The following is a 234,655-nucleotide window of genomic DNA, read 5'->3' as shown; positions in this document are numbered from 1 at the left end:
ATTATAAGTCAGTCTTGGGTATTTTTCGCGACATAGAGACAGGGAAAGAAAGAAGGGAAAAATAGGTTTTGCAAGCGTGCAGAGGCAAGGATAGGATATGTGTACCGTTGGGGGAAACAGAAAGGGGGGCGATGAGCTATGTGTGTGTGGGTGGAGGGGTAGGTCAGACAGCAAAAAACAGGGGGAACAGGGGTCATGGAGTGAGTGCAGAGATAAAAAAGAAAAAAGAGGAAACCCCCGCGCAAACAGCCCAGGGAGGATGGGGAGAGAGTGGGTCTGGCTGGGAGAAAAGGGTTATGGTAGTTGTTGGTATGTTTTGGGAGCCACACAAAGCACTTGTGGTTGTCAGCATCTGCAGGATTAAGACTTTGGCTTTAGTTTAGGGTGGGAGAAACAAAAATAGACCAGTAACAGGTTTAATAAAACAAAACGTTTAAGGCTGTCAGGCAGTGAGAGAGAGGCAAAAAAGAAGAGGGGGCTGATGGTAGGAGTGTTGAGGGGGTTGGGTGGAGGGGTCAGATAACCATAGGCCATGGAGGAGGAATCAGGGGAAGAGGTCAGATAAACAGATCCCTACCTTTCAGACTGGAGAGGAGCAGACAGAAAGAGATTAGCCCTGGGAGAAAGAGGGGAAACTGACTTTCATATCAATCATTTTAAATCAGTGATAATTGTCATTTTTAGTTCCTTGCTCTTTTTTGTAATGTGTGTTGTTCTTTAACCCAGTATTTTGTGTGTGTGTGTGTGTGTAGGTGCACAGTAAATCATGCGTGTTTAGATTCCAGTGTTAGAAACTCAAAGGTGTAATAGTGTACAGGGCAGGTAGGCTGCTGTGCCAAAACTCGAGTGATCTCCCTTCCTCCCCTGTCTGACAGTAACACTCCTCTCCTCATCCTCCTCCTCCCTCTCTCTGTCTTCTTTTACAAAACAAAGACAGCAGAAATGTTTACTGTCATCTCACCTGTCTGATTTTCCTGTCTCGTCTCATTGTCATATTTATGTTTAATTATAACAGTTGCTGGCAAAGGTATAGTAATGCCATTGGCTTTATTTCTATGTATTCCGTTTCAAATGTGTGTTTGTCAGACGCTGTGTTTGGTGTAGCTAACTATATTATCTCATGAGAAGTGTGAGCTGTTAAAGTACCAACAGAGTGATGGTTTCACCACAGACAACATTTCAGAATTTTAATTGAAAATGAAAAGAATTTGAACTCATTACTTGTGGTCAGAGTTACTTCTTTCCTTTTTGTTTGTTTATCAAAGCTAGGTTTTTATTTTTCTTAAATTATTTTTATATTTTCAAGAAAACATTTTTAGATTTATATGAATAAAACATTTAGGTGCAGTTATGTTGTATACCATAACTGAAGGAAAAATGGGAAAACAGTAAATGACTCAGTTGTTCAGAATAATGAAAAATACTCTCATGCAAATATTTCACTCAATCACACACAGTCTGATTTGATAAATTAATTTCATTGAATTTATTTTGAATTGCTTCGTGTATCTTTTCTGACATCAGGCCACTGTTTTAAACCATTACACCTACATGGTTTTAAAAAATAAACTAAATTGTTAACATGTTATTTGAATGTGTTAGACATAAGAAAATCCTTTGTCTGTTAAGATCAAAATGATAAAAATATGCAAGTTTGTTTATTTATAATGGCAGTACCTTGCATTTAGGGATTGAACATGATTCTAGTTATGATTATTCATGTAAGTACATATGGTGGATTTGCTATCTGTGTGTTGTTGCTGTTATGATTGTTATTCGTATAATGAAGAAAATATTTGGTGTTATAATGCAACGATGTGATGACAGTTTTTACTGCGGAGATGTGCAGTGGCCACTGATCCTGCACAGCAACAAAACGGTTATCCACTGTTTCCCCTACCATATTCAATGACAGGTATATATAGATATTCAGAGTATACAGATAGCATTTTCCTGTATGAGCAGCAATGGCACTTCCAGTTGGGGAAATGAGATGAAGCAAGTGGCAGTTGTCATGGATAGGCTCGTTTCATGGTTTGGGGGGTACCACAGAGAAAGGGGAGACCGCGCCTCTGGCTGTCATAACCCCTTTTCCTCCTCTCTCTCTCTCTCTGTCTCCCCCCTCCCTTCTCTCTCTCCATCTCATTCTCAGTGTGTCTCTGCATTTCTCCCTCCTTTACTCCTACCTTTCCGTGTTCGGGCACTGGCACCGTGAGAGAGCCCTCCTTGGGTTGCCGTACATGTCTATACATGGGAGATTAAACACACTTTAGGTATGCACACAGAACACAAAAATCCACCTAATTATGCTCTGACAAGCAGAATATAGAATGATATTGTGTCTTGTGTGAATAGAAATGTTTAAACAAATTATTTTATATCATTATTAATTTTGTGTTTTAGTACATGGCTATCAGTCAGTTTAAATTAATTTCTTTTCACTGTATACCGTTTGCTCCACAAGAGGCTGAGCATTATAAATATGAATATGGTCTATCTTTGAGTGGATGCGTCTTCACTGGTTTTAGATAAGAACGTAAACGGTCCATGTCATCCATTAGCTGTATGGACATGTGTAGCCACACGGATGACGGCTTTGAATCGGATGTGTGGTTTTGAATATGCAAGACCCTGCAGAGAGGACCAGTTCTTCCAGTTGTCCTTCTGCTGAGGCCAGTGTACATGTCATGCTATCATAAAGGAGCCGGCAGGGGGGCGGGATCTCGGCTCAGCACGGGTGAGCGAGAAAGTGGGAAGGGAGAGTGGAAGAGATGACTGTCATGCTCAGTGTGTGTGTGTGTGTGTGTGTGTGTGTGTGTGTGTGTGCATGCTTGTGGTGTGCATGAATGCTGTACCTGATCCTTAATCCTAGCAGCCCAGAGTGTCCAAAAGGGCTCTTCTTTATCCACAGAAAGCACCCCTTTTCTCTAAAATTCCCCTCCCTGTCTTCTTTTGAGCTTTTCTTCTTCTTATTCAATGTCATCCTTTTTATCTTTTTGAAGTGAAGTTGGCGGGGATTTTTGTGGTTTGTTCTCTCACAATATGTTATCGTGTTAACAATCTTGGTTAAATCATTGTGGTAGACTAGAGTTATGACTGAGAAGGTGCTCATGTGCCTCTGAGTTTGTGTATGCACAGCCGTGTAGTGATTTGTACCAAGACTGGCATTATGAAAATCTAATTTCTTTTGAATGTGCCAAGTCAAGGCCTTGTTATGATGCACTTTTGTTTTTATAGTGATTTATATTTATTTATTTTGAACTGTTTCCAAAAATCTAAGCCTGTGTTCGAAATCAGACAAATCACAGTGTGTATGTATGTATGTGTGTATATATGTATATATGTGTGTGTGTATGTGTGTGTATATATATATATATATATATATATATATATATATATATATATATATATATATATATATATATATATATATATATATATATATATATATATATATATATAGTCACACAGAGCATAGACATATGGGGAAATACATTTTTGTTTTCTCCATTCAGTAATATGTTTAAAAGCAAAGTATAGGTTCTGTTTTGACTTTCTCTCCTTCAATGAAGGAAATCCACAAGTTGTCACAGAATAGAACACAATAGTATGTGATACAGATTTATACAAATTTGTATTCATTTCTAATAATAAATGAATACTGTTGTAGTCATGGAAGGGGGGGTTTAATGTGTGTGTGGATCTGTGTCCTTGACTAGAATTTCAATATTGCTTCTGTAATAAATGTCCAATATCAGTCTTGTAACAAACAAGGCTGTTGGTTAGATAGCAGTGTTGTAACAGTGAAAAAGACTTGTATTTCTGGGTTGCTGTATCGACTGTGAGTGGAGGACCTGTTTGATGCATGCCTGTCCAGGGTTGGCAGTATTGTAAAAGGTGTGTGTGTGTGTGTAGCATAGCGGCTACGACTCTCTGTGAATATTTCCTATTTGGGGCAGCAGCAGCAGCTAGCTCTAGCGTTCAGGGATGGGGGGAACAACGGTTTCGTGTCTGTGTAGGCTACATATGCCTACACGCGGGCGAGGCAGGGATGACAGGGACCACTCCTGCTAAATTGAACTGAGCTGCACCCCAGCCCCCCATAAGCCCACCCCTCTCTTGGACCCTGGAGGCCAGCATTCCACCCTCCGCACTGGCGCTTATCATCACAAAGGACAGAATGCATAAAACATGGAGGACGCTTAGACAGAGGCGGCCCAGGTCGCCTTTCTCTCCCCACACTGAGCCCTGGAACAATACATGGGCCCCTCTGGCCTATGACTCTGACGACACACACGCCGTCTTTTTATCCTCCCCTATTTCTTTGTCACCCTCTTCCTCTTCCTCTATGTTACTGTGCTCCGTGGAGTGATAACTGCCCTCGTATTGTTTATCTGTGTCTGTGAAATCTGCATTGTGTAACTGAAATGTAAGCGCGTGTGTGTATGTATGCGCACGAGAGAGAGTGTGACAGGTTTAAAATATTGTGAGTGCATCAGTTGCGTAGCTCCTGCCTTCATCTTCCATATTTATTGTATTACATATTTGTAACATAACATTTAATATAATTTAAATTAAAATAACATTGTGTACTTGACAATTGACACAGAGGTTAAATGTAAACACTTAAAAATGATTTTATTCATATAAAGAAATTACATCTTGTATGAAAGACGTTTAAACGCAGTCAGGTGATCTACATTTCAGACCATCAGCATGTCAGTTTTCCTCGTCACTAATTTACAGTCAGGTCACCCGATGATGCAACATCACGGCTTGTATTAGTACTGAATACAGTGTGTGTGTTTGTACAATCAAGCTATCAGCTTCTCAGCTTTTTCTTAAGCTGTTTTCAAATTGTAGATAAAGCTGAGTTTTGGTTTCAAATTTAGGTCATACTGATTTTAATTTTATTTCTGTGTGTGCACTGTGTCCACTCCACACTGCGACTGTGACAAACAGTAGTTATGTGTGGCTGAGAGGGGTTTCAGTCTGTATTTGTCTATATGCGTGTCTGATAGCCGGGCTGTAGGAATGTTCTGCTAGGATGTGCTGGATCCCGGCAGGTCTATGGCACTTCCTCTCTGTGTACCTCACAGCTTATCCTCCTCAGGATTATAGAGAGAAGAAAAGAAAAGAGCGATGGCAGGAGCACCCTTTCCCTCTCACACCCTCTTCCCCCTTTTTTTTTTTTTTTTTACACACACACACACACACACACACACACACACACAAAATCTCAACAAAAAGTGTAATTCACTTGCAAATGTGTAGTAGCCTGTCCATGTTCCCAGTGGAGAGGGGAGAGAGGGAGAGGGAGAGAGAGGAGAGGGAGGGTGGGGCAGAGATGGAAAGACATAGTGAGCAGACTGCCGTGTATTTCAGTGTGAGACAGGGCTGAGGTGAAGCTGCCGACTGCTTCTTCCTGGTCAGGAAAAGCAAGCAGACTCCATCTGCCCATTGATAAATTCTTATGAGGTTTGCATCATTTTTACTGTGTAAGAAAGCAAAATGTGTGTGTGTGTGTGTGTGAGAGAACTGTTGTCATACAGTAGGTATATATATGTTGGGACTCTCTATTTGTCATTCCCCTAGCTTCTCCTGAGGTGGCCTAGTGTTGTTCGCCCCGTGCCCCCCGCGACTGATCTGCCAGTAGTGAAGGGGTTAAGAAGCAGGGATAGCCCTCTTTTGTCTCTGCGGCCCTCTTTGCCATTGTTGTGGTGGAATTGAGCTCGGTGCACCTCACTTGACCACAGCAAAGCAATAAAATGGCCTCTAAGTGCTGTAGCCTCGTAGTCCTCTGATGTCAGCTCTCTTCTAGCTTCTACCGTTTTCCTTTTTTCCTCTAACACATGGGCCAGTGTGTATCGTGCGCACACATACTGTACACTGATATTTTCTTATAGTAACCCAGTTCATTACTTGCTTTTTTATTTATGTGATATTAAGCTCACCCTTTTTTTTTTTTTTTTTTTTTTTTTTTTTTTGTTGTTGTTGTTGTTGGAAAGTGCCCTTTAAATCACATACTAAACTCCCGGAGAACCTTTTAGTTTATTTTGACCTGTGTTGGTGCTTTGCATACAAACACAAAATACATATGATAAGAAAATATATTATTAGAATATACATTGTGAAATAACTAGTAGCACCTGCAGTGTGAAGTGACTGAGAAAGTGCTAATGGTTTTTGATAAGCACATTCAAAGATTCACACATTTTATATTTTTAATGATCTATGAAAATGATTTGAAGTATCTATTAGAGCTTCACATTCAGCAGAATTGTAATGGCATTCTGTTTTTTGTACTCTGAGCGTGTGTCTGCCAGTAAATATCTAGGCTGATTTGACCACCACCGCCACCACCTAGTTATCAATTCGAACAAAGAAGTCCCTCTGCTGAGTGAATTATGAATGACATAGTTGGATACCTCAGGTCTTTAACTATGCACATTATATTCTAGTTTTTTTTTTTTATTGTATTACTAGCAATAACAATACAAAAACTGTGCATAATAATTTTATTGTTCAGTTTGAGAATGTATTATAATGCATGGTATTGGCGGTATTGTTTGATTGCACAGATGATTGTTTATAGTAGTCCCACCTCTGCAGACATTGTAATTAAAAAGAAGATATACTGCATGTGCGTCTGTCGCCATTCCCATCTCGTCAAATAAGCATCTAGCTGTTGCAGTGAGCATGTCAGTGGATTTATGAAAGTTTTCTGATTGGCTGAATTATAATTGGTACTGTCCCGTGTGTAAACCATTTATGCCAGGTGTCATACAGACCGCTTAAATGCCACGCCAAACTGCAATTAAACTAACATTTCCTCAAAGCCACAGTGGTTACACCTCTACATTTATTCTGAAGGGTGTCTCTGTCTCAATGTGGCTTCGCCTCACCCTTCTCCTCTCTTGCTCTCCTCCTCCTGAAACACGCGTGGTTTCCTCTTTTCCTCTCACTGTACCTAAAACAAATGCTCTTTCTCATTTTCCCTGTGTTAAATGAACAAACATAGGGACCCTGGTGCCTCATAATAAATTGATTAGAGAGAAGCAGACTCCCATACAGCACCACCAAAAACTAAAGATGTACTGTGTGTGTGTGTGTGTGTGTGTGTGTGTTTAGCCCGAGGAGGAGAAGGAGACATGCTCTCCTCTTCTCCCTAGCACACATACATCAACAGTGCAACTAAAAATGTATATTTATCCAGTTTAATGGCAGGTCTTGTTGGCTGGTCCTTATGCTCTCACCTCTCTCGCAGGCTATGCTCTAAACGCTGTTTTGCACCCAGTGGTTGATGTCTCATGACACCGACCTTGCCGTGGCGTTTACATCTTCAACACGGAGCCCTCTACGACTGTTTGGTTTTCATTCTGACATTCAGTGCCACAGAGCAGAGATTTGGTCTAGGCTTGAGGGGGTGGGGCAGGTCCCATGGGGATGACACAGGGCTAGACGGCCGTGACAGACTGGTGACCTCTGCTTTGTGACGTCATTTGCCTCGTCTGGTCACCATGGCATTAATTTTCCCTACTGTTTAATGAATGAAGATAGGGGCCCAGCCTAGGTTATGCAGCTATTGGTAATGTTTTGGTTAATTCAGAGGCGCCAAAAACAGAAGAAGGCAATATACTCATTAATAATAATGATCATCACCTGATCATCTGCTGTGTGTCTGCTAGTCACACAATCAGTTTAGGTTTAATTAAAGGTGACATTTTCTTGTTGGGTTTTTTTTCCTAGCAGGGCTGAACATTTGACTTTTCTGTATTACTCAGGTGGTAACAAATAGCAAGCGAGCGTTGTTTTGTGTGAAGCAGTAAAACAAAACACACCCTGACCACATATAGGAAGTCAGCCTGGGGTAAGAGCTAGGCTCAAAACGGATACTGACTGTTACAACTGTTTCTCGCCTCCTTACATGCCAAGTGCCAATTCTTTGACAAGACATGCTCTGCTTTTCTGCAGCTCTTTTACTTTCCCCCAGAGCGATGTTTAAGCACTTTCCCCTCCAGAGCCGTTCTAAATCATATGCATGTGTTAGAAATAAAAAATATTGCCTCAATAGATGAGGTATAATTTGGGCAGCATCACCTCTGTAGATCGAGTGTTGCCCCAACTCAGGCAAGGTGTGTTTCTGTATCAGTGGGAGGATGGCTATAAAATAAACTACTCTTATGGCCTGTGTTTTGTTGGAGCCAGGTGTTTCCTCATGTTGGATCATGCCCTGATGGGGAACAACAGGTCACATTGTTGGTGAGAACCAAGTATTTAGTGCTAGCGGATAGCTTTCAATTCCTTGGGCCTCCCTGGGCCATGAGCAAAGCACAGAAAACTCTTGCAAGCAGAGTGGACTGGTAAATTTGCACTCTGGGCTGAGGATTAACACAGGAAGTAGCCCTTGTATGGTGCAGGAGCTCTGTGGATGTACTATTTCCCTCCTAGCAGCACCAGGAGCAGGGCAAGTGTGTAGACCTTTGTTTACACTGGAGAGAATATGGGTTTGGAGGAAGGAGAGAAAAGAGAGAGAGCCGATGGGGAGGGAAGGAGGGCACAGACACCAGTCTCATCACTTCCTTCCTTTCTATAGTTATTTTTTTCATGAATCGCCATTGTCAAAACAACAGACAGAAGAGGAAGTATAGAACCGAGACACAGGTCTCATACAAAACTTTTTTCCCCCCTGCCAGACAGCGTACATTAAACAAGCCTGTATATTTTGACCCTGTTCGAGACAGAACACTAATTTCTCACACTATGTTGACCCTTGGGACATCTCCGTTTGTGTGTTCATGCACATGTGCATTCATGTATGGATATATCTGTATGAGTTCTTTCCTGCCTTCCTTATAGAATTACTATATAACAAAACATCAGAATGACACCTGCACCCTCTCTCTTGTTGAGCGTCAGTCCTGTGGTCAGGGCAAAATGTACTTTCACATGACAGATGGCTGTGTGGGCCTTCAACAGGAAGCCTGGCTACACTGTTTCACAATCTCTCTAGAAACAAGAACTGAGTACCCACACTATACTGGGCTGTCCACATTTTGTGTAATGGATGCTAGCTTGTGCCTGTACCCACCACAAGCACAATGCGAAGGGGAGGGGGTACCCCGACATAAGTGGACCCATGAGACCTCCTGGAGGGGTAGAGGTGTGGCGAACGTCTGTTTTGGGCATGGCTTGTGTCAGCGTGTTTAGCGTTTGCCTCTGAGGGCATTTATATGCAAATGCTAAACAATCTATTGGGCTGGCTAATTACAGCAGGGCCTTTGTGTGTGCCAGGCAGTGAGAAGCAGGGAGTTTGTAGCACACCAGACCTGGACTTCCCCTGCTTGTTTACTCATTGTCTTTCCTTATTACCCCCTCATTGACACTCCCCTTTTGTGTGGCTGTGCCGTTTGCCTGGCTCCTCCCCTTGTGGTGCTGGAGTTAATGTAGTAGATTAAAGAGGCAGCACTCTGGCCCTGTTTACTTCCTCTTTCATCTGGTGGCCCAGCTCTGCTTTTCTCTATAGCCATCCCTCCTGTAGCTTTTGTCTAGCCACCACCCATTCAGGAAGGATTCAGCCTCATAGTTTTTTCTCCCCCCCCCCCCCCCACCACACACACAACTAATGCTCAGCTAATTACTTTAGGTGATAAAAATGCATTTAGGTCAGGTTCTAATGCAATGCAAATTTATGAGCAGGCAGAAGCAAATATTAACTTGTAGAGTCACTGATAGTCATTGGCTGGGGATGAGGACAAAGGTACACCTCCCTTAACTGTCAAATACGGCGGATTTTATGTGCTTTCAGTGTCACTGCCTGTTTTTTTTTCTTTGTTATCAGGGATCTAAGGACAATGACAGCAGGATGCAATAGGCTCCTACTAGAAACCTGTATAAAGAAATGCCCGCTGTTAGATAAAACCATAGTGCAGTAAACTATACTAACATAGCCCTATTTTTATTATTGCACCTGGATTAGTTGCAGTTTTGATAATGTTCTTTTGCCCCTGCAGATGATTTGGCTTAATTCTGCTTTTTTCCGTATCAAAATTCAACTGTAGCAATACCTCCTTTATTGTACAGGAAAACTGCTTTTGTAGAGTCAGACAGTGTTCGTGCTTGTTAGTATGTCTTTGTTATTCACTTTCCCCCTCTATATTCCAAAATCGCTGCTGAATACGCAACATTATCAAAACTGGCCCTGCTGCATTCCTGTGAAATTATTTGTCTTGTGCTAAAACAAAGAGAGAGGAAGAGCGCAAAAGCTGTGGTTTAGTGCTGCTTCTCACTTCATTTTACCACTGAAGTTTAACCGTTTGTTCCACGGTTGGCCACCACTTGTGCCCCTCAACATGGCAGTTACACCCCCACTTTTATGTGTTCTCCCTCTGACATACACACATAACCTGACACACACTCACACATACATACGCTGGGGGAGACTTGGCTGGCCAAGGAAGCCAAGCTGGATCAAAAGCCGTGTGTGAGGGAGCCAGGGTACCTCGTAGAAAACAGCTGCCCCTTGCTGTCTCTGCCTCTCACCCTAGCCTGACAGCAGCCAGAAATATGAGGCCTCTCCAGACCTCTGTCCTGGGGAAAAAAAAGGACAGGACAGCACACATACACTCAGAAAAGCTTTTGTCTCTGCTCTCTCTCTCACTCTCCCTCACTCACCCAGGCATACAAAGAAGAAAGAAAGCCGTTTGTCTATGCTCATTCACTCATTCAGCCACAAATAGAAATCTTCGTTTCACATATACACTCCCTCTGCCAACCTCACAAAACCATTAAATTATCACATGCTTGATTTCTCTTTATTGTCTGTTTGTTAAACTCTTTCATTAGCTGTTTAGTCAATTTGGTGCAATTTGTCTGTCAATCTTACTCTGCATTTGCCTTTCTCTCCTACCCTCAACATTGTGCCTGGTCTTTCTGTGAGCTAGGCCTTCCTCAACACTGTCTGAGGGTGCTTTTCTTTTCCTATACTCTTGTCTCCACCTTTCCTCGCCACATGTCTGGGATTTCTTTCCCTCTGCTGTGCTTCTCCGGCGTGTTCAAAACTCTGACAGAGTTGAGAAAGGCATTCAGCTCCCTAATCCGGGCTCCCTCTATCAGGAATGCTAATACATGTGATTGTGTGACCCGCCGAAGCCCGGCAACATCTGCAGGAGCCTATGGCGAGCCCCCACCCTCCCACACCAACCCTGCCCCCTGCCTTTGAGCGATCACTCGCTGCCATTATTTCATTGTTTCACTTCACGCCTGTGACTGGGCAGTGCAGTTAACCCTCTGCTGCTCAAGCCAGGCTAGCTGAAGTCCTGCACACAGGGCCAGCGGGTACTGAGGAGGGGGTGTATGGGTTTGGGACAGCCCTTTCCCAGGACAGGCCTCCCTGCCTGCCCATCTGGACCCCTACACACAGCTACCCTCACACTGTTTACTTATGCATTCCACTACTAGTCAGTGTGCATTGGTGTGTTCATATAGCCTGTTTAAAAGTATGGTCACTTGTGAGTTACGTTGCAGGAATTACCATCTGTGTCTCTGTTGGACATTTCTACATGAATAGCTTTTGCTTTCTCAGAGACATCAGGAAAAAGGGAAGGTACTCTTGATAGGATGAGATCTGAAGGGATTGTGGTGTTAGCCAATGAAAACCTGTTATTAAATTTTCACCCACCCCTTTGCCAGGTATTGGAGTTGAAAGAAATCATTGTTGGGATAGTGTCTGTTTTCAGAAAGATGAATTACTGGTAAAGCACAACTGTCAAAGTGAATCTGTGTCAGGCTGGAGTGCTGCTGATTGAATTACCTCCTCAGTCCTGGCTGTACTCCTGCATATGTATTCAAGCTACACCATTCTATAGAAAAGCAAAGGGGTAGATTGAATTTCTATGTGCTTCATTCACATCCTAACATTAAACTATTAAATCCGAAGATTGTTACACCTGTTGGAATTCGTCCCGTGTACTGTTTTTGCTGGATTCCAATAAAACATATATCCCACAAACATTGTCGTTTCAGGTCATCATAAGGAGCTCTTAGATGAGAAGGCAATCCAAGCAAAACTAATATTTTATTTTCATTGAAAAACATAGATCAAGTCATTACCTGTTGGTTAAGGTACACATTGACCTATGGTTAGGTGTCTCAATAGTAATTTGTTTAACAGGGATGAAGGAACTAACCTTTGGCGGTATGCGGCCTGAATATGAACCTATTGAACTTTTTATGGTAGCAGTATTCCACTAGTTTTACCTAAAAATAAGCCCGCAGCCACAGCAGTAGTAAATTAATTGTAACATGTACAGCAACCCACACAAAATAAGAGGTTCTAATTGTCTAAGTGTCTGCTAATTGAGTTTGTCTGCTGCCTCCAAGGTAGACATGTCCTTACAAACGGTTTCCAATGCGTTACAGAAATTCAACACAACTAGCCAGAGAAATGAACAGCTGCACAAACGGGAGTCAGCTTTGTAACTAGCTGCAATGTCTGTGGTAACCACAAGGGATCCACATTCCGTGACCATGTGTCCATCCCTGGCCCTGAAACACACACATTCCACTAATGGTGGAACAATGGTTTTGTCTAAAACCATGATTAATCATTATATTATTACAAAGCGGGGGCAGTGTTACCATGGGGACATAAAATGATCCATGCTGCTTTGCATATCAACAGAAAAGTTTACAATTGCAGTACAACTCTCGTGGTGTCTAGAGCTGCTGCAGGCCCGAGTAGCTTTAAAGAGAGATCCACTCTTTTGGGATCCTCTGTCTCTTCCTCTGACCTCTGTTGTTCAGCTCAACATGGTGTTTGTAGTGCTCTGAAACAGAGTATTGGGCAATTCAGCATGAATGAAGGTTTTGACAATTTCCTGAATTGCCTTGCTGTTGAAAGTTATTTTATCCCACCCCCCCCACTGCTTTTTATAACATTATGAGAAATTGCTGTTTTTTTACTTGTCTAACTTGTTCTTTAAAATAAAAAAAAATCATTTAGAGGTCTGTGCTGTAGAAATATTAAAGGATATTCTAAATGAAAAAAGAGGGTGCCAATTTAATGTCATAACTGTGTGAAATTAAGCTTTATTTTCTGTTTAATTTGACTGACTATTGTGTCTATCTTGCTTTGCAAGGCCAAACATAACAGCGAGGACATTATCTACTGTTTAGAACTTATTTTAAGTGCAAATGATAGTAGCAGAAAATAGAATGAATGTCTTTTCTGTCAGGCTTTACTGAATGTGAACATGAATATCAAATCCTGAACACGTCTTTCAAAATGTATTCCTTCAAATATCATATATATACACAGTGAGGAAAATAAGTATTTGAACACCCTGCTATTTTGCAAGTTCTCCCACTTAGAAATCATGGAGGGGTCTGAAATTGTCATCGTAGGTGCATGTCCACTGTGAGAGACATAATCTAAAAAAAATGATTAAAATGATTTAACTATTTGTATGATACAGCTGCAAATAAGTATTTGAACACCTGAGAAAATCAATGTTAATATTTGGTACAGTAGCCTTTGTTTGCAATTACAGAGGTCAAACGTTTCCTGTAGTTTTTCACCAGGTTTGCACACACTGCAGGAGGGATTTTGGCCCACTCCTCCACACAGATCTTCTGTAGATCAGTCAGGTTTCTGGGCTGTCGCTGAGAAACACGGAGTTTGAGCTCCCTCCAAAGATTCTCTATTGGGTTTAGGTCTGGAGACTGGCTAGGCCACGCCAGAACCTTGATATGCTTCTTACAGAGCCACTCCTTGGTTATCCTGGCTGTGTGCTTCGGGTCATTGTCATGTTGGAAGACCCGGCCTCGACCCATCTTCAATGCTCTAACTGAGGGAAGGAGGTTGTTCCCCAAAATCTCGCAATACATGGCCCCGGTCATCCTCTCCTTAATACAGTGCAGTCGCCCTGTCCCATGTGCAGAAAAACACCCCCAAAGCATGATGCTACCACCCCCATGCTTCACAGTAGGGATGGTGATCTTGGGATGGTACTCATCATTCTTCTTCCTCCAAACACGGTTAGTGGAATTATGACCAAAAAGTTCTATTTTGGTCTCATCTGACCACATGACTTTCTCCCATGACTCCTCTGGATCATCCAAATGGTCATTGGCAAACTGAAGACGGGCCTTGACATGTGCTGGTTTAAGCAGGGGAACCTTCCGTGCCATGCGTGATTTAAAACCATGACGTCTTAGTGTATTACCAACAGTAACCTTGGAAACGGTGGTCCCGGCTCTTTTCAGGTCATTGACCAGCTCCTCCCGTGTAGTTCTGGGCTGATTTCTCACCTTTCTTAGGATCATTGAGACCCCACGAGGTGAGATCTTGCATGGAGCCCCAGTCCAAGGGACATTGACATTGTCATGTTTAGCTTCTTCCATTTTCTAATGATTGCTCCAACAGTGGACCTTTTTTCACCAAGCTGCTTGGCAATTTCCCCGTAGCCCTTTCCAGCCTTGTGGAGGTGTACAATTTTGTCTCTAGTGTCTTTGGACAGCTCTTTGGTCTTGGCCATGTTAGTAGTTGGATTCTTACTGATTGTATGGGGTGGACAGGTGTCTTTATGCAGCTAACGACCTCAAACAGGTGCATCTAATTTAGGATAATAAATGGAGTGGAGGACATTTTGAAGGCAGACTAACAGGTCTTTGAGAGTCAGAATTCTAGCTGATAGACACGTGTTCAAATACTTATTTGCAGCTGTATCATACAAACAAATAGTTAAAAAAATCATACATTGTGATTTCTGGATTTTTTTTTTTGATTATGTCTCTCACAGTGGACATGCACCTACGATGACAATTTCAGACCCCTCCATGATTTCTAAGTGGGAGAACTTGCAAAATAGCAGGGTGTTCAAATACTTATTTTCCTCACTGTATATATTATGACATTCAGATCTGTTAAAGAATGTTAAATCTAGATTTATAGTTTCTCAAAAGAGATGGTCAAGATCTGTCCATGTGTATTTTAGTTTAATGTTCTCAATGATTCTGTGTGATAACGATTTTGCTTGTTCCCAGCAAAAACTGTTTAAACAGAAAATGAGCCATAGGGGAATATAAGTGGGCCTACCATTCCAGTTCCCATGTCAGCTCATTGAAACCAGGGATGGAAGGATATCTTCCATTTTTAAGATCAAACTTCATGCCATAACACATAGGCTTCATTTAGATCTTCAACACTACTCAGGAATGAACATCTGCTGTGTTATGTACACACTCTAACTTTGTTTTTAATCTGTACATTCTAGATACATTGTGTCTTACCAATATAAGATATAAATGTTTGATTGAAATAACTGCAGATTACAGCTCCCCCATTCCTTTGTTTACAGATATGTTTCAGGGTTTCAAGTCGGTTTAAAAAGAATGGGTTCTACAGAGCCAAATTGGATCTGGGTATGTAAATACTGCTCTGATGTTTAATGAGAAGCAAAGTTAGCTAATTATAGCAGCTCTGAGAAACATGAGGAGGACAGTGGGAAATGTTTCCATCACTCCCTAGCTCTATAGATTACTGCCTAATTGCCTCAATCGAATCAGGCGGAGACATTAGCCAGAGAGGCAGAGAGTGAGAGAGAGAAACGTGGGGATAGGGCTGATTACACATATCCGTCGGTGGCTCTTCAGATAGTCCAGCCAAAGGACCAGCAACTCGGGCTCCCTGATATAGCATGAGCCTGTCTGTCTTCCTTAGTCTGCATGTCTCCCGTTTTCCGCTCCCTTCCCCCAATGCAGTTATGAAGGTGAGGATAGCAGGGTACTGTATTCTCTCCTGCCACACCAGCTGCAGAGGTGATTCATACTTCCATGCGAAGGTTTTTCAACTATAATTACATGTAATTCTGACACATGTTTATACCTGATTTTAACAGACAGCTTCTCCACTAATGACAAAGTAGTACATAACATCCTCCCAAACATTTGTTACAACAATATTTTTCTACCTTATTATTGTATGTTGAAATTTTAAGTACTAAGTAAAAGAAAAAGCCTCCAGTGCAAGTTTTGCTGACCTGTTGAGAAGATGTTTCTTCCCTTCTACAACAGATGTTATATTATCTGCGTTGTCAACTATCAGGAGTGTAAGAGAGTCAAACTTAAGACAAATAGCACAATGAAATGCAAGTGTTTTAAGAATGCCCTGATGCTGTGAAGCCCAGCTTCTTTTCAGTTTTGTTTATTTGTCTTTCAGAGGAAATAGTGAGAAAGGAGAAAACTGACTTGTTTGTTTTATTTATTTTAATTCCTCTAAATCCTGTTAATGGTGTTGAGGAATAAAAAGTAGGCTTTTGCACATTGTGTATCCTGCTTATGTTTTGTAGGCAGGGTGGGAGGAATAACAAGCTCCATTGGATCTGTTTCGTCCTCAGAGCACAGTGATATTGAGGTCAGCTGTCCAAAATGATCTCATGTTAAGGAATCGGCAAGTCAGCAGGGTCAGAGCAGAACCGCTATGACGACACTTTCTCCACGGTGATAACGCTGCCCTCCTTTCCCTCCCCTTCATTTCCTCTGCATGGGAACAGCAGAGATGAGAAATCAGGTGAAGATGGTTTTGGTTATGATTAATTGGATCTCTACAGTTCTGATGATCCAGCGCTGCATTGCTAATCCTTCCATCTTCTTTAATCCTAATCAAACATCTGAACTGCTGAAAATAGCCAACAGAAAATATCGCTGTTTCCTGGATGTCACAGCGGTGTAAATGGGTTCCTGAACAATCCTTCCCTCAAGTTTCCCAGGCAGGATGCCATGGAGCATGGCATTTGAACTGCATGTAGAAATTCTGTGTGGGGAACCCAGGACCCAACAGAGTCTTTTTTAACAGTTCTGTTAGAAATGTAGGCACTGTAAACAGATAATAGCGTTCATGCAGAAAGAGCCGGAAGTGGGAGGTCTCATTTGTCCCGATATTTAGAATGGGTACTCTGGGTGTGAATATTTGGAAAGTCATATGGGAGGGAGTGAGCTGAGCATCAGTGTTGCTGCTCATTTACATTCCACTTCCCCCTGCCACTGGGTTCAGTCTAGATAGACCAGCAGTTGGCTTATCAACTGTTGAGCTGAATATTGTTGAAGCATACTGAGCAGAGCTTAAAAAGCATGTTTGTGTTGCTCTCAGGTCACATGTACCAGTCTTGAGTGACTGTCTTTAAGTTGGCTGCTGCTTATATCTCCTTTCTATCCTAAAATCAGTTACATACGACCTCGCTCTTTCACTTTTTCACTCTCACACTACTTTCTCCCCCTTTGTCTCTCTAACCCTCTCCCTCATTCTGCCACACACATGTTCCCATAATTTATGGCTGCCGGGTCCCTGATCAATTGATAGCAGGGAATCCTTTGGTAAATAGAGTTTTAGACACATTGCCAATAGACCTGGGCTATTGATTGGAGTGTAAATTAAAAACTTAATCAGGTCTCTGAGATAAGATTTATCTCCGCCCCAAGCAAATTACAGGGCTGACTTGGAGACATAAAGGCAGGCTGGTGGGCAGATGAGCACTGCCCCTTCGTGGGTGCCAATTCTGGCCACGATTCCCTGTCCCGTTCCTGTTTCAGTGCTGGTGCCACGCTCCACCACTGCTAGGCTCACTTCCGTTTTGTGGAATAGACCATGAAGACTTTTAGTGTTGACATAATGGATAAAGGCTTTTCTTGTAGTCTTTAATTAGAACAAGACTGGCTTAGACGAACACAGTTTAAAGCATCTGGTGGACATATTTATCCAATATGTCTTATTGTTCCATGATGCACTTTTAGTATGGCTGACCCAAGTGGGAAGTAGTTTTATTTCTTTATCATTTTGTTCTGTTTAGCAGTTTGTCTTGTTCAGTCTTGTCAATATCCCCTCTCTCCCCCTCTTTCTCTCTCTCTTTCTCACTGTGTGTTTAATCACTTACATTCATTGCTGCCTGTGATGAAATATGTAAATCATTACACCCAGCTTTTATTTCTTCAATAATATTCTCATCTTGTTGAGGTCATTTTACGCCACAATAAATTTATGCACATTCATACGCTCATGCGGTGTTGTCTATATTTTATATGTATTAAGACAATCCTTGGGATTGCACATTGATCAGTATATGGATTTCCACAGTAATTGCTGAGGGAAATTTTCTCTGTCTCTACTCTTCTTCATTATTAATATTGGGAAATGGGTATACATTCAAAATGTCTGAGTATAATTTCATCTAAAAATAATGAGAGCACTTTTAATTCATGCCAGCTAATACAGAGTTGCGTGCGTACTGTGAACTGGGCTTTCCTCAGGTTTCGCAGATAAGAAAAAGACACTCACTGAGGATCCTGGGATAGGTTCCTTACAGGTATCTGTCGGGATCTTTTAGTTGGTAATTAAAACATACATTTTTTTCCCCTCGTGATTCAGGCCCGTATTAGGCTCCTCTCAGGGATTATAGCACTTCTCATTATCTCTGGTTGTAGTCCTCATATGCAGAAGCCATAGAAATGACATTGACCCAGAGAGAAAGAGACAGACAGCACGAGAGGAAGATTGAGAGCAGACAGTTGAGGAGGTCACAAGTCCATTAGCAGATAAGCATAAATATACATAAATGTGCAAAACCCCTGAGGACTATTATATTGGTGGTGAATATATGGACATCATTTTGGGATTGTGAAGTGCTGGGTAAGTGTTAGAGGTCCCCAAAAGAGCCATGGAACCTAACCCATCCAGTGGCTACATAATGGTGGCCAACCTTTCTCTTTGTCTAGTTGTGGGGGAGGCTGAGACCATCAGTAATAGGCTTTTCGCCTGATAAGCCCGGAAAATACTCGTTTAGTTAGTGAAAGTGCAGAGGGATCCTGGCCTGATAAACCCGCTGTTTCCGTCTGTAATACCCAACAGCTAAAATCAATAGTTGGGATAATTCTCCCACTAGTCGTCCAGTCTCCTTTATCTGCAGCTTTCCTCAACCCATGTACATGGGGGTGGTGGTTGGCTGGAGTATGCCCCTGTGCATATTAAAGGTTATTTAGTTACACTTACATATAACTTTGTTTTTTGTGAATGTTGCTTGAAAACGAGATTGGACTACTACTGCCAAATGCTTGCTTTAAACGCCTGGCATTTATGTTCAGTACCCAGTGTGCCAGTGTTGGCACAGAGTTCACAGGAGGGCAGACTAATGGTCATTTTCTTGGCGTTAAGGGTGCTCATGATATGGGTCCAAATTCTGGCAATCAGCTCAGGTGTTGTCTCTGAGTGAGTGCATGTATAAATCTGGTGGGAGGAAGTGGCTGTCAGCACTAATTCAGCCCTGCTAAGAGCTGTGTGCTCTGTCAACACAAGCTCTATGTTCTGACACAGGTGCTTGATTAGGCTTAAAAATACAGCACAGGTAGCAGCTCTGACATAGCCACAGGATTTAAAGGTTCCGACAAGAGACAAAAGAGGTCCCTCATAGATTTAGGATGGGAGGTGTATGAGCTTGATGACCCTGATGAGGGCTTGAGGCCAAAACATGCAAGTTTTTACAACAGTTTAATTGTGCCAGAACACCTGATCAGGCATGGTAAAGATTACAGAATTCCCACCATATCTAACTCTACTGTCCGACTTTAGACAGTGTTATCGTTTTGCTGGCAGGTTCTCCCGGAGTTAGTTTCTGTGTAATCTCTCTGGCCATCACAGCACTGCTGTAAAATACGGCCTCAGGTGTTAGTAGACAGGGTGGTTAGCCTGCGACACCGTTACCTAAAGTGCAGTGTATTAAAAAGCAGTCAGGGCCCTGGATCACAGTATATCACAAGGGAGAGGCAGCAATAAGGCCTGCCTGCTCGCCTGCAGATCAATGAAGGTTACTGACATCATATCACAAAGTGAAAGCGAGTGCTGCACCCCTAGCTATTTATCAGCAGTGGATCGGACATGAAAGGGGTGGAGGGGAGAAAGGACGAGACAGGACAGCACTTTTCCCCCATGTTGGGGGCTCAAACCCATACTCCTCCTCTCCTACCCAGTCACTGACTCCTCCCCAAGGACTGCGGTGGCTCCCATATGGCAGTAGCAAGGGGGATATATAGAGGCAGAGGACTGCAAGGACTGAGGCTGAAATCAGGAAGATTGATAGTGACAGCTTTCTCTGATATTTCAGCATGGGCAGCAACACAGGACTTGTGTGTCTTTCACTTCCTTCCTCTCTATTTCTGTATATTTATGTATGAAGGCACACATAAGGAACTCTGGAAATGGATTTCCCCTCTGGGGACAATCAAATCTATCGATCCATCTATCTATACATGTACATATGTGTAAAGATACTTCAAAGGTCCTTGATAATCAATTTAATTCAAACATTTACTTTTGAGAATTTTGTACTCTATTGTAGATACTAGACCTTGCTCCCTACTCATTTTCAGCCTGCATTCTGCAGCCACCTCAGGCACCACGCACCTATTGATTTTAGTTGTTGTATGACAGGTTAAAAAGACACAATGTCTGCAGAAACAGAAACACAAGATACCTTTAACCACTGTATGCTTATCTATAACCCCATTTCTTGTTCTCCTTACCTTTCCACAGCTGTATTGGTTTACTGCATTCTATATCATAAAGCCTCTATTCTCCTCACTTATGTCTGCATTAGTATGGAAGTATTGAGCCGTGTGCATGCGCAAATGCACTTTTGCGTGTCCATGCGTAGAAGATCATGCTTACAGGTAGTGTATGAGTTCCATTTATCAGCTGCCTGGGGCACAATGTGGAGGATTTCCCCCAATGGGTTAGTCTGTAACTGCTCTGTCAATACATGCTTGTCAAGGCTGGGAGAGTGTGGGGGGAAAAAAGGCCCCTCACTCCAACGCACTGAAGCCACTTATTGAGCAGCCAATAGCTATTTACCTCTTGACGGTGGCAGGCGGAGTGGGGGCCCAGCGCGCCAAGAGGAACTCTGAGGCTCATTCTCCAGTCCCAGGACTTCACTGCTGCTACTAGCTTGCTCTAAACCAAGCCCATCCTGAGCCAGGAAACAGAACCAGTGGCTCAGACAAGAGACAGGGAGGTCTGTGTTTATGTGGAGCAGGTTGTCCTCTCCTGGCTCCTGGTCTTTGCCGGTCCTGGCTGTGTGTGCAGCTTGCTGCTGTAAAGCCCTGCTTCCTCTCTGGAATCTCGGTGTTGACAGAGAGCATCTGGGCCCTGGGAGAGCTTCCAGCCTGCTGGGTCCTCACATGTATACACACGGTGGGAGGGTTGGAGGGGCGAGAGTAAAAGAGGTAGAGCGTAGGTTGCAGTTAATATACTGTATGCCATCTCTGTATATCCTTTCTAACTTTGTTGTGCCCATTGACCTACCCATGGATCTGTCTCTCAGTTGTTCCCCTCCTCCTTTGCTTGCAAGCACCTAAAGGTGGTGTGTTTTATGAATGGGTGTTTCTTTTATTCTCACCTACTCTGATTCAACAAAGAAAATAATGTTGTCAAGGAGGTATTCATCTTTCTTCATCTCCTTTTGTTTTTTTAGACCTTCTTGCTCTGGTGAAAATTCCCCCTTTTTTGTGGGCTGTGCAGATCCCTGCACTGTGTGTTGGACTTGTGGGTCGCCTGTCAGGACATGTCCCATATACCTGAGTCACAGAGGAATTGTTAACCCCCACAGTACTGTTGAGGAAGAGTCTGCCAAACCATGCACAGCTGGGGTGTAGCTAAGAGATGGGAGAGGCAGAAGAAAAAGAAAGGAGAAAAGTTAGGCTTTATAACGTAAATAAGTTCTTTCTCACAGCCAAATTGTATATGTATTTCATGTATATTAAACTGAAATGAGACGTCAATTTTGCACAGAGTAAGCCATACAAGAGCAGCACAGCGAGATGTCCCGCTGTTAAAGAACAGCTGTACAAACAAAGAGAGGGGGAAAAGAACAAGAAAAACACATTATATCAACATTTAACAACAGTTGCTCTGTAATCTGGTATTACTTCCACAAGCAAAGGAGGGGCCTTGTCAGGCCAAAGTGAACTTGGATACTGTTGTGGCATGAGGAAGCAAAGTGCTTTCAAGGTGGTTAGCCCAAGATGTGAAGGTCTACAGACTCATCTTAATCCAGGAGGCTTGTACTTAATCGCTTTTGATGTGCATGTGAACATGACCTGCTTCAACATTCCAACCCTGACCATACCAAGTTCAGGAGACCAGGGCAAGGCTGAGCAGAGGAGAAGGGGCGAGGGAAGTGGGGTGGTGGGGGTGGCTTTGGCTTGCACTAATTGGCTGCCAGGCTTGTCTGTACTGCCTGGGGCAAAAGGAATACCCTGAGCTCAACCCACCACCCCCAATGTCTTCCAACTGTCCTCTTCCAAACTCCTTTTCTCTTCTCCAGGCCCTCCTGTGTCCCCTCAATTTAGTATGTGTCTTTGTGTGTGCTTGTGTACGCACGTGCATGTATGTGCTACACTGTGTAAGCTGGCACATTATTAAGGGGAATTCCAGTGAAAGAGAGACGCTGAACAGAGAAGGGTCTGTCCTTTGGATCTGCAGTGGGTGGCATCCTAGCATTCTTCTTTGTGTGTGATTTCTGCCCACAGTGACCCTGTGTATTTCTCTGGTCTTGTCTGTGTTATATTACTTGCTGATGGCACATAGGACTCCTATACGGAGCATGAGAAATCCCATCTGCCTTGAGTTCACTGAACTTATTGTGGAAGGCTGAGAAGACGTGGAACTGTTGTCAAGCCAGGCTTCGGGAGACTAAGTTAGAGAGATTTGGCTGAGGCGGGCTAGGGCTTTGCAGCCAGGCAGTCATCCAGAGTGACGGAGCACAAAAATGGAAAGGGAAAGACGAGGGTAATAGGAGCAACGGGGTATTAACAAATGAGAAGTCATGACTTGGCATCTGTGAGTATAGTTCACGCACAGACACACAAATGCATGCTTACCCGCTTTGGTATAGTGGGAAAAGGGCTGGCACACCAGAGTGAAGTGCAGGCTGTCCGTATGCTTCTTCCTGTTTTGTCCTTCTGTGTGTGTGTGTGTGTGTGTGTCTGTGTGTGTGTGCGCGCGTGCACGCTGTAGAGTGGTTCAGGTGCGGTTAATGTTGGCACCAGATCTTCAGGCCCGCGGCAATAAACAACAGAGCAGGCAGGAGGCCAGATGCAACTCCACAAACTTTTAACCTCTCCCTCAGCTAATCCCTCGCCACACTAGTAACTCTTTCTTTTTTTAACTCGTTCTTTCACCTCTCACACTTTCTCTGTTCTTTATTTCTCCTCCCACTGCCTTCTCTTCTTTCTTTCTCTCTCTCTCCTTTAGTTCTTCTCTCCTTTTAAGTGAAGTCAGTGTGCTGACCTCTAAATAAAGGCTGGAACACTACAGCTGTTACCAACTTCAAACAGCCAATGGCTCAGAGTGGAGCCAATGTGAGTGTTAGGGGTAGAAATAATGTGCCTATTAAAACTAACTTAGAGCCCTCTTTACTCTCAAGGCTCCCTGGGTCTAAGTTGACCACGCCAAACCAGGCTTCATACATACTTCAGCTAAGCTGAGACACTCACAGTGCATCCAGTCCAGAGTGAGATGAAGAATGAGCTAAGACACTGTTCATTTTGAGACAACAGTATCTATATGATTTTCACTCTTTGATATAATCTTTCCATGGTGGAGGGCAGTCACAAAGGGTCACCTACGCTTCCTCACATTAGGTGCCAGTTACATAATTTGACTGGACGCCACGTAATGTAGCCTCATACAAAACCATTGAGGCCCCCCAAATCATATTCTAGTGGTTAGGTTTCTGCTTGACACCATGCTTTTATATTTCTTTTTCCTGGCACATACAATAGGTAAACACAAAAGCAATAAATTACAGTAAGTTCAGCAGGGCACAGTAAAGTTTTTAAACAAATGAATGTGTGCTGGTCATTGTTGTTATTAGTTAGATCTAGATAAGTGGAAAAAGTTGACCTCTGTTTTCACGGAACAAGTTAGGCTGACAAAATCCAGGTCTGGTTCACGATGAATCATCCACCTCAAGCCCATATTAATAGAACTTGTAAAAATGGAAGCTGTCTTTTATCCAAACACTCACAGAATGTCTTCATGATATAAAGCCTGAGCCAGAACCAAAATGGAAAGCATCAGGATTAGTCACCCCACTCCCATGTTTGTTGTCTCTTGTTCTAAAGGGAAGGGTTTCATGATTTATTATCTGTACAGATGGTTTTCATACCTAGACCTATCCCCCTAACCTAAATAACTTTTAAATTTAGATTCTCAGTCTTTGTTCTGTTTCTTCAGAGCGCTTCAGAGTTGACCTATAAGGCCGGCTGCCCTTTTACTGGGTTAATGTGTTTCCAGTGGATACTATTGCCTGCCAAAGCCCCTTATTTACCTAGGCCACAAGCAGCATGTACAAATGAGCAATTAAACATCACAGAACAGTCTAGTAAATTTGTGTAAAATATAGTTAGGCAATTTGTTAAAAAACCTTGCTTGAAGTGTTATCCATTAATGAAATGACCATCTAGTACTTTTTGTAGTAAGAATTCATTTATGTTCAGAACACCAAAATACTGTACTTCCATCAATTCAGTGCTTGATTTAATTATGCTCTAATTTTTCTCTGTAGTAAACACACTCATTGCCTTTAAACCTAAATTAGATGTTATTAGTAGAGTTGTTGTGACATTTGTATGTCACCCTTGTTGCATATTAGTTACTACACATCTTTTCTTGAATGCTGGTACTGGTGTTTATAGGCATTATTTTCTGCTGGTCCTCTTTTCTGTGTGTGTATGTTTTGTGCAAAAGTGTGCGCGTGCCTCTGCCTGTGTTTGTGTTTTTCCCCTTGAGAAAAATAATTACAAGTTATACAGGTTGTCATTATGAGCCTGGCTGTCCGGCCTTGCTAGGTTAATTACATGTCTGATGTTGGTGATGTCACCATGTTGGCAACTTTTCCCAGGCTTGTGGACACAGACTTAGGCTGAGCTGAAATGGGTCTTGACAATCCCTAAGTTGTGATCAATGCTTTAGGTTTTTCCCCTTTTTCGTGTGTCATCCTTATTTTAAAAGCTTGTTTGAAAGAGAGACCTTTTTTCAGGACTGTCCTAGTCATCTTCTCCAGAGTATCATCTTTGCTTATAGACCTCTTCCTCCTGATGTTTAGTGTATGTCTCAGATTTAATTTATTAGTACTGCGCATGTGGTTATTTAACTTGCCTTTTGAAAAATAGATGAGGAGCTCTACGACTGTAACATGAATGGACTTGTGCGAAAAAGATACAGGACAAAATGTACATATGTTTGTGCTGTGTGACTCATACTATTCTCAAAACATCCCACTTGACCTTTTTGGATTGGTTACAGGTAATACAGGCAGAGTTTCAAAAGTAGAAGGGAGTATTAAAAGATATAAGTTGCTCTTGTTTGGAAAGCAGTAGAGTGGTATTATTGAAGCAGAAGTACACATAGAATGCATTCCAGGCTGAAGTGGGTGAATGAGCAAGTCTACGAATGGACATAGCATTCCTTCTGGAACACCTGAGAGGTTAGGCGGATGGTGACTGCAAGCTAAGAGAATGCTGAGTGCAAATCTCTGTCGACAAGCTGTGCCTCCTGCTCTGCTCCACCTGGGGAATGTGTTACCTAATGGGCCACAAAATGCCTGGAGACCACCGCTCTCTTATCGCTGATATTAGATGACCCTGCAGAAAAACAGGAATCCATCATGAAGAATAAGACCCTTGCAGAAAAGTAGGATTGAAGGCTTTTCTCTTTTTCTGTAGAGAGCAGAAAAGAATGGTAGGTAATGTTATCTTGTTCACAGTTACAAGAATCCTGCTTGCAGAGGCTATGGGTTTTGAGTTTCTAATATGTATATAAAGTTTCACTGCACAATGGATCTTTTGTCTACAGCAAACTGAACACTCCCCCCTCCTTCTTTTCCTCTCTCTTGTAAAAAAATGCATTCATGTGCTTGTGGGGCTGTGAGGACTCAGGTTTCTGCTATCTTTGTGTGCCATGTCGTCACTCGCCCCCGCGAGCTGAAATGTGCATCTTGCACAGGCAGGCGCACTGCCAGGGCTGCTTCCAGCTATGGATTAGGGAGAATCCAGGAAACAACGGACTCCTGACAAAACAGCAGCATGACAGGTAACTGAAGTTGCACTGGGGAGAGAAGAGGCAGACGATAATTACAGAGCTTTTTGTTTTCTGGGCACTCTTAGCTGGCTACTTAAGTGCCTGATCTGAAATCTGTGCCTTGTAATTACAGTAGTGGGCCCCATTAGGGCAGAGGTCTTGGTGGGGATTATTCTCCTTCTCTTCTTTCCTCTGTATGTGTGTGTGAGACCTCTCTACCTCCTCCTGCGTCATGTTGAAACCACAGCAGTCAGGGCAGGAGGAGCAGGAATTAGCCTTCCTCTTGTCTGACTGTCCTGTGTGCACAGTCAGATTCACACTTGCTGCCTGATCCCAGAGCCAGAGATGACAGTACCACGACCTGCACTTAGTGTGTCTGTATGTCTTTTCCATCCTCCCTCTCCCTTTCTCCAGTTCCATAATACCTTTGCTCCTTGTGCTGACGCTGAGAGATTTGTGTTGATTATGACAGGGTTGTCACAGTGATGAGCGTGCGGCATGGCGTGTGTCATGTCGAGTTGACAGGGACTTTGGGCATGGCGTCTGTAGAGACGGGTTGTGGCTCTAGGTGAAGCTGGCCTAAACCCCACCAGAACTGTGTCACCAGGTTGATGGAAGAAGGCCAAGAGATTTGCTGGTGGAGTTCAGAGGATAAACCTTGGCAATAGCTTGCCACGTTAATGTATTATTGTTTCACCAGACGGAGAAATACAGAAACAGAGGGGAAGAACAAAGAATTGGCCGTGGGACTCTGAGATTTGGCTTAAAGTGGGTCAACGTAAAAGGGGTCATCAAACACCTCCAACCTCTAGGCACAGAATCACCGATCTAGAAGTCAACATTAGATAGATCCTGCCTCTTTAAGCTGCTTGCCCTCCTAATAGATTCTTAAGCACTGGTTTTAGTGCATGTTAAACCAGGATTACCCAATCAATTACAGTCAGTACAAACAAGGATTACTTAAAACAGTGCATTTTTCTTGTTGAGAGGCTAAAAGCAGGCTAAATGGAAGAAGTAACGCTGCTGTTGATGCGAGGAGCAGTCACGATGGGGTCGTGATGACCCCAGACATGGGCACCACGGGGAGGAGATAAATCCTCATTTTTAGTTGATGTATTCAGGAAGCTTTGAAATGGATCCCCTGAAATGTTTTGCAAATGTTTCTGCTAGATTTGGTAGAATCAGTTTAAATTTTTAATTTCCTGAAAATGACACATTTTGTCTTAAGAAAATGTACACCAGACAAAATTTACAGCGTAGTCTGGAAGATGATTCATCGATTTTATTTCCCTGTGTATATACTGTATACAAGTATGTGTTTCTGATGTTGCCCAGCCATTCAGGCTGTGTGAAGAAAAGTAGTTTTTCAGTGGGTGTGGAGGTCTCTGAGAGTTGATCAACCCTCAAACTCACATACTCGCCCTTTCTCTGAACTCAGCTTTTGTTTACATTTTAATCACAATCAACAGCTGTAACCTCCTTCACAATACCCAGCAAGTAAGGACATATATATACTTGCCAAACCAGATCCCTGTGCTCATGTGTGTCTGTGTTTACACATTTGTTCTCTCCCACGTGAGCCACCACACACCCCTTAGATACTGAAATACATAACCTTTGTTTTATAATACTATGTTGCATATGATTGGTTGTCTAGCTGCCTGTCATCTGTCAACCAGAGCTATTGTCTTGGAGTCCTCAGACAGCACTAAGTATGTGTCATTAGAATGGGCTTATGTGTCATCTTAACCTCTGCACGTGTCAGTCTGTCTTTAGAGTGCAGCCATGGATGTGAAGAATCCTGCAGTATCTTACACAGCCAGAACTCTGACTAGTTTCTCTCTCTCTCTCCCTGTTACACACACACACACACACACACTCTCCCCCTCTCATTCAGTTTTCCCCTTGTTGTCAGTCAGTGCTGAGTGACTGGTGACTAAGAGCCCTCTCCTGTGTAAAAGGTCAGCAGGCTCCTTGGAAAGAAAGAGTAGCTGTCTTTTTGTAAAGCAACTGTTTCCAGAGCATTTTGATAGCAGTTTGTCAGTCAGTCAGCCATTTCTAATCACAATACCCTGTTAATGGTTGAAGAAGGACGATGAGACAGTGGGGTGTTTCTGACTGGAGAAACTCAAGGCTTGTAGTGTCTGTGGTTTCACAGAATGAACCGTTTTGTGACCACAGCCACGCAGGAAAGGCAAGGTGTACTGTTCCTCAACAATGCTTATGGCACCACTGCCATTATCAAAAGCTGCTATTTAATAGGGCTTCTTCCAAGGACTTAATATAGCAAATTGTGTTTATACTTAGGTGTGATTATCATTGGTCTCTCTGTTTGATTGGCGGTGTGGCAAACAAAGGGCATGGAACATCTTCTTTTATGTGACTATGAAGCAAATGTTAGTGCAGTACAGTGTAGCCAAGTGCTAGATTTTTGGTTGTGTGAAAGTAACTCACCAAATTAGCAAATTCAAACACAATTCAAAGGTAAAACAACCTCCCTCCCCTTCTGAAAAAGTGACTGTTTGTCCCCAATTTGAAATGAATCTTACTTAATTAAGAAGCAATGAGAGTCCACAGATAGCATTCCTTAATTAGCTTAAGCTGGCTGCTGTAACCAGATCCACTGCATTAATGACAACACAGCCCCTGTGAAAAGCATCATTGTTCTCAAGATAATTGTCCTTTTAGTTAACGCGGCCCGGGAAGGGTTCTCCTTGTTAGAGGAGCTGGCTGGGACCAAGGACAGCCGGAGGCAGGGAGGAGACTGGGACAGATACTGGCCCAGTGCCCGTTGTGACAAGCCCACTTGTGCCCTCTGCTGAAATCCCCTTAGTATGCAGTGGAATTAGCTGTCCCCAGGGTGTGGCACCAGGGGGTTGGTCATTAATTATATATGCCCTGAATCTTAACGAATGAGGAGCAATCAATAAAATAAAGCAGATGTATGCAAATAGCATGCTGATTATACTGCCTAATGACATGTCATGTACTTGGCAGGAGAGAGCTGATGGGGGGAGGAAGGAAGGAGATGCACATACAAAATGAGTCAAAATACCAGTCTTGTCTCATGTTGAAAACATGCATGGGTTCAGACACTGTAAATTATTTTACTACATTTTTTATAGCAGTAGATTTCAGCAGTGTTTTGGCCTATGAAGCTGCACTGTTTCATTAGCTCGTTAGATTCTTTTCCAGATCTTATCATTGCAATTTTATGTTTCTCTGTGAGATAGTGTGCAGTGAATGTCAGCCAGGAAATGGTGTGAGACTTAAAGGTTGGGTCGGCTGGAATTTGAGCAAGGTAAGGTAAACTCTGGTGGATTGTGAGCTGTTGGGGTGTTAGTGGCACTGCTGATAAGGGCTATAAGGGAAAGGAGGAGAGAATAGTTCACCTGCTTGGAACTCTGCCCCTGCACTGAGATCTCATTGTATCCAGCCAGCTGGAGCTGTTGGAAACTCTATACCTGCCTTTAAGCAGAGAGGGAGGGCAGCCAAGAATTAACTGCTGCCTCATCCTGGCAGCCGCCAAGGATGCTGTCTGCCTCCATTCATGGTGAGCGTGAGAGGGCAAAGAGGAAAGAACCGAAAGAGGAGGGGAAAGAAAACAGTGCTGGCAATGTGTGTCACAAAAACCTGAAAGAAATTAGGAATAAAGAGGAATTAGAAGTATTAAGAATGATTTATCTTGCTTGGTCTCTGTACAGTGTATGTGAAGATGTTGTCTGTACAATAGTACAGACAGAAGTACAACAGAGAAATGCACATCTGCACTTCCTCAAAGAGACACAGCTCATATTAGTGAGTAGTATCGATATCATGGCCAAACTGTGTGTTTAGACTGTACTCTGATAAAGGATATTTTATCCACTTTGAAAAGTCTTAACACATTTACCTGCAACAAAAATATTCAATATTAGTCAGTATAACTGGAGGTGTCATCTCCAACTGACAGCAAAGTTCGCTGTATTGGGCCACATTATACTAATTAAAGTCCAGCTCTTCCAGGTCTGTCATGGTTTATTCTCATAGTGCCTGACTAGACTTAGGGTTTGATTACTCTCCCCCCCATGGTCTTCCAGTTTGCCTTCAGCACAGTGAAATCTAAGACTTAAGCACTTCAGGAGGCCAGGACAGTCCAAGGAGAGGCCAGGGAACAGGTGGTGACCCTGTGCAGCATGGGAGTATATTATTGACCAGGGTCCAGCGGCCAGATTGATTGCTTTATTGTATTGCCATGAACCTCAGTGGCCAGAGACATCTGGGTGACCCTGGCTGGACAGAGCATCGCAGTGACCCTCACCTTAGCTAAAGAGTTATGTGGCTTTGACCTGCTCCCTAATGGGGAGGTCTTGACCTGCTCAGCCACTGGCCTTAGTACAGAGCTAAAGTGGACCTATGCCTCTCCCTCCATGGTGTCACACTGGTAATTTAGTGGCTGGGGGTATGCCAGGGTCTTGAGGGGCCACCTAGTTTTTGGCCTGACTGTGTCCTGACGTTAGACCTCCCTGTGACCCACCGACTTTCATTGTGTCAGCACGATGGGTAGATCCAAGGAAAATGTTAATTAATCTTCACCAAATTACTTCACAATGGTGGGAAATCAATACATCTGTCTCAGATGTCCTCACTTCCAGCTAATGGTTCAGATAGATGGCTCATGTTGAAGTGGATTGATAGTTTTCATGAATTTCATTCAACACTGCAATTCTAAATTGTGTTCATTTATTTATTACTAATAATTTCAAAAAAAGCTACAAAGACAACTACATATTTTTATTGTCTGCATGTAGGACTTTCACATAGCAAGTGGAACCTCCATGGTTTCGTGTGTGGTGCAGCGGTTCTCTGGGCTGGATGCCACGTTGACTAACCTTGTGCCCTGTATAAACAGGGCGAGACAACAGGCAGCACAGGGGAAACAGCCTTTACTCTGGTAGAGGCTGTTTCCCCCACCATCACTTCCTACTTCCACTTAGCTGACAAACAGAATATCTGTCAGGCAGGTTTTTCCTGTGCTCCATATACTTTTGTAGTTGTCAGCTACAGCTTCTCATCACAAAAAACAACCATGCACTAAACACGCTGGGTAAACAGTTGATTCTGTAATGCCTCTCCTTCTACCCCTCACGCAGTCTCTCTTCATTCATTGCCTTTTGTTTAATTTAAAGTTTCCCAAGATTTGCATCAAAAGATGCACACTGAGAAAGGATGCTTCAGTGTTTTTAACCTTTTACAATACACCACACCCAGGCCTATGAACAGCAAAAAGATCCTCCCACTTTACAATGCAGATTTATTTTCCATCACCATCTTTAGTACTTGTTTCCTTCCAATAAATGGAAGGCATGGCTGTTAAGTGGAGATGAGTTGATTTGCTTTCAGTGTGAAGTGGACACTGTTGTCCTGTTCAAAGCAGGATGTGAAGGCCACTTCTTTTTTTCTTTTTAAAGCAAGTATCTCGTCACGACTGAGCTCGGTGTCCTTCCTAACCTTCTTATTTCATAACTTACATTACTTTTTACAAAGGAAACATTCATACAAGTGAACATTCAACTCTGGCCATAGTCAACCTTTACTATTTTCATTCTGATCCACAGTCCCCACGAGCTGTCTTTTATTATTCTTACCTAAACCTTAAACTGCGGCCTTGTCATGGACAATGTGATTCTTTGGTATTGTGAGTTTCAAAGTTGGTACGTGTTGGAGAGGCCTACTTGTAGACTAGTGTGTGAATCATGAAGAAGGTAGAGGGTTGGCAGCAGGAGACAAGAGGTGGGAAGTGTGTTTGATGGGTGCTCACTACATACCTGCCGAAAAAGGGGAATGCATGGCCGCGCCCATGCCAACTGCAGCCGTTGTGGCTAATTACTGATAATCATATGTTGATAGGCAGGACAGATGTTCCTGCAAATTACCCCCTCTCTGTATTACCACCTCAACACACACAATCTCCTTCTTTTTGTTGTACAAAAACATTTCTTAACCAAGCGATTAAACAAGCATGCTGTCAACATTAAGCAGCTTTCATTAAGACCCTGTCCAGCATTTCTGATGCTTCTGCAAAAAGTGCAACCTACTCCATCACCCACCCTCCTCTTACTCTGTCCCAATTAACACTCAGCCCCCATTTCATTGATTGGGAGAGGTGTAGTATTGGCTAGGTGGACTATGAGCGAATTGATCACATTGACCCACCATGTGAACCATGAGAAAATGTTGAGCTGCAGATTTCTCACTCCCAGTTGAAAAAAATTGCCAGCAGACATGAAGCTGTTGGATACTGTGTGAGTACATATTGTCTGAGTGTGTGTGTGTGTCATATATATATATATAATATATATATATATATATATATATATATATAATATATATATATATATATATATATATTATATATATATATATATATATATATATATATATATATATATATATATATATATATATATATATATATATATATATATATATATATATATATATATATATATATAGTGTGTGTGTGCGCATGCCTATTTGCATTGGGCATGGCTGTACTGTGTTGTGACAGGTTTAAGTACATGGGCTTTCATGTGGTTTTAGGGACTTAATAGGCACACGCCACACCTAAACTATATTCTTTGGGGGCCCTCGCTATACAAGTGTTGTTTTCCCCCCACATCTAATCATGGCCCCTTGCACGCATATACACACAAAAACACACACACTCCCTTATAGCCAGTCAAAGGGCAAACCGCTGCCCCACCTCCTGAAGGTGCACCTGGCATCTGCAAGTCCACTCCAATTACATCTCCCCAATTACAGGTTATGAACCAATTAGTCACCCTCTCGTTTTACACTGCCCCTATCACTCTCCCTCCTCACAGCTCAAATATGTGGGCATCTGTTAGATATGGGGCAGAGGGTCCTATCATTGACAACATGAGGGAGGTTGCTGGTCTGAGGCATTTGCTTGTCAGTGCATCTTGGGGGGAGATTATATACTGTTATAATAATAATAATAATAATAAGAGATAATGGTTGACATGTAAGTAACTCATCCAGGACAGCTGTCTGGAGACAGTTGCCCTGGCAAACTCCAACATGCACATACATTGTAAGAAACACATACTGGGGATAATTTAAGCTGTCAACTTCTAATTTGTAGTGGCACTCAACTTGAACTTTCAGGGTGAGTCAGTTGGCCCTGCTCTAATTCTCACCTAGTTGCTAACATGTTTTTTTTCCGTGTGTGTGCGCGCACGCAAGGAGGTAAGCACAAACGTGGATAAGCAAGTTTGCTCATGTACACATGAATGAGTAGGTATTTTTGTATTGTTGTCTTTTGTTTTTTTATGCTTTGTTTCTATCTGTGGTATGTAGTGGAGTGTGTGTGTGTGTGTGTGTGTGTGTGTGTGTTTTACAGTGTATATGTCTATCCTCCCAGCCTTATGGCTTCATTCCCAGTTCTAGTTGGCATGTGTAAAGACTCTTAGCCGTGCCCATTACACTGGCATAGCAGCCTGAGTGGAAACTCACTGCTCCATAGAGAGAATTCATTCACAATATGTCACTGTATCTGGCTGCTATTTCACATGCATACATACGACCATGTGACCACACACACAGTGTTGTGCAGAGCCAGCAGCTCTGTGCTGTGTGTAAGATATTCCCTTATCGTATGGGGGATTGAATGGAGCTGCCTAAGGGCCAAGGGTTAAGATTCAAAGTGCTTTGTCTGTGATCTCCCAGCTTTCAGTTTCCTTAGTTTTCCAATAGCGGTCTTCCCAGCGCTGGATCTTGTTTATCTTGTTTGCTGGCATGCTCTTTCAATGTCAAAACAATGACATCATTAATTAAGTGTGTATTAAACGTGCAGTTATCAAGAACCACTATGTGTAGTGCTGAATCTTCTGCTACTGAGTGAGGTTTATTTCCTTGTGAAAAAAACTCTTGTGGGTTTTGTTTTTTGTCAGATTAATATGTGAATATTATGCAGATGCGTTTAGCAATTTTTGGATGTGGCCACACGTTTTCTTCTTTTCACTCTCATCATCTGTCTCCAAAGTCCTAAATTATGATGTAAGAGTGCTTTTTATGTGTGTGTAATGCATGTGGGTACATGGGGGGACAGAGGAAAAGTAGGCAATGTAGACAATGTTATCCAATTCCAAACAAAGTCTTCACTTAATACAACCATCCAGCAGATGTCAGTTGTAGGGTCTCTTCCTCTTTCCACATTTAGAATCAGGTCTTCTGTTATTTTACTCACCTCTGCCAAAGATAAACTTAAATCCATGAATGGATTTTTCTGTATTCTGTACGGTACACATAGCAGTTTTTATGCCCTTGACACATGCTCCCTCTGACAGACTGAATCAATGAATGTTATGTGTCATTAAAGTAATGCTTTGGTCCACTTCACATGCTTTTTCCCCTGCAAGAGGCATCTGTCATCGACTTGAGCCCCTGATCCTGAAGCTAATTACCCAACAATGTAAATTACTGTAGGGTTGAGTTGAACCTCTGTTTCTTGAACTGTCCCCTCATCTGCTTTTCCTTCATTTTCTTCTCTGTACTTTTATCACTTGTATTCAACCCTCAGCTCCACCTCAGCTCTCCATTGTGACTTCTAGCAAGACATCATACCATCCCCAGCTGCTGAAGCCCATGACCAAATCCCTAGCAGATGATAATTCTTTATCTTCACCCTTTAGCTCCCTCTGTCCCTTTTCGCTCTGTTTTTCATAGCGCTTTACTCTTTGAGTGCTCTGTCTTCATGCCTTTGCACCTATGTATCCGTTTGAGGACTCATCCCATACATGTAAAGTTCAGAGTGAGAATATATTTAATATTCAAATATAAAGCTCTGTTGTAGAATGCTTTGGCTAGTTTAATATGCTTACACATGCATGCATCCAAGTCTGTGCACATGCTTACACATGCTCATGCACTAAAGATGTGTGCCTGTCCTTTGAGGAACGTATGGGTTCTCTTCCAGTGTTTGACCTTCAGACCCAAGGCTCATGTGACTGAAATTCCACTCCACATACACACGCAAATGCTACATACAGAGTGCTCACACAACACACAGACGCTCTGCTACTTTTATCTCCTTGCTCAGAAATAGGAGCTACACCACTTAAAAACAGTAATAATACCCACAAGCTACTACAGCTCACCGATAAGAAAGCACAAAGATAAATGGCAGCAAACAACAGCCAATTAAATCTTGACTGTTGATGAGGAATCCCTATAGCGTGGGTGCTCCAGTGTTCCCCTACCTAGCTTCAGTTGTGCTACGCTGTGCTCAGCAGGCTGCCCAGCTGGGGCCCAGATGTGGCAGCCATGTCAGCCATGTCATGTGGAGCTGGGAGGCAGAAGATAAGAGGCCGATGGTAGGCCTGCTCCTTGGTCTATGGTCTGTTCCGCAGCAGTTCAACTAGATGTTGCGGTCGGTGCAATCTGAACTTTGACAGCCCATGTCACGCTTAATGCCTCACTTCCCAAATACAGCTCAGTAGGGCTGATTTATATCTACCAGGTGCTACAGTGTGCAAGCAGCTCTGGGATGAGAGGAGGCATGTGGCCATTTCATTAAGGGAGATGAACAAGGGCTGCTCTGTGTGTGTGTGTGTGTGTGTGTGCAGATGAGCGGCAGGACGCTGGTCTTTCTCAAATATAGCTCCACAGCACTGTAGCTGTCACAACACTCATACCAGGTCAGGAGAGGAGTGGAGGAAGAGGAATTTATTAACACGCTCCCCATTTCTTAAAATATCACACCAGTATGTTCTTTTCCCTACCTCTCATTTGTCTGTTACTTCTCGCAATAGGATTTTTGAATGCGTTTTCAGCTCGTGGGCATCTGTCTTCCCAAATCAGAGTGCCTGGAGACTTGTAGACACTACCGTGCCAAGTTTTGGTACAAGCATTCAACAGCCAATAGCTTTAATGGTCATATATTTGTTGATTTTCTTTCAACTGCTGTGCAGGAACAACGCTTTGACTCTGCCCCTTGCTCTCCTTCTGTGGGGGCTTCTCACAGAGCATGATGCTTGTCACCCAAGCCTCATCTCTCTCTGTGCCACACACGCCTTCTAGCTATGCAACTCAGACATCTAATAGGAACTGCTTCATTGTTTGCGGATGTATTTTACAATGGGCTTATTCTGTTTCTGTTATAGTTTGATGGCAGCAGGCTTCCCTCATGTTAGACAGGTCTCCCTGGAGGTCTGTGGCTCAGAACATAACTCAGATTTAGTGCATAAGAACACTTATGATTACCACTGTAGGAGGAACTGTTGTCTTTTAGTCACATTTTACCTCTTTATTTCCTGCCAAACTGTTGTGTTTTTCTTCACACAAGGGTCTCTGAACACCGTGGTCGGCTCTGTCAGTGCTCAACGTAGCTACAGATGCTGTTTGATGTTCCTTGCACACTTCTGAGTCAAGTGCTGAGGTGTCTTTCAGCATTGCCCTCCAGGCCACCTTGTTATACACTTAACAAGTTGTTCTCTTTTTGTTTTTCTTCCCCTTTTCTCTGTTGACAGTTCCTCATCACTGATCTACTCAGAAGGAATGCACATCAACTTCCAAGGTTTGCCTTGGAATCCGTCCTTGTAAACTGTAGGGCAAGCTCTGCTCTCCTTTTAAGATGACAATTGCATCAAGATCTGATTTGAGTGTTCTGTTTATAAACTGCCAGTGTAAAGATTAGGCATCCCATTGGCATGCAGACTAGTGTTCATTGGGCTTGGCTTCCTGAAGACGCATTAACAGTTCTTTTTTCGTCTCAGTGAAATACACCAAGATGTTCCAGAAGTATGCTGTGGAATCTAAAAATACGTCTTTGTTTCGTTGGGAATGAGAGTAATCTGAATGTGATACATGTAATTCCACCTGTCAGATTTCCCCCCTGTTTATTTCCAATGAATGATCCTGGTTAGCCACACAGCTCATTGCAGAAGTGTGAGCACTAACTGAAGATGTGAAGATGTATTCCACTGTGGCACATGACACATACCCATGTTTGAAAGAAATGTCCAATATATATATATATTATATATAATATTCATTGCAGGCTTGCTATCACACTCCTTTGTCTTTTTTCAATATAAAAAAGGCTTTCTTTTTAGAGCTTAAGACTATTGTTTCTACTTGCTTTTATTTTTCCTGTGTCTTTTGACATTCAGTGTCTCCACAATTCTCGTTCACTTCCTCTTTTAAAGCACAGGGCACATTACTCTTTTAACTTTATTAACTCTCATAATTCGGGGGTGGGGGGGGGGTGCAATAGAAAACACTTTCCCCCTGAGGTTTATTGTTTAAAACGGGTGCAGCTCTTTCCCAGGATAAAGGCTTCAGCTAAGCAGAGAGGAATTTGGGCCAGGCCTCATAAAAAAAAGTATTTGTGTACCAGAAAGATTTTCGCTTTTCCTTTTTTAAATCTTTTTCATTAATGACTTTAGCAAATGTGAAGTGGGAAGTGAATGGTTCGGCTGTGCAGGGTCTTCAAAGGAACCCTCTAATTATTTATCCAGGATATCCTACTCTAGAATTAGAGGCCAGGTCACCATTGGCTTTCATGCCTTTTTCTGTAAAGAAATCATTTCCACAGAATGGTTTCACTGGTACTCTAATCCCTCCTCTGTGTGTGTGTGTGTGTGTGTGTGTGTGTGTGTGTATAGCTGCACCACTCCTCGGTATGAGGTGTATAAAAGAGATAGTACCTTTCCATTTTACACACATAACGCTGCATGACTTTCCACATCTCTGCTCTCGCCCTGGACAGCTTTCACCGACATTACTCAGGTTTCCTGGTCATTTGGCCTTCACATGCCTTCTAAAAGGGATCTTATCACCCTACTCAGGTTTAGACACTTAACCGAACACTGGGCCTTATCCTCAGGCTTGTGGCACTGCATCACTGTTGCACTACTGAGTCTCTGTGTGACTTAACTCATCCACTCATACCACTGCCTGCACCTCAAAGGGTGTCCCAGCTTAACCACTTAACTGCATAATAGATTAGCTGTTTTCTGACCGTCTAGTACACAGATTCTTTCTTAGAGAATACACCATTGATTCATATATTGGTGTCTTCTAAAACTCTCTTTAGCATTTTTCTAAGGGAGTGTGTCCCTTTAAGAATGCTCTGCAGAGGATACTTGTCTAATTCCAGGTGCCAGTGAACCCTGTGTTTTACCAGGTGTAAGGACTGGGTCATTACTAAGGTATTTGTTTTCCAGATTACACAAAAGGCCCAGGATTATAGACATGTTATCCATGTCCCCTATCTGTCTGTCAAGGCATGATCCCTTTATGGAGCCTGGATCCTGCTCCACATTATGCTCCTGTTTGCTTTCATGCCTGCTGGAGATCCTGCAGACCACATCTCAGAGCTACCATGTTGTTCTGAGGGTCAGATCCCCTTCTCTCCCTTATCTCCCCTCACTCTGTCAACAGGGGCTTGGTATGCTGATCAGTGTCAGCTATATCTATAATAGATGCAGAAATATTGGTAATGACATCTCCCTGTTCGTCCCTATACCTACACTTCTTCAGGTTTTGGATGGCAGGGTAAGGGAGCAGAGCTGTGTGGGTGTGTTTGTGTATGTAGTTGGGTGAGGTCAAATTTAGTCTCAGCCCATGGTCGCTGGTCAGCTGATGGTCTCTCCAAAACATTTACATAATGCCCCACAATTGTGATAATAAACCATTTTATCATTGGGCTCCCAATCAATAATGCGGCTTCTTAAGGTTTAATATTTCAATGATATTGATCATTTTAACAGCTGTGTTTGTGGTTGGCTTGCCTTAACTGCAGCGCTGTGGGAAGGTGTGTTTGTCTGCATGTGTCTGTATATATGTGTGTGTATGGCACCATGCGATCTTGCTTGTATGCAATCTTGATTCTTTGTCACTGTTGGTCAGCCTTGCGGTCCTCCGTACATAGTGGTCTGTCCTTTAATTTCATAACAGCAACATGCCCAAATAAGTTGTGGTCATCGGCTCTCTTAACCCCTCCTCTATCACCCTCATCCAGTTACTATAGTAGAAATGAAATGGAATGAGTGCAAACAGAAGCTCTGAAAGCACTGCAGTTAGCAGATTTCACTTCCATCCTCTCTTGAGAGAACGTCTGCTTCCTGCAGATATAAATAGGGGCAGATTTGATAATTAGTAGAAATGAAGGTCCTGGAGCTCAAAGACTTTGATCAGCACATTTCCCCCTTTCCCTGACCTTTCATTGGACATGTGTCTTTAGTTCCTTCACTTTCTCTCTAGCTCTATATCTAAATCTCACTTTCTCTATCTCTCAGTCTTTCCTCTGTCTTTACTGCTAATCTGCAAACACTACAAAACACAGGTATACATACTGTATATCAAAAAATAGGGATGCACCGAATGTTCGGCAACCGAAATTAATCACCCCGAAAATAGCAAAAAAAGCACTTTCGGTGTTCGGCCTAATAAGTCAAAAGGCCGAATGAATTTTACCGAACAATTACGTTAACATGTTGGCAGTGTGGAAGCATTTTAAAGTGTCTGAGAAAGACACAAAAATCGCTGTTTGCACACATTCAGTTCTGCTGAATGGTTTCCTATAACATCCACTCTATCTGTGGCTGAATTCTTAGAAAAGGCAAAAAACGGTCTGACCCGCTTTGAGTGTTTCTGTCACTCGTTTGTGAGAAGGCGATTAAGCTAGCCGCACCTACATTTGGAGTGCACACGTATTCAAGCCTTTAAGGTAAATCCACTGAAACGAACCAGTGCAAGCTGACAGGCAGGTTAGCAAAATTATCCTGTCATTTTCTCTCTTTACAAAGACAAGTATTGCAGTATGAGAGTCCTACCTGAAGAGAGGCTATGAAGTCTTCATGTTAACACGATCCGAGAACCACATGCAACATTATTTATCAAATTAGGTCAGACTTGATGAATTTAGCGCAAGGATATGCATGTGACAACATCCGGTGTAGTGCCAAATTCTGCATGCTTGCCGAGAATTGCCTGCACCTCGCGGGTTATAAAGTTTATTTATGCTGAGAAAAGAAGTGGATGCCAATCTTGGGAGGTAGCCTACAACATCTGTGCTGCCAAATTTTGCATCCACTTCTTAAGGTCCTTTTCAGACACTTTGCTGTGCACATTGATCAAATGCGGTTATTACCACATATTTTTGCTGAATCTCAAGGAATGATACTTCTGCTAAGTGTAATAAAATATTAAAGACTCTAAACGTTTATAAAAGATATACTTCAAAGCATTTATCACCATTGATGAACCCCGCAAAGGATATTATAGCGTTTAAAAGCAGTATTGCAGTAGTGCTTGCAATTCTCAGCAAGCATGCAAATGTGGCATAACAACTGTTTTCAAAATAATGTCTATACAGTATGTAAATAAGATTAATTGGATTATATTCACAGAAAGCATAAAACATATTACATGTGTCCATTGAAAGTAAATGGACACATGTAATTTACTTTACCGGACCCTCTCAGGTCTTGGACCCACCCACCACAGTCACTTGACACTGAGGAAAAAGCACATTTTAACTATTTAATTTATGCAATGATCAAAAAAGGCAATAATAAAATGGAAAGGAAAGAAATGTGAAAAACCTCGTTTGATATTTGGGAATTTTTTTCATTGTATTTGGTTTCTGCTTCAGCCAAGAATTTTCATTTTGGTGCATCTCTATCAAAAAATATCTTTATGGGATTTCTAAAGGTTTTGCATGTAGAAATCTTCCCAAGGATCATGATCAGTGTGATGTTTTCTGATTGATTAGTGCCAGAAAGACCAGTGTACAAAGTACCAAGTGTTTTCTCAGCATTTCTGCATTCCACACTATGGGAAAGTCAGCACTGCATGCTAAAGGATGTGAGGTTCCATGTCAGACTGGTGCAAATCATTCAGGATCCATGTCTGTCCAAAATTGAGCAGAAATGGGTGGAGTGTATCTAACTAATCTAATAAGTATTTGAAAGCTTGAAGTTATCTCTGTCTTGCAATTTTAGAGTGTGCTCTGTGCACTGGTTTGCCAGGGGGCGAATGTTAGCTTGTGCCCCATAGCCCTTTTCTGATAATACATCAACACCTTAATTCCAAGGATAATTAATGCTGTTATAAATTACAAAGCTTTTGATAAATTAACCACATGCGACATAACAGGAAAAGAATACAGTACAGTCTTTCAGTATGGTTTGTAAATGAAGAAAGATAGTTTGTGGCTGCTGTAATAAGAAATTACTTTTGTAGTAATTAAAATAGTTTTATTCTTAATCTGGCATTCTTCAGAAACCCAGTTGTCATTTTCTTTTGGGTATCAGTTGCATTTCAGTGTCTTTTTTTTTACCAAAACATTAGTGAAAACTGTTTCTAACAGTATGCATATTTAAATGGAATGTATTTTGTCTTCTCTCCCATTATCTCCTCCCCTGTACTATGGTTTGAGTGAGATGATATGAGCCTTCTCACATGTGTACTCCTAGTGTACCATAGAAGCCCCCCCATGCTGGTTGCTAATTGGCGGGAGACTGGGAGCTTCCTGCTGCGTGTTCGCTGCTTCCCTTTGCTATGCCATCCCACCAGGTCTTTCACCAACACTCTGCAGAACCCAGTAATTAACCCACAGCTAATTAACTACTTCTAATTACACCAGCACGCTGTTTCTATCACACCCTCCAAAACTGAGGAAACACTCTAGTGCCACGTGTAAATCCCCTCTAGAGGGTTTTAGAAGTTAGCTGAGCACCGATCAGATCATTTAATCCGATTGTCCTGTGTGGAACATACAGTTCTGCAGTGTGATTTTACTGCTGCTTTTTCTTAAATCACTTTGTTTCCGTTCTGCAATATGGAATGGATTAGTAGAATTTGATGGTGTTGCATAAAGGGTAAAATCATTTTCAAGGTTCTATTTCAAGTCTATTAACAAAGGAGGCAATTGATACTACAAACAAATCAATGTTGCTTTTTTTGGCAATATGAGTTTGCTCATAAATCAGCAGATGTTGCTTTTTTGGCAATATGAGTTTGTCTCTATACCATCCATCGTTTCACTGGTTGTAACATGCTTCAGTTCTGCTATCTGTGAGAAATACTCCCAGACATGCCAGTGACCGCCCCCCCCCCCCCCCCCCCTACTCACACACACTCATGTAAACACACAGTACTGTTCTTCCCTGCCTCAGACTCAACACAGCCATGGCTATTTCTGTTCTACAGACTGATAGCTCCTACTGAAGATCATTGATTTTACGGGAAGCCCTGTTTACAGGCTGAGTGCCATCGACCTGAGGTGACTTTTTGCCTCCTGCAGTTGGAGCAATACTGGAGCACCCTTATGACTGCTATAGCAGAATAGTAGAGAGAATATTTACAGCAAACAATAAACAATGCTGTACATGGTTAATTGTCTGATTTGCAGTGTCAGAGGGAACAAGAACTCCATGTACCTAATATATTTATAATGGTGTATCGCCTATAGCAGTGGTTGACAAACTTTTTTGGCTCACAACAGTGACCCTGTGATATCGACTAAAAGATGTTATGCATTTTTCCATTTCAGACACTGTGCTACTACTACAGTGACTACAGAATCAGTGTCACTGTTTATTATTTCATAAAAAGTATGAATTTGTTAAAATACTTGATTAATATAAAGTATAATAGTTGATTTATATAAATTACATACATAAAGTTTCTGATGACAGTAAGAGTATTTTACGTATAATTTCATGCATTTATTTTCGATTCTGTACAGTAAGTCATCTTGTAACACCAATCTACCCGTTTACAACTACGCTTGCACAGATGTGGCATGGGTTAGTCCTTGGACTCAGGTTGTTGTATTAGGTATGGGCTACAGTTGGTTTTGGCAGAGAATAGACAGTAGATAAAGGCAGAAACACTTGCAGTGTTAGAAATGTAATTTCTTAACTGTAATTGCACAGTGTTAAAACCAGAATTTACTAAGTCTTGTCGGGCATTAGAATGGACTTATGTTTAAGAGTGCAATGCATGCACTCCTTTTATTGGCGATTAATTGGAACAAACCTAGGAGATAAACCCGTTCTTCAGTCTGCCTGAGGACTACAATGGTTCCCCCATCAATGAGCATGTCCCTAGTGCAACATCAAAGGCCTTTCCCTGCTTTATCAATAAGAACCCTTCCTTCCCACATCTTCCTGTAACTTGCTTAGCGTTCACGCCATTGATTTTCCAATAAGCGCCCCTTACCCTGCGGTGGCTGGCCAGGCTCTGTGATGGCTCAGAGACCAGACACAGACAGGCAACATCACTGAGGGACAATTGAAAATCAGATCTGGTGTACTGTTAGGGTTGGGGGTATTAAGAAACAGTGTTTTTTCATTTTAAAGAGGTGTTTCCCTCACTGCTGACTTATATGTGGGTAGGAGTAAGGATCAAGGCTGCAACACACCCGTAGCCCAGCGGTTTTCACAGTTCGGGCTAAGTCGGAGCTAATTCCCTCAGGAAACTCTGGAGAACAGGGTCCTCTGGAGGCAAGGTCAGGCCTTCAGGCAGGTGATCAGGCATGCTTATAATCAGATGGTTCCTTAGCCTTTAATTCCTCCCTCAGTTGGCCGGTAAATCCCACCTAATGAAAGGACCCATAACTTAAAACTTATCTCATTTTCCATCCCTACCAAATGACATCCAGACCCACTCTCTGACAGTGTTCATTAGTACTGAGGCCTTTTTACAAGGTTCAACCTGCTTTGTTAAGGTGGTGGTGGAAGGAGGTGAAGTATGAATTTTATATTTTTGTCTGCAGAGAGAGAGAGCGCAGGGGGACCCTTGCATAAAGCCTTTGAAGGCAGGTGGCAGCAGGAGTGTGAGTTCTAGAGTCAGGATCTGTGCATCAGCACACTCTCCCTCAGATCAGCTCAGGAATCCAGCCTTTTCTTCCCTCTGATTATCTCTTATTGTCAGCTATGGCTTGTTTTGGCTGCATACAGGCTGTGTATTGTCAACTCAGTGGGCCCACATTGAAAATTACAATACAAGGGCAGAAGCCATGGCAGGATCACTTGTTTTGTGCAATCAGCACTAGTGCCATTATGCACAAGAAAATAACAACTTTTCTACATATTACAGTATATAACCTTACATAATACCACTCAGCAGTAGTCACCTTAGTGGGCTTCTCCATCATTTTGATTTGCGGTTATTAACACAGTCAGCACACGGAGACACCGGCCTCCTCCACTTCCCCTCTTCTTCGACCGCGTCTCTTTGTCTGTCTCCTGGACTTGTTTAGTGCCTCCCAGAGATTAAAGCTTTTCCTGCTTTAAACAGGTGTCACTGAGCCAGGCAGACCTCCGAGAGACAAACAGCGTTATATCAGTTGGCCCATCTGCGACTTGCCGACTCCAGACAATCCCATTGCTCATCAGTAACCACTGCAGGTTATTGAATTACACCATCTTGATTTTGAAGGACAATCCTGTTTTCTGTAAGCAGTGGACACACCAAGCTGGCTCAGAGCTCCAGCGCTGATCAAGAGTCATCGTGTTCTCCTGTCTATTGCTAATTGCTTCAGGTATCTTACAGCAGTAATTTGAATGGATGGGTACATACCCTCGCTAAGGTACACTATAGCCACTCTGTTCATACTCAAGACCATGCAAAGATTGCAAAAATGAGAGGAGAGAACTTTAGAGGTCATTGTGAAGTAACAGTCTTAACTACAAGTTGTGCATATGGGCAAAGATTTCCCCAGGCCTGGTTGAGACAGGTAGTGGAATCTGGAGGAGGGGCTGATAGAATAGATTACAGGAACAAGGTGTGAAACGCGCCATGCTGAGACAGGAGACTTTTTCCTATGAGGCAGTCCTTTGAGACAAGTCACATTTTCAGCTTTTTCCCCCCCGTTTCATTTGTGCAGTTTATCCACATGCTTTTAGTTTAAAGAATCACTGTCTGTTTGACATGTGGCATTTTTTTTCTTGCCTTACTCTCACTGCCCTCAGTCCATTTGTATGAAATGGCTGTTGAGCTCATAGCCACTTATTAATGGAGCAGATAATAAATACAGACCAGTAGGGCTAGTATCCCCTCACTCAATATGGCAGCCATCTCTAAATCATGTCTGGCTGTATAAAGCAATCTTGTTAATAAGCCAGCCAGTCTAATATCTTTCATTTTATATGCAAAGCAAGGCAAGGGTCATTGGGGTTAGCTTCTGTAGTGTGTAAACAAAACAAAAATATGGGCCATACTGACAGAAAATGTCTGTCCCCAGGTATTTATGACAATAACATCAACACCATCTTTGAAGTCATATTCTAAATTTCCTTCATCAAAGTCATTGTTTTATCATCCTAGTGTTTCTTCTTTATTGTTACTTTGCCCACACTCTGGCCTATTATTGTTCATTCAAAAGTCTAAATATAAAAGCACATCTTCGAAATGGACAGCCATTATTTTTGTAGTTTAAGTACATATAGGCTAGAGAGGTCACAGGTATGTTGTGTGGGAGGTGAGCTTCATCAGACATTCATGAAGAGGCAGACAGACATTATCAATCTCTCCTCTCCCTCAGTGTTTAATATGTTAGGGTGTGGGGGTAGACTCCATTTGGATCACAGCTGAAATTTGCATCCCTAAGTAAATAAGTAAATAAATCAAGTGCAAGCAGTGAATGTGCTAATCAACCGGGACATGGCAGTGAGCTTGGTGCCGGGAAACTTTGCTCATGTAATATTCAGTACCGGTGGGTTAAAGGGCAGCCCAGAGTTATTGGTTTCAGCCCGATTGCCCCCTTTAATCAATGTTGGCTGCATCCCTTTAATAAAATTATTAGCTCAGCAGTATCTTGTGCTATCATTTTATCTCTTCTGTGCTCTAAATTGCAGCCTGTGTTAGGCCTCTCAGATGCTCGGGGCATGGCCAGCTCCCGAAAGCTCAGCTCCCATTTATTATTTCAGTGGCGGAGGGTGGCTGGAGTGTTTGAAACCAGGCTGAGCGCAGAGGTTATTGGATGCAAGATCTAAACACAGCTGCAGTGAAGTCCCAACCCAGCTTATATATTTTAGTCTCTTAGAAAATACTGCCTTTTATTGCTCTTGTTAGAGTTCATACACACATATATCCATAATGCACATGTATTCTATTCCTATTATGTGTATTCAACTTGAAGATTGAGTGATAATGGCGATACTGTTAAGAATATCTTTTTTAGTTTCCCCCTTTTTTTCCTGTTATGTAAATGTTCAATGTGCTGATGGGTGGCTTCTCAGTGTCTAATTATCTCACAAGGAATCTATTTGATCCATTAAGTTAGCCTGTTTCTCCTTTTTTCTGACTGCAAGTTAATTAAAAACGGATGTAGGATTTGCAGAATATAAGATTAGGGGTGTTGTTTGGAAGGTGAAGATAAAAGATGGTACCTTCCTGATATGGCAGGAAGATGAATCATGGACGGCTTATTAGTGCTTGTCTCAGGTATTGTGTTTAAGTACCTAATCTAACGTAATGAGCATGGTGTCATTTTTCCAATTATATCTCAGACTTTTGTCTCTCACCCATTGCACCATACATTCAATTTTTTTGTCTTTGAAGGGACCTATACATCGGATTGCTTCCATATTTTCTTTCTGATCTGTTGTTAATATGCATAGTAATATTTTGTAAAATATAGAAATGTACGTTTCCAACATTGCCATGATGAGTTATGTGTGCTTATGTATATGCATGTGTGTTTATATTAAACACCCCAAATACAACAACTTTTTATGTCTCCCAATTTGTGTCTCGGCAGGCCTGGATGCGATGAACGCCTCATGTAGGCATCAGCATGGACAGCTGTGAGTCTCCTGTGGTTTCTGGGACAGACGATGGGCTCGGCTCCTCCCAGCAGCAGCAACCACCACAGCCCTGGAACGATCACTCTAGCTCACAGGTCCCCTGCACCAACCAGGCCCCTTCCCTGGACCCCTTGTCTCTCTCTGCTCCCTACCCTCCTCAACCCCAAAACTCCAGTGACAGGGTGAGAGAACTACAGTCACAGCAGCAGCAGCCAAAACAGTCATCACCCCCGGCCCACTGTGATAGCTCTGCCACAGGCCAGCTGCATCCCAGAAGAGAGGGTATTGTAGAAGAAGAGCCAGAGGGAGTGAGCTGTGGCGAAGAGGAAGAATCTGAGGACTTAGATGAAATGGAGATTGACAGCTGTTTCCCAAGTCTTCAACCCTTTCCTGGGGTGCCGATGGCTTCCGGGGGTGGGGGCATGCCCACTCTTCTGAGACATCACCCCACACGACAGCAAGGAGCACCTGAGAGTGGGAGTGAGGAAGGAGAGGAGGAAGAGGAAGAGGAGAGCAGTGATGTGGAGAACCTGGCTGGAGAGATAGTCTACCAGCCAGATGGCTCAGCCTACATTGTAGAGAGCCTCAGTCAGTTGATCCAAAGTGGTGGGGGCATGGTACCCAGCCTGCTTCCCACAAACTCTCTCACCAGTGCGGGGAAACCGGGGGAACCTGCTGGGACTTCATCCTCGGTCTACCCTCACATCATCAACACGTTCCACATAGCCTCGTCCTTCGGGAAGTGGTTTGGCAATTCAGACCAAGGTTTCCCCAATACCTCAACCATGGCAGGCCTCAGCCCTGTCCTGCACAGTTTCCGTGTTTTCGATGTGCGGCACAAAAGCAACAAGGATTACCTGAACAGCGATGGGTCTGCCAAGAAGTCCTGTGTATCCAAAGATGTTCCCAACAACGTGGATTTCTCCAAATTTGATGGGCTTGCCCTATATGGCAAGGGTAAGCCCATTCTCATGTGTTTTATCTGCAAGCTGTCCTTTGGCTATGCGCGTTCCTTTGCCACTCATGCCGTCCATGATCACCGCATGACACTGTGTGAGGACGAGCGGCAGCTGCTAGGGGACAAGCATGCCTCTGCCATCATCCAGGGCATTGGGAAGGATAAAGAGCCCCTCATCAGTTTCCTGGAACCAAAAAACAAGAGCACTCCTCTGCCACCTACCCTGCTTCCCATTAACTCTGGCCAGAGCTTCTATGGCACATTTAGTGGTGTCCATCTGGAGCCTGGAAGCAGCAGCGGGGGAAGTGACACCCTCCTGAACAAAGACTCTGACTCTGGCCTCCAGCAACAACAACAAACCCCGCTAAGCTCAGTCCTCTCTCTTGGAGGGTTGAGCATTCCTAAAGCATCCACTCTTACCTCATCCCCAGGCTCTGCCAAAGACTCCAGTGCCCTGCCGAAACAGGGAGGGGGAACAGAGGAGCCTGCTGGGAAAGAGTTGGCATGCAAGGACGAGGATGGGGACACTGAGAGACATGAAAGCAAGGTGCACCTACCGAGCCAGAGGGGGGCTCAGAAGAAGAAGAGGAACTGTTATTAGGGGAAGAGGAAGATGAGGTGGAGGCAGAAAGCTCTGCAGTGGCCTGTGGTGGTAACAGTAGCAGCAGCGGGGGTGAAGTGGGGGAAACAGCTGTCTCAAACCAAAGCATTTCCAAATCTCCTTTATTAATGCCTAGTAGCGCTCTCCAGCCTTCTGCCTGCACCTCTGCAGTCAGTTCCACACTCAACAGCAAAGCCCCTGCTTCCACTTCCTCTGTCAAGAAAGAGGATTCAGCTGCAGACGGTGGGGGGAGGACCTCAGAACTCCCTCTGAGCTTTAACTGCCAGGGGCCCACTGTTCCCATGGCAATGGCGGCAGCTGCCGTCAGAAGGAGCGAGGATGACACTGCTGGCACTTCCTCTTCACCTCGGTCCTCCAATGCTGCTGCTGATGAAAGTGCCAATCGAGATAGTGCCACAGCTCCAGAACCAAATGATTGCCAGGCAGAGGGAGAGGAGGAAAATGGAGCCCTTCTGCACCATCATCACATGCACCACCATCATCTTCACCTCCAGCCTTCATCTCATGGCCACTCCCACCCTATTGCAGGGGGCTCCTGTGACATAACAGGGATGGGCGAGTGTTCACAGAACCATGGGCCTGGTGGCAGCGGAGGAAGTGGGGTAGAATGCCCTAAATGTGACACCGTTCTGGGTTCCTCACGCTCCTTGGGTGGTCACATGACCATGATGCATTCACGCAACTCATGCAAGACACTCAAGTGTCCAAAATGCAACTGGCATTACAAGTACCAGCAGACGTTGGAGGCCCACATGAAAGAGAAGCACCCAGACTCTGGAGGCTCATGTGTGTACTGCAGCAGTGGTCAGAGCCACCCTCGTCTGGCTCGTGGAGAAAGCTATACGTGTGGATACAAACCCTTCCGGTGTGAGGTACGTAGGAAAGAAATGTACTGACGCTCGATTTTATTTTATTTATTTTTTTAAGGGGTTCATTTGAAGTTGTTTTTATAGTGTTGATTTGTTAAGCGATTTAGGCTTATGTAAGTATATATTATAATAAGTATAATATTTAAAAGTAGTGTATGTATCACTTTATTGCAGTTCAAGATAAATTGTCCTGTATTTTCTAGGTGTGTAACTACTCGACCACCACAAAGGGGAACCTAAGCATCCACATGCAGTCAGACAAGCACCTGAACAACATGCAGACACTGCAGAATGGAGGCTCCATTGGCTCTGCACAGGAGCAGGTGTTTGGACATACCCCAGGAGGAGTGGTAGCTGTCCCCTCAGTGACCCAGGCCAGTAGCCATCACCCTCCACACCATCATCCTACACAGTCCTCCGCCCATATGGCTGGACCGTGTGGGGCCCCCTCCCCGACCAAGCCAAAGAGCAAACCTACTTGGCGGTGTGAGGTATGCGACTACGAGACCAATGTGGCACGGAACCTGCGTATCCACATGACCAGCGAGAAGCACATGCACAACATGATGCTACTTCAGCAGAATGTGACTCAGATGCAGCATGGTCGACTTGGCTTGGGAGCCATGCCTTCACCCTCGGAGGCTGAGCTCTACCAATATTACCTGACCCAGAATATGAGCCTTCCACCTGGCCTCAAGATAGACCCAGCTGGAGCTGAGGCACAGTTCCTGATGGGGAGCTTTCATCTGGATCCCAACATGGCCGCCCTGGCCCCCGCACTTGGTGAGCCCCATTTTGCATCTCTTACTCTTAGAAATTCCCCTACTTGCCACATAATCACAAAGTACAGTTCACAGTTATTTCTTTCATGTGGAATCATATTTCAACTTCACCGTCGTGAATCCTACTTCATCCATTTACAGGAACACAGAACATTAAGGTCATTCGCTTTTTTATTGAGATAATAAAACAAAAAATGGTGAGCAGGAATATCCACATATTGCCCCCTCTCCACTGCTATGTATATTTTTTTAGTTTTGGGGGCTTTCTCTTGCCCTAAGGTATGCCAGCCCTAGTGAATTAGACATAATTCTGTCATTTTATAAGCAGTGTCACTGACATGAAGAGTGAGAGGTAAAAGAAAGATTATACATTTAAAACAAGTTTACTGGGGGGCTTACCCCAGACCCTTTCATACATCCTCATGGCAGTAGGCCTATCTCAATGCCTTAATCTCACATCCATAGTAAAACTTTCTTGCACACAAAACCAGTCTGCAAATTACTTTAATCTACAAATGTAAAACTACGAAGGTGCCAAGTAGTCCAGAGGTAATTTGTTTTTCCTCTCCCACAGTCCTTAACAGGACATCTAAGTGACACTGTGTTGATGTAATTTTGACTGAATTATGAAGTTCACTTTGTGATACCCAATTTTGCTCACAAAGGTGAGTTGAAGGGCCAAACCTCTATGTTCTCTTCTCCCTGCCCTCCCCCTCAGGCAGCCAGCCTGAGCCTTTTCATGGAATTATTCCCAAACCGCTGCTGAACTTCACCACTGAGATCTCAATTTTTTTTCTACTTTGTAATTGCAGCTATAAATTTTATCTTGGTCAAAGAAGGGAGGTTAGACGGCTCAGCATGGGTAATTCAGCAGCATGGCGGAGTGTTTGGCATGCCAGTTACAACCCCACAGTTTGTACAGACTTGTCTCCAACTGTCGCCAGTTCAAAGACACAAACAAGAATTGATTGCTGTGACTAATTCTTTCTCCCCCTCTTCTGCCATCTGGTTCATTTTCCTGTGAGGTGACTTGTAATAAGCATGTTACAAGGGAGGCAATGATGACACAGTCTGGGGCCATAAACTACAGTGGTGTCATCCTTGGTCACACTTTAAGGAACTCTTAAAGCCATCATACACAAACACTCTGATATTAACTCTAAAGTGTTATACATAAGACTCAGTAAATCTCTTGAGAGAATCTGGCATCACAAGAGATCTCAGACCAAGCAGCTAAAGTGAGAGGTGCTCTTTCATGCTATCACTGTGGATTTTTGACTTCTGAGTGTATTGCTGAAGAGAGATAACAAATGTTGACCTCACATGATCTCAGCCTCCTGGTAATCCTCATTCCCAATACTCAGCCATTGTAGAGAAAGATTTGAGGTGGGTGCGGGATGTGACTTTGTTATTTGGGCTGGTATGTGTTGTCTATCGTATTGTGAAGCAGCACAAAAGACAAGTCAGCTGTTGACTTATAAACATTAGTTTTAGAAAGTTAAAAAACAAAGAATGATGATGTGTAAAAATTCTTCTTTATGAGTCAGAACCTTTTAAGATTTGCCTAGCACTAGCAACCTATAAATCTGGACATGGGTTGACATATATTTTCACAATATTATAGTTTCACTATAAAATAACTTTTAGGAAAACTGTCTACAGCCAGAATTTAGTAAGAAACAGGATCCAGGTCTGTGATAATTCATTGAATCTGCTTAGTAATGGAGCATGAGAGCCAGGTAAAAATTAGAGGTGTAAGGTGCAGTAAAAGTAGGACTAGGATAGCGATTGGGCATGCATGTTTATCTGTGTGTTTGTAAGAGAAAGAGCGTAAGGAGCCTTGACTGGGGAGCTGGGTCTGTGTGGGGAGTGATTTCAGAGGGCTTCTCAAAGGTCTCCCTCTCCTGGCTATAAAAACTCAGGTAATGGAGAAAATTCCAAGAGCAGACTGCATACTGCAGCAATAAATAAAAAGGAGCTGCTGGAATTAATTTAGTGTAAAGCCAGGCGGGGTCAAGCCTGCATGCTCAGTCTGGGCAGTGAAAGATTAAAGATCAGCAAGCAGAGGCAAAAACGCCGGCTGCTTACCTCATTTCTTAGCATTAATTTTCAAAGTCAGCCTTCCCAGACTCTATAGACATCAGTTCTGTGATTGGTGTCATAGGATGTGTGCTTTCTGTGTTTTTGTTCCCCTCTCCATTGTTTAGACTCAGTACCAAGCAGAATTAATCTGTTAGGTGTCCATACTGATTTAGAGGCAATCTGGAGAGAAAGAAGCAGAAGAATCCAAGCAAAGAAGTGAATTCTTTTATATTATTAGTCAGCGAACAAGGGCGATGGATTTGATTTACTGTAATGTGTGCATGGGAACTCCTTAGTTCCTCACTTATAATAAAATAACTAGGTTTTTCAGTGGAGCTCATGGCTTCTCGAGTTGATTTATAGACAGGCCATGAGTGCGCCAGACCAAACAGGGCAATGTGTATGTTTATTCTCTGGCAGTGTGAGGTTTTGATCTCTATTGAAAAGTCTAGGCTTTCTTCTTTCTCAGCTCAATGCAAGTAAAGCTATAGGCCCATAAATACATACATGCACTTTATCCCCTCCTAGCAATATCATACCGGCAGACAAAGCATGGTTTTTCTAAGTTGAACATTGTTTCTTGTTATTCATGATGAGAGTGGCACAACATATGGAAAACACTGTGCTCTCTAACTCTAAATAATAAAATAACAATGTACACATCCTAAAGTGAATTACTAATAGATAAAAGAAGTGAACTTAGAAACCTGAACTAGTATTGAGTCTTTGACTGTCTAACGTAATGATATATGTATAAAAGCAACCATCTAAATCCCTTTTAACCCTTTTCCTTTCTTCTTTGTGTCCTTGTGTTCTAGTAGGTGGGGAAATCCCTATGGATGTGCGACTGGGCGGTGGCCAGTTGGTGTCTGAAGAACTGATGACCCTGGGAGAAAGTCTGTCACAAACCAGCGATCCCTCCCTCAAGCTCTTTCAGTGTGCTGTGTGCAACCGCTTCACCACTGACAACCTGGATGTGCTTGGCATGCATATGGGAGCTGAACGGAACCTACCAGAAGAGGAGTGGCGTGCTGTGGTGGGCGACTCTCACCAGTGCAAGTTGTGCCACTACACCACTCAGCTCAAGGCCAACTTCCAGCTGCACTGCAAGACAGACAAACATGTGCAAAAGTACCAGCTTGTGGCCCACATCAAAGAGGGGGGCAAAGGCAATGAATGGCGCCTTAAGTGTGTAGCCATAGGTAATCCAGTGCACCTGAAGTGCAATGCCTGCGACTACTACACTAACAGCCTGGAGAAGCTGAGGATGCACACTGTTAATTCCCGCCATGAGGCTAGCCTCAAACTGTACAAGGTTAGTAGTCCTCATGTCCTTTATCAACCCCACCACTCCGGACTTTTTCATGCAGCACAATAGACAACCTGCAATATTATTCCACAATTTACTATATTTTATTATCCAATTTAACTTTGATGAGTTTTACACAAATGTCAAAATGTGTCCTTAATCCTCTCCTTGCAAATTTGATACTCCTCCACAAGACACAGTAAATGTTCTAGTGGTGCCCACACCATTAAACTAGCTGCTCTCCCGAAGCATGAATGATAGCTTTGTTGCCTTTCCTTCCCAGTAGTCAAACAGAAGCAGGGCCACACTGCTGCCATGAGAAGAACATGGCAGGGGAATGGTTTGGAGGCTTGGGGTGAATCACTTGGAGACGAATGAAGAAGTGTGAGGAGACAGAGGTTTGGTGCTAATACTCCTCGGAGCGGGAAAGGCTGAATCGTTCTCGACAGCCGTATTGATTTTTGCTGGACTTGGAGCTTCACCTTCTCCTCTAATCATTCCATAATAGCCAATGGATGAACACTCTCCGAACAAATGGCCATAAATCTAACAGGCCTGATTCCACTTAGGTACCTATCCTGTATGTCTGCGGCTTTGGCCACTCTGCGCTTAACCCAAACTGGCATAGCTGCGCACACACACACACACACACACACACACACACACACACACACACACCCCAAAACACAAACAAACGCTGACATCACATATTCCCTGTAAGCCTATACTACATACACATCAACATAATCTAACATTTAACAATGTAATGTGCACTGTCTCCTAGTACATGTTTGTTTTATTTATATTAAGTCCACTTCGATGTCAAGTGTTTGACTCTTAAAAAGTAAAGACACTTTTATATTTGTATTTTAGTATATTAAGGTATTACTACTTTTGGAAAGGAGGTAATAAAATGCATGTCAAAATGTGCTGCTTCAAGCTTTGTGCTTTAAAGCATGTTTAAAAACTAACTAATATTCTGTTTTAAAATAAAATATTAAAAACATGCATTTATGCTGAAATAACAGTAAAAGAGAGAAATACATTTTTAGTGTTTTGTGAACGGGGAAGGTGTGGTGCAGGGCTCCTAGTACAGCTGTTAAAGGGGACACAGGAGGTGTCAAAGGGAAAGGGTAGTTTGGCTTGTCAGTCTATGGTTTGCACCAGGACAATATAGATGTATACAAATACAAAAATGCAACATAATCTGTGAATGTGTTGAGTCAGTTGTGAGACAGCAGAAAAGCAGAGTAAGATTCCTCATGTCATCCTCTCCTAGTCTTAGCTGCTGGACTTACTGGCCCACATTCCAATGACAGTCTTACATTAGAACAAAATGGACAGGCTCTGGCATACGCTCTTCCTCACACCTTCGGAGGGAGAGACTTTGTCTCGCAGGATAGGGTACAATTTATATTATATTATCTTTGTGCTTTCCGCTTTGCTGTGACCCAAAAAGGCAAAAGAGAAACCTATTTTTTCTCCTTTTTTTTTTTTTTCCCATGCAAGTTTTTAAGAAAGAAGAGACATGTGTCACACTGCTGCTCAGACTGTGGGGGATTAAATATGTACAACACATCCAGGCATGATCATTTTTTATGACTTAAGCCTCTTAAAATGGCTCCATATTTCTTAAAACCAATTGATCTTCTGAGTAAGACTGGGTGTGCATTTGTCCAGAAATTACCTGCTCTCTCAACCCGAGAACATTGCTGTCCACATAAGCTGTCCTCATCCCAGACACTGTTCAAAAACAGAGATGTTCATAAGTTGACAAGAATTATTAATATTTTATGACTCACAAATGTGATTAGGGGACAACAAGTACATGCTTGTGAGGCCTCTTGGCAGCACTGACTCTCCACTTGACAATGTCATGGTCTTCGTACCGCGTTCGATTTACTGTCCTGCTAGAGATACTGACAGGCAGAAACCCACAGTGGCCCACAAGTCTGTAAACCTAACTTGGTATATTATGCAAAGACGAAAAAAGGAACATCACCATTCATTTATTCCTCCCCAAAGAAATCTGATGCAAATAGCACCATTTCTAACCTTTTTGGGGAGAAAATAAATCATCAAGTCAGCATAAACAGGCTGTAAGATGTGGGAGATGCTTGGGACACTTCACCCAAATCAAACTGGTTTGCATTAAACAGGCCCTTTGTGTGCACAGCTCCATATAAATTGGAGCCTGTAATTACTGGAATTAAAAAGGAAGGTTTAAACTGAGGGCTAAGCTGGATGGGATAATTTGAGAGTCTGTGGTATGCGGCCCATATTAGGGCTTTCTAAAAATATCACCCCCACCACCCCATGTATTGGAATGTTCCAAAAGACCACAGAAAGATCCAGCAAGTCATCCTGACCACATTGACCACCACACAGTGGGGGGTGATGCTGTCTTCCCCTGTGTGCTGTGTTCTCAGTTGAGAGATACCCATTCGGAGCGTTGTGTGTTCGGCCAACACACTCCTGTGCTCTGGAGCTAACTTTCACCTTCTTTTCCCATGGACCATTGGGTTTTCAGTGGCTCTGATGATAGCACGATGGTCACTCCTAAACACAAGCAGATGGGTTGCAGTATCCAGATCACTGAAATGTTTGTGTACTGAATGTTTTTAGAATATGTAGCTCTCCCCTGAGACTCTCTTTTCATCTTGAACAAACCCAGCTTTCATTCTCATTTTGCAGTTAGCCACGTACAATATGTGAACATGATAGCCCTTATACCACTAGCAGGAGGCCTCAGGGCTTGGGTATGTGTTAGTGTGGAGGTGAGATGAGTGGAACTAATCCAGCTCCCAGGCCCTGGCTGCCCTGGCTAGACAAAATGGGTGGGGCCTAACCAGGCCCAGCCACAGGCCTCAGCTTCCAGTCAACAGTTGGGGGAAAGGGGGAGGAGCATGGGGGGTTAGCTGGCTACCTTCCTTGTCTCGGGGGCCGGTGCAATCGTCGGTAATTGAGATTGATTGGATGTTATTTTTCCTCTTGCAAATGTAGTCCATTAGCTTGGCACATGCATAATCAGTTTAGAGCGCAGTTAGCCGAATGTAATCATGTTCCTCGGTGTCTGCAAGCACAAAATCCACTCCAGATGCCGCTTGGCCATGGAAAGAAAAGGAGAAAGTGCCGTCACTATCAAATGGGAATCTTTAACCAAGAAAGTCCTGACACCCCTCCCTCTGTCCTTGTTCTGCTCTATTGAGCACACACATAACTGTACAAATGTTTCTCTCTGCCATACACACACAGTCCCATCCAATGTCTGTTCCTTGGTGATGGGAAACAGCCTTTGATCATATGTTCTGCACATTGAACTGCACTAACATAGTGTTAAGTGGAACCCAGTGGCTGGCCCATTAACCAACACAATACATCTCTATCTAGCGTGGAGTTACTGCTCTTGTTTTACCCTTCAGTGCAATCCAGAAGAATCACTGAACACTGCAGAGAGCAAATAATCACAATTAAACCTAATAGAGGAAAAGAGGTAGTAATGTAAATGAAGGGATTAGTGGTTACACGAAAATGCATTAAGGTGTTTCGCTGATGATCCTGCTCAGCAGAAGACTAGCTTCTGAGTCTCAGGAATGCAAGACACAATGATCTCTCCCCATAAATACCAGGACTGACTCCAATCCTCTTGGACTATACAATAGTTTGTATTTGGGGTACATCCACAAATAGGTTATAATTGTGTTCCAGCTCTAAAATAATGTTGTTTTGCAATCAAATAAAGTGTATTTTGGACTCATCCTGGAGATCGGTCCTAGTGACGGATGGCTGATTTTTAGCATTCCAGATGAGTTTTCAGATTTCTGCACATCGATAGGATTATTATGGAATCTTGTTACCCCTCTCTACTGTGATAGGGTCAGCGCTTCAATGTCTTATTCCTCTCCTCAACCCCTCAACTTTTCTGTGATGTCCCAGTTGTGCATGATGTTTTTTGGTGGTAGTGTAGTCAGACGAAAGAGCCCAAATTGTCACCCTGGCCAATGTCAAAACAAGCAGGTATTGTGAGATGTCCTCTAGCTAAATGATGTCTAGTGGGCGCCTGGCTTTACCCACTCACCCACCACACATTTCTAAAAGGAGGGGGAGGAAGAGGATGGAGAGACAGACAGGGTGGGGGGGACAGGAGGGTTGGAAGGATAGATACTCTGCTAATTATCATGGCTACCCTATGATTGTTCAGTAATAGTGCTCAGTGGGAAAGGTTGCAGCAGTTCCAGGAAGAGCTGAGCTCTGATTTACTGGTACTGCCGCTCTAATAAAGCGCTCCATGCACATCCTGGGAGACAGCCCATTCTCTCCTTTCACATGCACAAGCGTGTGAATGCACACACACACACACACACACACACACACACACACACACACACACACACACAGCAATCTTGTAATCTAAAGTGCCAGCAGATGACAACATAGGGCTCATGAAATGCATCATTTTAATTGCTTATAGAAGTTCTCATAATTCGGTACAAGTGATGTACATGTGATCAAAGGCATAATGTCACACTAGGGAAGTATTTAAATTCTGTATGGGCCTCTGTAACACCTCCTCAGTCAACACAGTCATGATCCTGAACCCCAGTTACCCTCTTTGTGTCAGTAGTTGCCTGCAGGGTGTTGAACTCTAGTGTCCTACTTCGAACAGATCTCAGTTACTGTGAGGAGTGAATAGAACAAGGAAGGAGTGGCATACATCAGTAAGTAAGAGTGGATTGGAGAGAGGGGCTGTCAGGCAAGTGGAAGGGGGAGGGGCTAGGAGGGCTTAGTGTTTGGCAATGTGCAAGAATTTCACAACTCCTCTAGCTCCCACCCTTTGAGAAGGCCGGGGAAAGGGTCGGGCTTTGACCCGTGGCACAGCTGCTGCTGCTGTTGCTGCTGCTGTTGTTGATTGTATGTGCAACTGCCCTACTGTGGGTGTTGCTTGGACTTACAAAGTGACAGTGAAAGAGAGCGAAATAGGGGAAGCAGAAACCTGGTTGTCCATCCTGGGTCTGCGTTGCGTCACACAGAGCCATTGGAGGATTAAAGAAAGGATAGAGATGATGTCTTACATTATCAGTAGGCAGTTGGAGATCCTTGGTCATTGTGTTAATGATTGTTTATCTGTATTTTTTTTTGTTTTTGGACAATAGTATAGCAGAGCACACTCCTGCTAATGTTCTAAGGATCTGCTTAAGGTTAAATATCTTTAATCGAATAATGCTGGAAAACTAAACATTCCTCTCAGCTAAATCCTCTGTCTGTGTCCCCCATCCGGATGTCGTACTCTTAGTTCTTGGCTTGTTAGAAGTCCCTTGCTCCTCACTTAAAAGCAAAGTACTGTTAATGTTATTGCCCACCCACTGATTATCTTATTAAATCAATAGATCTAGCTCCCACAAAAAAAGAACAAATATAAAGCATTCAAGGCTTAAATTTGTCTTTACATTTTGTAATTATGACAAAAGGTAAGATTCCTTTAAAGCTGAGGATGTCACAACTTCTTGCAACAACCAGAGTATCTCTGTATCCAATTCATGTTATACTCTATGCTCTGGCTGCTTCTGTCTTGTCAGGATGATATTAGAGATATCACTCGTGGGCCTGTCTTTTTACTACCTCCACTGCAAAGATGCCACAAAGACAGTATTCCTTTTGCCTTTTCTTAAAAAAGCCCTGTTTACGATTCATGTTATCAGCAGCCTCTACAATTTCCTCTGAACTTATGTATTTGGTAGTCAAACTGCAGTAAAATTAGTTGTCATGTAGGGTGACGGTCATTACATTTACATGCACTCAAATAACTTCTTTTTACGATGAATACCCACATTGAAGTGATTGATAAAGGCATTCATGTTTTGCAATAACCAAACTTCCCTGGAATTATGTGTGGTGTCCTTCAGGCTCACAAGAAAAAATTATAGTATAGTAGCATCATTAACAATAATACTCTTACTATGCACTGTTTCTTATAGTTTTAGTTGTAATATAAAGGCTCCTGCAAGTGGTTTGAAACAAAAAACAAAAAAACTCAGACTTAGTTGCTCATATATTTGGATGCAAACATACTGTCTGGCTATCATGACTTGAATGAAGCATCTCATAGGTCTTTTTGCTCAACTGGTCAATACATCTGCCAACCTTTAGCCACCGCACGTGAAAGACTAACAGCAGCAATTGACAGGTAAACACTGCTTTGATGAGGCCAGATGTAGGCTCCTGTGAATCTTTGTAGCTCCTAAGCTGAAGGGATGGAGAGAGTGAAGCAGGCAGGCTTACCGGCTCTTTGCCGTCAATACATCAGTGGCTAAGCCACCAGATTAATGGCCTCCGAGTGGTCAGGGCCACAAAACTACTCAGCTTGGAGGTCTGTGTTCAATGGAGCTGTACATGAAGCAAGGTAGGGTGAAGAGACAGATGAGGAGAGGGGAGGAGGTCTTAGGTACCAGGATGAGCACACAGGGACCTCTAGTCTGTTTTGGTTTGGCCGACGGAGTAGAGTCTCGGGACAGATAAATTTTATAGGATGATGGATATGTGGCCCTGGCTGTTTTTTAATTTCCTATGCCTTGTAATCTTCCACTTGTAAGTCCAAAATTATGTTTGAGTAGCTAAACACACTATTATAAGCAGTATATATTATATACATATATTTTTAATTGAAGAAATGTAGTTTAGTGCATTTGAGAGTTCTTTATGTAATTGCACAACCTGTTGGCTTTGTTGTTTGTTGGAAGGCAGCTGGATTCAAACCTATGCTTGATTTACAGTACTGCAGCCATTTAAATTGCTCCTAAGTGTGCAGAGCACACGCTGCCTTTGTTTTACCTAGGTTTTTTTTGTTTTAACAAATCTGCCCCTAAGGTCTTTCCATTTTGTGGTGCATCGATTACTGTTGGATTACAGAACTTCAGCAATTTCTCGCCTGGATTTCACTGGCTGTTTGTTGTTAGTGATGGGTCAGCATGCTCTCCTCAAAACAGTCTATTTTGAATTGGTTATGTTGTGCTAAATCTGATGTGAAGTTGTCTGTGCAGTGAAAAGTCCTCCTCACCCCTCTCTGACCACTGTCAAGGCTTGAGTGAAAATTAACCTTCCACCAGTTTCCTGAGGACCACATTCTGGCGTAGAATTTTTATTTGAAACAGTGGGGCCTCAGAAGCCTTTCCTATAGTGCCAAAAGAGAATAGCCGTCTCTTCCTGAACTTCACGGCGCTGGTTGTCCATCCATGTTTTGCGTAATTGCTGTGTGCTAGAGTTCAGGGTTAGAACTGGGAGCTGTAAATCTATCAGTGTTATGCAGACAATGTTTTCTCCAGATGTAGAAGAAAAGATTTCATCCTTTTGTAATTAAGCGGTGCAGCCCAGGGTGTCATGCTTTTTTTATTGGGGGCCCTGGAAAAGATCATTTTGCACCTTGTTTTCTCATCATGCCTTTTATTCTTCAATATAAAAAATGGATAAAATGGAAAGATGAAAATGAAAAACGAAGCAGAGAATAGAATCTCTTGTTTAAATTGTAATATGGAAATTACTAGGTAGTGATGTAAGAGGTAGTGCAGGGGGGAGGCACAAAGGGGACAAAGGCATAGTCATGGAACCAAAGCAATTACATAGTTCCCCAGATGAAGAATATCGGAAAATAACTTCTTTTTTAACCCCAGGAATGTTCCCAAATATTATCTTTCCCACGGGTGCTGTCTTCCACACCTGTGTTCTACTTTAAACTTACTGCTGGAATATGAGAGAGGGGGAGTGAGTTGGGGAAAGTGATAGAGAGTGAAAGAGAGAGAGACAGGTTTAAGAGTTGGGGACAAGAAAGCTCTTCAGCTTCTCAAGGGCACAGATACTTTATGGCCTTCACATTCCTTCATGACAAACTGATGCCCAGAATAGACAGAGCACTGTTGCAAAAAAAAAGTTTAACTACCATGCCCATTTAAGCCCCACCCCAACATATCATCTCTGTTCCCTGCTCACCTTCACCTCATCCTCCTTCGTTTATGTGGCAAACCTCAGGTTCACACCGTCTGATGCTCTTCTTTTACTAGCCAAAGCTGGTGAAAGCAAGGGACTGAAGGTGCGGTCTTTTGTTTAGTATCAGCGGTTTCACAAGTTTGTGTTTTATAAAGTCCTTTTCAATCTCATGTTGATTTACAGAGCTTGCTTCAGAGACGCAGACAGCAGAGAAAGTCTCCCTAGCCACTGAACTCCTAGGCTCACACCCAGATCATATACTGTCATCCCTCTCTGCCTTCCTTGCCAGCCCCACAAACTCTTTTTTTTTATAATGTCACCACATTCAATCAACACTAGTCCTAAAATGAAGGACTGCTGAATAATTCAAAGTTGGATCCTTCCTTCAGATGGCCTATCTCTGTCACTAGATAGGAATTTCCTTAATTTATGCTTGTTAGGTTGGAATAGTCATGTTGGAATAATTTGAACCATAAGGGCTGTCTGTGCAGCTACTGTTTAAATGAGAACTCTGGGAGCCGTTAAAGTTTGAACATGAAATTGTGAGATCTTGAATGCAAATTATTATTCAAATGATCAATGTATTAATTTGCATGCTGAGAGACGGGGGGGCAAAGTGAGAGAGAGAGAGAGAGTGAGAGAGCATCTTAATAAGATCTGTAAAGCAAAGTATTTGAATTTTTGTTGATGTTTCAGGAGTTTTGCAGTTGTAAGTCCTAGTGTGAGCTAAATCACTCTCTCCCCTTCTCCTTTTCTTCTTCTCTCTCATATGTGTCATACACACATCATCGTCATCATTATCGTCATTCACACACAACAGCAACAGCAGTTGCTTTTGTGCTCGCCAATGCACAGACACAACCATTTCACAGATGACTTATAGGCGATGTGATGCTTTGGAGATGACTCTGCCCATTGTGCCAGATCAATCTTTTTTTACAGTGAGGGTATGCCAGCTGTGTTTCAACTTGGTCGCCCTCTTTTTTTTTTATCAGTATACCAGTTATCACTTTTTATTCTTCCTAATTCAAATAGTTTCATCTCTATTTTTTTTTTCATCAGCTCCTTTTGAATTTCTGGGGATATAATATGTCAAGATGTCTGGAGTTGGGGGATATTTAAACAGACTTAAACCATATACTTAAGCCTTAAGCAGTTGAAACTGGTTGAGTGAGGAGCCAAGCCCTTCAGAACATGAAATTACACGAAAATCTGAGACTTCACGACCTGCTGTTTGTACTCCGATTTCCTACCATCTTCTCTAACACATCAAATGGAGCTTATCATTCAATTTTCCTCAATTTACAACTTTTTCTTCTTTTTCTCCTACTCGCAGTTTCAAGTCTGCGCTTTCATTACCATTACCGACTGGTTGGGTGAAAAGGAAGGAACAATTTGGTGATAGGTCTTTTGGTATTTAGGATTATCTTTGATCTCAGGGGATTTTTGATTCTTTGAGTGGTCATATTAGATCAGGAGCTAGTTTGTGACTGAGCAGCCTGTAAAGTGAGGCTTGAGAGTGAAATGTCTGGGTAACATAAAATAGAGAAAAACATATACATGTGTTGGGAATTTCTTCCTAATAATTTATCATTGAAGGATTGAGTGGCTTAGAGCAGAATGCTAACCGTGAGTGGAGCATGTAGTTAAGCGAGATCAGTCCTTACATCTGGAAGGGAGGTTAGGGCTTTTTAGATGATAGATCCAGCATTGGAGTATTCCCAGTTTTCAACTTAACTTTTAAATCATTAAACATGATGAAGCCATCTCCACAAAGTCAGGGGTTTATATACGAAAATCAAACACCATCTGCCATCTCTGATCAGAAGCAACAGCCATCAGGCCAGGGTTACCAAGGCAGAACAGGAAAAGCCATTAACTGCCAATCACTGCATCGATCGACAAGCCAGTCCACCACTACCACCCCTCTCTACCCCCACCCAACCCTGTCCACAGACACACACATACAGTTCATCAGCTTTTACTGTACAGTTCACACACGCATTCACATGCACATGCACATAACCCTGCATACACCACTGTTTTGTGCACCCGCGCTACGTGATTGGTAACATTTTGTTGAGTTTGTCTCTTTCCCGCTTGACACGCGTTATCTTTTAAATTATCTCAAGTCTAGATTGCAGGATCAACATTCTGTTCAGTTTAGATAAAGGTTGTCTGACTTTTTTAATAATGGCTCAGTAAACCCAATGTGTTACTTGAAGGAGAGTCAAGATGCCGTTCAAAAGATATTTCCTCCTGAGCATAGGTTTGTAATCTCCTCATTACTGAAATGCATCTCAGTAAAGTCCATTGCCCTGTCAAAATGAGAGTAGACACTCCATTCTGCTCGGTCTCCCTCCACATTTTTGGAGTCAACACTCAGATAAAAAGGGAACTAATAGAGTCAGTGAAGGGCAAAAAGGAAAAAACAAGATTGATTTTTTCCCTCCATTTTCAGTGGTGTCGCTAGAACTAAGGGTCATTAGAAGAATATTTACCTACTTCCCAATTTAATAGAGATGCTGTATATCAGAGTGATCTGGATCAGAGGTCAGGGCTGGAGGGAGCAATTAAAGCGTATGGATCCAGAAGCTCTAGCCTGTCCCAGTGTGTGTTGTAGGCAGAAAAACAGATAGGTGAGCTAAAAGGGAGGCAGAGGCAATATGTATTGAACATGGCTGTATTTATTAATTGATCTTTGTTACTGATGAACTTGTGATGCATTAGTCAGGGGCACACATTGTGTGTGTGTGTGTGTGTGTGTGTATCCACACCACACAGGTTCATACACTTGCTTTGACGTGCACGGTTTTGTTCTTGTTTGTGTAGTAGTTTACCTATTACTTCATTACACAAGTTAAACCAGTGACCACTTACAGACATGCTTGTCTGTGCCATTGAAATGTATTTTTCTTTATAGTTTTCTGTTTTATTTGTACTAAATCTCTCTTTTCTGTTACTGGGTTTGGTTAGGTCAGCCTTCTCCAGGGCCACACAATAGCCAGAGACAGAACAGATATGATGGATGTGGCCTGGGGCCTATGCACTCGCTCTGCGTCTGCGGTGGCCTCATCCACACATCAGCCACAGGGAGTGGGAGGGAACGCAGTAGGGGGGGAGGGAGGGAAGGAGGGCAGAGATACAAACCAGACCAGCCATTTTCCTCGTTCCGCTCATAAATATTTGTGTGGCTGATTTATAAACAGTGGAGCAAGAGAAGAGATCAAAGTGAACTGTAACACTTATATAAAACTGGGTCTTTTTCACGACACTGCCCTACACACCATGCTCATACCTATTAAAGACAAAGCAATATATCACAAGGCATATTGGCAAGAGTAGTGAATGGCCACTCACACTTAAGAGCTCGGTCTTCCCCCAGTTGTGGGTCTAGTTGTTATAGCACTACCCTCCAAGGTTCTCAAACACTAGTTAAAGGCCATCAATATGTGTTATAGCTAAAATTCAACCTGCTCTCAGCCTGTGTAAACTCCCCTGAGGTCAGTGGATTTTAAATGGCTGTAGTAATGCCAGGCGTCCATACTAAAAGGTATAAATGCAGTGAAGAGTCACTGTGTCCTGGTAGTGGTGGAGTAGTGTTCATCACAGTAGACAGCTGCACATGCTGATTCAGGCAACCAGCTGGCCAGACGCAACACAAAGACCAAGCCTCCTGTACAGCAGCGAGGAGGGATTAGGGTGGGGTGAGACAGTGTGTGTATACTATATGTATATGTGTGTGTGTGTGTGTGTGTGTTGGAGTTGAGTACTGGCTTTGCATAACTTCATGTGCCCAAGCACTGGCAGGGACAGACACAGATCCACAGCTACATCACACTAACCCTACTAGGAGCAGAGCAGACATTCCACACCTACAAGCAGTGTTTACCTTGTGCCCCCCATACCTACCCGCCAATCATATGCACACACATACACACGTCGTGTATCTCCTTTCCTACACCAGCCGCCACGCCCCACCCCCACTGTTTGCTCCTGGCCCGGCTGCAAATGTGGGGGAGCAAGAGGTGCTCTCCTCTGCCTCTGGCCCTCTCCCTGATTAAGAGCAGTTATAGCTGGCAGATGCAGAAGAGCGCAGTGAAGATGGCTGTTCACTGACCTCTGTGGGAGGGAGAATAGTACGGGTAATGGGAGAGAAAAGAAGGCCTTTTTTCAATGGAGATCCCCCCCCCTGCCCCTTTGTACACCAGCAGGACAGGGTGTGCTCAGTGTGGTGAGGCCTGGGAGAGTTGCTGCTAAACAGCCTGCCTCTCTGTCAGTCCGTCAGTGTGTGCGAGTGCTTGGAGACATCTGGTTCTCTAGCTGTGGGAACACGGTGGCATTATTTTTGTAGGCACTTCACCTAGCGTTTACATAACACACGAGTTCAGGTTTTTTGTACGACTGCATGGTAAATTATTGTTACTGGCCTCTGTATTATATAGCAATGATTTGAGAATGTTTTTTTACTGTATGTATAGAATATCTGTACAGTCAATAGGGAAGAGAATCCAGATCTGTTTCTATAGCCTCCTCCAGGAGTATGAGGGTATGCTGCTATCTTGAACTACAGTTAGATGAAGCACCCCTTGGCCTATATGTTGCTGTCCTTCCTACATTCTGTTGTGTATATATTGTATATGGTGTGTGAGTTTGATCAGGTAAGCAGGCATTGTAGGGGGTTTGAGAGAGAGAGAGCAGACTGCAGATTGTCTTACCCCTGGTGTGTCTGAGTTTCTATGCGGGGAGTTCAAAGTCCTGCTGAACATCAGAGGGTTGATGCTGAGTGAGGCTGACTAGCTGCAGCCTGTGGTCTGGGAAGGGTTACTGAATTATTACTGATGGTTTCAGGGGTAACTGTCCGACCACAGGACTGGGGAATATTAATCATTTATTTGATTGTCCGCATGTGCTGATTAATCAATTTGAGTAGGATCTGCAGGATTAACTACCCTATTATTCCCCTGTAAGAACAGATAAGAGATAAGACTTTAAAATATCATATTCCATTTATCATTTATTTTTAGGTCCCTGCTGATGAGGGTGAAATAAAAACTGAGGTGAGATTAGGCAGAACAGCAACATGGGGAAAGTGTTGGGGGAGGAGGATAAGAGGAGGAGGAATGAGGGGGGTCTCTTAACTGCAGATTTTAGTGCTTCAGAAGATGGGGAGAAAGATATAGCTTTGTATTTCTTCAAACATGGCACAGAAGTTGTGCAGCTGGGAGTGAGAGAGCGGAGAGAAAAGGGGGGCGGAGAGACCAGAGGAACAGGAAGTTGATGGGAAAGTGATAGCTGTCTCCACCTGGAGTATAGCCTGAGCTGTGTGTTAAGAGGGAAGGCAAAGCAAGGGAAAGGAGGGAGCTGCTGCAGTTGACTCCTATTCTGTTCTCTGGTTTAGGTAAGTTTGGCTCTCATACCCAGTATAGCTAGCTAAACTGATCCAAGAATGGCACTATTCCTGTTTACCCCACTCACTATCTATTCAGTCTATAAATTCTCAATCTGCCAACTGTTTAATGTGTTATGTCATGTGGTAATGCCTTTGATTCCGACATGCCTCCGTTTGTAAATACAAGAGGCACTCAAAAGGCTGTGGTTTCTTTACAAGCATGGCGCCCCCGGCGCTTTGGTTGGGAATGCATTGAGAGGGAGAAGGATTGAAAGAGTGAGGGAGGGAGTGAGGTGGTTAGAAACTGTATACACTTCCCGTTGCTCTTCTGCCAACCCCTCTCCCTGCTGCCTCTGGTTGCGCAGGCAGTGAGTGAGAAATGTGAGAGGGAGGAGTATATCCTCTCTCCTGGCTGAACGCAGCACCGTAATTATGTACTTTTCAGCAGGTTTTACCTTTAACACTTTCCTCCCAGGGTTGAGATTAGTGCTCACCATGCTTGATTTACCGCACAATTACTGAACAAGAGCTCAATGTAATCAATAAACAGGAAGGGGAAAAGTGGTAGGCTTTGAAGTATAGTTTGAGATTTTGTGCACGATTGAGCAGTGTATATGGTGTAGCCAGTAAAGGCAGCATGGCTGTGATGCCAGCCTATGAAATATCTATTATATCAGGCACACCTCTTTTGCTTTACCAGCTCTCTAAGCCTCTTTAAAGTGCTCAACTGCTGGAGTGGAAAATGACATCTTTTTTTTCTGACCACTGCTTAACACAGAGGTCAGCACCAAATTGTCTAATAAAGACATTCCTCCAAAACATTAGATTAAAATCACAAGTTGTCCTATAAAATTGGGGCTTAATGTGATCTTAAAACTTACGTGCGCAAGTTACATGAGAAGGGATACAAAGCACTCTTGTGTGGTAGCTTGCTATGTCGTGTATTAAATGTCACCAAATGGGCAGCCAGCACAATGACCTCCATGATGACACTTGCCAATGGCACGAGCAGTTATTTTGGGAAGCTCCAGTGACCGGCCATCACAAGTCTTTCTGGGGCATTGTAAAGCTTTTTGCCAGCATAACCAGGCCTCTTCCAATTAGTCTGGTCTATGTTTGACTTTTAGTGATGACAACTATATATCAGCTGCAATTATGCTGCACTGGGAATGATGAGGGTTTAGGTTATTGATCCGCAATTGATCACCCTGATCAATGACGACTTTTGTTTCTTTTTTTATGGAAAGTGGAATTGTGTTTTTTTTCTTGGGCTAATGAGCGAGAGAGTGACCCTGTAAAGAAATGTGTATTAGCAAGGCACATAGTGTATGTATTAGTGATAGAGTTGGCCGTGCTCATGGGCCATGGGAATAAGGGGGCACTCCAAAAGCACCATTTTTCAACACGTACACTACCTCCCTGTGGGCATCGGTCAAAGGCTACAATGGGTCTTAGGAAGAAAGAAAATATCTAAATTTGGTCCTTACGAGGGGGGACAACAAGTGTGTCTTTTCTGTATTTTAATTATAAGATTCTACTTCAAAAAGATAATAGTTTAAATAAAAACTTGAGCAGGAAGGTTTAGAGGATGTGTGTAGTGATGTTTTTTCATTGTACAAAGCCCATGACACTCTAAATAATCCAAATTCACCAAAATCACTAATTAAAGTTGCAGCTTTTTAGTCGCCAGGTATGGAAGAGTTGACAGGTGAAACTGGTGGGTGTTTGGTGTATGAATTGCTTGAAGAACCCTCAACAGCAGTTTCACTCCAACAAGGTACTTCATGTTCCATGCAAATAAGCCCACATATAGACCCACTCTGTATATTCACCTCCACTCAACCCCACTCCACCCCATTAATTTTCATTTTAAGAAGAGGACCTCTCAAAGGCCATGTTGCTCCTTTTGTCAGCGCAATGCTGCTAATAAAGATAGCTGCGTAAGACTGGGTTAAATATTGACACTGGCTGAGCACATCATGACTGTTCTTAATTAGCTGGTGTCTCTAGCGGGCTTGTGCGAGGGCAGTGCATGAACATCTAAACATTTCCCCTTATGAGATCTCAAACACCCTCTCCCCAAAACACTTTTCTATGAATTTTACATTAAAAAAAAAAGGATACGGGATAGTCAGAAAACATACACTGTTACAGCTATCAGAGCCTTATTGCATAGCCTGAAGCAGCAACCAATTATGTGGTAATGAAATATTTACACTACCAAACTGAGAACACCAGAGGTGAAAGCTAGATAATACAAGCCTGAGGAGGCTGTATTCTGTGTCTCCTCTCTGCCGTTACGTCAGCGAAAAGGTGGAACAGGACAATAGGCTTAGAAGTAAGAGCGTGGACAGACCTGCAGTTCAGTAAGCATGGCTTTTGGTCACCCCTACTGCCGTGGGCACATTAAAGGGCATTTTCTGGGCGACAGTAGCCAACAAGGTGAGAAGGGGACACATAATTGTAACATTGAGTCTCTAGAAGACTACGTCCGACATGTTAAGTTTTCCCTCCGGAGTCCTTTCGACTTATGATGGCTACTCCCTCACAATGATGTGGCAATGAATCTGCATTCATGGCATAGTGTGATGTTTGTTCTCGAGGACTAATTGTGTTTGGGTAATGTTCCTGCTCTGAATTTAATTCTCACTGACTGCATTAATCATTACAAGTGGTGTTTGCCTATATCTTAATCCAACATCCCCCTATCCCCCACTCACCGTCTCCCTCACTCTTTTAGGGCTTGAGCACTACGCCCTCTCCGAACTCTTTTTCATCCTTCGTCACCATCTAACAAGCTTTTTGCTGCCTGCATTTACAGCCTCTCCACAAGGCCATGCTGCCATTGTCTGGCTTGCAAGTGACAAATGAGAGGCCGTGAGGTGTTTGGGGACTTTTGTCAGCTGTGTGGGTGCAGGGCTGCCTCTGCCTTTACCCTACTAACACACCGGTGACCTCACTACAGCCAAGTCCAGATCTAGGTTGCCAGCCATCTTGTTCTTATCCAGTATGACCTTAGACTTCATTAACAGCACTGTATAGCTCTGGGTATAAAACCAGTGTGGTGCCTTTTATACATTCCTGAGATTTTCCTCTAAATCAGAAATAAGGTGTTATCAGACATTGCAAACACTAACCCCCCACAGGAAGCATTTGAAAAAGCTGTACACTTAAACACACTTACAAGACTTGTCACACTAGATGTGATAATGGCCCAATTTCTTAGCCAGAAGACTGGGAGAGCTTTTTAGGGTAATAATAGTGGCCCCTGGATGCAGTCATCTTTGCATCTACTTGTGAAGAATTCTCAGATGCTACGGAGGAGTATTTAGAAGTTGAAGTGAAAGCAGGTGTGTGGGGTTTTTTTTGTTGTCTTTTTTTATTTTATTTTTTAAAGATATTCCTGTTTTGTATTATCTGTTTTCTTACCAGCACTATCACAGCCATAAGATTGACACAAAATCTGTTTTTTTCCCCTCCCTAGTGTCAGAAATTATTGTAATAGGAGTGTTAGTAAAACACTGATTCAATGAACTATTAATCAAATTCATAATCTGAAAATCTCCGCCTGCTGTGTGCCTCCTGTTTTGCTAAAATGAAAATCTAAAAATGTTCTTCCAAAGCCATGCACAAGTAATTATTGCCACCGCTGTCCAGAATGGAGGGTTGGGATGTTGACACAGTACTGTGGATAATGGAGAGAACGTCCAGGGCAAGTCCTGATTTGCCCCATTCAGCTTCCAGATGGTACCTTGCCAGTACACATGTCATCAAGTGGCTGTAACAGTTGTTTGGGTACCCCCATGGCTCCACCCTGCTCTCGCCTCCTGCAGGCAGACTTATTGTACTGCAATTTTAGCAAGCTCCACCCAGCATGGCTTTCATAAAAGCACTAGGAGGTTAAGCTGTTAATTAGCTACTGAAAGAGGAGGCCAACAGCTTGCTGTTAATTTGCTTTACCCTTTTCCCCCCCTTCTTGTTTGGAGATTGACATCATTTCCTGCCTGTTTTGGAGTCATCACTGTGTGTCACAAAAGCAGGGACGTGCTCATTAAGAAGAGGGGAAATGTGTTTATCTGGCTACGATTAGAAGTGCACATTATGTATGTATAGCCATGCTTATCCAAATGTTCTTAATGAGAGAGACCCTGGACGCCAGTGTGGGGCTCCTGTGGGCATAGGCCCAGGCTCGTTATCACCACACAGGGCATTGATCTCTCTACCGCCCGCTTGCTTATCCTCCTCCTCCTCCCCTTTCAAAGACAGTGACTAGCACATGAATTATGTGGACACATTGATCAGCTGATTGAGAGCTATTGTTTAGAGCCCTAGGTCATTATTGAAGGAGGGATTACCCAACTCTTGTTTTGTGCGTGTGTATGGGTGAGTGTATTACTCAGCTCCTTGTCACGGCACATACTCCCCTTAGCTCACCTTATATTTGCAACGGTTTCACAAATGTGCACACACTCACACTTAACACACACACACAGAGCACATACAGCAGCTTACACAATCAACATGGCCCAAATGACTGCCTGCATTGATTGCCTTCCCTCTGCAATTATGTTCCCATTGTTTACTTTCTAGCATCTTACTCATTCAAACGGAATTCAATAATTATTGCTTTATTTAATGTTAAAGTAAGTAAGAGTGGTGGGTGTGGAGCACCAGTCGCTGTATTGTCTAAGTGTCTCTATGACCCCTCCCAGGCTACTTTGTTTCATAGGCCTATGTTAAGTCATGCTCTCCAAGGACACCTACAGCAATCCATCTTTACCTCACCGCCTTCCCTTATGACACAGGGGTCCGTTTTGTTTCTGTCTTTCCTCCCAGAGACAAATATGCAGCCTGTTTTTATTCACTGGTAGTGATTGATCATTTATACAGCAAGGCAGTAGAGGAAGCAACTTAGCACATTATGGGCTTTGAGACAGAGGGACAGGATGCTGCGAAGGGGTAAAGAGTAAAGGAGAAGAAAGGACCAGGGTGGGGATGAGGTTCAGGAAGCAGTAGGTAGGCAGTTTGGGCCTGGAATACACAGTCCCCTTAAGCCACAACCTAACTTTTAGGCATGTTGCAGCTTGCAGTGGCTAATTCAAAGCAGCCACCGCACTTGGCACCCAGTGGGGCCTCTGTGGTTGGAGCTGTTGTTCGTGCTGCTGGCAGACAGGGGATCACAGGGCAAACTGTAAGCACTCACTGACTCCAGTCACTCTGCTTTGCTTTCCTAAATAACCTGCTTATGTTCCAGGGGAATCCCAGAGTTCAGATTTATGGGAGTCAAGTCCCCAAGAAATCTCTGCACATGTACAAATATACTGCTGCTGGGAAGGAAGCGGTCATTACATTAAAATATTTTCATTCTCTAAATACTAACATCATTAAAAATAATCTGTTTTTTTAAATTGAACTTAATCCTGATTTATAACCTTCAGAATTAGGCAACAACTGGTTAACTACCTTTTCAGATGTGCTCTTTTGAATGCAATTTGATTGCACAATCATAGTAACATATACCCTTCAGTACATGCATATGACAGCCACAGTTGTCAAACAGTGAGACTTAGGCCCCATCCACACTACTCCGTTTTAGTTTAAAACGGAGAATTAAAACAATATGATCTCCATCCACACCAGCGTTTTAGCTGCGTATCAGAGTTGATCTCCGTCTACTTTAAAGGGGCTATATGTAAGTTATTCAATTAAAGAAATAAAATTTTCATGATGAAGAGCACGCCTGTTTTCTCCATTGCTTGCATCAGCCACTATTCTGCTTTTAATATGAGGTCTCTGGGTCGGATACAGCCCTGCGCACGCTCCCGAGCCTCGCCTACTACAGCAACAACACGGCAGCTAATGACATGCAGTCCACTAACACCATAAAACAACCGGCTCACAGCAAAACACAGGCTCCATGTAAGGATCCAGAACAACAGTAAAGATTTGTGTGCTGAAGCCCATCAGACCAAACAGGTTCAGATGATGTCCAGTAAGAACAAAGTGATCATTAGTAAAGCTGGAGAAACAGTCACGTTAGCTCGCAGGCTAACGGCGAGCAGTTGCTAATGTTATCCATTGCAAAGTTATATAACGTTAGCTTTCCATATTACTTCACCAACTAACGCGACCCTTGTTACTATTCTGTGTACCACTGTTGATTTAGCCTGCAAGAAAGGATGTAACAGTAAAAAGCAAGTGTGAAGCGATTTGTTTACTAACGTTAGCCCATAGTGATGCAGCCAGCTAACGCTACAGTAGCTCGGACCTGCCGCTGTTTGCTTCGTAACGTTCAATTTAGGTTTATTGTGGTTTTACCAATACTCAGGTCCACAGCTTATCCACCTCTCAGTCGCTGTAACTAACGTGAGCCACATAATAAAACACTGCAACAAAACAGTCACAACAACCCAGAGGAAGGAAGAGCCATCCACTATCACTAGCTACAGTAAAGTTACTGACAGCGGTCTGACTGTTATAAAGTGACACAATCTCGTTATAATATTCAGTCCAGCTCACTAACCTTTTCATTATCATCCAGTACATGTAGCTGTGCTGACATTGCTGAGCCTCCGGTGAAAGATCCACAGATGGTAAAGATAGTTACTGAAAGCTGCAGGCAAGCTAACGCTGTAGCACGTCGGCTAAATGCAGTAAATGTACCGTGACCATGTAACGAGCATGGATTAATTCAACCTGCAGCTGATAAAACTAAAATATTACTGTAACGTTTAAGTGGGAGTTTACCTGAGTTTCCAGCTCTGTCTGTTCTCCCTGTCTGTCTATAGCCGCTGTCACTCTGCCTTTTTCCGGGAGGATTGTGCCGATATGCGGCTCGCTGCGCTGAATGAAGTAACGTTATGGAGCCGGTGTTGATCTACTTCTGAGACGGGAACGTTTAAGTAACAGAGCCTGAACATGTCTGTGTAAAAAGCCACAGCCTGCATGCTGGTGTTCCTGCGTTTATTGCAGGATTTCTGTATGAAAGCGGTGTTTCGGATTATGCTCGCTCATGAGTTCAAGCGAGCACGCGTACGAGCACACGCCTGGTAGCAATCTTGAAACCGCACCGCTAGTGGCCGCTGGAAACTACATAACTCCCCTTTAAAATGACTGAAAACACATCCGTTGGCCGTTCAGGTACACTGGGCAAACGCGCCGCGTACCGGTCTACATTACATTAATTCATTTAGCTGACGCTTTTATCCAAAGCGACTTACAATTGCTATAGATGGAGATGCAGATGGTCTATTCAGGTTACAGAAGATTTGACGAAAGACTAAAGAAATGCAGACGAAGAATCAGACCAGATTTTTTTTTTGCATGCACCAATAACAAGCTAAGACTGTTACTGAATGTAACACAGGACCGCGGCGGCGGAAACAGACTCCGCGTAGTAAAGTAAACGGCGACATGCACAGTAGCCTAGGCAGATAGGCCCAAGTGTTATTTGCACGGTACAGAATATTTTAATATAAAAATACCAACTGAAAAACTCTGTCGGTAGCATCCTGTTTCTGCTTTGCATGACTTATAAGACTCAATCAGAGAGCCGAGCATGAGCGTCTGCATCATTGTTTCTAAAGTCCTCTGTTTTTGCCCGTCTAAACTAAACGCCCTCCGGAGTTTCGAAACGCAAAACAGGGTCGGCAGCGTTTCCAGACTTTTCCGTTTTGGGTTTTCGTTTTCGCTGTTTTAGTCTGGAGGGGAGGTGCAAACGTAGCAAAAGTTCTCCGTTTTAATTCAAAAACGTAGTATGGGGCCTTAGTTCAAGCCAGGAACTAGTATATACATTTTCTTTTCGGGTGATAGAGAAAACCTGACTCCTACCTCTGTGATTTGAGAGGATAATATCTTCTCATTCATATAAGGAGACAGGTCTGCTCTATTGCAGTGCATTGCATTGCGTCAGGTGTGAATTCTAACACATGTTCGCCTCCAATGAAGTCCGCTTATGCTCATGCACATATACGCACACATACACCAGCTTTTAGTGCTGAGAATCAGGCAGACCGTTACAAAGCAATATCCAGGCAGATACTCAGTGGCTCTCTCACAGAGGGAATTTGGCAGCTCTCAGAATTGATAGCTATTTAGCTCACAGATAGTCATCTGTTTTAATGCATTAATTTTGTATTAACAGCACTGCCAAATTTAATGGTGGAAATTAGGGTATGATCATAATGGTATGTGGGTGTGTGTGAGAGATTCTGTATATGCACACGTGTGTGTGTGTGTGTGTGTGTGTACATTTCTGATGTTCTTTTTATCTATACTTTTGTATGTGTTTGTTGCATGTACATGCTGTATTATATGACTCCATTGGGAGCCATTCTTTGGAATTACCGGCTCTCTGTCTCCCTTCCACCCTTCCAGTAATACCCACCTCTATCTTGTGTTAGTTGGACTCTCTCAGCAACCACACTGTTTTGTGTTAAAGGTGCACTTTTACTTTGCATTTAAGTGGATGGAAATGCAGATGTATGCAGTGCTCTGGGTGGGTGGTGAAACTGATACAGGCATGTATTGCCCACTCAGAGGTCAGGGTGCAATGTAGAGTTGTGAGAGAGAGGATGGGGTGGTGCCCACACCGCCCCTGTCCCTCTTTACCTGAAAAAGCACAGAGCACTGCTTCAGCCTCCACAGAAAGAGATAAGGTGCTCCATGGAAGAGAGAGGCTTGAAAAACCACGATTGCATTTTTAAACTATAAAAACACCACAGTATTAAACAGCTTAAAACTGAACATTTCAGTGGAAAATTTAAGGAGATCTATCATGTTAAATGTAATTTAGAACATCTTTTAAATTCTATAAAACAATGAAGGTAGTTACAGTAAGTATCATTTAGGGTCATCTAACTAGCATCAGCTTTTACAGTAGCACACTGCAAAGGTCTTGCATCTTTCTTTAAAAACACTGGAAAATAACTACTATATGACTAAAGTATTTAAAGACACCTTTAAGGCACCTACAATCAATGTGGACTTATCTGTTAAATCAGACCACACATACAGTACCTTCACATGCATACAGCATGTCTCCCATGCCCAACTGAGAACATCACCGCACGGTAGGCGGTCATGCATTTGCACTTGCTCAGCTGAATCTCCTGTATGACTGCTATAAATAAATTCCCAGACAGTTCAGTGGTATTGAATCCGTGCCACTGACCCAGCCAGCTTCCCCCATTATGCCCCACAGCTCCTATCCTGTTGGTGCTTCGATAGGGCGCTTAGAAACCCTAAAGCCAGGCCGGCCAACTCCTCCCTGCTCAACATGACTTTTTCATTAAGCCGCCAAATTCCTGCACTCCAGTTGGAGGTGATTTATCAACTAGGGGCTTCATTGCAGGTTCATAGGAAACAGACATAGGCCCTGTCTCATGCATTATTGTGTTTCACATTCAGTGTGTGTGTGTGTGAGAGAACCAGAGAATATGATGGACCACGAGTGTTCTGTGTCTATAATATGTTTGGACTTTTAGATATGATCCTAGGAGTTTCTCACTTTGATAATTGCTACGGAATCCAGTGAGAATCCATGTTAGAGAAAGTTAGTGCATGTCGTGATCAGAGGGTTTTTGTTCTTATGCGCCAAGCTATACTGTTCTCCTATGGCACTATGGTATCATTTTGCCATAGTCCTCCCTGAGCTGGGGCCACCTCAGTGATCACTCATTGGTTTGATCTCTTACCTCATTCACTGACTATAAAATGTCCCATTCTGCCTTGGGTCATGGCCAGTGCAGAGATGGTGAAAGTGTTGGTTTACAGGTGTAACCATTTGACATTGTAGACAGAGCTACAAGCACCGGGGCAGGCCAGTTTTGGCTCTGTTGAGGCTATCTTCCTGGCCAATCAGGTTTATTGTGAATTATGGCTGGTTCTGGGGCAGGCGGTCTCAGGTTCACTCCTATATAAACCCTGTGTTTTTTATGGGAAACTATAAAACTCCCAAGATTTTTTTTTTCAACCTCTTGAGACTAGCTTTGAAGTTTCGGTCAGGTGCTGTAATTTTTTTAAACTTGTCTTCTCGTAGATTTTTGGAGCCTGGAATCATTTGCGGCAAGAACTCTTTTTTTTTAAATTCAAGACATCTGCTATGACTAAAAGCAGTTTGCCTGATGGATTTGGTGTTATCTATAACTGAATCTGTCTCTCAGGTTTCTCTCTACCTTAGTTCTGATGCAATATTTGTGCACAGAGGAAAAGTAGGAGAAGGAGGAGGGCTCCCACAATATTCAGCAACACCTATTCATGACATCATGGGTGGCTTAAAACGAGGCGAGAAAGGAGAGCACACAGAGACATAGAGCCTTTTACAATCACCTAATAACTCTATTACACCGAGCTGTGGGGCTCACAAAAAGGAGGGAGAAAAAAAAACTCCGGTTCCTTTTCCTGGAAGCGGTGTCTTAATGCACATTTTAGGTGTAGAAGTGAGAAATATGAAACCAAAGAGAATGAAACACAATAGCTCAGAAAACCCCATAGCAATATTACAATATTGCCAGAAAATTAAACATTAGGAGAAAGGGACAAGAGCATTTTAGGGAGCATAATATTGTTATGACTTTTTTTCCACCAGCCTGTCAACACCTGATTTAGATGTAATGTGGTTAAATGTCTAATGTTTCCATTCCTTTTACATTTTCCAGCCAACCAAGCAGGCCATCCAGTGCAGGACAGGACAGTACAGTTTCTTCTTGATAAATGGATCAGTTTTTTTTTAACCTTTATCTAAGCATCTAAGCATAAGCCTGATGTATGAAGTAAATGAACACAGGGAGGTTTATACCCTTTAAATGCAGACTTGGTAATAAAACCTGGTTAAAAATACTATGTAGTCCAAGCATTAATTACAATCACAAGCTATCAGCGTTGTTAATGATTTGAGTAATTTGCTTTGTCTTACTGCAGGATAATATTACATTTTACCTGGTTGGAAAAGGCAGATGTTATGGCTTAGAGCATTAATTTACAATTAGATGTATTCAGAAATGTTTCATCCTCATTTTGACCTTAGGTAAACAGTTGTCATCACCATTCCAATGCTTGTATTAAAAGCTTTTAAAGCATATAAAGTAATCCAAAATATTTTTACGGATAACATATTACAATATACAATATTTTTTTGTTCTCTCAGCATGCCTCACAGGAGACATGTGGGTCCAAGAAGATTCAAGTAAAAAGAACTTTTGTGTGATTGACATTGATTGCAGCCACAGAAACTCACAGCGAGACTCCAGAGTTTGATATTGGAAGCAGCACATGACAGGCATGACACAAGTGGCCATACTGAATCTGGGGCTTTTATTGTGAAAACGCAGAAACAATCAGTATGATGCTTTAGGATAGTGGTCAATAACTCTGTTGCTCACATCAGGCCAAGCCATATTGTGTTGGCCTTGCATCATTGATTGAGCCATGCAGGAGGTAATTAGACTGGAGCTCTGTGGTGTGACAAGACGATGTGGTGGTATGGTGTCGCTACAGGGGTGTTGGCGTGTTGTGACACTACGGAGGGTGGGCTGAAGACCGGGCTACGCTTGCCGTCGAGGTTCTGAGGTTGACCGGTCAATACCAGCGCTGATCTCCTGTCCTCCGAAGGTTGTCCTGTTGTGGAATGTTCCAGTTTCTCTCAGAATGTACTAAATCCTCCACCCGCCACACCACCGGCTGACTTTGCCTCTCTTCCTCAATGAGAGAGCGAGGATTTAACTCACCATGATCAATATTTAGTATCCCATGCGTGAAACAAGCAGATGTTTGGAGTTTCCTTTTCAGAGACGGGAGGCTTCTTTTGAGTGAAGGGGATCAATGCTCCCTTCCGTCTGTGAGGCTGCAGACCCACAGCTTCTGAAGGGTGGCTGATGCGATTCCTGCCTGCCCTTGGGCCCCTGAGATTTGCGTGCTTCCCAGGCCTCTCCTGTCCTGTTAGCCCACTGATACAGACACTCACGCAGACAAAGTGCGCAGTCCAAACAGTTGTCCTGAAGTGGAAGAGGTCTGGATGTTAAACAACAGGGCTGTGATTGGGAATTGATTTGTTCATTTGCCAACTGTTTGAGTGAAAGTGAGTCGGTGGTGCCTAGCTGCCAGCTATTTGCCATCTACAATAACCTCTCTCTCTCTCTCTCTCTCTCTCTCTCTCTCTCTCTCTCTCTCTCTCTCTCTCTCTCTCTCTCTCTCTCTCTCTCTCTCTCTCTCTCTCTCTCTCTCTCCATCCCCTCCCACAGCACCTGCAGCAGCACGAAAACGCGGTGGAGGGTGATGCCTGCTACTACCATTGTGTGCTGTGTAACTACTCGACCAAGGCCAAGCTCAACCTGATCCAGCATGTGCGCTCCATGAAGCACCAGCGCAGTGAGAGCCTCAGGAAGCTTCAGCGATTGCAGAAGGGCCTCCCGGAGGAGGAGGAGGACCTCAGCTCTATCTTCACCATTCGCAAATGCCCTTCTTCAGATACAGGTGAGAACCTGCCCCTGTGGCCCTGTTTTAGTGTCTCTGTATGTATGTCTGCCTTTATCTCTCTACCTATGCCACTCTCTCTTGTACACATAAACACACATCCATCCACTCCATTGAGATACTTAATGCCTGAGTTGTCGAAATATGCATTCATAATTTTTTACCAATGATATGTGACTGATTATATGGACTACATTTATCTGGTCTTGTTGGTTTTCTTGGTTTCATTTGGAAAAAGATGATTGAGGTGGTACAGCCATAATTGAAATACATAAATATTAACTCAAATGTACATTGCTATTTTTCATCGTAAGAACAATAAATTACAGTATTCTTTGTACATTGACAGAGCTGAGTGAGATTTTAACTAAATAGAGGAGTGTTCCCATTCAGAGATACAATTTAAAAACACCATTACTGGGAGTTATCTCTTAATTTTGTTTAAACTATCTAACTGTATTTTTCAAATATATTTTTTATATTATTGATATATTGATATGATTTTAGGTCCATACCATCTACTAAAAATATCCCTGCAAAGCCTGCCTTCACTAGTAAAAGCAGAGGTCACTGTTAATGGGAGCTGTCCTATTCAGCCATTAAAGACATATTGAGACAGAACATTACGGCCAGAGAAGGAGGAGTCGAACAACAGATGCAGCTGCAACAACAACAAGAACACCAAAAAAACAGACACGGCTACAACAACAGTAGCATGACTGAAACAAAGTGCCTTGATTGCTCATTTATTATGGACTGATTAGGAAGACTGAACTGTGGTCAATTAACACTCTTTCTTAGCAGAGATTTGGTTTTCCAATCACTTTAACTCCTGTGCCCTGACAAAGGGGCTCTATTGTGTGTCCCTCCAAGAGCGAACCATTACTTCCCTTGCACACATACTCGCTGTCTGTGTTATGCAGGGGGAAAAAAAGCCCAGCCTGTGAAGACGCTTTGTTCCAAGGAGGCAGGGATAATGAAGCCAGCGGCCGGGAAATTGCGCAAAAGGCAGTCACAGATCTGAAGCAAATCATTAGAGAACATATTTAGCTGAGCAATTAGGGACAATTAAGCTTTCTGCTCGCTGCACTCCAAATATGTTAATGACTACAGTACAGTGGACAAGCGAACATGCAAAGGCAAGAGGAAAGGCCATTTAGGTTAAAAGGGTTGGGGGTGGGGAATTTAGTTTTTGCGTTTTGTGTGTGAGGAGTTGTTTTGCTGTTTGCAAATAAATGTTTTTAGCAGATGTTGTGTTTATAATTTTCTTTTTTCCTTTTAAACTTTGATGCTCTAGATGCCCATGTTTGTGCCAGGGTGAGTGTCATTACCCATACGCGCACACACACACACACACACACACACACACACACACACACACAGAAGTGACTCCCCTGCAGCGTTTCATCAAATTACAATGACCCTCTTACTTACTTTTTTTTATTAACTTAGTTTTTAGTGTTTTTATAGTCTTTTGTCTAAATGTCTTGTTTCCCTTGTAATTTTGGGGTCTACTGTACCAAAAACAAACAAAAAAAAAACCCAACAAACAAAAAATTGTTTGGTTTTACTAATTATAAGCCTTTGTCAGGAAAATGCATTCTGCTCTTTTATAAAGAGCTGCAGACGGATAACCACAAACAAGACTGGTGACCCATTATCATTTAGATCTTAGTCTTATTTTCTATCCAACACTGCCTTCATAAGTTGATAAAGATGCATTTTTTATAAGTGCATCTTTACTTACCTCAATAATAATCATACCTCTCCATCTGTAATCATTAATTCTAAAATTGCTAACTCCACACTTCTCACTTCTAGTACTTCATGCCCCAAATGCCTTGTTACAACAGCATCAGCTGCGCCAATCCACCTCATAGCCCCACTCCTCCACTAGGGCTGAACCATTCCCTCCCAGTGTAATATTTAATTTCCTCTTCGCTAGCTCTTCTGTGGCACTGGGCTCTTTTTTGTGGTTGAGGCATAGTTGCTAAAGTGGTGGAACGTTCCCTGGCTTGTTAAAACAAAGTTGCCCCTGGATTTCTGGGTCACCTAGACAGTAATTCCCTCGCCTGCTGCTGTTCTGTGATCCTGCAAGTGGTTCTCTGCTGTCGCTAGGTGCTGGGCTTTTAGCCTGCCTGGGACTTTTCCCAAAACATGTGAAGCCTTTTTATCCAGAAAGGTCACAACTATCATGAAACACATGACACAATCACACAGAGAGGTGGTAGGAAATGGTAGCATGATGTAATTCTTACATAAAAAAATCCTTCCATTTTAAACAATGATGTCCTTGAATCAGGATCTTTACGTGTTGTCAACTGATACCTTTCTACAACAGCATTGGAATGAAATTACTGTAGGCTGGTTCATGAAAGATCTGGTGTGTTTAAAACTTGACAGTTTGCATATTAATGCTCCTTATGAGGACAGCAAACTGACTGTAGGGATTTGATGCCACATATCTCCTGTGGGCTGGATGTCCAAGGAGAGCAAGGGCAGCAGAAATTAACCTTCGTTCCAATTAGACTGTGGATACAAAGACTTGCATTGTTTTAATTCTTACTCGTACTGAAAAAGTGCTGCTTAAGCATGTTGCTCTGTGGCCCCGCCTCCATTTGTCTTCTTTAACCCTTTATCTGTGGGGAAACAAAGGGGGCCTCAGGGGGACCCCAGCATCACACAACTGGCCTGTGTGCAGAAATCACGGATTAAAGCTTAAACACTGACTTGAACCAGTACACTCTCTGAACCAGTGCTAGCCTCCAGGGTTAAGGCTAGCAGGTCATTACCAGGTGGCAGGTAGACCCAAAAAATGGAAAAGAGAGTCATGAATGTGACGAGAAATGTTAAAACCTCTGTTAAGCATTAATTTGTGAGGACAGTTGGTTTGACAGCATGGGGACAAAATATATTTTAGGTTTACTGGTTACAGAGAAAAGGTAAAAACTAGTGTCATGTTGATGTCAAATGTAGGGGTTAATGGTGACTGCTGTCAACATAAAGCATTGGGGTGTATGTGCATGAGAGAGACCAATATGGAGAAAATGGTGAGGAACAGATGCAAAAGAAGTGGGGGAAACAAGTTTGGGAAGCTTGCGTGTGAGCGCTTGTGCGACACTTTAGCGTATGATGACCCTATTTCATATGAATGATGTTCACCAGGGCATATAACTCAATGACACATTGAGGTTTCTCATTTCTTAACATTTAATCGACTAAAGATATTTTTTGAGCATAGTACAGAATGAGATCATGCCTTTTAAAAAGGGCAAAGTTAAATTTCACTGAAGGGCCCTTCTGCAAGAAATATTTGCTTTGTTGGGTGTGTGCGGGAGAGAAATGCAGGAGAGAACATTTTATAAGGGTAAAATATTAGTATTTGTCAGTGGTGGTGTACTAGTGTGTTTATATGTATGTGTACGGAGGAGGCAGAGATGGAGAACAAACGTGGCTGACAGTGTGGATTAGCTCCTGCTGTAAATCTGCTTCAGTCACAGATGGCAGGCCCTTGATCGCTGGGCTGTGACGGCTTGGCTCTCATCGCAGGAGGAAATCCCTGTCTGTGAGTCTATGAGGCTGGGAAGGAGAAGGCTGGGGCCGCCTGGGCAGCCACCAGTCATTGTCTCCCGTCTGTGTAGACATAGAGGCCTGGGTATTCAACGGCGAAGCCTGGTTTGGGGAGGGGTTATCTTACTTTGCCTCTGCAGTTGTTTCATCCACCACACCGTGAGAGCTTGTAAGTGGAACTTAAGCCTCCAGTTAAGATCAGCGTTACTTTTAATGACCAGTTTGAGAAACTGGGCAGGCAATCTGTGTGCATTATTAAATGGAAATGAGATGAAAGGATGCATACAAATTGCTGCATAATGCTGGTATCCAATATGAGATCCATTGCTTTTTTAGCTAAAAGGGGTGCGCTTTCAGGGTCACACACCTAATAGTAAGGCCTGTCCTGACAACAGAGGCATTTCTCTGCCCTCCCCACATGCCTCCCTCCCCCTTTCTGCTTCATGCATAATTCTTAAGATGCTCTGAAAAAGCTGGAAAATTGTCTGTGACATGGAAAAATGCACTAATAAAGCAAATCGAGAAAAGTCATTCATATTTTAGGGTTTGCAACACCTTGCGGCTCACATTGAGATTCAACAATGGCAGACAAAATCCACTCTGTCAAAATGATGCAACACATAACAGGTGACATACATAACAGACACAACAGTACTTGGTGAAAATACACAAAAACAGAAACAAAATGACTATACTTAATATCTAATATGCATTCAGCTGAATCATGCCTTCATCTTTTTGTTTTCATCCTTTGCTTCTAACCGTTTTCTTGCAATATATTAATAGGGCTTTACTATCCCCTGTTATCATACTTTAGCTATCTACATGTCCAGTGGCTAAGTTAAAGCTGTTAAAGCCAGGTAAAATCAGAGGTGAGCCAGGCCACGCTCTGATGGCATGCAAGGGCCCTAGTCTGAGCTTTTGCTCCCCACAGGCAAGAGCAAAACAGACGGTAGCCATTTCTGGAATGTCCTCCTTTATTCATGCTTGTTAAAATGCAAAGTAAACCTTTCCAGAAACAGGATATTGTAGCCCCTAACCACTAGACCCTTTCTACATGCCACATTATGGCCAATCTGAAAGTAAGTTGTATAGACAGACACTGTTGCAATGCGCTTTTAATAAAGGCTGTTATTGCCCTGGTGATGCAGAGTGGATATGAGAATGAGGACTGTGCAGGCCTGGATGAGTAGGGCCCCAGAGGGCCCACAGCTCAGTCAGGCCTCCGTCAGTCGCCTGCCTTCTAATCCCTGTCCAAAGGGCATAGAGGCAGCATAGGAAATTGTTTGCTGTCCGCAGAACGTGCCAGGAAATTCATAAATGCATTACTTTTCATTTTGAAAATATTACAAAAGACTAGACATTTATTAAAAAAGCCAAAATGACGGCTTTATAGATTTTCCAGTTGTGTATCAGCATTCATATGACTTTGCTGCTCTAACTAACACAAGCAAGTCTTTTCTTTACCTGTGCCCCCTTCTTTATGGACAGGCTTGGTATGAATTCCTCTGCTAGCTCAAACAGTAATAGCAAATTGACCAGAAAGCCACCACTCTATTCTGGGATAGGCTGTGAATAAAAATGTCTTGTGACCAGATGTTTACTACCTCTCCCGACTGAACCCTCGTTCTGTAAATACTGGCTAGCTTTGCCCCCAGGCTGGGAGGTGGGTAAAGTCTAGGTCCTGGTGTGCCAGCCTGTCCAATAGATCTGGCTTAGAGGAGAACAGAGGCAGCAAAAATGTCAAAGATGAGTGTCTGTATACAGAAAGAAAGAGACAATAACAAAAGTGATAAATTCAATGAGGACATGTTGAGTCATGCTAAAACAACAGAAGGAATAGCCTCTCAAGATCAGGACATAAACCTTTTTAATGCTGTATTTGGGGAGTTTTGCTCATGCTGTGTGCCCTGTATGTTGTATGCACTGTGTGTGATTTCACTGTGAGTTGTGTCATATGGGTGTAAGTATGCACCAGAATTCATTTTGCAAACTCACATACCCATAAATGAGCACGCACATAGGTGTCCGCACTGAGAATCAGGCCGTGCGTGGGTGCGAGAGGCTCTCCCTGTCATCAAGCCCATTTTCAGAGGAGACAGGCAGCACATTATAATATTGGTTTTCCTCTCTCTTGTCATTACCAGACACTCTCCTTGAAAGCTGATCCAAAAGATAGACAGTCCATCAGGAGACAGTCATCTCATTTGTACTTACGAAACGTGTTAATGAGTTCTATTTTCAGGCCTAGAGGCTTTGCTGCTGGATATTGGAGCAGAGGTGGCGATCGTTTGGTGTGAGGTGCTGGATCACAGGCTCAAGAGGAGGGAGGAGGGAGGGCAAGGCAGTAATGCAGAAGTCCTGCTGCCCCTCATGTCCCTCATGCGGAGTGACCACAGCTCCACAGGGCCTGTCAGTCAGAGCTGAGGGTGGGAAGTCTGTGGTTACAGACAGACAGACAGTGGAGGAGAGAATAGATTAGGTGACAAAGACATTATGGTTGTGATGGGTTTAATTATAGCAGCAGTCATGTCACTGCTGTACAGGTACACGAGATGGAGGAGAAACAAGTCAATTTAAGATGGAGAGGCCTGAGATAGTTTCTACTCTTGAATAAGTGATTTTATATGAAACGTGTTTGATAGAACGAAGGACTAATGTGTATAGTTTGGTTTCTGTGCCCAAAAGATTTTTTCTGCAGTCAGAAGTACTTGTTCAATGCATAAGAGTCTGACTTTCTTGTTAGAGAATATGATGCAGGGGTTTTTCAACAATTACTTGGACAAATACTTTACTACAGTTAATGTAACTAACATGACTCCACTGACTCTTTTAATGTGCTTACAATTAGAGACAGTAGGGTCTGTCCCTCATTATCAAACCCACTTTGGACTTTGTCAACATTTACTACAATGTACGTGTTGCCAAAGTTTGGATTTTCTTAAGTGGTAATATGTACTATTATCATTATTATGTTTTCATAAGTTTTCTGAATGCTCCTTTCGTGAACTTTCCCCTAAGGCGCACATTATCATCTTACATCCAGCATGGTCTCATCTATGATATTGATTGTAGTGCAAGTGTATGCCAGGTAGTCTTGGAACTTGAACCAATAAATTGTTAAACACTTAGATTGCTTCATTTGTTACTATGTTTTGGTATTGGGTGAAGAGTGCTTCTCGCTGTCAGAATTAGGCAGCTCAATTTGACCATAGGCAGCATCAGAGATGAAGCAGGGGTAAAGTTTGGGAACTATCGAGTCGAGGCTAGGAAAGTTTTATTTAGCCATTTTTAATAAGGCTGTTTGTGCCCCCCAGAGAGAGCTGGTGGATCAAAGGGCATGATCTGTGCTATGGATGAGTTCACCCTGGGTCCAGCAGAGATGATCGGCCTCGCTGACAGCAAAACAAAAAACCAGAGAGTGAAGGATGCCCTATCCAGCAGCATGCTGCCCTCACACTCCGAAGGCTCCATTAGAATAAAGGCAGATGAAACAAAGACTGGCTGAAAGCACAGATGTTGTGATTCATTATCCACTCTCCACTAGATAGGCACGAGTAGTGAACGGAGTGCGCGTAAGTGTAGGTGTGTGTGTGGGGAAGTACACACACGTATGTTGCCTATTGTGCGAATGCATGTTGTGTTTTTCTCATTTGAAGAAAACATCCATACATACATATGCAGGATACACACAAAACACACACGCGTCCATGTTTTGAGTGCTTTAGCAAAAAGAGTCCCCTCCAGTGCCTCTACCACATCAACTAAAAGCAGCCAGGCAGATGGCAGCAATGAGAGAAGTGCAGAAATAATTCAATAGTGAACCTTTCTAACCTTTACCTGTGGGCGTGAGCACCAGTCATTGATTCACGCTGTGCTTGACAGTACACTACACGCCACCTGAGGACAGTGAGAGGAGGGTGGATGAAGAGAAATGGATGAGTTTGGTGGAAAAACACCATAATATGAGTGGGAGGGAGGCCCTACTGTATGTTGGTGAGGGTACTGTGTGACATTAGAGGGAACAGATGGATACTGGGAATTGTTCTGAATTTGTCAAGTTTCCACTAATATTGTCCCCCTTGACCCTAAGTTGCTGGGTATCGGCAACAGACAGAAATTCTCACTCCACTTCGATTGTGATATCCCCAGCGTAGGTCACAGTAGGCTGCCATTGATTTCTAAGCACCTTTATGTTTGGGGCCTGGATCCACCTTCTTCCAGAGAGTCATCCGTAAACTTGACACACAGTAAGACAGTGGTTATCTGCATAAGTGTTGTGAAGAACACTGTGGTTGATGAGCAGAGCACAAATAACAGCGTCTCTTGGTGTGTGGTGGCTACTGACTGACCAGCAGTGATCCTGTGAGGGCACTATTTGTTAAACAAAAGAAGGTCTCTATTTTGAGGGAGTCCCGTCCACAGTCCGACTCCATTTAACCAGATGTGATCAGCTGCCTGGTAACGTCCCAGACAAAATAGTATTTGTTTTGTGACAATCTTGGACATTCTTACTGTTTGACTCATTCAGATTTATGGTGTCCATCCTGGTCCAATTGATGGCTTATCTCTCACAGTCTGTCTTTGTCTGGCTGGAAATGATGCTCTGGCGCTGCTGTTTTATAAGTTGGCTGTGGATATGTTCTTCCCACTGTCCATTTGGAGAAAAGGAGCTTGGATGAGCATAGTGACGGACGATATTTAAGTAAGGGAAAATAAATGAGGACCCTGGCGTTTACATTGTAAATGAGTTTTAGTCCAACAATAGGACTTTTAACAGTTACCAAAAACATTTTTGTTGTTGAATCTGAGGTTTGGAACAATAATCAATCCCTTTCAAATACCAACGTGGAATTTTTATGTACTAGGAATATTGTTTAATTACTTAATCCCCGTTGAACTGTCTGTTTGACAAGACATGCGTCCTCTGAATCACACATGGATAATAAAGAAATAAAGGTTTGCACGTGTGACAGACTACACAGCACTTATTTTACTAACACTGAAAACAAGTACAGGAAAAAGAGCAGTTTACTTGTAGTAAGGTCAAAAGTTTCTTTTTGTTTACATAATAAGCAAAGAGTAGCTGTTCAAGTGAAAATCCTGTGTCTATTTGCACATTGTCTTCATAATGGTTACTGCATATTTAATCATTTTTATGACGATTTCTAAACCCTTGTTGCAATTTACAAGGATTTTATGGCTTTAACTGTTATACTTTTTTGCATGTTCATGTGTAGATCTCTTAATTATTATTTTCTACAAAAATGCAAACATAATGTGTATATAGCAATAAAGCAAATATGTTGGAAACGCCAGAAAAACCCACCCTGGCCAATTTGAAGCATTAAGATGAATACTCCACTGTTTAGAAAGCAAGCAAAGGTCAATTTTCATGGTGCTTGCTCAGTGAGCATACAGGAGAGCATATCGAGTCAATTCAGCTGCGCTGCACAGTCGAGAGGGGAGGACATGCAATTTCTGGTCCTTTTTTTTTGCATTAGGCAGCTATGTTAGACCAAGTGCTGCTATAAAAAGATTTTCCAGTTTCCACTCAGGAGGCAGATGGTTTTGTTTTTTAAGATATAATAATGTAATGATATGTATGCACTTGACTAGACATTTGTAAAGGAGTATATTGATGTTTGTTCAGAAATACTATAATAGGTGTATAATCTGAATTTGTGAGATAGGGCAACAACAGTTTCCAAAGAACATAAGCTTCACTATGGAGTTAGTTGCTTATAGTTGTTGATGAATCATTAATCCTAAATGCAGCAACGAAAATCATTACCCATGTATGCAAGGAGAGATGTGTGAAATGTTAAGCAGTTACATATTAATTTTATGCGTATACATATTTAAATGTATACAATAATTACATGTTATTTGTTGTAATCAAAGTATGAATTTAACTGCAAGTAGTATTCATGTCATAAATGTCTTAAAGGAGACTTATTATACTGCTTTTCCAGCCCTATATTGTTGTTCTGTGACTCCTGTATGTCAGCTTTGCACGATTCAAAGTTCAAAAAAATTATTTTCTGTCTTATACTGGCTCCTCATGTAGACTTTCATTTCAGTCTCTGTCTGAAACAAGCTGTAGATGCTCCTGTCTCTTTAATCCCCCCCCCCCAAAGCCCACTGTCACTGTTATTGGCCAAGACCTGAAGCATGTTACCAGGCTGTTGCTGAGTGGTACAGACAGGCTAAGCATAGCTGTGCAGAGCAAATAACCATATATGGAATATCGGCTCCGTCTAGCTCCATGTCATAGAACGGAGCCATTGGGAGAAAAAGCTGTTCAAAACAGAGCGTTCAGAACAGCAGGAAATCTGAGGTTTTTGCTCACAGGGATATCTTTTAAATACTTTAACCTCATTATTTGAAGCTTTGGCCATGTTTAACATGAACATCCAACATTGTAGATAAGTCATAAAATATGGAAAAGCATAATAGGTACACTTATATATTTCTTATTTAGCCTTGCTAGCATTTTTCAACACTTTGTCACAAAATATAACTATTAAAACATAAGCACGCTATGCCAAGAGCTCATTATTTTTGGTATGTATTTCTTTACAACCACATTAATGTTAATTTGAAATGTGGATAAAAAAATCAAATCTGCAGTACAAATACTGTACTGTAGTTTAACTGTTAATTGTTTTTAAATGACTTTGAGGGACTCTGACACATAATCATCAGCTCATTTGTGTTTTTACCCCATTTGTCTCATTGTCTATTACCAGAAGAAAAGTCTGTGCTGTGATTGTCTCAAAAGGACCTTGTTTACTGTAATCTGCAGTGAACAGTGTCTTCTTGCTGCAGAAAACACATCAATGTTTGGTTGCATGGGCACATAAAATCTGTCTGTTCCTTTAAGAAAAAAAAAAGCCAGTTATTTTTCAGTGAAAATCTGTAAAAACCTGAAAATGATTAACTGTAGCAATGCCTGTTGACTGGGGTTTCTCTGGAAATGAGTTCCTCTCATGTAGATGCTGAATATTTCAAGCACTTGGGAAAGCTGAGATGGGGCATATATTTCTGTGTGAGATGTAGAATGGAGAACACAGTGGAAGTGTTTGAATCCATGTCACAAGTCGTTGTCAGTCTAACAGACAGGCCAGCACTCTGATGCTTACTCGATTTAAGGTGGCACAGGGACCAGTATGGCAGCCAGAATTAGGAAAAATGGGCTCTGTTTTTGTCATGTTAAACTGGGGGAAAGAATCTAATTGGGGGGGAGAGCGAATGGCAGTACCTTCTTTGTTTAAGGCCCCTCTGCAGTCACTTTGCAGGACCCATTGTGCATTGACCACAATAGCATTAGTTTGTGCTCTTGTTCTGGGCACTTCTTTTCTCTGGATCTCTGCAGTCAGGTCCTGTCCGTTCCACTCTGTCTCCACGCTTCACTTCCACGCTCCACCAGTGCTCAGGAAGGGACTCAGAAACATGCCCCCCATCATGATTACCTCAACCTTGCTCTCTTCCTGTCCTGTATTATCCCACAATCACCATCCTCAGTCCTTCCTGTCCTGCTATGTTACCCACACTATTAAAAAGATAAAGATAGAGAAGGAAAGGCATTCTTTTTATGCTTTGTTTGTAGTCCACTTTTTTGCCCCGAGAAGAGAATCTTTATATTCATATATTCTTGTTATCAGTTTTTAAAAATCCAGTCATTTAATGGGAAATTATTAAAATTGATTGCTCCGTGAGTTCACGATCTTGTCACAAGGTCTTGTAAACGTGCAATGAATGACTTGTAGTAATGAAAATAAACTTATTTTCAAGCTATCATAAAATGATAATTGAAGAATTATATTTTAGGTTATTTTTCTTGTCTTGTGTAACTATCAGCCAATACAAAACAGCTGCAAATCGGACTGACTCTGATTTTTGAATAGACCTTGACCATAGTGTAATATTGGAGTACCCATTTGAGTATACCCCAGTACTTACAATGACTCCTCAACTGAGAGTTGTTATTTTATCTAAAGATAAGGAGCATCTTTAAATTAGTGCCATACTACAAAGAAGAGCACTTACCTTTCATGATGTCTTCTCAGAGGAAGCTGGAGCAATTCTTATGTTGCTTGGTGACCAAGCAGGCTAATGCACAAGAGCTAAGATGTAGAAAGTGGACACAAATAAATGTGTATATATATATATATATATATATATATATATTTCTAAATTCATGTGTCTTGAAGAATATGCTATGATCAACAGCAGGTAGCATGTGAATAAATGAGGCCTCTCTGTAGTAGAACCTAGCTTTCAGTCTTTCACTACCTCCAGCAAATCCATTTGCAAATTGTATAACAACTAACAACAGTATATTTAGTGCACTGTTAATGGCCCTGTGCCTTGTGAAGGTGTAATCATGCGTGATGAAAAATGGGCCCAAGTTACTAACCTAGGAGCAATCTTGTGTGCATTAAAGTGTCCTTTTTTTGTTACAAAGGTCATTCATAACTTGGTCGCGTTGTTGATGTACAGTGAGAGATATTGATTGATTAATGCATTAAGTGCTCACAATCCATTAGGTTCTGTGAAAGGGATTGGAGAGAAGACTTGCTCTTTCTCTCACTGTGTGTATGTCCCTGTTGTTCAAAGGGCATCGTTTTTTGCTGGCAAAGTTTAACGGACAAAAGGCAGAATATCTGCCAAGTAATGCATTCAAAAGATCATTGGTTCTCATAAGTGTCAGTTCAATTACTCTGAAAAGCTTGACAAGGGATTGCTCTTACATTAGCCCTCTGCTCACCCAAAAAGAATGTTGTTCATATTCTTCACCTACTGTAAAACAAGCATACTTCAGCATGTGAAAGTATGAAAAGATTTACTGTCTTCTGTGTTAAAACAAAGAAATGTTTATTTTGAACATGCAGTAGCTTCACCAAAATGGTGCCATCTGCCACTTCTCATCACTATCACAGTGACTATCATTCATTTGAGGAGCTGTAGACCATAAGTCAAATTCAGTGATGTCAATGAGTATTATTTTCAACCATGCCACTGTTTTGAGCTCATTTTGTCAATCCATTGACTAAATCAAAGAAATATCTATAGTAAAATATACTTTTTGTACCTTCTCAGGATGGTTTCCAGAACCAATGAGAGCAAGGGCCATGGGATTACTGCTTTACTACTTGGTGAAAAGGAACAGGAGACCTTTATCACCTGGGCCCTAAGCAGGGAGGCCTGTGAAAGGGCCCTGAGAGTCAGTCATTACCTTAGAAACATGGGCTGCATTAGAGATTCATAACAGTGTGCCATCTCTGCACCTTTCATCTCCACCAGGGCCAGCTCCATTAGGATCTTTTATCTTTGTGCTGATGGCTGCTCTTGATAATGGGGCTGCCGAGAAATCCCAAAAAGTAAAGACTCAACTCTGACACTATTGGCCCTCCCTTTCTTCAAGTAGAGTAGAACATCAGAGTACAGTAGGAAATATACACACTGTTACTTGCAGTCTTAAAAACAGATTTGCTAGATTTCTAGTTTTTTTTACACATTTTCCTCAAAGGTAATCCATTACTGAAGTTTAGTTAATGGTTTGTGGTTTCACCACACCACAGCTGTTGCTGTCCCTCTCATGTCCCACCACCTTTGACGCTGTACTCTGATCATGGTGTTGACACACACTGCCGCCAAATATGCAGCCAAATATGCAAGAAAAAATAAATATCTTTATATTTTACATTTCATTTTTATATGCATGCTATCAGTCAGTTTGTCTCTGCTACCCACATGACTGGTAAAGTTGTGTAAGGTTAAGGTTTAGTAAAATATTGGCATTCTTCCTGCTGATGCCCCCATGAAAATGCATTAACGATATCCCATGCAAAGCCTCATTGGAAACTTTGCTTTTGGGCAGACAAACACAACTGCATAATGGTATAGTAATTCATGCAAGCCAATGTTTTTCAAATGTTACAGTAATTATGAAAAATATTCTTACTTTTCCCCTACATAGCCGCAGCAGAGCAAATCTCATTTCCAAGGCAAAGCGGAGAAGGAACACACTGAATAATCATTGTGTTTAATGCTCTGGTCATAATCCCAGGTTTTATGATGGTTTTCTAATGATTTTCTAATGATGTTAAATATTAGTAGAGAGTACAGCCATAATTTGAACACAGCGGTCGTTTTTTCAATGCTCTATCAGCACACCCGATTGCAACTACATTGAATATTGCACTGGGAATGAGATTTAAGAGCCATCCCTTTTGGTGTTTTATTTTGCCGTCTCCCTATCTGCCATAAATCCTCATTGCTGTGCTCTTGAAGCCTCCGCCCTTGCCTGCCTTCCCCAGGTGGGAATACAATTAGGTGCAGGGGCCATTTCATTCAGTGCCACTGTCTGTCCACCGCAGTCATTCGTAAAAAAAAAAAACGCTGTAGCTGTCCCAGTGGAGAAAACAGTGGACTCCTGGGAAATATAAAAAACAAGGAAAGAAGAGGGAGAGAAACAGAGAAAAAAATAGTGGAGTGGTGAGCACAAAGACAGGAAAAAATCTCCAGAATTGCTGTCAGAGGAGATACAAGCTTGGCCTTTGATGAGTGACAATATTGAGCAAAATATGTATTGGAGACAAAGGCTTTGTCTCCTTCCTGTGCCTTTTCAATGAATTACACCTCTCCACCCCCTACCCCCAGCTTTTTAATTAAATGGCTGCAGCTCCATCTCTCTATCCGTAGCTCCCCATTACAGAGGCTAGATAAGGGATTGCTATCTGTAGCATGTTAAGAAAGGCTGCTGGGCAGCCAAGCCTCATGAAATTTGTCACAAGATCTCATTTTCCTCATTGCCAGACGTGATGCTTATAATTGATGTGGAGGCAGCAGTAATTTATTGGCCGTCCACAATTATCATCCCCTTCTAGCAGGGGGATGTGACTGCAATTTATAAGTGTGTGTGTGTTGTTGGTGTGTCTGGGGTTGGGGGTGTGACATTGTATCGTATAAATTAACGCAAAAACATGTTTCTCCTTATCGCATGGTAAGTGTGTGTGTGTGTGTGCCACTTAAGAATGCAAATTAATGACAGGCTCCATATCATAAACAATATGGGGCCTGTAATGCAGCTATGTTCAGTTGCGGTGTCGAGACTGTCAGTGCGCCAGCTGGACTTTCACACACAGCCGGGGGGTGGAAGGGCAACCAAAAGCCTGGGAGGTGAGGTGGGAGGGTGAGGTTGGGGGGTCAGAGAGGGTGGGCCAGAGGGGCTGAGGGGGCTGGTGCCGCAACCCTTTGTCCACAGCTACTCCTTATGTCTTTTGGATTTGTTTTCACATAGTAAAAACAATGACAATGGGGTATATTGTTAATAATGTGGCCGTCTGAATACTGAGAATGTCAAACTGAATGGAGTCGGTCATTCTTCAAGTGTATTTTAATTTTAAAAAATGACTTCCCATTCTTAACTTATAATATTTTCCAAAATGAAATGCACACTGTGTTCCGGGGCCATTTGCCACAATGATACTAGTGACAAAAGTAAACTGAAGTTACAGAAAGTTACACAGGGGGAAGCTTTATACTATATGGTTAATGTGAGCTCAACCTGGTTAGGACAATGTGCTACAGTCAGTTGCCCACACATTAGTAAGTAAAATACACAAAATGATTTTCAAGGCCTTAAAACTGCCTGGTATTTGCTAGACAAATAGGTATTTACAATTGTAACATTCAGATTTGCCAGTGTAGCTTCACACACACACACACACACACACACACACACACACACACACACGTGGGAAGTCCCATGTTCGGTGCCATGTTCTTGCGGTGTTTTGCACTCATAAATACTCTGCTCTGTAGAGGAATAGCAGGTTTAGTGGTGCACAGATTTTCCTGTTGCACAGCGGTGAGCTCCATGGTCAGAGTGGATTGCTGTCATGCCATGGTGGGGGAGAGAATAAGGAAGATGAGGACTGTCACCAGCAGCCACTCTGAGCATACTCCCTTTGTCTGGGGAAATAGAACCTGTTTGTTTTGTCTACCTGCACGCCTGTTGTGTGCAGTTTCCAAATTAGACTTTCAAATCAAGAAGCCAGTGGGAGACCAAGACTCTAGTTTTCTCCTTCCCTTTAATAATCATCCCTGTTTACTCTTCAGGGAGTCATCTTTATATATATTTTTTTCTTAAATGCGCTCTCTAAGCAGGGAGAGTGTCTTTAATGAAGCAAGCAGGCAGAGCACCATTCCAACATGTGAACTGCACAGGAGAGAATTGAGAGATGGAAGCAATAGAGGAACACCGGAGGAGGGTGAGTGGGGGCTGCTGCTGCTGCTGCTGCTGCACCCTTCATGCTATTATCTTTATGGCATAGCAAAACATGCTTCAGGCAATCAGCATGAAATTGTTAATTGCTCAGCCCACTTGTGCGTTGCTCAGGGGACAGGGGCCTTCAGGAGGTCCCGCATGGAATGTGCAAGGGGTGTCCGACTAACTGCCTGCACGCCTGGTCTCTAACACGACACATAACACCATCCGACAAACATGTTGTCTCCTCTCACTCTCAGTGACCTTCACAGAATTGCAGTGGCAATCACCAGAGGCCTGTTCCACATAGTGTATTTAGGAATTAATTGTAGCTACAATAAAATATGTACTTAAACAAGGTAGGACAAGAATTTAGGCTTTAATATGTGAACAAGGATTCAGGTGTGCTGTCTTTGTATGACTGCTTAAGTCAGGTTATTGTTGGTACTGTTTTCTCTGAAATGTAATGTAGTGGGATACCTTTTGGTCAGGGAATTATAGATGTAATAAAGATTGCGTCAGATAGGACTCAAAACCCTATGCATTTTTCTGTGATAGACTCCTGGGTATGTTCATCACAGAGGGCAATGTTGGCTCCAACATGATTCCACACAAACGCACCTCCCACCCCGTTCCATGTTCCATGTACTTCTCTCGCCTCCTTTAAAAGGTGGCTCCAGGTGGCTCAGAGGAGGATATGTAAGACATCTTTTCAAAACGAACACCATCCCTCCCGTTACATGCTCAGTCAGAACATAATGCCCCTCCTTCTTGGCTATCAGTTTTGTTCCTGTTGGAAGAGAGGGAGAAAGAGCAAGGTTACACGGGGCGTCATATTAATGGGGCCTGTCATGCGCGTTGATCGTCTTAGGCGTGGAGGAGGATGAGCGCTCAAAAGGTGTTGTCTTCAAATAGGATTTCTGCAAGTGAGACATCCTCGTTGGGTGATATCCTCCTCAGAGCAGCCACTTTCTTATAGAATGATCTGTTATTAAGCAAATGAAGTGCTGCGGGCCCAATGGTAAATCCCTCCACTTTGTCATGGTGTGCTCTCAGTTATCACACCCTGCTCCCTCATTCTTTCCTGATGTTCTACCCATTTCACCACGTTATACCACTGCACACCAGCCCTGAATTTGAAGTCAGTTGCCCTTTTTGGAGAATTCGTGACGCAGGGAGGATTCCACATTGTAATCAATGACTCCCTAAAAGGCACATTGATCTTACATAAAACAGGAAGTTTGAAACCAAGCAGGCATTTTCTCCTGAGTAGAATAAAGTTAAAGGCACAACTTGTGATGCCAATGTAAAGGAAAGGGTTGACCCACTACTGCACATCAAATACTGCATATCAAATCTCTAAATTGGATTCTGCTATCACTTTAAGATCGTCTTCTAATATAATAACAAGTCTGTAATGTTTTACGATGTACTTGAGGAGCAATTCGTTACATGTGTATATTGATAGAATGCACATTTCTTTGCTTAAAAAAACAACTAAACTTTTGAAAGAAAAGGGCTTAAGTACAGTTAGAATATCATATTACAGTTGTTACAGCATGTGTGTCAGAACGGTGAAACTTTCTTTCTCCCAGTAGTGTGTGGCTTCTATGTTGCACCTCCCGTGTGTAATTTCAGGCCCTGTAATCCCTTGGACTACTCTTACTAGTGGCCAATCAGAGTATTGTTTTGCCACGGCACCCTAACGTCACCTCAATCAGTCTAGTGTGCAATGACCTTAAATTAAGGAACAATTAGGAAATCTCTTAATAAACTTTGGTTTGGCATGGGTCTTTTGTCCCAGCCCTACATGATAGAGGAGTAAGAAGGGGTGATTGGAAGGGGGTGGGGTGGACAGGGGGAATGGCAACTGCTGGACAGGAATTGATTGCATTAATTGATATGCCAATATGTAAGCTTGTTACATCCACCATTGCTTAGGATGATGGCTAACAGGTCCTGCTGATCAATGGAACCAATAAAGGCTTCATCCATTAATGAGCAATGTGGTAATTAATGTTATCCCTAAACCAATTACCTCAGGCAGTGCATCTACAGGAAAGCGAATAGTCCAACCAGGTTATCTCTTTTATACTCTTAGCAATTTTCTCATGCTGCCTCTTTACTGCTCTGTGAGTTACCATGGCTATAAGGCAGCACTCTAGCCCAGTCTATTCACAGTCACCATAGAGAAAAATATATTGTGAATTGATTGCACATGTTATCAAACAAATTGAAAATACATATTCATATTAGACATTTAAAATTATACTAAAGTGACACAACATCGTTTGTTGGCTCTGCCTTGAAGCTGTAGGGTCAGTAAGTCGGCACAGCTTCATATTCTAACATAATCCAGTTCATCTTGTTCCTTTCTGTGGGGATTCAAGCTTGTAGAAACTTTTTTTTGCTTTTGTAAGGATCCTTCATCTTTCTCTGTCTTCTAAATCTCCATCTCCTCCTTCCTCTTCGTCTCTGAATCTATCTGTACTGCAGACGCAGAGGTACAGAATTAGAGTGAGGTTTCAGATGTCCTCAATAAAAAATGAACCAATAGCACAGATGACTGTAATATGACAAACACGTTTGTTGGCCAGTAACCCCAGAACCTTGTAATTATTACACCTCTAGTTATGCATGTTACGTGCTTTGTAATTTATGTGGTGAAGAATATGTCTATAGTGCGTGTCCATAGCCACAAAAGCCTGATTGTCTTGACACTTGCAACAGTGAGCAAGCCAGAGAGTCAGAGCCAAGTAACAAACCACAACTCTCTCTGATAGACACACTGTCTGTACATGAATAATAGCATGCTTATAAATCAAAACCATTGTTTTTATGTTTTAAATTAAGAATTGTTTTACCTGGAATTCACTACCTCATTCATTCCTCAACATGTCCATTCATCTTATCTTCATATGATGTAAATAAAACAGGGTTTTCTGCATTTTAGTGCATGGTTATTATTCAGGAACAAATGAGCAAGGATAGTGTGACAGTTGGTGTGAAACTGTATGTCTGACTGTGGAAACAATAGTGTGTTAAGTAAATGACAGTCATGCTGCTTGTCAGGCCCTACCCTCCATGCCTTCCTCTACCCATTTACAGTAAATGCTTTTCACTCATTGAGCATTACATGGCGGCTGCAGTTGGTTTCAATTAATTATGGAAGCTTGTCTGAAAAATGTGTTTGTTTAGCCTTGTAACGCACAAGCATCATTTGTGTTAATTTTGGTGTATTTTGAATAAGTCACACGTAAATGTGAGAACAATAGTGTGTCTGCATGTAGGCATGTATAATGCATGCATCATATATTTATCACTTGTTTTTGACTTTGTACAGGAGAGCTGTTACCAACATGTAAAGACAAATAAGTTAATGAAAAGTTAATTTTAATACTTTAAGTTTTCCTACCTTACCAGACTTAACAAAATAAGAAACAGAACAAAGTGTGAGATGATGACTTATTAGTTGGGACAAGCCCTTTAGACCTAACTCCAGTTTATGCAATGGGTGTTGCAGAAGTGCAGAAAGGCCCATCTGTCTCTCTGCCTATTATCTGAAGCCTTAATCGGGACTTACAGCAGGGCAGGCTAAATAAACAGTAAGTAAGTTGTCTTGGGTAGAGGAACGTCAATGCCTGCAACTTGCTCAAACCTTTGCTCTGAATGGTTCTGTATTGACCCCCCAGGACCCCCTGAGAATTCCCTAATTGAAAATTAATATTGAATCAATGCCGCGGTCCATTTGCATATTGATTATAAACATCCAGGAAGGCACCAAGTATGTCTTGGATCAATAGGGCCCTTCTGCAGCAGGCCGAGTGCACTACATCACATGGCAGCTGCCTGCTCCTGAGGTTAATGACTGCTGCTTGTTAAGGAGCTCTTGTCAGGTAGAATCCAGCCGCAGGGTCTTTCTGCCAGAGCTGGCAGCAGGTGAACTGTGGAGGGTGGAAAAGGAGGTACAGATTGAGTGGATAAAGGGGAAATATGGAATTCGGGCAACCCCTTACGTTTTTAAGTGACACAGAGTCAAAGTTTCTCTGCATTAGGTCTGTTAGTGACTTGTAAGCATCATTGTTGTGCTGTTTATATTTTTTGGACCTTGGCACCCTAGCATTGAACCCTGACCACTCCATAACACAGACCATAAAATACTTCAACCATGTGTGTTTGTTCTGTATATGTGTGTGTATAAGAGAGGATAAGGCAGGGAGGCTGATCAAAGATAATGTCGACCATTTCCAGCCCCTGAAGGGAGAGAAAACAATATTAGGTAGATCAAAAGGGCGCTTTTTAATTTGAAATGAAACTTTCACCGTATTACAAGACAAAGGAGAACAAGAATCCTCTACTTTAAGGCACCGATTAAGATTCAACACATACATTCCTCTCCCAAACTCCCCATAATAGTTTCCACATGTTGACGAGATGCAAGAGGTGGAGGCAGTAGTGAGGGGATGGCAGTGGAGACAATGGAGTGAAAAGGTTAGATGCAGCATAGAGAGAGAGAGCTCAAACCACTGTAACTGGTCACCTGAACACAGAATCCCACAGATGCCTGACTGGTTGGTTTAGTGGCAGTGTTAAAGCCTGGTTAAACTAATGGGGCTCTCTAAAACTGGATGATTCTCTGAACCCACAGGAGACAGCAGACCTGGTGTGAAGCACATGTGAGAACAGCTTATACTCCAGTCTATGAAAGGCAAGGTCTTGAATTAATGCCTCTGTGCAGACTGTGTCCATTCTCCCCTCGCCACCACCCCCACCCCAACACACACCCTGCACTGGGAGCTAGGCTCTGGGAGCCGGGATTGGAGTGCCGGGCCCAGAGAACCAGGCTGCATCTGATTGCTTCATTACAGGCCCTTTCATTGACTTGGTTGCACTGAACTGATGAACTGAGGCAGTGGACAAGAGCACATAATAGGAAGAAATGAATTCTTATCACAGCCTTCTCAGGAGGCCACTGGTCCTGGCTGGAGCCAACAGAGGCCATGGCTGAATGGAGAGGAGGGGGCGGTATCTGGGCCCATTCATGAGCCAGAAGCAGGATCTAGACTGAGGACATAATGGAGCTTTAGGATGTTGGATCAGTACACAGGGGAAGAACCATGAATCCACAGAGAGACATATTATTAGTAGTAGGCAGCTTGTTTTAATGATTAGTTTGGTGATTAGGGTTTGCTTTCTCCTGGAAACTGACACCCACGGCATAACATTTTTTCAATTGTTTATTCCAGCAGTCCTCCAGAGGCAGACCTCTGCTAGTTAGAGTCCCAGCTTTAGGCCCCACAGCAGCACCCAAGCACCCAAACACCAACCACTAAGATGAATAATTAATTTTTTACCTTACTGGGCTCTCACCCCTAACTCGCCAACCTCTGGCTAATGAGTGAGAAGAGTCTTCTACAGCAAGGACAATAACAGCACCCATTATAAAAACAACAGCAACACTAACAACCACGGCCCTGCATACAATAGAAACGCGGGATGTGGACATCACCAATTTAGCAGCAGGCTTGGACTCCGTAGGGCATGGGTTGTTAGTCCCTTGCCATGCCTTAGAGAGGCTAGGGACTCCACAACTCTGACTGACCTGCTCATTTCCATGCCTACATGCACAGTCAGCAATAAACTGAGGAGGAGGCGGGTAGAAAAACCTTGCATTTTACAAATGCTGCAAATGTGATTTTTAGACCATTAACATAACAGCAAGATAAATTATATGATGTGATGTAATGTGCATAAATGAAAAATCTTTTCAGTGGAGTCTGCTGATGGGCCGATCAGGTACCACACCTACCTGCCAGCGAGCTCTCCCCTCTTCCTCCCGGCTGCCATCAAATCTTTCCCCTCCCCCTCCTACTCATACCTGTTCACTTGGCACAAAATGGATGCTGCAAAGACATTTAATTGGCCGCCACTTCAGAATCCAAGGGCATTTGAAATGTCTTTTTAATAATACCTCTTCCCTTACAGAGCTGCTCTTGACAGTGTTTGGGAAGAATGTTGCAAACGGTTGTCTTGTAGCGGACATCAGACAGTCATGGTGCTCATCCTAAAGGGTTTTTGGCCTAAGTGATTGCTACTGGGGTGTAAGGGTTTTCTTTTTTCTTTTCCTTGAAATTGAATTGAAATCTTTATTTCAAACATGCAAGAGAAAGTATATAAAAAATAAAATAAAACCATGTTTAAAAACATAGGAGAAAAAAACTACATGAGCAGCAAACAAAGTACCCTTCTTTCCTGTGTTAACATACTTCTATCACATGTGCGAAAAGGAGTAGGAAGAAGTAAAACTTATGTACTCCTATCCCTTTAATTCTTACTTTCCTTCAATTTACAAAATTTATATTTATTATTATTATGTTGAGAGAGATATATATAAATATATATCCTTTTTTAGCATGTGGTAAATGTTAGTATGTAAGTATTGGCCTTATTTGTCATTTTGGTCATTTTAGAAAAGCTGGCCCATGTTTTAGCCACATCATCAGTTCATCATCATCGTAATTTTTTCCTTTGCTTGTCTCTTCCTCTCCCTCTCCTGTGGCTGAGCCATAGATAACTGAGTAGCAGTGTTTGACTGTAATCACTCCAAGTTTCTTTCTCTGGAGAGCAGCACAGCGGGCAGCACAGCTCCACCCCTCTAGGAGCTTTCAGCCCACTTTCACAGTATTACAACATGTTCATGGAGAATCAGACAACACCAGTTTGCACCAAGTTTGCTTACATATGTGTAATCCACAAGCACACACCTTTAAACTGTATAGCTTTGTTAAAATAACAAAGCTATACAGATCTACTAATTATCAACACAAACTGTGGTTAGAAAGAGAGAAATGTTGAGAAGGGAGGTGATAGGACTAGCCATTTAAATAAACCTTACAGCAATCATGTAGGGTGAACTGTTTACGCCTGCTCTGTCTACTGTCATATAGGTATTTTTGAAGGTAAAATTGAAAGCCTAAAGAAATTTGGCATACTGATTGGGCTCATATTAATACATGCTGGATATTCCACTGAGTTTAGAAGGATATATAGTTCAAATGATGGTTGAGTTGGTCCATTGCATCTCATCATCGGGATCCAAGTCTATTTTGTAATTAAGGCTGTAAGGTGCGTGCATAATCAAATAAATAAATGATGCTGCTAGAATTATGTGATAATAAATTAAAACATTACAAGAAGTGAATAAAGGAGCGGCTAATTACATGAGATGAGTCTTTTTCATTAGCCTTTTGAGAGGAAATTTCATTATATGCTTCACAAGCCATAGTGCCAGATGAAATCCAGTTTTAAAAGAATGCACAGGTATTATGTTAGGAAAACCATAAGAGTCATAACACTGCATTTGAATAGACATTTAGTAGTGATTTTGTTATCTAGTTTTAAATCTATTTTTAATTTGACCTATCCAAAGATTGACAAGTAGTCACTTGAAAAAGAGGACAACAGTCTTAAAGAGAGAGGCTTTAAAACCTCTGGCCTGTGCTGGTAGTGTCTGTGTCGTTAAGGGTTTGTAGCTTTTCAGTAGCATTTTAGTGCCAGCCTTTTTGGGAAATGTAAAAATATGTGACTCTGAGTAAATGTCTTTTTAGATTTCAGTTTGGAATGAGACATAACCTCACTCAGATATTGGCATATCTTCCATGATAAGTACAAATATTGATAGATCAGAGGCTTATAAACTAGCAATAAAGGTGATCTGTGCTACTATTTTTGTTCACCAGCTTATATAATATTAAGGTTTTAAACCTTGGAGTATTGATATTCAGTTTTGTTCACTTTCTCTATACCTTGTTGCGAGCTAAACATAAACTTGGTTAAATGCATCTCCAATAATTGCACTGCAAAGTTGGTTGATTATTTTGTACATAATTACAGTGGAAAACAACCTCCCTATTAAGCCTTTAATGGCCGTAATACAGAAAGCAATTATCATTACTTTGCTGCTCACACTGAAAATAAAGATTTCTCTAAATTAAAAGGATCCTCTGACTACTGCCAAGGCTAATTGTGTGGGGTCTTGTACAGACATCAGGTTGTACATCATTTGTAAGGGCTAAATGCTGATCAGTTAGGAAGGCCTTTACAAGCTGTGTCCTAAGTGTGTGTTTTTGGGACTGCTCTGCTGCCAGGGAGTCTGATAGCTCTTAAATTATTTATCTATCAGGCTGCTGGACGGTAGTCACGGCGACCTAGGCCCCGTAGTGGTTGTCTGGCGACATCTCCTTCCAACAGTAGACATTAGCAGAAAGGGGTAGGGGTGCTAACCTTCCTCACATATAGACCCTCCACACTGTGTTACAGGCTCACGAAAGATTTACAAAGATCTGAGTGCAGAACTTTTTAATTAGGGAAAAAATTAGGTTAGAAACAGAAAAAGATTGAAAAAGAAAGATAGAAACAGCCACCCGTTTTCCTATTAAGGAGAAATGTCAAGCGCGGTGGTGAAGCAATAGTCTGTGTGCATCCCTTTGTTGTCCTCCCTGACATTGAAGGCTAATTTTTCATGGTTATTTGAACTGGAAAATGAAAGAGAGGTTTGCGATTATTTCCTATAAATGACAACACAATCGCATTACGCTTCAGTACAAACACAGAGAGGATATTGCCTTTTCATATTTCATGTGAAAGTAATGGATGGGCTATGCAAAGAGGAACAGAAAGAAAGACAAATGGTGAAAGAAAGCTCCCTGTGTTTGATTTGTATTAGAAACTGAATGTAGAGAGGTAGCAGGAGTTTTTCTTTTTTTCAATAAGTGGTAGCACTCCCATGGATGTTTTAAAGTGCCTGTGCAGTGTAATCATTGGATTTCTTTAGCAATTAGCTATGAGCAACCAGCCAGGGTGGTTGTTAGAAGAAAAGTTGCCCAGTGTAGCCACTGCAGTCTCGACTAGAAAGATATATATCCATAGTAAGGTCCCTCTACAAGCTGTATTCATGTATGTCTATACAGTTGTATGATGTAATATATAAAAATAAGTGTAATAAATAAATAAGATCAAACACCAGCCCACCATCCTCCACCTCTCCTCTCAACTATCCTGAAACATCTGAACTTAGCAGGCCGTTAAACTTTAGAGAGCAAACACACATCAATGATACCCTATATTTTATATTTTAAATAAAATTGATTAGCAAAATTGGTATTCATAACCTTGTCAGATTCTGTTTTATCTGGGCGTACGCTTTCATAAACAAACAGCCGGTTAGGCCCTGGGCTGTGGATGGAGACAGGGAGGGCAGGATGACCATCGAGGAGGATGGCAAACCAGCCCACTCTGGAGGGGCATGCTGAGAAATGTGTTTGTGTACTTTTAAGTTTACAAAGATTGAAGGACCGGCAGGAAAGCCTCTGCCGGCAGGACTCATGTAAATAGGACCCATGTGGGAGCTGTGAGACGGACTCCTAACACGCGCCGAGGTAGCCGCTACATACATCCAACCATGGCAACATTGATTTTCTGAGCTAATACCTCCACAGAATAGTCCACAGGCAGATGGATGCACTACAAAGATATGCAAATGTTGCATTCGATAAATCGACAGGCACAGATCTTTTTCAGACAGTCCACTGTACTGGTCTGCAGTGCCTAAAAGGAGAGATAAACAGATAAGTACCTGTTAATGGACACACACCATACACAAGTGCGCACACCCAGACAAACATACAAGCACCTGCCAGTTACCTGGGAAAACTGGGATCGATAATAGAATTTCATGTTAAGCAGAACCGCTTCAGAAAAGCGCATCAAATAAATGCTTGGGCTATCAAGCTTTAGTTTTTAATATGAACATGATATTTTTAATGTGGCATGCTATATTTTCAATTTTCAAGGTTTTCTTCAAGAAAGCTTTTTGCACCATATCTTGTGGATAATAACAAAACAAACTGTGGTTATAGTCATATTCAGTCCGCTTATTAGTCAGATATGAAACAAAAGCTACTGGGTGTATGTCATATATAATAGATGTGGGCTGTCTTGTTAAGCCCAGCAGGCTGTATGTGGCTGTGTCTCTGTGGAGAAGGGCTCTGAAGCTCGCTGTACCTGGTAATTAAAGAGAGTTTGTGGCAAAAGCCAAACATCAGGAGAGATGAGCTATGAACAAAAGAGCTGTGACAGTTTCAGGTTATGTGATTTTTGTGTCCCTTTTTTGCCAAATGAAAAATCAATACTTTTTCCGGGTTATACATATTCAGAGTGTCCACCATGCTTCCGCCCTGATGGAGAGAGGGGCGGGGGACTGAGGGCTACAGTGGGGGGGAGTCGCCTGTTCGTCTGTCATAACTGTACCATCGCATTTTCCAACCCACTGGTGAATATTTCAGAGTTGATGTGATTGCCCTTCATGACAGTGTCCCCCCCCACCCACCCACCTCTTCAGCCACCCCCACACTCAGTCAACCCACCCCAATTCTGTTTGGTCCCTTTGAATAGCCCCATATAGGTGAAGGCATTGTAGTGTGAGCTGGAAGAAAAAGAAAAAGATGCATTAATAAAAGGAGGTTGATTTAAGAGGAGGCAGCGATGGAAGACGACAAGCATAAATGCATGACGGGGGGTGGCAGAGAGGCAGAGTGACTCTTTGTACAGGACAATGTCCCTCAGGCAGAGTAGATGGAAGAGTACTGCCCAGTGATGTTTTTGCCCCCTATCCAGGCTTTTAGCTCACCACCCCAGCAGGGAAAAGTACAGCCTGCATCTTCCATTGTGGACGTAATATGTGTTAGTGACTGGCCATCATCTTGAACATTCAAGGAAGTCACAGATTGGTGTGTGTGTGTGTGTGTGTGTGTGTGTGTGTGTGTGTCAGCTGGGGCAGAGGAGTGAGCAGTCCCTGAATGCTCACTCCCTGTGTAGCCACATTAACCTAGATCCTCCTCTTTCATCACTCAAGTAAAACACAAAGAGAAAAGAACTAGAGCAGCACTCACTTTATTTGTAATGTATCTAAACATGCCATTACCACGAGAAGTATTTCTAATTAGTATCATTTCCCGTGAGATAATGCTTTACTTGGTGCTCAGTGACAGTTCCTAACTTACTAAGTATCAGGAGCACAAAAAAGCCAACTCACATTAAGTGTGTATAAATGTAATTTCATGTTAAAGAATTCTGTTGAAAAACATGACTTATATGTGTAACTCTTTGTGACCAGACTGCACTGAGTGTCCTTTAAAAAAAGCCAGTGACTTTGAAAGGCAAGGGGGATCAAATTAAGTGTTGTGTTGAAGACCTATGGGGCTGGTTTGATGAGCAGGCACCACTGGGAGACCAGTAGAGCGATGGAGGAGGGGGCGCCGCGATATTGTTCTAAGGCAGTGTGAGCTATCACTGCTGTTTGTGATTAACTTGCCGTTTAAAGTTTTTTTAGTTATTAGCTGCCCAACTGTGTAGCCCCCACTCCATCTCCTGCACCACCTCCTCCTTCCTCTGCTACCCCCCGCCTCCCATCCTCCCTCCTCTTGCCCTCAGCCCCATGGAGACACAAAGTATTCATTCACATTTAGATCCTGAGGTCACAGCAGGGCCAGCAGGGAGAGGCCAGCGAGTCCCCCCATAGACAGGTCAGGAATCTAACACGTAACTCCGACCAGCAGTGCTGAGGTAGCTTGCTCTTCTTTCCTTTCAAAATGTGAAAGTGTGTGGGAGAGAGGGAGTGAGAGCATGAGTGAGAAAAGAAGAGTACAGAGACAAATACACCTGTGTGTGTGTGTGTGTGTGTGTGTGTGTGTGTGTGTGTGTGTGTGTGGCATCTAGTGTTTGGTGCATTTTGTGGACATTTTGCTACATTGATTCTGATGTATAGCAATGTGTATTTTACTACACTTTCATTTTAAATATTACTGTCCACGTTTCCACATTTTAACTCAGCAATGCTTTGTAGTGCACCTGACCAGTATGGTCACTGATAATACCATGTTGTGGTTTATTGGTTGTTCATAAGCAAAAGCCCCTCTTGTCTCTGGCTAGATTGTGGGCATGTTTTGCTCTGTTGTGGTTTTATGAGAGGTAGCTTGTGAGGATGCAAGGAGGGAGCTTCTGTGAGTGTGTCGGTCGGAGGGGGGTTATGAGGGGTGGGAGTGTTTTCCTGTGTGTTGTGCTTTAAAAGGGGGGTCTTGCGTATGGGGCGCAGAGGTGCTGATATGAGGAGCGGACAATGCATGAAAGCCCTCGGCATGGGTCCTGTGTCTCATTGTCCCATGGTACCCTCCTGTCACTTTCATTTTGCACCCTGTAGTCCAGAGTCAGGCCAACTTTGATATAAGGAAGGGGTGCAAGGGATGATGGAGGGGAGCAAGAGGGGGATTTTTTAAAAGAAAAAGTAGGGGAGAAAGATAGAGTCTGTGAAGTGTGAAATAAGATTGCTTTTTATCCGACAGTGCAGCGTTAAAGAAAAGGAAGCTGTCCGGCCTTGGATCAAGCGGGGGGGGGGGGGGGGGGCACACACCTCTGATTACAGTGCGGTCCTGTGACACCTGGTTAAAATGATAACAACAGCCTCAATAATCATAATGAGAGTAATGAGAGCTTAGACACACAGCTCCACACAAGAGCCCAGAGAGAAGCAGAGCTCAACCCTCGCTTCCAGTACTCGAGTGCCGGGGAGAGGGAGAAGCTCATCTCAGCCCCTGCGCTGGTTCTCCAGGACTTACGAAAGCCAAGAGAGATAGACAAGACAGTGCTGTTGACTGAACTACTTTATATGCAACAAAAAAGAAAAGGCTGTCACTGCCATTTGAAGAACACTGGAGCCATTCTCAGGTAGGACTGTGATTCTGTACTTTAAGAAAGGCAGTTATCATCATAGCAGTGTATTCTGCTGAGGCCGAGGATGGAGGAGGAGCCTGACCTAGTGAAAGATATCTAGAGTGACTATTATTACTTGCTGCTGCTCTTCTCTACAGTCTGGGAAGGAATACTGGAAAGTGCAGTGGTTACCATCAATTATTTATTAGGCCGTTTGTGCTTGTCAGTCTGATTAGCATTAGTGTAATCACTGCTCTTCAGGGGAAAGGAAGGCCGCTCTCTCTCATCTGAAGGTAATCTTGCCGTTTTCAGAGTCTCATCTTCACCGGACGCGTCTTGCATAGCATCTGCTTTTGTCATCTCCACATATTTCTTCCCTTTTCCCCTTCCCCGTGTGTTTCTGTCTGTTGCTGCTCGGCCCCTTCCCCCCGCACCTCATTAATGTGTGTGAGTAAGTTGCTCTCTCCCAGCTTGTATAGAGTGACACCTATGGGTCTGATTAAGCCTCTGCACTCACTGGCAAAACACAAGAGGGGAAGACTTGCGCCTGTATGGTATGTGAGTGTGTGCGTACATCTGTGCGTGTCTGTCTGCGAGATGCTGGAACAGAGAGACTATGGACTGTCCCCAATGAGTGACTGGCAGAGCAAAGCTGATATTTATATGTTCAGAACAAATGAGTGTAATCTCTATGTCGGCAATGGGTTTATTCAGCTTGCATGATTAGATTAATGGAACTGTTTCATATCATTGTATTAGGATGGTTAATGAAGACAATTAATTAGAAGACAACCTTCAGGCTATTGTCCCTTACATCTCTCAGATTTGGGTTAGAAATGGCCTGCTGCCATAGCTTTGAGTGTTTCTTCTCATTTATTTTCAGAGTTAATCTATGGCTACAGTTAGTGTCTCTTCTATTTGCATCCTACTCTTAGGCCACTCATGACCTTTCATTAATTATGGTTGCCCTGGCTTTAATCATTCTGTAATACCGTTGGAGATGAGAAGAGGAATAGGCAAAGCCATTTGCCACTTAAAAGATGTAACACTGATCCTGGAATTAAATGTCTGCATTTCTGCATAAATTGTGGACAGGGCTCTGTGTTGAGAGTGCTAAAAGTGTCATATACATCAATTAAACATCTAAATAAAGACACATTGAAAACACAAGGAAAAAAAAACATCAGCGCACATTTGAGCATGTACAGTATGTGCGCAGGAAGTTGGGGGTGTGAACAGGAAAGCTGAATAGCATTAGAATGTTGGCTGCCTAACAGAGTTATGTTTAAGCACAAGTATGTATTAATGTGTAGGTGGGGAATTAGTCTCACTACAAGTGTCACATGGCTAAGAAATGACACCTTGCCCCATTTTTTTAAAGGTGAAAAAATTTACCTGGGGATTATTTTGTAATCTGAGCACCTATGCAGCTCTACAGTATCCTAATTCTCGTGGAGTTGTGAGATTTATGCAGGCAGGAGTTAGATGGGATTTTAGGACTCGGCAGGAGATCTCTGGTTTTCTGGGAATGTTTAAGATCCGCCTCACCAGCATGGGATGGACTGCACTGGATGGAATTCATGGGTTGCCTTGGAAACATAATAGAAACATGGTTAAAAATAAAAGAATAAAATGTATTCATGTGTGTGGGATCCAGGGAACACTTAAATATGCTGTTTTACTAGGAGCTAGTCATCCCTTTTAAATATCTTTATTTAAACACAGGATCATTGGATCACAGGATCAGCTTTTAGCAATAATGTGTAACAACCCGATCCCCACACCAATCACTGTGCTCAGACCGCTGTTTCCTACAGCATTTGTATCAGCAAGCAGGAAATGGAAGAAATTGCTTGTGTCCTGTCAGTAATACAGTTTTTCCATAGATTTTTTTAAACCAAATAACCCCCTATGTATACATGAAGTTGTTTAGAATAATTCAACTTGTGTTATGGTAATAAACACCTCCTATGATTTTGTAGCTTTAGTATTTAGTCAACCTTTACCAGCAACACTGTTTTATATTGCCATATAAATAGCAATATATGTTCTAGATACTGTTAAATATCCAACTTTTTTAAGCCTACAGAGAAAAATATTTTCTTTCCCATACACAGCAGAAAATAAAAAGTCAAATAAAAAAACAGAATTTTCTTTAATGTGTTTTTCATTTATAAGCATGACGTACTGTATTTGCACCTCTATTTACCCTTTCAGGAGAAAAAAGTGAGATGTTTGTCATTCTATCCACGAGCAAGAGCTGTCATCAGGAAAGGGACTGTGAGAATAGCCATGTGGTTCAGAGATGTAATTCAAAGTGTATCTGTGATAATGACACATACCAGAGTTTGAGAACACGTTGTCAACCTCTATATACAGTGTATGCAATGTTTTATAACTGACAGGATAAACAGTGAGTGTTGGGGATAATGTAACATCATAAAAGTGGTTTTGGCTGTGGGTAGTCATGTGGTGAGCTAAGATTGGATGTGTGATGACTGCAGGGCTGAATACTTGAACAGGATATTTCAGTAGCTGTTGTAGCATTGTCAATATATCAATAGCTCATAGAGTAGAGACCTGAGCATGAATGCATTTTCAAAAGAGCATTTAAGTACATTTGCTGAGAATTAGCTGACTTGTGTAATAACTGATAGAGTGTATTGACTGCGGCCTAGTTTACTGTTGTCAAATCAATGCGATTGCATGCAAGTCCCACTACTTTTAAACAAACTTAACAGGCAAAGGGGATGTTCAGGGGGCACTGGAGGGAAATAAACAAGATTGATGCCCTTTTTATTATCTGTTTTTGCTATCTTTTCCTCTGTGTGTTACTTACAAATGGCGTTATCGGATATCCATTGTTTGGACTTCGATGTTCCTAAATAGCCTGATATATTGAGCTGAGGCTTTTAAGGTGGTTACAGGGGATTTCTGCCTTTGACTTCACATGAAAATAAAATGAATTCTGGCTCTGAAAGTTTTAAATATTTATGATTTTTTTTTTTTTGTGCAATAGTTGGATAGAAGAAGTGACATGAGGCTTGTATTGGTAAGTAACCTAGCAGACTGCAGCAGGGACAGTAATGTATGTGTGTGTTTGTGTGTGTGAGAAAAAGAATGGGGGTTTGTCTAGGATAAGGTCTTTCTCTTGCAGGATACTGCTCACACAATTATTTTTCCATCTGCCCACTTCAGACCACGTGTGTGCTTTTTTCCAGTTTTTTTGGTCCACATTGAACAGAGAAAAACATTTGTGTCACGGTTTTGAATACATGGAGAAATATAATAAATTAGCTTTCAATACTACAAATACCATAATAATAATTTTAGAAAATAAAATATTTGCCTTCATCATGCCCTATAATTTGACTCTTATTTTATAAATCTTGTCAAAATAAATTTCACAGTGCTGATCAGACTGCACAGGACAGAAAGCAGATTCTGCCCTCTTTGTCTGCTAGCCTTGCAACTGTGTGTCAGCATATGTAATTGTTGCAAGCTCCTATAGAAAAAAACGCTGCCGTCCCTTTAAGTGCTTCCACCAATTCTGATGGCGTGGTAATTTACATATCCCGTCCTCCCTCCCCCTTCAGGAGAGCTGAGTGAGGATGTGGAGGCTGCTAGTGAGACCACCACAGACCAGGAGGACCAAACCAAAGACAGAGAAAGTGGGGGGGAGAAGGAGCTCACCAAAGGGACAGGTAAGGCCAATATTTACACCACACACATTTAGGGAATACTATTCACGGGGAACATGTGGGCCTGCACCTGAAATGTGCTGAACAACAGGCCTTTTGTCTACTTAAATTTAACTTTTTTTTTTAAATATTAAAAACTCCCTAAATCCACTGTTAGCTTTCAAAGGCTGCAGGTTTCCAGGCATTAAATCCCATCAGATACAGTTGTGATAAACTGTCAATTTAGGTAATATGTTCAGGTGACATGTGACCCATGTTTTGTCTTTGCTCAATAGCTGATGTGAAGAGAGGGGCCTGTGTGAACACACATGTGATAGCTCTGTCACCTTCTCAACTTTGGTGCACACTCACAGGAACACAAACAACATTTACCTGTGTTTAATGTAATCAGATCAGGATGTTGTTGTTTTTTTTTACTCTGTGCACCTCTTTATTGACAGGTGTAGTTGGTGAAACCTACGCAGGGGGTTGGGCTTAGGGTAAGGGGGAGGAGCTTTAGGCCTAAGCAATCTCTCAAGGGCAAGCTGCAGTTCCTATAAAAAAAATAAAAGCATTTTGAGCATTTTTGGAAGCATTGTAGATTTGTAATCTTACAAATGTTTTCAAATTATGGGATTTTTCCTGTTTGAATGGTGCAGCATTGATCCATTTTCAACTCTTCATTGAAGGATGCATGTGTGGATTTTCTTTTTCTGTTTGTTGGGCCTGTTAGGACAATAACTACAACACATGGTGAAATATGAAAAGTTCTAAACCTCAAATCCTAAACCTTGGTATGATTGGGGTCTGTCTGGAAGGCCCTACATTGTTTTAACAGAGGGACTGTTTACAATGAAAGATGACAACATTGATGATAGTAGAAGTACTAAAACAGTTTTTGCAAAGTAAACTAGTATTAAAAGTAGAACCAATATAGCTTCTAATTTAATAATATTGATACTGGAGCCAGTAGTCAAAGTCCATTGATTGTCAGACGTGTGAAAGATGTTGATACTTGCTGTACAGTACTTTAAACACAGACACTGTATGGCCGCCTTCCGCGCTGTGCTGTCTCCTCAACATGAATGAAACATGGTCTAATAACAAGTTAAAATCAGGAATCTAAGACTTGCTATGTGCATCACTGCGTCTAATTATATATAGACAGTGTTTGTTTACTGATTGTATTCAGATTTTTGAAATGTCAGTGTAAATGAAATATAGTTTCATTTGTCTTTCTTATGCACAATTTACTTTGTATGCCTGTGTTAGAAAAACAACGTTGGCAGTTAGGACATCTCTTATTCAATAGAAGAGATTTCTGATAATGATGACACTGAACAGTAACAGGCCTGGATAGATGCTTCTCACTTGTCTAACTTCCTGTGTTACTGCGGGATGTTTTGATTTACACTAGTCAGGTTAAAAGCTGGAAAACAATTCAGACCTTCTGCATACCTAGGTTTTTTATAAAGTGTAGCGGGGGGGGGAAACTTCATCACAGTGTTTGAAGCCCAGCCTTTGTAAAATGTCTTTGATATTCGAACTTCTATTTTAAATGAGGCTGAGTTGTTTGTGCTCTTTGAAAGGGCGACACTCTTCTTTGATGGAAGAAATAATGATATGCATGCCTGACTGAATATGGCTAAAAGTATGTTTTAGCACATCAAAATAAAGCACTTTAAAAAGCATTAAAATGAGCTGGCCGATTAATAATTCACTCATACCTGTGGTGCACAGGAAGACGACTCCTCGCATTAGGATTCCTCCTTTTTGAAAGGCATGCAATTTGATACAAGCATATTCAGTTCCTTTCCTCCCCTCTGTCAGTCGCTAATCACCAAATAAGTGTGTTTCTGTGTTTTCACAAAGGAAATATGTGCTTGCATATGAAAAATTTACAGCTTCCCAGCAGCTTATTAGAAACGCTTAGTTAAAAATAGCATGTGCATTAGGGAACCAGGTCTGAGGTTCTGTTTGATGTCAGTGAAAAGGTGGGTGGGTAGGTTGGGGTGGTGGGTGCAACGCTGTGTTGTCAGCGAAAAGTAGACAGCTGTAGTTTAATGGAAGGGTCCCTTTTTGTACGTCAAACTTTTTTGCGATTGATGAATACAATGCCCATTCAAAGCAAGTGCAGAAAACTTGTAGGGAAAAAAGCGAGGAAGACCTCACAATGCATTTGGTAAACAGAGGAGCACTTGTTTGGGCTGGTGATTGTCTGAAACTGTTTGTACAGTAGGCACACAGATGGCGTGCCTGATAGAATATTGTGTATGAGCATCTTGGCAAACCTGTTATTTATCTGAAAGGTGCCCAGTCTCCCACTGTCTGAGGCTGAGCTGTTTCTGAGGTCCATCATTAGAACTACTGAAGTATTTCTTCTCATCGTTGTCATGTAGCTGTTGGAACAGAGCACAACATTGTTCCTTTACAAATGACAGTCACTGTCAGACAGACAGCATTAGTGAACACAGAAAAAAGGCTTCCTCCTTTTTAAAGCCACTGTCAATCTTATTTTCTCTTTCGTGTTCCACAGCTCCTCAGTATTCATTAAAATCATTTAGGGGTACATCACAAGCCTTTGTAAAATGCATATGTATTCAGCATGTCATCTCTTGAAAGATGCCTTCATTATTCTGTTGTTTATTTTATTTATCTCAAAGATAATACATATATATGTACATGTACAGGCATTCAGACATATGTAAATGTCACATGCTCCCAACACTGCAGGTATTACGTGGTGCCACTTTTTGTGGTTATGCAGTGTATTATAATAACTATTACAATAAGTATATATCCTGAGAGAGGAAAATACAAATTAGGAGTAAAAGTAATTATATGTGAAATGCTAAAATCTTAATGTATTTGGACAATGATGTCTGTGTTAGCGTAGCTGCAAGTTAATCATCCTCTATGATTAGTAATTCAAAGGGTCATTTTTAATGCTAGGTATGAAATATGCATGAATGGATAGTCATGAGCCTCTTTCGTCTCTCCTCGCATCTCCTTCACCTAGCCGAGACAGCACTGGTAAAAGGAAAAGATCTTCTGCATAGGATCGGGATTCTTACCTTCATTAAAGCAGGTGGTGTATTTATGCAGCAGAAATGTATGGGGATGCAGCAAGGAGAAAGGCAGGGTGGTAAGTGTAGAGGAGATAGGAAGGTTAAGAGAGCATAAAGAGGAGGAAGGAGGAAATGTTAATACACCTGCAGATTTGGACACAATGTGATTTGACATATTTAACATAAATGTATGGGAGAGGTTGTATTGAAAGTTGGGGGGGGGGGAGGTTACAGGGATATGGGGAAGAGGGAGAGAGAAATAGTTTCTAAGGCGGAGAAGGTGGATGTCCTCTGAAACTGAGGTGGGGGTTGGGGGATATTTTTTCTAGCCTGGGTCATCAACATTCTGATACCAGTAAAGCCTGTGGAGATCACACAGACTTATAAGTAGTCAAAAGCACTACACTACTTACTGAAAACATGTAACATACAATGATATATATTCTGAATGTCAGTGAATCTTTAACCTACTGACTGAGAAATCAATATTTACTTTTGATGATATAATAATTGAACAAACATATTTATATTAATATTTTTAATATTTCAGTCAAAGTCATTTGCAATGTATGTGTCAATGCAAGATATCTAAAGCCAGTCCGAGAATAAGACTGGGGCGTGCAGGTTCCAATTTAGCATTTGATTAGCAGCTGCACACTGTTTTTACAGTGCCTGTGTAAAAATAAATAAATAAATAAAAAGTGCATGTTATGGTATTGTCCTACATCATTATGCCCGAAAATAATGCTTTTACCTCTCACATATTGACTTAATCACAATTAAACCTTCATACATTTTAGACCGAACACCTGCAGCAGAAGTGTTGTTTAGATCATCATGTGAGGTTTAAAGAATTTACTTTACACAATAAGTGTAAATAGTTTATAATAGTAACAAATTATGACATAACATTATTGAATTGACATTAACATATTTACCTGACTGTACTAGAATCAGATTAGTTTGCACCACTTTCAGGATGCTCCAAACCTGTGCTGTGTTTCTCTATGGGTTTTCACACAGACCAGCTAAAAAATGTTCCAAAGTATTTATAGTTAAATTATACCAGAGAAATTGTTTGGAGGAAGACTGAGCAGCTGGGTTTTCTTATACAATCTATGTGTCTGCCTGTGTGTGTTTTTTGGCTCCACATCCACCTGTGTGTTTGTATAAATGTGCTTTACACATGTGCACGTTCAGGTGTGTTGCATGTAGGAGAAGCAGATGCTGTGTTGCACAATGTAGATGCTGCATTTAGTCTGTATAATGAACATGATGATTAGCATCCCCTAGACTCAGCACCGTGGCATTGCAGTCTGTAAATTTTTATTGTGCTCTCGATTGTGCTGTTTGTCTCCTGGTGTTGCTCATTCAGGAACAGACTTACCAAATGTTATGGATTGTTCTCTATATAACAGTGCAGATATGTAGATTTAATATGAACTGTGGTTGAAGTGGAAATTGCATGCTTATGGTTAGTTACAATCAAATTATTCAAGTTTACGTTATTGTTACTCTAAACCAGGAGACATTCAGTGCCATGGTGATTTCTCACTGCTTTTAAACCCTAAGTAGTATGAGAAATCAGGAGACAGAGCAGTGAAAATGTTTCCATATTCATATCACGTCCTTTGAGTGCTTGTCATCCCTCAAATTGTAATTCCTTTTGTCTTTGAAGATAATAGGCCATAAATTGTCCTTGTTTGTGAGCCAACTCCCTGAAAGCTCAGTGTTTATGAGTTTTACCATGGGGTGTCTAATGGCCTAGCACCAGTGCTGTGTCCTGTAAAGGTGAACGCCATGTCATCCTCTTGTTCAGGGGCCAGAAGATTAATAATGCTCCTACTAATTAATATCTGCTCTTAATTTCTTCATATTCAATTTGCCTTTTTAACTTTTGTTCTATAAATGCAGATTTGGACTTCATAAATAATAGGAAATTCTTTTATATGTAGCTTCAATATCAGGTTTTTAGTTCAAGGCTTCAGTTTGATTTTTTTATTTTATCAATGCAGAATAATTACTTGAGAAATATAAGATGAAATTGAACACTGACCTTTATTGCTTTGGGCTCTGGCACAGGCTGTAGAATAAAAATCTGAATAGAAATGGGGAAAAAGAAAAGACAATATTCAGGTATTGTTAGCATAGCATTAAAATAGAATGATTTGTAGCACTGGGGGAGTTGAATCATCTCCATATTAATGGCCAACTTGCAGAGGGAATAGAGGCAAGGATTTTTTACATTGCGTGGAACAGAAGGGCGTCAGAAGCCCTCTACAATGTGAAGGTGAAAGGTTTTAGGAAGTTGGGGATCAGAGGACACAGTTTTCAGAAAGTGTATCACAGAGGATCGTTGAGTTTCCCTTTGCACTGACTGTGGGCTGAGCTTAAGTTTAAAGTGATTGGCAGACTGTGGCTGTTCTGGGCAAAGTAACAGTAAAGTTATGCTTCCTTGCTGGCGTGGACAGACTGGATGATAGGTTATGTTTTGTTTTTTTTACAATCGGAGGCCTGAAGCTGCCACGGCGAGACAGGAACTGTGGTAATGAGGGGGCAGAGGCTCCAGAGATGATGAGGACCCCATGTCAGTCAGTAGGAGGGGAATTCCCCTCCACAAACAGCAGGATTATTTCCCCCCCCAAAGAATTCCTTACATATTGTTTACTGTAACTCACATCTTAGAATATGGATAACCTCTCTCAAGGATAAAACAGTTCAATGGCAGCTGTGATTTCACTCCTGGAAGATTTCAATGGCAGATGACTGTTGTGGTTAATTCAGTCTGTGCTGTGTCAGTCACTGTGTCCAGCAGCCATCTCCCCCCCACCCCCTCTTAAAAGCACAACAAGCCTGTGATTGCTCCAGAGACTGGGGCAGTGTGCTGACAGCCCCTTTGCTGCTTGAATAATACAGTCCAGCTATGGGAGGTGAGACAAGGTGCCAAAGTCCAATTCACTTACGGGACTCAACAGCGCAAAAGCCTTTGGTTTACGGAAAAGAGGCATGAATTAATAATCACCTAATTGACTCTTAGGGGTTTTTTTCTACACTCTTGCGTTGCTTTTTGTGCTTTCAAACAAAAGCCCACCCTGTGTATCTGTCAGAGGAGGTTTGGTGTGGATGGGGGCTCTGTGTAATGACCAGGCAGAAGAGGTCAGGGTAATAGACAGACATTAAGGTCACTGACAGAGAGCGTCTCTGTGGAGGCTTACATGGGAATGGAACAAGTATTCTTAATCTAACAAGCCACAGAGGTTTTAATACAGAGATATACTGTAGTGTTAAGTCTTTATAAAGCATTATAAAAGCATTCAGGAAGCTCTTAAAAGTTCCACTACAGTCATACAGGGCCTCGTGATGAAACCGTGAATTCAAGAGTTACTTGGCCAGAGTATTATTCTTTTTTGAAAGATATTTTCACTACCTTTTGGGATTTTATTTTCTCTGTGCTGCTCTCAGTTGCCCTCACAGGTAATAACATCAGAAAGTAAAACTAGACCTCACCTCTAGTTGTTCAGATATGTTTCACATCCATAGCATTATCTCACTAGGGACTGTCCTTTTCTTGTCTTTCTTGACAGTCCGTATGTATCTATCTATCTATCTATCGGTCATTGGTTCTGATCACCTGCTCTTACAACAGTGTCTGATCTGCCATGTCAGTCTGTACGTAATGACCAAAAACAACCAAAAACTGTGATCTCTATTTCATTCACAGCTTTTCTATGTTTCGTTTTTGTTTGTTTTTTCATCACCCTTGACAAGGAAAGAACAGGATACATTGTATATTAGTCATGGTGCTGGTGATGGTGTCATGGTGTAGGATTCTTAAGAGAAGGCGATTGATCAGATTTACGGAGTCCAAATTGGCCGTGACGAGAGAGACTGCGTCTGAGTAAGCTTCCCCAGCCCTCCATCTGTCCTTCTCTCACACACACACACACACACACACACACACTCTCTCTCTCTCTCTCTCTCTCTCTCTCTCTCTCTCTCTCTCTCTCTCTCTCTCTCTCTCTCTCTCTCTCTCTCTCTCTCTCTCTCACACACTCACACTCACACTCACACTCACACACACACAAAAACATAAAACACCCTGAGCTAGAAGGCCGTTTTGGGCCCTTCTACAGTAGCTCTTCAGTGTCCTAGCGTAAACAGCCACATGTTTCACCTGGTGCTTATTGAATAATTGTGGAAGTGGAATATGCTTTTAATCAATTATGCTTATCCTCTTAATCATGAGGCTGAGAGGATACTTGTGTCTACTTAATCCATGTTTACTTTCTGTACTGTACGTATGTGCTTTATAGCTGTGGCACAAGCCCACATGTTACTTGTTCTTATTCAGTTCTTATACATGAAAATTGAGTGTTGAATTTTCTTTTTATTCGAGTCATTCCCAGCGAATGGCAAGTGTACTTATTGAAGTTGTATTAGCTGCTATACCTATTTCTTTCTGTCCATGCAAAATGTGATGCAGTGGAGATTTTGGTTTTGTTAACGCTGAAGAGCAGGTGCTTAACACTTTTGCAGTCTGATTCTAATACTTTTAACAGATTTTGTTGGGTTTAGGGTACTGTTTGGCTCATTTTCTTTTCCTCATTGCTGGTCCCATGACTTAGACAACAGTTCCTTCCCTACCTTGTATCCTTGAGGCTTTTGGTGAAAAGTCAAATGTTGTTTATGGTAATACTGCACCACTGAGATCTGTACGTAGGTGGGTAGGTAGGTAGACAGATAGATGAAGGAAGGAAGGAAGGAAGGAAGAAAGAAAGTGAAGGTGACAACAGATGTCCTTGTTTTCCTCGAGATGAGTTCAGGGGAAGAAGGAGTAGACTTAAGTGGAGTTGAGGAGGAGGAGGACTTGGTGAGGACAGTGCCATGACTGAGAGGTTAATGTCAGGGAATGGGAGGTTCCTTTTGTTTAACATTCCCTTTGTTTATTGGCGGATGTGTTTAATAGGATTGACTGTGACTGGACCCTAATGGGGCCTCCCTGGCTGATCCCGGTGTCTCTGGGAGATCTTGCAGGCTGCTCTGTCCAAAGCCAGGTCCCCCACTGGGTAATCAGCTCAACTGCCCTCGTCCTGATTGGAGCTGACATTTTAATGTCTGGAGCAGCGGCGTGGTCAGCCCTGCTTAACCTGACCCCCCACCAAACCACCCCTCCCCTATCAATGCCCTCTGTTCTCAATTTTCCCTTCTAGGACTGTACAAATCAGGCCAAATTTAACTCTTTATGGGTTTGTTAGTGGTTGGCAAGACACCTCCTTAAGTTTCACAGTGAACTCTTTCCACTGGTGACAAAGTGTGGTGCTACTACAGCTCCCCCATGCTGGCTCCATGTGGATTTAGCTCCTCTGTGACCCCGTGCTTAACTGAGTGCTCAACTATGATGCCTCTCTGTGTGCCACCTCTAGTTTCTCTTTTTCTTTATAAAGTGGAGTAGTTTTAAAGTGGTTCGCAGTGGCTCTTGTGGATTGTGAGGCCTTGCACTGCAGATGTGGAAATAAAAAGACGTGCTGTTTTGTTAACAGTGGTGTTGTTTGCCTTAAAAGGATTAGCTGTGTGATTCAGTTTGTGAGCTAGAGAAACACCTGAAGTAACTCTATAGGTGACTTGGAAATCTTTCCAAAGATTGGCAGCTATACCACAATGACTGCAGCCCTTTTTTACATTTCCACAGACTGCACACCAAAGCATGACTGCATCCTGTGTATATGCTTGGGTATGACTAGTCATTCTTTGAGCTCAATGGCATGTTTTTATGTCATGAAAATCTTCGAGTTAAATGAAAGCTTGTTGTCGTATGCAACCTAGCTTTGAGGAAATACCGAGATTTGCTCAGGGGTTTGAAAAGATCTTACTGTTGTCTTTTTCTCTTTGTCACAGTCCAACTACAACACACTGGAGAAGGCTTAGCTGGTTACAGAAATGCCAGTGAAACAGAAAATTTCACTGGCATTCCCCTGCTTATGGAAACAAAGAGTTTTCCAAGCTGGATTTTTTGCTTTTTGCTCCCGTAAAAATGGCCGGTTTGCTCTTTTAAAATGAATACAAATTTTGGCAGGGCAGAACTGTATTTGTTCTTAAGTATGCTTGTGCTACAGTATCAGGATCACTCAACTAGTAAAACAAAATGTTGTCACTGTAGAATGTACACAAGACTATAGCTTGAACAATAGTAATAATAATAACATACATTAGCTGACATTCTAGCATTATGTGTATGTGGAACATTAATAGCCATTAACTGTTATACAAGTTAGAAGTATCTGAAGAAAAGTAATTACAGAAGCAAGTTGTGTTTAAAGTTGAGTCTTTGACTGATGGGCATTCTGTACCCTTCTTACTGTATGATGAGGTTACAAGATGTTTGTGTACATTGTCTCAAGTATACAAACTTATGTGGACTAAAAATATGTGGTGGTGTGAAACCCAATGCATCCTGTGGCAAATTAATATTTTTGTTAGCTGTTCATGGTTTGTTATGTTGTATAATATCCTGACAAGCCAACATTAAAAGAGACAAACCATCAGAGCACATTGGCAGTGCATTTCCCTGCATGGGAGGACAAGTAAGGAGTGTGTGGTATTTTTTATGGGGAGACATACGGATAGATAACACTTTCTCTGCCCAATTCCCATTAAATGTCATTATATCACATTTAAGAAAGACATTCCAAAGCTCTTTATCCACAGTGTTATTGATTGACCTGCTCCCAGGCTGCCAAGTCCTCACCTTGTCTCGACATGTCTGCTCTCCTCTCTTTATTCCTGTGCGCATGTTCAGCAGTGTCCAGCCACTTGGAACGGCACCAGTCAGATTCCCCGATCCCCTCCAAAAGGCCCTCTTCACGGTCAGAGGCCTCCGAGAGCCCACTCTCCTCAAAGCGTCCCAGGACAGCTGAGAAGAGCGCTGTGGAGCAGGTAAGAGTTACAAACCACACAAATCTGATAACACTGACGTCTTCAGATGTTCATAAAACATGTTTTTAAAACTCTTTGAGTTAAGGGATTCATGCTTAAGGTTATCTCAATTACCAAGCCCTCATTATAAGCTTGAAACTTACACTTCAATTAAAATAAATTTTTAGTTATATGGTTAGTTATCTCACTGACCCTTTTTATATTATGCAGGCTTCTTTTTCATATCTACTAAAAATTATTTTTACCTTTCTGCTGCAGTTCGCTGCTAATTGTGTATAAGGTGGAAAATCAATATAGTATTTGACATATGAGAGCACTTTGAAGTGGGTGCCAAGACTCAGTGGTACTCAGTAATACACAGTTGTCTGTGATCAGAGGGATCTGCCTGCTTGAGGGAAGGGGGGCCCAGTCTTCTGCCTGATCTACAGCTCCTCTTCAAACAGGCCCACTGTGCTCACCGCACCAGTTTCACCCCATTAACCCTCTGTGTATCTGTTTTCCCCCCTCTCTCTCTTCCTCTGTTCCTGTCTCTACCTTCACCCAGATGTACCAGTGCCCCTACTGCAAGTTCACCAACACGGACCTAAATCGTCTCAGAATGCACGTGATGACACAGCACTCTGTCCAGCCCATGCTACGCTGCCCATTATGCCAGGACATGCTCAACAACAAGATCCACCTGCAGTTCCACCTCACACACCTCCACAGTGTGGCTCCTGACTGTGTTGATAAGCTTATTGCCACAGTAAGTCCTGCATTGGGTACTGGGTGGGTTGGGATAGATGAAGTGTTAACTCCATTTAATATTTGTTATTTCTCAGTCATCAATGCTTTTGGATTCTTTTCTTTACCAACCTGCATATTTGAAGGTAACCTGAAGTTGGCCTGTGTTTTGTTAGATTGGTATGTAGCCATCTTCCAGAACTATAGCAAATATCATGCATAAGAACTTTAGGTAATGCATTATCCAAAGTTTTTATAACTCAGGAAATGCAGTGGAGGAAAAGCAGAATAGATGGCCTTGCTGCCTGGGTAAGCTGTATTGTCTACATAGCACCAATTTAAGTTCTAATTCCAATTTCTCTATTCACTCTGTCCCATATTGTGCATTATCTCCGCAGTCATTCATATGTTGTGTTAGAGGCAAGGAAACCACAGCCAGTCAAAGCTGTGCTGCATAGGCCCCACAAATTGCTACTCATACACATTATGGCCAGTCAGTTTGCAGGCAGCGGGTTAGGTCAAGGACAAGTGTAAGGATTCAGCAATGCCAAGAAGAGTCACTCGCTCTTAATCAATCCCTTACCCTGGAGTGGCTGCCTAGCTGTGAGAACAATTGTCATTCCTGTCTCCTCTAAATTACCAACATTCAGTCCTTTATCAAACACAAAGAATGCTGTTAATTGTGAAATGGCTGCAGGCAATCCCATTGGCTCATTGGAAATGATTGGGCCTTTTTAAGTTGTATATTTTTCTCCTCTTCTCAATGTCTTAACGTGCCCATCATCAGAGAGCCCTTTTCCAGCTCTCTTCTAATCATAGTCATTTGGGAAGGGGAACTCATAATCTGTTTTTGTATTTTTTTAATCATTTCAAGATGAGCAGGTCTCGTAGCTCCCAGTTCATTTATCACTACATTGACATCCTTGCCTTGTCTGTGATGCTAGTCAAAACAAAGCCTATCATTCATTCATTATGAATATCTTAAAATAATGGTGACACAGATTAATCAAAACTTAATGAACCGTTTCCCTGTTTCAAGAAATTCTAGTATAAGTAATGGAAATGTTATTATTCACTACAAATCAGGCCAAAATCAAGTCTCAAGCAAAACACTGTTCTAAAAATGTTCAAGTCCACTCTTACAGGAAATAAGATCCATAATGTGTAGTGTTTGTAGCTTGTCATGTGATCTGAAGTTAGCTTTCGATCAGCTGCAATGCACTGGTGCACCCCTTTTCTACCTAGAGAGAATACTTTCTTTGCTTCCTTTAATGCTCATCAAGGGGAAATTAAATTTTATTTGCCCTGTTTTCTTGTAAATCACTGAGCAAATCTTTGTTCTGTTCTATCCTGTGAGGCTAAATAGCTTGCTGGACAATCACCGAGTAAAATATTGCTCTGTCTGCTGCCTCACCATCTTCATTCCCCATCTAGAAAGTAAATGGCAAGCACATTAGTATGGTAGACTGCAATATTTATTTCTTTTATAGAGGTAGTAATGTACTGAACCACTACAAGAGGACCGTGATAGAACAGAGGTAATATAACACACATTAAAGCTAGCACCTTTTTATAACTGCTGAATGCAGATGGAAAGGTACTTTATCCTGTTCACATGTCTAAGGAGAGGAGCCTAATTAATTCTGAAATAGGTGACTTTTATTTCTTGCCAAGCATGCATTATGATGCGTTCACTCTCCCCCTCTTCATCCATTCATACACCTATCCTCCCTTTCCACTCCATGTCTCACATGCCTCTGTCTCATATACTGCACATACATACAGCACAGTATATATATGTAACTGAAGCTATATATATATATATACACACACACACACACACACACACACACACACACGTATTCCTCCAGTCCTCACTCTATGTCTAATTTTCTGTCTGTGTAAGATAGGGGTAATGAAAATAATTGTGCTTCATTAATTCTGAGTCTGGCTAGATGATAGCCATACTGAACGATGTTTGCCAATTAGGCGGTTCAAATTAAAAGTGACCTTGGGATACTCTGCTCTTTCCACTAATCGCCTAATGAAGCAGTTGTCTAGAAACAGTCCACTTTGTAATGTAAATTATTGCTTTTTTTGTTTTGTGACTTTCCTGGCTGGTTGCATACATTTTTCACTTTTCATTTTGAAGAGAGAGAGAGCTAAAAAACAAGGAGGAAATGGCTGGATGTTTTAATGCTAAATTTATGACCACACTAACCATACAGTCCTGTACTTTGTGATGGAAAGCGTTAACTGTTCTACTCCTCTTGCTTGAGGATGATTTTGCTCCCTTTGGATCTGGCCTATAGGCTACTTGACATGCTACAGTGACGCTACGTTTAGCTGTGTTCTCACTGTGCCTATTAGAGGAAGCATATGGCACATAGGGTAAATTAACCAAAGAATCAACCATACAGATCTGACACTGCACTCTCTTACCTTTACTATTATTAACACATTTCTTATCATTATGAATTGATTGTGCTTACATACTGTATGTACAATAACGATTGTGCATTTGCAGTCCTTGATTTGAATATCCCTTTATTAGATCATTTACAGTGTAGACTGAGAGGAAGCACAGGGCGAGAGCCTGGGGAGAAGCAGAGTAAAGACGTGATAAAGTTCGCCATTCAGAATCGAATCAGGGACCTTGCAGTTACAGTGGAAGTGACACAGACGGCAGGTTTACCGGGATGCATTCTTTCAGATTTTTTTCCCTTTGGTCTCCTTCATATGAGATATCTTTATTTAATATTACTTGAAAAGACTACCTATAGGCCTTTAGGCTAACAGTGAAAGGTAAAGAATGTCTTAAAATTGAGGTTGAGCAGTAAAACAGAAGGGATAAGAGAAGAGATACTGTGGGGAGGGGTGAATTGAAATTCAGCATGTAGAGTGAAGCTGATTATTCTGTTTGTGAAGTTAATTGAAGGAAGGTGAAAAAGCGAGCGCCTCATTTTCCAAGCTCACCCAGTTTCTGCCGATTATTATTGTTAAATAGGGAACTGTTAATTAGTTATTTTGTTTCAGGTTTTGGGTGTGAAAAGAGACTATCTGAGGGGAAAATAGGAGTAAAGTTGAGGGAGAGCAGCAGGAATAAACGGAGGTTGCTGTCGTTCACACATGATTAACTCCAACCTTTCGAGAGCAGGGAGAACCTGGGTTCCTCGCTGTACTTTTTCAATCAATACTTATTCGTCCTTGAAATGTTCCAAATAGAAAAGGAAAAAGGAAAAAAAACTTATTTCTTCCCAATTTAAAATGCATAACTTCTCATCAGCAATGAAATTGTTTTTCTTTTACTTTACTGTTAAGGAACACATAGTCTCATTTAGCAATTATTCTTAAATGGAATCCTTCATTTAATTGGCACTTACATCTGTACCACTGAGAATACTGAAGTTAGCTTTAAAAGTGTAAGATGGCTCGGCATAGTGTAACTACTTTTTCCCCTTTGTCACAGTACTCATTTTTCAAGAGTTTTTTCATTAGTTCTATTTTATGAGTGCCACTTAATAAAGTGTTAAGCTAGCTGAGATACTCTCTGACATGAGGTCCATCATCCTAATTGGCTGCAGCGGATCTTAAATAGGCACATGCTAAAGCACAGGAGGGGAAACTTCATATTCTGAGAATGACAATCAAAGTAAATAGTATGGTCATGATTGTGTGTATGCACATGCACATATGTGCTTGTCAAGTGATTCATATAAAAATAGTAGCATACAAATGTATGAGGACTGTGTGAGAGGACTGTGAATGTGTCTTAAGTTTTAGGTTTAGTGTCAATTAACCTCAGTGCTATGTATACATGTAACAGTTACAGTATGCATTATTGATGGTAACTACTTTGTGTATCTTCTTGTTTGTGTCTCAGTTTTTCCTTTAATTCTTGAAACTAAAATATAAAATTACATTTTCACTCAGTGAGCTTATTCACACTAGAATTCCTTTGTGCTTTGTTTTTTCCAGGTAACAGCAACTGAAGCACTGCCAGCAAGCATGTTCATACCTGTACCTAGTCCAGACAGAGAGTCCCAGAGCACCCCTCATGCCACAGTCATCTCTAACTCTGAAGATACAAAGAAGCAAGCTGGTTAGTGTCTGACTCTGTTAGACATTTGGGGGTTACTTTAGAGTAGTTCACTTTCAACAAAAAACAATCTCTCTAAAAACATAAATGAATAACAGTAGTTAAAACCATGGGTTCTGTAATTCTGTAATGAGTTCATTTTCACATGGCATAAACTGGCGTAAAATGAGATTGAACTAAATTGTATCACTTTATAACTGGGTATGCATACACTGGTGCTATATGAAGTCAGTAGTTATTACAAAGACGGGAAATAACAAATCATCATTCAGGTATTTTAGTGTTTTACAAACAAATTGATGTCAGTAATGGTTTCAGTACATTTTTCTCACACAGCGTAATGAAAAACAAGGCCCTTTTTCATGCTTAGGCCTTTATTCACAACAAGACAATATGAATGATGGTTGGTATTCACAAGCCTTATAATTAGTCATTTCCTTTTCATTTTTTCCGTGCCTTTCCAAGAGTATTATCACGATGAGTGCTTTAAGGTCCTTTTTGGAATTTTGTAGGCACCTAATGAATTGCTCTCTTATTTTGGCTTATTCATCCACAGATGCATCAGATGCTGATGCAGAGAAGGGGGTGTCACTGCCTCCAGAAATAGCTGAAGCTCGCAAGTCACCTCTGGAAGATCAACAATTAGAGAGAGATGATGCCACAGGATTCCTGTGCTGGAAGAAAGGCTGTAATCAAGTGTTCAAGTCATCCAACTCTCTCCAGATGCACTTCAATGAAGTTCACAACAAAAGGCCCCAGTTGCCTGTTTCAGATCGCCATGTCTACAAGTACCGCTGTAACCAGTGCAGCCTGGCCTTCAAGACTGTGGAGAAGCTACAGCTCCATTCACAGTATCATGTGATCAGGGCAGCCACCATGTGCTGCCTCTGCCAGCGAAGCTTCAGAACACTACAGGCCTTGAAGAAACATTTAGAAACCAGCCACCTGGAGCTGAGTGAAGCTGATATCCAGCAGCTTTATGGTGGCTTATTGATGAATGGTGACATAATGGTAATGGGTGATCCATCCCTTGGTGAGGAGCATGGAATTCTGGGAGAAGATGATAAAGAAGGGGATGAAAGTGACCCAGAGGAAAAACAAAGCCCTACAGGTAGTGACTCTGGCTCACTGCAGGAAGATTCTGGATCTGAACCTAAACGTGCTTTGCCATTCAGAAAAGGGCCGAACTTTACTATGGAGAAGTTCTTGGATCCATCTCGTCCTTTCAAGTGCACTGTATGCAAAGAGTCTTTTACACAGAAGAACATTCTTCTAGTACACTATAACTCTGTCTCCCACCTGCACAAGGTGAAAAGGGCTCTTCAGGAGTCCACTACTGGCCAACCTGAGCCTACCAGCAGCCCTGACAACAAGCCATTCAAGTGCAGCACTTGTAACGTGGCATATAGCCAGAGTTCTACTCTGGAGATCCACATGCGCTCTGTTCTACACCAGACCAAAGCTAGGGCAGCCAAACTTGAAGCAGCAGGAGGGATCACTGGCTCTGCAAGTGCTACTGGTTTAAGTGGCGGAGGCTCCAGCACCAACACTTCAACATCTAGTCCAAGCCCAGCCAGCAACTCAACTACTAGCTCTGCCAACCACAGTTCTTCTGGGACTCAAACTGGTAGTAGTCTTGGAGGAAACCATATGAGCCAGACTCATAGCATTGAAACCCTGGGGAATTCTTCAGTGAGCTGCCATTCTTCACCATCTGAGAACCATGAAGTCAAAAAGTCCAAATTTACTGACATGCTGACTGCTAGGGGGCAACAACAACAACAGCAGCAACAGCAACAACAACAAACAACAACAACAACAACAACAACAACAGCTTCAGCAACAGCAATTAGCTCAAGCTCAAGCCCAAGCTCAAGCACAGCTTCAGCAAGAGCTCCAGCAGCAGGCTGCTCTTTTACAATCACAGCTGTTCAACCCAGCACTTCTGCAGCACTTCCCAATGACAACTGATGCACTTCTCCCCCTCCAACAGCAGCAGTTGCTATTTCCTTTCTACATCCCTGGAGCAGAATTTCAGCTGAACCCAGAGATCAACATCAGTAGCTCAGCACTTGGCCTAGCAGGATCCTCCACCTCCTCACTGCTGGAAGATCTAAAGAACTCAGCCCAGCAGGCCCAGCAGAGTTGCTTGCAGCAGCAGTTGATGCACCACCACCTTCAGCAGCAACATCAACAGCAGCAGCAGCAGCAACAACAACAACAACAACAGCAACAGCAGCAGCAACAACAACAGCAGCAGCAACAACAACAGCAACAACAGCAGCAGCAGCAGCAGTCTCAGGGGCAGATGGCATTGCTGCAGCAAAGTACGTCTCTCCTCCAGCAGGCTGAAAAAAAGCATAGAACCCACTCCTCTCAGAATGAGAAAGACAGAGAAATACAAAGAGAGAAGGACACAACTGAAAAAAATGAGGAATATTTTAACAGAGATACAGACAGCAAGTCAAAAGAAAAGAAGGACATTCAGCATATTTCAATAAACATAAACCATGATAGTGGCTTGCCTCCACCAAGGATTGCTTCAGATGCTCGAGGAAATGCAACTAAAGCCCTGCTGGAAAATTTTGGGTTTGAGTTAGTAATACAGTACAATGAAAATAAACAGAAAGCTCAGAAAAAGACAGCTGGACCTGCAGGATCAAGTGGTCCAGGTGGGATAACAAGAGTGGTGGACCCCATTGAGGGATTAGAGAAACTGGAATGTGAAGCCTGTGGCAAGCTGTTTTCAAACATACTGATTCTGAAGAGTCACCAGGAGCATATCCACCAGGCTTTCTTTCCATTTCGATCCCTTGAGAGATTCGCCAAGGAATACAGAGAGCATTATGATAAACTCTATCCACTGAGACCCCCTACACCAGAGGCTGCTCCGGCTCCGCCACCTCCACCTCCTCCACCTCCGCCTCCACCCCAAAGAGCTCCCACACCAAATATTCCTGTGTCCGCTGCCTCACTCACACCTCCGACTGTACCTCCCCCACAGCCACCAGTGACAATGGCACAAATTCCCATGCCAATGGATTTGCCCCTCTTCTCGCCACTGATGATGCAGTCTATGTCTCTCCAGTCCTTGCCCACTCAGTTGCCTCCGCAGCTACCATCTGTTGAGCCAAGCCTGGCCTCAGACCTGGCCCAGCTCTATCAACAACAGCTCACACCAGCCATGCTACAGCAGCAGCAAAACAAGAGGCCACGGACACGAATCACAGATGACCAGCTTAGGGTCTTGCGACAGTACTTTGATATCAACAATTCACCAAATGAGGAGCAGATTAAAGAGATGGCAGATAAGTCAGGGCTGCCACAAAAAGTCATAAAGCACTGGTTCAGAAACACCCTATTTAAAGAGCGACAGCGCAACAAAGACTCGCCATACAATTTCAATAATCCACCAACAACAACTCTAGAAGACTCAAAAATTGACTCTAAACCTCCTTCCCCTGAACCACAGAAACATGACTTATATGGAAGCAAGAGATCATCCAGGACTAGATTTACTGACTACCAGCTAAGAGTACTACAAGATTTCTTTGATGCCAATGCTTATCCTAAAGATGATGAATTTGAACAGCTCTCTAACCTTCTGAACCTCCCCACTCGTGTTATTGTTGTGTGGTTCCAAAATGCTCGCCAGAAGGCAAGGAAGAATTATGAAAACCAGGGTGATGGCGGAAAAGAAGGTGAAAGACGAGAATTGTCAAATGACCGCTATATCCGCACCTCAAATCTGAACTACCAGTGCAAGAAATGCAGTCTGGTTTTCCAGCGTATATTTGATCTAATAAAACACCAAAAGAAGCTGTGTTACAAAGATGAAGATGAGGATGGACAGTATGACAGCCAAAATGAGGATTCACTGGACTTTTCCCACGAATCTTATACTCCCTCTGGGTCTTCCTGTCACACCCCAATGCCCTCCTCTTCAAGTCTCTGTCCACTTCCACCCTCCACTTCAGCGTTTTCACACCTCCCATCTACTGAGAAAGAGGAGGCATCACCAGCAACCACCTCAAACCTCTATGATGAGAAGCCCAAGCAGTTACCAGAAATTTCTCCTGATCCACGAGAAAACCAAACCACTATTAAGCAGGAAATTGTGCATCAACCCCAGTCTGAGGCACAACACCATAAACCTCAAAGAGAAGAGAAAATTCAAACTATGTCCAGGCCCATCAAACACTCATCTCCTTCCTTCTCTCAGCAACAGCAGCAGTGTGGTCCCTCAGCCTCTCAGACAAGTCAGGCCTCATCACAAAGCTCTCACTTGAGCCTCAATGCGCACCTGACCTCTGCCACACAACAACTGGCACAACAGATGATCCAGTACCAGTGTGAGCAGTGCAAAATTGGCTTCCCCTCCTTTGAGCACTGGCAGGAACACCAGCAATTACACTTCCTTTCTGTGCAAAATCAATTCATCCACCCTCAATTCCTCGATCGTCCAATTGACATGCCTTTCATGCTGTTTGATCCCAGCAATCCACTGCTCGCAAGTCAGCTACTCTCCGGGGCAATGCCACAGATTCCCAGCAGCTCTGCCACCTCTCCGTCCACCCCCACCTCCACCATGAACTCCTTGAAGAGGAAGTTAGAGGAGAAAGCTGGCACTAGCCCAGGAGAGAACGACAGCACAAATAGCGGAGAAGAGCCACAGAGAGACAAGCGGCTCAGAACCACCATCACACCTGAGCAGCTAGAGATACTTTATCAGAAGTATTTATTAGATTCAAATCCCACACGTAAAATGCTTGACCACATTGCTCATGAGGTGGGGTTAAAGAAGAGAGTAGTGCAAGTCTGGTTCCAAAATACCAGAGCGAGGGAGAGAAAAGGCCAGTTTAGAGCAGTAGGGCCAGCTCAAGCTCATCGTAGGTGCCCTTTTTGTCGAGCTCTTTTTAAAGCAAAAACTGCCCTTGAAGCACACATTCGCTCTCGTCACTGGCACGAAGCCAAACGTGCTGGATACAATTTAGCTCTCGCTGGTATGTTACCTGAGCACGAAGGTATGCAGATAAAAATGGATGCTCTAGAGACATCAAGTTACTCACAACTGGCTCCATCAAACAGTGATGGACAAAGCTCATCCATGTCACCAGTGAACAAAGGCATGGATTTGTCTCCCAGAGCTCTACTGAGCCCTTCATCCATTAAAGTTGAGGGGATGGAAGATTTTGAGAACGCAACCATGTCATCTGTGAACCTCAGCTTTGATCAAAGCAAACTGGATAATGATGACTGCTCTTCTGTGAATACAGCCATCACAGACACAACCACAGGTGATGAGGCCAATGCTGATAATGACAGTGCTGATGCAAAGCACAGCCAAAATAGTGGTGATTACCTGTCTAAGTCTGGGGGCTCAGCCCCGATCCTTGAAAATGATGACCAGATGTCCTCAGGGCTGGTAAGCCCTGCAACAAGCTATTATACCAAGGACTATGAAAATGAACATATGATTGACCACAGTGAGACGTCCAGCCTGGCTGACCCTTGCTCACCAAGTCCTGGAGCATCAGGTACCAGGAGCATCGACAGCGGAGATCGACCTGGCCAAAAGCGCTTCCGAACCCAGATGACTAACCTCCAGCTGAAAGTCTTAAAATCCTGTTTTAACGACTACAGGACTCCCACTATGCTGGAATGTGAGGTACTTGGCAATGACATTGGACTTCCAAAGCGGGTGGTTCAGGTATGGTTTCAAAATGCTCGTGCCAAGGAGAAAAAGGCAAAGCTCAACATGGCCAAGCACTTCGGAATAAATCAGACATCCTATGAGGGTCCGAAGACTGAATGCACTTTGTGTGGTGTTAAGTACAGTGCTCGTCTCTCTGTTCGTGATCACATTTTCTCCCAGCAACACATCTCTAAGGTGAAGGATACCATTGGCAGCCAGATCGATAAGGAAAAAGAATACTTTGACCCAGCCACTGTCCGCCAACTTATGGCCCAGCAAGAGATGGACCGCATTAAGAAGGCCAATGAAGTTTTAGGACTGGCACAGCAGCAGGCCATGCAGCAGCAGCAGGGGATGTTTGATAACCCTGCAATGCAGGCTCTGAATCTTCAGTCAGCCTATCCAAATCTGCAAGGCATCCCACCTGTCCTTTTGCCAGGGGTTGGCAGCCCCTCTCTTTCCAGCTTTAACTCATCTAATTCAGGTACGTCATCATTAACCACAATACACACATATTGAACTTAAAAGTGAAACCTAGTAGTAACAGTACAACACTAGAGCACAATATTTCTTCTCTTCTTAAAATAAGCTCTCTTCCCTGTCTGTCACATGTACTCATTTACGCACTGTAGAATGTGTAACATAATGTAATGGCCTTTTGCCATTGTTGACACTAAGTACACAGTCTACCTTAACTTTCAAAATTTGTAAGACCAACAAATCCTACCACAGAGTGAATAAATGACACTCTGAGTGACTTTGACATTGTGAAGATTACATGAGCTTATTATTGTTCACATACTTTCTTTCATTTACCTTGTCTGTGTGTATATTATATCATGAAACAATAAGTTTTTTGTTATACTTGAATAAACCTTTAACAAATAACTGTACATCTATCAAAGAAATATACCTATTAATTCTTACATTTTTGTCTGTATTTGAAAAATTTCCAGCTTTAACTCCTCCAAAACCTTCAAACCTCCTGAACATGCCTGGTGCCAGTGTTCCCTCACCTAGTCTCCCCACATCCGGATTGCCCAACAAGCCTCCCTCCTCATCGTCTCTTGCCGCATCCAGCCCAGCCCAGCCCAACACATCTGCTTCCCACTCAAGCCCCACCTCCACATCCAACTCCACTTCCTCAACCACCCAGTCTGGCTCCCGGCCTGAACCCCCCAAAGAACGTGATGCTGAGAGGGTAAGAGAGAAGGAGAAGCCCAGGGAAAAGACAGAGAAGCCCTCAACCCCATCATCAACTGGAAGCACCCCTGCCCCTTCAACTTCTGCTGCCAGTGCCAAGAAGGAGAAACCAGACACAGCTGTACCTGCCACCTCTATGCCCACACCTGGCATGGAGTATGTGGTGGACCCTGCCCAGCTTCAGGCCCTGCAGGCTGCTTTGGCATCAGACCCCACAGCTCTCCTCACAAACCAGTTCCTGCCCTACTTCATGCCTGGCTTTTCCCCATATTACACCCCACAGATCCCTGGGGCTCTCCAAGGAGGTTACCTGCAACCAATGTATGGTATGGAAAGTCTCTTCCCTTACAACCCAGCATTGTCACAAGCACTGATGGGCCTGTCTCCAGGGTCCCTGCTGCAGCATTACCAGCAATATCAGCAGAGCTTGCAGGAGGCACTACAGCAGCAGCAGCGGCAGCTTCAGCAGATCCAGCAACCCAAGGTGAGCCAAACTCCAGTTCCCCCTCAACCCTTGGGGGATCGCAAAGAATCTGCCAAAGATCAAGTGAAAACAGAGCAAAAGGGCAACCCCCATAGTGAACCCCCTACTTCCTCTTCATCCTCCTCCTCCTCTCATAAAAAAATACCCCCTGAGCAGAATGAGATGGATGGCAAAGCTGTGGACCCCCATCTAGACCAGTACATCGTCCCCAAGGTGCAGTATAAAGTGGCATGCCGCAAGTGTCAAGCAGTTTTCACCAAGGAAGAAGCGGCTATTACCCACCTTAAATCTAACTGTTTTTTCGGTCAGTCTGTGGCAAACCTGCAAGAGATGTTGCTGCGTGTCCCCGGTGGCGTAGGTGCAGGGGTTGGAAGTCTCTATGACTGCCTGGCTTGTAACACTACGTTGGATGGGGAGAAAGCACTCAGTCAACACCTGGAATCGGCATTGCACAAACACAGAACAATCAAGCGATCAGCCAGAAATGCCAAAGAGCACGCTACTAGTTTATTACCTCACTCTTCAGCCTGCTTCCCCAATCCTAACACCGCATCTACCTCGCAGTCTGCCACTCATCCCATCAGCAGCCCCCCTCCCCCGCCAACATCATCGGCCACCATGCCATCCTCTGCTGTCTCCTCTTCCCTGTGCTCCTCCTCTACTACCCCACTCAACACCACAGCTGCCGGCAAACCATGGCCCCAGGCCGCTTTCTCCAGAGCTTTAGCTGGGAAGCCCAATGCCAGTCCCTCCTCTTCTTCCTCCTCTTTTCCTCCAATGTCCTCACCTTCAACGGTTACCTCAAGTTCATTGAGCACCTCAGGAGTTCAGACCTCGATACCAACAGACGTCTTTACCGACGAGTCTGACTCTGACAGCAGTCAGAAGTCAGCAGACAGGCTGGGCAGGACGGCGGAGGAGCCGCAGCAGCCTGGCTTTGTCAAAGACAGTAGTAGTTGTAGTAGTAATCTTGCTAGTGTAGGAACAGACTCCATCAGATTGTAAAAGAGCTTTCAGTGATGGACAATATTTAAAAAAACACTAAAAAAGACAAAAAAAAATCACAAATGGAAAAAACATAAAAAGCAGCAATGTTAAAAATACATTAAAAGTATACAAACCAATTTCAGAAAAAGATGTGTAAAGACTAACTGCAATTCCAAAGCTTGTAACCAAAAATTTTAATGTTAGTGGATTGTTTTCCCATATCAACATGCTGGTTTTCGTTTTGTTGTTTTTGTTTTACTCAACTGAAATACATGCATACTAATATATGAGAATAGAAAAGATCGCTGCAGTTATGTTTTGGGTAATGGTAGAGGAATGCTGTACTGTATGGCAATGGACTGCCTCAAAGTTGACAAACGGCCCAAGAACCCTTTTGAAGAAATACGAGTCAACAAGCTGTCCCTTTGTTTTGTAATAATTTCTACTTAATAGCACAGTCACAAAAAGCCAGTATGTACTGTATGGGAGAATAGTCTATCAGTTTTCTTGCTATTTAAGAATTCAGATACCAATGGCTTGCAAAAGTAAAAGAATAATGTAATGTCTATTTTATTCTCAGGTCAACAGCTCACAGATGTTTTTCTGTTACAGAAATCCATGTTTTACACCTTTTGTTTCCAACAGGAGAACTTGATTTAATAGCTGAAAGTTTTAAGTTGAATGAAATTTTTAATAAGGCATTGTGTCTGGGCATTCAAAAAGGATAAATGATTTGCTGATTTTGACATTAGAAATCCTTTTAAATGGGGCGGGGGGGTCACAATCTCATTCAGACAAGGAGAGCATTGCAGACATAAAACCGGGCGATAAAAAGAGTTTTGATTAAAGAAAAACAACCTTCTGTATTTATGATAGATATGAACATTTTTGGTGTTAAGTAGATTGTCGCATTGGAAATGAATTTAAACAGTATGGTAGGTTGAAAAAACGTTGTGTACATTTAGCTTTTGTATTGTCCAACTTTAAGACGCTTCATTTGATGTTGTCTTGGTCATTCCGATAGACTAGATTATGGACAGGTAATTTATCTCAACTTTATTTCTGTCTTATTCTGGACTTCTTGGGAAACATTCACCCTAATGCCCCACCTGACAAGGCAGGATCCTCCTTTAGAATTATTTAAATTTTATGGTTTGGTTGGTATTGCACTAACCAAAACAAAAATGATCCTGGGTGAAATATTGAAAGTTTTATTTAATTTAATTTTTGTGTTACCTTTGTGCACTTATCACTGTCTGACTCCGATTTCTCACTCTACTTGTTCCTCTCTTCGCACTTATTTTTCTCTGCCCTCCTGTGTTTGTAGATATGTACACTACAAAGCAGGTATTTTGTTCTTCATGTAGTGTGGCTACAGTCTTTATTTTCATTTTGACATTTATGTTGCCATAAATGAAAATGAAAAAATAATACTAATAATAATTCTCACGCTTTAAGACAAAAAGAAAATCCAAAGACTAAACACTTTCACCATTGGTGCATAAATATGAGAAAAGAGGCTTCTTTATACTTGAGAATTTGTTGCTGTTTTTAGAGGAAAGAAAACTAAGTTTTAAAAGATAAAGGAGTACGCATCAGAGTTGCCGTTTTTGCTTCTTTGCAAGCAAACAGGTGGCTTTTTTACGTAAATACCAAAAACCAAAAAGGGCCCTTGTCCTTGCATTGTGGAGTAGCACCGTTACAGAGCCATTGCAGTTTGTAAGATAGAGGTTATTAATCTTTGTTTGACTTTTTTGTCACATTCAAATGTCCATTTTTTTAAAGAAAATGTATAAGGTCTGGTCTTCAAGGACATACGTTTTGCTGCTAATGTAGAATTTTGAAAGAAAAAAAAGTACCTAGATGCATGCTCATTTTGCTTTTGGCTAAGCTTTAATTAAAACAAACAATAAACCAATTTCTTGCCTCTGCAACACCTTTTTTTTCTTGTTGCAAAAATGGAACTTTGAAGACTGTGAATATATGTTCCAAAGGACATTTTGCCGATTTTCTTTTTGAACAGACCAATGTTTAAAGCCAATGATCTATAACGTTTGTAAAGAACAGTGCATTCCAAATATCACAATGGATTTTTCTTAAGCAAGGACTTGTCCTATTTCCTTTAATTGCTTTTAATTGTCACAATCTATTTTTTTCCCTCATATTTAAAGTGACTGTAAACTGTTGTGTAAATTTTTGCATCATTGGTTGCTGAACAAAGTGACCTCCATATGTCATTTTGTGCTGGCATGGAACATTGCTGAAAATCCCTCCATCCAGTCAAGGTTGTTGCTCACTTGTTAAGCAAGTAATAGTGGTTACCAAAAAATGTATATAATACATCTGGTACTGATGCGTCTCATAGGTTTAGTAACATTTATGACAGTCAACATACAAGTAGTCTCGGAGGCAAATGCTGGCTGTATTGCTGAGGTGTTCTTGCCCCCTTCCTGGGAAATCCACCAGTGACTTGTCCCATGTGTCTGCAGGATGCCACTTCCACGCATAGATTACAGGTTTTTAAGGGATACCTTCATTCCAAAGCATTATTTCTGGAAAAGTTTTTCTGGAAAAAGTTTTTTTGAAGATGTCCCTTGATTTCAAATAGCTAGGATGCTTTCATGTCCAAAGAAGTCACCCACTTAATTTTATTGCAATGGAAATGGATGTGCATAGGTACCCCAACCCTTTCACTGATGATCCGATTAACTAAAATTTGTATTTTTTCAACCAAAACCAAGACATATTTGAATTTGTGAAGACCTACTTTTTGGCCACTATTGTATAGCCAATATATTCGCAATAATGAATACACAACAAAATCTAAAAAGTGTGTTTAAAGTGCTTCATCTTGCAGAGCAATGTGATTTGGTGTTAATACTACAGCATGCTGTTGAAAGTCAGGAGATTTTGTCTGCAAGCTTGCTATTTCTCTGAAGTCCAGTTCCCTGAAATACTGTTCATATGTACTTTCTTATTTGTTGAAAATTCTTAAGTTGTACAGTTTGTCTCTAATATCTTTGCTTTATTTTCATTTTTCAGAAAATGTCAGACATGTATTGTTATTAAGTATTTGTATTTTATTTTAGTTTCTGTATATTACTTTTTATCATAAATTAACACTAGCTTTAATTTGAATTGTTGAAATTACAACACAAAAACAAAAAATATGACCTGGCCACTTTATGGTGTGATAATGTCCTTTTATATTCATTGTCTCAATGATAATGTATGCTCTCTTATTTCCAAAGTGTAATCTTTTGGGCTCTTTTGTGAAAGACAAAGTTGAGGTCTCTACATCAGATTCAGCCAGCATGGACTCTGTGTGTGTGTGTGTGTGTGTGTGTGTGTGTGTGTGTTTATTTCATAAGAGCCAGCATCAATTAAATTTTTTCTTGTTTGCCTTTTATTTTTTATGTTTCACACCAAAACAAACTGAACCACAAACCTGGATTATGAATAACTGAAATTTAGAAAATCAAATTTTAAAGATAATGATTAGAAATGAGAATGATCATACTGAAGCACTGAGCAGTTTTTACTTTGATTGAATATATGAATGTGGCCAAAGCTTTATGCAGTTGAAACAAAAAGAAAAAAATTACAAGTTGTGCCCCAGATAAGTGTATATTTTATTGTGGCACAAGACGCTATTGTGGATAATTGGATCCACTGACTTACATTGGGATACTTGATTTTAATGGACATTTACAAAGAGAGAGATAAAGACAAGGTTTTGCTGTAGAGGTCATCTTTTGCCCACTGTGAAAACAAACGTGTACCTGTATACAGATATAGATATATTTAAAACAAGACATCAAACTTTTTTTGTTTTTGAGATGAAGAAGGAATGAAAAGAAAAAGGACTCTGGGAAGCTTTGGAGATCTTGTTAGGAGGACATGAAAGGCTGTGGGCACACCAAAACTGGGCATGGGAGCCAAAGGCAGGCTCAAAACAGCTTTAAAACCACCTCCATATTTGATTACTGACAACTCTGTAATGGGAATGGACTCTGGAACCAATGGACATGTGTGACACAGAGAGGAAAGTCCTTAGATGAAACTGAACTTAAGTGGCTCCAGCTGCCTCTTTCTCCTTTCTGTCTGTCTCTTTATTTCTCCAGCTCTGCCTCTGCTTCTGCTCTTTGATGGACATTTTCCAAATTTCAGGACAGGATGGACAGAGATGCTTGCTTCATTTCTCCCAGTTCATTCATTTCCTTGTACTTGTCTCTGGTTGACAAGTAAAGCTCTCCAGTCAAATGGCGGCTCACCCCTCTCTCTGTTGATTACATAATCTAAAAAGAGAAATGAGTAACAGAGAGAGGGGACGGGTTCTCAAAGCTGTCATTCTTAAAGAGGCAGTTACACTAAAAAAGCGTATTAACCAAAATTAACAACCAAACTAACAACCAAACAACCATTTGCTCCAACTTCAAAGATGAACTGTTACTTGGAGCTCTCTGTTCCTTTTGTGACTTCTGGTGCCACAATGTTTTTTTATGCTTTTAGTTTTTCTTTTCGTTTCCTTGAATTACTCCTCCTTCGAGCCTCATAAGCATGGCTCTGTGGCTCCAGGCAGCCCATCCGAGGGTAGAAAAAAACAGCCTTGCAATGTACAAAAAAGAGCAAGTTAAACCAAAAATGTTGTTCTTGATGTCTTTTCTATACTGTAGTCTTGTTAGCTTTTTTGTTACTGTAATTATATGATGAAGATTTCCAAACTGTACCAAATTACATGGAAACTAACATACATACAACCACATGGAACTTCAGACTTTTAAAGAAACTTTTGTCACAAAACCTTGTTGTCCTAGTTAAGTTGATTGTAGATGGTAATTGAATATACTCCTTTGAAAATATTTCATCAAGTATGTTTCTTGCTCATTGTGATACATTAAAAAAGTATGAGCATACATTTCACCAGTTTGGACTCCTCTTTGTTGTGGTGTGTATAGGTTTTGTTTGAACCTTAAAGGTCCAGCCAGAATTTTTAACTGTATTTTGACCATATAGATTACATATGTGTTTATATAAATCATAAGCAACCTTTTGGTAAATTTTTGTTACATTTGAGTTACTTTTTTAGACTTACTATTATTATGACAGTAAACAAATACACATTTCAGTTATTTACATAATTACATAATTATTTGTTTGTTGCTTGTTTTTGTGTATTTTTGATTTATGAATTACACATTCTGCCCCATGACCCTGTATGCAGGATAAGTGGTTGACGATGGATGGATGGAATTACACATTCTAAACCTGTGTTTATGACTTTGTCCTGATCAGGATCAGTGATTGTGCCTTTACGTAGAAAACATTAGAAAAAACATTTAGCAGGGTGCATTACAATTACAATGTAATTCTATATTTTCAGTGGCACAATTGGTATTGCCGAGTGTATTATTTCTATCAACACTACTACTACTGATGCTACTACTCATTTAAAGGCACTATCAGTTAAAAAAAAAAAAAAAAAAACTCAAGTAACACCTAGTGGCAGGCTTAGAAAACTACAACAGAAGCAATTGCGTGGTTACTTCAAGTTTGCCACCTATTAGTTAACTGATTCTGTTCCTAAGAAATAAGACCAAGGCTGCATATCATAACATGTCTAATTAATTTATCTCAAAGCACTGTTTTTTCCATTGCGCGTATACAAACCTCTCCAAACCACACTGTTTTTGCTGCAAGTAAAAGTTAGCATGTCTTCCATTCAAAATGCATTCAATTGCAGTATAACCCAGCAAGTAGCTTGCAAGACAAGGCCCAATGAGATTACTGCTGGATGTTTGTAAAATATTACCATATGAGGCGAGGCTGGCTGAGCTGAAATTTGCTATGTCACATTAAAAACCAAATTAAGCCTAGGTGGCTAACATTTGCTACATTGTCTGCCGGTATGATAAATTAAGAGCTAAGTGTATTTTACAGAATCTGAGTCTGCCTCCACCTTTCAAATGCTGCACCGATGTTCACTCTGGAAAAACGATACAAAGTGCACAGTACGCAGTGGGTAGTTCAGGGGGCCTGGGATGCTGGACCATTCCCAATGAAAACAGAGCGGGTCCAGTTCTGCCTGTTAAGCAAAATTGAATTCTCAGCAAACACTGAGGTGCAGTAACAGAGGTACTGGCATTGTTCAGCAACACTTGTGAGCGCCCACTTATATGTTATGATCAATTTGTACCAAGAGTCAGTAAGATGTTACTGATTGTACCTTTAAATATCCTGTGTTGTTAAAATTATAATGGCTTAATTCTGTAACACACTATGTAGAGTGATCTTGTCAGATCACTTCAGCCTCTGAAATTCTATATGCCCATGCGTTATTATTTAGACAACTGGTAAGGAAATACCCTCACCTAATTGATACATTTTAAGCAACAACTGTGAACTTCATAATTAGAGGTGGCTGTGTGCAACTATTATAATCAGAAGCTCTGACAGTGAAGCTTTGAAAGTTCAACATAAATGAGATGCATTGCAAGGAGTAAAAATTAATAAAAGAAGAAATGGTTCTTAAATCATTTCTGTTAAAAGTCAAAAGTGTATGTATGGGCAAGTCTAAAATGACTATTTGGTCAGACAGGTTTTAGTTAGATATAATGACAACAACCACGTTTGTTACATGTTCCCTAAAGGAGTGAGCTGATACTATTGCATGATTTTTGAACTTCTGTATAGCTCATAGAATATGGCTGAATTGTATACATTAAACTCATTCTCAACAACTTTGTTAAAATGATGCCACTTTGTAAGGAAAGTATGAATCCAGCCCAAGTCTGAGGAGCACCAAACCTCACCCTAAAGAGAGTTTAAGAAAGAAGCCATCCTGTGTCAAGCAAGAGGCGAGATTCATTGGCCATGTTGAGCCAATTAACACGCAAGGGCACATCCCGAATGAATTAAAATCACCCTAATCCGATCAGTGTGAAAAGCAAGGCCATTTCCTTCACAGGCCTGGACCAGATGGCACTCACACTCAGATGCTACATTGAAACAGGCCAGGCCCAGTCACACAGTGTGAAATTGGGTTAGTGCCTGAGTTTAACATAGGCCCTGGGCAATGTGAGCTCCCAAAACCATTCTCCCCTGGCCTAAAGGTACAGGGCCCACCATGCCAATCTTTGGTCCCATATTTAATTATCATTCTCAATGCACCACACTAACTCACAAATTTCAGTCAGAGGTGGAGCTGACAGCTTCCTAAATTCATTTGTCTACTTAGACCAGTCAACCTTTTACATATCCCAAATAGTCTCTGACATACCACAGAATGTTCTCTTTTGTAGCACACAAGACTAGCACAGCCCTGTTGGATAGAATATCACATTTTTGTACACTGTGACCCGAGCTGGGTGGCGTTACCATGCTGAGGCCTAAGATCTTGCTTTGTTGGAAAAATGGCTTGTTGGGGTTTCCAGAGCTCTTTAGTATCAGCTTTCAACCATTGCAGTGAATAAATGGTACAAATGTTAGATGATTCTCATCAAAATGACTATAAAAGCAGTGGGTGTGCTATGTCATCTTGGTCCTTGTCGTAAATAAAAAACATATCGCTCTTATGGTTGTTTGGCTTAGGGTTGGTAATACCACTTGACACCACAATGGCAGAGAGGAGAAACTGTAAGGGAAACCACACATCCCAGCATCCAATTCCACACTGCTATGGTCAGCGCATCCTGCCTCTGTCTTAGTCAATAGAGCGGAGTCAACCCTGCCAGTGTGTCCTGTTCTACGGTCTTCACAAACACTCAAAAATGTTATGCAATGAAGCTTCCTTAAATTGTCAGTGGCATACAGTATAAGGAAATCGCAAAAGTATGTAGACTTTAAGCCAAGTGTCACTCATACTAAACCTGTTGAAGGCTTTAGGAAAATGTTGAATGTAGAATTGTGTGTAAACTGTTCCGAACTGCACTGAAGTAACAAATTGGAGTGTGTCAGCAGCAGCAGACACTGTGGACATACTGAATACATTTGTGACTAAGCCAATGAAAGACCTAGCTAAGCTGGGCTGCTTTGCACATGAGCAGTTGCCACTGTCAAGGGTTAACCCCTGACTGACACTGAAACAACATAGATGACCGGGAAGAACAGAAATTTCACCGGCAATCCCGAAAGCCACATAGTTCTTCTTTCCGCATAACATGTCTACTGCTCCTCTCTGTTTTCCACCCCCACATATACCTCTTTGCCTTGCCACATTGTCTTCTTCCCCTATCAATGTCAAAGGCAAATTACACTACAGCCTTGAGGACAGGTCAAACTAATTCAATCTAATCTGTCAGATAAAATGATGGGTGAGTGAGGATCAAAGGGAAATTGAATGGGATGAAATAATTAAAAGGGAAGACTCAGTTTCTTTTGAAAGATAGCCTAAAGTTTCCTGATTCAAAATGGGTTGACCCATCTTCACATCACTTCATACTGCATTCCCAGGGGGGAAAAAACTTTCATATCTTTACCCCCACCTGTGCTGGTTAAGTGAGTTGCTTAAAACCCCACTGCCTAAACCGCACCTCACTGGTGTCCCTCCTACCCACATGGGATTCATGCTGGAGAAGGTGTAGAGGGTGTCTTGGCAGGCTCTGGGACTTGCCGAAGCATTTCTTGTCTTCTGAACACAGGATCAGGTGTCACCATTTTCCCAGCACCTTCTGGTTCTGTTTAACAGGAAATGAGGTCCATCAGAAGAACTCTGGCCAAAACTGAGCCAGAATGAGTCCTGACAGGCAGGAATATTAGCCTGTGACGGCAGTCAGTAATTGAATGATCGCCCTCCCCCCTCTCACTCATAATGAAGAGAATATGTGCTGGGAATGTGTTTGTCCTTCTTCATCCTTCGTCTGCCCTTTTCCTTTCCTCTTTTCCCCCCTTTTCTACCCCTTAATAAATCATTTGTGGGGGCAGAAATAAGGGATAATTTTACTTCACTTCAAAGTGCTTCTCATGGTGTCATTTCTGTAACCTCAAAGTGATGATGCATTAACAAGGCTTCGGGTGAGCTCTGCCTGAGAGTGTTTTTTGCCTTTAAACAAAGCTGTGCTGATAATTTCGTGAGAGAGTGAGCTGAAGTACATGAGAGATCAATTATCACACCTCATTTTGTTCTCATATGCAAAATGATAATGGGTGGACCATGTCAGACCTGAACCATCAGGTGGTGTATCCTTTCTCCATAAATGTGTTTCACAGATTGTCTAAGGGGTCTGTTAAATCCCTTTACCAGTTAAAAAGCTAAAGGGAAAGAATTTGGCTTCTCCTTGATCTGTCTTCAAATGTCTTTCTGCGCACAAGATTTAACAGTAATAAACCAACAGAATAAACCTAACACTCAGCATGTTATCACCACACACTTGTAAACACTACTTTCATATTAGAAAGAAATATTGGGGAAAAAACATTAGGTTGTAGTCCTTTCTGTGTGTTTGTCAGCAAACAGTAGAACAAGTGTGTATCTACATTATGGATGGTCCAGCGAGACAGAGTCCATGTGCTACAGAGGAGGCTTGGCTTTAAGGCAATGGGTGAGGAAGGTGATGCTGTTGAGCAAGCGGGAGGCACAGCTTTGAGGTGCAGCGTCATATTTCACATAGCTTTGGGGATAATGTCAACTCTGAGAAGAATTCTTAATACAATAATTGCTCTGAGACTTGTTCGTATTAATATTTCTCTGACTTTGGGTTTGTATTTTTTTAAACCTTAACCAAAATCAGTTGTAGTGCATTGCTGCTGGAATGCCTGTCAGATTGGGCCCTGACCCTGGGCTGGCTGCTATAATGATGGGAAGATGAAAGCACCAGGCCCATTCCCAGGCTGCCCTGTTAGGGGGTGCAAGCCTGTGAAATGGAGAGATAATGGACACCAGGTGTGCTGTGGATGCCTGAGACACTCCTCAGTCAGTCTGAGAGCTCCTCTCAGTGAGAGGGAGGGCACACTACCACTGTTGAACATGGACTGGGCCATAGTCCAGTTCCTCACTCCATATCATGCACACACATATGCATTGTATAATGTACATATTTAAAAAAACATATAGTAATTTCTTCAGTATATATTCTTAGTAAGTATGCCTACCAAATGGTGCACCTGTATTTAAAATGGTCTTTTTTCCCTCATAAAAAGTACAGTGTGGCTTGTAGACATAAAGTGAGAATGTGGGCTGATAATCAATATTTTGCATGAATTATGTACACGTGTGTGTCTCTGTGGTATTCATAAGCATTATAATTTGACCATTCAAAACAACTATTTTATATATACCCCTCGTATCTGTCATTAATTTAAAGTGTAGAAGTTTTAAAAGAAAGGTCAGGCAGACTGGCCACAAAAGTGTTTCTAATTGGCACAGACAGGCTTGCAAAGCTCTGCTGTAATTACAGTCTAATTAGCAGGCAGCTAGCTGAATCCAACATTCCATTTAACGTCAACAATTTAACTCTTTACAGGAACCCCTTAAGAACATATTTCAAAGATTCTAGCAGATCCTGTGGGAGAAAACAGTCTGCCCCACTTCTGTCGCGTACAGGAGGTCGGTAAATGTCAATTGGAGAGAGAGCTGAAAATGTTGAAGAGGGACTCAAGTGAAGATAGGTCCTCATTAAAGCCTTCTCTCTTCATAAGAGCTTGTTGAATGATAAATATTAAACATTGATTACATACAAATAGGAATGACTCTCTTATCATCAAAGACTATTGTCTTCCTGAGATTATCACATAATTAAATCTAACAGGGTCCTGCTGAGGCCTTTTTGTCAAGTGAATGAATTACTAATTATTCCCACATGAATAAGGGGCAATCACTGTGGCTGCCATATGAACAAGCATGCAAAGGTAGTCAATCCAGAAGAATATGAGACTATTGCAGGAAGGCAAATTCCTATTTGATTTGCTCTGTCTGGCTATTAAAAGGGCTTTCACTCAGGATGGCTTATCTTTTGAGCCAAAATGCAGTTTCACATTTTGGAGTATGGCTTCTCATACTGTGTAAATCATTTCAAAACTCATTATGTTTACCAGATCATTTTAGGGGAGACACAAAAGGCCTGCCCCAAGTGATAGAAAACTTCAAATGCAAAATGAAAAGGCAAGTTTCAAGCGTATACTGTGACAATAAAAATACTTTTTGGCAGGTACAAGTTCATCTGTCAGGTTGAACACGGTCAAATGGGATATCAGAGACTGACTCCTTTTACTTTGTGATTAGTTAGTTTTCAGATGAAAATTCTGTTGTTCTATTTGCCCGTTAAGTTGCTGATATTTCATTTAAGTTCATTCCTCCAGAGCTGTCACTGCAGCTGACCTGTCTGGACAGAATATATATTAAAAGTCTGTGGATTAAAACTGAGTTTGGTTTAGGGGAGGCTGGAGTCATGCTTGCAGCCCAAGGTGTCTTTGCTCTGTCTTACAGCTGGTAATGTCAACATAGTCTAATGAGAAACACTTTAACTTTTCCTTCTCTCTCCTCTTCCTTCTCCAAAGCATGCAGTTAAGTTCACATAACACAACCTACACAGTAACAGGAGTTGACTTAATATCTGTCGTCCTACGATTGTGAATCATACGCAATTAATCTGCAGCATACTGCCTCGAGCCCAGCCCTACCCCCAGCACACACTCACTCACACCATTGCACACACAACCTATCCTTTGGTCTGCCTGTTTATCCTTCTCACTGTCTACCTCATGTAGACATGATACTCTCAACTTATCAAGCCAAGGTCACTGAACATCCATCTGAAATTAGTGCCTCCTGCTAAAGCTTGAAATTAATAAGGCCACCATTTAAATGCTACAGTTATCAAACTCATATATAACAAATGCTGGGCAATCTTCCCACAACGCACTCTTTCCCTCTCCCCCTCCCTTGATATATTAATTTTTGACCAAACGTCCCCGCTTGACTACTGTAACGAGGTATGATGTATTGAGCCTTGGCTGTTGCCATGGAGACAGCAGTCCCCGCTTACTTGTCATTAGAGCGCAAACAAGCACTGGCATCTAATGTCATTCCAGTCAACATGAGGGAGAGCGATGAGAAAGGGAGAGACTGCGTTGAATCTCTTACTCCCTTTCCTCAGTTTGAATTGGTTTCTGTGTGGATTATTTGGATTGTACTGGATGCTATGGGCCAACATACTCTGTGCAGGGGCATTGTTATGTCATATACCTGGGGAGAGGCACATTTACTGATGTCTTTACATGTTTCTTGCATCCCAGTCCTTTGATGTTGGACTGCAAATGGAAATAGGTGTCTGGATGTCACGGCATAATTACCTGTCTAAGGCATTCCTCCTACTTGTTTTGTCCTGTCCCATGCCAGCGCTCTCAACTAATTAGAAATTCATTTTCTATAGTTTGGATTCATTTGTTGCTTTAGAATGCAAAATGAGAAATGTTCATTTTTTTTACTAAGGTGTTCACAGTAAATATCTGTCTGAAAGGAAGTTAATTAGGATTGTTTTGATGGAAAGAAGATAACATCCTTCCCATTTTCTGCACAACTCTGATGAAATTTCAGGCTGATTGGGTTTGAGGAAAAGAAAACAGACAAATGCTGAACATCTTCAGTACAGAACAGAGAAAGACGACATGCAACAAATGAGTCTCATCAAAATTGGGAAAATTCTATGCAATTTTCTCTCAGCTAGTATCATTTTAAGCTTTGGTAAGATAATGACATTGTAACTGAGTAATAGTACTGCAGGAGTTTTGGAACATTCCAGTCTATTTTATTTCCATTTAAAGATAAAGCTTTCTACTTGTTGTGTCGGCATGAAAGTGCGCTTCATTTTCAGATGTTCTTTCTCCCCTCATTTCAGTTTTAATCAGCGGCTGCTTTCTAGTCCCCGTTGTTTGAGGTGAAAGTGTAGCCGCATGCCTCACTGTCTTTTCTCTGAACATAATCTCTTCCTCACACAGAACAATAATCCTACCTTATTTTCTCTCTCAGTGTTGGTCTTTTATTACTGCCAGGTGTTAAGGCCTGTCTCCCTCGCAAACAGATGTGCTGGGGGGAAAAAATGCCCTTTGTTTGGAGTTGTGCTATTTCAAACTGAATATTAAGTTGGCAATGCTCACTGAGGGCAGGCGACAGGAGAAAAAAGGACCAAAATAAAAACTAGGTGAATGAGTATTTGCATTAAAGAAAACCAATGAAAGATGTGGGAGATTGAAAAAAAATGGAATACAGATCCAACCTGAAAGCTGTGTGCACAGAAAATAGTCATGAAAGAAACTGCAAGTCAGACAGAAAAAAACTGAAGCAGAAACCGAGGTTTAAAAAAAGTAGTTGAACATTTTTTGTAGGTTTAGTGATTCATGGGGACTGCTGGACATCACATCTGTTAGTCTGTTGACTAGTCAGTTTTTGTATGGAGATATATGAGTTTCATCTGGTATGATCTGCTATAATACGTTTTAGTAATTTTTTACTTTTACTGTATTTACTTTTCTTAAAGTGAATATTTTGCCTGTTACACAATATAATTTTTACACAGGTTGTTTTATAAAGCTAGATATTAATATAAATAATAATAAACTTGTTGCTTAACATCTATTTTCTTGATTCTTTGCTGATATACACCTGCCAAGAGCAATATTAGATTTTAGCAGCCAAGAAACACTGAGCCTGGTACTGTTGTGTTACAGACTCTGTAAAATATCCATTTTGGAGTTTGAATGCTGCTAAACTGAGATCACATGTACTTGCAATGAAAAGTGACAGGAAATTGACTAAAGCATTGGAAATCAATGGAAAGTAAATGTGCTCCCTAAGTACAAGTGAACAGCCGATAGCTGCCTTCTGTCTTCCTCTCTCTATTTGCCTTTCTATCTCTCTTTTCCTCTCTAGTTTTTTCTATTCCTTTTCACCTTCTGTCTCTTCTTTCACTCACTATCACATTTTCTACATCTCTCCGTCTGCTGAGCCAATACACACATACTTGACAAAAAATGCACGATTTAATGTGTTTGTGATTGCGAGGTGTTCCTATGTTCACTTAAATGAAGGAGCGCAGATAATGTATTACTTTTGTCTGTTTCTGTTGTGTGGAAAAAAATACAGAAAGAGTTGTAAGTGACCATTTCGAGGGGAGTCGCACTTTTCTTGATAACCCCTTGCAAAGGTTGCATAATCCATCTTCTGAAAATATGCACTTAGGCTAATTAGTCATAGACTCCATTTAATCAAGCATGTTAATTCTTCTAACAGACAATTATAAAAAAAGACAATGCTACAGCTCACCTCTTATTATCATTTTGACCTTTAATTGCAGTATTCCCGTAGCAGATGGAAAATGCTGAAAAACAGCATGCAGTTAAGTCAAAAGTATTATTATTAGTAGTAGCAAAAGTAGTATTAGATATTGTTTGGTATACACAAACATACAAAAACAATAGTGTCTCATCAGCACCATGGGCAGATAAATGAATTCATGGAAGTACGCCAAACTACAATTACTCATTTCATCATCAATTATCGTATTCAAAATGAAGGAAATTATGTTTAAGATACTCCTTGAAAATGTTTTAACAGCATTTGTGCTTTGGGCAGTTGGCATTTGGTGGCAGTAATATTGTTGAATGTTAAAAAAGGTGTGTTTGTTTACAATGACCTCCACAGGATACCTTTAATGCAGAGAGAAAATAGGTCCAGAAATGAACAGAGGGTATTATGACAACACTCTGATGGCTTCTGGCTTTAAGTCACTAATAGATCACCATCCTCCCTGGGTGTCCAGCTGCTTCATTATGTCCATAATCAACATGCTGAATTGGTTACTTACTGAAGCTACAATGAAAAACCTGGTGCCGCTATATTCAAAGGAAGATTGAATATTTTGGTCATTCAACAGGAACAAAAGCCTTATAAAGCTCTGTTTGTAAGCTACACAAGTTTCAGCAATTTAAAAACTGAATGTACCTTAGATAGCATAGCCCGACGGATACTGAATTTTTGTTTGGGGTTTTAAATTGACAGACCCAATGCAATTTTCTCAAATATAGCTGACCCTACATGCAAGCAAAAATGGTAAAATACATTTCTAAATGCCACTAAAAATGCGATAAAAACATACGTGAAGGAGATTCTATGTAGCAGCAGCATTTAAAAAAATCACAACATTTGCCCCATGTCAGCGTCCTAGCTGACTCATCGTTTGAGGTTATCTGGACAGATGACCCACTGTTACATCCATAAAAATCTTAATTAGATGTACCCTTAATATTCTGTCTCTGAGCCCTACGTCATCAGAATAACATCCTGATATTTTGTTAACTACATGGAAAATATTTTTTGGGTAACCCAAATCTTGATTATTTACTCCTTTGATAACATTTAATGATTTGGGCTTTAAATTGTCAGAGTGGATAGATGGGTCAAACAAACACAGGACACCACTGTATATGTCCTGTGTGAAACAGCATTCACTTATTTGAACGTACTTTGAAGTTAACTTACGTAATGTGTTTGACTTAGTTAACCCAAACCATGATCTTTTCCTAATCTGAACCAAGTAGTTTTGGTGCCTAAACCTAACCAAACTTGTTATCATGGCTATGTAGGTCACCTGACTTTGTCTTTTCCTGCACATCCAAATCTCATGAAATCTGTAACGGCGTGGAGGACATGTAAAAAGCTTTAAATGTGTGACAAGACGCTCAAATGTCCACTGTGCTATTTATATGCAATCCCATGATATCACATTGGTTTACTGTACAACCTTTTAATATCAAAAGCTCTCTTGACATAGACTATGCTCGCCTGATTTTGAACAAAACACAGATTTCACAGTTATGCTCCCGTCATGAATCAGTTCTTTCTAAGTCAATTTACCAAGTTTGAAGAAGGAAAAAACGGTTTAGGCAATTATTTCATGATATCAGGTCCCCAACAGGTTTGGAGAACATTACTCCTAATCCAGACCTTTTGTCTCTATCGGTTTCCCCTGTGCAGGCCCATGATCTGCATTCATCCATTTCATATTGCCATATGACACAAATAAAAACTGCTAAACTCCACAATTGCTACGTATATCTACAGAGAAGAAGGTCCTGCTTTAAGGTAAAGCATAAACTACACACTCTTGTTTTAGAGAGCAGCACAGCCCGTATGCTAATACTAGCTGTTATGCATGAGAGCATTTACTGTGGTGTATATATTATGAATGAAGAAGAGTTACATGTCCAAATATGTGAATTGCATAAAGAGAGCAAGGGGATTATGGGTAAAAGAGCTGTGGGGGATTGTCTTTTTTATGGTTTTATTGGTGAAGCTCCTGGCTGTGTTACTTGCATGTTCCCTAAGTAATGCTTTTTTTTGTAAGATGGAGTAATCATCACCTGGGGAAATCAAGGTTTGGCTAAAATATGAATTCATCTAAACAAACAGAAGGCGGAAATGTAAACAAAGAAATATTAAACTAAAAGGTTTGTTTCTGTCTTTCTTTCTCCACCCACACCACCCACCCTCTTTCTTCCATACTGGAGTGAGTGTGACCAGGCAGGGGTTAAATCCATTGCACCATAAAAAGGAGCTGTTCATAAAATGGAGGAATAAGAAGCAGAAATAATATTTCAAGTATGATTAGTTCATCCGCAGGGCACCTTGTGCGATGGAGAAAGGGGGTGAGAGTGGGAGGGGGTATTGTGCACGGCAAGCAGTAAATTATATCTAGCCTTTGAATGATTCCTGCAGATCCTATTACGACAGTGAGGGGGGCTGGGGAACGGTGAGGGGGGGAATGGGGCAGTTGGGAGAGAGAAAAGCAGCAGAACGAATCGGATGAATTCTTTTTCCAGCTGTCCGAATGATGGGGGAGAGTGTGTGGTGGGGGGACAATAAGACAATAATTCGTTCTCTGCTCTAAAACAAGTTGATGCAAGTCATGTAGACATGCAAACATACAGACTCCAAACACTGCTTTTTACTCCTCCAGCCGTCTCTCTCCCCAAATTTTACACCACGTCCTCCTGCCAAATGCAGAAAAACACTATCACCCATTTCCACCCTCCCTGAATATTTGAGAGGCGCTTGTCTGCCATTTGTCTCTTTGACTGGTGATATAGTAGCTGATAGTGGCATTAATGTGCTCCTGCAGCAGATAGTCCTCACAGGGAAACAGAGATACTGAATTAATTCACCTACCGTCCGGTACCGGGGGTGATCAAACTACATCTATATTATTAATAATATTTCAAAATGCTAATTTTTTAAATTCAACAAATGCTGGAGTCTTTTAATCTAATCTAATGTTATCCAAATATGGTATAGTTTGAAGGGTTTTGATCATATATTATATTAGATGACAATGAACATACAAATTGAACAAACAAATTGAGACAAAGAGGCAAGCTTCATCTGTAGTACTGAAAAACATTCGCTTTCATAAGTTAACTTTATCAAAAAGTCAGCATCAAGATTACCAAATCTTGCTATGACTTCTCAGCAGTGTCTAAAAATAAAGCCGTGAATGACGAATATCACCTTAAAGTGTACACTGAACAATTTGAATTGGAAATGTAATTTCTGGAGAAGAATCAGAATTGCAACAGGACATGCACACACTATTTAGTCTGTGGCTGTGGCAGGTGGTAAAGGTTTGACATTAGAAATGTATTGTCGCAAGTGTTTTGCTACCTAACGCTCAAAATTCCTTGGATATGAGCTGTGTAAACAGGTGAAGTGTTGCAAAAATATCCCCACCAGTCGTCAACTGCTTATCGGAATCACATTACAGTCTCTGTCCCTTACCAGTGAAATCTGTTTTGTGAAAGTCAACTCATGCCACCCACAAGCCAAAGATTACATAGTTGACTAAGATTAAATATCACATATGAAAAAGTTCTCAACACAGGAAATAAAAAGAATAAATCAAGCAGTCATCTAAGTCTGAGGCTGTTTCAATTCTTTTTCTCAACATGATGAGGTGTATATTTTCAATTACATCTTGAAATGTCCCTCCAGTCCAGCATCCCTATTCTAAAAAAAACTGTTTGATTTACTGTATGTATGAGTTCATTAATTAAGCCCCATTTTGGCAAACTGTGTTGAACGGTGGGTGAGTGCCAGAGCAGAGAACAGAGGGCCTGGACATTTAATGCAGAACATTAATAATAACAGGGGGGGAAGCAAGGGGGAATTAAAATGAAAGAATTCTGCACCTAACCTCCCACTTTAATTGCAAATTTAAATTTCCTATAATGGATTCTGACATCTCAAGTCACCAAAATCCATCATTCTGAAGGGTATTATTCCTCAATTAACCTGTCACCCCCACACCACCACCCTGCGTCTTTCTGCAGGGCTTCAAAGAGAAATGAAGAATTCTAATTACTTTCAAATATAAAGCAGATTGATAATCCACCCTTCTTTCACACACATACACAGTCCTACAATCTGTAAATTCAAGCTCTAGCAGATGGAGACGATAGCCTACACAAGTCATCAGAAAGGTTTGCCTTATCCTCTTCTGACTTTAGCCTCCATTTAGCATCGCTAGTCTCAGATAACTGAAATATTGTGAATGTCCAATGAGGAAATTTAGGAAGAAGAAAAACAATACATATTTATTTATGCACTGAAGTATGCATTTCAGAATCAGATTTTTCTCAGTTTCTAAATTAAGCTGTCATGGTGCACATCCCAATGATAAACACTCAGATCCATGACTATGACAGTTGCAGCCAAATTCACACTTATAACAGCTGAAGCAACATCTGCGACAGCTGCTGCCAATGTCACACTCTTCACAGCTGTGGCTAATGTCATGCTCACCTCTGCTCACCGCAATCAGATCTTTCTTATGAGCAACCAGAGTCCTGCTTGTTACAGCTATATGTATTGCCCAAGCAGCAGCCTTAAGATGCACTTCCTCTATGGCAGGTAGATGCTTAGGGTCTAGAGGTAGTTAGGGTCTCAAAATTTTATGTGATTTGATTTGTGCATGTCTGTGGCAAATTTATGTTTACAGTAACTGACAAGGTAGACATAATCTAAATGCTACAAGTGCCTTCAGAAACCTATAGATGATGTCACCAATGCTTTAATCTTTATTTACTTATGTTAATGCTTCAATATTAATGCTGAAATGTTGCTAAAGTTGCAGCCACTTCTCCTGCTGTAACATGAAAACATGTACACAGCCTCAATTACATATGATGATTCTTCAAACACTTAAATTCTCAGCCTTCCTTTTTCAGTGCCTGCAGATGTCTACAATGATTGTGTGGTATATGACTCAGACATAGGCAACAGTTCAAGCCTTGTTGTCCATATAGTTATTCAAAATTGCATTATAAGAATGCTTGTACCTTTATATTTGTGTGTGCTGTGGTTTCTCATCCTCCTCCCTGTAGGACCGGGGAGGTGGACGGGAGACAACTGTATTATAAAAGTATTGTGGACTGAAGAGAAATGTTCAAACCAATAAATCACCATGTAAACAAAGCAAGGGGTGGGAAAAACAGTGTTTCAACAGAAGGCAGATACAGGCTGTGGCTGTAAGGAGCTGTGTGAACAAATTAGGTACAAAATGAGACTTTGTTTTCACACATCTTGTAATGAAGCATGACTCACAAAGTCACCTGCCTTATCCTTCCATCTTATTTGTTGTTGACCAGCCACGGACAAAAACCATTTGCCCCCTCATCACCACCATCAATGACCCAAACCCTTGATGTTTCATCTCCCGCTGATCCCTGAAACATTTTTGATGGCTTGGGCATTCACACTTAGATTAATAAACAGAAAAATCTGAATAAAGTTTAATGGTGTGTTCACACTTGCAACAAGCAATTTAACTCTAGCTGAGAGTTGCTCTGTTTACTTACATGCAGTGCCAACAGTGAGACATACAGCCTATATTGTATGTGACAGTGATTTTCATTTAAACAGTACATGCATTTTATGTACAGGTAACCAAAGGTATGGCTATCGCACAAACACAAATGAGTGGTAATTGCATAATGATAGCAGGGTTTTTGCAAACAGTGTCCAAGTTCAGACTTTACATTGTTGAGTTAACTGTTCATGATATTGATGGCCTGTGAGAAGAAACTGTTTTCTTTGTTGTACGGTGGTCTGTAGCGCCTGCCAGAGGGAGAAAGTCAGTCAATTTGTGGCCCAGATACAAGGGGCCTTTGATGATTTTCTCTGCCCATTTCTTAATTCAAAATGTTTGCCTAGGGTTTGCATGGGCAGTCCTGATTTGCCCTTGTAACATGCCTTTGTCATATTTGGTGGGTGATCCAAGCAGGATTGTAATTGCTACTGTTCACCTCTATGGCAGGATGAAGTTTCTCAGCTGAGAAGAAATCCTCTGCTTGGCATTTTTAATATATTATATATATTTGTTATAGATATAGATGAAGTCTATGTCCTTGTCCCATTTACTGTCACAGGGAAGTGATATGACATTCATAATGTCCATGACCAACAGTGTTAAGTAAGAACGGGGGTTGGTGTTATCGTCCACCGTAATCTCCATAGCTTTGAGTGTGTTCATTATTATTGTTGTTATTATCGTAATAATTGTTACTGCACCAGAGGGGTGTCCAACCTCGTGTCGGCATGCACACTTTTCTGCTACTCAGATGAAGCCGATAACAATTGTCATCTGCAAACCTCAGGGTCCATTGTGAAACTCATCTGTATGTAATATATAGAAATGTTTCTTCTTGTCCTTGGAGGTTAGTTCTTGATATAGACGGAAAAGAGGGGAGCACATGTACCTGGCGAGAGCTTCACTGACTGTATGTGTGCTGGGTGTGAATTTCCCCAACCTCACCTGCCGCTTCCTTGGCTCCGGTGCAGACCTGTGTGTGACAGAAACCATTTGGTCAGCACATGGTTTCATCTTGGCCTGGTGCTTTCTTGGTCTTTTGTCTCTGGCACGTCATCTTACAGATCCTTATTGCAGGATGAGAAGGGAGGAAAGGCTTAAGGGACTGCCACTGGTTGGTGTTGGTTGTGCCGTGAGATAAGATGAGCCGGGGCGAGGTTTAAGCCTGGGCTTCTCAAACCAGCAGTGAAGGATTGTCAGATCATCAGCCAGTTTGTTAGTTCTTCACAGTGCAGCAGAAAAGGTTCTTGTAGCAAGTTGTGTCTTCAAGGCCTTTCCACGCTACTGCACAGCCACTGTCTTTGTGTGTACATGCTCCTGACTACTTTGAATGTCTCTGTCAAAGTATATAGTGTTGCCTTCTCGTACAAGGTTTTATCCCCATTACTGATATGTCCCTTTTTGGATTCTGTATTGGTACATTTCCAATGACATTCTCTGATTGCATTGTATGTCACATGCTGCACACAGTTGTTTTGTGCTGTTTACGCTCTGATGCTTCAGTTTAAACCACAACCATTCAAATGTTACCTTGACATTACTTGCTTTCAGCATACCTATCCAATTAACTAAAGCCACACAACACATTTTCAGTGTAAAGATTCATTAAGTGCAAGTTGGTGGCAGGAACAAAGCAGAATAATGTCTACTTCTGTGCTCATTGACATTCCACTCCGTCCTGGGGCAGTGAAGTTGACATACTGTCTTGTACTTGAATAAGATTCCAAGGTAACTTTTATATGACAGTAAATAAAAATTATTGTTTACAATGAACAAGGTGGGATGACAGCAGGGCCGGTTCTTTTGTATCTCAAGAATCACCCATATCTATTCATCTAGACAAGGCTTTCCAAACTAGTATGATTTTCAAAATGCTTCTACACCCAAAAATGCTAAATAAAACTTTATTTTGAGGTTATTTCAATTGAAACCACTCAAAGATATATAGTTTGAGTATGTTCCTATTTGAATTGTTAATTACTGTGCTTCCTCTTCAGAAGACATTACATTATGTGATTGTAATGTTTGTACGCTGTTCCTTTCATTTTCAGCTCACACAAGCACATAAATGGCATGGCCGTGGCTCAGGCGGTAGAGCGGTCCACATGTCGAAGTGTCCTTTGGCAAGACACTGAACCCCAAAATTGCTCATGATTGTCAGGCCAGCACCTTGCATGATAGCTCACTGCCATTGGTGTGTGTGTGAATGGGAAAAGGAGAGGCAAATTTTCTAACACTGGATAAAAATGCTATGTAAACACAGCCATTGACCATTTACAAAAGATAAGAACGGCCAGCCAAAAGTCACATTGACATTACTTACTTTTAACATGTCTACCCAACTACCTAACTTAAGTGATTTATATTTCTGTGTCGAAACGGCGGTGTAGCCTCTGCGTAGCCCCATAGCCTTTGCTGTTACCTACACCATCACCTGACTTGCACCTCCTCAAAAATGTAACTACACGTCGAGTTAAGCACTATGATTGGTCAGCTGGGCAGCCCCGCAATGCCTCCAAGCCGACAGGAAGTGCCCTGTGCTTTGAACTGACTTTTACTAGAGGCCAAAACGGCGGCTGTAACACGGTGGATCAGTATATTTGACCGTCACAACCTGAACGAAATGACTCGTTTCACTATCAGAATGTGATCCATTCGTTTGATAACATTTGAAAAGGCTATACCAGCCGCATGTATACAATTTTACCCCCATTCACATTAGCAGAGGGCTAAACCGGAATTTATCCTCCTCGGCCGGCACACAGTGGACGCTGTAGCACTACCTTCAACTAGCGTTTGGGGGTGTAATTGCAGAATAATGGAGACACTGACACACAAGAATAAATGCATGGCTATGTGCGTTGTCTACAGCGTAGCTATACACGTAGACCCTAAGCAGGAGTATAAATCATTTACTGAATTTTCCAGTTTAAGGATCCATCCAGTCAGAGAGAAGAACAGAGAATCCAGGTCTCTAACTCTATTTTGACAATTCTTTCCCTATTGGGTCAATGAGTTCACACACTGATCTCTCTTCTTATTAAACTAATAGTTAAGTTGTACTTGTTAATAAATCAACATAAGTGTATACAATTGGCCTAGATCTATTAATCTAGACTGTTTGCCAAAATATTATATTTCTACCCTCATAAAGGTAACCAAAAAATTGGAAATTGATCTGACTTACAAACCCATCTCAAAGACACAGGAGAATGCGAGAGTACAGAGACAAAAAGGGGAATACAGACAGTAATAAATCTCCACATTTTGAAGACAAACATGCATGCCAGGGAGCTGTGAGCATGTAGAAATAAAGAAATAAAAATAATAAGTCATGTGCCTGCTGGCATAATGCAGTTGTAGCTGGCAGTCATGTAGCTGTTGACTGTTCTGTACTTTTGTAATCATTCAAATTTAATTAAAGGCTTAATGAGAAAATGGCCTGAGCTGATGGTATAATGAGATGCCATGGGACATCTTTTTAATAGTCTTAGTTTGTAACAAAGATGTTGCCAAGTCATAGTTGCATTATCAGCCTTGCAAAGCCACTTTTACTGGGCAGATAATTCACACCGGCCCCAAGGAGTGCACTCCTTTCCACAAAATCGTCTGACTAAACTGATGATTTCATTTCACCCATCAGTATTAATTATTATCCAGAAACACAATGAATTTAAAATCAAACTGTCATCATCACCATATATATAAATTCTACATTTTCCTCCTTTCTTCTAGAACTAGATGTATCCCTTGTTGTGCTTCAGAGACTGTTGTTAAAGCTTCATGTGTTTCAGTCTCTATTTAATAAGTCAAAGATAGCGACTTATTTGCCAGCATCTCCACTCTTAATCAATTAAAAACACTTCTCTCCCCAAAAAAGGTGTTCAGAAATATCTTATCAAAAAAGCATGCCAATCTGCACAAGCATTAGGTGTCCACTTTTGATACTTGACAGTTTTGTTCAAAAAAACTCAAAAAAAGTATAAGTTCACCACTGCATTAAAGCACCATGTAGTTCATCTCTGCTTCCTCCTCTTTCAGCTGTGAATAACATGTTGTCCATGCTGCTAAACCCACTTCCCACCTTACCCAGCATCTAATGATTTAACTGTCAATAAAATATCTACCTCACAATGTATTCTGTTTTGTCTATTTACAGATTCTCTTACAAGACCTTCAGATGTAGATTGTGATGTCCTTGTGATTGTCACACTTACCAACATTTAGCATATATGTTAAATCGTTAGCATGCCAACAAACCAGATTTACAGGGATAAAACAGGAGATTGGTCCTCTCATCATATACTGCAAGACATGACAAATTGACCAAATAACCTAAAACTCAGTCAGGCATTGCGTGATGCCAGGGCAAATAAAATGCGGAAAAAACTTGATACCAAGCCAACATACCCAGAAAACCATCTGTTCCGAAAACTGTCCTCTGAGTGATGATTACAGTCCATCCTGACCCAGACCGGCTGTCAGCTCAACAAATTCCCCCTATAAAGTGTTGCTATCCACCCACATTCTCTTTTTCACTTTCCACTACAAAAATCAACTGTCATATGTGTTACTATTTAATGCTTATAAATGAAATGCTAATAAATGCAAAATAATTAGAGTATTAAGCAACCAAAGTATTTGCACTGAATCTCTAGGAATTGTCCCCATGATCTAACAGAAATATTTTAAAGATGCAATCAAATAGTTGTTTTTTGGTGTAATCCGGAGAATAATTTCTTACACTGTGCAGTTTAGAGCAAATATAATTCATAAGAGTCTATTGTTAGCAAAAAGCCACATTTCTCTGCATTTAGGTTTGTACTGATGATGAACACAAAATCTTCCTGACATCTAAGTCATTTGGTGGCTTATGTAATCTTGAATATAGTTAAACATATTTCCCTGCATCTTAACTTGTTCTCCAAAAGTCATTTATTTCAATTTATTTATTTTCATATTGGAATTGGTCTTATTTTCTATTCTAACTAGAATTAAAATGTATTTAAGTGGAGCAAACCTGTATAACTTTCATATTTGAGACCTCTATGATTGCACTGTGACACTACATATGTCTTTAGTGATTACAGTAACAGCATTAGTGCCAGGCACACACTCACAGGGGCGGCAGAGTTTCCTCCACAAAATTAAGATGAAAATGTAAACTTGAAAGCATCTGTTATATATCATATCACCTGATGCAAAGAGCAATTGGGCTAAATAACCAATTAGGTAGGTTGGCCTCCATTAGCAGTTAAAGGAACAGTGCATTAGTAAAGTTGAGAATGAACTTGCTTGAGGTTTGGCTGTGTTAGCAAAGTTGTGTCTTGGTAGTTTTTGATCATAATGTAACTTAACATTTAACAAATGCACCTGTACAGCTTTCCTTATTTATGACAAGGTGGATTACACAATGGTAGGGGCGCCAAATCGCACAAAAAACAAACAAATCTTACATAATGTTGCTTAACTTAACTAATTTAACGTTACTGATTTAAGGAACCACTCAGTGAGTCAGTTGTGACCAAATCCAACACACCCACAATGTAAAGGAGTGGCCAACTGCAGGTGCATGCTGGGTGAAGCTAGAGACACTGAATTAAAGAAATACCTAAGGTCGAGGTGTAAATATTGTCAAACGAAGTGCGGGTTTTTGTATAATGCCCTTGTGTTTATCTTGACCAAAGCAGATAGTGAGACAGCTAGCTAGCTCTGTGACTTCAATGTAGCATGTAGCTAGCGTGACTAGCCTAGCTTTTTGAGTGAGCATCCCTCTGCTTGTTGATACTACAATCAGCGAACTATTGTTAGAATGTTAGTGGGCTAGCTTTGATAACAAGGACAATCTATGGGCTGGCACAAATACTCTGACCAAACCACCAACGTTACTAATGCTAGTGTAGGAGATACGGATCAGTTAATGTTGAAAGTGTACAGTCTGAAATGGGGACTGGCTCACCTTAAACCATCAGAGCAGCAGCAAAGGTAACTTGTCTGTTTCAGCCATGGTTTCAGTATTAATGTGTGTGTGTGTGTGCACGCGCGCCAAGGGATAATTAGACTACTCACATTTTATGATAAGAAATCTAGCTAACATTACCTTACTTATAACATTACAGTGGTTAACGTGACCTTGCAATGCAAAGTAGGTATTTTATAATTCCAGCAAAAATGTGAGACATTACTGCAGCTTGCTTCTTAAATTTTAATGTTATTTGTGATTAATTTAACTTGCACAATGTTGTTTGCTAAAGAAAATTTGTGATGTAAGCAGATATCTTGACTTACAACAGGAAAAACACAAATGCTACTAATAACAATAACGATTTGCGACGAGCTTGCACAATAGACCTTTTTCACTGACGTGTTGGCATGTCATTGCAGAACAGGCACAGGTGTAATTAATCATTTAACTAATGTCACACATATTCCATTTAGGTGAGAAGTTCCGGGGCGTTGATATTGTGCATGCTGGCTCAAGAGCATGGCTAACTGGGACACTTAAAAGAACTGACCCTTCATTACCACACCTGTGTTTTTAGCTGTTATGACAAGTCAAAATGTCTGGTGTGAAAAGAACCATGAAATGACATCTAAATGGAGTTTTCCTGTTGTGAGTTGTTGAAAAGGCCCAATATTTAAATGATCAAGGACAAAAAGTTGCACTGGATATAAATGTTTTATTACATTCACATATGTACATTGACTATGTCATTACATAAATACACAATTCATTGATTTATTTATATTACAAAATCAGAAGTTTGTTTTCTAAACTTGCAGGCTTCTTTATGATGGTTCTAGACTTTTCAAGGTTAAAAGCTGATATGATCCCAATTCTGATGGTCTGCACACCTCCCTGTCTATCTGTCATTACTATCCTCTCTCTCTCTCTCTCTCTGTGGGATCACTCTAATCCAATCCCAAATATATTACTAGGTCCTCACTGAGATAAGGCATACTGGGGGATGTTAGTGTATCCATATGAATTAAATGGACGGCCGTTCTATCAAGATCATCCAGCAGGTCAAGGCTGCTCTGCAAGAGGATACGATATAGCCAAACTGATTTTTTCCATACAGCCTCTTCTTTACCCCTCTCTGAGTTATCACCAGCCACCCACACTAAAGGAATAAAAAATACCCCCATCTTTGACATCTGCATGCCATTGTGTTCCTGTGGACTAATCAGTGATGCAGATTCTTGCGACTGGGAACACTTCTGATTTTGCATTTCACCACTGTGCTAAAAGTTCTAATTATTAGAATTTTAACCCAATTCACAGGCTGTCCAATCAGATGACAGCTGACCAAGGTGCTTAAAGATGGAGAACATATCTGAGCTTTTTTTTTTTTTCTAGCTGTTCTTGTTTATAAGTGCATAAAGATACATCAGTGTTGAGACCTCTCAGCAGTGACTCTGCCTAACCCAGCGGCCAGTTTAGATCAGACTCCTTATCATGAGTAAAAAAATGCCCATAAGCAGACCTACGTTCACTGTCTGAATTTCAGTTTGTGGATTGGCTTATAGTGTAATAAGTGAAACAGTCCAATGCTTAGGATTAATTGTTGCCTGTAAAGGGGACACACCAAGAATTAGATCTTGGGTTAAGCAGCTTGAGGAGTAAGTCCTATCACATAAAAACAATAACATGTATAGAGCAATGGCTGAGGAGGATTCAGGTGTGTTATGAAAGCCATTTATTGCAGTGGATTCAGCTTCTCTGCACAGTTAAGAGTCCCACAGAGAGATTCTTAAGCATTACATGGCTATCTAAGTTTGACAATATTGCTGCTATTGACTTTTGAATAGGACACATTATTTTGATAAATTGTTCATGTGGTGTGTTCTCAGATTTGCTTCAGGGATGTTTTTTGTTTGTCTTGATGTTCAGATGTGTGGGATATTAATGGAAACTCTTGTTTGCATTGATAGGAACTTATGATACCCTGACACTCATTCAGTGAAAAGATGTGAAAGATCTGGAGGAGCGCCACAGGTAACATTACATAGGCACACTGCACTACTACACCCATGGTTGATTAAGAAAATGTTTTTATTAGACTACAGGGTGATATGGGTTTGTGAAAAATAATTGCAAACCCAGAAATTGTAATAACCAACACAGATGCTTTGTTGCTTATGTTGATAAGAGGGGTGAAATATATAGGTGTTAAGCTTGCCAAGAGCAACAAACAATTACAACAAACACATAAATGTAAAAAGAGTTTAATATTAACTTGTATTTTAACAAAAACCTCAATACAGACCATATTGAAATGTATGACTAGCAACGTCACTTGCAAATTGCAGGTTAACTAAGATGGAAGGAAACAGATTTCACTGCCACTTAGAGTAAAGGTGAAGGGATGAAGGTGGAGATGGTAAAAGAAGCTATGTGCACTTTCTGTGTTGTTTGCAGCGTTGTGCCTGCAATGAGTGCTGTTCAGAGTCAATGTGACACTGTTGTTGCAGAGTTATTTTGCCAGTGTGACTGTACCAGCTTTGATTTTGTTTCAGGGGTATTGCTGCCTAACTTCATGGTGGTATGAGCAGAGAATAAAAGATGCCTTTCAGACGTGAAACTGTGTAAACCTAGCACATGGTTACTAAAAGGTAGTGTGTCGTGAAAGCATGACAGTTTCATCAGTGTTGTTTAAATAATTAGCATTTCTACATCAAAAAGCTTTTTGCCTTTAAGGAGAATTCATTCAATATTTTAGTTGTAAGGAAAATGTCCCTTTTACCAAGCGCTTATCTCGAAATATTAAATGTTAGTGATGGCATAAAAAGTAATTTCATTTTCCTGTGTGCTCTTAGTGTTTCGAAGTTTTTTACTTATTAATGTCTTCTCTTCACCATTTCACAATATGTTTGATCATATTCATCTCCACTAGAGAATAACAAAATTATGAAAATGAGCAGATCCCTTGCATTTCCCACTCTGCGTGTGATATCAGTGGCTTTAGGATTTGATGTTGTGTTCAGTCAAACAGGTGGCTGCATTTTCTTATTTGCTATATCCTTCCCCTGATTAGTGCTTTCCAGTAAACTTAAAACAGAGTTGCATGGAATGGTCCTTTGTCCACATGGTGTAATTTGGGACAAAAAGCTGATTCACCTACAATTTGGCCTTATATTTAACCTAATATCACTTGTCACACCTTAATTACTTACTTGTGATCTTTATTCAACTTACAGTGAACCTTCTGAAATGTAGGTGTTTCATAGTAAATGGCGCAGATACTTAAACATTTATCAACACAGCATTTATTTCGTGTTATATATTTGTTCTTACAAATTTGTTGTTAGTATTTTTTTGTTTTACTTCTGGTAGTGCTGTAAAACAGTTTTTTTATTTTATTTTTCTGACTGGGTCCCCGTGTTGTTTGTCTCATGCATGGGCACCAGGATATACATGCAGGTGGGTGACGCAGTCCGTATTTCTGCCAATGGTTTCACAATATTCCACTGAGCTACAGGTGGCGGTCATGCATCAAGAAACGCAGCAATGCGGCAACAAAAGGCGGGAAGATGAAGAAGATGCAAGCTAGTAAACATGAAAAACAATGCAGAATTTAAAAGTCTTCAAAAAGATTTTATGGGGAAAGAAGTACATTCAACAGATTTGTTAATCCTTGAGGGAGATATCTTTTGGTGAGTAAAACTGAATTTTTGTCAAGTTGCATGAAAACCCTGCAGGGCACTTTTTAATTTATGGGCCATAGTAATCATTAAATGAGGCAGTGTAGGCTCATTTACAATAGATGTAATATTGGCATATTGTGCTTTTTTACTATCTCTTACCTGTTTCTTAATGACCAAGGGTTGGTGAGTAGTACAATTCCTTCTTGTGAAAAATTGTACATTAATTATTATTATTATTATTATTATGGGACGATTTCTGAAATCTTTGCACCCATACAAAAGATGATAAGAATGGGTTTGTATTTCTGAGCACAGCCAGTTGGAGGAGATGTAATGGATGAGTGAGAGATGACTAAAATGAGAAGCTGTCTGTTTGTGGTCAGAGGATGTGGTAGACTGCCTGTGTTGGGTGATACTTGATCTGATGTTAATGTGCTGCTGTGTGTGTGGGAGGGAGTGAGTTGAAAGAGGCAGAGGGGAAGATGGGCAGATAATCCCGTCTGCCTGATGAGATTGAATGCTGGGATTGATTGATCGCCTAATCATAGGAGGAAATGGGCCTGAAAATGAATGGGACTCTGCCCTTGGCTTGCTATGGAGCTGGGTGGTTGGGTTGGAGGGGATGTTAGCTGCAGAAAGACATGGTCTTAATGTGCATGGGACCTGATTTCATTTGTGTCTGATATACAGTTATATGATCCTGGCTAAATGATCAAATAAAAAAGGAAGGGGGAACAGCGAAAGGGATGTAAATCAAGCTTTATTGCTGGAATATTCCTTTTTCATCTCATCTGAAATGGATGCTTTGAGAAAAGAGTAAGAATAAAAATTCATCATGAATTTAGAATTGATGATTGATGGAATTGTGTGTAGGTACCCACTGTCCTGGATCTAGTTGATGTTTAGTAGTAGGTATTGGATTATGATTATTATATGTCATTATTTGGTTTGCAGTATTTTTGTCTTGGTCGGAAGATGTGGTTGGTCAAATCATTCACAGTTGGCGTGGATGATTTAAAAAGGTTCAATCAATCAATCAATCACAATTCTGATATCACTTTGTCTTTGTCCTCACTGCCACGTGCTTGCTCAAATTATGGCAAGGCTACTTTAAAAAAGGAATGGGCTATAGTGTCACTCGTGTGAAGCACAATATGCACTATCCCATCTTGCTGGCACAAAGTGTGGGAGTCACCAGTATAATAGAATGGGGACATTAGCTCTGTGTTTGAGAGGCCTTGCTTTTTATGTAGGGTCCACAGTTCAATTCGGAGTGAATGCTGCCAGAACATATCACCCTGTACAGTGATTGTGGTGGACTCGGCCTGGCATCAAGGCAGAATCAAACCAATAGGTTTGCCTTGTTGCTTAAGTTAGGTGTGCCAGCTGTCACTTTGAGTTAGTCTTAATTTCCACACCACTAAAAGATGCTTTGAAAAGCAAATACCTCTCAGACTTGGAGTTTTTATTGCAATTTTCTACCTTATTGTTGACAGGTCTTTTTAATGACACTAAATGTAACTTAATCTAAACTCAAATTGATGTTTGCAGGTAATATGCAGCACATTACTTAATTCAAAATCATTATAGCTATAAATGTTTTATTTTGTATGGCATCATTTACTTGTGTATCTCTTTTTTTGTTTTGTGATTAATAGTATTTTTCTTTCTTCCTATCTGCTGTGTATATCCATTGATCTGGGTAGGGATCTGCTGCATACAATAGCCCTTATAGGGATAAGTAAAGTTATGAATTATATTGGATAAATGTTGTCTTATGATATACCCAGGGCATTTAACTGACCCAGACGAGTGCCTCCTCAACTCTGCTAATAAGAATCAAATTCAGTAGTGAAGCCACAGGACATTGCAATAGTACCAAAAGGAGAGATTAGACAATCTAGATAAGAAGAGGGAAGAGAAATGTATCATGCCTGAAGCTCAGCAGCAGAAGCAAGCTTGACAAGTAATCCAGACAACTATACAGTAAGTACTGTATTTTTTGTGCCACTTTGGGGCAGTGAAACAACCTGAAAATTAATATGACTCCTTTTAGCTCTGTTTTGGTCTCCACCAACTAAAATATTTTTACATAAAATATGAATTAGTGCAGTGGGTTCAGTGTGAGTCAGTATAAAGGTACAGTGTTTAAGAATTGAGACTACACTCAACCTGTTGAATTCATACTCATACATAACACATATCCGGTAATGACTACTGCTAACTGTCTTTAGCTAGTTAGGTCAGTTTGACATGCAGCTAACTTTAGCAGTCCTAGTAGCTGACTGAGTCCAGAATGGCAACCAGAACCAGAGCCAGGCAAGCAGACAACGGAGCCGGACTCAGCAGCCACCCTGTTAACACAGCAGGACCTAGACCTAACACAGCACACAGACAGACTGTCACACAGACAAAGGCCAGTTTGATGACAGAGAATACAGTACCGAGGTACTGACAGTAGGGGTGTGCATCTTCACTGGTCTCAACAATTCGATTCGATTACAAATATCCTGTCTTCGATTCGATATCACGATACGTCACTTCTAGGGATGGGAATCTCTGGACACCTCATTACAATATGAGGGCTACGATGCGATTGTAAAACGAATAGGATAAAGATGTATTTTTCTCATTATGTGACTACTTGGTAATTTTAACGCAAAGTATTTGTAACAATCCAACTAAGTGGGTAGTTGAAAAGCAGTTATTTAATGTTACTTCATATAAATGTAGCTAGCGTTACATAGAATTATTATTATTGCTGACCTCTGCTGCTGCTATTTTCATTTCTGATGCTGCTATTATTAGTATAGATTCAGATACGGGTTGAACTACGCACTTTACAATGCTCCAGCCAAACCACGTTCACTCCGCCTAAATAGAGCTACTCTTTTTTATGTCTTGTCTAGTTACATGTTTGTGTCTTGTCCTGTAAGTTCATATTGTGATCTTGTATTGGGCACCATGGGCCTTGAGAAACAGCATTTTGTTTGTTTATGTACTCGGTATGTGGATGAATGACAAGAAACGAACTTGAACTAGCAGCCAAAAGCTTCTAGACTGCAGTCTAGAGATGTTAGCTAAGTGCCTTCACTTTTCCAGCAGTTGAAAAACAACAAACAGACTTTAATTAATGGACACACTGTGACCCACACTGTACATTTACTGCCAGATTGAAAGCTAGCGCTCTAATTTTCCTATGTTCCGCTCGCTTTCTCTGTCACTTTCTGCTGTTGTCACGTAGCTGTCCTTTGAAGAATGAGGAGAGGACGCTAGCTAAGCGCTACAGTAATACACAGTATGCAAGTGAAAATCATTAACGTTAGTTGCATGTTGATTTTATCGATCTGAACGTTTAGTAGCAGCAGTCATTCATTCAACAGCTGCTTTTCTGTGCCGAACAGAGAGAACATGTCTCTGTTGTGTGCACACCACAGACAGTCCGGAGCTGCACTTCCACATTTCCGTGTTCCGCCTTTTTCGTTCCTTCAACATTACATTATCAATTAACCTCTAGATAATCGATTGACTGTCGGACTATTTCCTCCTGAGGCACAAGGGGTATTACAAGATGCTAAACCCTAAAATAAAACAAACAAACACTTAATCTATTCCTTATATTGAGCAAGCAATCGATGGATATTTTATGTGTGTGTATATAATGCTCTGTTGTAATTTCCTCTCTGTCTCCCTCTAGTGTTCAGGCTGCATTTGTTGGTGACTGAGTAGAATGTTGTTGTGATCCAGAGCTTGAAGCCTGAGAGTGGGATGACTGAGGGGAAAATGAGCAACCCATGCAAAGAAGTGGAGGCAATGTGGGCTAAATGATCAATGGCATTGATCAGCCAGTCAATCCAGGAGTCTATATTCTTCTCTGTTTACACTCTCCCATTGCCACTGTGTTAAACTGAGTGTGCTCTAAGCAGCCACCTTAGGGACCCTCTAAAAGCCGGCCTTACACCCATCATTGATTGACATGTCGATTATCTTGGAAGCTGTTGACAGCACAGTTGTTAGCCATCTTAAACATTAATGATGATGGGAAGCCATTGCCTCAAGTTACACTCCTGACGACTAAGAGAAAGAGACATTAATTTTCAAATATATTACCACTTAAAATAAAGTGAAATGCATAAAAAACTTGCCAAATAGCTATCTGTGATGCACCAGTTCTACCACTTTATAATGGCAGAAGACTTGTCTGTGTTTTCTTTGACAATACAGGAACACAGCTGAAATACTGATATTATAAATATACGTTTTAGCAGAGAGCTGACTGTGTAGAAAAAGTCTTTCAAAGTCCCTTCAGGGTTTTAAGGAATATTATTTGCTAAGCTGACAATAGCCAACTTCTGTCAATGAGAGTTTTAGAATTGTATGACTCTTTTGTAAGCAAATTTCTCTTTTCTCTGTCTGTCTATTATATTAAGAATCAAGGAATCAGGGATTTCATTTCATCAATCTTATTTAACTTAAGAGGTTTTTTTATACGTAATCCAAACCTCATCAGTCTACTCATCCATTACATCTGTGCTCAAAAGACAAGGACACACACACATACAGTAGAGTTATGCTATTTGGAGGCATATCCATACAATAAGACAATGCTAAATGGATGACGCTTGTTTTAAGAAGAGAGAGAAGTTGACTCATTACAAAGATGACTTGCGATTACACATTTTTATATATAATTATATATATATATATTCAGATTCCACTGACATCTTTGGTTTTCTGTTTGTTTAGTGATTGTCGGCATTATCACCGGGAGGATTTGTGAAGCGTGGATGGCTAGTTATTCCCTTGCTAAGTGTAATCAACACCAGATCATGTTCCTGTGCAGACTCTACCACATGCTCCAAGCACTAACCTCAAACCTGTTTCTTCTTTTATGCGTCATTTACTGCTTGTAAACAGCTTGTGTAAACCAGTTTATAGATCATTTCTACAAGTTCCTTGAGCTCTCCTAAATATGTGCTTAAGGTATACAAACTCTTCACTTTAATAGACACACAATAATGGGCTGACACATTGACCTGACTGCAGGACCAATACCTCTGAAAGTGGTCACACCCCAGAAATGCTAAACATCAACCCCAAGCAGAGAAAGTGGTAGCTTCAACCTGGCATGAAGTCTTTGTCTGGATTTCCTCTTTTTACCTTAAGCTTCTTCTCGCTACATCCCGCTTCCACAGGCCTCTTTTGGTTAGTGAACACATTAAAATTGTGCTGCCTCTTTACAAGATTGTCTTTAATCTTTTGTCGCTTCCATGTCACCTCGAAACGTGTGGAGGCTGATATGATAATGATGTGGACCTGTCCAGGGTATTAGAGTTAAGCTGGCTGATTAGGCTGAACATCGATTACTCTATCACTCAGCACTGGCCATGTCTGGGTATCTGGGAGAGAGGTGGGTTGAGTGGTGGGGGTCAGCGAGGATTGACAGCCATTCTGAAGAAATGACCTCACTTCACAAACGTACATACACAATGAAACATTTATACACTTACAGTAGGTACACAGTTTCAGTCCATTTCCCTGTAACTGAATGAGCCCGTTTTTGACAAATGTTGATGTTTGTGTTTTGGAACTTTAAGTATATTTTACTATAAAGCAACTTATACTACCTTTTAATAACTAGCGATCAGTGTTCAAAAAGACCTGTGCTAAATGTCCCTAGGGGCAGAATCAATCACAATTCCTGAATGAATTAGTAAATCGCACAAATGATCCAAAGACTTTTTCATGTCTTGTTTAACATCTGAGTGATATTATAGTCTACAGTATTGCTGTGATCAAACTCTTCGTGACTGCACCTTTGAATGAAGCAGAACATAACAGTTGATGTGATTATAAAAGCAATGTTGAAGAGATCTGTCAGCTTAGGAGAATATGAACCAAAAAATAATGCTGGGTTCTCTAAATTTCTCTAAATTTCTCTGTGAGCCTGTGCAATGGCCACACAGAGTAGCAGTACCTACAGTATATTTGCATTCTAGAGTCCATTCCAACAAATACAATTGGCACAGCTGATGTGCGAGAAGCCAGATTGCGTGTCTGTCCTTGGTTGGTCAACGCACCTGCACAGCTTCTTTTAAACTGCCAGTGAGGAGCTGTGTATCAAAGGAAGGAAATTGTTGTTCAAACCTTCCTAAGGGCAAAGATTGTGAGTGGAGTTAGAAGTGACGAGGACCGCAGTTGAGTACTAAAAATTGAGAGAAATAAATAAATAAATATTGCATACAAAAAGATTAAAAAAAGAATGTAATTACTATAACCTTGGATAGATGTTTCAGTGGTTTGGCACAAAAGCCTCTGTTGTCAAGTGACTGTGAATGGGAGGTTGGCAGACCTGTAACACATACATGCAGCCTACACGTAACACGTTAATTTGATAGTGGAAAAACAGAAAGAGACAGGGGTGCAGTGTAGAAAGAATAAGAGAGTAAGCGAAATCTGGGGAAAGGGAGTTGTGTAGCAGGAGAGACGGAGCCGCCAAAGAAAGGTTAGGACCCTTGCCTTGCTTGAACACTGAGGCTTTTAATCCCGGAACAAAGTCATTAAGGTTCATAGCTACAGAAGAGGCCAATTAAAAGCAGTGCGTAGGCATAAGTCTGGAAAAAGGCATCATTTGCTTCAGGAACCCAGGCCTTTTATCAGACCAGTGGGAGCCCTCCCTTATGTACCCAGGGATTCAGAAGGCCTATCAGACATCTCTTGGAGATGTTTTTACTTCAAATAATTCACTTTCACTCAGAAATAGGCCAGTGGTGAGGCCTATTGGCCAGGGAGATATCTTAGATTGGCCAAAGCCCAATGAAAATGATAGAAATGTATTTTTTTCACATCTGACAGTGTTAATTTCTTATGTAAGACTGTATATTGAAACAGCATATTGAAACAAATAAGAACACTGAAAGAACACCGGTCGACTGAACTATGTGTGATTTAGAATTTTCTGCTAGTGTAAAGCAATATTACTTTAATAATAAATATTGTTCATGTGACATCATGAACAGGTATCTCCCCATCATTAGCTGTTAACCAACCCATAACCCAGTTCTCTTTAAAGTACTTTTCCTTACAGACAAAACTGCACACTGTATAGAAATCCTCAATTATCCTTCGCAAAGCTCCATTTTACTCCAATTAGCTGCTAAATCTATCTGTGTGTTGATTTAATGCAGGGATTGAATGAGGGGAAAGGGCTTGATCTAGACATCCTTGTTTACTGAAATAATTGATATGATCAGATTCTTGGTGATTAATGGGCTTACTAAAGAATACCAGGGCTCAGCAGCTTTGGCTAAATGCAAAGCTCAAGAATCATATTATGTGTTTCCCTAGAGTCAACTAATTACTGTATTGATTTTGGCTTGAGAGAGATGGGAATATGTAAGAAGTGTTAATCTTCTAGCAAAGTAAAATATCACTTCAACATCTGTGCTTCCTAAAATTTTCCATGTCCAGTGGTATATAAATTATGGTCACTTTTGCACTGCTCCTGTGAAAGTTTGCCCAGATAGTGATCTGTGTGTAGAGCTTAAGAAACTTGAGTAATACACATTTTGTATTCTGTTGTAAGAGTGATGATGTTAACTTCAAGTTGAAATGCAAAAAGGGAAAGACGGAGAACACAGATGGAAAAATGCCAAACTAACAAAGCTCTGGGAGCAGTAGCAAATACCAATCCTGGTATATGGTATATAATCTTAAAACCAAATTAAGGTAGGTTGTTTTTATTAAGTAGATTTTACTAGTGTTTACAGAATTTGTGAATAAATAATAATAATAATAATAATAACAGACATTAAGGCTGCCGATGCTAATCATTTGTCCAGAAGCCCTTGTGTCTGTGAATTTTTTTTAGCTGCGTTAGATTTTGTCTTAAAATGACCTGCCTACAAATTGGTAATGGAAAAAGAGAAAGGTGATGGAAATGGAGGCCAGCGCAACAGAGAGAAGCGTGACTTGTTTCTATTTGCTGCTCTGACGCTGAATGAAGTAAAGTCATTTAAAGTACTTTTGAGCGACACACTGGTACAACCTGCTGCCACCCAGTGTGATTGACTCTTCGGCTGACAATGCTGACTGCAACGCTGAGAGGTTTTCCATGGTGTGCTATGATTTTATAGCAATAAAACTATCATTTTATAACCAGGAGGATGCATATTTTTTATTTGTTTGTGGAAATCTGATATTTCCACATCACAGATGATGGAACATAAGCATTAAAACATGAGTCTTACAGGTAGATCACTCATCTAGGCTGGTATGGGAGTTTAGTGTGGGGCAGGTGAGCTGAACTGTACTGTAACTGGTGGGAGGCTGTGAATAATATACGTTTTCATAATTGTGGGTGGGGTGTATTAAAAAGAGTCAGTAGGCTTATTCCATATATCAGCATAATATACTGCACAAACATATTTGAACTCACTTTCTCTGGATGAAGGACGAGTTCAGTGGACCAACATGGGAGTTGCAGTTTCTCAACTAGCAGAGGCTCTCCCTATTAATTAAGAACTATTAATAATGAAAACAACATGCTTGATTGTACAGATTTACATATCATGAATGGAGCTTTTTAGTTGCAGTTACAGACCTTTTACACGTCTACTTGGCCTACACTAGTGCAGGAGTTTGTGATAGGCACAGTGGGAGCACTCTTTGCCCTTGTGGAGGGCTTTTTAGCTACTGGTGGAAGCTGATGTTTAGTGTATAGAGTACCCTATGTGTGTTGCTTTTAGAGATGATCTGTTAGAAGTTCAACCACAGCCGGAGTGGCACTCAAATGCCCAGCTTGCTGACTTGCAGCACTGAGCTGGCTGGATTTTTTTCTCTATGCTGGACTGTCTTAGAATCTTAACATTCAGTTTTAGTTTAGAGTTTGTCGAGGCACCTGTCCGGTCTTTTTTGTCACAGTGTCATAATACGAGATTTTCTGAACAATATTCGAAGTTACAGAAGAAGGAGAAGCTGAAATGACTAAATAATTTATCTGAGCACTGTAGCATAGTAGAGGTGAGAATGTTTTTACTTTATTTTAGAATGCAACAGGTACCACTGTGTCCATATCATGCAGGCACTGGGAATGAACCGAACCATCACTGCCTGTCTGTCTGCCATTATTTGCAATGCTGATTGATAGCTCTTTCTCTAACCCCCTCCATCCCACACTGCAACTGTGGTTTGCTGCCTCTTTATTCCTGTCTCCTTTTGGTTCCTTTTCCTCTTTTGCTCAGCTTCTATCACTTTCTTTGTGTCTCTCTGCAGACTGTGAGCTGATATCATCCTTTGAAAGGGTAATGATCCTACTGTGTTGAGATTATGTATGTGTGCTGCACAGTGTAATGGCCTAGCTTTTTATTGCCTGCTGCATACTAATCCCGCAACTGAAGGAATGAGATGACACCTGCAGGGAGCTGTGTGCGAGCTGCAGCCTCATATGAAAGAATGGCCATTAAAAATGATCAAAGAAATTACTGCACTCTGCTGCACAACACTGCTCTCACGCCTGGCTAGGTGTACATCCCTGTGCCCCAACAAGAACATGCACAGGCATGCACACACATAGACATACACACATACAAACATGCATACATGGACTCGCACTAATTAGTATCTCCCTCTGATGGATATTTTCCAAGTAATCCTCTGTGGATATGTCCTGCGCATAGTTGCCTTAGGCTCTCTGCAGATGATGCACCCACGCTTGCAGATAGGAAATGGAGGACATGCGTGAGCTCAAAATGATAGTCTGTTCTCTATATCCTACCACAAATTATTCATGGACATATTACCACAAGTGTTTTCCAACTGAATTTTTATCAGACCTTTTCTTCAGGGGTATTTTGTTATATTAAAGTTTATTCATTGTATTTCATTTTACACGTTTGCTGTGTTAATGACAAAATGAGTTTGCTCTTTAGGAATACAATCATTGGAAGATTTTAAAATGTCTGTCTGCTTGAAAATACAATTAACAATCACAATTTAACAATTATCACATGGTGATCATTCTCAGTTAATTTCCTCTTACCAGGCTTGGTGATATCTACTGTGTAACACTGCATCCTACTATGCTTTAACTGTCTGTAGCCCTGTTTACAACTGACATTAAATGTGTCTTAGGTGATATGATCAAAGGTGGACACTCCTCCAAGTATGGGTGTCAAGACACATTGAGGACACACTGAGGCTGTTTACACCTAACATTAAAATGCATTTTGGGTGATCGGATTGCAATCAGATAGTGCTTGACCACATGAAAGTACAGGTGTACATACACCTGTACTCATAGACTCATAGAGGATGGATTGTGATCCGATAGGCCAAGCCATCTCCGGAGGTAGCCCAGGATGCATTGTAACCACATTGAACACAAGTGTTAATGTAAATGTGTTGTCAGTCCACAAACAACAACTACGTGGGCAATAAAACTTTCTTGTCGCTGTCTTCCGCAAAGAAAATACAAAGTTTGACAGCGCATACAGGCAGTGTGCCCATACAGTAAACAGCACCACTCATTGAACGTGCTCTAGTTTTTTGTGAATGGTGAACTGAACATAACATTTTTAACATAAAAACATATGCTGTTGAGTTAAAATCAGTATAAACTACTAAAATAACAGAAAGGAGTAGACATTATGAAGAAAGGTAGCGCAAGGAAAAGTTTAGAACTTTTCGAGCTATTACATAGGCGTCTCGCTTGTGAGAGAGGAAAACATGGGTGTATAATCCATGGAGGAATACAAATCACGATGGGAAGAGAAAGTTCAAAAAGTTCATATTTAAATTCATCAACTTCAGGTTAAAAACAACAATGCATATGTGTTTATTTGCATGTAGGGTGTGGAAGTGGTCACTCAAGATGCAGTCTAATGCAAGGTGTGAACTGACATTCTCGGAACTGTCCACTTCAGATCCGATCACCCAAGACACATGTTAATGCCAGGTGTTAACAGGGCCTCTGATTCTTCTTCTCCCTCCTTCTTTTCATGTCACTGTTCACTTGCCCTCTGTCCCTGTTTGTGCATCTGTCTGTCTTTGCCCTCTTCACCAGGTGCAGCACCTTGGCTGCATATCCATTCTGACAGCTGTTCTTATCAGTGGGCCCTCTGTGTTGGCTAGCTAGTCAGTCCATTGCCCCTCATTGCCCCTCATAACAAATTCCTTCTTTGAGCAGAGACACACTGATAAATGCACACCTACAGAAATGATAGGAGCGTTCTCATTTATAGCAAACTGAGTACAGGAATTGAGGAATAGCCCATGGAGACATGCTATAAGGACCAACTTCTCACTGTAATTGTAAATAGTTATTGTTGTATATATTTTTTTGTTTTCCTCATTGAACATAGGTTCGACAGCACGGAGACAATGTGGTTATCACATGGATCCATTTTACTAAGAGACTCCTCTTTTCAGTACTCCTCCTTTCTCCCACTTAGCCCCTCTCTTTCTCTCCCTCAGTGGTCCATTTTAGAACGATGCGGCTGCATGGTTTGGTGGGTAATTTCAGTGCCTTTTCATGTGTCTGAGGGTGAGGAATCCTCCTCCATTAGGTAGTGTCATCTTGTGATGTATGATGTATGCACAGAAAGGCAATCTGATGTTTATTCATGACTTTCAAGGCAATGCCTCAGCTAAGCCTTCTGATTTCCTTTTAAGGAACAAAACTACGTGAGATTGAGAAATCAGTTTAAAGGCACACAGACCATCCTGCAGCACTTATTCCATGTTTCTTTCTCTCTCGCTCTCTCTTTCACTCACACTCTCACACACACACAGACACACACACATCCTTGCTCTCTTATATCTCACCCAAAGCTCTTTTTTAAATCTCTTTTAAATTCTCCCTCGATATTTTTTCTGTCCAATTTAATTTATTTGACCCTTAGAATAAAGATCACATGCAGTTATTTCCTTCTGATTTTGCCTGGCTGTCTCCCCATCTTGCCTCTGTACTTAACTAAGGACTTTGATGAAGATATAAATTTATATCGTTTTTATAGTAGGCTGGCACGTTAATGAGTCACCACCACTGTGAGACTAAAAGGCCTCTGGTCACACGCGTGCACACGCACACATACACAATATACATGACTATATTGGGGATGTGAAACAGGGCTACGGAATGTATTGACTTCTGCCTGCTTTTGTCCACCCCTCTTATTCAGCTCACTTGCGCTATTGACTATGCAAACAATCTGGTGTTGTCTGGTGTGGAAATCCGCAGTAATCCGTAGTTATCACTACTGCAAACATACAGTTTGTTTACAATTTTTACTCTAGATCAGTTGTATTATAAAGGAACCATGATTTAAAAAGCCTGTCTGTATTTGTCTTGTAAATTACTTTTTAATGGTAATAAATCTATCCATCATACTACCCAAAGTCCATGCAGCCCTTTGATAGGACTCCTCCTACAAATGGTATCTATTAATTTTCTCAATGACCAATCTTCCAACAGCACATGCATCATAATGTATGCGGGACCTACTGCTAGAGTAGCCTTTAACACATGCACATTTATGATAGCCAGTCATGCATTGTAGGTGTGTGTTTTTGTTTGAATGTTGTCAAGACTTGAGACTGTAGTGCAGTGGTTCTCAACCTTTTTTTGGGCCAGCGTCCCCCTATCCATTATCCAGGTCCGTTTCCGCCCCCCATCAAAAAAGATGTTGGCTATTTTCCCTGAATATTGTTGTTGATTATTATTATTATTGTTGTTGATGTTGTTACTATTGTTATTAAAAACATGAAAAAAGCACCTAAGTGAATGACAAATAACAATTTTTATGACTTCCCCAGGGATCAAAAAAGCCATGTCAATAGTAATTATATTTAATAAGTGAATGTTCATCTGAGAAACGTTTTGTAAACACAGAGACCGTTTTCTTGGATGGGGCACTTAATAAGGTGGGGGTATGGGTGTCCTCCCCCGGAAGATTTTGTCTCACTAATTTACGGTGGAAATGTTTTATTTACGTAAAGGGGAAACAAAAATATATCAGAATATAATGCAGTAAGGCTCTCAGGTATTCTTTATTGCTTTATAATATGTTTCTCCTGTAGATCAACTTAATTAACTATCATCCCCGCTGAGTCAACACACATGATTTACTCTTCCCTCCTCATTGTGTCTGTTGTTTGGGGAAAATAACCTCTTTAAATGTGATTGTGGCACCTTTTCACCTTAATGATAAATTAATTCATTTTAATTCAGTTATTAACTCCTGGACTTTAATAGGCTAGCTCCTCTGTTTTAACAAGTTTTTCATGTATTTAAACGAGATAACTGCAGGATTGAACGGTAAATGGTTGACAGGTAGCCTAAGCAACACTGTGATTAGGTAGAGAGAAACTGACGGAAACACTGAAGAGAAGAGCTGTTATGATTCACACCGTCTCGTCCAGTTGCAGTGGAGTAAACTGGCAGGTTTCAGTGTTGCAGACCACAGTTTTTTGCAAGTAGTTGACATTTTAAACTCGTATTGTTGTGAATCTTTGGTGTTAACTCGCCTTAAAACTTTCACCTCAACAAATGCCCCCCAAAAGCAGCTCAAACGCCCCCCTTTTCAAAATATTGCTTCCAGCGCCCACCATTATCTTCTGAACGCTGGGGGGCGGTACCACCCCTGTTGAGAAACACTACTGTAGTGCCACCTGTCAAGTGTAGTATGGCTGCTGCCTGCATGTTTTTAGCAAATTGATACCTGGATGCTTGTTATCTGGACTCTACACACCGAGAAAGAGGGGGTGAAATATGGAAACCAGTAAAACTCCAGTACTTAGACCTGACTTGGCTTTACATTTACATTTACATTTACTCATTTGGAATACGGTTTTATCCAAAGCGACTTACATTTGAGGAACAACATACAAGCATCAACAGAGCATCAAATACAGCTCTACAACTGACAATACATACTAGTAAGAGCAGCAATAAATACTAGTAAGAGCTCATGGTACATATCACAATCAATGGGGTAAATACCTAGGGAAGGAAGTAAGAGTTAACAAAAATCAATGCAAAAAAGTGCAATCAATATAAGATAATTGTAAGAGGATAGAAGAAGAAGAGCACAGGAAGTGCATGTTAGAGGTTAGGAGTTAGAAGTGTTAAAAGAGGAAGTGTTCTCGGAAGAGATGAGTTTTCAAGAGCTTCTTGAAGTTAGAGAGGGACGCCCCTGCTCTGATGGCGTGTGGTAGCTCGTTCCACCATCGTGGTGTCAGAGATGAGAACAGCTGGGACTGGGATTGCTTTGTGTGAAGGGATGGCAGAGCCAGGCAGCATTCGTTAGAGGAGCGTAGTGGCCGAGAAGGAACGTAAGTTTGTATTATGGGGTTTAGGTAGATGGGTGCAGACCCAGTAGTCACTCTGTATGCAAGCATTAGTGACTTGAATTTGATTCTGGAAGCCATGGGGAGCCAGTGGAGGTCACTAAGTAATGGAGTGCCATGAGTCCTTTTGGGCTGATCAAAAAACAATGATCAACGCACTGCTGCGTTCTGAAGTTTCTCACCACCCTGGTTGGAATGGTGGTTGAGGAGTCAATTTGTAGTTTGATGTTATGGTGGATAGATTGCTTGGCTGGAATGACCAAGAGTTCAGTCTTAGAGAGGTTTAGTTGAAGGTGGCAAGCCTTCATCCATGCAGAGATGTCCGAGAGACAGTCCGTGATCCGTGCCGAGATGGTGGAATCGTCTGGTGGGAAGGATAGGTAGAATTGCGTATCGTCTGCATAGCAGTGGTAAGAGAAGCTGTGCGAACAAATGATCGGCCCCAGTGAGGTGGTGTAAATTGAGAAGAGAAGGGGCTCTAGCACTGAGCCTTGGGGCACCCCTGTGGAGAGGCAGTGGGAGGAGGATACTTGTCCTTGCCACTAAACATTGTAGGAACGCCCCGAGAGGTAGGATTCGAACCACAGGAGTGCTTTACTCGAGATGCCCATTGCTGAGAGAGTGGATAGCAGGATCCTGTGGTTGACTGTGTCAAAGGCAGCTGATAGGTCAAGCAGGATAAGAACCGATGATTGGGCTGCAGCTTTATCTGACCTTAGGGCTTCTGTTACAGACAGAAGAGCCGGCTTTGCATGTGTCTTTTTAACATGAGCTATGGACAGGTCCCTCCTCCATCATCCCATGTTTGATTTGAATAATAAATGCAGTTTGATCCCGTTATATTTTGTGGATGCATTGGAGCATGAGTGAGGCCAAATGACTGCATTTTGTATTTAACATTTGTAATACTGTACTAATAACTACCATATTCTCTTGCCCTTGGTGGTGCATATTCTAACCTTATATGATAAATAATGCAAATGTAGCAACCTCTGCAAATGCCAGAGAAAATGAGGTAGAAGGCAGGGAGAGGGCAAGGGAGCGAAGGGGTAGAGAGGGGAGAATGAGAGAGCAGGAGCTAGCATAACTAACTGATTGTTGTGCTGTCAAATTGATTTGCATGAAAAAGGCCGGCCTAATTGCAACACTTAGCTGCAACATACTGATAATACAGAGAAGGATTATAAAAGGACATGGAGGAGCTTTTATTATGAAGGATTTCCTGGGTGTCTCTGAGAGATGCGCCACCACCTTCTGTTTCAGTGGGGGGCATTCAAAGCAGTGTGTCCGTCACCTTGTCCTGTCTGACATGACATACCCATCATGCAGATGCATATACATTGCTGTCTCAGCATGCATTACCATATAAATCATTCCTACATCTTTATGCTAACTTATCATTAGAACCCAATACGTTTGGAGAAAAAAATTACATACATACATTTTCCTTTTTCCCAAACAGGCTCCTCTCCTTAGAGAAACAGTATACAAACTCCCTGCTAGAATGATATGGCCCTTACAAATAAATGCTGGCTTTTGGCATTGAGGTATACAAGGTGGTGGAATAAGGAGTTCTCTCACTCCATTGGCTATTTTTCACAGAGACCTGATTTTACTGGATATTTTAAACACTGTTTTAAAACTATGTCCGTGCAGCAATAGGATTTTTATTTCAACAATAAGATGTCCATGGCACTATTGTATTGACATTATGTTGACACTGACTTTCAAACAAACACTGATTGAAACATCAAAGTAACAGAAGACCTAAATGTATGATTTTAAAACATTTAAAATTGATAATACCTGACTATATATTTTTAGTTCAGAACAAAATATATCGGACCTGCCATCACATTGTCCTGTTCTGAGCATAAAATGTTACATGCTTTGAAAGGTTAAGGGTGTGGAAAGCACAAAGTTGTGGGTGGTGGTTTAGTACAGGGCTTTTTGATTCCCTTTCTTCCCTTTATTTCTTTTCTTTAATAATAAATGATGGATGTTTCAAATTACAAAACAGTGCTGGGAAAATCCAATTTAGTCCTGGGCCTTGTAGGGAGGGTATAAAGAAGAGTTCTGTATCAAAGGCCCTTATTTTGCTTTAATATTTGACACTATTAAATGATGTAATGTGCCACGTGATAATTGGTCTTATGTGCTTTTAACACATCGTCTAGTTCCTACCCGTAAATGCATCTGCAAGGAGTTGTTTGTGATCTTTCTTTGCCAGGTATTGCCAGGAGCCTATTTATAATCAAGTAGCCTATGTTTTTTTTCTCTAGTATAGTTTTTGTTTGTATTTTGCACATGTGTGGATAAAGATAGAATCAGAATGTGCTCAATCCAACTTGAGTAGGTGTTCATGAAATGTGATCATCAACATAATCATTGGTCCTAAATTGCTAGGGGTGTGACGAGACACTTAGCTGTTGAGAAATGATATTGGGTTCATAAGATCGAGACGAGACAAGATTTTAAGAAGAAGTCTTTAATGCTGAATTATATGGAAATTTTGAGCATTAAACACTTAATTTCCTGCATTCTGCAAAATTTTTCGGCACCAATTTATGGTGGAATGTTTTTATTCATGTAAATACAAACACAAAATTCAGGTGGGATGTGACAATTCTAAAGCCTAAAATCCACTGACTCCGGCTATGGCGCGTTACGGATGTGCCGCGTTTGCCTGAGCTAATCGTGGCCTTTATAGTCAATGCTCGTGAGTCCACCAGCTGTGGCCGCAGCACGTCAGCCAGGAGCGTTCCAGAAGCGGCGCAGAGAATAGGTAGCAGGTCTGTTTTTGCCGCTAGCCACGTCAGGCACCACAGAGCAGATTGAACCAGGCAGGAAGTCAGACACATAATGGCAGAGAGAATCCGGTCAATTTTCAAAATAAAACACCTTTTGCAGATTCCCTATCATACATCAACAATAAACACAGTTAGTAGAAGCACAAAAATCAAGGATAACTGAACAAATAAGCAAAATCTGAACAAGTCAGCAAAATCACACAGGCAAATGCACAATTCTCCATGTGGATATGTAACGTTAGCCTGCAGAGAGCGTAACGGGCTCATAGAGAACTGTTATCTGTAGTTGAAGCACACAAAATAACAAATTAACAACACATCAGCAACATAGGGCAGGTTAAACAGTCCACTGCTGAAAAACTTCAGTGTGAGTTGACGCTGGACAGAACCGCGGCACAGCCGCTGCCTGTGTTGGTTTGGTTGGCACCATTAACATGTTTTCCTTTAGTTTCGTTTGTTGTTGTAAAATGTATATGCCCTGTGAACACTCTGACTGGTGAGTAGGACCATAACGGGAGGCGCATGGTGCTTGTGATTGGCGAGCAGATCTGTCACACAAGGATGACAACGAAATTAATTTGTAACTGCATGAGTGTTTAAAATGGGTCAGATGAGCTATATAATTACCTACATTTTAATCGCGGTCTTCACGATTAGCTAATTGTGTTCTTTCAAAACGCAATTTTGATTTGAGAACCATTAATCGTTCAGCCCTGGCGCCATCATAATCACGTCGTGTTCACACAGCATAAGCGCGATGTGCGACAGTAATAAATATCTGTGCAAAACAGTGTGCTATATAGTTATAGGATTAAATGAAGCATCAATGTAAAGAAATTGCATCATTTTAGTAATCGATTTAATCGATGAATCGTTTCAGCCCTAATGAATTTCGTATATTTTTACATCTAAAACCATCCGGTTGATATTATTCACGGTCAAATGAAGGAAGAGAACAGTTTTTGGCCTCCAGGGACATCAGTGTTTCCTGTCACTGCTGTACATCAGGGAGCCGTTTCTCCCCAACTATAAGACAGCTAGTTTATTTCAAGTGTTAAGATGTATCTGTTTACTTTTTCTTATCTCATTTCCTTGTCTCTGTCTTCTGGATGTTTGTCTTGTTAATTTTTCTCATTCCCTCCTCACCACAACTTCAATCACAGTAGATCCAAGTACATATGTCTCTGCGGTGTTGTAGTCTGCATCACTCTTATGTGCCACCATTTGTAATGCTCTTCTCTACTGCCCTTAACACAATGTTTTCTGTTTTTCATCAAGGTCATATACTTACACCTAGTAATAAGCTGTAGTGTGTGTGTGTGTGTATTAGGGCTGCACAATTAATCGAATATTGATCGTGATTACGATTTTAGCTTCCCACACTTAAAAGAACACGATCGATGGTGATATCACTGTTTAAAATGCCTACTCCGCTCATGGAATACTCTGCTGCATATCAAATCGAGCGCTTCCTAAACTTAAAGCCAAGGGGGCGATTTGGCTGCGCGCGCACACTCCTGTTGCTGCAGTCCAGAGTAGACAGCACGTAGACAACAGTCTACTAACAGTCCACGAGTCTGCATGCGTCCACTGTGCCGCGGCTGCCTGAGATGGTCAGGCACTTGTAGTCAATGTGTGGGAGTCTACCAGACACAGCCGCAGCGCGTGCCAGATGCAGATCTCTGCTGCGCTCAGCAAAGAATATACAAGTCTATTTTTGACGGAAGCCGTGTAAAGTGCCACAGAGCAGATCAGACTAGGCAGGAAGTCAGACAGTGTGTTGTCACAGCTAGCCTTAACATGAATGTTTTTATGTGTCCATGTTTTGTTTGTTTTTGTTTTTTTTCACTGAAATTGCAGATTTCAAAAGATGTGGAATGGAGATCAGACAGCTCCAAGTAAAAATTGTTTGCTTTATTTATACCAAGATTTTGTATCAATGAATTAACTAATGCACACAGTTCTTAAACAGCTACAAATGCTTGCCCTCTTGCTTCACAAATCCAAAGTTGGCTCCTTCTTTTGAGCAGTCCTCATAACCTTAGCTGGAGGATTTGCCAAAAAGTCTTGAAGAAATGTATTTTCCAGTCCAATTAAGTCTGTCATTGCCCTTTAGCAATAAAGTGTGGAGGCAGCAAAATTTTTCCACAGCCAGCAGAGGTCATGTCCATGTGTGCGTGCCTAGCTCTATTCATATGAGTGCCTTGTGCCTTTTTCTCAGCACATTCACAGCCTCAGCTCCTTTTGAGTGGGTGGGACAGAGCAGACTTCAACCAGACAGGTTGTCTCCTGACAGGACTGTAAATTGTGAGTAACGTGTAATTTCTAGAGGTTTTCAGTGTCACGGGCATAGTGTTTCAGCAGAACTTTAGTATTATTAGATCAGTAAGGTATATGTCAAGGGAAACATCCCGTTCTAGGTAGTACTGTAGCTGCCTATACAACATGCTGAGCTCTGGGAGATCATCTTGGCAGCCTTTAAGTGCATCAGGACAATGCAATCAAAGCAGAGAAAGACAGGAGTAATGGGGGGGGGGGCAATGGGGGTAAGCCAAGTAAAATCAGCATATTATTTTACAAACAGATTAATGGATAGAAGAAAATTGGGGTTAAAGAGGTAGAAAATGTGGAGGGAGGGAGAGGCCACTAATGACAGGGTGATGAAAACTACAGCAAAAGTGGACTCCAATGACCAGTTTACTCTAAACTAAATAAACGTTGCCAGGTACGCACATTCAAAAAGGCAGTTTTATGAGCAAAACAAAGTGCAACATTTGGCTTTGATCATTGTACACACAGACAGACACACAGGCTGGTCAGCCAAACGTGTCATTTGGGCAATGTGATTTGGTTTTCCTATTGTATCTCATACCTCTGCACTTTGCAAACTCCTCCCTCTGGCTTGGTTGTCAATATTTGCTGGGGCAGCAGCTTATGTAATAGCAGTTCAGCAAATGGACACCCCAAATTGGATTTATTTAAAGATGCTGCAGATCTTTCTGTGTTTTGATACAGTTACATCCTTGTTATATATTATCTTTGTATATCCTGATTGTGTAGCATTAGCTTTGTGTTGTTCAGGTGTTAAAAGGTGTCATTAATATGTCAATATGCACACATTTTGATAAATTGAATGTATAGTCACTAGAACTTATTGTTTTTCTGAGTATAAAACACAATCCAAAAGAAATCATTTGAAATCTCTTGAGGGAACCCTGAGCAGACCTGACTTTGAGTTTGTATATCAAAATATCTACCAGGGCAAAGACATCAACTGTGGTCCAGGCTCAAATGTAAAGAAGCAAGCAAGTTGATGCTTTTAACACATAGTGTGGCTATCTGCCATTAAAACAATTTTTTATTGACTAAAAATATTACTAAAAACACTACTATATATCAAAGCAGCGCCTAAAACTATTAGTGTATGTGGTGTGTGATGATATAGTCTGCATTACAAAGCTGGGGTGTAAGAGTGGTGGTGTTAACCGTCTGCTGCCGTAATGAGAGAGTGAGCTGTCAGAGACTCGCATGTAATGGCTCCCTTGCCAGCCGCCCAGTGCAGGCCCTGTGGGACACAGCATAGACACACCATTTTTTTCACACTGTCATCTCCTGCACTCTCTTGCACTGCCCCCCTCCCCAGTCTCTCTGTATTGTCCTCCCTCCCTCCTCACTTCCTTTCCCTTTCTTGTTTGTTAAACTCTGACCTGGACAGGGACCATGGCAGGCCGCTCATATCTTTTGTCTCTTTCTGTTGCACACATAGTGGATCGTACACATGCCAACAATCATATGCACACATATAGAATCTCACTGAGCAGAGGGACTCAGGAGGGGCATTTAGTGACTATATCCCATAGGATGGCCCATTCTATTTAGTATACAGTCAGTTTCTCATGGGCAGTCAAGTCTAACCTCATGGAAACAGGCAAAAAGACAGTAGCTTCTCAGCAGACCACGCGGAATAGTCATACTCTGATGGAACATCTTTATCTCTCTGACAGCCATAGTATGCTTTAACTACTGCTCTGTGACAGGAGTGAGCTTGATGGTCAATTGTGACATTGGTAGGAAATCAGAAGGGGCTACTAAATATTCCTAGTTATATAGTGTTCTTGGCTAAAGTTGTAGCTAATGTGCAGTGCCACAGCTGCACCTGTGGTGTCAAAGACAGGATTTCACAGATTGCACATTCACTCTTTCCCTCTGCTCTCAGCCAATCTATAAGCATTCATCCCTGGAGACTTGCTGTTATGACAGTTCTTTCATCAGCCATTACTGCTGGTGTTAATGGCATCCTCATGCTGACTTTAAAGCCTGATTATCATATTGTGGAGGTTGATTGACAGTTGACCTTCACGCTAGTTTATGAAGAGCCGGCTAGATTCAGTGGGTCACCTCTATTGCCTCAGTGACAGCGTATTAATACTCATCTGATAGAATTACCAGGAACCAATTAATCTACAGACCCTAGACAAGACAGTGGTTAAAGAGATGGTGATGCTTCACATCTTGGCTTTGATTTAGCTATGAAATGCCCAGCGCTGCATGCTCTGTGAGATTTTGAGCATGTATGTATGTATGTGTACCATTTACTTGGCCGAGGCAGTCCATGCCCATAGGTGGATCGATTTCACTACAGGAATAGTTAAATCATACCAACGCCATGCCTGTGTGATAAGCCAAAAGGTGAGGCGTCATGGCTGTGGAAATGCTTAGGTGAGGTTATTCTGACCCAGCGTGGTATAGATCTGACTTAGCACAAGAAATGAGGTGGGGCAGAACAACTGTCTGAATCATGTATCCTAAATGTACTGTATATTGTGGAGACATCTGGTGATATTTTCTAATGCAGATTTCATTTTTGCACATGACGTTATTTTAAATTCTAATGAAGACCCTAAAGATTCAGACTGTCAGGCTGAATTTTGGTGCAACCATAAAGATATATTATGTCTTCATATCAATTAACTTAAGTTAACAGCAACAAACAGACATATGTACATGTATATTGTCATAAAGTGCAGATGTTGACACAGATAGAAAACATGTCTGCTGTTGAATATATGCATTGATGATGCTTTGGGTAAAAGTAGCCATGAAATTACACTGATCATGTATTGACCGTATTGTTAAAGATTTATTTGTTTATTTAAAAAAGCAGTTTGTTTGCGTGAACGTGGAATGTTGAATCGCAGACAGTCAAGGCTTGCGGAAGAGCAGAAGAACTGGAAAAACCTCGACTGCATCACATAAGTCGCAAGTACGGGAGCATTTTAGCTCCCCTGTAAAGTATAATGATGATGGAAGGTTGGTGGGGAAAAAACCCAAGGTTTTTTAGTTTGTATCCACCCTTGTATGTTGTTCCTCAAATGTAAGTTGCTTTGGATAAAAGCGTCTACCAAATGAGTAAATGTAGTGTATTACTGTTGGGAGGTCATTAAAAACATCTCCCAGTCGGAGATTTTTAGAAATAAAGTCACTAAGGGTTGGAAAAAACTAGGCAGCGGACCAAACCACTGTGAGGCATATGAAGGAGGATATAATCTTTCAGAACTTAAAAAATGCATTGGACTTGTAGTAGAGAATGAAAGTTGTTAACTGTTTGTATACAAAATACATGTCTTTATTTGATAGGTATAGTTACAATGTAAATAGACAAACTGAGAACAGCTATCTGATTCAAGTATCACAGTGTTTATAGCAGATGCAAATTTGTATCAACACCCATCCCTAGAAGGGCATTGACTCGACACTGATAGACAAGAGTGATTATATTTAATTATTGGGATCAAAATGATTGCTAGGGACAATTGCGTAGTCACTGGATATTGGTAGGGGCGTGTCCCCTACTAAATTCTGTGCCCTTGACAAAACCATTATGGTATGCAGGCATTGTGCAAAACGAAAGCCATACGATCAAGGCAATACATCGAGCAAGGCAACACATTTGACGCGACATCAACCTGAGGTGTCAATGAGGGGAGCCAAGAAGAGACAACTTCTCAACCCTGCATTTAAGCAGCCCCAGACCAGGCTAAAGCTATTACAAAATTATTTGGGATGTTTATCGCTGCAAACATAAAGCCACAAAGGGTTTAAAAATACGATGAAGGTGAATGTGTGTAGCCACGCTACGAAATCCTCCCGCGTACGCTCATAAACGACGTTACAACAAGATGGAACTCCACTTATGACATGTTGGAGCGCTAACCTGACCAGCAGGCAGCTGTATACTCTGCATTGACAAACAAAACCTTTGGGAAAAAAAATCAAAGAAATCATCACCTTGTCTGACGATTACGACGTGAAAGTGGAAGAGGACGTCCCTATCTCACCTACACCCTGTCCTACGCCAGAGAACATAAAGGGAACTCATCACTGAGATTGTGGCTACTGAAGAGGTGAAACAATTTATAAGAGTGAATACTAAATGTACTGCAGTTTAGTCTTAGTCTATGTTATTGCTATTAAAATCATTTAAAAAAAAAAATAATAATAAAATAAATGTCATTGCCGCAGCAACAGTTCTATGACAATAAATAATGAATCAAGTATTTTTTTCTGCAGGGTCAAGCCACAGACCTGACATGAACAGACTCAGAGGTATCTCCTCCCCAAAGTCAGCCTGAAGGAGCTTTTAGGGGAGACCTTTGCCAACAAGGACACAGGCAAGACATTTTCCAACACCATCAAGGAGGTGCATCCTTAAAGGCAGCAAGCAGGATTCCAGTGGATGGTGATCCACTGCTTATTTATCTTTGACGCTGTGCCTAGCACTTCAGTTCCTAGCGAGAGGGTGTCTACTATCATGCCTCATGTTGCACTTAACAATTGTGTTTTGGATATTTTATTTAAAGACTTTATTTAAACAGTGGACATCATAAATTGTTGTTTTCATCTAAGACCATAGACCAAGTTCCTTGCTTTAAGTGTTCTTTAGTTCTTAAGTAGTAAATGGTATATAAAGTTATATATGTCTCTTTTTTGCTGATGTGAAAAATTATTCAATCTGTGACTTTAAACCGTGATACAATCCCAAACGTGAGTTTTGTAATCCATTGCACTACTAAGCTTGTCACTTGAGATTCTACCTTTCCTTTTCAAATTGACCTGTGTGGATATGATCGATAATTAAACATTGATTTTGTAGGAGGTTGTGGAAATAAGGGCTGTGTTTGTTCAGAGAGAGATAACATTCTTAGACAGTAACCAAAGCATGGCAGAACAGCTTGGTAATATTACCTCATGCTGAGCTGCATAATAAAGAGGGCCCACATGCATATTAATATCACCACTCTGCATAATGTCTACATCATATGACAGGCTCAGAATTACACAGACACCTCACTGATGTTGCCTAACCTGTCCCATGCTTTACCATGGTTATTTGCATCTACATTCCCTCATACAGGCGGGGATCTCCCCTAACTGTGGTCTCACCCACGTCAGCTCCCCGGGCCCTGGCTGCCAGCCTCTTTCCCACACTCCACCAGTCTTGCACACTAACGCTCCTCCTTAGAAACGCATGGTGGAGGTGTGTGATGCCAAACGAGTTCCTCGTTACCTCCCTCCCACTCGGGTGGTAGAAGCTTTTGGAAGAACTACAGCGACATCTGCATGTGCCATGGTTACAAAGCGCCAGCCTAATACCCACCCTCTTTAGTGGGTTTCCCCTGCCAGCCTGCTCGCCATCTGTATTGCCCCTCCTCCTGGCACCTGCGGCAGTCATTTCTCAAATTACTAAACATGGCTAATTGTGTGAGGCGTGAAGCTCACTTCATTTGAATATTCTGGCTTCGGGGGGATTTGCCTTGCATAGGGGAAGAATTAAGCAAGGATGCCTGGAAAAGGAAGGATCTGCCATTAGATACCCAGGTCTCTGTGGAGTAAAATTTTCCCACAGAATTGTTGTTTTCCGTGCTGTTAATGTGGTACCTCACGAGGGTGTTGTTTTATATAAGACCTGATTTTGTTAAGTTACGAAGTGATTTAAAAATTTTGCTCCATTCTTTATGTTTAACAGTTTGATTGAAAGTGATATTAATCAAAATTTGGGAAGTGATTCCTTTGGAAGATTTCTTAAGAAACCTTGAAATTAGATTGATTTAAAAGGAGGCGGAACGATCCATTGGAACTCTCAAAGTGCTTAAAGTGGGTCACAGTGTGTTTCTCTTCATTAACTACATCCTCCTATATGCTAAATGGTGGTGTTTTCTTGTGCAATAGCAAAAATGTTGAATCTCACGTATGTCCTGATTGTGTGTGTGGGGGGGGGGATTCATTTATCACTAATTAATCTAAATATAATGGGCCTCGGTCTAAGGCGAGAATCGGGTTGGGGTTTGGCTGTGGAGTTTATTTTGGGGTATGTTTGTGTGAGGAATAACGTGAAGCAGATTTTTTTTGCTGTCTTGTGTAGGAACATTATGGTAAAGAACAGCAGAATAACTGAATTATTCCCATCAAGTAACAAGGTTTTTAGTCCTCAGTCTCCCAGTCACTTAGTCTGTATCCAGCCTGGCTCATACCTGCTGCCAACAGTCACCTGCAATGCTCTGCCCTTATTTGTATAACATTTTAAACCCTTACTTGATCTCTCACGACATTATCAATGAATTGTTCATTCAAACAATTTTTTTGTATTACGATTTAGCTGGTTACATGCAAATATTTCATAAAGTCTGAAATCGCGATAGTAATCTGATTTCTGTTCCATTCACAAATGCACAAACATCAATTAGTTCTACATGAACACACATTCACTGTATGTGAAATGGCTCCTTGCACAAAATGTAAGGTGCTCAATTAATCTGTGTCGGAAAGGTTGAGCTCTCTGACTTTTTTTAATTAATGTTGAATTAAGCGAATTGGCAGGTTGCCAGACACCAGGCACACAGCTTTGAAGATTGTCATCGCATAATGAGTCGCTTTTTTTCTCTTTATATTTTATGCTTTTCTGTTTCCAGTCCCTCGCTCTCCGCTGCCATTTGCCTGTATGCCTTAGCGATTTAATGATATGCAAATGAAATATGCATAAAACCATCCCGCTGTAGGATGATTAAGCACAGAGGACATTAGCCAGTGCCCGCCACAGTGTCTGTTGTCTCCTCTGCATTCCGCTTCGGCCGGGCGCCAACAACACCAGTCTAATGAAGATCAATGCTGCTTATGCACTAATCATTTGAATAACACAAATAATATCCAATTTGAGGGAAATTAAATTCCAGGACGGTTTCTTCACGCTCCAGTTTTGTAAGATCCAGAAACAGGAAAGGCAGTCTTCATATGTGAGAGTTGGTGCTCTAGAGAGCAGGCAGAGAGCAAAGAAACCAGGTTTTCCAACAGGGAGCACTTGAACATCACTGGCAATGCAGGAGCTTTTCTCTGCTTGTTTGTGAGTACTGTGGCATTATTTGACTACTGGCATATAACGAAGGAAGAAAAATATCCCCGTTCTTGCTTTCCCTCTCTCTCTCTCTTTCACACACACACACACACTCCACCCCCCATTCCATTCTGCTCTCTCGTGCAAGCCCTCTTTTTTTTTTGTAATCCATTTGTATAATGAAGACGCTTCACAATTAACATCCCCCATGGAATTAATATAAAAGGGTGATTATCCAAAGTTCATTAGCTCCGAAAGATTAGAATATCCACATATTTCGCCATGACGAATATGGAAAAATACGGCACAAATTACAAATTACATTGTTAATCATATTTGTTGCAATCACGATTAACACATTTGAGATGCCCAAAAAGATGCCATCTTTCAAGCGGTCCTTCCTCAGTGGTGGTACAACCAGATTCAGACATATTGGTAGTGCCAACGTTGGGTAGCAAGCACAAAGATGTCATAATCACTCCCTTTGGATGACTTCCTTAATTATACATATTGCACAACCATGCCTCTTGTCCAAAGAAATCCAGGAGGGAAAAAATGACAAGAATAATTGTTGGATGTCAGTGGATGGATATCCGTCTGTTGCTAATTACTGTTTTAATTCCGACTGCATATTAACAATGAAAATGAACTTAATGAAAGCCTCCGTTGTGTGTCTTTGCAGCGATGCCCATCCTTGGCTCCGTGCCCGATGCCAGCAGACCTCACAGGAACCACAAAAACGTTCCTCCGGATCCAGAGAGTATCCCGAACTGCAACTCAAACCAGTTGGTGAGTCTGCCTTGCATCTGTTTATGATAGTTAAGCGCAGGAGGGAAAATCCTGAAAGGGTGGAGTTTGTTCATTTCTTTTGGATGGTTGGCAAGAAGGGGGCAAACAAGTCGTGGAGATGTGGGGAGTGGGTGTGGAGGATGTAATGAGTTCCCACGGCCTCACTACCCCCAGTTTGGTTGCAGGCAGGCCAGCACCTCCCCCTCAGTGTCTCTTGAACTCAGGTTGCCTCCTTGTTCCTGTGCCTTCTGTGCCCATTCCACTGAGTTTTTGTTGTGTCAGTGCCACCTCTCCCACTTGGTGCTCATGCTGCTGGATACTGTATTGAACCTATAGGATTCAAGTCCATGATGACTGCTGTGAATATAGATGAATCACACAAATGCCCGTATTCCTCCCTGCGATTGCTTGGCTTGCTGCAGATGTGTCTTTTTATGACTGTTTAAAGTGTTTCTGCTGCAAGAAGTTTCCCCTGTTACCGAAAAAAATCTTGTAGAGGAAAACAGGATGCGTGATTAATTTTGATCAGCACAAGTTCAAATAGAGGGAAAAAAGTTAATTAATTCCTGTCTGTCCGCTGATTAGAATTTGTTTTGGCAGGTCATTAGTATGCATCCTCATGTTTGCATTTTTTCTCTCTTTTGTGTCTGTGACATTGTAAACAGCTGCTATTGAGCTTCAGGCACAGTCCCTCAGGTCCATTCTTCCCCCCTCCTCCTCCTCTTGGAGGCAGGCACACAAGTGATTGGCAGATTGGCAGCGTCTGTTGCAGCAGCTTAGGCACTGTAGACATTCAGTGTGGCTGCCCACCACTGCAATAAGAAATCGCAGTTTACACTGGGGAAAATCTAGGGTAAAGGGAGTTGGCACAAAAAGAGGCACTCGCTTCACACCCTGTACTAATAGTTGAACAGTTCGCCGGTTTTGTCTTGCTTCATCTTGCTTTTTGTTGCTGTTTTATCCCCATAATGGATTCTTTTGTTGATAATTTCAGTCGTTCCTTTGATTGAGTGTGTCACCCTAATTAATGAAGCAAACGATGCTCTAATTAGTCAAATCAACTGCTGTAATGTCTGTTTGTTCTTTTCTCTTTTATTTCTGGCAACGGATACGCGAAGGGTATCCGATTGTGTCGATTTGGCTTGTATCTCCCTCGTCCTTCGCCAGTTTTCGTGCCAGATGCCATCACATTGCCGCTGGCACACCACTTGAGACCCACAAGTGCCAAATTATTGCTCCTTGGGTATCCTCCAAACCACTTTTACCCAAGTCCATAAATGCCAATTGTGCGATGGAAATGGCGTTTGTCATCGCCCGTATGTTCCAAGGGTACGTCCTTTACTGCTAATGAATGAGTTGGCATGGCGTCTCCTGCCCAGATGGCTGGCTGGCTGCCTGGCACAGAGAGCTGTGCCTCAGATGGTTGGAGAGAGAGCGAGAAGGAGCAAGTGGGAGGAGCTTCCTTTTGTGCCACCGCCACACCCTCTAGTCATCGCTATAACAACAAAACAGCCCAAAGTTGCTGTTGTTTTTGTTTTAGAATGTCCATCTCTATGATGCTGCCTCTATTTACCGGTCCTTTGCATGCGGCTCCCATCACTGTGGATTCACTTCCTGTCTCAAATCTTATGTGATACACAGTTTTGCTGTATTTTAGAGTGCTGGATATCCACCAATGTACTTCCATCATGGTGCCATGTAGCATCGAGTATCCATCTTAGTCGCAGCTCCCAAAATTCAGGTGTTGGTTGCATCTTGAAGTCTTCAACATCAGATGTTTACTTGTCCTCCATGGCGGTACTGATGTAAGGATGAATGTGTGTCTAAAGATCTGTATCTTCACTGTTTTAAGACAGCCCACCATCTGCAAAAAAAACAAAAAGCTAAGAGAAGAACTCAAAGCATGTGACGCTACCAAAACGACAACAGGACCCTTCTGTCTCCCAGGCTACATCTAACCACCTACCTTAGAGAACGAACAGTAGTCCGCCTTGGTGCTACCACTGAATGGATGGCACTGTGCCAACTTCCCTCTGCCATAAACCGCATTCGCTCCTTGTTTCCCTTATTTGCCCATCCCCTTTCTCTCTCAGTCCCTCGCTTACCCACCCTCCTCCTTTCCCTAGCTTTCCTTCCACATGCCCAGTACACCCTCCTTCCATCTCCCTTTTTTCTTCTATGAGCTTGACATTAATTAACATTTGGGTTAATTGATTCTTAAAGCTGATGATTTTTTTCTAGCATCTCTAGTAGGCTGGCTGGCTAGCTGTTGTCCGCCCTGCCGTGTAACCTCGGTGCCTGGCATTAGCTGTGCTCTGCCCTTCCTCTTCACTGGTCCTGGATGGAGAAAGAGAGAGCTTCAACCCCCAACCAGCAGCCCTAGTGTAGTGCAGCAACACTAGGGTATGCTGTGCCTGTTTGTGCCACTGTACACAGTGAAGAATCCCAACCTGCTTATCCGACTGTAGCTGATTGAAGTTGACGTTTTGCTGGCTGATCCGGCTGCACAATGTTGTCCTGGCATTTTATAAATATTCAAAGTCCTCCTTTGACCACCTTCAATTCTGTAAATACTTTTCTAATTTTACTCTCCCTACCTCTTTTCCAGCTGTTCACACTCCTCCTTTCTCTCTCTGACTGTCTGTATCTGTAATTGTCTTTAATTGTATCACGATCTTGTTCTTGTAAACGGTGACCGTCTGTTTTTCCGTTACTTTTGTGGGACAAGGAAGAGAAAGTAACGAATATGTTATAAACAAATCACTCTCTTCGGACATTTTTTATAAATGTCTGTCTAGATAATTGTTATTTAATATGGGTGGTAATCATCTTCTCTTTCTTGTCATTAGCTGTTTAGTCAGTAGTGCATATTTGATTAAATACTTATCTTGGCCACATCTGCTTTTTCTTCTTCTGAGATTTTTCTTCTGGTCTTTGGTACGGAGCTGATAAGGTTAAAAGCGGGAGACAAAAATAGTTAAATTATTTAATAAAACCTCCTCCCTCTGAAGAGGGTATGCACACTGCTGTTAATTAGCAGTGCTGAAGCTTGCTTTAATAGTCGAGGTAAAATAGACTAATTGAGAGAGAAATTTACGAACGCTCGCGAATACTGTGTGACATGTTGTTCATGTGATTGCTGTTAAAATTCTTACATATCATCTTTCTCTTATGTCTGTACACTATATGTATGTACTGTACACATTTAACGTTTGATAGTTCTATGGCTGTATAATTAGAGACGACCTGAACACAAAATTTGTCCTTTCTCAGCCTCGTGTTTCAGGGAAGTCGTGGCAAAGGGCTTCATATGGCTGTTGGTTTTTTGTTTCACACTCTTTTCCATTATTAAGTAAAAAGCAGCAACTGCGCAATTGAGGCAACAAGGGGAATCCATTATGCAAATTGACCACTATTTGCATAATGTCTTATGCCAGGAATATGCAAATGAACCGTATAATTTATGAGCGCCTGAGTCTGTCTCATAGTGTTCCCATAACTTACAAAGAGTTTTTTTCCTCCTCCTCTCTCCTCCTATCCAAGCTGGCACGACATGTACCACACTCACAGACCAGACCCACACTAAACAAGCACACCCATAAAAAGGGGTTGCTGGCTGGGTACTATGGCTGGGTGGGAAAAACTTGTCTGGCAGACTGATGAGAGATAAGGAGGCAGGCAAGGGGCGGGGATGGGTGGTATGGGAGAAATGTGTAAGGGGGCACATAAATCCCTCTACAAAGGCTCAGTAGCAGATGCTAATTCTCTGAAACAACTGCGAAACTAAATAAAATGAGAGACACAAAACAAAGACTGAAAATTTCGACTGGGCGGAGCTACAGCGATTTCTGACTTTTCTTTTTGTCTTGTTGCCAGAGCGTTGGTTCTGCGCTCTTTGCCTTTTCTTTGATGCCCGCTTTTCAGATTTTTTTCCCCCTGTCATTGGAGCTGGCAGATTTTTCCTCCTGTGGAGGATTTCCTCATGACTCAGTTCGATGAGGGCAGCCGAATGCTGGGTGGGATGGAGAGGAGAGAGAAACACAGGAGGAGAGAGAGGCTGTATCTGAAGGCATGCGTGTGTGGGCTCCAGTCAGTCTCTACCAGTACCCTGGGAATGCCACTACTCAGCCCAGCCCAGCACAGAGCATCCAGGTTGTATCCAGGGAGACCAGGACCAGGTACATCCTGATATGTAATGTAAATTACACACCAGTTGTTCGGGCTTCTCATTCCCCAGCAGGATTGTTTGCTGCAATTATTCTATTTTGACTTGTTTATGATGATTGGCCTGCTTTGCATACTTGATCTGAGGCTAAAGAGACAATTCTTCATTGTTCCAGAGAAAAAAAATCCACCGGGGACTGCGTTGGAGTAAAGACTTCCACCACTGCACTCCATGTCATTGAGGACATGAATGTTTACTAAAAAAAATCTTGTTTTTTTTCTTTTGAATTTGTCCTCTGGGCCTGTTGTCATAGAAATTCAAGACTTCATGTCATCATGTTTTTGCATCAACTGCCTCTGTGCTGGAAGTCGGAATGCACTCTTTCTGTGATTCCTCACATTTGGACACTGCCGAGCTTGTGATTGTAGAAAGGTGTTTGTGCCAAGACTGTCCCATTGCACACAAACACAGTGAGTGTGCCCGCCTCCCCCTGAGCCTGAAGGGGCATCTGTTCCTTCCTTGTTGGACAGTGATTGTATAGCAGCAGACGTGTATAGTATACACGAGTGTGTGTGTGTGTGTGTGTGTGTGTGTGTGTGTGTGTGTGTATGTAAGGGCAAGTGTGCTGATGAGAAGAAGAAAGAGACAGAGATTGCATTATGTAAGTCAGCATGATGTGTCTCTCCTTTCTTCAACACACAGACATGCACATGCTTAAATAAGTGGAGTGTCACCTTCTCTATTGCTGTGTCAGGACTTTGGATTGGAAGCAGGAAAGAGGACCATCTCATGGAAATACCGACCCTTCTCCAGCCTTCTGTAATTTTACCTTTCCGCTCTGGTTCTTTCTCCCTCGCACTTCCTGGTCGGTGTTGCTAATTACGCCTTGGACCGTTCTGAATTAGAATGTCATTATCATTATCCAATGCTATTTTATGTCGTCAAGGTTCTCGATTTGCATTTGTATTCACATGTTTTTCCATTTGTACACTGACGCTGTGAAATTGCCAAGATTAATTTTCTGTATGCATGGTATTCATGCAAGCATTTATTTTCTGGAATTAGCATTCAACTGGCACCTTATTACACCGCATAGACCTTTCATTATCTCTAATGAATGACTCCTTTAAATGGGGAACATTTGTACTTGAATGCTGTATCTTAATATGCATCGAAAATTTCACATTCACGTTGTGATGATTGCACAAATTGGTTCTCCTGATATACGTTTTTGTATGTGAATGAAAGTTACATATGGCCTTATTTCCTGTGGTAAACACGAGTTAAAACATTGCTATCCCTTGAGCACATGTTTGTGTTCAAGGGATAGCACCAATGGTTTGCAGTAAGTGCTTTTATATTTTAGTTACAGCCCTCTTAATAACATTAGTAATGATGATACTAAATAGAAGACGCACAATAAGATAAAACAATACAGAAATAAAATGCAAATAACAGATAAAAAAATAAAGCCATGTTTAATGAACATTGTAGGGTATAAGATGATTCTGGCTATGGGCCCAGGTCAAGGGGTGAAACAAGGGGTAAGGATACTGACACTTGAAGGGGAATAAGTAGGATTAAGATTACAAGATAAGCGTTATGCTGCTAAACCAGTTCACAAATCATCTAAAAGAATGAGGAAGACTAAATACAAAATAAATACAAATACAAAAAGAGAAATCAATAAATTAGCTGAAACAATGAAGGCCATCATTATATTCTCACCATACTCCTCCTTTAAAAGTCATGGTAGCTGAGGACTACATTTAATTTAATATCATTATATCATTCTTTAAATTCAGTTTATCTTAAATCTACCTTCAGTTTATACTTTTGAAATTGTGAGACATCTACTGCTGCTTATTTTGTCATTGGCCTTTCAAATTTATATTAGTTTAAGTTGACAGTGGATGAGGAAATAAGCTTTAGATTTGTACATGTGTGGGTTTGTATATGGTTTATGTGTGTGTGCTTGCAGTTTGTGTATGTGTGCATATGCTTTGTCCTTGTTTTATAATGTCATGTACTGTATGCTTGATCAAAGTAGTAATGACCAAGATTTGGCAATAAGAGTTGCCTAAAACAGCGAGTTTCCAAAGAAGAAGTAGACCTAAGCAATTCAAACATTTTTGAAGGTCAAGACCAATGTATTATTTTCTTAACAGAAAAAAGTATTCAGTATGTCTCACAAAAATCGATTCGCTACAGTGTGCCTATAAAACAGCACTTAAACTAAAACATTAAACTCATAATATTAATTATCTTGAGTAAGACCATCATTTCTTATGACATGGTGAAACAAGTTTCTCTGCACATGGTACGGACTGACTCCTTTTTGTGTCAGTTAAACAAATGTCATTGCCATTCAAAGCAGCACTGTCAAAAAGGGAAAATAGGAAATAATCAAACACAAAAGATATTAAAGTAGCTAATGTTGACAAATGCTGTGGTGCATTTGCAGGTATCACTGGAACTGTTTTCTCATTGTTTGTGTGTCTCATAGATGCCACCTGCATCGAGGCGAGGTACCTACATTATGTAACTAACTGGCACAGGACCGTTATAATGGAGGACTGAATGAAAGTTGGCTGCTTATAACCCACCTGCTAATTTATACAGTATCTAGGGTTCCTGTAGTTCAGTGTCTATATCATTAAGCTGTACCATAATCATCAAGGTGTTTTCTGACATTTTTGAAGATCCCAATTCAAGCCAACGTGCAGACACATTTTTGGTCTGGTGGGCTGAGCCGAAGAGAACATACTGACAGTATTATACAGCTTTTTGAAGTTGTATTAAAGTGATACCCTTTTAACTGATAGTACCCTTGGTTGAATAAAATGAATTATTTTCTTGAAATTCACATTACATTTTATTCAGTAACTTGTGAATATTGAGCAGTAGTTAAAAGGAGCTGTTAAGGAATGAACTACCTTTTGTTCCATCTGAAAGGATCAAGTAACGTCCATACTTAAGAAAGCGTACAAGGACAGGACAAGGCACCCAATTATTTATCCATGTGTGAGGTAGTGAGTGTCCTTTTGTAAAAAAAAAAAAAAAAAAAAAATTAATTCCAAATTTAACCTTAAAACTTAGCAGCAGCATTTTCACATTACTTCCTGTACTGAGAACTGTTTTATTAGTACTGCTAGAATTAAAACTAAAACTACTTTATTAACTGACCTTTGGGAGCAAAATTACCGCAGTGTATGTGTGCAGAGAAACCTCCACTGTTTGACCTCAACTTTTTCAGAATGTTGGGACAGCAATAAAGACAATGAGGTTTAATAAGAGAGTGTTTATCTTTTATATTCATTTGTATTCATTTTCATTCATTTATTAGTATTATAATACTACTGATGAAATTGTAAGAACACTGTGGTTGTGTTGATGCTGTTGTTGTTGATCAGGCATCATGCTTCAATATTTATGGGCTAGGTGGAGTGTGAAGCATAGTAGCAGCACATGTTGTAACATATTGTACATATGATGGTACAGTGTGATTGTGTTTTGAAGGTAAGGCATACATGAGAAGCAATGCTAGATTGTTACCCTCAATGAAAGCTCCCTTCACATTCATTGCACCCCTTCACTGCATAGCACACATTAGTAGGTGAGGATTTATTTCAGCACAAGATGTTCCCATAAAAGTGGCAATCTTGTTCCACCCGCATGACGGTTTTAGCATTCTGGGTAACAGCATCTGAAATCAGAGACACAAATGGGTCTGTCCATAAATACATCTACGTATAATGGAGCCACCCTATGTAAAAGCACTGTTGTTAAAAATCCTGTGCTGATGATAATTGCTCTTATTCCATTTTGAGTTATTGTGTTATGTCAGGGTGATTTGTTTGAGCAAGGTATGAGTATGATATGAGTCACCTGGTAGTTGTTGACCTGATAGTTGTGTATATGAATGTTTCACTGTGTGTTCACAGAATCTGGAATTTCCCAACTTTAATAAAGCCAACACTCTGCTGAAATGATGGATTTGCTTCGTTAAGGCACTCATTGTTTTTCTTTGCGTTAACTATGTGTGTGTGCTGATACTCTCTCTCTTACACACACACATACACACACACACACTCTCATCTGCGTTGTCTTAGCAGCCAATCTGTCTGTAGCTGGTTTTGAGTAGGTATTCCAAGGATTCTGGTCTGGTGTGCTTAAAAACATTTTACAATTTAAAATGTTTTTTCTCTCCATACAACATGTTTATATGCTTTAAAATGGTTAGGATAGTTATATCATCATTTATCACAATATGGAACAGAATAATTGTGATTATATTATTAGCCACACTTGTGCTGTTGTGCAAGACAATTGTGTACTCGTGGCCCACCTAAGAGACTTGTGTAAGCTTCCAATCAATCAATATGAAAAACAAGAGACCAAAACGGCTCATCCGGCTGGCACTCAGCTTGAATCTGCGTATATACATAATAAGTTGTGTGCTGTGCTAAAAAGTGTAGGGAGATTGCTTAACATGTTGAATTAATTTTTCAAATGTTTCCTAATAAAAAAGTTAATCACGTAAAATAAATAAATTTAATTCATACATCAGTCATTGTTATAAAACTTTAATTTTTTGGACTGGTAAAGCAAAGAAAAGAAAATTTGAGACCAGTACAGCTTTGGACTACTGGCTCATCTCATCACATAGAAAGCTCAGAAGTCTTTATTCTTAGCTGAAGATGCATCTAAACTCATTTAAATGATTTTTTTGTTATCAATTTTTTTGTATTGTATTTGAACAATTTCAAGACACTTTTACTAGGTAGGAGGACATCACAATTAATTCCTAGGTTATAGACTTACTCATTTTCCCAGTTGATAGTATGCTGTTAAATGGTTTAAGAAGAAGCTGCGCTGAACATCAGCAGAACTAAGGACCCCCACTGATCTGACAACAGAAAGGAGTCAAGAGAGAGCAAATTAGACTCAGACTCCAGAATACTCTTGCCCAGTTGCTATATGTCAACTAGGAGAATGCTGTGGCAGTACAAATTCCCAGATACAAACTTGATGCAAATGCGTAGATATTTACAAAATGTTTGACAGCTGAGTGTAGCCAACTTCAACTTTGCTACATACTAATACTTACTACTGCTTCTTAGCATTTTTAGCAAGCTGTACACCAAACAGGTTTTCGTCTGTCTGTGCATGAACCAGCAGCCCAGAACGGCTTTGCTGTGGGAACATGAAGGCCAAGCTCTGTGTATCTATCATTGTCTCATGTCTTTCATTGCAGAGCAGATAAATTCACTGTTCAAGCAGCATAATTATATTTTCGCATTCATAGACTCAGTCATTCCTGTGCAAGTATGTGCTAGTGTCTCTGTATTTGTGTATGTCTTTTGCCTCACCGCACTCCACTTTTTCCAGCAGATGCTTCCAAAGCTCCCTGCCTTCTCACGCCTGATGAACCAGAGACAAGTGCCAGAGGGTAAACATGTCCACTGTCACATGTCTCTTTCCTGAATGGCTGCATTTAGCAAGCGCCACACGCCATAGTCAATGGAAGCATACACATCGGTGTACTCACACATGCAGACACATCACTAATGAGTTTAATCCTGAAATACACACCATTTCATGGGAGCCCAGGGCTGTGTTAAGCAGTTATGTTAACTATTGCATGCTATGCGTGCTAACATGGTTGTAAGCAGAATCCTGCATTATTCAGACTGGGTGGATGGGGTAATTAAGAAGTCTTGTAGTCACTTCATAATTCATCTGTGTTAAAGGCCCGGTACTTTTGCTGGGATAAACAGGGGTGGCACATGATGTGATGTGAGATGAGACAACATGGCACCTGTGCATAGAATCGCTGTCTTTTCTTATTTAGCCTGCGGCTAGTTGGGGTTGAGGTGGAACAGTAGTAAATAAGAAGCTGTCTTCTTCATACACGGCAACGGAGCCTCAGTCAAATTAAAAGATTTAAGTTGTTTGTAAGATAGTGGTCCGAGCACTAGATGAGGATTTGGGTTTCCATTTTTAGATATTACCCCCCCTACCGTTTATCTAGAAATACTTAAATAATGACTTTAGTAACAGTTGATCTTAATTTTTATAAATATCCCATGATAAGTTCTTATGACATTCACTAAAAATACATCAAGTGCTGTTAGCGATTTGGATAAAATTATTAATCAGTGTATGATTGAGTGGGGCTGTGTTAGCTCAGTCTGTTAGGACTTGGCTTGGAAAGTGGTGGGTCTCCAGATCGAGTCCAGCACGACCCTATGCCAAAGGTGTCTCCTGTGCAAGGCCCTGAACCCCGAACCGCTCCCCGGGCAGCATACGATGGCAGCCCACTGCTCCTAAATAGGATGTGTTAAACGCAGAGAACTAATTTCCCCTTCCCTGATTCTGACTAGTCCAATAGTTTGAACAGATAGCAACAGATGATAGCCGGGCATTAGACAGCATATTGATCATGCATGTTTAATACTCTTCCCACTGCAGCTGAAGGAAAATCTTACAGGCCCACAGCTAATTAGTCACTTGTCGATAACTGACACTAAGATGTATTCCAGAGGATAGGCAGCTGCAACTCAAGGCTGCTAAAAGAAGAAAATAAAAGAAGAATGAACGTGGAGGACAGAGAAGGCACGTGTCCATATAAACACAGAAACATATTTTGTATTCCTTTAATACTTGTGGATTTTTCAGGGCACGTGTTACCACTGTTAACATTATCTGTAGATCATGATCATTGTATATTGTATAGAGCTGACATGTAAGTTGTGTATATATCACATTTGTTGTTTCTACAAATAGGCTGTGTAACTGTGTATTCCTACAGTCATGAAACACTTCATTCTTGAAGTAAATCATTGATTGGTCACTATGAAAAGAAAATCTGGACATGCAATACAGCAGTAAGTAATTTTATCCTTGTTTATCCTCCTTATCCTATCATTGAGACTAGTAATTGTGAATAATAATTTGTAAATCATTGTCTGTTAGATGATCACTAATGAACACCCAGGGATCCATGTATGACATGAAATAATTGCACAGCTTTGGCAAGAGGTTGTGAGAAACAGCCTTACAGGTTTACTTGTTAATTTAAAAAACAGCCGCGCACAATGCAGAAAATCAAGATATGTATGACCTTTTCTATTACAATCTGGCAGTCCTAGCTATAGGAAGACTTTATTGTTTGTGTGTATGCTCTGGCATATCTCAGCTCTCAGAAACAGGAAGTGATCCCAGAACTCTTTAAAAGGTCAGGACAGCTCTGCTTTTTCCAGCCGTGACATTTGATTGGCAAAGGTAGGAATGTGAGTGTGTCAGGGATGAGCCAATGCTTCCTCTACATGCTTCAAAAAAGTAATCTGAATTCAAGAGGTGAGGGGTTACTTCCCCCAGGCAGCCACTCACTTTGAGGCTTTCCGTTTGCAGTGTGGCCTCCTTTTGTGTTTAATTGCATAACGGCACCGTTTAAAAATTTTTGCCCAGGACAATCATGGATCATCCTCAGTGTCTTCGTCTTGTATCAGTGAAGAAAATAAACACAGGATCAATTGATATTTATATGTAAATTGTACCTTCCTCTGCTAGCATAATCTTGCAAAGAAAATTAAAATAAATAGGGGTACCTCATTTTAACATTAATTGCACCCCTTTACACAAACTAAATTGGTAGATTTGTTCCTGTCCTAATTATTATGTTAATTTTGAATTGGATCTAGCTATCTAGTTCATTCGCTCAAGTGAAACCAGCTAGCTGGCATGATGAATTGCCACTGTTTAACGACCACACAGGAGCGATTAGTCAGCTTATGTCATTGAACTACGAGCAGTCCACTATTCTGTAGTTAAGGGGCAAGGTTTAGCTCACCTGGTAGAGCGCACTCCATGTACAAGACTTAGTCCTTACTACAGCGCCGTGAAATGCCCCAAAAAGTATCTTCTCTAGTTACCTGTATAACTCTTTTGTATGGATTCAGCTGCCTGTCTGATTTCATCAAGTTGCTGACATAATGAATAAATCACTGTTTGAGTAAAGTCTTTGTAGTAACAACAAGATCATCCACTTTGCTGCACCAAAGTCAAGATATTTTTAGGCAATTATTTCACAATTTTACTGAGATACTAAGGTCCAGTGACTCAATGGTAGGTACAACCATGACAGCTGGTTGTTATAATGTGCATGACAACTAAGCCGGTTGAATTTTTTTGTTACCTTTACGCAGACCTGGTACACACAAATAGGGCGTACATTTTCTGGTATTTGACATTGAATGCTTTTTAATACTATTCTGGTGATCTCACTAAGGACTGTGAGGTACAGGTGTTGGGTCATCAGCGCCATGCATCCACATTGCCAGTCCCTCCTCCCTTAACCGTCAGCCCACCTCTTCTGCCTGCAGTCTTGTGTGCAGCGTGCTCTGGTGGCTAAAGGTGCTCGTTAAAGTCCATAACTTATCTCACGTTTGAAGCTAATGGGAAGAATACTGGCTGCAGTGAAAAATAAATTACATTTTTCCCCCCTCTCTCTTCCTGCCCTCCTAACCTGCAGTGTAATATAGCAGCGGTGAGAGTATGCATTACAGATCTTAAGCATTAGAATTTATCTGTGCTGCACGACGCTGACTGATGCATTTGGAAATAATGTACTGGAGCTGGGCATTACAGGAACCCCTGTAACTAATGGACAGCTCTTGCCTGTGGCTGGCGATGTATATCATTCAGCTGGACTACCTCATCAACTCCAACAGTTCTTTGCAGGGCTTCCTAGCCAGACCAGCCACTCAGCGTTTGCATTAAAGATTTCTGCAATAAAAGCCCCTCCCCTCCTACTCTGTCCATCTCCCTCTCTCTCAATCCATTTATTTTGTCAGTAAATCCTTCAATTAGACACTCACTATTCTTGAAAGAAAATGCAAACTTAATGCAAGGTTAATGTGGTGCTGATGGTGCAGTGGATAAGACACAGGCCTTTGGTATGAGAGACCTGGGTTCGAATCCAGTGTGAGACACCACTGTGTCCCTGAACAAGACACTTAACCCTTAGTTGCTCCAGAGGTGTGTGACCTCTGACGGATATATCAATTATAAGTCACTTTGGATAAAAGCGTCAGCTAAATGAATAAATGTCTTGCCTTGAAAGAGACATAATTTCTTTTCTTTTTGAGGGCCACAAAACTACGTCAACTACGTAGTCTCAAACATAATCATTTTTCATATTCAGAATAGAATCCTAATCAGTGTGCATTTAGTTACCCTTAATAGTCCATCTGAACATGTACCTTTGAGAATAAAAGGATAAATAATTTTTACAGCTATTGCTGTTTTAACAGTTAATGTTGCTGCATTACAATTTAACAGAGGCTCGCCTCCCTCCTATGGCATGGTTTTTAACATCTGTAGTTTGTTATAGTATTATTATAAAACTATTCTGATCATTTGTATTAAAAATGTGTAGTGACAGCTCTGTTTTTGTATGTATTTGTCATGTATACATATTACAAATAGAACCCGATTCATTGCATAGGCCTAGGAGTAATTTTTTTTCTGGCTCTTTCCACATGCCTCACTACTGCACATTTTTATTTAATGGTGTTTATGTTTTAATAGCTGCACCTGACAGTAGCTGCTTGTCTCCAAAGTAATGTAAAGAAAAGGGATAGGCCCGATGAATTCCATCCACACAGAGGTCAGAGAGACAGAAAATGAATAGCAATGTGGATCCCCCAGCATGCAGCAGGAGAGACAGACTAATAAGAGCATAACAGAAGAGGAGAAGGGGGCCCTTGGGAACCAGCATAAAGGTTTTCAGTACATTTTTTAAAGAAAGTGGTCTGAAAATATAATGATGCCTGCTTTGAAATGCATCAATAATCAGGGAAGGAATTTGTACTAGGATATGAAGTAGGATTGAAATTCCCCAGTTGTGTTGAAGAATGGGGTTTGGAGGTGGAAGGTTGGGTTAGTAATGGCGAGAGGGGAGCATATGGAAGTAAAAATGTGTGTGTGCCAAATCGAGGCCTTTTCTTGCTTTCATCTGCTCTTTTTGCAGGTACACAGGGCATGAAGCTCTTTTTATTCTGGTTTCATTCTCTCTTACAGATTTTTACAATCTAAGTATTTCTCAATACCAAGTTAACTTTTACAAAGCTACTCATGTAGAGCAAAACTCCAGGCTAAATTTAAAAACTGTTGCACAGAACACTTAAGTAAATTTACTTAACACTTAAGTAAAAAGGTTTGGAGGTGCAACTGACTATACTTATCTAATTTTTAATTTTAGGTAAACTTTGCTCTAGCAGTTACTAAAGAGGTAGTCTGACCAGGTTGTAAATTAAGCACAATTTCAGCCATAACTAATAGCAAGATTACAGTGTGCCACCTGATCTGCTTAAACACAACAGAAGCTGCAAAATCCACCCAACTCAGCACACAGGTTTAATATATCCTCTGTACTATATTATGTATTGGTCTTTGAGACTGTGCTTGGTCCTGTTCAGGCGGCCTTCACTGGGAGAAGTGTCTGAATCTTTCACATTGTCTGGCTAGTCAAACCTCTTAGTAGATTATATTTTAAAGTCACTGTCAGTGATAGTGCTTCGTCTTTTCTCTCCTCTTTTTAATCAGATGTTTGTACTATACCTAATTAAATTAAACTTCAATAAAGTATGCAATTCTTTACTATCCATCAGAGCATTTTTGCTGAGATTACAGTACAACACTGTCAAATTCATGTGCGGATGAAATCTCAGTTGTGTTATATAAGTTTAAAGTGTAAAATAATTATATCACTTTATAATTGGAAAATACATTGTTGTGTGTAATGAAAGCAGAGAGTAGGAGCCTTGTGGTGGCCAAGTGTGGTCTTAATCAGATTTTCTACCCCTGTGGATGTAAGAAAATCAGAAATCAGCAGTCCTGTAGGTTAATCTTTTGGTATACATCATGTGAGCAATACTGGTGGGATCCTGGCTAGTAATGACTGTTATGGAAAATATTACCCCTACTCATTACCATCAAAAAACAAACAGTGTTTTATTAATTTAAATACATTTTTAATTTTCCCAGATGAAATTCATCAAGTCATTGGTATTTGTAAATTTGTTCCTGTCTTGTCAGTACCTTTTCAATTGCTTGACTTGCTCGTCCATGTAGAATGTGAGTTCTGTTAGTAGTAGAGTGTCCAGGCTGTGCTATAATGTTGTCTTACTGCACAGTTGCTGCAGTTTGGTGGTTTCAGTACATGCTGGTAACCTGGTGAGGTGATCGGTCAATGAAGATGGTCAAAACTGTTTTCTGAGTCTCTAGCTGTGTGTGTTACACTGTAAATGGGCCATACACTGGGCTTTCCTGTTGGATAGAGAAGGAGGCCAGGCGGGTGAGACAAGGGGGGGATCAGGTCTGGGCCCCTGACCTCTGGGGACCAGACACTGTGAACTCCATCAGTCTCTGGACACAGTGATGGGTTTGTCAGACTCCTCTTAAAACCGGCCGCTCTCAGGTAGCTGTGAACCGGTGCTGCCACTCTGTAATGGGTCTGTGTGAAAAGGTTTTGTTGGGAACTCAAACTGGAGGCCAACAGACAGATAGCTAGTGTATTACCTAACAGCCTGCCATTAAAAGGTTGACTGTGCCAGTGCCAGAATAGAAATGCTCCGTAGCCAGCCCAATTTCATATAATTGACATTGGTTGATTGTTTACTGAAGTGCACATTTCCAGTGTACGTTCATCATGGCTCCACTAGATGTTTTATTTTATTATTTCCTTTATGTCATTTTACCGTAGGGCTATCATTTATAATTTACCAAACTACATCATCTCATCTGCACTGGTTTGCCTTCAACTGGGCTCATCAGCACCCCAAAAAGTGCCTTTTCCTTTTCGGAATGGTTACCAATAATACATTTCAATTTCAGAGCAGCAAATGATCCCAATTGTAGATTGAGAATTTCTGTCTCCCTGTTTATTTTTGCTGCACATGTGTTAGTTCCCTGATGGATCATGGATGTCCCCATACCCTTGGCTTCTACTTTGATGCGGATTATCACTGAGCCTCATCGTTGCCCCCAGACACCCTTTCAGCACCTTTTGATGTTTCCTGTATGTACTTCCAGATAGAATTTCTAATAAGGAGTCATTATCATTTTGATTTCTTGCTGAATGAGAAGAGTGACCTCTGGCATTTAGCATAGATTATCTGGTTGGAAGAAGAACCAATCGAGGTGGTGGTATGTGCAAGCTGTTGTAGGTTTGGTGAGTGTGCAGACAGATTTGGCTGACTGGTATTAGGGTGAAGATTCTCACCATGTACATAGTGTGTGTGATGAGTTCTTAGTAAAATTCTGCTGACATGAAATACAGTTGCTACTAGAACCTGTCATGGTTAATCAGATTTATATATATAACACAAGTGCACACAGGAGAGAGAAGTTGATAGTTAGTTAATGGGATATTTTCTTCCTTAGAACTGCAATGCGTTATAAATTCTTTCATATTGTCCATATATTTAGTTCAGTTTAGTTTAATCAGTTGAGATTTCATTCAAAGGAAGTATTCTTTAGGACATTTCATAACAGTGCATATACTCAACCAAACTTGTTTGTGTAAAGTTTTTTTTTTCTTTTCAGAAGTTGAGTAATACACTTGTCTGCTTTATTGGTTAGAGACAGGACCGACAAAGGCAACGTTATGCAGTGCTGGCTAAATTCAACTGCACGTCTGTAATTGGCGTAATTACAAGGTGCCTGTGATGAATTATGGCATCACAAAACAGTCCTTTGGGCTTGCCTCTCCTGTGTGAGTCCAGGGAGCACCTGCACTACTTCAAGATGGGTTTTTTTGCCGGCCTTATTTGGAGGATGTATTGTAATTTAGTTCAAAAAGCTTATTTTTCCTCACATGCCACGGAGAGATCTTTCAGGGCCCTGCCATGACAAAGACTCTCTCCATGTGCTTCTTTCTTCATTGAAGGTCTGGAAAATCATATGTGATTAGCATGCTAATGATTGGCACTGAAATCTGTGAAGATCAAGATAATTGAAGTACTTTCTGGGTGCCTTGAGATAACAAATAACCTTTAACAGATGAAATGTTCTACTTCTATTGAGTAAACTCCTAATTTTCAGAGCAATTTGCGAAAAATACTGGCAGTAATCTTTTCTTTTATGTTTTGGAGTCACACATCTGCCTCCAGCTCATTGTAGTAATTATACTGAGGACCCTGTATTCTCATCTTTTCCTTTTTTTTTTGGTGTGTTCTAGTGCATCTGCATATTTTCTCCCTAGCTCTACTTGATGTTGTTGCCCGCTGCTTGAGTTCTGAGTGGTTCATTTAGGAGGCCTGGCGGTACTGCTTTGTCACAGTGGAGAGAGATCAAAGAGGCTACTTAATGCTGAGGTTTAGGAAGAACTAGAACACCCAGTTCAAGCAGTGTGTCGGGCCTGCTGCGGCTAGTATCAGGTCAGAAATAATGAGCATAGTATAATAGCCCCTTTAGAAACAGAGAATTCCTCAAATGTGGACATTATACAGTGAAAGCAGGGCTTTACCAAGCTCTCCTCAGGGAAGCTGGAGATAAAGAGAAGCACAGGTATACAGGTCACAGTGCTGCACAAGTCAACAATGAACAAATAAAAAGTGTGGGTGGGAGGCCTTGGCAGAGGGCAGACACAGACTGGCTTCGTAAGGGAAAACAGTGCTATGTATTCAAAGAGCCTGTTTGAAAATACTGGGAGGGCTGCCCTAAGCTGAAGACATCTGCCCCACAGTTCACAGTAAAGGGATCTTAGGAGCACACACACCCATCATTGGCAAAGGTGTGTTAGTAAATGTTTCATTCAAAACCTTAGGTCTGTTTTATTTCTTCTTTTAGACCTCCCTTTGTTTCATTTCTCAATCTACTGTCTTGCATTTTTTTTAAATGCATCATTCAAACAATACACACAAAAACACACCAGACACTTGTAGGTTGTGACCCACTGTGCTACAAACCTAGCCTCAGTAGTTGTTAGAGGAACCCAACCATTCATAGACGATACCCTGCAGTGTGCTTACCAGCTCATCTCTCTCCATACACTGCCCCAGGCCACAGGCTCCACACAACCCCTGCCTCGTTACACTCCCCTCACCCACCTCACTTTTGAACTTTTTCTATTTCTTTCTGTCTCTCTATATGTGTCTTTTTTCCCTTTCTATATTGATTCAAATCAATTCAGTCTATGTTTACTCAGACTGTATCCATTTGTGCCGACAACCAAAGACAAAATGAATAGGCCTTGATAAACCAATAAAATTTTGTAATTTATAACCACCTGAGCTAACAATGTGTGTAGACATATACAACACATAAGGCAATATATATTGGAGATTTGGAATCTATTCAACAACAATACTGGTGTCTGGTGTCTGTCTCTGTGTGTATAACATAGAATAGATGACAATCTATGATAGAAACATTTACAATGCATGTAAAGAACATTGTTGCACTTTGATCCAGCCATCCACAAATTCATGTGTTTAAGAAAAATATCGTTTAAGTGTGTAAAGAAATATTCGTTATTTATTTGTCAGGCTATTGTCTACAGAAAATTACACTTTCAGTGATGTAGCCTCTATAAAGTTATCACTGCTACATGGCAGTGCAGTCATAAAGTCAGTGAGAAGGTGTGGACATGTGAAAGATTTGAAATTTAAATATATATGGTTTGTAGGTACTTTGGTTGAATGATACTGGAACAAGTTTAAAGGTTTTTGTGCAATTGAAAAGGCTATTTACTCCGATATTCTTTAAGATAGAGTTCATATTAAGACCATCCTTTTGACAAAGGAAAAACATACTGTAACTGTGCCCTGTTTTAGAAAAGTATCTATAATGTGTAGGGCTGAATGATTGAGTACATTTGCGATATTATCACAATGTGATAAAACTAGATTTTCTAATCTCAAAGGCTGCAATTACACTCTGGTCACATGACACCCAAGAGTAAAGAAGTCTGCAGGCGAAGCATCAACTTTGTACGTTACGCTGCACCTTGACTTGTTGTACAGTGGCCTTAAGCTTGACAGAAGCTGACACTACAGAAACTTTATTGTCACACAGGGAATGAAAGTAGCACCCGCCACCCGCGGTTAACTTGGTGGTGGTGGGTGAAATCATCATGAACAACAGAAAGACACGTGTAGCAAGGTGAAGGTACTGTGGCGATTGCCACCTGCGTCACACACACAGCCACCAGTCAGCTCAGGAAATATCTGTGAAACATTGGCCAACTTTTGAATTGAACGTATTTTTTGTTTGCTGACAGGGATATAGAAAGAGGGACTCCTAGGAGATTTGAACTGAGATAAGGACGCATTAACTGGTGGTTGAACTATACACTGATTTACTGGTTGTCCGTTTTGAATAATACAGAAGGTAAAGAGCTTAAAAATGAATCGCATATTAAATCCCAATTGCAATATTGGTAAAAAAAAATTCAATTAGATTATTTTCCAAAATCATTCAGCCCTAAAATTGAGCATTAAATCCAATTTACAAACCTTTTTAAACTGCCAAGATGTTTCTAAAAAACATCTTATCTCAAGGCCACCTTCAAATAGTGGAATAGTAGTCATAGTAGATGAACAAGTGCTTCTTACCGACTCGATGCAGGATGAGAGCCTGAACACCTGAAAGAGAAACCATGAACAACATCTTTCAATTTGAGTTATCATCTCTGTTTATTTTAATTTTAGTCTATATAAAATAAAATAGGCCTTACCTAAAGTACAAACAACAAAATATTTTGAAAAATGTTCTGCAGTCTAGGGCACTATGGGGGGATTGGGATTTCTTGAATGGAATAGTCACACCGACTGCGTGTTGTGTATCCCTTGACTGGGTTACATTGCCTAAACACCAGTGATATACTGCAGAGCCACCACAGTGATCACTGAATGGCACTTTAAGTGGGAAAGTTGCAGGCAACTGGATTTCTTGGCAACTATTAATCTCATGTGGCCACAATGCTACATTTTCTGATGTTTCCTGATTTAGAATTTCCATATCTTCTTGTTTTAAACATATGTCTAATGTTTTTTTTTTTGACAGAACATTTCTGGTTTCTGATGGAGGTTAAATATAGAAATGTTGATCTGATGATAGAAGGGACATCAGCTGCATGAACAGTTGATGGCACACATTACTAGGAGATACCTAACAAATGCACTGCTTTGAGGCTCCCTCATGCAGCAGCTAAACTGTACACAAAACTGTAAAACTGTACTCTGTCTATAAAACATGTATGTTGTGTATGACATGGCTTACACAGTGTTTCCCACACATAGACTTTACTTGGGCGGGCCATTCAGGTATAGTAACGGCCGCCCAGATATACTTGGCTGCATATTTTAGCATTTTGCAGAGAAACACAGACAGAGTTGTTTTTTATTACAAGGTGTGGACACAACAGTGGACACAACAGTGCAGATGTCATTCGTTAGCTACCACATTGGTTTTGTTTTGATAGGCTACGTTGTTAACAAGCCACCACCACATGCAGTGCAACTGCTGCTGAAAACGGAGTCATGGATAGAAAAATCCAGAAGATGAGTTCTTTGTCTTTTCGGTGATTTTATAGAACATACTGCTTAGGGCTGGGCGATATGGCCAAAAATGTTATCTTGATAAAAAACATTTCATATATCGATAATTATCACAATAAATGTAAAGTTGTTTTTTCAAGTTTAAAGGCTGATTTTTGCTCCTGACTGAAAATTTAAGAAACCAGATGGTTAATTATGTGGTTAAACCTTTCTTTGTGGTCAGAATGAACTGAGGGAGAACATTCAAAACTAGTATTATAACTAACTTTTTCAGTCCCTTTTCCGCAACAAAATAAATATTTTAACTGAAAAATTAAGTGGTAATTTGTTCATGATTCATATAAATCAAACCAAATATTTATTGACGATATATTGATATTAATTATATTGATATTGAGGAAAATTATATTGTGATAATTATCATTATTGTTTTATTGCCCAGCCCTATACTGCTGATGGAGAAAGTCAGCAGAGCAGACACATACAAGGAGAGAGAGACAGAAAGAGGTGGGGCACATGGACATTAAAGTCTAACTTCAGTATTTTTCAATCATTTTCCCACATTTTTGAGTCTCTGTGACTAATCGGGACAACATTTTTTGAAGTACTGAGTGAGTGGCCCTGCAATGACAGTCAGCAGCAAGATCTGCACCGTAATCCTTGTGGGCGATTGCGCCCCATGAGAGTATGTCCACTGAAGTGCTTGTTTTTGCTACAGACAGGGCCAGATTGTTATTTAAGTGTCTGACAAAATTATGGAACAGATCCCTAATTAGACCTTCTTTTAAAGAGCAAGATCCTTTTTGTTTTACCAGAAACAGTCTAGCTCTATCGCTCTTGTCAAAGCCACCAGACTCCCTTGACAAAAAACGTAATTTTACCTCTCTGGTCTACCGCTGCCTCTGTCAGTTAGTTTGTGTTATTGCGTAAAAACACCAAAGTCACACAATAACACAACAAACAAAAACGGTGAAGTCACACAATAACACAAACAAACTAACCGACCGATGTTGTGTTCTGCAAGGTAAGGTCTGGTGGCTTTGACGAAAATGAATTTTTCTGGTTAAACAAAAAATCTCCATTTCCAGCATTTCCACAATGTTGTCTTATACTTGTAATAACAATCCAATTTTAAAAATGTTTTCCTAATTAGTCACATAGACACACAAACACGGGGGAGGAAAGGTTCTGGTTGAAAAGTACCGAAGTACCCTTTAAGAAACTGTTAACATGCGTGTGTGCACTTGTTCTGTTTGTGGACAACACTCTTAACCTCTAAGATTGAGTGTTTGTGGAAAACAAGATCCTAATTATGTTTTATATACTGCCATGGTAATTATTGAAGGACATCCTTTAAGGCAGTTGAAGTGCTTTTCTGTGTTTTCAGAAAACAGTAACTTTAATGTATTACTGTTTTTATAGCAATATTTCCTGAGAAGTAATGCATCTTCATGTTGTGTCTACTGAAAACTAATTTCCAAAGAAATATAAACCTAGAAACAGAACTGTAAGTTAACCTGTATATTAACCTAACTCAAGCACCTCAGTCCTTTAATGAACCAGTATGTGTTGTGCTAGAGTTTCTTAAACTCATAACATAACATGATTATACTACCCTCCATACTTGTATGCATAAGTTGCACAGTGATGTTATTACTGGCCAGACATGTAATTCCTCTGGCTCAGTACTGGGGCTTTTCGAATGGCTGCCTGTTAAGGGTTTCTATGATGGCACATGTTAGACTCAATGTGGGAACCGAGGCCAAGCAAAATAGCAGTATGTCCTTCTATAACAACCCCCAGCCCTTAAGCTTTACAGAAGACCAACTATCACTTGACATCTCCACACAACTGGCATTCAGCCTAAAGACCATGGCATTCAGTTAGCTCTAATGAATTGTAATATTGTGCAATTTGAATCAGCTTTTAATTCTGCATAATTTCAGTATAATTTCTGAATGGATTTGATTGTAGTTTCATCTGTAACTGAAAGAAGGCCAAGAGTTCAACCAGAGAGGTATGCAGGTCTGCAAATAAATCAGCTTTCTTTACCTTTTTTGTTTAAATATGGAAAGTGTACAACAATCTCTGCTTATTAAATTTGCAAGGTCAGGCACAATGAATAAGGCTGCAATAACTGCTGAGATAGTAGATTGCCCAATTAGATGAGGTCCTTCCAGTGATAAGCTGCTCTGTGTGTGTGTGTACTAAAACACTGTGACCTTGAAATCATTGTAAAGATTAGTAGGAGCTGTCCTGCCTAACAGGGCTGCCTTTTGGTTATGCAGGCTTTCCTGGTAGGCCTACACCTTGAGTAGCATCCTGTCTGGTTAGTAAGAGCAACTGCACAAATGTGTTCCGATTACAGAAACATCCCTGACATGTCTTTGCTTATTTGGGAGTTAATCAAATTGAATGCTAACTGTGAAGGATTCTGTCTTTCCCTGTATAGACCTATCCTTCCTCCCACATTCTTCACAGTTTGGCTGTCTTCTTGCCATCCCCTCCTTACTCACTATGGTGGTAATGCATTGGAAAGGAGAACCAAAGTCACACTACATTAGTTTGGTAGTGGCTGTTGCTGCAGAGAGCCATTACTCTTCCCTGACAGTATCAAAGACAGCAGCACAGTTGCGCTGCGCCTAGCCTCCCGCTCTCTCACACCATGCACCACTCGCAGGAAATTGCCTCATACTTCAGCAGGCAGGAGGTGAAACGGCAGCGACACCCATGCATGTGTCACTTTCTGGGCTCGGGACTTGGGTGGGAGTGGGCTTTGGTGTCACACACAAATGCTGCCTGGGGAGCAGTAGAGGAGCACTGCCCAGGGGAGCAGAGGCCGGGCAGTGCTACAGAAGTGGAGCTCTGGTTGAATACAGTGATGACGATTCTTGAGCTTTAGAGGATGTGTAGCTTGGGCTGGACTGAACATAGCACTGCTGTTGAGACTGAGTCATTGTCATGTGGGTTGTAGTGACTGATCTATGCATGGGATAATAGTTTTTCCTTTTTCCTGTTAATATACAGTAGATGGAATAATTGGCAAATATAGTTTTTTACACTCATCTTTTTACACGGTCTGTATAGCGAAATGAGTTTAGTAGCGACTAATGGAAACAACTGGGAATCTCAGTTTATTAATAGTGTAACTTATTATTTATAATTAAATAATTTTTGAAATAATTTTAATTGTACTAATCAAATATCTTAAGGCTTTAGTTACAGCTAAAATGAGGAGATAAATATAGAATGTAATACTGTAAAAATAAATTAAAAATTTAGTATTAGAAATAAAAACAGTAAGGCTATAGAGATAAATGAGGAAGAAGGGTGAATTGTTTTGGTCTGCTGCCTGGGACTTTTTGACTAAGAGCAACAGTGAGATGAGACATGAAAGAAGGAGAGATGTTTTCCCAATATCACATTAAATCACATGTCATATGGGGTGTTATTGGACTTCACCCCTTAATACACATTAAATGTTTTTTTAAGAGACACTGACAACACTGTACATATTAAAAGCTTTTTTGTCTTTGATCCAGTTTGGGAAGGGGATAATAAGAATTCAACACTTCTGTGAACTATGGGTTAATTAGACATATGCCCATAAGGCAATGCTGTTTTTGGCAAGGCATGGCAACTTTATTTGTATAGCACAATGCATACACTAGGGCAGTTTAATGTGCTGTACAGGATACAAAAACAAACAAACAAAAAGTATATATAGATGGCAAAGGTAAAATATTTACAGTTTTAAAAAGCACAAAAGTATAGACAAGCAGTACAAAAGATTCAGGTAAAATAAATAATAAAAATAAAATAAATAAAAAAATAAATAAAAAGAACACAGTAACCCCTACCCCTCCACACACACTTAAATGTACAATTTAATTAAATTAAGAACAATTTTAAAACAATCAAAGTCAAGGCTATTTAAAAAGGTTTTAGCCTTTACTTGGTAGAGTATGCATTGTTAAATCGTTCTTATGGGGTAAATTAGATATTTTATCATGAATTTTCACTTCTGTTTACAGATAAAACGCATGTACCATACTTGTAGAGATAGGAGGTGAACCTTTTTCAGGGCTGTGTGGAGGGTAAAAATTGTTGATGCCTTTCCATCTTCTCTTGCATCTTGCCACACCGCACCCATCATTCTGTGCAGATGTCTCAAGAGGACAAATGTTTATTGCTATTATAAAGCAGTCTTTGTTGTGATCGCATGTGCTCTCTGTCCCCTTCTCCTTGTTTCGGCTCTCCTTTCATTTTGTGCTGGGCTGGGGGGATTGGTGCAACCCGCCGCCTCTGCAGCTCTGTGATTAGAAAGGGAGGGAGGAGAGTGCTTCTCAGCAGGACTCTCTGTTTTATATTCATCAAAAGAGCTGCCTTTGATTTGCTCCCTCTTTGACGTGTGACAGCATGGACTGCAGCACCACACTGCTGCTAAGGAAATCGTGCACTTACCACCCCTTCTCCCACACCACCATACCCCCCCCCCCCCTTCTCCTCTTCCTGCCATTCTCCAGCCACGCACCCCCACCCCCAGCGATTACACCACGCCACTGGTCCCCCACCTCCACCTCCTGTAGTCTAACCCTCAGGCCAATGCACCAGCTTATTAATTTCTCCATTATTATTGATATTGCTGCTCGCCTCAAATCATCAGACTTTTGCCAAGGTCATACTTGCTGAGAGTATGCCCCGCCTCTTCCTTGCACCTCCCATCTTAAGAAACAGACAGATAGACAGGCTGAAAAAATGGTAAGCTCACAGGCAACAGACTGACCGACTGTGACAGAGAAACAAAGACAGATACAATAAGAACTAAACCCCGGAACAGGGCAGGATGATATTTATGATATGATGTTGATGATGACAACAATGACGATGATGAGACACTCCTTAAGTTGCTTCCTTATTAGGACCCTAATTGCTGAGAGTGTTTTTTACAGATGCTCGTTGATTGCACCATAAATACATTCTAATTGTGTTTTCTCTTCCTGATTGCTGTATTTGAATTGCTGTTTTTTCTGTGAATATTGTTAGTCTGAGGTTGTGTGTGTTTGTTCATGAGGGTGTTTATATGTATACAGTAGTTAATATGTTTTAGTGCAACAAAACTAAGCATTGAAATACTGTAGCATTTGCAGTATGCTTCAATCTTCTCTCTACCTTGAGCTTGCTACGACATTGTGTTCAGTTTGTAACTTTCAACACCTACACTGTTAGAAGAAATCTGTGGTTTCCCGTGTGTTGAAACAGGAGCCCACCCTATAACCACCCTCAACTATCACATCAGTCAATTCTGCCCAGTCTGTGATAACTCACACTGCAATCACATACACATTCATACATACACCTTCACCTCACTGTTCAAACATTGTCCCATTTTCACTATGCTGTGCAGACACACACGTACATAGCTATGTTTGAACAGGACGGCTCTGTACCACAGAGACAGAGCTGGTTATTAACAGCATAAATTATTCGAGAAATTTCCAACTCTGCAAACACCAGTAGGAAGAGACAAGATGCAGGAAAGAGAGATTGTGTGTGTGTGTGTGTGTGTGTGTGTGTGTGTGTTGCACATGTGTGTATATGTTTGATCCATGAGGGGCAAACTAAGGCCATTTGCTGCCTGATTCTTTATCACTGCACGGGTGCAGCTAACAAGGTTACACATACCCAAGGTTAACTTCCTGAGAACATGTTCCCTTCTATCTTGTGCAATATTTCACCTCATTTACGCTTATTCCAGAAGCTGTAGATAAAACTACACATACAGTACACCTGACATGTACACAGCACAGGTTGTACAGTAGCATAGATTGTGTGAAAGAAGTGGGCTTAGCCACGTTGACCTCACCCATTGTTTTGTGGACTACCATTTTAAAGTTTTGAGTTGCCATCTTGGTTTTTTGGAACCAGAAGTGACCATATTTGGACAAGAGGGTGGAGCTGGGAACGGAATAGGCATTGTTACAGCTGGCAGGTCGCCATGGTAGCGGCTTGTCAATCTCAAGGTAACCACGCCCAAAGCGTAACCCTGTTTTATTGTATTTTTTACTCTAAATGTGACCATAATTTATAAATTCAAAATCATGCTGTATCGAAGAAGACTTGAAACTAGCGATTGAAATTATAAACCCATTACGAAAGCGTTCACTGAGTCATTTTTTGCAACCAGTGGCGTCGCCCCCTGCTGGGCATTAGAAAGAATGCTGGTTTAAGGCACTTCCGCATTGGCTTCACTTTTCAGACCTGGAGGTTCCAGCTTATACAGTAGCTGTGTTTCAATAATATTGAGTGCAGAAGCAACGTGAAGGAACTTTTTGACCAGCTGTTTCTGTGTGTTCATACAGAATTTTCCAATTCTGCAGTACATACAGTATATGCCTACCTTACATTAATATTTCCCTAAGAGAAAATATTTCAATAGTGTCTATCAATAGTCCAAAACAACCAAAATACAAAACATACTGTACATATATGCATACAGTCAGCTTAATTTTAAAGAGGTGGTATTATGCTTTTTGGCTTTTCCCCTCTCCTTTATTGAGTTATATCTCTTTTTTGTGCATGTAACAGGTTTGCAAAGTGAAAGTGCAAGAAGTGCACAATGAAAACACGTCATAAAGCTTGCCAAGCGGCTAGCGGGGTCAGGCACACCCTCAAACCAAGCTAGTCTGAGCGGAGGCCCTTTGGCTCGACTGGCCTTTGTTTGTTTTTCCATTGTAGAAATGTTGTACCTGTACCTGCTTCTAGGTACTTTTTTTCATATCACCTCACCTCCGTCAAGGTGCGAGCTGAGGGATACTAAAATGTAACGTGAAAACACGACAGACTGCTAATTGGTCAGAGAGAATATTCACTACTCACTGCATCATCATTGCTGCACCAGACAGAGGCCTGCAACAGAATGTTTTATATTTTACAGTTTTCGTATGGAATTTCATCACTAAATCCACTTCTGAGAAGTTTTGAGGTGAGAAATCAGCTGTGTAGATTTCGAATATTGACAGTTTTATGAGAAGTGAACAAAAATGTGCTTGAATATTTTCGGAGTTGAGGAGCTCCGCAAGTGGCTGCAGAGGATGCCTGTGCCTTCTGCTCCCGCCGTCACACAGACCGTTGCAGCAACAACGGCAGAGGAAAACACAGCTGAAAGGTTTTCATACCGCTTATCTGTCTTTACATTCTGAGGAATGTTGAAACGTTTTAACTTAAAAAAGAGAAAGCTGTGTGGATCGCTGGTGTGTGTGTCGCATTGAACATTACGTTGCGGCAGCGACACACAAGCTACATACTATCTCTGGGTACTAGCTGCAATGGAAAACAGAGCAGGGCCGAGTAGAGTCGAGTCTATCGATTTGCGCTATGGTAACTTTTTTCGGCAAAGCAGCATAGATCGTCAGCAACAGTTCAACGTTTAGTCCTAAAAGACGATGCAACTCCGACTCTGTTTGGGCCTGGAAATTCACAATCAAACCTGTAAGTATGCTTTATTGGTTGTGAATTATATTTAAAATAAACACGGCAATGTAACTTCACAGAGTGTTCAAGTGCGGAGTTGTTGGAATGTTGGCTAATTCAGCTAAAGTTATTGCTATAATGCTAATGTTACACCCGATGTGAAAGCTACTGAGCAAACGTTCAAATTGTTTGACCAGTTTTTATGTAAAATTGAGTTGAAATATGGTGATTTTTGTAGTGGTTTATTGTAAGATGTGGGACAATGATGTTGTGTGGTTGCGGACTTGTGAGTAACTTATACCATCTGCTAGGTTCCGTCGCAGTCTGAAGCGCTTTGGATCACACTACCTTGTTTCTTACGACCCGCCCTTCTCTGCTTCTGATTGGCTAGTAGTCCTTACCTGGGAACTGCGCATGTGCAACTCCCAACAAAGTTTTTTTACAAGTAAGATGCATCACTCTGTAGCTCAAGAGCGGAGCGTACAACACATGTAAACCTGTTCTGGTACAACCCCTAAATAAGATTTTGAACCTGAAAATGAGCATAATACCACCTCTTTAATGTTTTTTTTATTACTTTTACTTGTACATTAGATCCCATATCAGAAACAGAAAATAACCCCATTTTTTTTAATTATATGAAAATCCATGTTGCAGTGGCATTCACTTCCAGTATGAGATGGATAACTATCCAGCTGTGAAGCTGTGATGTTTACATTACGTTACTGCTATATTCCTCCTCTTTCACGATTAGTCTTCACCTAAAGTGTCTCCTTTGACAAGAACCCTTCTGTTCATCAGTGTTACTGTAGCTCTTGAAAGCTTTTTGCTTAGTTGACCAATACAGGAATGCCAACCGAAGTGAGAAGGCTTCAAAGTAATAGCTAGTCACTGTGCATGAATAATAACAGGGTGTGGAGGTCACAGCACCTTTCGGCGTGTGTGTAGGCATCAGTTTGATTTTGCTGTCAGCAGCGATGGAGTTTGATTGGAGTTTGATGCTGTGCTCTCACTGTGTGATAGCCCTCCTCAGCAGATGACACCAGACTGTTCAAGGTGAACACTCGCCCTGTCTACATGCATGCATCTTATCACCGTCTCCCTAATGGTCCTTCACTTAGCTCTGAGGCATCTTCTCCAGCACTCAAGCCAACGTCACCCTCTGTCATTTCAAATGTTCACTTGCCCCAGTAAGCAGACACAGACGTTCGGGTCTTTCTCTTCTGTGCCACTTGACAGAAAGGGGCTGCAAAGGAGACAAGAGTAGATGAGAGGAAAAATGAAGCGAAAGAAGGGTGTTAAGGCCTGCAACACTGCACTTTGTGTCAGAAATGGCACATCTAGCCCCCTGTAATCTCTGAAGCCATGGTGTGGTGTGTCAGTGTTAAGTTGATACCAAGCTTTGGGCCTCTGTCTATGGACTCACACATCTGCAGCTCCACTGTAGCACCTAAACCCCATAATCCTACTCAAAAGGACAGCTAAGTGTGTATGTGCTAAAGATTCACTGTTCTTTTCTCTGAACAAAATATTCTTGCTTCCTCTTTGCTCTCATTCCCTTGTGTTGCCAGTCTGACCCTTGGCCCCACAGGACCCCCTAAAGCCTGTGGGTGATTCCTGCATTTATCCTTTCCTTCAGAGTGACTCTTGCCAGAAAGGAAGTACAGAGCTCATTCTCTTAACTTGGCAGGCTGCCTGTTCTGGAGGCCCAATGTCATACTGAAGACCTGTTAGTAATGTTGATTAGAAACCTATACTTTTAGTTGGCCTATGTTTGCCTGGCAGACACAATATTAATGAATGGACCGTTGCTTTAGCTCCAACCCTGTTTTTAGCGGCAAATATTTGGTCAGTGAAACATTTCCAGTGTTATGTTATGTCTCATTGATATGTAATCCATCTGCAACAGTGCCAAACTCCCAACACCCTACACAAACCTCCCACAAGATGTCTGTGTTTTTGTAAGTGGGTTGACTTTTCTTCACTATCTGACAGATCCACTTATCAGTATAACTACAGCAATGTAAATCATGTCGAGAGGAAGAGGCAGAGGGTGCATTTGTTTGCTTTCTTTTATAAGGGCACACTGTATTCTGTTTTATTTTATGTTGTTTCTGTATTATAAGTCAAGTTTGTTGTGCATCACTATCATGTCATCGGTTTATCTCTTGCATGCTTCTCCACTGTCTGCTCTCCTGCTGCTGAAGTCAAGAGTATTTGATAGGGCTCTTGACACAGCTGAGCCTCGGCAACTCACCTCCTTTGTTCTCTCAGGAAAGGGTGCCAAATTCAATGGAAGGTAGTAAATAGGAAAATGCTTCAAAGTCAGTAATTCTTACCTGATGATGCAGACACACTTGGCACCCGGTAAGATTCTTTGGCTCCTGGATTGGATAGAAAAAATAAACATTCAACATTAGTGTTAAAGCTGGGGCATTATCACAAATGTTGCACCATCCACAACAGACCTAATCTTATCAGTGCCATCTTCTCAGGAGTATCTCTTAGTTTAGCAGAACTGAACAAATCACAAGGGGAAAAAATACTCTTTTTACATTCAGACACCTGTTCTCACCTAAGAATGGCTTTGGCGGCACCAACTGCAAGCAATTATTTGCTAGTGGTCAGCATTTGGCCTATCTGTGTGGATTAACAGTGAGAATGCTGACCTGGGAGCCGGTCAGCCGTGATGCCGTCACACCTGAGTGAGTGGACCCGATAAGAACTGCAAATAGACTATCCAGGGGGCCGGGACATTAGGGAGGAAGGCTAAACTCAGTTGGAGAAGCATTTGGGCTGATCCCTATATGCAACCACAGTTCCTGTCTATGTCTTCCATACTAATAACCTCCAACAGAGGTGAAGCTTTTGAAATGAACCACTGTATAATAGAGATAAACTCAAGTCACAGGTCATAGCGAGAGATAAGAGCCTGTATTTAACCAGGCAGTTTTATACATCATCTCTCCGCTTTGGAGCAGTGGATAGTTTGAAGTAGGCCGGAGTGTGATTGCATGGGACAGAATGTGTTTGCCCATGTGTGACTGCAAGTTAATGTTTTTCTGTGAGTGTGTGCATGATTATGTGTACATTTGTTTAACAGTGTTTGTATGAAAAAGAGAGGGAGTGACTAGGGGTTTGCCTGGGTCTGAATGTGAGTGGAGAGAATGGGTGCGGGCCTGTGTGCGTCTGTTCTGACGGTGAACGTGATTGTGTTTTGATTAGGTCTCAGTGGTGTGCCAAGTTCAGGCCTTGTTGAGATTCTTGCCGCTCTCACATCCCCATCGCTTTCCCAATTTGACAGCTGATGGGATCTCAGATGGAATGTGCGTGTTTGAATTGCCAGCAATATACATAACAACCTAGTTTCTCTTCTCCATCCTTCACCTCTTTCCACTCCTCTACTTCCTCTCTATTTTTCTACAGTCTTTGCTCCATCTATTCTATCCTTCTGTTTCTCCAAACACCTTTCATATGCTGCTCATACTATTCAGTGTTCAGGAGCAGTGCCAGTCCTTGCCTTTTGGGCTGTAGTTTTTCATCCTGGTGGTTCCGTGCTGTCTCTGTGCCACAAGTCTCTTGATCCAAAGCAATACAGGGATAGAAGGTTAGCCAGTGAGCAATGATAATAGCACAACATTCTCTCATTACACAGTTCCTGATTGCTGTAAATGGCAACTATGTCCAGTGCTTAACCCCAGCACAGACTGCTGATCTCCTTATGTACACTTTATTATTCACACTGACTGTGTCTGGGAACTTTTGCTATGAACCTTACAACTGGCTTAAGTTACTACTGCATAAAAAGCAGGCTATTGTAATGTACGTAATCATGTTTTACAAAAGTAACCTTTTTGTGGCTAGACTCAGTAATGGTTCTAAAGTCTTATAATAATGTAACCCCTTGTTGACACCAGTAGAGCTGATCAAACAAGACCGAAGGTGTACCTTACTATCACACCGGGCTACTATATTAAAAGTGTGTTAAATAGGATCCTGGGTTCTTAGCTGTTGATGGCGAGCTGGCTAAATATTCCCTATTTACTAATATTTGTTACAGTGACTTTAAGCAGGATAAGTAAGTATAGACTAAGCTCACCTTACAAACTGTACTGAAGTTCCCCAGAATAATGGTAAGTATTTATAAGTAAGTCAAATATGAACAACAACAATATATGTTATGAAAAAAGGAAAAATATTTATTTTTACTCTCCTGGTACTCCTGGTTTTAAGTTCAAAGTTTAAACCTTACAATGAACCCTTAATAAATTGACAAATAACCACAAATAGCCGTCATTTGACGGCAGTCTTGAAGTCGTTGTGGTGTTCACACTATGTGACTGATCGGTAACAGGGACACACACACTACAGGGGCTGACAGCGGCTCTGTCACCCGATGCTGGTCTCCAAACCACGTTTTGACAAGAAAACACGTGAAATGTGAAATGAGCGATCCTGAACACAAACAGCTGTTGTTTGTTATTATATTAAGATATCAATTATAAAGACAAAGAATATGGGTGAAAGGATGGATTAGCACACGCAGGTAGCAGGGATTGTCTGAGCTACAGAGAGAGCTGGATGGTGCAGCTCCCCGACACCCAGTTAACTCATGACTGTGAGGTTACAACTCATGGCCTGAAAAGGAGAAGATGTGATGTGCGACAGTAATAAATGTCACTGCGAAACACTGTGCTATAAAGTTATATAGATTAAACGAAGCATCGATGCAAAGAATTTGTGTCGATGCATTTTTATTAATCGATTTTATCGATTTCAGTGATGAATTGTTTCAGCTCTAAAATATTATAACTTTAAGTTTGTGTTAAGATGTCTAATTGCTTACTTTCCCTTAAAACTGGGGCACATCTTTATAAAATAGTTACAGTTTCTAAAAACCTTCAAACACAGATTCAGCTCTTAAACCTCAAGGTCAATGATTCATCTTAAATCCAGTTAACTCGAGAATATTAAAATAAGGCCCGTCTCTAATAATCAGCCTGTCTCAAATTGCTTACATTCAAGTAAATAAATGGCCTGGAAAAACTGAGAATTTACAGGGTATATTTTTTATTAACCTGCTTTACTTAACAAAATAATGGTGCTATGTTATTAATCAATCAAAAAATAAACCAAATTATTGTGCAGCAGGTACACATAGAAGGGTTTACAGCTGACATTCAGTATACTAGCGCTGAACGATTAATTGTTTTCAAATCTTGAAAAAAAATTTGAAAGAACGCGATTAGCTAATCGTGAAGAGCCAATTAAAATGTAGGTTAATTATACAGCGCATATGACCCGTTTTAAACAGTCATGCAGTTACAAACTCATGCCGTTGTCATCCTTGTGTGACAGATCTGCTCGCAGCCATGCGAGTTGATCGGAGAAAGTGCCGGAGAAAACTGCGTCACTGCAGCCGCCTGTGTCGGTTCGGCTGACGCCTCAACTCACACTGAAGTGTTTCAGCAGCGGAGCATTTAGCCTGCCCTATGTTGCTGATGTGTTATTAATTTGTCCTTTCTTGTGCTTCTATTACAGATAACAGCTCTCTGTGAGCTGGTTTTGTCCTGCTCTCCGCAGGCTACATTTCCCACATGGAGGATTTCAGAATAAGAGCGTCTTGCTTGTCTGATTTTGCTAACTTGTTCAGATTTTGTTGATTTGTTCGGCTTCTACCATGGTTAAGTAGGCTACATAGATAAATTGTTTGTTGTCTGTTTTAACTGTGTTTTTGTTCGTATACAATCGTGAGTCTGCACAGGGTGTTTTATTTTGAAAAAATGACCGGATTCTCTATGCCATTCTGTGTCTGACTACTTTCCTGATTCATCTGCTCTGTCCTGCTTGATGCGGCTTCCGTCAAAAATAGACTGGCAGTGAATATTGAACTTTAGCTAAACTTAAATATCTGGCAGAAAAATTGCAATTAGATTTTTTCTCCAAATCGTTCAGCCCCACAGTATACTGCAGCTACATGGACAGAGCTTGAGGAATCCAGTTTTCAGAGCACTTGATATTAGTCATGCAATACATGGCTTTAAATGACTAGAATGCACTATAAAGTGGGGAGAACAAGTCTTTGATACACTGCTGATTTTGCAGGTTTTCCTACTTACAAAGCATGTAGAGGTCTGTAATTTGTATCATAGGTACACTTCAACTGTGCATTTTATTGGATGACATAAGTATTTGATCAGTAAGAATTCCGGCTCTCACAGACCTGTTAGTTCTTCTTTAAGAAGCCCTCCTGTTCTCCACTCATTACCTGTATTAACTGCACCTGTTTGAACTTGTTGCCTGTATAAAAGACACCTGTCCACACACTCAATCAAACAGACTCCAAACTCTCCACAATGGCCAAGACCAGAGAGCTGTGTAAAGGATCAGGGATAAAATTGTAGACAAGGCTGGGATGGGCTACAGGACAATAGGCAAGCAGCTTGGTGAGAAGGCAACAACTGTTGCCGCAATTATTAGAAAATGGAAGAAGTTCAAGATGATGGTCAGTCTCCCTCAGTCTGGGGCTCCATGCAAGATCTCACCTCGTGGGACATCAATGATCATGAGGAAGGTGAGGGATCAGCCCAGAACTACACGGCAGGACCTGGTCAATGACCTGAAGAGAGCTGGGACCACAGTCTCAAAGAAAACCATTAGTAACACACTACGCCGTCATGGATTAAAATCCTGCAGCGAACGCAAGGTCCCCCAGCTCAAGCCAGCACATGTCCAGGCCTGTCTGAAGTTTGCCAATGACCATCTGGATGATCCAGAGGAGGAATGGGAGAAGGACATTTGGTCTGATGAGACAAAAATAGAGCTTTATGGTCTAAACTCCACTTGCCGTGTTTGGAGGAAGAAGGAGGATGAGTACAACCCCAAGAACACTATCCCAACCGTGAAGCATGGAAGTGGAAACATCATTCTTTTGGGGATGCTTTTCTGCAAAGGGGACAAGATGACTGCACCGTATTGATGGGAGGATAGATGGGGCCATGTATCGCGAGATCTTGGCCAACAACCTCCTTTCCTCAGTAAGAGCATTGAAGATGGGTCGTGGCTGGGTCTTCCAGCATGACAACGACCCGAAACACACACCCAGGGCAACTAAGGAGTGGCTCCGTAAGAAACATCTCAAGGTCCTGGAGTGGCCTAGCCAGTCTCCAGACCTGAACCTAACAGAAAATCTTTGGAGGGAGCTGAAAGTCCATATTGCCCAGCGACAGCCCCTAAACCTGAAGGATCTGGAGAAATATGGAGGAGTGGGCCAAAATCCCTGCTGTAGTGTGTGCAAACCTGGTCAAGAACTACAGGAAACGTCTGATCTCTGTAATTGCAAACAAAGGTTTCTATACCAAATATTAAGTTCTGCTTTTCTGATGTAACAAATACTTATGTCATGCAATAAAATGCAAATTAATTATTTAAAAATCATACAATGTGATTTTCTGGATTTTTGTTTTAGATTCCGTCCCTTACAGTTGAAGTGTACCTATGATAAAAATTACAGACCTCTACATGCTTTGTAAGTAGGAAGACCTGCAAAATCAGCAGTGTATAAAGTACTTGTTCTCCCCACTGTATGTGTTTCTGTATTTGTGCATGTCTGTGTTTGCACAGCATATATTGGATAAGTCTGTGTGCGTATGATAACATGGGATCGGAAGGTCCACCTTAGTTGCGTGTGTGTTGATGGGTGTGTGACTGTGGTGATGTGTTGGGACACGGCGGTGATAATGAGCCTGAGCAGCAGCTTGCTTTAGTATTAAATGCACATCTCCCACTCTTTAAAGGCAGTAAAGCATGCTGGGATGCACTGAAATGTTTACAGTGCTGTGGTTAGCTCCTGGAGCATGCCCAGCCGTGGAGGATATTATTGGAGCTCACAGCTTTAATCACTCTTCCATAGCCATCAATCAAGGGTGATACCCCTCTCTTCCTCCTTCCCCCACAGAACTTCAGAAGTCTGCATTACAAGGACATTTTTAATGGCCTCCCAGAATGCTTATAATCATGAACCCCAGTTAAATAGTTTTCTCGTTATTCTTGTTGTGTGTTTGATAAATGCGTAGGTTCTAGTGTTTTGTTGCTGTCTGTAACCTCAAGGTTGCTGAGAAGTGTGTAAGGTGAGATATTTTACTGCAGGCTTCTGAGAGCCAAGCTCTTGGTATGGAAGTATAGCAATAAAGATGAGCTCAAAGAAAGATGGGGATAATAGCAGAACAATGACAATCTTACGAACATTTTATGCCTCTGTCCTATTCTCATCAACATGATATCTCAGGAACACTTGAAAGCAATTTCTTTAAATTTGGCACAAACGTCCACTTGGACACAAAGATGAACTGATTAGAATTTAGTTGTCAAAGGTCAAAACACATTTTTGGCCTAACTCAAAACTTTATTCTGTAGTTATCATTGCACACAGATGTTTAATAGGATACATTGTGAAGTGATGACATTTTTTACCCAAAGGTTTTTTGACAAAGGTCAACTTCACTTTGACATCATAATGTCATAGAAAAACACTTTTTTGGCCATTATCCAACACATAACTGATAGAAGTAGTCACTTAAAATAGATTTTTTAAATGTTTCTTCACCCTTCTTTAAAAGTGATAGCTGCATTGCTGTTGTTAATGTTACCATGCGTCATCTGTAGATCGTTTCAGAGTATTTTCGTTGCCCCAAACTTGAGCAAAAATAAATTTGCCAGTATCATTGAGTGAGTTGCCTCTCCAATCAAAGGAGAATCAAATATCTTGGTATCTTGTTCACTAGCGACGGTAAAATGGAGCATGAGATGGACAGGTGGATTGGTGCAGCATCACAAGTAATGTGGGTATTGAACTAGACCTTTTATAGTGAAGAGGGATGGCAAAGCTTTTGATTTACCAGTCGATCGAGGTTCCAACCCTCACCTATGGCAATGAGCTGTGGGTAGTGGCCAAAAGAACGAGATAGTGGATATAAGTGGCCAAAATGAGTGTCCTCCGTAGGGTGGCTGGGCTCAGCCTTAGAGATAGAATAAGGAGCTTGGACATAAGAAGGGAGCTCGGAGTAGGAAGGAGCCAGTGAAGGTGGTTCGAGCTTCATTAGGACCCGAGCACCTTACTTTGGAGGTTTTCCAGGCATGTCTAACTGGGAGGAGACCCAGTCTATATATCTCATCTTGCCTGGAAATGACTTGGGATCCCCCAGGAGGAGAAACATTGGTGGGAGAGGGACTGGATCTGGAATGCCTTGCTTATTCTGCTGGTATTGCAACCTGACCCCAGATTAGCAAAAGAAAATGGATGGATAGATGAGAACTAAGAGGTGTGTTTTAGAGGGTATATACAAGCACTATTAATAGATACATTCTTAAATAATTGACCATTAGCAGAAAAGTGATAATACACTGTTATTACACATTGACGTGTGCAGGTAAAGAATTAGTGGTTTTATCTTTCAGAGAATTTACTGTCTTCAAGAATATTTCCAGATTTGAATATGAACAGTGAATTTATTCTAAATAATATTTTGATTTGGCTTTCTAGTCACTGCCAGAATCACCATTAATTAGGAACAGTTGATTGCTGCCGGCAACGTCATTTTTACGAGTGAAAGCAAAAGTCTACTAAAAATGAAAAGCTGCTACCTTAGTGGTTTGGACACTACTCTTGCTAATGAGAAAGAGAGAGAAATAACAGATATGCTAGCGTCTGTGCATCACCAAAGAGTGACTCACCAGCGCACCCAAATAATTTTTCCCATTCTCACACTCTATATCTACTATAAATTGGACAAAACACAGTAGAATACAGTAAAGAAATGATTGGGATTGGATGAGCTTTATTTTTGGATTAGATTTATTTTAGCCGATACCGATCGATTAAAATGTGCCTGGATCAGCCCAATGCAGATCCTTAGGATCGGCTTGGAACATCTCTACTTGCTACACATCCTTCCCTTTTCTACTGTGGTGATCTTAATAGTATCTGGTATGCTCTAGTCACACATCTCAACATTCAACCTCAGTCCAATTAATGCATTTTATAAAATAAAATAACTTTATATATTGCAGCTTCACCTCACTTCCCATTGTATGCAGTTATGTATATCAAAGGATATTAGTAAAATGTATGAAAGTCAAAGCTTATTACACTGAATGATATTTTTCTCTTTATGTCACAAGGCAGTACAAGATTGACACAGTGTAAGTGTAATTCAAATATTAAAAGTGTCAAGTGACTCTTACCTACATAAACGTGCAACAGGGACATCCTTTTGAATTCACTAACTGGATAGAGAACTACTATGTCACATCTTGGGGTAAACTCTATCTTCTTCAAACACTGGGCAGAAAAGGTGTTTTTTTTCTCTCTTTCAGGCCCAGTCTTGAAATCTGTCACAGATTTAATTTCCGCTTCTCTACAACATTTCTTTTATCATGCCATGCAAGATGCAGGAGATGAAACCAAGCTGAGAAAGAGTAGTTGTTCCTATCAGCTCCAGCTATGTGTTTTAGTTCATGATGAAAAGAAGTCTGTCTTTGTTTATTAATAAGAAAGAAGTAGGTTGCTATGCTGTTGACTGAGCAACACTAATTAAAATCCCTGTAGAGCTATGACTTTTCCAGCTGCTGCTAAACTTTGCTGTGCTTTTGAAATACATTTCTATTTTTAGATGATCCAATTTGTGTCATCCCTGGCAAACCGTGTGTGTGTGTGTGTGTGTGTGTGTGTGTGTGACCATGTCTATACACAAATGTGCTGTAGATTTTTAGAACTGTTTGCTGCAAAGTGTGGCAAAGCACTTGGAAAGAAAACTGCGATTAGTTTGACAACATTTATTATGTAATTACTTGCTTAGTTTTGGAGCAACAGTGATAGCACACATCCATCTGTATTGCTTATAATTATATAGATTATTCTTGTCCATTATGATACTTGTGACTGTGACTGTCATTTTTTCCCCATTGGCAATGAAGGGAAAAGCCATGTGTTTGCTACAGTGCTGTCTCGGTGCAGGCAAACAACCACACACACATACACACAGCAGTATTACTACATGCGTAGATGCGGAAGGCAAGAAATAATCGGTGGTACTGCACAAGACAGGTGTCAGCATGTCCTCTTCGCCGGCCATAAAAGTTAATTATAGAAAAGGAATTTTTATTGTGCTGGGTTGCTCAAGCACAGGCACTGGGCTGCTGCTTAATAACAGCCTCTCCTGGAGCCCTCAGAGCAGCCTCTCCTGAAGCTGCTGTCAAGAGAGGTGTACAGCTGAATAATGACTGACCGCAGATGTGTGTACAGCATGTAGGTGTGTACAGTACCTGGATCTGATGTTTGCATGTTTTTAGAATTCCAGTCTAGATATTCATTCATCAGTCCTCCTTTAATGACTAATATATTGCATGCATTATCTGACAATCATTGAGTTTTGTAGAATTGTGGATGTAAGGCCGTTTCCAAAAAACCCTGAAACTTCATTTGATTGTTTGCTTCTTTGTGAGTGTGGAGTATAGGCCTACTGTAAAAATATCCCAGGGGACTCCAGGGGAGTTTTAGGAGGATTACCTTGTGTGCTTTGGCCAATTTTGTTTCTTTAACAAACAGCAGTGCTCATTTTTGGCACTTACTATTAGATCATAAACCTGCATAATAATTATGCTAAATAAATGCTAATAAAGCTACTAAATCAAGGATGCTACTATGCAGTATGGCTACCAATTAGGCCTGAGCAGTATTTATTTTGGCATGCCTTTCTGAAATTTCACCAGTGTGTACGGGATATATGTATTTGTGTAAAAACAAACAAAAAACCCCCATTAAGCTAACATTGTCTAGCCTACAATGCTGTGTGCCTAACATGCAGTTATCCTTGTTAAACAAGTCTTGATACTTAAGATACTTATGGCCTGTAGAATGAGTAGACAGGAAATCCTCCAAGCTCCTTCTTCCATAGATTCTTGCTGGAGGACCCGACAACACTTGTTGTTGGCGGATACCAACACATCAGTGCTCTGAACAGAGATGATGTGCAGCGTTGTCCGTGTTGGCTGGCTCACCCTTATCATGGGGAATAAACCCAAAATACTCCCACACAGGGGAATTTTTATGCGTTATCTCCACCACTAGCAATCTGCGTAGTGAGTGTATGCTTGAACGACAGAATGAAAATGGTAAATGCAGCAGAGCAGAGGAAGAGGTGAGCAGTGAAGTTCAGAAGTAAATCTACAGTGTAGGTTACAGTTTGTTAGTGAATGAGCAGATCTGCTAGAAGTGCTCATCATTAATTTTTTGCAGAGTTTGCAGATTATCTACTCTGTATATGAAAATTACATACTTTCTGTCAACAAGTTCACAGACCTAACAACCATAAAGTTTTAATCATTTACATTTTCAAGAATAGGTCGTCTAGGTTTTGTTAGTGGTTAGTGGCACAAGTGGTAACGCATTAATCAAAGTTTTGCTCTGTTAGCAGAACGTCCACAACTCACCCACATCAGGTATGCCACACCTATGGTGATCGTATAGTGTTTAGGACTCTAGTCTCACACAGGTGCTAACGGGATATGTCGTTACAGTTAGCTTCTGTGTGAAACACTATGCTGGCTAGTTATTGGCTGATTGTGTCAATTTGCCACCCTCATACTGGAGGCCTACATGTAGTTCAACTTTAATTACCAGGAAGAACTTGGTAGTAAATGAGGTGGCAGTGGAGGAGATGAGAAAGGGAGGAGGGGTAGGGAGGGATGATGAGATGGAGTGGGGGAAACCAAGAGGAGTGGAGCGGTGCAGCAGTAAAGGATACATTAAGCAATTAAAGTTAGGGAGCAGCAGAATGAAGTGATGCGATGATTTTTCCCTGTAATTGTCATAGCTATCACGGATGATTACAAGGGAACAAAGGAGAGATGAGCAAACAGCAACAGTATGCTGTACATCAGGATGCTGCTTTGACAGTTTTCGTACATAATCACAGTCAACTGAATACACACGAATACTGTCGATATAGCACACATCACGCGTTCGACGCTGTATTATGACAAGATAATTGTATGTATCCCCTAGGTAATTAAGTGTAATAAGATCCAGCAGAATCAAATTTGCTTTCATAAAGCCACTACAAAAAATGCCTCTGCCACTGAAATGTATCTACATGTTCTCACCATCTGCGCACTTGTGCTTACATAATTATGTATGCATCAAAATTTGATGAACAACAAAGACGTTGGGGCCCTGCAGTATTTTTGAGCTTGAGCCATGGGATTATGTTAACAGTGTTCACACAACCTCATCTATGATTAATTTATTGCCAGAACCCAAGCCACCACTGTTTTACTGTTCAGAGCTTCGTCTGTGGAAAGACGGTGGCTAGGCTACAGAATGGAAAGATAGGTATAAAAAGGAAGACGGTAAGACAATAGAGAAATGTAACCTTTTGTGGGTGTTCAGTTTGAAGCTGTAACTGCAGTTCACTCTCTCCCCATTCTGTTTTTGCTCCTTACAGTCCTTCTCTCCCTCCTTTACTGCAGGTCTTTCCAGCCCTCATTAATGCTAATTTATGCAGCCTGGCTGGCACAAAACCAGCAGGGAGGGGTCCTCTCCCTTGATTACCAGCAGTGAGAGCGGGAGGGTGGGGGGGCTGGGGCGAGGGTGACCTGGACAGACACCTCATTTAATTTAATACATTGGAGCATGCAGCAGCGGGGGAGTTGAGGCAAGGGAGGGAGATAATCAAGAGGCTGGGCCCTTATAAATGTGCTCTGAGATGACATGGAAGAGATTGGATTTAGAAACGAAGAGCAAAGAAGAGCAAAGCCAAGCGGAACACAATTGATTGATTCCATTCAAGTGATCGTAGCCACTGATGAGGAATGAGTTATTTTAATGTTTTCTGAGGGAGGAGGATGTGATGAGGTTTTTTAAAATTCAACATAAGTGTTTTCATTCCATATTTCTTATTCAGCAAACTCTCCCTTTCACAGTCCCAGTTGCAGAAATAGTCACCACAAAATCTTGTTATGCAACAAAAGACTCCATTCATACAATTTACCACAGTGAAATATAGATCACCATCAAACTTGTGTTGCACCACATAATTAAATAGTATCAGCAATACCCGAAATAATTACATTTGGAATGTCAATTCCTCTTTAATAATTAAAAAAGAAAACTGCACACTCTAATATCCAGTGCTTTTGGTAGGGCGGTTATGCAGAATTAATCCAAGAAATGCATATTAATCATTTTTTGCATAATTCAATTTAACCAACTTAATATTATGGATGACTACAAAAATAGAAACTGATTTATAATGTAATGCAACAGAACAGCCCTACACCTACTACCTTAGTGAAAATTATGTGAAACTTTTCTTGAGGCTGACAGTTCAAGGAAGTTTTTTGTTAACAGTATCAACAAAAATTAAATATAAGTCTCACAAAGATAATGTTTTTTGCTGGCGTATTGTACTTGATAGTATCACTGAAAGCAATATTTAGATTTTTTGGTCAATTGGTGTAGGATTTCACTGTAAGCGGGAAATGGGAAACTGACCTGACAGAACTTAACATTATACAGATGTTCCTTGATCTCAGGCTCTGCCCAAAACTCTAAGAAGATTGTTCTTTTTGTATCAAGGGCCCCAGAATTCAGAGCTAATAGCCATGTCTGCCAGTGGCCAGGGTTCAGTATGGCAACTCCATAAAGTAAGGTGATACCTGA

General features: G+C 41.3%; 1 protein-coding gene and 1 long non-coding RNA gene across 2 annotated transcripts; both read left to right on the top strand.

Moving 5' to 3' along the window:
* Positions 1-26,007: 26,007 nt before the first annotated feature.
* Positions 26,008-139,817, top strand: zfhx3 (zinc finger homeobox 3). Its single transcript, XM_038700886.1, is given in 13 exon segments — positions 26,008-26,137; positions 46,905-48,471; positions 48,474-49,402; positions 49,603-50,182; positions 53,082-53,578; positions 79,181-79,412; positions 111,621-111,728; positions 121,569-121,705; positions 122,250-122,450; positions 126,407-126,530; positions 127,084-128,333; positions 128,335-132,706; positions 133,179-139,817. Coding segments are annotated over 12 exon segments (11,697 nt in total). The 5' UTR covers positions 26,008-26,137; positions 46,905-46,940; the 3' UTR covers positions 134,915-139,817.
* A 20,215-nt stretch (positions 139,818-160,032) lies between these two features.
* Positions 160,033-199,884, top strand: LOC119890682. The gene is made up of 5 exons (XR_005442277.1): positions 160,033-160,734; positions 162,685-162,748; positions 191,624-191,730; positions 195,679-195,908; positions 196,071-199,884. It is a non-coding gene; the product is annotated as an uncharacterized LOC119890682 (long non-coding RNA).
* Positions 199,885-234,655: the final 34,771 nt, after the last annotated feature.

Source organism: Micropterus salmoides, unplaced genomic scaffold (genome assembly GCF_014851395.1).
Source record: "Micropterus salmoides isolate LMB-PRFRI ecotype aquatic unplaced genomic scaffold, ASM1485139v1 Ms_hic_scaffold_6, whole genome shotgun sequence".
Taxonomy (NCBI): domain Eukaryota; kingdom Metazoa; phylum Chordata; class Actinopteri; order Centrarchiformes; family Centrarchidae; genus Micropterus; species Micropterus salmoides.
Note: the sequence above shows the minus strand (reverse complement) of the source record. Positions and strands in the feature narration are given on the sequence as shown.